The sequence below is a fragment of the Mobula birostris genome, chromosome 13, assembly GCF_030028105.1.
Source record: "Mobula birostris isolate sMobBir1 chromosome 13, sMobBir1.hap1, whole genome shotgun sequence".
NCBI classification, from domain to species: Eukaryota; Metazoa; Chordata; class Chondrichthyes; order Myliobatiformes; family Myliobatidae; genus Mobula; species Mobula birostris.
Genome location: NC_092382.1, coordinates 18,272,211 through 18,560,568, shown reverse-complemented (window position 1 = coordinate 18,560,568; position 288,358 = coordinate 18,272,211). Strand labels below are relative to the sequence as shown.

Below are 288,358 nucleotides of genomic sequence, written 5' to 3'. Positions count from 1 at the left end.
AGACTGGACGGAGGCCTGGTCTAGATAAACACCAGATCATCACATTTTCACAATTAACTGTGCTGTGAAGGTGAGTATTTCCCGGGTAGTTCACTGTCCCCCAAATGTCCCATACTGGACAACCTCCCACTACTGTCACAGCTGTCATTTATTCCTGTGGAAGAAACTTTTACTCCCCAGTGTTGATGTGGCGTATGGAGATGGAGAAAAAGGTAGTGGGCATTCTGTCAAAGGAACAGGTCGGGCAATCACAGGTCCCTCTCCCCTCTCACCATTACTTATTCAAAATACAAAGTGGTAGCTATGCTGATCAGCACCTGCACTGTGGGTGGGTGGTTGGGGTGTGTGGGATCATAAAGTGTGTTCGAATCCTGTCGTGGGTGTTTGGACCCTGTCTGGACCCTGCCAGGAGTGTGTGGGATCCGACAGAGTCTCAGGACCCTGTCAGGGGTGTGTGGGGTCTCACAGTGTGTCAGGACCCTGTCAGGGTCGTGTGGGGTTTCACTGTCTGTCAGGACCTTGTCACGGGTGTGTGGGGTCTCACAGTGTTTTAGAACCTTGTCAGAGGTGTGTGGGGTCTCACAGTGTGTCAGAACCCTGCCTGGACTGTGTGGGGTGTCACAGTGTGTCAGGGCCCTGCCAGGGACGTGTGGGTCACAGTGTTTTAGGACCCTTATAGGGGTGTGCGGGGTATCACAGTATGTCAGGACGCTGTCAAGAGTGTGTGGTGTCTCACAGTGTGTATGGACCCTGTCAGGGACTTGTGGGGTCTCACAGTGTGTCAGGGCTCTGTCATGGATATGTGGGGTCTCACAGTGTGTCAGGACTCTGTTAGATGTGTGCAGGGTCTCAGAGTGTGTCAGGAACATATCAGGGACATGTGGGGTCTCACAGTGCGTCAGGACCCTGTCAGGACTGTGTGTGGTCTCATGGTGTGTCAGGATCCTGTCAGGGATGTCTGTGGTCTCAGTGTTTCAGGACACTGTCTGGGGATATTTAGGACGCTGACAGTGGCACTTGGTGTCTCACAGTGTGTCCGAACACTGCCAGGAGTGTGTGGGGTCTCACAGTGTGTGAGGACCTTGTCAGTTGTGTGTGGGTCCGGACAGTATGTCAGGAACCGGTCAGGTGTGTATGGGTTCTCACAGTGTGTCAAGACCCTGTCAGACATGTGTGGGGTGTCACAGTGTGTCAGGAACCTGCCAGGGATGTATAGCGTGTCACAGTGTGTCAGGACCCTGTCAGGGGTGCGTGGGGTCTCACAGTGTGTCAGGACCCTGTCAGGGACGTGTGCGGACTCACAGTGTGTAAGGACACTGTCAGGTACTTGTGGGGTTTCGCAGTGTGTCAGGACGCTGTCAGGGGTGTGTGGGGTGTCTCATTGTGTCAGGAACCTGTCAGGGACGTGTGGGGTCTCATGGTGTTTCAGGAACCCGTCAGGGGTGTGTGGGGTCTCACGATGTGTCGGGACCCTGTCAGGGACGTCTGTGGTCTCACAGCGTTTCAGGACACCATCCCAGCTGATTTAGGACACTGAGAGTGGTGTGTTGTGCCTCACAGTGTGTCCGGACCCCGTCAGGGGTGTGTGGTGTCTCACAGTGTGTCAGGACCCTGTCAGGGGTGTGTGGTATCTCACAGTGCGTCAGCACCCTGCCAAGGTTGTGTGGGGTTTCACATTGTGTCAGGACACTGTCAGGGACGTGTGTGGTCTCACACTGTGTCAGGTCCCTGTCAGGGGTGTGTAAGGTCTCACAGTGTGTCCGAACCCTGTCAGAGGTGTGTGGTGTCACGCAGTGTGTCAGGACGCTGTCAGGGGTGTGTGGGATCTGATGGTGTTTCTGGACCCTGTCAGGGGTGTGTGGGGTCTCATGCTGTGTCAGGACCCTGTCAGGAGTGTGTGGGGTCTCATGGTCTGTCAGGACACTGTCAGGGATGTCTGTGGTCTCACAGTGTTTCAGGACACTGTCTGGGGTGATTTAGGACACTAACAGTGGCGTTTGGTGTCTCACAGTCTGTCAGGACCCTATCAGGGGTGTGTGGGGTCTCACAGTGTGTCAGGACCCTGTCAGGGGTGTGTGGGGTCTCACAGTCCGTCAGGACCCTGTCAGGGGTGTGTGTAGTCTCACAGTGTGTCAGGACCTTGTCATGGGTGTGTGAGGTTTCACAGTGTGACAGGTACATGCTAGGTACTTGTGGGGTTTCACGGTGTGTCAGGACGCTGTCAGGGGTGATTTAGGACACAGAGTGGTGTGTGGGGTCTCACAGTGTGTCAGGGTATGTGTGGTCTCACAGTTTGTCAGCACACTGCCAAGGTTTTCTGGGGTTTCACAGTGTCAGGACCCTGTCAGGGACATGTGGTGTGTCACCGTATGTCAGGAACCTGTCAGGGGTGTGTGGTGTCTCACAGTCTGTCAGGACCCTGTCAGGGGTGTGTGGGGTCTCACAGTCTGTCAGGACCCTGTCAGGGGTGTGTGGGGTCTCACAGTCTGTCAGGAACCTGTGAGGCGTGTGTGGGGTCTCACAGTGTGTCAGGACACTATCATGGACGTCTGGGGTATCACAGTGCTTCAGGACACTGCAAGGTGTGTGTGCTTTCTCACAGTCTGTCAGAAACCTGTCAAGGGCTTGCGAGGTCTCACAGTCTGTCAGCACCCTGTCAGGGACGGTTGGGGTCTCACAGTGTCTCAGGACCCTGTCCGGTTGTGTGCGGTCTCACAGTGTGTCAGGATCCTGTCAGAGGTGTGTGGTATCTCACAATGTGTCAGGACCCTGTCAGGGTTGTGTAAGGTCTCATTGTCATACTGTCATACTTCTGGGGTTTCACATTGTGTCAGGAACCTGTCAGGGGTGTGCGGGTTATCACAGTATGTCAGGACGCCCAAAAGAGTGTGGGGTGTCTCACAGTGCGTAAGGACCTTGTCAGGGACTTGTGAGGTTTCACATTGGGTTCTCACAGTGTGTCAAGACCTTGTCAGACATGTGTGGAGTGTCACAGTGTGTCAGGACCTTGTCAGGGGTGTGTGGGTTCTCACAGTGTATAAGGACACTGTGAGGGGTGTGTGGGTTCTGACAGTGTGTCAGGGCACTGTCAGAGGTGTGTGGTGTCTCACGCTGTGTCAGCACCCTGTCAGGGACGTGTGGTGTCTCACAGTGTGTCAGGACCCACTGTGAGACACCACACACCCCTGACAGGGTTCTGTCAGGAGTGTGTCGGGTCTCACAGAGTTTCAGTCCCCTAACAGGGGTGTGTTGGGTCTCACAGTGTGCCAGGACCGTGTCAGACGTGTGCAGGGTCTCACAGTGTGTCAGGAACCTGTCAATAGCGTGTGGTGTCTCACAGCGTGTCAGTACCGTGTCAGGCGTGTGTGGGGTATCACAGTGTGTCAGGACCCTGCCAGGAGTGTGTGGGGTCTCACAGTGTGTCAGGACCCTGTCAGGTGTGTGTGGTGTCTCACAGTCTGTCAGGAACCTGCCAGGGGTGTGCGAGGTATCACAGTGTGTCAGGACCCTGGCAAGGGTGTGCGGGGTCTCACAGTGTGTTTGGACACTGTCAGGGACGTGTGGGGTCTCACGGTCTGTCAGGACCCTGTCATGGATGTGTGGGGTCTCACAGTGTGTCAGGACCCTGTCAGGGGTGTGTGCAGTCTCACAGTGTCTCAGGACCCTGTCAGGGGTGTTTGGTGTCTCACAGAGTGTCAGGACACTTTCAGGTACATCATGGGTCTCACAGTGTGTCAGGACCCTGTCAGGGGTGTGTGGGGTCTCACCGTGTGTCAGGACCCTATCAAGGATATGTAATATCTCACAGTGTGTCAGGACCCTGTCAGGTGTGTGTGGGTTCTCACATTGTGTCAGGACTCTGTCAGGAGTGTGTGGTGTGTCAGGGCCCAATCAGGTGTGTGTGGGTTCTCACAGTGTATCAGGACACTGTCAGTGGTGTGTGGGTTCTGACAGTGTGTCAGCAACCTGTCAAGTGTGTGGGGGGTCTCACAGTCTGTCAGGAACCTGTCAGGAGTGTGTGGGGTCTCACAATGTGTCAGGACCCTGCCAGGTGTGTGTCGGGTGTCACACTGTGTCAGGACCCTGTCAGGGATGTCTGTGGTCTCACAGTGTTTCAGGACACTGTCAGGGGTGATTTAGGACACTGAGAGTGGTGTGTGGTGTCTCACAGTGTGTCAGGACCCTGTCAGGGGAGTGTGGGGTCTCACAGTGTGTCAGCACCCTGTCAAAGTTGTGCAGGGTCTCACAGTGTGTCAGGACCCTGACAGGGGTGTGTGTGGTCTCACAGTGTGCCAGGCCCCTTTCATGGATGTGTGTCATCTCACAGTGTGTCCGGGACCTGTCAGGGGTGTTTGGGGACTCTCAATCTGTCAGGATGCTGTCAGCAGTGTGTGGGGTTACACCGTCTGTCAGGACCCTGTCAGGGACGTGTTGGGGGTGTCACAGTGTGTTAGGACCCTGTCAGGAGTGGATGGCGTCTCACAGTGTGTCAGGACATTGTTAGGGTCTTGTAGGGTCTCACATTGTGTCATCACCCTGTCAGGGGTGTGCGGGGTCTCACAGTATGTCACGACTCTGACAGGGGTGTGTGGGGCCTCAAAGTGTGTCAGGACCCTGTCAGGGACGTCTGGGGTCTCACAGTGTTTTAGGACCCTGTCAGGAGTGTTTGGGGTCTCCATTCAATGTATTTGGCTGTGATTGGGAGCGTAGGAAAACATTGATTGTGTACATATTTACTTTAGAGAGTGTGAGAATGGGAGAAATGATGTTCTTCAATAATCAGGGAGTGTATCTGTTTGATATTCAGAAATGGTTGTGGGAAATTCACTGTCATGTCTGTTCCCTCGGCAAACAACATGAGGATTAGTGAAGGACAAGCTTGTGGCGATTTACCAAACCCATGGTGCAGGGAAACTGGGGGTTTTCATTGACCGGATGTGGACTGGAACATCATTAACAGAGGTGACAAAGACGTGAGTAGTTTGTAAACTTCCTGATTTGTCTATCTCTGGTCTCAGATTTAAATTATTGTCTTTGGGATTTGTTCTTGTAAATGAAAGAGACTGAACCAAGATTCTGGCTGAGATTCCTTATATTTCTGTTAAGAGGTTCGAATAATCAGTGAAACATGGGCTGATGCAATGTTAATAAGTTTTGTGATATTTGTCTTTCTTACGCTCTCTCCTCTATCCAACTCAGTCTGCGATGATGAAGCCTCACAATCTCTGAGCCCATGCACTGTCCCGGGCTCCATTCTCACTGACATGATGGGTTTATGGATGTAGTGAGCTTCCCATCCAGACCATCACAATTTAACTAATTACAATATTATTTATAGATGTTTTCAGTCCTTTGCACCTTCCTTGTCACGATCCCACAACTCTCGGTTTCCCTGTCCTAATTCCCATCTCTCACCCTTCCACAGTGTCCATCACACAACGCCGGTAGACAGGAATTTCAGCTTCTGTGGACTGAGCTGAGGAATATGTCCCCCAATCTCACCCTCTCTAACACTGTAGCAGTGTTTGTACTGGGGAGTGCAGATGTGAACACAGCGGTGTTCATATGCTGCTCTGTGGTTGAACAGACCGGTTGGGATGTTACCTGCTTTTCTAACTAAAGTGATGCTATTATTACTATTCTGTGACTGGAACTTCAGTGGACGCCCAACTCTAAGAAAAGATAATCTGCAGGAACTGGGGGAGTTTAGAAAATGGTTAAGGATGAGGCTGTTCAGGAGGGGGCAGTGACTGGCAAGAGAAGGTTTTGACTTTTTCGTGTGTTTTTTTTTTCATTCTCCGGATCACCCCCTTCTCCACCCAGACTCCGGTGGGGATCTGTAGTTGCAGGTGCCAGAGCGGTGTGACAACTCTAGTCAAACTCGCCAGCTCTCTGCCTCTTTCCTCAAAATGTTCTTTGAAATCTCTCCCTCTAGGAAACATGTTTCCCTGTGTCTCACTGTGTTCTCTGTCACAGTCCCAACATTTACCTGGTCAGATTTTTGTGGCTCAACAATTTAACCGCCCGACGTAAAGTACCACCGTTGGTGGAAACAGAGGTCAGGTTTCAACATTATGAACTCTGCTTCAGCCACATCTGGGCCATTGCGTACCGTTCCAATTTCCCCACTACCGGAGGGATGTTGAGGCTTTAGAGAGGGAGCACAAGAGATTCACCAGGATGCTGTCTGGTTCAGAGGGCATGTGCTATCACGAGAGGCTGGAGAAAATTAGATTGTTTTCTCTGGACCATCGGAGGCCGAGGGAGCTCTGACACAGGTTGACAACATTATGAGAGGCTTAGATAGAGTGGACAGAGAGAATAGGTTTCCTGGGGTTCAAATGTCTATTACTAGAGGGCCTGCAGTGAAGGTGAGAGGGGGTTGGATTATGGGAGATGTGAGAGATAGTTTTTTTTTTTAAAATCAGAGAGTCGTGGATGCCTGGAATGCACTGCCTGGTACGGTGGTAGAGGCAAATTGTTAGAGACTTCTGAGAGACGTTTGGATAGACACATGGATGTAAGGAAGATGGACGCATATGGACATGGTGTAGGAAGCAGAGATTAGAGCTTGGGTGTGTCTGATTTACTTCTTAGCTGTTTCGGCACAATATGATAGGCCTAATGGCTTATCTCAGTGTTATACTCTGCAATGTTCAATGCACGGTCACTTACCTTTCAGCTCACTGAGAAACTTTAGTAAAAGTTGAGCAGGAATTGGTCGATGGGAGGGATCACAACCTGATGAATTTAAACAAATTGAGGAAATCATTTTTGTAAATTTGTAAAGTGTGCTGTGTTGTGATCCAAATTTAAATTAATTGCTGATATTATCTCACCATATATCTGTATTTCCTTCAGTATTTTGTCCAAATTTGGGACACAGTTCTGCATTTTCACAAAGGTTTCCCACATCACCCTCCGGGCGCGGGAGCCTTTCTCCATCACCAGGCTCAGGAGGAGTTTAGAACTGTCCGCCCGCTCTCCCTTATCAGCGAGATCAGAGATTTTCTGTGAAGAGTAACGGTGAACATATTGGGGACTGACAGATTCACACAGAGAATGAGAAGTAAATAATGTGCTCTGTAACGGGATCACACTGAGCAGTCAAAATCCATAAATAATTCCTCACTGGATTAGATGGTGTAAACAGAAATCAGAAAATAATGATCACTGATGAAGAAGTTAGGAAGATTTTTATAACAGAGTGAACAGTCTCAGAGAAGTTGCAGAGAAGATGTTGTGATTCATTTCCTCAGTCGGCCAGTGTCCAACATGACAGCGGATTACCGGCTGACACCTGACGCCTTTCCTTTGCCTTTTCTGGTGGAGGTTTATTCAGTGATTACACATTACAACATGGCAGTATTCCCCGATCCACACTGTTTGCAGTTACAGATTGTAACACAATCATCTCCACCCAGAACAGAACACACTCCAGCTCCTGTGGCATCCATGACTGATGCCCCAATTCTCACTGACATCGTACCGTCACGCTGTACAGTCTTCCCAGAATGAAAGTTCCTACCATATTTCCACTTAAACTCCTTTACTGCTACCTCATACAATTGTTACCGGCTCCCCTCGCTCTGAACATTGAGCCGCCACTGGAGTGTTTACACCTTTTTTTAATCATTCCTTCAAATTCACAGTTTTAAGAATTATATATATTCATTTCTGATTTATTTTTATGCTTTATTATCCGCTGAGTCAGAGTTCCGACACCCATCAGTCCTGTGACGTGTGAACATTCAAACCCATTCTCCCTCCCACTCACCCGATGTTCCTCTCCGCTGAACTGATTCTTGGCCGTTAACGCCAGGCTCACTCCGTGCACCCCTCCTTCCATCGCCTGCTCCAGCCTGTCCCGGTAGAAATCCGTCAACTGCAGCAGCTGGAAATCGTCCCAGCTTGCCAGGAGCTCGGTGATCACTGAGCTCGGACCTGTGAAGGAAAATGGCGAAAATTAAAGAATTTACCGACCCCATATTGGGCAGCAACTTTCTCTCTGGAACCTAAAGATCACCAAATAATAAAGGCAGCCGTTAGTCTTGCGAGACCATGGATCTGCGCCCGGAAAGTCTTCACACTCCAGGGCGCAGATCTGGGCAAATTTGTATGGAAGACAGCAGTTGCCCATGCTGCAAGTCTCCCCTCTCCACGACACTGATGTTGTCCAAGGGAAGGGCATTAGGACCCATACAGCTTGGCAGCAGTGTCATCGCAGAGCAATGTGTGATTAGGTGTCTTGCTCAAGGACACAACACATTCCCTCGGCTGGGGCTCGAACTCACGACATTCAGATCGCTAGTCGAATGCCTTAACCACTTGGCCATGTGCCCACAAGATCACCAAATACAGTCCGAATATATATACATTGGTTGGGTGGGGGGGGGGAGAGGAAAGGGCTTGGGCCGGGGGGGGGTGCGTGTTGGGGGGCACCGGGGGTGTAGAAGGGGGTATAGTTCCATCTGTGGAAGGCTGCTGTTTCGTGTCCCCGAGAATATACCTCCGTGTTTGGAAAGGACTCTGCCTATTGCTGGGAATATACAGTAGTAACCCATCACCATCACTCTCCTGGTACTGCCCATCACCACTGCTTTGCCCTGGGTTACTTTCTGCAATTCCGGTCAACCCCTTCCTCAGAAAATCTCTGGGATATCTCACAAATTTCTGGAGGTACTCAGCATGCCAGGCAGCATCTACGGTGGAGAATAAACAATGAACGTTTCGGGCCAAGGCCCTTCATCAGACTGGAAATGAAGGGGCAGAAATTCTGGATATTGTCAGATTACTTTCTATTCCTTGTGGTCCTGGTTTGAAACGTTAACTGTTTATTCCTCTCGATGGATGCTGCCTGACCTGCTGAGTTCAGCCAAAATTTTGTGTGTCTTTGTGCTGCTCGAAACTTCCAGCATCTGCAAAATTCCTGTGCTCTGGAACACCTCACTGTTTTAATGTGTATCTCAATCTTCTGGAGGAGCAGGAGCAGACGGTAATTGTACCCCTTCCACGTGTGACTGTGTTTCCCCCAGAGATGGTAACTCTCTCTCTCATCTCTCTGCTCAGTTTTCACAAATATTTTGTGACTTGCCGATATTGAATTAAATCCAGACACGTAGTCAAGGCAATATTTATAAATTAAAATAATTCGCCAACATACCCGTGTCCTTTCCCGATGTTGACGTCATTGGAGCTCCTCCACTGCTCGCTCCGTTATCCATTTTGAGGACAGTTCTGGTCAGATTTTTCTGCTTTGTAACAAACAAGATTAACAGAATATTCAGCTATTATTTGAGGTGTAAATGAAAGCACTTTAACTGAGTCGTTCTCTTCCAAACATCTTGACATGGCCTGACCTACCCGCGGCCAGCTACCCACAGCCACACAATGCCCATTTCCACTCTCTCCATGGATTGTACACTGGGCCAGGATTCTCCAGGGTATCTGCTCGCTATATTGTAGGCAATTCTGTTTTAGGAACCAATCCTGTGTCTTGGACCGGGAGTGATGTGTCCATGGAATGGTTAGACAGGCTGAGCAGACTGCTTTGGTCCTCCTACCACTGGTGGTGCTATGGTGAGTAATGGACAAATGGGACATCTATTCCTCTCGTCACTGAATTATACAGATTTCTCAGTCACACCTGATTCTCACCGTCTCATTTCAGTTTAACATCGCCTGACGTTGACGCTTCTGGCAATATGCGGTTTGAGTCTATATAGAAACCCTCTGACATCCTGAACAACGCAGAATCACCCATAACTTCGCGACATTTTGTCCTGAAGCACTATAGTTTCTCCAGCAGGACCTTAAGAACATAATTAACGCCTGAACTCCGGTCAAGATTTCTTTGAGCATTCAGATGGCCATTATCAGAGTTACATGACACTTGTTAAACACAATGTAGATCCGCCATGCATCCAAAAGAGCGAGCTGACAAAAACGCTTTTAAAATAAATAAACAAAATACTAGAATTATTCAACAAAACAGACAGCCTGTTAATATTCCAGGTGGAAAACCCTGTATCAGAGCTGAGCCTGTGTGTGGGAGCCACGTATCTGTTCTCTATCTGCATTGTATTCTGCGTTGTGTATTTATGATGCTTTTTATGGTAACTTGTCGCATCAGTGGCGACGTGGTAAACGCGAAGGGATCAGTTACATATTTATGCTTTGTTCGGCGCAGTATTCAGCCGGGGGGCGTATCTTCTGCAATCATCGGCTCGTTTACGCTGAGGTTACACTTGTGTACTTGTACGCGTCTTTGCTTCAAGGTTGTACGTTTGCTGATCGCTAATAAAGGATCGAGTACATACCTTTGACTTTTGAAACAACCTTTATTGGAGCCGAGGGCGCATCATACAAGTATATCAAGTCCGTGGGGATCGCAGGCAATGACAACTTGGTTTGGTTAGAATTGGCCGCTACAGATGTTCCTCAGTTTGCTAATCATTTTAAATACTATCTGTTTATATGACACATTTCTTTTATATAGTTCTTTATTTTAACAGCGAAAAAGTTATCAAATTGGATGCCCTTCTCCTTGGATTTGCACGCCCAAAATCGCGGCAGTTCTGCGGACGAAAACGCCTTGTTAATGAGAGAGATCAAGGAGATTGGCCAGACTGATATAATCTGACAGGAAGGCGACAGTAACTCAAATAACCATGCGCCCAACAGCGGGGTGCAGAAGGGCGTCACTGAACGCCGAACATTGATTTTGGACGGCGTAGAGCAGCAGGAGACCCCGAACACTCTCAGTGCCCACACCATTAGGTGCAAGTTGTACAAAGTAAAATGCCCACTGAGAGCAGACTTCCATATTTACTTAAACTGCCGGCGAATTTTATTGCTGGGATTTTTATTTTATCACTGACAGATATACACCGTCTTTGCCAATGAAAAAAAATACACAGAATAAAAAAAAGAGACACGAATCCGTTAATCCACAATATTGAACTGGTAGAAACACGAGAAATACTATCGTAATAAAACACCATAACATTTCCCCGTATAGTCTCTGTACTTACCTGTTGCTAGGCTCCTGATTCAGTTTCCTGCAAATCTGAGCATCTGAGTTTTATATCCCTACCAGTAAGTGAACACACACTGAGCAAAGTTCAGTTGATAACTCGCTCATAAACCTGAACTTCAGCCTATTCAGCTTGTAACGCCGCACCCTGTTCCACAACGCTTGTGTTAAACCACAGACAGACTCATTATGCTTGAACGCGTCTTTCTAACAAGTGGTCCGAGCCGGATTTAATACTTAAGTGCAAGCGGTGCAAAGATTACGTTTCTCTCGAATATTTGAACTGTTTCGGAGAGGAAGAAAACCCGCATCCTGGTCCGCTCCACTGGTGCCGTCGCTTTGATTTATTGTTCACCTTAGCACCAGTTTATTGTCAGATGATAAACCTCAGCGACAGCTCAGGGCAAAGATCGCCCTGGTTTTATTGCACAGAGACAGGGAAAGGAAGGGCGCTCTGAACTCTGATGGAATATTATGTATTTGGAATAATGTTCTCTTCTGAACAGGACGCATTCCCTTTCTCCAGATTTTACTGTGCCCCCTCTGCCTGGAGCTGACTTCAAGGTCACCCTGTTTATAAAGAGCCATTTTTAACAGTTGTCTGCAGTTGGACCATTACAGTAACTGAGCAACTGTGCCGAAATAAGCATCTCCCAGAGATAACAAATGGCCAAAGTCGACAGCGATATAAGGACACCCTTCCCCTTCAGTTTATTGCTCACTGACTGGAAACAGGTTACCATGTCACAGCAGCAATCGTATGAAATTATGATCATTTCCCGCCGGCGAATTTACCTGGCAAACCATTTACTTCACAGATACATCAACCAGCATCGCATTTATTTACAAATACTTCTACCGTTCCTCCTCAGAGAACGATGGGGAAAAAAAACATTAAATTCACTGCGTTTCTTATCTCTCAGTGTGCTCTGCTGGTATGTTGAATTAGTAACCGGACATTCACCCCCTCAGTCCTGTTCCGCCATTCACAACAGGACTGGGATCTCAGTGGCACATCCCTGCGACCGCCTGGAATAATTCACTGCCTTGTCATTCTCGAATCTGTGCGCTGCGGAATTAAACATATTGGGAAAAAAAAACTCTGCGTGTCGTTTCCCTTGAAAACTGTTCCACCTCATCTATCTTCACCTGCTTCAGCTTCCCCGGGAACAGCAACTGATAGTATGTATACGGTAGAAAAGTTAGAAATACTTCCGTGACGAATAGGGTTATTAGAGCACCATAACACAGCCCAGTACAGTTCCTGTTCTTACCTGGTGCTGGACTCCCGAGTCTGTTCTCAGTGAATCCGAGCATCTGAATGTTATGTCCCTAACAGTAAGTGATCACACCCTGAGCAATGATCAGTTGATAACTCGCTCATAAACCTGAACTTCAGCTTATTCAGCGTGTCACGCCGCACCCTGTTCCACAACGCTTGTAGTGAAAAACGCAAAGACTCATTTTCTTTGAATGAGCCTTTCTAACATGTGGTTCGAGCCAAAAGTACGACTTCAGTGCGCCATGCAATGATTGCCTTTGTCTGGAAAATTTGATCTGCCCCAGGGAGGGAGCCCAACCCGCATCCTGGATCGGTTCCGCTGGTGTCGTCGCTTTAATTTATTGTTCACCTCGGGACCAGTTTATTGTCAGATTATAAACTCCAGAGACAGCTCAGGGCAAAGATCGCTGTGGGTTTGTTACTCACAGAGAGGAGAAGGAAGGGCGCCGTCAACTCTTGTAAAATACTATGCATTTGGAGTATTTTTTGCTTTTTTTTAACACTGGGCATTCTGTAAGTGCTGCCTGAAGGAGGTAAGTCAATGTCAGCTTGTTTAGAAAGCCAGTTTTAACAGAAGGCCGCAATTGTACCATTACAGTAATGGGCCGATTGGGGGGCAACTGTGCCGAGATAACCACCTCCCAGAGATAACAACCGGTGAAATTCAACAGTAAGATAGAACGCCCTTCCCTTTCAGTTTATTACTCACTTTCTGGAAACAAGCTACCATGTCTCAGTAGAATCATAAGAAATTATGATTATTTCCCGATGGCGAATTTGCCTGGCATCGCACTTATTTTACAAATACATCAACCGTTCCTCGTCTGAGATCGATGGAGAAACACCAGACATTAAATTCACTTTTTCTCTGATCTCTCAGAGTGCGCTGCTGGCATGTTTAAATAGTTATAAGACATTCGCTCCCTCTGTCCTGTTCCGCCATTCTTTATTATCACAGGCGCACTGTGATCTCAGTGACACATCCCTGCGAACGCCTGGAACAAACCATTCCCTTGACTGTCAATAATCTGTGTTCAGTGGAATTAAACACATTGAAAGAAAGCTCTGCTTCTCTTTCCCTTTGCGGAAGAGAATTCCAAAGACACACTAGTTCCACCTCAGTAAAATAACCTCATCTATCTTCACCTGTTTCATCTCCCCCTACAGCAGCAAACATGTTTTCCACATTCCTGTCTAGACTCCGCGTGATGTTCAGTGTCCCCAGCAAGGACTCAATTCATTTATCTAACCACTAGTGGATAAAATCTCCCCTCCTTCATCTCAGTAACAGCGAATACAATAAAATCCCCGTCTTTATCGAATACCAGCCAATACAGCGCAGTGGTCAGCATTGAAGCGGACGGGGAACGCAGCAGAATCCCCTGGACGTGCACTCAGTGGCCACATTATTAGGTACAGGAAGTTCATAGCAAAGTGCCTAATGAGTGCAGAATTTGCTATTTTAATCTACGGCCAGTGAGAATTACCACAATATTTGTTAATATAAATATCACTGCCAGATCTACCTGGTCTTAGCTAAAAAAAAAACACATACAAAATAATCGAGCACACAGATCCGTACAGCCGCGCAATTTCAATGACAATACTGATATAGTAGAAATATTAGTAATACTGTCGTTACAAGTGTGCTTATTAAAATACCATAACACTGCCGAATACAGTCCATGTTCCTACCTGATGCAGAACTCATGGGTCTGGTTTCAGGGGATCCGAGTATCTGAATTTTATGGACTCTAACAGTAAGTGAACACACCCTGAGCAATGTTCAGTTGGTAACACGCTCATAAACCTGAACTTCACGCTATTCGGCATGTAACGCCACACCTTCCTCCACAACGATTTTGTTAAACCACACAAAGATTCACCTTGCTTGAATGAGTCTTTCTAACTTGTGGTCCGACCCAGAATTAATACTTCAGTGCGAGAAATTTTACCACCTCCAGAGAGGAATCACTACTCGCATCCCGGTTCCGTTCGGTTGGTGCCGTCGCTTTCAGTTATTGTTCACCTTGGGCCCAGTTTATTGTCAGATTATAAACTCCAGCGACAGCTCAGGGCAAAGATCGCTGTGGGTTTATTGCACAGAGACAGCAGAAGGAAGGGCGCTCTCAAATCTGATGAAACATTATAAATTTGGAATAATGTTCTCTCTTGAACAGTGGACAATCCCTTTCCCAGATTTAACTGTGCCCCCGTAGCCTGGACCTGCTCTGATTTTAAATTGGCCCATTTAAATACGATCGTTAACAGTTGTCCGCAGTTGTAACATTAGGGTAATGGACAACTCGGGAGCGGCTGTGCCAAGATTACCATCTCCCAGAGATAACTACCAGTCAAAGTCGTTAACAAGATAAGGATACCCTTCTCCTTCAGTTTATTACTCACTGACTGGAAACAAATTGCAGGATCACAGCGCCATCATATGAGATTTGGATCATTTCCCGCTGGTGAATTTGTCTGACAGCGTATTTACTTTGCGTATACATCAACGGTTTCTCCTCATTGACTAATAGAAAACGATGTAAACATTAATTACACAGGGCCTGTTTGTCTGAGATTGATGCTGGCCCTGTTGACTTAGTAGCAGGGCGTTCGGACTCTCAGTTCTGTTCCGCTGTTCTCTGATTCTATGATCACGACTGAACTGTGATCTCAGCGGCCCAAACCGGCCACAGCCTGCAACACTTCACTCACTTGCCAGTCAAGAATATGTGCTCTGCGGAATTAAACACGAAAAAAAACTCTGCTTCTCTTTTCTTTTGAAGAAGAGAATTCAAAGACACATTAGCCCCACTTCGTAAAAATAATCTCACCTAGCTTCACCAGTTTCAGCTCCCCTTACAGCAGCAAACGTATTCTCCACATTCCTGTCAAGATGTCTCATCATGTTGTATAAAACCTGTCACCGCTCTACTCATTTATCTGAACAAGCAGATAAAGTCTCCTCTCATTCATCTAAATAGCAGCGAATACCATCGTCTTCCATCATTTATCTAATACCTGCGAATGCAGTGAAAAATAATCCGACTTTCATCCAGTAACAACGCAAAAAAAAAACCAAAAGAGATTGAACTCTGTTTCTACTGAATCCGCAAAAACATGTTGAGGTTCACAAACATGTCCTCACAAGAAAATTCAAACAAACCAGCTGCCAATGTACTAATTACCCTTTGAACTGCGACAACCGTTTGACATAAAGAAAACTGCACCGTATATGCGTTGACCCACATTAGATCTCAGCAACAGTCTCTATAATGGAATAATCACCTCTTTTCCACCGCTTAATTTTCATTGTCAATGTGGGTAGATTTCCGAATTACCCACCCACCTACGTACTGAAGGGTAGCCGGGATGGACTGATAGTGACGGCCCCAGCATTGAAGGAGTAAATAACGCGACCCCCAATCCCTCCGTCCGGGAACACTGAAGCACAGAATGTGGAAGGGTCCGACTCCGGCTGCAAGAAGCATAGAGCTGAAGTCGATTCGGGGCGATGAGGAGCTTTCCCCCTAGTGTGATACTGCACGGAAAGTACAGCGCTTCCAATAACATATTCATCCGCATTGGGTCCCCGCTGGAAACGCTCAGAAAGTTGATCCAATGTGCTGAAGGGATTCGTTAATTCCCTTGAGAGCGAATTTTGCACAGTTCCACTCGTCAATAATCCTATAATTTCTGTCTTCAGAGTTCAGAAAGGTGCCAAGATCGACGGTGTAAAAGGAGAATGAGGCAACGTGACCAGCATTGGAAGTAAAAGACAAAAATAAAGCAAAAGTAAGAGCTTACCATATAACCAAAATTAGTGAGAAACGAAAATATTGGGCTGATTTGAAAAACAACTGTAACAGTCAACTAAAAAGTAATAAAGAGAGGAGAATAATAAGAAATTTGCAGGTAAGACAGCCGGTAATATAAAAGAGGATACTTTTGTTTTGAGATATATGAAGAGTAATAGAGAGGCAAGAGTGGGTATCAGATCGCTGGAGAGGTAGCATTGGCGGACAAAGAAATGGTGGATGAACTTACAAAGTATTTTGTATCAGTCATCACGGTGGAAATCACTAGGGATATGTCCAAATTCTAACGTATCTGCAATTGCCTTGACTAAGAACGATGTGACTGGAAGCTGTGACGTTCGAAGTTATAAAACTCACCTGAACCAGATGGACTTCACCCGAGGTTTCTGCAAAGGGCGGCTGAAGAGATTGTGGAAGCATTCGCAGTGAATTTTCAAGGAAAATCATCAATAATTACTGTAATCGGGTTTCTGAGCATTCGCTGGTCCACATTCATTCCGTATTGTTAAGTAATTAAAGCTCATCTCTTATTCAAACGAGGCGAAATGAACTTATTCTGTGTTTACTTTACTATTTCCTTGACGCCATAGACCTCCGGGTCAAACTGTTTTGTCTATTCTATTGAGCCTTAGTGTCCCGTCTGCAATAGAAAGTTCGGTACTGTACTGTTGTTATCGTTGTCGTTACGTGCCTTGTTGTATGAGGTTGCGAAGATGGTCTTTCCAGGACCGTGATTGCTCTTGGCAATTTTTTCTAAGAAGTGGTTTGCCGTTGCTATTGTGTTTACTAGACGGGTGCTAATATCAATACTCGTCAGAGAGTGTATGCCTGAGTATAACCAGGACTTGTGATATTTGCCAGCTGCTCATAGAACAATCCAGTATCTTTTCTCATGCCTTCGAGGGACCTGATTGTGGGGAGTGGGGGGTCGAGCTAACCAGGTTCTGCGCCTTGTTCTGGGGTGAACTGCAGTCTAGCGGAGAGGAGGAGATTTTAAGAACTCGTTTGGTCGTAACGTATTCCCTCCCGGTGGTGCTGAAACTTATTGAAATCTATTGGTTAATCGTGATTAATGTGCATGGGTTGTAACGTTGTGCAGGCTTCAACGTCCCCTCTATCTATTTTTTACAGGGGCGCGGACCAACCATTGCTCGCAACAGGAAATGTTTACACGGCCTGAAAGCTGTGCGGCCCTTGCAACGCGTCGTTTATGAATATTTAGAATGAAATGTAAAATAAATCACATATTTTCGATTTTACTTGTCAATTGAAGGTATTATAAAATACAGTACAGCAAAAGGAAGCTTTCACGTTTCGAAATTGTTTTCTAGCTGTTCGCAATTCCATCTGCGCTGCAACAGAGGCCACGTGCGCGGGAGCATTTACGTGACAACACGGCCGCGCACCCGTGGAGCTCAGAGGGAACAATGATTCCCACACCACACCACCATAACAGTGTTTGGTGCATTGACATGTCAGCGGCAACATGTTCTTGGAAAACAGGAGGAATTGTAATAATAATGTGTAACTCTTTTCCTGCAAGTACATTGACTCTCCAAGACCAAGCCTCATGTGGTGCTTCTCGCTGGCGACACAGGAAAACTGAACACCCTTCAGTCTCAGGCAGGACTATAGAAGACGGGGAGGGGTCGGCCCACGGACTCGTATCACGCAGACCCACCAGCGTGTGGACACGCCCTGGTGCTCGTGAACCAAATCCCCAGCTATAGGTAATTACCCAACTGGATTGTGGCAGCCCCGGGAGAGGCGAAGGCGACGGGTGTAAACCAGACGAGAAAATCCGGACTGACGCCTTTAACGTGCTGGACGTCACAGGACATCCGTCCGGCAGCTCCTGAAGCCAAGCCGGTAGAAACACAGTGCTTCGCTTTCCTCTGGACTACACCGGCGAGACCGGTGTGGGGCCGGGGGTGGATTTTGACGACTGGGTATCTTAAGATCTCTGTACCTTCCACCCAAACTCTGCCCTGGAGAGCCCACGCTACTGCCGCTGTTTGTAGGGACAGAAACAACAGAAGAAGGAGCTGTTAAGATCGACGTGGGTCGCCTCCACAGCCTGGCACAACATTCACTGGCAGAAACTGCAGCTCGACCTGTCTCTCCAAAACTGGACTGTACAGATGCAGAAGGAGGCGGCAGCTCTACTACGGACCGACCCATAGCGCAGACTATATTTCCACTGTCTTTCGAGACAGACGGATGCCGTCATGCTCATCATCATCATCATCATCATCATCATCATCATCATCATCATCATCTTCATCATCATCATCATCATCATAACCATCATCAATTTCTTATGGTCTTATTGTCGAAATATTAAAAAAAGCCACAGCACCTTTAGGTTTTCCGTAGAAATTTGCGAAGATTTGGCATGGCATCTAAAGCTTAAAAAAAAAGCTATTTTTAGACGCGCGGTGGAGAATACAAGGGGTGATTTTTAAGATCGTGCCCCAAGGTAGAAGAAGTCAATTTTAGAAAACCTAGCACATTCATTTTTCAACATAGTCCCCTCCCACATTGACACACTTAGTCCAGCGGTCGTGGAGCATACAGATCCCTTCTTTGTGGGCGTCAGCGTCTTGGACCTCCAGAGGTGGTGCACCGAGGGGGTGATTGATATGTTCGTGGCCTAAGGTAGAAGGAAATGAGTTATTAACGTCAAATTTTCTGCATGATCACACAAAGAGTTGAACTATACGTGCATGTAACGAGAGCAGTATAACTCACCACCTTCTGGGATGGAAACACGCGACCGAGTCGGGAGATGTGCGGGACTCACCCCAGCCCATAGAGAGCAAATTGAACACATCGACAAGGAGCCCACCCCAGCAGCTTCAGGAACAGCATTTATCTTTCAACCATCAGGCTCCAGAAACACGGTGGATACCTTTACTCACCTCAACTCAGTACTGACTCCGCCGTCTATGGACCCTCTTTCCAGGTCTGTACAACTCAGGCTTTCAATATTATGAGTTTGTCGGCTTTGTGTGTAGGGTTTTGTTGATCCCATTGTATTTCTCTGTTCTACTGAGAGTGCCAGCAAGAAAGTGAATCAGACATGCTCGCAGAAACATAGCAACACGCACGCGCACGCACACACACGCAAAAAAAACATACTGGAGACACTCAACGTACACACTCAGACAGACGCACGCAGGGACACACTCACATACACAGGCGCGCACACACAATTACAGAAGCAAACACGCGAAGATCTGCATAGACACACACGCAAATTGATAGGTACACACACGTACACACAAACACCCAAACCCACACAGAAGCACGGACTCGCGCACACACCAGACACACAGACACGTACACATATATGAACAGACAGCGACACAAACACACGAATACACACAAACACAGCAACACGCGAAAACTCACACATACAGGGACACACATGTACACGCGGGCTACTACACAGACACACACACACATAGTCAGGAATGCGTGCACAGGCACACAACAACACACTGCCTCACACAGAAACACACGCTTACGCGTTCGCGCGCGCACACGCAAGCACAGATCGAAATACACAACTGACACATACTAACACGCAGATCTTCACACTAAAACCAGCACATAGCTGGGCGTAGGCGTACGGAAATACAGCCACAGAAACACACAGGCACACACATAGACAGACAGAAACAGGCAAACGCACAGACAAACACAGACTCACACACTGACACACACAAACAATCAAAAAGGGACAAACACAGTCAGGGTAAAACACATAACGAAAACAGATACAGAAACAGAAATGTACACGACATACAAACACACAGACACGCACACTCTCAAACTAAGGCAGACACGGAGAGGTGCAAACGCTCTCTCTCTCTCTCTCTCTCACACACACACACACAGGCGGACGCACACACATACGCGACTGCACTTTCTTTTCCACATCTCCATTTCTCCGTCGTGTTTTCTGACAAATACTCACCACTCTGAGTTTGATGACCAAGCATTAGGGTTAGAGGGGAAACACGTTGCAATTGATGACGCTTTTGAAGGCTTAGACAATTTTGTTGAGTCCAACTAATTCGAACAAATGGTCAAAGCCTTCTGAAAGCAGAGAACCCAGGAGCCCAAGATTACTCTTTTCGAAGATTGGACAGGCAGTGAATGCAGGAGACTGATTATGTGCAGATAGGTAGGATCGGCTTAATGTGACGTCATGGTCGGCACAGACACTGTGGGCCGAACGACCTGATCCTGTGCTTTAGCTTTCTCTGTTCTCTGTCGGAGTCAGAGAAACAGCAGGCAGCACGTTCCTGTCTGAGACGGTATATGTCTCTCAATGGTGGTGAACATGTTTCTGACCCAGGGCACTGTCTGGTACACTTCACACAAACAAGCTGAGGATCGCTGCTGGTAATCGGGAGTGGGAGATAAGGGTAAAGTGCGGTGAGCTGTGATTACAATTGGCGGTGAATCAGAGTGGAATGGCTGTTTTACTCTCAGTCAATCTCTTCAACCGATGGACGAAACTGAGGTAGAGAGTTGGGTCTGATGGTCATTGAAACAAAACCCCTTTGCTGGAGGACTGCCTCCAGCAATATACACCCTTCAGAACCATCACAATTTCCATTGCTTGCAGTTTCACAATTAATTCCTAAATTAATCACAAACGGTCTCGGCGGGGATTGCACTTGCCTGACGTAATCGGAATGTAAATTTTTTTTTAAATCTTTAGTTTTAAAGCTGTTGGAATCTGTCCCCGTGGAGTCGCTGAATGGTATTAAAACCCCAGGCATGCGCTGCATGAACATTTCATTCCGGGAGATCGCCTGTGGCACAGGAGGACAAATTACTGCACAGGGAAAATGTCTGCAATGTTGGACAGGTACTTGAGTGTGGATAAAATATTACGAGTGTTCATTGCCGTCATGGGAGGTCCTGGTGAGTGAGCAGAGCAATTCATGTTTGTTTATTCTGTGTGTTAACCGGCGTGAACCTGTTTATGATCACTTTCCAAGTTTCTAACTTAATGTTCAGTGCACCGTCAATGATCCGTCAATGGTATCGAACCTGTAAAAAGAACATTCTGAATGTTCATATTTAATGACAAAAGAAAGTACACCTCCGCCTCTCCCCTAACTCACGGGATCGACTCGAACGTTGCTCTTGCCTTTAATGGGACGTTGACCAGAGTGGTGCCAGTGCTCGGGACGGACATCTCTCCGCGCATGCGTGACTGGGAAAGTTTTACATTGGGGTGTTGACTGCTTATGAGTTATTCATCAGAGCGAGCTCTTGGGCCTTTGGTGACACCTTGTTCTGAATTGCCCCAGTGCTGGAGACAAGCAGCTCTCCAGGGAGATCTGAATGGGATGGTTTGAGTGGCACCTTGTCTAGAGTTCTATCAGGCTTTTGAAAGACAACTCTATTGGTAAGTATGATTTAGAACAGCGGTCCCCAACCACCGGGCCGCGGACCGATACCAGGCCGCAGAGCATGCGCTACCAGGCCGCGAGGAAACGATATGATTTGGCGATAGGAGTCAGCTGCACCTTTCCTCATTCCCTGTCACGCACTGTTGAGCCATCACGCGCGCGTCGTCCATGTCAGCGCGGGAAGGAGATCAACTCCTCGAGCTTGCAAATGACGGCGGGCTGAAAAGTCTGTTTGACATAACATCTCTGCCGGCATTCTGGATCAAAGTCAAGGCTCCATATCCTGAGATAGCCGCGGAAGCACCGGAAACATTGCTTCCATTTCCAACATAACTCTGCGATGAATGTAACAAAAACTAAATTGCGGATTAGACTGAACATAAGGAACCCCATTCGAGTATCGCTGTCCCCCATCACCCCTCGATGGGACCGTCTTGTTGCAGGAAAACAAGCCCAGGGCTCCCACTGATTCCGCGGGTGCATTGCAATGATTTTATAAGTTCATACGGGGAAAATATGCGCTGTGTTTAATATCCAAACGTTACTTCAAATGTTATGATGCTATTGACTTATATAACCATATAACAATTACAGCACGGAAACAGGCCATCTCGGCCCTTCTAGTCCGTGCCGAATGCTACTCTCACCTCGCCCCACCGAACTGCACTCAGCCCATAACCTTCCATTTCTTTCCTGTCCATATACCTATTCAATTTATCTTCAAATGATAATATCGAACCTGCTTCTGACAATTGTACTGGAAGTTCGTCCAATACTTACTTCAAACTCCCCTGTCCTCCCCTGATCATTGACTTATCGCTATATTCATGCGAGGAAAATGCGCTGTGTGTTTAATATTAAATTCGTTAGATAAAGCCTTTTAGAAACGAAATTGAGTGTATTAGCCACTTATCACCCATATTCCGGTCGTGATTAACATCCACCTCCGAATAGAATCGCCAAAAACGATTTGCGGAAAAAATAATCAACAGGTGCACACATGCGCAAATTACACATGCGCACTGATGCCCGCGCAAGGCTTCATGGCCATTGTAGTCTTCACTGGGTAAACGCAACGTATTTGACCGGTACTCTTGTCCGTTGGCAACCATCCCGCCCCTCCGGTCGGCTGGTCCGTCGGTCCGCAAGAATATTGTCAACATGAAACCGGTCCGCACTGCAAAAAAGGTTGGGGACCCCTGCAGTACAAGGCGATAAATAGATTGCACTATTCAAAAGCAAGACTGAATCGCATCTTCCCATCCGTGTCTCCTGAATGCGACAAGTGCCGCTCTGCCGAGGGCTCACTAGCACATCTTTTCTGGTTTTGCCCTACATTATACAACTTTTGGACTGCAATCTTTGAGTGGGTCTCAAAAGTCTATTCCAGAGACATTCAGCCCAATCACGACCTCGCCATCTTTGGATGCTCTGCAGAGACTCTTGAGTTGCCGGGACATGCAGATTGCTCTGCATCTGGGAATGGTGGTGGCGAAGAAACTTATTCTTCTGAGCTGGAAGTCTGCTACTCCACCCACCTTCGCACACTGGCTCAAGCAGATGTTGTCTGTTATACAAATGGAAAGACTGCGTCCGCACAAACCCAATACACAGAATACATTTGAGAGAATATGGGGACCCTTATTGGCTCAGTGTCACATTACCTCACATACACAGTGACCTTGACCTGCATAGTCTCATGAGCGGGTGTGGTGCCTAACCGGATTCCTTCATTCACTTTACTGCACATTGCTTATGTAATCTTGTAAATTGTCTGGCAACCTTTTTGTTTTTTTTTTTGGTTTTTGATTTGTTTTGTCTGTTCTCCGCCTGGCGCGGTATTTCCTTTGTATTGTTTTGTCTTCAATATATTTTGTCTTTGTAAAACTGAAAATTGTAGATAAAGTAATTTAAAAAAAACTTACCCCTGACATCTCCTCTGCACCTACTTCCAGCCACATGAGTGTTGGGTTTTCCAGAGGCCCGGTCAGTCAAGGTTAAATCAGTGAAACTGGCCCCATCGGAACTGGATCGCTGTTGTTCCCGACGATTACCCACATCTCGTCATATCTCCACAGTGGGGAAGGCAGGTCTGAGACAGTGTGACCCGTGCTTGGTGTTAGTTGAGCAGCTGTTCACCGCCTCTGGCGCTCATGGCCATTGGCGGAAACCCGAACCCGTGTCCATTCCCGGAGTATGTGTTCAATAATTCCCAGTGTCTGTTCTCTGTCTCTCTCCCTGCAGTGAACTTAGTGGCGATTGTGATCCTGTCCCGGGGAAAGTGTGGCCTCTCTACCTGTACCACCCGCTACCTGGTGGCCACGGCAGCGGCGGATCTACTGACCGTTGTCACCGAGGTCTTTGTGCGTCAAGTCATAAATTATTACTTTCCGTGGAATTTTTTGAACACTACCCCGATGTGCAGAGTTGTCGAGGTACTGAGGTTCACAGCCACATACTGTTCTGTCTGGTTCACCGTCATGTTCACTGTTGATCGCTTTGTCGCTATTTGCTGTCAGAAACTAAAAACAAAATATTGCACCGGGAAAACTGCGGCTGTGGTTCTAACAACAACCGCCGTGCTGTCCTTTCTGAAAAAATGTTCCCCGTTACTTCCTCTGGGAACCCAGAGAGATCATCGAGAATGTAACATGGTTCTGCAAGCTTATGGAATATACTTTCACTGACCCCGGATGGGTAGTATACGATTAGCTTGATATAGTTTTGAATCCGTTCATTCGTTGTGATCCTGTTACTCAACGCTCTGACATTCAGGCACATTTTAGTGGCCAGTCGGGTCCGTAGGGGACTGAGAGGTCAGGGCAAAGGCGAGAATCGCAGTGACCCGGAGATGGAGAGCAGGAGGAGGTCTGTGATCTTACTCCTCGCCATCTCCGGAAGCTTCATCACCCTGTGGCTGACACTAGTTGTAAATTTCATGTATTATGAGATCAAAGGAATTGGATTCGATTTCAATGATTCTGAGGTGATCTTTCACAACGCCAGGATTTTGCTGAAGAATTTCAGCTGCTGCACGAGCACATTTATTTACGCTGTGACTCAGTCGAAATTCAGGGAGCAGGTGATCAGCGCGGCGAAATATTCGTTCAACTGGGTGCGACAGGTCATTAATAAAGCCGCGTCCTGAGCACAACCCAGATTCACCGCCCGATCCCAGGTGTTATTCCCGGGCGAACTGTCCCATCGACCGGCAGCTCCGGGAAATTAGTAACAACAGTGATGTGGACCGTAAAAATAGGAAATGAGGGGAAATAGAGGTAGGGAGACAGGGACGCGAGTGTGAGGGAGAGACGTGAGAGAGTGGCTGAATGAGGTGATGAAACGAGAGCGGTGCACGCGTGGGGTTGGGAGAACAGGAGAGATATTGTGTTTGTGTGTGTGTGTATGTATGTATGTGCGCGCCTGTCTGTCTGTGTGTGCGTGTGTGTGTGTGTGTGTGTGTGTGAAAAAGAGCGGACTGTGGTTAGACCGGGAGGAATGTAGAAAAGATATTTAAGGATGTTGCTTGGACATTGGGGCTCTTTTATGGGGAGAGTTTGCCAGGATGGGTATTTATCTCTTGGATCTTCGAAGAGTGAGAGGCAACCAAATGGAAACGATTAAAGTTGCCATCGGTTCTGGGAAGCTGGACAATGAGAGTTCAGGTTCCCGCTGATATAGCTCCACTAGAGTGTCCCATCCTGTTGGTAAGTTCTACCCACAGTCACTGTGTGGCTGGAGGTGAGGGAGGGGAGGCAATTCACATGCATTTCCTTAGTTATGCTGTCAGTACTGTGGGCTGCAGGCGCGGGTTCAAATTCTGGAATCAGAGCTCATTTACTGCCAGCTCGTAAGATTTGCGAACAAAACATGCCCCGTTCGTGTGCCTTTACTTCCATTATGAGGAAACCTAAAAATAATCCCCTCAGACTCTGGTCATTACGTCACGCACCACCTCTCATTGCGAGCACAACAACTCAATGACGGTGTTTGTGAATTACGTCACGCCGCTTCCATTATGGACCAGTTGTGCCATTTGCCACCATTAACGTCACCTACAATTGAATCTGAGGGTAGGGTCGGGGAGGATAATCGGTGCTGCATCGCCCTCGGTGTTGGGATCATTGCACAGTCACTGTACCGTCTCCTTTTGATTCGAGTCCTCCGGTCCCAGCAAACAAATTCGTGAGTCATTTCTGCGCCTTTCTAGATTAAACACGTCCTCCCTGAGGCGGGCGACCAGAAATGCGCACAGTTACTCCGCTGTGGTCTCGCCTGCATGGAAAAGTACAGCAGGGGAACAGGCCCTCCTGCTCACTGCGTTGTTCTGAACTAATCGAACGGACAATTTCATGACTAACTACAGCCATTCCTTCTGCCTACACAAGGTGCACATCCTTCCATGTTTACGCATTCATGTGGTATCTGATAACCTCCATGGAATCGGCCTCCACCATCACATTCGGCAATCCTTCCAGACACCCGCCACGATGAGAATGAAAAAAAAAACGTAAAGAACATCTCCTTTAAACATTCTGAATCATGTTTAACATCACTGGCTTACATAAGTTGTTTTATTACAACAGGAGTGGTTGGAAATGATACAAAATTACACTAAATTTAAATAAGTAAACACAAACAAATGAACAAACAAATAAATAAATGCTGCGAAAAAGGACTGTAAAGTTCCCGAACAGAAATGTCGACTGGACTTTTATTTTTCATCGATGCTGCCGAGCCTGCTGAGTCCCTGCAGCAATTTGTGTGCGTTGCTTGGATTTCCAGCATCGGAAGATTTTCTGTTGTTTGTAATGAGATGCTGTTTCCCCCATTCACCTTAAATACATTCCCTCTGGTATCAGACATTTCTTCCTCAAGGAAAAAAGGAAGCGGCTATCCACTCTGTCTGCGACTCTCATATACCCATACTCCTTGGTGTGGCCTTCCTCAGCCTCTACTGTTCCCGAGCAAATATCCCTCGATTGCTCAATCTCTCCTTATCCAGGCAGCGTCATGTTTACCCTCTTCTACTCACTGTCCAAAGCATCGACATTTTCCCGGTAATATAATGCAATATGCCAGATGCGGTTCATCTAGAGATTTAGTAAACTGCAACCCAGCTACCTGACATTGGGGCTCACTGCCACGCTTATTAAAAGTAAACAGACCGTACGCCTTCTTTACCATCTCATTGTCCCATGCAGCCACTTTCCGGGAGCGATGAACTGGATCCTGGGATCCTTCTGCACATTAACACTGGACTTCAACACAATCCAATCTCACCCCATGACACGTATCCCAGAGTCCCGATAAACCTCCTCTGCATTTTCCCAGCACAAGACATCTTCTCGACTGAATGTTGACCAGAACGGGATGCAAAAAATTCAAGAAACTTAGCAGGTCAGGCAGCATCTATTGAAAGATACAGAATCAATGTCTCGGAAGAGATCCATCCCTTTCAACATTGGCACGGGTCCTTCAACACAGCCCTTCCATGCCGACCAGGTGAGCACCTAAACTAGTTCTGTCTGTCTGCGTCTGACCCATTCCCCCTGAAACTGGAATTAAATCGAATGCAGATCTCGGTCGCTTTGGCACATGGGCTGAAGGGTATTTTCCCTGCTGTAAATACCGCACCAGTAAGGAGGTCTTGTCCACTGACTTAAAGAGAATTAAGTTCGAGAACCTTCCAGAGCCTGGGGGGCTACACTGCACATTATTGTGAGATGGAGTAGATGACATTACTGGGGACTTCAGCAATACATTTGTCCTCTCTCTAGCCACAAGCAAGATCCCAGAAAGCCAGGGATAAATGTTATTATATTATTTAGGAAGCCGGATGAATAATATTGGAATACAATGACCCACCTCACGTCAGGATATGTAAATTACTGGAGAGCATTCTTTGGGATGGGATGTACTTATTGAACAAAACACACATAAACATACACCTTGTTTCTTCCAAACTGTTCTGACCTGTTCCCTGCTCTAGTCCCATCGGCCTGCACCCGGAAAAGAGTCTTTCATACTATCCACCCCTCCCGCCCCCCAATCCATGTAGCTGTCCAAGTGGCTACAGAATGTTGCAATTGAACCTACGTTCTCCACTTCCCCAGACAACTCATTCCACACTCACACCGACATCTGAGTGAACTTCCCTCTCCTCTGACCCTTAAGTATTTCATCTTTTACCCTTAACCTATGATCTCCTCTAGAGTCATCCAACCTGAAGTGGTAAAGCCTCTTTTGGGCAAGACCCAACCTATTGAATATTACCCTATAACGCAGATCCCAAAGTCCTGGGAACATCATTAAAATTTTCTCTGCAATCTTTCAAATTATTCACATATTTCCTGTAGTTTGTTGATCAGAACGACAAACAATAGAAGTTTGTCCTCACTGACGTCACATTCAACTCCAATATAACGTCACAATTCTTGTACTCAGTAGTTTGATTTATGAAGGCCAAGGTGTCGAAAGCTTTTTTGTGACCCTGTCTCGGGATTATGGGACTGTATTCCCAGATCTCTCTGTTCCCCCGCACGCCACAATTCACTACCGTTTACTGTGTAATTCCTACCGGGCTTGGAGCTCCCAAAGCGCAACACCTTACACTTTCCTGCATTGAATCACATCTGCAAAGTTTTCAGCCCATTTTCCAGTGGCTCCACTCATGCTGGTCGGCACAACTTTGTGGGCCGAGTGGCCGGTTCCTGTGCTGCACAGTGCTATGGTCAATGTTGGACGTTTAGGACTGAGCACAATACTCTAAATGTATTCTAACCATAGTTTTGTAGACCTGCAACATTATGTCACGGAATTTGGTTTGGCTCTAGAGGTAGTACCGAGGAATAGATTATAGTGATGACGGGGTTAAGCCTATGTGTCTCCTGGGAGTAAACTGACTGTACTTCAGAAGAAGGAGAGGGTATCGGACTGAAATGAACCAAGTAATGAAAGAGAGATGGGTAAATCAGAGGCAGGGAAATCATTACCACTGGCGGGTGAGACTACACTTGGGGATCACAGACTCAAGATTCGGGAATTAGATTTAGGACGGAGATGAGGGGGAAGTACATTTCCCATAAGGTGGTGAACCTGTTGACTCCTCTGCAGTTGAAGCTACTTCAGTAAACACCCACTCAGTGGCCGGGTTGTCAGGTACAGGACTGGAAGCCGGTGCCGCCTTTTGCCGCTGCAGCCCATCCACTACAAGGCTCGACGTGTTGTGTGTTCACGGATGCTCTTCCGCACGCCGCTGTGGCAACGTGTGGTTATTTGATTCACTGATGTGCGTGAAAATCCCAGAAGATTAGTCGCTTGGGAAATTCTCAAACCATTCCGTCTGTCAGCAATAATTATCCCATGTTCAACGTCAGTTCTATCACATTTCTTCCTTTGTCTGACGTTTGGACTCAACAGGGACTGAACCTCGTCATCATATCTGCACAATGTTTATGTGTTGAGACGCTGCCGCATGATTGGCTGATTCGCTATTTGCATCAACGCACAGGTATACAGGTGTACCAAATGCTGCGTGTAGTTCAGACACGGGCAGGTTTCCGCACAGCAGGGAATTTATGAGTGCAGGGTGAAAGGCAGATAGTGTCACTGTGGTCACCGGCAAGGCTTGCGACAGGTCTGGAGAAATGGCGGACTCTGTCACGGTGAGCGGTGACGACTCAACACAGGAGCGGGGGAAAGAGATAGATTCCTCCACAGAGACATAAACAACAGGTTGGACAAAGGAATACAAAACACTAAGCGGCAACGCGAGGAAAATAATTCTCCCAAACACAAGGACCCCGCTGCAGCGCAGAACGAGAGTCTTTTTTTTAAATAATCGAGGAACGTGGGAAACCCGTTCAGATGTTCAAAAATGATTCAATGTTCGTTGAGAGGTGGAAGAAGAGCGAAGCAGAAATGTTGGTAAGAGAGTGTAGAGTCCTGACTCTCTCCAGACGGGGGGAACCAGAAAATGGTGCCCCATGTAGTTTCCCTTCACTGCGAGTCTCCACAAAGCGGAACAAACAATTCAAGTTGGAAGATATCGACCTCTTGAGCGGGGGGGGGGGGGGGTGAGATGCTGGAATTCCTTCGCTACCACTCCTACACTTACACTACTTCCCATATCCACCACCCGGCTCCACAACACCACCCCACCCCCCCCTCATATCCGGCACCCCTACCACCCCTACGCCGCAAACCGTCTCTGTGAACTCCTCTCTCCCGTTTACAGTTCGGAGCCTCCGTCACCCCTCCACCCGCGACACACTTTATCGTGTCTGTCGCATCCTCTCATCCCTACAAGCCCACCGCCGTCTCCGTCATCCCCATCCTCCCCTCCGCCCACACTGTTTCCGACCACCCCTCACTCCCCTATACAGTTCCCGCTCTCCGTCATCCCCTCCCCTCCCGACACACGTCAGCGCGTCCGTCACTCCCTCGGTCCCCTGAACCCTTCTCCGGTTTACTCGTCTCTGCGCTGAACCGAGACAACAGTGACGACTGTCTCGTGGCCGTGCACGCTCGTGCACTGTAGTTGTTTGCTCGATATTTTTCTCACTGCACATTTGGTGTTTGACGGTCTTTTTTTTTCTTTGCTTTGCGGAGAGTTTGATATTGTGCAGGAATGTCTGAACGGTGGCCAGTTAGAAGATGTGGCGTTGTTCCTCCGAATTGTTTTGAGCTGTTTTATCAGAGGTCACAATGAAGACTAAAATTATCTGAGTTGAAATGTTGTCCTTCGTCCACTGACGTGCTTTGTAAACTTTTAACAGGGTAGAAAAGTCAAAGGATTTCTGTATGCGAATCTCAAACACAACAGCACGTTAGTCCCGCTGTATCTGTCAGTTCACCAGCGCTTGAATACCGCCGATCCTTGAATGTGGAGATGGAGATGCTGGAGAAGACGGCGCCCCACTCGCTACAAGGAGAGCCCGGTCACGTGTCCATGTCCGTGATCTGATTGGATACATTGCCATGACGTTGATAGCAGTGTGATGTCATTCACTAGCTCTCATTTTGGAAGGGATTCAGTGGGACATCCCAGATACACCAACAGCTTCGCACTGGGAAGCGGCCGCTCACCTGCTCCGTGTGTGCGAAGAGACTCATTCAGTTAACCCACCTTGTGATGCTCCGGTGAGTTCACAATAAATAGAGGCCACATTTCTGTACGGAGTGAGCAAAGAGTTTTACTCAATCATCCCAGCAGCTGCAACACCAGCAACTTCACATCAGGGAGGAAGGTCAAATTAGCTCAGTGTTAAATGTTTAACCATCATGGTGACTGAAGGCAGCTGCAGGTTCATGAGGGATTGTTACTGTCAGAATCTGCAGTTCTTGCGGCTGCTCATCGCACCCAGGACTGAACCCTGGTCACAGAGCATTGGAGGAGTCTGTTCTGCTGATGTTAGCCTTAAACTAGACTGATGTTCAATATTGTGCATCTGTGAAAGATAAATCAGTTCTATATCAAATCCCGTGTCTCACGTCCTTACTGTCTCTACCACACTCACAATGTACACTAGAGAGGCCACTCGGCCCATCTGGTCCCTGCCCATGTTTCTGTTCCATGTCAGCATATCAAAATCTATCCCTGCCATTATCCTCTCACTCTCTCTGTGATAACAGGTTGTAACTGGTCCCCACTCCGTGGGATAGCAGATTTCCCTTGAGTTTCATAGAATCATAGAAATCTACAGCATATTACAGGCCCTCAGGCCCACAGTGTTGTCCCGACCATGAAACTTACTTCAGAACCTGCCTAGAATTTCACTACAGCATAACCCTCAATTTTCCTAAGCTCCATGTACTATCAAAGAGCCTTTTAAAAGACCCTATTGTATCCGCCTCTACCACTGTCGCTGGCTGTGCATTCCACACACTCACCACTATTTATTTAAAAAATTTTTAAAAATTACCTACTTCCAAGTGCCTTAAACCTATGCCCCCTCATGTTAGCCGTTTCAGCCCTGGGAAAAGCTTCTGACTACCCACACGACGAATGCCTATCATTATCTTATACACCTGCATGATTTTCCCCAGGCTGAATAAGACGATGAGCTCACTGTTGTTTTGACGTTCCCCGGGGCTCTGGATAAAGTTGGTTAAACTCCTTCTTCCCTGTTCTTTTCAACGTTTGGGGTCATTTTCACTAATTTCAAAGGACTGTGCTTCAGACAGCTGGGTTGTTGCAATGCACCTCTAAAGTCTGACAGCAAACTAGCGAGTGAATCTTCGATGGAGCAGAGTCAGAAACCAAAGAGTTGTCAGTCTGAGTCAGGGCGTTGGGGCTCCAGAGAACTACGGGGTCTAGAGTTTACGAGGAAGAAGAGGAATGAGACCAACACGATGTGGCAACAAATGAAAGATCAGAAACATTTGGAAACTGGTTGATCGAAAAAAAGGTGGTTAATTTCTGCAAATTACTGGTGGAAATCAACAGATCAGGTAACAAATGTAGAAAGAAAGAAATAGACAATATTTAGGACGAGCTCCTTCAGCGTGCCTAGACTGTGTACTCCTCTGCTTAGTTGCTGCCTGAACTGCAGAGTTCCTCCAGCATTGCGTGTGTGTGTCTCTGTATTTCCAGCAACTGCAGAATCTCTTGTGTTTTATATCTACATTTGTAAGAGTATTGTACTGCGGCATTAGATACACGTTGATATTGAGTACTTTTTTTAATGGGAGCCGCTTTCTGCTTTAAACCAGCTGCTGAATTTTCCATACACACAAAAAAGACTTGAGTTATGGACATGGAACCGGCGCTTGCTGAAACTGCTAATGGCACTGTGATTACCCATAAAACCCTGAGTTACAAATTTCGCCGGCGCTGAAGCCCCGACCGAATGCGCAGGCGTCAAGGTTGTGACCTTCCCGAATGTGACGCATGCGCGCTGTATACAAAAGGCCTCGGATTTCGACTGCAGGTAAGGACTGGTCTCCAGCCGATTCTCTCCGGGCGGGCGGGAATTTCGGGAAAATTGCTGTGACTCCGGACTCCGTGACCCGCAATCCCGGGACAGTCCTGTTCTCTTCCCTCTCTCTCAGCCCCACCATCCGTACACGGGCCCCGGGGAGCTTCCGGCTGATGAGGGAATGGGAACCGATGGGTCTCTCAGACAGAGCTGAGCTCCAGCTGTCTAAATGCAAGGATCGGGAACTCGGAGAAAGGGAACAAAATCTTTTACATCAGCTGTTGAGAAAATCACCTTTGTTCTGCCTCCAGTCACAATCTGCAGAGAGGGCACAGTTTTAAGGTGCTTGGAAGCAGGTACGAAGGAGATCTCAGGATGTTGTGTTCTTTTATACGTACCGTGGGTTACTAATCACAAACCATATTCTGCAGAATTGAACTTTTATTCAACAGCAAAAAAAAAACATGTTTTACACTGCCATGCTTCTCGATCATTCTTCATTTCTGTGCATGCTAGGAACTCTGTCCAGTCACGTCCTGACACGTGATATCACCACAAGAGGTAAGTTTTTTACACAGAGTGGTGAGTGCGTGGAATGGGCTGCCGGCCACTGTGATGATGCTGGATACAATAGGGTCTTAAGAGGCTCCTGGATAGGTACATGGTGCATAGAAAAATAGAGGGCTATGGGGAACTCTAGGGAATTTCTAAAGTAAGTAATGTTCGGCACAGCATTATGGGCTGAAGGGCCTGTATTGTATTGTATAAATGGGGAAGTCACTTACCCATGACCTCTGGTTGTCATCCCACCCAACATCAGTTGAAAAAAACTGCTTGCATTTACCCTACCTATACCTTCCTACTTCTGTATACTTCCAACAAATCCTCAAAGCAATGTATAATTTCCTTGTTTATGCTTGGAGCCTTTTTTAGATGTATAAGATGATGAGGGGCATTAATCGTGTGGATAGCCAGAGGTTTTTTCCAGGGCTGAAATGGCTAACACGAGGGGCATAGTTTTAAGGTGCTTGGAAATATGTACCGAGGGGATGTCAGTGGTAAGTTTTTTTTACACAGAGAGTGGTGGTTGTGTGGAATGCACTGCCAGCAGTGGTGGTTGAGGCAGATACAAGAGGGTCTTTTAACAGCCTCTTAGATAGGTACATGGAACTTAGAAAAATAGAGGTCTATGTGCTAGGGAAATTCTAGGCAGTTTCCAGTGTAAGTTTCATGGTTGGCACAACATTGTGGGCTGAATGGCCTGGAATATGCTGTAGATTTCTATGTTCTATATTGAACAGCGAAATAACTTTGGCTATCTCACAATCATCTGATAACTCCTCTGTCACTAAGGATGATTTAGTTATCTATGCTAGGGCCCTGACAATTTCTGCACTTGACTCCAGTAGGGTCTGAGGGAGCACCTTGTCATGCCCTGGAGATTTATCCACCCTAATCTGCCTCAGGATAGCAAACACCTCCTCTTCTTTAATCTATACAGGGTCCATGATTTTAATGCTGCTTTTCCACACTCTCATTGACCCTGTGTCCATCTCCAGAGTAAATGAATTGGAAAAAAAATATTTGAGATCTCCCCCATCTGCTTTGGTTCCAGACATGGATTGCCATTCCGGTCTTCCAGAGGACCAATTTTGTGCCTTGCAATCCTTTTGTTTTTCATCTATCTCCAGAATCCCCGAGGATTATCCTTTATCTTTTTGCGAGGGGAATCTCATGCTTTCTTTTAGCCATCCTGATTTATTTCTTCTGTGTTATCTTGCATTTCTTATACTCCATAAGAACCTACCTGCCTATCCCTGTTCTGCAACTCCATTTTGTGCTTCACCAGGGTCTCAATATCTCTTGCAAACCAAGGTTCCATACAGTTTCTATCTTTACCTTTTATTCTGACAAGCACATACCCGTTTTGTATTTTGAGAACTTTGCTTTGAAGACCTCAAATTACCAAGCACGCCTTTGCAATAAAGAGCCTGCCCCAGTCCACAGTTGCCAGATCCTTGTGTCATAATTCCAGATGTTGATCCAAGCCCTGATCACATCTGCCTTTCCTACGATGCTCCTTGTATTGAAATATACAGGGCTCAGCATATTCACTGCACCATGCTCAACTTTTTCATTCCTGAATTTGTCTGAGATCTGAACAACATCTGTCTCCACAACCCCTCCCCTCTCTGTTCTGTTATTCAGGCTCCCATTGCCCCTGCAGCTTTAGTTTAACCCTCTCCTACCCCCACCTCGCACCATGCAGCTCTATCACCCCTTTGGCTTTCACCTCCCAGACCAATAAAAAGGAGGTACATACCAGGTACAGGCAGATTGGAACAAATGGGTAATTATGAGATACAGGAAATTCAAGTGAACACTTATGAAAGACAGAAGGCATGAGGTTGCCCCAGCAGACAAGGTGAAGGAGAATCCTCATGGATTCTGCAGATATGTTAAGAGTGAAAAGATTGCAAGGGAAAAAATTAATCCTCTGCAAGATCAGAACAGTAATCCATATGAGGAGACAAAATAGATGGGGGAGATCTTTTCTGCATTCGTATTTACTCTGGAGATGGACACAGAGTCTATAGCAGTGAGGCAAAGCAGTATCAACTTCATGGACCCTGTACAGATTACAGAGGTGGAGGTGTTTGCTATCTTAAGGCAAATTAGCGTGGATAAATCCCCAGGGCCTGACAAGTTGTTCCCTGGGACCCTGCGGAAGACAAGTGCAGAAATTGTTGGGGCCCAAGCACAGATATTTAAGTCATCCTTAGTGACAGGTGAGGTACTGGAGGATTGGAGGACAGCCGATGTTGTTCTGCTGTTCAAGAAGGGCTCTAAAAATAAACTAAGAAATTGTACATTGGTGAGCCTGACATCAGCAGTGGGAAAGTTACTGGAACGTGTGTGCAGGAACCAGATATTTTCTGTAGGTACTTGGATAGATGTGGATTGATTAAGGATAGGCAGCATGGCTTTGTGCACGGTAGGTAATGTCCAACCAATCTTACAGAATCTCTCGAGGAAGTTATCAGAAAAGTGGATGAAGGCAAGGCAGTGGATGTTGTCCACATGGACTTTAGCAAGGCACTTGACAAAGTCTCATATGGGAGGTTGGTCAAGAAGGTTCAGTCGCTCAGCATTCAAGATGAGATAGTAAATTGGATGAGACACTGTCTTTGGGAGAAACCAGAGTGTGGTAGCAGATGGTTGCCTCTCTGACTGGAGGCCTGTGACTAGTGGTGTGCCACAGGGATCAGTGCTGGATCTGTTGTTGTTTGTCATCTATATCAGTAATCTGGATGATAGTGTGGTTAACTGGATCAGCAAATTTGTGGCTGACACCAAGATTGGTGGTGTAGTGAACAGCGAGGAAGAATATCATGACGTGCAGTGCGATCTGGACCAACTGGGAAAATGGTTTGAGAAATGGAAAATGGAACATAATGCAGACAAGTGTGAGGTGTTGCACTTTGGTAGGACCTACCAAGGTAGGTCTTTCACAGTGACTGGTCGGGCACTGAGGAGTGTTGTAGAAGAAAGGGATCTGGGAATACAAGTCCTTAATTCACTGATGTTGGGGAAGTACAGAATCAGAGGCCACAATTTGAGAATAAAGGGTAGGCCACTTAGAACAGAGTTGAGGAAAAACTTTTTCACCCAGAGGGTTGTGGGTCAGTGAAATGCTCTGCCTCGAGGCCAATTCTCTGGATGCTTTCAAGAAAGAGATAGAGCTCTTAATGATAGCGGAGTCAAGGGATATTGGGAGAAGGCAGGAACGGGGTATTGATTGTGGATGATCCCTCACCTATTGTCGATTGTCTATTGAAGGTGGTGTCATAGATGGGATGGAAAGAAAGATTTTGGCCCATTGGCCTTCATGAACCAAAGTACTGACAACAATAGATGGACGTTATGTTGACTTGTAGAAGACATTTGTGAGGCCTACTTTGGAGTATTGTGTACAGTTTTGGTCACCTACCTACAAGAAAGTTGTAAAAGAGGTTGAAGGAGTTCAGAGAAAATTCACAAGGATGTCGCCAGGTCTGGAGGACTTGGGTTGTTAGGAAAGATTGAACAGGTCAGGAATTTTCCTTGGAATGTGGAAGACTGAGGGGAGATTTGATTGTGATAGAGAGGCATAGATAGGGTAAAAGCAAGCTGACTTTCTCCACTGAGATGGGGTGGGACTACAACCAGAGACCATGGGTTAAGGGTGAAAGGTAAAACGTTAAGGGGAACATGAGGGGAAACTTCTTCACACAGACGGTCATCCAGGTGTGGAATGAGCAGCCAGCACAAGTGGTGCAAGCAAGCTCAATTTCAACATTTAAGAGGTTTGCTTAGGTACCTGGATGGTAGGGGTACGGGAGTGGGCAGTTTAGATAGTTCAGCACAAACAAAAGGGCCTGTTTCTGTGTTGTCCTTTTCTGTGACTGTGACAAGAACCTGAAATAATACAAAAATTCACTAAGTCCTTTTCACAGCTGTGTGGACCAACCATTCATCTCAGCAGGAATTTTTTATATGGCATTAAAACTTAAAACTGTGGCACTTTAAGTTAATAATACATAAAAGAAAATCCTCGCTGCACGTCAAGAAAGACAATTTGCGTGAGACTGTTTCAGTTACTGTGGGGCCAGGCACCCATGCTGCTCAGCAGGAACAGGGAATAATAACAATGGAGAGAGTCAAACTGAGCCAAGTCACAAATTGGAGACGGCAGAAATGCCCCATTCTTATAGAGACAGGAAGAGCATCAGGGAATTGATGGTCATTCCAGATATCAGCACTGTGCCCAGTCAGAAGATGATTTATCTCTCCAACTTGGGTTGAACCTCACTGTAACAGTGTGATACCAGATCACACCTCGACAACTCAAGTAATCTCATCTGAAATGTTGTCCTACATCCATTGATGGATTTTGTAAATCTTTTTACAGGTTAAAAATAAGAAGGAATTTGTCTCCAGGAATCTCAAACACGGCACACCAGTTTTGCTGTCTCTGTCTAGATATTTAAGAAGTGGAGCAAGGGATTCAATTGACCATCCTTCCTGGTCAGACTGTGGGGAGGGATTCACTCGGTCATCTCAATTGAAGGTACATCAGCAAGTTCACACTGGGCAAGGTCATTCAACTATTCAGTGTGTGAGAAAGGATTCTGTCGGTCTTCCCACCTGTGGACACACCAGTCAGTTCACTCTGGGCAGAGGCTGGTCATCTGCTGAATTTGTGGGGAAGGATTTACTCGGTTATCTGACCTAATGGCTCACCAGCAAGTTCACACCAGGGAGCGGCCGTTCACCTGTTCAGTCTGTGGGAAAGGATTCACATTGTCATCTCACCTACTGACACACCAGCGAATTCACACTGGGAAGAAGCCATTCACCTGCTCAGACTGTGGGAAGAGATTCACTTGGTCATCCGACCTACAGAGGCACCATCGAGTTCACACTGGGGAGAAGCCGTTCGCTTGCTCAGTCTGTGGGAAGAGATTCACTGAGTCATCCAACCTACTGGTACATCAGCGAGTTCACACTGGAGAGAAGCCATTCACCTGCTCAGTCTGCGGGAAGGGATTCACTCAGTCATCCAACCTACAGAGTCATCAGCGAGTTCACACTGGGGAGAAGCCGTTCACCTGCTCAGTCTGTGGGAAGGGATTCACACTGTCATCCACCCTGCAGAGTCATCAGCGAGTTCACACTGGGGAGAAGCCGTTCACCTGCTCAGACTGCGGGAAGGGATTCACTCGGTCATCCCACCTACACAGTCATCAGCAAGTTCACACTGGGGAAAAGCCGTTCACCTGCTCAGATTGTGGGAAAGGATTCACTCAGTCATCCCAACTACTGGCACACCGGTCAGTTCACACTGGGGAGTGGCCATTCACCTGCTCAGTCTGTGAGAAGAGATTCACTCACTCTTCCACCCTACAGAGACACCAGCGAGTCCACACTGGAGAGAAGCCGTTCACCTGCTCAGAATGTGGGAAGAGATTCACTGAGTCATCTCACCTACAGAGTCATCAGCGAGTTCACACTGGGGAGAAGCCATTCACCTGCTCAGTCTGTGGGAAGAGATTCACTTGGTCATCCGACCTACAGATTCATCAGCGAGTTCACACTGGGGAGAAGCCATTCACCTGCTCAGAATGTGGGAACAGATTCGCTCGATCATCTACCCTACAGAGACACCAGCGAATTCACACTGGGGAGAAGCCGTTCACCTGCTCAGTCTGTGGGAAGGGATTCACTCAGTCATCTAACCTACAGAGTCATCAGCGAGTTCACACTGGGGAGAAGCCGTTCACCTGCTCAGAATGTGGGCAAGGATTCACTCAGTCATCCAAGCTACTGGCACACCAGCGATTTCACACTGGGGAGTGGCCATTGTTCTGAATCCCTAGATTTCGTTTGCTGTGGACTGTCATTTTGAGAGAGAGAGAGAGAGAGAGAGATTAAGAAGACGAATCAGTCTGACTTGCATCTTGTTTACATCGCTCACAGCTTGTTTAGTTTTAACCGAGGACACAGACACTCAGAGTCAGACAGAGATGAAGGAGGAAAAATGGAAGGATCGGAACAAGGGAACCAGTGGCCAAGGGTCACTGTTTCGAACTTTCCTATGCCCACAAGGGTGGGTTAATTATCGATTCAGCATACGTTGAATATGTGGTTGTCACCTCGTTTGATCCATAGGAGTGGATCAGATTTGGGGTATCCTGTGAAGACCACTTATGTGTTAACCCTTGCCTGGGTGTGGTGTGGAAATTCACTTGAAGGCGATACCCCTTGTGAAAAGTCACTTTTGGTGATAATTTGTATGTGGATTTGGAACGACGACAGATAAAATCTACAGCGACTGTTCTCTCGTTTTACCACCATGGATGCTGTGGAATTCAACGTTATTGCCTTCTCTCGACATTTACCCTGGATTACAAATATCTCTCTCTCCTCAACTATTCTGTGGTTGAACTGAACTTTCATAGTTTACCATCTCAAGACTCCAAGCCTTGTTTCCCCTGAGCTCAATAGTTTGGGAGTTATATTTACCCACATATATACACATAACACTGTTAACTTTTGTTTAGGACTCATTTCTAAAGCGTTACAGGGACAAAATTGGGGCCTGCATCCGATATAGGAAAAGATTTGGAGGCCTATTGATTAATTACCGATTTCATTGGAGAAATCCCTTTTGATTTATTTGTGTGTGGAAAATCAGCAGCAATGGATGTTGATAGATTTCTGGAAGCGCCAACCTCTGAGGCATTAAAGGACACCAGAAGGATTGAGTTGTTGAGTATTGCTAAAAGATTAAAACTTGCTAAGGTGAAATCGACAATGAGGAGGTCCCAGATGCAGAGGATAATAGCTGAGTATTATGTATCTGAGGGTGTGTTTAAAGTGGAGGAGTTGGAGGTGTTTCCTGAAAGTAAACCTAGTGAGCTTGGGCTCCCGTACAAGTTAGCAAAATTAAAGATGGAGGCTGTGGAAAGGCAGAGGCAGGTTGAGGCTGGAGAGGCAGGAAAACAGAGAGAAGAGGCAGAAAAACTGGAAGGAAGCAGAAAGACAGAGGCTGTTTGAACTGGAAAAGATAGAGAGATTGCAGCAAAGGGGTCTAGCGTTAGACTCTGGTGATAAGTTTGAGGCCAGTCGGGAAGTTAAATTGGTGCCTCCATTTGACGAGGCAGAGGTTGATAAATACTTTCAGCATTTTGAGAAGGTTGCTCAGGGTTTAAAATGGCCAAAAGAGGGTTGACCTATTCTCTTACAAAGAGTAATTAAGGGGAATGCTCAGCAAGTCTATTCTGCTTTGACAGTTGATGAAGCAGCTGATTATGACATGGTGAAACAGGCTGTGCTCAAAGCTTATGAGTTTGTCCCAGAAGCATACAGGCAAAAGTTTAGAAATTTGAGGAAATCTGTGAACCGGACTTGTATGGAATTTGCTTATGAGAAGTTTGTGTGTTTTGACCGCTGGTGCACTTATAAAAATGTAAATGATGATTTTAACAGCTTGAAAGAGTTGGTTTTAATTGAAGAATTCAAAATGTGCATCCCTGATGACATAAAGATGTAATTAAATGAAAAGGATGCTGCCACTTTGCAGGAGTCTGCTAGATTAGCAGATAAGTTTGCTTTAACTCAAAAGGTTAAGTTCACCCAGAATAAGAGCTTCCAAAAGAGTAGCAGGGATAACCAGGGTAAACCAGAAATTAAAGCTGGGACTAGTGACGAGACTAAGGATGAAGGGAAGCAGTTGAAGGAGAAATATTCTGGTCTTCCTTGTTACTATTGTAAGAAAGCTGGTCATATGATGGCTAATTGTTCTGTCCTGAAGAAGAAAAAGGAAAAGGAGGCAGTCCCACATGCCTGTGATCAGTATGTTGAAGCACCTATAAACCCACAGGGTTCTGAACTTTCTGCTGAGGCTCAGTTAAGGACTGAGAGGTCTGACTGAATCAAGAAGGTATTCCATCATTTTATGTCAGATGGGTTTGTATTAGTAATGGAAGGGTCAACACCAGTACCAGTGAAAATTCTTCGAGATACTGGGACTTCTCAGTCACTTATATTAGTTCGGTGATGAGACTGACACTGGTGAGGTAAATCTTATTAAAGGCATTGGGGGCAGCATTGTTTCTGTGCCATTGCACAAGGTAACTTTACAGTCAGGGTTTGTTTCAGGACCTGTTAAGATTGGATTATGCTCCAGTTTACCAGTGGAAGATGTTACTTTGCTGTCAGGGAATGACCTGGCAGATGGTAAAGTTGTTCCTGCAGTGTAGTTGACAACTAAGCCAACCACTGATGACCCACAGATGGATTTTAACATTTATCGCAGTAACTCGAAGTATGGCTAAAAAGTCTGCCAATGCAGACAGTTCTGTGCAGCATGATTCTAATACCCATGATAGCCAAAATCAGGTTGACCAGGATTCAGGTTATGATGACTTGTCAGGGACCTTTCAGCCTTCATTGTTTCAACAGGATTCAGGTAGTAAGTCTGGTGAGAAAGATTTATCCCTGTCTAGGAAGGAATTTATAGCAGAACAGAACCGAGACCCTGAGATTGAAGCTTTATAAGAAACATCTCTCTCAGATGATGAGATTAAGAAAATATCAGTAGGGTATTATCTCAAGGATGGAGTGTTAATGAGGAAGTGGAGGCCACCTGCTATACCTGCGAGTGAGGAATGGGCAATTGTTCACCAAATTGTAGTTCCTAAAGTTCATAGGACTGAAATTTTAACTTTGGCCCACAGTCTGCCCTTAGGTGGCCATTATGGAGTGAATAAAACTGTAAACAGGATTATAAAGGAATTTTACTGGCCTAATTTGAGGAAAGATGTTGTGACCTTTTGCAGAACCTGTCACACTTGTCAAGTTGTGGGTAAACCTAATCAGGTTACCCCAGTGGCCCCACTCCGGCCTATACCTGCATTCGGAGAACCCTGTTCCAAAGTTATAGTGGATTATGTTGGCCCATTGCCAAAGACTAAAGCTGTCCATCAGTATTTGCTAACTATTATGTGTACTGCATCCAGATTCTCAGAGGCAATACCTCTCAGAAATATTAAAGCTAAAACTGGCGAAGGCTCTAACAAGTTTTTTACTTTATTTGGTTTGCCTTAAGAAATCCAGTCTGATCAAGGAAGTAATTTTACATCTGGATTATTCCAGCAGCTAGTTTATGAACTGGGAGCGACACAAATTACATCGTCTGTGTACCATCTGGAATCACAAGGGGCTTTAGAAAGATTTAATTCTACTGTCAAAACAATGATTAAGACATACTGTGTTGAAAATGGAAAAGACTGGGATGAAGGAATACATTTGCTTTTGTTCACGGTAAAGGCTGATTTATACTTGTGCGTTCGGGATACGCCATATCCTACACCGTAGGCCCGATTTAATTTTTGCGTAGCCCTACGCCGCAGCAAGCATGCGTAGTTGTGTCTGCATCGCTATGCACTTCACCACCAAAATGCAAGTTGGCGGTGGGGTTTCTCTGACACTGTTGAGCTTCTTCGTGAGAGACATGGACGAGGAAATGCATTTCAAATATTTTCGGATGTCGGCAGGTAGATTTGACGATTTGGTTCATTGTCTCCAACCATTTATTTCGCATCAGTGTACAGACATGGCAGAGAAAAGCAACCAGAAATGCGATGCTACCAAGCGGACCAATCACAGTTGTTGCGGTCTGCATCGCCGCAATGCGTGAGTTACCTTTTAGAGGAGGTGCACGTCACCCAACAGCGTAGGGTACAGCGAGGGTACGGCGTAGGGTACATGGTGCCTATGGCGTACACTTGATGCACAAGTATAAATCAGGCTTAAGAGAGTTGGTACAGGAGTCACTGGGCTTTAGTCCATTTGAACTTGTATTTGGTCATAGAGTGAGGGGACCTTTGACCTTGTTAAAGGAACAGTGGATTGATGGGGATGTATATGTTAACTTGTTAGACTATGTTTTGAAGTTCAAAAATAAACTACACCAGGCCTGTAGTCTAGTGAGACAAAACTTAAAGATTTCTCAAAACAAAGTGAGGTGGGGTTGGTTTGTTAAGCGGACCAAAACAAAAGAAAATACTAGGTGGGGGATAATGTGCTTGCCTTATCTCCAATGTTGATGATTCTACTTCAAGTGAAATTCAATGGACTGTATGAAATAGTCTCTCAAATTAATGATGTGAATTATGTTATTAAAACACACGACTGACGTAAACTAACACAGGTGGTACACATCAATATGACAAAGCCTTATTCTGCCAAGCAGGCACCATCGGTGAGTGTTGTCAAACATATCAATCTGGCAACCCTGAGAATGAAACAATTGACTCGTCTGAGACTTTTCACAAGCCAAACATGGTCCCAGTTAGGCTAACGAACTCGGTTGTTCTCGAAAACATTGACAACAAGTTGGCTCATCTGCAGCCAAAGCAACAACAACAGCTGAAGGAATTAATTCTGAATTTTAAAGATTTATTTCCTGATGCTCCCAAGCAAACCACGGTCGCAGTACATGACGTAGATATTGGTCAAGCCAAACCAATTAAACAACACCAATATCACATGAACGTAGAAAAGTGTAAATTGGCTGAGCGAGAAATTGAATATATGCTGGAAAATAGTATTATTAGGCCTTCAACATCAGATTGGAGCTCACCCTGCGTTATTGTGCCCAAACCTGATGGTAGTGTTAGATTTTGCACTGATTATAGGAAGGTAAATGCAGTAACAAAAACAGATGCCTATCCTATCCCTAGGGTGGATGATTGCATTGATAAGGTTGGAAAAGGTAATTTCTTACAAAGATTGATCTGTTGAAAGGGTATTGGTGTGTTCCATTGACGGACTGAGGTAGAGAAATTTCTGCATTTGTGACACCTTCTGGGTTGTATGAATACAATGTTTTGCCATTTGGAATGAAATATGCTCCAGGAACATTCCGGAGAATGATTGATCCTGTAATTCAAGGGTTAGGACACACAGATGCCTATATTGATGACTTAGTCACAGGGAGTGACACTTGGGAAGAGCATATCTCTGTAGTAGAAAAGCTGTTTGACAGGCTTTCCAGGGCCAACCTTACGGCTGACTTAGCTAAGAGTGAATTTGGCCATGCCACCGTGATCTGTCTTGGCTGTGTTGTAGGTCAAGGCAAGTTGGCTCCTGTGCAGGCAAAATCCAGGCAATTTCTGAAGTTCCTATTCCGACTGTGTGACGAAGGCCCGTCACTGATTACAGACATCTCATGGCACACTCAGTAAGACACTCAAAGGGTAATCCACACACGTTATTTCACTCTGTTATTGTGGTGAGTGCAGGCATCACAATAAATCAACAGTCACAATTTTACACTCATCCCCAGCAGTAATAGGTATGAAAAAAAGAAACACACTATGTCACAGTTTTATTATCTCAGGTCAATTTATTCATATTCATCTTTCCAATAAGTGTTTTGCCGAAGTGTCATGATAATCTGACGTCTCTCTCCTCCACAGTCACTGGGTCTGAAACAGAGCTGCTGCATAGAGCTGTCTTATATAGAGGCAGCAGCAACCTGCACAGGTGTGCCGATGGTGGAGGATACCATCTTTACCTGGGACAAGGGTTATGTTACCTAATTACTCATCTTGTGGTAAAGTTTTGGGGTTTATACAAGTTACTGAACTAGGAAATGGTGAATCCTGTGATGAAGTATATGTGTTTATTGTGAGAACTGGTGGTAGAGTTTCAGATTGTGTGAAATGGAAGATAATTGAGTTAATTAGCTTTTGGTTAGTCTAGGGGGATTGGCTTAGCAGTTGTAAGGCTCGGGTTACCAAGCCTTTGGGTTTTTTTTTGGTTTAGTCTGAGGGCGGCTGTTAACCAGACAGGTGACAATAGCAAGCTGAATATATATTAAAAAAAATCTTCTTGTTTTGATGTGGACATCCAAGTTTTTGTTCTTCCACTATTTTTGTAAATTAAAGCACCTCAATCTATTTTTGCCACTCAAGCCATCTTGTTATTTTTCTTAGACAGTTGACCTACAGTTTTTGTGACAGACTGGTAAGAAGGCTCTTGGAAGGTTTCTGGGAATGGTTGGATATTATCGTAAATTCAGTAAAAACTTTGCTGATATCGCTCTTCCTCTGACTAATCCCCTGAAGAAGGGTGAAAAGTTTGTTTGGACTGAGCCTTGTCAGGAAGCATTTGATCAATTGGAAGTTATTATTTGGGATTTGGCCAATCAATGTAGTGTCGTCAGCAAATTTAATTAACAGATTGGAGCTGTGGGTGGCGACACAAGTTATGGGTGCACAGAGAGTAAAGGAGGGGGCCAAGGAGACAACCCAGCAGGGCATGTGTGCTGAGGGTCAGAGAGACAGAGGTGAGGGAGCCCACTCTTACCACCTGCCGGAGATCTGACAGGAAGTGCAGGATCCAGCTGCACAAGGCAGGGTGAAGGCCGAGGTCTCTGAGCTTCTTGTCGATACTTCACGCCTTCGTATGGCTAAAGCTCTGCCCATGACTGCAAGGAACTGCAGAGAACTTTGGTCTCATCTGGAAACATCATAGAAACAAGCCTCCCCTCTATGGACTCTTCCTACACTTCCCCTGCCTCGGGAAAGCAGGCCGTGTACTCAAAGATGCCCACAACTTTGGACATTATTGCTGCAAACCCAATCCCCCATCGGGGAAGAGATACGAAAGCCTTAAAGTGCGTACCACCAGGCTCATGGACAGCTTCCTGTCTGCGGTTGTCAGCCAAATTAATGGTCTCCAGTCCAATAAAATGGACTCGACCTCACAATGTAACTCGACGTGACCCTGCCCCATATGTCTATCTGCACTGCACTTTCTCTGCAGCCATAATGCTTTGTTACAGTTATTGTTTTGTCGTATATCAGCTCAATGTACTGTTGTAATGTATTGATCTGTGTGGATGGTACGTCAGGCAAGATTTTCACTGTAGCTCAGTCCGTGATAAGAATAAGCAAATTCCCCATTTTAATTGTGTGGAAATATTAGACAGACTGAGCTTCTGCTTTGGAACCACAGAAGGAAACTTAACTGAACTGAGGAACACGAAGAAATAGAAAAGGCTTCAATCTCACATTACGATCTGCGGTAACTGGGATCAGGTGACCGGTGGTGGGTCTCCCAGACCAATTATCAGAATCAGGTTTAATAGCACTGGCAGATATCATGTAATTTGTTGTCTCTGCGGCAGCAATAGAACCTAATTCATAACAATAGATTTTAACCATTGTGATTTAAAATAAGAATATACATATTAAATAGTTAAATTATATAAGTAATACAAAATTAAAAAATGTAATAAACTATTTTAATTGTGTGGAACTATTTGACTGAATGGGTTGTTGCTTTGGAAATTCTGGAGTGAAGCTTAACGAAACTGTACTAAACTCTAACTTAACTTATGAAAAGCTCAGATAAATAGAAAAGGCTAAATTCTCACATAAATGGGTCAGACATTCGGAAACATTGCCTGCCCTTCAGCAGGTAAAAACAGTGGAATGAGGCCTAGTCCCAGGCCTCGGCCCAGTAGTTATGGTCTGAGGTCTGGGACTTGGTGAGAGTAAGCATTCGGCACGGACTAGAAGGGCCGAGATGGCCTGTTTCCATGCTGTAATTGTTATGTGGTAATATGGAAACATGCTGAAAATATTGCAGAATAAAACATTGTCCACCCACAACGAGAGGACGTGACAGATCCGGATCTCACTGACTTGTCTGAACGGGCGAAAGATGAAGCTACACGTACATGTAGAGCAGTGACCGGCAGATGCTGCAGATTTGTGGAAAAACGTGAACAGGAAATGGGATCACATGACTGGTGGAGGGTCTCCCATCTGATCCGGTGACTCTGCTCCTCGCCCCTCACACGCTGCCCGACCCATCCGCTACATTTCCCACATTATTCCATATTCACACCAGATACATTTTTACTTTTTTCCTCCAGATCTTCCCTGTCCCTTACCCTCCAGCCCCAGGTCACAGAGTCACAGGCTCGATTCCCATCCTGGTCCAACACACAATTCAGACCCAAACCTGAAATCTGCAGGTTTCATTTAAATCCCTCCATGTTTATAAACACTCATTTCTATTCACATTCCTCCAGCCTCACTGGACAGGAACACTGAAACATCAAGTGAGAAACAGCAGGAGGTGGCCATTCAGCTCCTCTAAGATGATGGCTGCTCTCCCATCTCAGCCACATGTTTCTGCCCGATCCTCATTTCCTCGATACTTTCGGTCTCCACACATCTGCCGGCCTCTGTTTTATGTGAGGACAATCACTGAGTCTTCACCGGCCTCTGTGGTGGGGATTTACAGGCATTCACCACCCTCGGAATGGAGACATTTCCCCTCATCTCAGTCCCGGACAGACCAGCCCCTTTTTCAGAGACTGGGATCCCTGGTTCAGCCGGTAATGATGTTGTGCATTTCAATGTGTTCACCTCTCAGTCCTCGATTCTCTAAATGAAAGGGTTATTGCATTTGATCTTTCTTCATATGATGACCCCACCACTCCAGGGATCAGTCTGGTGAATCTTCATTGCACTCTCTATAACAAATACTCTCTAACCTCTTTGTTAATCCTCTATGGAATTAATTTCCATCTTCTGCAGCCCCGTGTTGCCCCAACCACTCACCTCCCACCCCCGTCACTATTTCCACCTTCCCACCTCCCCCTCACCTGGATCCACCTCTCACTCCCCAGCTCTTGCCCCATCCCCACCCCTCACCTCTTTTCTCGGACTATTTCCCGTCCACTCTCAGTCCAGAGGGAGGGTCTCGGCCCGAAATGTTGACGGTCCATTTCCCTCCACAGATGCTGCCCGACCCACTGAGTTCCTCCGGCAGTTTGTTCTTTGGTCTGTGTGACCCGTGCTAGTGTGGGGAGCGGGATTTTACACCATATTCCCGGTACAGTCTCAACAAAACACAAATAATTGTCACTTTGCCCGGACCATTGGCCCCGCTTGCAGGGCAACAGTCTGCCGGTGTTTGCCCCCCAATGTGGTGAATCGCCACCACCGTGGGCTCAGACATTTCCACAGATGAGCCCCTCCTGTCCCCACCGGGACAAACATCCTGTCCGCCCCCTCTCTCACCGTCTTCATCCTCTCCCTCCCCGGGGAACCGGCATCAAACCGACGGGCCGAGCGGTCTCCTCCTACCTCTCAGCGACACATCAGACTCCGGCCGCAGGAGACGCTTCACAAACGCCCCAACTTCCCTCGGAGGGAAATGGAAATAAATCAGAAAGCGGACATTTACTTTGACGGTTGTCCCGCCGTGACGGAAAGTTCGGGAGACGGTGTCAGCGGGGGTAACGCCCTCTCGGCTGGTCCGCCTTCGCTATTGGCTGGAAGCAGAGATTGACATCGCTTCCCACCAATGGGAATAGCGCAGCGCGTGACTCCTCTGTTGACAGCGGTGGGGGAGGGGCTGGTCACGTGATTAGTAGCCCAGCCGTTAAACCGACCAAGCTCGAGCTCACCAGCGCGCGGGGCACAAAAGGCCCCGGATGATCGGTTGAGGTGAGAAGGGGTCTCCGGGTTGGGGGTCTCACCGGGCGGCGTTTTCAACACCGACTTCGGGTAGTTGCTGTGACTCCGGACTCCGTGACCCGCAATCCCGGGACAGTCCTGCTCTCTTCCCTCTCTCTCAGCCCCACCATCCGTACACGGGCCCCGGGGAGCTTCCGGCTGATGAGGGAATGGGAACCGATGGGTCTCTCAGACAGAGCTGAGCTCCAGCTGTCTAAATGCAAGGATCGGGAACTCGGAGAAAGGGAACAAAATCTTTTACATCAGCTGTTGTGAAAATCACCTTTGTTCTGCCTCCAGTCACAAACCAGAGAAAATCTGCAGATGCTGGAAATCCGAGCAACACACACAAATTGCTGGAGGAACTCAGCATTAGTACTCTTTTCCATAGATGCTGCCTGGCCTGCTGAGTTCCCCCAGCATTTTGTGTCTGTTGCTTGTTCCACCCCCTCTTGTTCTGGACTTTTCTACCCGTGAGAACATGTTTTGTCCCACTCTCTCTGGGTACATAATGATATCAAACACCTTTGTCCTGGGCAACAAGTAGCTTTCACATCACAAATGTGCCAGACTCCAATGAGACAGACTACTGCCCTTCCCTTCATATTCATTGGCATTGCCATCACTGAGTTCACCACCGTCAGTCACCTGGGGGAGGGTTCAGGGGAAATATTTATATACAATACAGAAACTGGTGTTACCTGTGTGTATTGTGGTGATGCAAAAGTTGCTGGAGAATTTGAAAGTGGGAGGAAGTGGAGTGATAGTTTGAAATCTGACTTTTTAAAGCGTCATTTAGCAAGCAAATCAGATATGGACAATGTGCAAAAGCTCTGGTGAGAAAATACTTCATTCCCCGTTACAGGCCTGCTACATAGGTTGTGTGAGAGTGCAGATGAAGTCGATCGAGCCCAGAGGAGATCAAAGTTCTTACTGACAGTGATTTGCTGGCTGTTAAAATGAATACCTCTCTATCTAAAGTCATAGATATGACATGAAGAGAGGTGAGTTACACCCAAGGTGTAGGACACAAGAAACTGGGTGAGAGTCAGGAAGGGGAATGAGGTTAAATCACCATCGCAGAGTAATCTTGTGTCCATCCCACACAACAACAGGTGGATCCACTTTAGAAACTGTTGGGGGGATTACCTGGCAGAGGAAAGTCAAAGGGGTGATAGGGGATTCATTAGTGAGGGGAACAGAACAAGAGGGGATTAATATCCTAGTGGTAAGGCTCGCTAGTGCTAGTGTGGGGAGAGAGGGTGATGTGGTTAAAATAAGTTGTAGGGGGAAATGGGAACCAGAATGACAGAACAGATAGTGGGGAGGGTGAATTGAATTGAATTGACTTTATTACATACATCCTTCCTGTACGTGAGGAGTAGAAATCTTTACATCTCCGTCTGAATGTACAATGTGTAATTTATAGTTGTTTATAATAAATAGTTTGTACATACGGCAGTCAATATAACATAGAAATGCAATTGTATCAGCATGAATTAATCAGTCTGATGGCCTGGTGGAAGATGATGTCCCGGAGCCTGTTGGTCCTTTTGCTGTTGTACCGTTTCCTGGATGGTAGCAGCAGGAACAGTTTGTGGTTGTGGTGAATTGGGTCCCCAATATCCTTTGGGCCCTTTTTACCCCCCTGTCTCTGTAAATGTCCTGAATAGTGGGAAGTTCACATCTACAGATGTGCTGGGCTGTCCGCACCACTCTCTGCAGGTTCCTGCGATTAAGGGAAGTACAGTTCCCATACCAGGCAGTGATGCAGCCAGTCAGGATGCTCTCAATTGTGTTCCTGTACAAAGTTCTTAGGATTTGGGACCCCATCCCAAGCTTCTTCAGCTGTCTGAGGTGAGCAAGGTGCTGTGTGCTCTTTTCACAACACAGCCGGTATGTACAGACCATGTGAGATCCTCGGTGATGTTTATGCCAAGGATCTTGAAGCTGTTCACCGTCTCAACCCCAGATCCACTGATGCCAATAGGGGTGAGCCTGTCTCCATTCCTCCTGTCGTCCACAATCAGCTCCTTTGTTTTTTTAGATTAGATTAGATTCAACTTTATTGTCAGTGTGCCAAGTACAGATACAAAGCCAATGAAATGCAGTTAGCATCTGACCAGAAATGCAAAGAATAGTGTTATTTACAAAATAACTGAGAATAAAAAGTAAGTACTACAGCACACAAATATAAAAGTACGGAGACAGTACAATACGGATGCAATACTGCTTAGTGCTGTGATGTGAGGTTCAGCAGCATCACAGCCTCAGGGAAGAAGCTCTTCCTGTGCCTGCTGGTGCGGGAGCGGAGGCTCCTGTAGTGCCTAGCAGATGGGAGGAGAGTAAAAAGTCCATGGTTAGGGTGAGATGCATCCTTGATAATGCGTTTCGCCCTTCCCAGGCAGTGTTTATGGTAGATGTTCTCAATGGTGGACAATTAGGTGCTGATAATCCGCTGGGCAGTTTTCACCACACAGTGGAGTGCTTTGTAGTCCGAAATGGGACAATTGCCATACATCTCAGGATTGCTACCTGTGCTAGGTGCCAGTGAGGGTAGGAATAGGATGCTCTGGAGGAGGAACAAGTGGCTGAGGAACTGGTGTAGGGGGCAGGGTTTCAGATTTCAGGATCATTGGGACCTCTTCTGGGGCAGGTGGGACCTGTACAAGAGAGACGGGTTACACTTGAACCACAGGGGGACCAATATCCTTTCAGGGAGGTTTGTTAGTGCTATTGGGGAGGCTTTAAACTAGATTTGCAGGGGAGTGGGAACCAGAGTGCCAGAGCTGACAGTGTGGCTGGGGTGAAAATAAATGATGTTGAAAGTTTAAGCAAATCTGCTGATATAAAGGTTGTGAGTGGTGGTAAAAATCTTCTGAGGTGTATATATTTCAATGCTAGGAGTATTGTGGGGAAGGCGGATAAGTTGAGGGCGTGGATTGACACGTGGAATTATGACGTTGTAGCAATTAGTGAAACTTGGCTGCAGGAGGGGCAGGACTGGCAGCTTAATATTCCAGGGTTCCGATATTTCAAATCTGATCGAGGCAGAGGAATGAAAGGTGGGGGAGTAGCATTGCTTGTTAGGGAAAATATTACAGCAGTGCCCAGGCAGGACAAATTAGAGGGCTTGTCTACTGAGTCCTTATGGGTGGAGCTGAGAAACAGGAAAGGTATAGCCACATTAGTGGGATTGTATTACTGACCACCCAATAGTCAACGAGACTTGGAAGAGCAAATCTGCAGAGAGATAGCAGGCAACTGCAGGAAACATAAAGTTGTGGTGGTAGGGGATTTTAATTTTCCATACATTGATTGGGACTCCCATACTGTTAGGGGTCTAGATGGTTTAGAGTTTGTAAAATGTGTTCAGGAAAGTTTTCTAAATCAATATATAGAGGGACCAACTAGAGGGGATGCAATATTGGATCTCCTGTTAGGAAACGAATTACGGCAAGTGACAGAAGTCTGTGTAGGGGAGCACTTTGGTTCCAGTGATCATAACACCATTAGTTTCAATTTGATCATGGACAAGAATAGATCTGGTCCTAGGGTTGAGGTTCTGAACTGAATGAAGGCCAAATTTGAAGAAATGAGAAAGGATCTAAAAAGTGTGGATTGGGACAGGTTGTTCTCTGGCAAAGATGTGATTGGTAGGTGGGACGCCTTCAAAGGGGAAATTTTGAGAGTGCAGAGTTTGTCTGTTCCTGTCAGGATTAAAGGCAAATTGAATAGGAATAAGGAACCTTGGTTCTCAAGGGATATTGCAACTCTGATAAAGAAGAAGAAGGAGTTGTATGAAATGTATAGGAAACAGGGGGTAAATCAGGTGCTTGAGGAGTATAAGAAGTGCAAGAAAATACTTAAGAAAGAAATCAGGAGGGCTAAAAGGAGACATGAGATTGCCTTGGCAGTCAAAGTGAAGGATAATCCAAAGAGCTTTTACAAGTATATTAAGAGCAAAAGGATTGTAAGGGATAAAATTGGTCCTCTTGAAGATCAGAGTGGTTGGCTTTGTGCGGAACCAAAGGAAATGGGGGAGATCTTAAATAGGTTTTTTGCGTCTGTATTTACTAAGGAAACTGGCATGAAATCTATGGAATTGAGGGAATCAAGTAGTGAGACCATGGAAACTGTACAGATTGAAAAGGAGGAGGTGCTTGCTGTCTTGAGGAAAATTAAAGTGGATAAATCCCCAGGACCTGACAGGGTGTTCCCTCGGACCTTGAAGGAGACTAGTGTTGAAATTGCGGGGGCCCTGGCAGAAATATTTAAAATGTCGCTGTCTGCAGGTGAGGTGCTGGAGGATTGGAGAGTGGCTCATGTTGTTCCGTTGTTTAAAAAAGGATCGAAAAGTTATCCGGGAAATTATAGGCCGGTGAGTTTAACGTCAGTAGTAGGTAAGTTATTGGAGGGAGTACTAAGAGACAGAATCTACAAGCATTTGGATAGACAGGGGCTTATTAGGGAGAGTCAACATGGCTTTGTGCATGGTAAGTCATGTTTGACCAATCTGTTGGAGTTTTTCGAGGAGGTTACCAGGAAAGTGGATGAAGGGAAGGCAGTGGATATTGTCTACATGAACTTCAGTAAGGCCTTTGACAAGGTCCCGCATGGGAGGTTAGTTAGGAAAATTCAGTCACTAGGTATACATGGAGAGGTGGTAAATTGGATTAGACATTGGCTCGATGGAAGAAGCCAGAGAGTGGTGGTAGAGAGTTGCTTCTCTGAGTGGAGGCCTGTGACTACTGGTGTGCCACAGGGATCAGTGCTGGGTCCATTGTTATTTGTCATCTATATCAATGATCTGGATGATAATGTGGTAAATTGGATCAGCAAGTTTGCTGATGATACAAAGACTGGAGGTGTAATAGACAGAGAGGAAGGTTTTCAGAGCCTGCAGAGGGACTTGGACCAGCTGGAAAAATGGACTGAAAAATGGCAGATGGAGTTTAATACTGACAAGTGTGAGGTATTGCATGTTGGAAGGACAAACCAACGTAGAACATACAGGGTTAATGGTAAGGCACTGAGGAGTGCAGTGGAACAGAGGGATCTGGGAATACACATACAAAATTCCCTAAAAGTGTCGTCACAGGTAGATAGGGTCGTAAAGAGAGCTTTTGGTACATTGGCCTATTAATCAAAGTATTGAGTATAAGAACTGGAATGTTATGATGAGGTTGTATAAGGCATTGGTGAGGCTGAATCTGGAGTATTGTGTTCAGTTTTGGTCACCAAATTACAGGAAGGATATAAATAAGGTTGAAAGAGTGCAGAGAAGGTTTACAAGGATGTAGTCGGGACTTGAGAAACTCAGTTACAGAGAAAGGTTGAATAGGTTAGGACTTTATTCCCTGGAGCGTAGAAGAATGAGGGGAGATTTGATAGAGGTATATAAAATTATGATGGGTATAAGATAGAGTGAATGCAAGCAGGCTTTTTCCACTGAGGCAAGGGAAGAAAAAAACCAGAGGACATGGGTTAAGGGTGAGGGGTGAAAGTTTAAAGGGAACATTAGGGGGGGCTTCTTCACACAGAGATTGGTGGGTGTATGGAATGAGCTGTCGGACGAGGTGGTAAATGTGGGTTCTTTTTTTAACATTTATGAATAAATTGGACAGATACATGGATGGGAGGTGTATGGAGGGATATGGTCCGTGCGCAGGTCAGTGGGACTAGGCAGAAAATGGTTTGGCACAGCCAAGAGGGGCCAAAGGGCCTGTTTCTGTGCTGTACTTTCTGTGGTTTCTATGGTTTAACACTGAGATGCAGTTGGTGAGTATGCTCTCAATGGTACAGTGGTAAAAGTCTGTCATATCCTGGGACAGAGGTGAGCTTTATTGATGCTCCGCAGGAAGTAAAGACGCTGTTGCGCCTTTTTGATCAAGATGGAGGAGTTCAGGGACCAGGTGAGATCCTCGAAAATGTGGACACCAAGGAATTTGAAGCTTGATACACGCTCCACTACAGTTCCATTGATGTAGATTGGGAGTGTGGCTCCTAGCATGCCTGAAGTCCACAATGATCTTGGTCTTCTGGGTGTTAAAGGCCAGATCATTGTTGGCACACCACGCAGCCAGGTGCTGGACCTCGTCCCTGTAGGCTGTCTCGTCATCCCCTCTGATCAGGCCAACCACCATGGTGGCCTCTGCGAACTTGATTATGGAGTTAGAACCATGTACAGGAACGCAGTCACAGGTGAAAAGGGAGTACAGAAGAGGGCTCAGCACACAGCCTTGAGGCACGCCGGTGTTCAGGGTGAGAGTGGAGGAGGAGAGGTTGTCTAACTGATTGGGGTCTGTTAGTCAGACAGTCCAAGGTCCAATTGCAGAGGGATGAGCTGATAGCAAGCTGGCCAAGTTTGGTGATCAGCTTGGAGGGGATCACAGTATTGAATGCCGAACTAAAGTCAATGAACAGCATTCTGACGTAAGAGTTGGGGCTGTCCAGGTGGGTCAGGGCAGAGTGAAGTGCCGTGGAGATGGTGTCCTCTGTTGACCTGTTGGTGTGAAAGGCAAATTGATGGGGGTCCAGGGTAGTGGGCAGACAGGATTTCAGATGTGACAGAACCAGTCTCTCAAAGCACTTTGCAATGATGGGGGTGAGTGCAACTGGGCGGAAATCATTCAGGCTCGTGGCAGTGGAATGCTTCGGCACTGGCACGATGGTGGTGATCTTGAAGCTTATGGGGACAAATCCCTGGGCCAGTGACAGATTAAAAATGTCCGTGAAGACCCCGGCCAACTGCCCTGCACAGACTCTGAGCACATGGTCAGGTATTCCATCCGGACCAGCTGCCTTCCGTACATTCACCCTGCTCAGGGTGGCACAAACATCGGAGGTGGAAAGTGAGAGAGACAGTTCACCAGGTGGGAGATCCGCTTTGAGGGTGACCTCCTTGTTCCCTCGATCAAAGCGAGCGTAGAAGTAATTGAGCTCATCAGGGAGGGTAGCAGAGCTGGAAGGGGGCACAGTACCAGGAGGTTTGAAGTCTGTATAACCTGTATGCCATGTACATGGGCCGGGGGTCTGAGGAGTTGAAATGCTCCTCGATTCTCTGTTTGTAAATGTGTTTAGCCTGAGAGATTCCCCTCCTCAGGTTGGCCCTGGCTGAGCTGTGAACCTCCCAGTCTCCAGACCTGAAGGCTGAATCTCTGGCTTTGAGCAGGAGGTGAACCTCTCTGTTCATCCATGGTTTCCAATTGGGGAAAACTTTTATTGTTTTTGTGATGTCTCTCTATCTACACACTTGTTGATGTGCTCAAGGACAGAGTTGGTGTATAAATCAATGTTAGTCTGAGAGTCTGTGGTGGTATGGGCAGCAAACGTGCTCCACTCTGTGTGCTGGAATTGGTGCTGAAGAGCAGAGTCAGCCCCCTCCAGCCAGATCTTAATAGTCTTCATTGTGGGTTTCACATGGTTAATGACCGGGCTATACTTGGGAAGCAGAAACAATGAAAGATGGTCGGACTGTCCCAGATGGGGGAGGGTAGTTAGTTTGAGTGTCAGCCACATTTGTGTACACATGATCTGAGGTTTTATTACACCTGGTGGTGCGTAATACATTTTGGTAAAATCTTGGAAGCACGGTATGTAGGTTACAATGATTAAAGTCCCCAGCGACAGTCAAAGCTCCGTCTGGATGCAATGTCTGCAGCTTGCTAATAGCAGCACTGAGGTCTTTCATGGCTACTTTAGCATTAGCATCCAGTGGAACATAAACTGCGACAGCAATGATGCATGTTTTGTGACAATGAGGGAGAGGTTGTTTTCTTTACACCAGTCGGATGTTGTTCAGACCTCAGGTACAGTCAGCAATCAAATGGTTGAGCATGGAGCGATGAATGTGCTGAGCTGTGTATATCACAATGCAAGAATTGTAGGAAAACCAGATGAGCTCAGGACAGGGAATTCTGATATTGTAGCCATTATTGGGGACTTGGTTGCACCCAACAATCCGAGGGATTTAGAGGAACAAATTTGTAGAGAGATCGCAGACCATGCCAAGAAACAAAAGTTCATTCGGTAAGTGATTTTAACTTTCCATGTATTGACTGGGACTCCCATACTGTAAGAGGACTAGATGGGGTAGAGTTTGTCAAATGTGCCCTTAATCAGTACATAGAATTCCTGATGTAAAAGTGTGCAATAGGCTGATGATCCAGGGCTGGTGACCGAAATTAGTGACCATAATGCCATGAGATTCAAAGTAAATATGGAAAAAGAGAGGTCTGGACCATGGGTTGAGATTCTAAATTGGAGAAAGGTCAATTTTGATGGTATCAGAAAGGATCTGACAAGTGTGGTTTGGGACAGGCTGTTTTCTGGCAAAGGAGTACTTGGTAAGTGGGGGGCCTTCAGAAGTGAAATTTTGAAGGTGTAGAGTTTGTATGTGCCTGCATAATAAAAGTTGAAAGTTAACTGGTGCAGGGAACCTTGGTTTTCAAGAGATATTGAGGCCCCGGATATTTTGTTCCTCTAAATGCCTCAGACTGTTGGGCGCTACAAAGACTCACTAATGACTACAATATCATAATTCCACGCCCTGAGCTCTGACTTTTTTTTTAGTCGTCTTCTGTTGGTTTCTAAAAGCTTCCCAATCGTTTTCACTCTTTTGTTTACCCTCTCTTTGGCTTTTATGTTGGCTTTGGCTTCTCATTTCAACCACGGTTGTGTCCTCCTGCCTTTCCAATGTTTCCACATCTTTCGGATGTATCGATCACTGAGCTCCCAAATTGCTCCCAGAAACTCCAGCCATCGCTGCTCCGTTGTCACTCCCAACTTTTCCCTTCCAAACAAGTTTGGCCAGCTTCTGTGTCATAGAAACATGGAGAAGTTCAGTATAGAAACAGGCTATTTAGCCCATCTGGTCAATGCTGAAAAAACATTTAAGCTGTCTAATGCAAGGGTCCCCAACCTTTTTTGCACTGCGGACCGATTTAATATTGACAATATTCTTGTGGAGCGGCCGATCCGGTGGGGGGGGGGGCGTGGGTAGGGTTGCCAACGGACAAGAGTAGCAGTCAAATGCGTTGCGTTTACCCAGAGAAAGACTACAATGACCATGAAGCCTTGCGCGGGCACCAGTGCGCATGCGCGTTGTGGCCTGCCGATTTTTCCTGCAAATCCTTTTTGGTGATTCTGTTCAGAGTGGCAGTAGTGGGGGGGGGCAGTGTTAATCACGACTGGAATATAGGTGATAAATGGCTAATACACCCAATTTTGTTTCTAAAAGGGTTTATCTAACGAATTTAATATTAAACACACAGCACATATTTTCCTCGCATGAATATAGTGATAAGTCAATTATCAGAGAAGCTTGAAGTAAGTGATGAATGAACTTCCAGTAGAAGTGGCAGAAGCAGGTTCGATATTATCATTTAAAGAAAAATTGGATAGCTATATGGACAGGAAAGGAATGGAGGGTTATGGGCTGAGTGCAGGTCAGCGGGACTAGGTGAGAGTAGCGTTCAGCACGGACTAGTAGGGCAGAGATGGCCTGTTTCCATGCTGTAATTGTTATATGGTTATATAAGTAAGTCAATAGCATCATGACATTTTAAGTAACATTTGGATTTTAAACACACAGCACATATTTTCCCTGTATGAATATATAAGATCATTGGAACACACCAATATCGCTGAATCAGTGGGAGCCCTGGGCTTGTTTCCCTCCAACACCACGGTCCTATCGAGGGATGATGGGAGACAGCGATACTCGAAGTGAGTTCCTGTCCAGTCTATTCCGCAATTTAGTTTTCATTGCATTCATTGCAGAAAACTCCGCTTCGCAGAGATATGTTGGAAATGGAAGCAACGTTTTCAGTGCTTTCGTGGCTATCTCAGGATATTTAGCCTTGACTTTGATCCAGAATGCCGACAGAGATGTTATTTCAAACATACTTTTCAGCCCGCCGTCATTTGCAAGCTCGAGGAGTTGATCTCCTTCCCGCGCTGACACAGATGACGCGCGGGTCATGACCTCACATGCGTAATGGCTGATCAGTGGCCGTGACAGGGAATGAGAAAAGGTGCAGCTGACTCATATCACCAAATCATATTGTTTCCTCGCGGCCCGGGAGCACATGCTTTGCGACCCGGTGGTTGGGGACCGCTGGTCTAATGCAACTACCTGCACCGAGACCATCGCCCTCCATACCCCTATCTTCCAGGCTCCCATCCAAACTTCTTTGAAATGGTGAAACCGAGTTCATATTCACCACTTGTGCTGACATCTCAATCCACACTCTCACGACCACTGCAGGAAAGAGCTTTTCCAAATATTCCCATTAAATTTTCACCTTCTCCACTTAACCATGACCTCTGGCCATCCCACGCAACCTCAGTGGAAAAAGCTGCTCGCATTTACCCTATCTATACCCTCATAATTTTGTATATTTCTAACAAATCCTCAAAGCAATGTATAATTTCCTTGTTTATGTTTGGAGCCTTTTTTAGATGTATAAGATGATGAGGGGCATTAATCGTGTGGAGAGCCAGAGGTTTTTTTCCCAGGGCTGAAATGGCTAACAACAGGGGACATAGTTTTAAGGAGCTTGGAAATAGATACTGAGGGGATGTCAGGGGTAAGTTTTTCACACAGAGTGGTGGATGCATGGAATGCACTGCCGGCTATTTGTGTGTGAGTGTTTCAGTTACTGTGGGGCCAGGAACCTATGCAGCTCAGTGGGAACAGGGAATAATACCAATGGAGAGAGTCAAACTGAGCCAGGTCACAGATTGGAGATGGCAGAAATGCCCCATTCTTATAAAAAAAGGAAGAGCATCAGAGAATTTGATGGTCATTCCAGATACCAGCACTGTGCCCAGCTAGAAGGTGATTTCTGTCTCCAACTTGGGTTGAACCTCACTGTAACAGTGTGATGCCAGATCACACCTTGGCAACTCAAGTGATCTCATCTGAAATGTTGTCCTTCACTCATTGATCGATTTTGTAAATCTTTTTACAGATTAAAAATGACAAGGAATTTGTCTACGGGAATCTCGAACACAACACGCCAGTTTTGCTGTCTTTGTCCAGATATTTAAGAAGTGGAGCAATGATTCACTCGATCATCCTTCCTGCTCGGACTGTGGGGAGAGATTCATTTGATCATCTGACTGACTGACGCGCCCGTCATCTTACACAGGGGAGCGGCCGTTCACCTGCTCAGACAGTGGGAAGGGATTCACTCAGTCATCTAACCTGAAGGTACATCAGAGAGTTCACACTGGGGAGAGGCCATTCACCTGCTCGGACTGTGGGAAGGGATTCGCTCGATCATCCCAACTGAAGGTACATCAGCGAATTCACACTGGGGAGAGGCCATTCACCTGCTCAGACTGTGGGAAGGGATTCACACAGTTAGCTAACCTACAAGCACATCAGCGAGTTCACACTGGGGAGAGGCCGTTCACCTGCTCAGACTGTGGGAAGGGATTTGCTCGATCATCTGATCTACAGATACATCAGCGAGTTCACACTGGGGAGAGGCCGTTCACCTGCTCAGACTGTGGGAACGGATTCACTTCGTCATCTCAACTGACGGTGCATCAGCGAGTTCACACTGGGGAGAGGCCGTTCACCTGCTCAGACTGTGGGAAGGGATTCACTCGATCACCTGATCTGCAGATACATCAGCGAGTTCACACTGGGGAGAGGCCGTTCACCTGCTCAGTCTGTAGGAAGGGATTTACTCAGTCATCTCATCTGCAGATACATCAGCGAGTTCACACAGGGCAGAGGCCGTTCACCTGCTCAGACTGGGAAGGGATTCACACAGTCAGCTCACCTACAAGAACACCAGTCAGTTCACACTGGAAAGAGGCCATTCACCTGCTCAGTCTGTGGGAAGGGATTCAATTTATCATCTCATCTGAAGGTACATCAGCGAGTTCACACTGGAGAGAGGCCGTTCACCTGCACAGACTGTGGGAAGGGATTCACTCAGTCATCTGACCTACTGAAACACCAGCGATTTCACACTGGGGAGAGGCCATTCACCTGCTCAGTCTGTGGGAAGGGATTCACTCGATCATCTGATCTACAGAGACACCAGCAAGTTCACACTGGGGAGAGGCCGTTCACCTGCTCAGACTGTGGGAAGGGATTCACTCAGTCATCCCAATTGAAGGTGCATCGGAGAGTTCACACTGGGGAGAGGCCGTTCACCTGCTCAGACTGTGGGAAGGGATTCACTCAGGCATCTCACCTACTGAGACACCAGTCAGTTCACACTGCATAGCGGCCATTCGCCTGCTCAGTCTGTGGGAAGGGATTCACACAGTTAGCTAGCCTACAAGCACACCAGTCAGTTCACACTGGGGAGAGGCCATTCACCTGCTCGGTCTGAGAAGGAAGTCACTCAGTTGTCCAACCTACAGAGACACCCGCAAGTTCATATAACCATATAACAATTACAGCACGGAAATAGGCCAACTTGGCCCTTCTAGTCCGTGCTGAACGCTTACTCTCACTTAGTCACAGCTACCTGTCTCTACCCTCCATTCCTTTCCTGTCCATATACCGATCGAATTTTTTTTAAATGACAAAATCGAACCCGCCTCTACCACTTCTACTGGAAGCTTGTTCCACACAGCTACCACTCTCCGAGTAAAGAAGTTCCTCCTCGTGTTACCCCTGAACTTTTGCCCCTTAACTCTCAACTAATGTCCAGTTGCTTGAATCTCCCCTACTCTCAAAGGAAAAAGCCTATCCACGTCAAGTCTATCTATCCCCTTCATAATTTTAAATACCTCTATCAAGTCCCCCCTCAACCTTCTACGCTCCAAAGAATAAAGATCTAACTTGTTCAACCTTTCTCTGTAACTCAGGTGCTGAAACCCAGGTAACATTCTAGTAAATCTCCTCTGTACTCTCTCTATTTTGTTGACATCTTTCCTGTAACTCAGTGACCAGAACTGTACACAATACTCCAAATTTGGCCTTACCAATGCCTTGTACAATTTTAACATTACATCCCAACTCCTATACTCAATGCTCTGATTTATAAAGGTCAGCAAACCAAAAGCTTTCTTCACCACCCTATCCACATGAGATTCCACCTTCAGAGAACTAAGCACCATCATTCCTAAACATGAGGAATTCTGCAGATGCTGGAAATTCAAGCAACACACATCAAAGTTGCTGGTGAACGCAGCAGGCCAGGCAGCATCTCTAGGAAGAAGTACAGTCGACGTTTCATGGGTATGGTGGATTTCTACCACTGTTTCCTCCCCTCAGCAGCCCGAATCATGCGCCCCCTGTTCACCCTGATGTCGGGTAAGGGCAAGGACATTACCTGGGATAAAGAGGCTGCAGCCGCTTTTGTTAAAACCAAAGAACCCTTAGCAAACGCCGCGATGCTAGTGCACCCCAGAACGGGCGTTCCTACTGCCCTCACGGTGGACGCATCCAACACAGCAGTTGGTGGAGTGCTGGAACAACTCATCGAGAGTCGCTGGCAACCCCTGGCATTCTTCAGCAAACACCTACGACCACCCGAACTCAAATACAGTGCTTTCAACCGGGAGCTATTGACACTATACCTGGCAATCCGGCATTTCAGATATTTCTTAGAAGGTAGGCCCTTCACTGCGTTCACAGGCCACAAACCGCTTACCTTTGCGTTCACTAAGGTGTCCGACCCCTGGTCTTCCCACCAGCAGCAACATCTGTCCTACAACTCCGAATATACGACGGACATCCGGCATGTCCGGGAAAGGACAACGTCATGGTGGACACACTATCCAGACCTACCATACAGGCCCTGTCCCAGGGGGTGGACTATGCAGCGCTGGCAGAGGCACAGCAGGCAGACGCTGAGATCCCCAGTTACAGGACTGCAGTCTCCGGTTTGCAGCTCCAAGACCTCCCCGTAGGCCCAGGTGAGAGGACCCTACTGTGTTACGTAGCTACCGGCCAACCCCGCCCCATCGTCCCAGCAGCCTGGCGCCGGCCGGTTTTCGAATCCATTCACAACTTAGCGCACCCCTCCATCAGGACAACTGTCCGGCTGGTCGCCAACAGGTTCGTGTGGCATGGACTGCGTAAACAGGTCTGTGAATGGGCCAAAATGTGCATGCAGTGCCAAACGGCCAAGGTGCAGTGGCACACCAAGGCTCCGCCGTAGCGGTTCGAACCCACCCACCGGAGGTTCGACCACATCCATGTGGATATCGTGGGGCCCCTGCCAGTATCACGAGGAGACCGAGTTCATATTCACCACTTGTGCTGACATCTCAATCCACACTCTCACGACCACTGCAGGAAAGAGCTTTTCCAAATATTCCCATTAAATTTTCACCTTCTCCACTTAACCATGACCTCTGGCCATCCCACGCAACCTCAGTGGAAAAAGCTGCTCGCATTTACCCTATCTATACCCTCATAATTTTGTATATTTCTAACAAATCCTCAAAGCAATGTATAATTTCCTTGTTTATGTTTGGAGCCTTTTTTAGATGTATAAGATGATGAGGGGCATTAATCGTGTGGAGAGCCAGAGGTTTTTTTCCCAGGGCTGAAATGGCTAACAACAGGGGACATAGTTTTAAGGAGCTTGGAAATAGATACTGAGGGGATGTCAGGGGTAAGTTTTTCACACAGAGTGGTGGATGCATGGAATGCACTGCCGGCTATTTGTGTGTGAGTGTTTCAGTTACTGTGGGGCCAGGAACCTATGCAGCTCAGTGGGAACAGGGAATAATACCAATGGAGAGAGTCAAACTGAGCCAGGTCACAGATTGGAGATGGCAGAAATGCCCCATTCTTATAAAAAAAGGAAGAGCATCAGAGAATTTGATGGTCATTCCAGATACCAGCACTGTGCCCAGCTAGAAGGTGATTTCTGTCTCCAACTTGGGTTGAACCTCACTGTAACAGTGTGATGCCAGATCACACCTTGGCAACTCAAGTGATCTCATCTGAAATGTTGTCCTTCACTCATTGATCGATTTTGTAAATCTTTTTACAGATTAAAAATGACAAGGAATTTGTCTACGGGAATCTCGAACACAACACGCCAGTTTTGCTGTCTTTGTCCAGATATTTAAGAAGTGGAGCAATGATTCACTCGATCATCCTTCCTGCTCGGACTGTGGGGAGAGATTCATTTGATCATCTGACTGACTGACGCGCCCGTCATCTTACACAGGGGAGCGGCCGTTCACCTGCTCAGACAGTGGGAAGGGATTCACTCAGTCATCTAACCTGAAGGTACATCAGAGAGTTCACACTGGGGAGAGGCCATTCACCTGCTCGGACTGTGGGAAGGGATTCGCTCGATCATCCCAACTGAAGGTACATCAGCGAATTCACACTGGGGAGAGGCCATTCACCTGCTCAGACTGTGGGAAGGGATTCACACAGTTAGCTAACCTACAAGCACATCAGCGAGTTCACACTGGGGAGAGGCCGTTCACCTGCTCAGACTGTGGGAAGGGATTTGCTCGATCATCTGATCTACAGATACATCAGCGAGTTCACACTGGGGAGAGGCCGTTCACCTGCTCAGACTGTGGGAACGGATTCACTTCGTCATCTCAACTGACGGTGCATCAGCGAGTTCACACTGGGGAGAGGCCGTTCACCTGCTCAGACTGTGGGAAGGGATTCACTCGATCACCTGATCTGCAGATACATCAGCGAGTTCACACTGGGGAGAGGCCGTTCACCTGCTCAGTCTGTAGGAAGGGATTTACTCAGTCATCTCATCTGCAGATACATCAGCGAGTTCACACAGGGCAGAGGCCGTTCACCTGCTCAGACTGGGAAGGGATTCACACAGTCAGCTCACCTACAAGAACACCAGTCAGTTCACACTGGAAAGAGGCCATTCACCTGCTCAGTCTGTGGGAAGGGATTCAATTTATCATCTCATCTGAAGGTACATCAGCGAGTTCACACTGGAGAGAGGCCGTTCACCTGCACAGACTGTGGGAAGGGATTCACTCAGTCATCTGACCTACTGAAACACCAGCGATTTCACACTGGGGAGAGGCCATTCACCTGCTCAGTCTGTGGGAAGGGATTCACTCGATCATCTGATCTACAGAGACACCAGCAAGTTCACACTGGGGAGAGGCCGTTCACCTGCTCAGACTGTGGGAAGGGATTCACTCAGTCATCCCAATTGAAGGTGCATCGGAGAGTTCACACTGGGGAGAGGCCGTTCACCTGCTCAGACTGTGGGAAGGGATTCACTCAGGCATCTCACCTACTGAGACACCAGTCAGTTCACACTGCATAGCGGCCATTCGCCTGCTCAGTCTGTGGGAAGGGATTCACACAGTTAGCTAGCCTACAAGCACACCAGTCAGTTCACACTGGGGAGAGGCCATTCACCTGCTCGGTCTGAGAAGGAAGTCACTCAGTTGTCCAACCTACAGAGACACCCGCAAGTTCATATAACCATATAACAATTACAGCACGGAAATAGGCCAACTTGGCCCTTCTAGTCCGTGCTGAACGCTTACTCTCACTTAGTCACAGCTACCTGTCTCTACCCTCCATTCCTTTCCTGTCCATATACCGATCGAATTTTTTTTAAATGACAAAATCGAACCCGCCTCTACCACTTCTACTGGAAGCTTGTTCCACACAGCTACCACTCTCCGAGTAAAGAAGTTCCTCCTCGTGTTACCCCTGAACTTTTGCCCCTTAACTCTCAACTAATGTCCAGTTGCTTGAATCTCCCCTACTCTCAAAGGAAAAAGCCTATCCACGTCAAGTCTATCTATCCCCTTCATAATTTTAAATACCTCTATCAAGTCCCCCCTCAACCTTCTACGCTCCAAAGAATAAAGATCTAACTTGTTCAACCTTTCTCTGTAACTCAGGTGCTGAAACCCAGGTAACATTCTAGTAAATCTCCTCTGTACTCTCTCTATTTTGTTGACATCTTTCCTGTAACTCAGTGACCAGAACTGTACACAATACTCCAAATTTGGCCTTACCAATGCCTTGTACAATTTTAACATTACATCCCAACTCCTATACTCAATGCTCTGATTTATAAAGGTCAGCAAACCAAAAGCTTTCTTCACCACCCTATCCACATGAGATTCCACCTTCAGAGAACTAAGCACCATCATTCCTAAACATGAGGAATTCTGCAGATGCTGGAAATTCAAGCAACACACATCAAAGTTGCTGGTGAACGCAGCAGGCCAGGCAGCATCTCTAGGAAGAAGTACAGTCGACGTTTCATGGGTATGGTGGATTTCTACCACTGTTTCCTCCCCTCAGCAGCCCGAATCATGCGCCCCCTGTTCACCCTGATGTCGGGTAAGGGCAAGGACATTACCTGGGATAAAGAGGCTGCAGCCGCTTTTGTTAAAACCAAAGAACCCTTAGCAAACGCCGCGATGCTAGTGCACCCCAGAACGGGCGTTCCTACTGCCCTCACGGTGGACGCATCCAACACAGCAGTTGGTGGAGTGCTGGAACAACTCATCGAGAGTCGCTGGCAACCCCTGGCATTCTTCAGCAAACACCTACGACCACCCGAACTCAAATACAGTGCTTTCAACCGGGAGCTATTGACACTATACCTGGCAATCCGGCATTTCAGATATTTCTTAGAAGGTAGGCCCTTCACTGCGTTCACAGGCCACAAACCGCTTACCTTTGCGTTCACTAAGGTGTCCGACCCCTGGTCTTCCCACCAGCAGCAACATCTGTCCTACAACTCCGAATATACGACGGACATCCGGCATGTCCGGGAAAGGACAACGTCATGGTGGACACACTATCCAGACCTACCATACAGGCCCTGTCCCAGGGGGTGGACAATGCAGCGCTGGCAGAGGCACAGCAGGCAGACGCTGAGATCCCCAGTTACAGGACTGCAGTCTCCGGTTTGCAGCTCCAAGACCTCCCCGTAGGCCCAGGTGAGAGGACCCTACTGTGTTACGTAGCTACCGGCCAACCCTGCCCCATCGTCCCAGCAGCCTGGCGCCGGCAGGTTTCCGAATCCATTCACAACTTAGCGCACCCCTCCATCAGGACAACCGTCCGGCTGGTCGCCAACAGGTTCGTGTGGCATGGACTGCGTAAACAGGTCTGTGAATGGGCCAAAATGTGCATGCAGTGCCAAACGGCCAAGGTGCAGTGGCACACCAAGGCTCCGCCGTAGCGGTTCGAACCCACCCACCGGAGGTTCGACCACATCCATGTGGATATCGTGGGGCCCCTGCCAGTATCACGAGGAGCGCGGTACCTCCTAATTATGATAGACTGGTTCACGAGATGGCCAGAGGCAGTCCCGCTCACCGACACCACCTCCGAATCCTGTGCCCGAGCACTGATCGCAACCTGGGTAGCCCGCTTCGGGGTACCGGCCCACATTACCTCCGACAGGGGAGCCCAGTTCACCTCCAGCCTGTGGTCGGCTATGGCCAGCCTTTTAGGATCGCAGCTACACCACACAAATACCTTCCACCGTCACCTGAAGTCGGCTCTCATGGCCGGCCTGGAGGGGCCTAACTGGGTGGATGAACTTCCCTGGGTCCTGCTCGGAATTCGCTCGGCGCCCAAGGAGGATCTGCACACCTCGTCGGCCAAGTTGGTGTACGGCGCACCCCTGGTTGTCCCAGGAGAGTTCATACCAGCCCCAAGGGGACAAGAGGAAGAACCCACAGCAGTCCTGGTCTGACTACGGGAGCGTCTCAGTAACCAGGCCCCCATCCCCACTTCACAGCACGGACAGAGCCCGACCTGCATACCCAAAGACCTGCAGAACTGTAAGTTTCTTTTTGTACGATGGGGCGGACTCCGGGCACCGCTACAGCGGCCCTACGAGGGGCCGTTTAAGGTGATCAGGAACAACGGGTCCACGTTCATGCTGGACATTGGGGGGAGAGAGGAGGTTTTCACGGTGGACCGACTCAAACCGGCCCATGTGGACTTGGCGCAGCTGGTCCAGGCTCAGGCACCGCGGCGCAGGGGCAGACCTCCCAAACAGAGGCCGATCCAGACTGTGGACATTGGGGGAGGTATCGCCGGTTCTGGAGTGGGGGGTGGTTACGTGGTGACCCACTTTCTAGCACACACGAACCGGCACGCGCTGGCAGAGAGGCCGGCCCCAAAAAGGGCGCCAGGCCATCTTCAGCAGCAGGGGGGAAATCCCGTGCGCGTTAAGGGTCTGTGATTATGCATTCCCCACAGCAGTCCCACCCAGGGAGGGCGGGAACAGGAAGGCTTTAAAGCAGGCCGCGAAGTTTGAATAAATCTCTTTTATCACAACTCTAACTCACCGACTACGTGTGGTTATTTTTAGCGCTGTGTGTAGCACACAGCTACAATATAATATTTTCAAGTCTGCGAGCCAATACTTTGGATAAAATTTTAGTATCGAAATTGAGTAAAGAGATTGGTCTATACAAAGAACATACAGTAAGCTTCTTATGCTTTTTGAGAATGAGCGAAATGGAAGCTTCGTAAGAAGACTGCGGTAGTCTCCCTGCCTTAAAGGAATCTGTAAGGGTAGAACATAAGTGTGGTATAAGCAAGGAGGAAAAAGCCTTATAAAACTCTCCAGAGAATCCAGCGGATCCTGGGGATTTCCCAGAATGCAATTCTCAAATAGCCTGAGCACTTTCCTCCTGGGAAATAGGTTGATCCAATTGCCTACAATCATCTAATGAAAGATTTGGGATATTTAATTGATCTAAAAATTATTCATTGCAATATTATCATTAACAGAGTCAGAACTATACAATTTAGAATAAAATTCCCTAAAAGTGTCATTAATTTCAAGGTGGTCAGTTGTCATGTCCCCATTAATTTTATGTATTTCTTTAATTTGCTGCTTGGCTGAAAATGGCTTCAATTGATTAGCCAGTAGCTTACCAGTTTTATCTCAGTGAATATAAAGTTGACTGAGAGAAGACGGTGGCGCGACGAAGTGCACAGCGGCCACTCCAGTGATGAATATTGTTATTTGTCAAGTAGGATGCTGTGCACAATACTGATTTGACGGAGACAGATGTGAGAAGCACGGAGGAACATCTGGTGTAACTTCTGAAATGCCTGTTTCGCTGCCGCTGCTACTGTGCGATCCAGAATCTCCGCAGGGGAAGGCCCTGAATCCTTGGCTTTGCCTGTTGCTTGGCGGCCGGGACCAGGGTCAAAGCACTCAGCAGAGATGGTGCTGGATGTCGGAGGGCTGGTCGGAGGCTCGACATTTTCGGATGGACTCAGAGTCGGCTGTGGTCGGGTGCTTCCAGGGTGCTACATCTGCAAGTTTGCGGCGCTGGAAGTTCATGGCAGGGAGAGTTTCTTCCTTCTCCCATCTGTGTGAAATGATGGGGCTATCGGGACTTTGAGACTTTTTTTTTACCGTGCCTATGGTCTGCTCTTTATCAAATACAGTATTGTTTTGCAGGGTTGTAACTATGTTATAATTATGTGGTTTTTGTCAGTTTTAGTCTTGGTCTGTCTTGTGTTTCTGTAATATACTGGAGGAACATTGTATCATTTCTTAATGCATGCATTACTAAATGACAAACGAGGACTGAGTGTCCTCATAATCTAATCTTATCTTTTAAAAGTTGGCTTTCAATTGGATACATTAAAAGATCATATTTAGTTTTAGTTTCAGTACGTCTCTTATATGTTTCAGGATCAGGAACTGAAGCATATTTATGGTCCAGTTGCTTTAACTGATTGGCTAATTCATTTCTTTCTTTGTTAGCTTTTTTAATGATGTTTGTGATATAAGAAATAATTTGACCCCAGATGTATGCTTTAAAAGTATTCCATATGATAAGGCTAGACGTCTTTTCCAACATATTTTCTTCAACAATAAAGAGTAATTTGATTCTCCATAAATGTTTAAAAAATCTTCATCGGATAACAGAGTTAAATTAAATTGCCAAAATCTACTCATGGGGATAGGACCAGGAAGCTTTAAAAAATAGAATTACAGGAGAGTGGTCAGAGATAGCAATCTCTTTATATTCAACCGATTGAACTAACAGAATCATTTGACTACCAATAAAAAAAGTCAATCCCAGTATAAGTATGATGGACATGAGAGAAAAAAAAGAATACTCCCTGTCTGTCGGATGAAGAAATCGCCAAGCATCAACTCTACCACATATAGTTAGAAACGATTGGATAAACAAAGCTGATTTATTAAGTGTGGCTGGTTTAATAGATGAGCGATCTAATACTGGATCTAACCAGCAGTTAAAATTTCCTCCCATCACAAGGGAGTACGTACACAAATCTGGCAAAAATGAAAATAGACTTTCAAAAAATCATAGATCATCTACATTGGGGGCATAAACATTAGCAAAAACAATCAATTTACTGTCTGAACTCCGATACAATAACAAATCGACCATTAGGGTCCGAAACAACTTTATGCTGAATAAAGGAAATTGTATTGCCTACAAAAATCGAAACTCCACATGATTTTGCATTAAACGAAAAGTGGAATTGCATATCCTTCCACCGAGTAAAAAAAAACGTAAGCTATCACAGCTGCGTATGTGTGTTTCTTGTTAAAAAAAAAGGTGCTTTTAATTTTTGAATATAAGCAAACACTTTGTTCCTTTTGGTGGGGTGATTCAGCCCTTTCACATTCAAATTAAATAGGTTACTATTTCAAACCATTTTAAATACTAATCAACATGTAACTAAAAATATCTGGCCATGACTTATTAAAACTAGAAAGCAAACCATAAAGTAAGATATTCAAACAAACAATCATATATATTTTTTTTCTCTTTTTCAATCTTTATTAGTATCATAATAATAAACATACCACAGTATTGATACAAAATTATTGGGAATACAGCATTGTAATTTTCATAGTTAAATATAAGCCCAATTGACACATGACTATTAAATCTCCCTATCATACATGATACAGATGAACAATATAAAACAAAAAAATCTATATAAAAAAATCATGAAAAAGAAAAAAAAAACAAAAATATATCCCGGAAAAAAAAACTAACATAAACAATGTTAATCAACTAAACTAAAAAAAGGCATGGGCTGTTTAGTAACGTTGTAAAAAAAAAGGGAACCATTAGTGTCGTTGACTCCGTTCCTCTCACCATGTATTACAAAGAAATAAAATAAGTTTGGAAAAGGTCAAGTTACATCATATGAAAATGTTTAATAAATGGCCTCCAAGTCTTCTTCGAATTTAATAGAGGGATCATAAACAACACTTCTAATTTTTTTTTTCAAATTTAAACACAACATAGTTTGAGAAAATCAATGAAATGTGGTGGGAGGATTAATCTCTTTCCAATTCAGCAAAATGGATCTTCTAGCCATTAATGTAAGAAATGCAATCATCCGACGAGCTGAAGGGGTTAAATGACTTGATTCTATCATTGGTAACCCAAAAATGGCAGTAATAGAGTGAGGTTGTAGGTCAATATTCAAAACAGTTGAGATAATATCAAAAATATATTTCCAATATTTTTTTCAACGAAGGACATGACCAAAACATTTGAGTTAGAGAAGCTATCTCAGAGTGACATCTATCACAGATAGAATTTATATGAGAATAATAATGAGATAATTTATCCCTAGACATATGAGCCCTATCTACTACTTTAAACTGTATCAACGCATGTTTCGCACATATAGATGAATTAACTAATTGAAGATGTTTTTCCCATTTTTCAATTGGTACAATAATCTTAAGTTCCCTTTCCCAATCACTCTGATTTTTATTAGGCATATTTTCATAATTATATCATAAATAATTGCTATTACACCATTCTGAAGAGGCTTTAAATCTAATTTTGTTTTTCCAAAATATCCATTGAATATACAAACGTTTGTAAATTCGGGAAGGTAGGAAAAACAGTATTTTAAAAAAATTTCTAACTTGTAAATATCTAAAAAAGTGAGATCTAGGCAAATTATATTTATTAGTTGTTCAAAAGACATGAAACAATTATCTGAAAATAAATCACAAAATCGTACTCTACTTTTAATTTTCCAAGCCAAATATTCTTAATCTATAGTAGTGGGTTGAAAAAAGAAATTAGATACAATAGGACTTGCTAAAGTAAATTGATTCAACCCAAAAAGAATTCCAAATTGAAACCATATATGTCAAGTATATTTAACTATTGGGTTATCCATTTGTTTATACAATTTAGAAAGAGTAAAGGGAAGTGAAGACCCTAAAATAGAACCCAATGAAAACCCTTGTAAAGAATTACATTCAAGACTCACCCAACGTGGACTTGAAGTTGCGTCCAACTCTCATAACCAAAAATTTAAATATCAAATGTTAATTGCCCAATAGTAAAATCTAAAATTCAGCAAAGCTAAACCTCACCTCCTTTTTAGATTTCTGTAAACGTCCTTTGCCTAACCTAGGATTTTTGTTCTGCCATATATATGAGGAGATTTTGGAATCAACATTATCAAAAAATAATTTTGGAATGAAAATTGGCACCACTTGAAATACGTATAAAAACTTAGGCAAAATAATCATCTTGATAACATTGATCTGACCGATCAATGATAAAGACATTGGTGACCATTTAGTAAACAAAAGTTTAATCTGATCAATTAAAGGTAGAAAAATTAGCTTTAAATAAATCTTTATGCTTTTTCGTAATTTTAACCCCTAAATATATAAAAGAGTCAGTAACCAATTTAAATGGTAAACATCCATCAATAGAAACCTGCATATTTAGGGGAAATAGTTCATTCTTATTAAGCTTAAATTTGTAACCAGAGAAATTACTAAACTGAGCCAACAAGAATAAAGTAACAGGAATAGATTTTCCAGGATTAGAGATGCATAATAACAAATCATCCGCATATAATGATAACTTATGTATTTCATTTCCACGGGTAATACCAAAAATGTTAGGTGAGTCTCGGATACCAATTGCTAAAGGTTCAAGGGCAATATCAAATAATAATGAACATCCCTGCCTAGTACCCCGAGATAGACGAAAAAAGGAAGATCTTTGATTGTTACTACAAACAGAAACTACAGGGGAATGATATATCAATTTAATCCAAGATATAAATATCAGACTGAAATTACATTTCTCAAACATGGTAACTAAATATGGCCATTCAACTCTGTCGAAAGCTTTCTCAGCATCTAATGAAATAATACATTCCAGGACGTTAAATGAAGGAGTATAAACAATATTCATTAACCTCCTAATATTAAAAAAAAATGAATAATGATTTTAAATAAATCCTGCTTGGTCCACAGAGATAATTTGAGGTAGTACCTTTTCTAACCTAGTTACTAATATTTTAGAAAAAAAATTGGCGTCTACATTCAAAAGCGATATCGGTCTGTATGATGCACAATCAGTAGGATCTTTATTCTTTTTAAGAATTAAAGAAATAGAAGCTTCATAAAATGATTGTGGTAATTTACCTAATCTGATTGCTTCTTTAAATATTCTAGACGACCAAGGAGAGAGAATAGAGGAAAAACTTTAAAAATTCCACTGTAAAACCATCAGGACCAGGTATTTTGCCAGAGTTCATTGTTATTTCTTCATCTGTAATAGGAGTTTCTAATGTTGAACATTCTTGGGGTGATAATTTCGGAAAGTTCAATTTCCTTAAAATATCATGCACAGTGTTAGAGTCATGAGGAAAATCAGAATTGTATAAAGAAATATAAAATTCTTGAAAAGTTTTATCTCGTCATGATCAACTGTCAAAGTGTCATCATGTTTACGAATTTTGATAATTTGACGTTTAACCGAAGTAGTTTTCAATTGATTAGCTAATAATTTACCCAATTTATCACTATGAATATAGAACTCACTTCTAGTTTTCATTAATTGATTTTCAATTGAGGATGTTAATAATAAGTTATGTTCCATTTGAAGTTCGACTCTCTGTTTGTAGAGCTCCTTACTAGGAGCAATAGAATATTTCTTATCAATTTCTTTAATTTTATCAACCAACAAAAATGTTTCATTCTTAATACGTTTGTTTAAACCAACAGAAAAAGAAATAATCTGTCCGCAGATATAAGCTTTAAAAGCATCCCAAACTGTGCCTTTGGAAATTTCTTCCGTAATGTTAGTTGGAAAAAAAGAAATCAATCTGTTCCTTCATAAATTTAACAAAGTACAGGTCTTGAAGCAAATTGGAATTAAATCGCCATTGCCTATTAGTACAAGTGGTATCCATTAACTTGATAGAAAGTTTCACTGGAGCATGATCTGAAATGAGGATAATGTCATATTTGCAGTCGATTACAGATGGAATTAGACGAGTCAATAAAAAAGTAATCAATTCGAGAATAAGAATGATAAACATGTGAGAAGAATGAAAACTCTTTGTCCTTAGGGTGCAGGAATCTCAAACAATTATATATTCAACCCAACACAGCTCCCAGAGAGAAATAGGCCCTACGCCCTCCCCCATCCAAAGCGAGAAAGCTGACCAATAGACAGTCAGTGAGCTAAGAACTAAGTACCGGCCCCAAAAAAATCCTGTTGACAGAAAAAACTCCAGTCTTGCAAGGTCATTATGTCCCTATCAATACACAACATAAAAAGCAAAAGAACTCAGTATTCGAAAATATGAAAAGGTCACTTTAAACAAATCCAAAGAAAGCTGTATTAAAATAAAGCCTCAAAAAGGGATAAAATAAAGTAGTATCAAAAAAAAACAAAAGACAATATATGAACAGCCAAATGTAAGCTTAATGAAACCTTATTTTAAATTCATATTAACAGAAGAAAAAACTTGATCAAATAAGAAGTATAACAGTTTTAGACTTCATCCTTCAGAAAATCTTTTGCATCTTCAACTGACTTTATTCTTTTTCACAATCCGTTCTTCAAAACAATACTCAGATGAGCGGGGAACCGAAGGGATGGTTTATATCCTTCATTATAAAATTCCAACATAACTTCTTTATATTTCATGCAATCAGTCAAAATTTCAGGTGAATAGTCTTCCACAAATCTAACCATGTAACTTTGGAAATCAATCATTCCTTGTCGCCGGGTATGGCAAATTAAAAGGCCCTTAATATGAAACTCCTGAAAGGTTAGTCCGACCGATCTGGGTTTCGCCGCTGAGGACAACGGCTTCAAAGTCAGAGAGCCAAAGGCTCGATTGAGCTTCGGCTCAGAAGTGAATAAAGCTGGGAAAATCTGCTTCAGAAAGTTTGCAAAGACTTCGAACGGTCAGCGCCTTCAACTGATTCTTCAAGACCCAGGATTTGCAAGTTATTTCTCCTGTTCCTGTTTTCGAGACTGATGATCCTTTTCAGCATTTTATCACTGGATAAAGATAACTCTTTGCAGAGTTTAATTGTATCTTCAATGTCCTCTTCAAGTGTCATTAGCTTCGCAGTATTCTCCTGAATTTGGTTCTCATGCTCAAATAAAGTTTGTTGAATTGTATCCAATTTGCTGTTAAGCCATTGAAACTCCTCAGAGAATTCCTATTTCTGCGATTTAAGGAAGTCACTGATTGAATCCAAAGTGACTGGGGATTCATCTTCTGTTTCTCTTTCTTTTGCAAATGCTCTGGTTCTTTTCCCAGCCATAGTAAAGCAGTATTGAAGTATTATAATAAGGTTTCAAAAAAAAAGACTGGTAGGAGACAATTAAGTAAACAGGGTAGGAGCAATCGAAAAGCGACCAACAGGGCTCTGACTGCTTCTTATATCTAACATCTGCTTCCTTCTTCCGCTTGACGAGTTGCCTCACATGTTTCGTCAGCCTTTTCCTACCATTTTTTCCTTGCCTCAGTGGGACAAACCTATCCTGAACCCAGCACAAGTGGTTCCTAAACTTCCTCCACATTACTCCTGTGCTTGCACCTTTGAACACCTGTTTCCAATTTACTCTCGCTAGTTCCTGCCTCATCCATTCATAGTTAGCCCTTCCCCAGTTAAGCACTTTCCCATTTTGTCTGTTTTTATCCTTTTCCATAGCTATGCTGAAGCTAAGGGAGTTGTGGTCACTCTCACCAAAATGCTCCCCCACCAAGATGTCTGCCACCTGACCAGGTTCATTACCGAGAACTAGATCCAGAATGGCCTGTCCTCTCATCGGCCAGTCCACATACTGTGTCAGGAATCCTTCTTGAACACACCTGACAAATTCAGCCCCATCTATCCCCCTTGCAGTCAGGAGGTGCCAGTCAATATGAGGGAAGTTGAAATCACCCATAACTACAACCCTGTATTTCCTGCACCATTCAAAAATCTGCCTGCTTTTCTGTTCCTCGGTGTCCCGAGGGCTATTTGGGGGCCTATAGACCACTCCCGGCACAGTGATTGATCCCTTCCTATTTCTGACTTCCACCCACACCGACTCAGTGGACACTCCCTCTGCAGCGTCCTCCCTTTCTACAGGTGTGATACTATCCCCGACCAGTAATGCTACTCCCCCCTTTTCTACCTCCCATCCTAATCCTTGTAAAACACCTAAACCCCAGTACCTGCATCAGCCAATCCTGCCCTTCCTCCAGCCAAGTTTCAGTAATGGCCACAACGTCATAGTTCCACGTACTGATCCATTCTCTAAGTTCATCCCCTTTATTCCTAATACTCCTAGCGTTGGAATAGACACATTTCAACCCCTTGAACTGGCTACATGTATGTTTTGTCCCTGCCTGTCCTTCCTCAGCAACTCAGAACACACAGCATCATGCCCTTGTCCTTCTACCCTCATCTCTGCACTCACATTCTGATTCCCACCCCCCCTGACAATCTAGTTTAAACCCTCCCCAACAGCTCTAACAAACCTGCCCACCAAGGTATTGGTCCCTTTCCAGTTCAGGTGCAGCCCGTCCTTGTTGTACAGGTCAGACCTTCCCCAGAGAAGATCCCAATGCTCCAGAAATCTGAACCCCTGCCCCCAGCACCAACTCTTCAGCCACACATTCAACTGCCACGACTTCCTGTTCCCACCCTCTCTGTCTCGCGGCACAGGAAGCAATCCCGAGATTACCACCCTTGAGGTCCTGCTTTTTCACTTTTTTTCCCTAACTCCCCATATTCCTTCTTCAGGACCTCATCCCTACTCCCATCTATGTCATTGGTCCCCACGTGGACCAGGACATCTGGCTGCTCACCCTCTCTCCTGAGAATACCGAGAACTCCATCCGAGATATCGCGGACCCTGGCACCAGGGAGGCAACAGACTGGGATTCTATATCTTTCCCACAAAACCTCTTAACTGTCCCCTTAACTATCGAATCCCCTATCACTACTGCTCTCCTCTTTTCACTCCTTCCTTTCTGAGCTGAGGGTCCAGTCTCGGTGCCAGAGACGTGACCACTACAATTTGTCCCTGGTAGGTGTAGGTCGTCCCCACCAACAGTATCCAAAACAGTATACTTATTGTTGATGGGAACGGCCACAGGGGTGCTCTGCTCTTTCTGTCTATTCCCCTTCCCTCTCCTGACAGTCACCCAGCTACCTGTCTCCTGACTTTTAGGGGTGACTGTCTCCCTGAAACTCTGATCTATTACTGCCTCTGCCCCCCGAATGATCCGATTTGACAGGAGCTGCAGCTGGATGCACCTCTTGCAGGTGTAGATATCGGAGACAATTGTCCTGTCCCTGACTTCCCACATCCTACAATCGGAGCACTGGACTGCCCTATCTACTGCCTCCATTACTAACTCCTAAGTTAATTAATTAAATAAACTTTCCCGGCCTTACCTTACTGGGAGCAAGCTCATCCTCTGCCTCTGCTCGCTGAAATCTCTCGAGCCAAAGCCTCAAAGCTCCACTCCTTCACTGGCCGCTCTCCACTCCAGTCCACGTTAAACTCCAGTCCCAATAAAGGTGAATATGCAGCAGAAGAACCTCCTCCCATGCTCAGTGACCAGGGTGCAGAACTGGGTGTGGTGAGCATCAGCAATAATTGTAGAGTTCAGCACCGACAGTCACTCTCAAAATTGCATTCAGCAACGGTGATGGACAAATATCCAGCATGCAGCTTATTGAAACTTTCTCCCCAGTGCAGAAATCGTGCTTGACTAATCTTCTGGAATTTTTTGAGGATGTAAGTATGAAAATGGACGAGGGAGAGCCAGTGGATATAGTGTACCTGGAGCTTCAGAAAGCCTTTGATGAAGTCCCACATAGGAGATTAGTGGGCAAAATTAGGGCACATGGTATTGGGGGCAGAGTACTGACATGGATTGAAAATTGGCTGGCTGATAGAAAACAAAGAGTAGCGATTAACGGGTCCCTTTCGGAATGGCAGGCGGTGACCAGTGGGGTTCCACAACGTTCAGAGCTGGGACCGCAGCTGTTTACAATGTATATTAATGATTTAGATGAACGGATTAAAAGTAACATTAGCAAATTTGCCGATGACACAAAGCTGGGTGGCAGTGTGAAATGTGAGGAGGATGTTATGAGAATGCAGGGTGACTTTGACAGGCTGGGTGAGTGGGCGGATGCATGGCAGATGCAGTTTAATATGGACAAATGTGAGGTTATCCACTTTTGTGGTGAGAACAGGAAGGCAGATTATTATCTAAATGGAATCAATTTAAGAAAAAGGGAAGTACAACGAAATCCAGGTGTTCTTGTACATCAGTCACTGAAAGCAAGCATGCAAGTACAGCAGGCTGTGAAGAAAGCTAATGGCATGCTGGCCTTCATAACAAGGGGAATTGAGTATAGGAGCAAAGAAGTCCTTCTGCAGCTGTACAGGGTACTGGTGAGACCACACCTGGAGTACTGTGTGCAATTTTTGTCTCCAAATTTGAGGAAGGACATTCTTGCTATTGAAGGAGTGCAGCGCAAGTTCGCAAGGTTAATTCCCGGGATGGCGGGACTGTCATATGTCGAAAGATTGGAGCGACTGGGCTTGTATACACTGGAATTTAGAAGGCTGAGAGGGGATCTTATTGAAACATATAAGATTATTAAGGGATTGGACACACTGGAGGCAGGAAGCATGTTCCCGCTGATGGGTGAGTCCAGAACCAGAGGCCACAGTTTAAGAATAAGGGGTAAGCCATTTAGAACGGGAACGGAGTTGAGGAAACATTTTTTCACCCAGAGAGTGGTGGATATATGGAATGCACTGCACCAGAAGGCTGTGGAGGCCAAGTCTCTGGATGCTTTCAAGAAAGAGATGGATAGAGCTCTTAAAGATAGCGGAGTCAAAGATTATGGGGATAAGGCAGGAACGGGGTACTGATTGTGGATGATCAGCCATGATCACAGTGAATGGCAGTGCTGGCTCGAAGAGCCAAATGGCCTATTCCTGCACCTATTGTCTATTGTGAACCCAGTAATGTGTCACAACTGTAACATGCTGTGAGGTTTCAGTGTTAATGTAATGGCCTCTCTGTAATGTATCACTGCTGAGGTTACTGTTTCTCTGTAGCAGCAATGTTTACGTTACGACTAGAGACAACAGGGTTTTGAAGTGCAGGGCTATCCAATGGGAGAAATGTTGTTCTTTCTTGTGAGTCTGGAAGAGAGATTTTTGCGGTCTTTTGCTGGGGAGAGGTGAGAAGACATGAATGGAGAGAGTGGGCCATTTTCCTTTATTTTTTCTTTACTAACTCTATAGTCAAAGTAATAACTACAAAGCCCAATTGTTTAATCGTATATTATGTACCGTTTGTTATTTCAGGGTACTGATTTGTAATGGGGGTCACATCGTGCAGCATCCACCCAAACGAGATTTCTTAAGTTTGGCCGGGCTGGGGGCTATCACCCCCTATATTAAGCTGCTAGCTGAAGTGAGAGTTAAATATGGTTAGATGACTGAGCGAATTGCTTCACACATTCACAGCAGGTGAACGGCCTCTCCCCATTGTGAACTCAATGATGGACATTTGGTGGCGATGGCTGAGAGAATCTCTTCCCAAAGTCTGAGCAGCAGATCAGCCTCTACCCAGTGTGAACTCGCTGGTGTCTCTGCAGGTTGGATGACCGAATGAAACTCTTCCCACACACTGAGCAGGTGAACTACCTCTCCCCTGTGTGAACATGCTGGTGTCTCTGAAGATGAGACAACCAAGTGAATCCCTTCCCACACACTGAGCAGGTGAATGGCCTCTCTCCAGTGTGAACTTGCTGGTGACTCAGTAGTTGAGAGGACAAAGTGAATCCCTTCCCACACACTGAGCAGGTGAACAGCCTCTCTCCAGTGTGAACTCGCTGGTGTACCTTCAGTTGAGATGAACGAGTGAATCCCTTCCCACAGTCTGAGCAGGTGAACGGCCTCTCTCCAGTGTGAACTCGCTGATGTATGTTCAGTTGAGATGAGCAAGTGAATCCCTTCCCACAGTCTGAGCAGGTGAACGGCCTCTCTCCAGTGTGAACTCGCTGATGTACCTTCAGTTGAGATGAGCAAGTGAATCCCTTCCCACAGTCTGAGCAGGTGAACGGCCTCTCTCCAGTATGAACTCGCTGATGTACCTTCAGATTAAATGACTGAGTGAATCCCTTCCCACAGACTGAGCAGATGAACGGCCTCTCTCCAGTGTGAACTCGCTGATGTACCTTCAGTTGAGATGAACGAGTGAATCCCTTCCCACAGTCTGAGCAGGTGAACGGCCTCTCTCCAGTGTGAACTCGCTGATGTATGTTCAGTTGAGATGAGCAAGTGAATCCCTTCCCACAGTCCGAGCAGGTGAACGGCCTCTCTCCAGTGTGAACTTGCTGATGTACGTTCAGTTGAGATGAGCAAGTGAATCCCTTCCCACAGTCTGAGCAGGTGAACGGCTTCTCTCCAGTGTGAACTCGCCGATGTACCTTCAGTTGAGATGAACGAGTGAAACCCCTCCCACAGTCTGAGCAGGTGAACGGCCTCTCTCCAGTGTGAACTCGCTGATGTATGTTCAGTTGAGATGAGTAAGTGAAACCCTTCCCACAGTCTGAGCAGGTGAACGGCTTCTCTCCAGTGTGAACTCGCTGATGTACCTTCAGTTCAGATGAACGAGTGAATCCCTTCCCACAGTCTGAGCAGGTGAACGGCCTCTCCCCAGTGTGAACTCGCCGATGTACCTTCAGTTGAGATGAACGAGTGAATCCCCTCCCACAGTCTGAGCAGGTGAACGGCCACTCCCCAGTGTGAACTCGCTGATGTATGTTCAGTTGAGATGAGTAAGTGAAACCCTTCCCACAGTCTGAGCAAGTGAACGGCCTCTCTCCAGTGTGAACTCGCTGATGTACCTTCAGATTAAATGACGAAGTGAATCCCTTCCCACAGTCTGAGCAGGTGAACGGCCTCTCTCCAGTGTGAACTCGCTGGTGTACCTTCAGTTGAGATGAGCAAGTGAAACCCTTCCCACAGTCTGAGCAGGTGAACAGCTTCTCTCCAGTGTGAACTCGCTGATGTACCTTCAGTAGGGATGAGCAAGTGAATCCCTTCCCACACACTGAGCAAGTGAACGGCCTCTCTCCAGTGTGAACTCGCTGATGTACCTTCAGTTGGAATGATCGAGTGAATCCCTTCCCACAGTCTGAGCAGGTGAATCGCCTCTCTCCAGTGTGAACTCGCTGATGTACCTTCAGTGCAGATGACAGAGTGAATCCCTTCCCACAGTCTGAGCAGGTGAACGGCCACTCCCAGGTGTGAACTGACTGGTGTCTCAGTAACCGAGATGACAGAGTAAATCCCTTCCCACAGACTGAGCAGGTGAATGGCCTCTCCCCAGTGTGAACTCGCTGATGCACCTTCAGTTGGGATGAGCGAGTGAATCCCTTCCTGCAGTCTGAGCACGTGAACGCCCTCCCGCCAGTGTGAACTGACCAGTGTATCCGTAGGTTAAATGATTCAGTGAATCCCTTCCCACAGTCTGAGCACGTGAACGGCTGCTCTCCAGTGTGAACTGACTGGTGTCTCAGTAGCTTATATGATTCAGTGAATCCCTTCCCACAGTCCAAGCAGGTGAACAGCCGCTCCCCAGTGTGAACTTGCTGATGTACCTTCAGTTTAGAGAAACAAGGGAATCCCTTCCCACAGTCTGAGCACGTGAACGGCTGCTCCCCAGTGTGAACTGACCAGTGTCTCAGTAGCTTATATGATTCAGTGAATCCCTTCCCACAGTCCAAGCAGGTGAACAGCCGGTCTCCAGTGTGAACTCGCTGGTGAGCCATTAGGTCAGATGAACAAGTGAATCCTTCCCTACAAATTCAGCAGATGACTAGCAATTTGCCCAACTAACTGGTGTGTCCACAGGTGGGAAGACCGACTGAATCCCTTCTCACACACAGAACAGTTGAATGACCTTGTCCCAGTGTAAACTTGCTGATGTACCTTCAGTTGAGATGACCAAGTGAATCCCTCCCCACAGTTGGAGCAGGAAGGATGATCGAGTGAATCCCTTGCTCCACTTCTTAAATATCTGTACAGAGACAGCAAAACTGTCGTGTTGTGTTCGAGATTCCCGTAGACAAATTCCTTGTCATTTTTAACCTGTAAAAATATTTACAAAATCCATCAATGGGTGTAGGACAACATTTCAGATGAGATCCCTTGAGTTGTCAAGCTGTGAACTGACTTCACACTGTTACAGTGAAGTTCAACCCAAGGTGGAGAGAGAAATCATCTTCTAACTGGGCACAGTGCTGGTATCTGGAATGACCACCAAATTCTCTGATGCTCTTCCTGTCTCTCTAAGAATGTGGCATTTCTGCCATCTCCAATCTGTGACCTGGCTCAGTTTGACTCTCTCCATTGGCATTATTCCGTTCCCACTGAGCTGCATGGGTGCCTGGCCCCACAGTAACTGAAACCCTCTCACACAAATAGCTGGCAGTGCATTCCACGCACCCACCACTCTCTGTGTAAAGAACTTACCCCTGACATACCCTCGGTATCTATTTCAAAGCACCTTAAAACTATGCCCAATTGTGTTAGCCATTTCAGCCCTGGGAAAGAATCCTCTGGCTATCCACATGATCAATGCCCCTCATTAGCTTATACACCTAAAAAAGGCTCTAAACATAAAGAAGGAAATTATACATTGCTTTGAGGATTTGTTGGAAGTATACAAAATTATGAGGGTATAGATAGGGTAAATGCAGCAGCTTTTTCCACTGAGGTTGGGTGGGATGACAACCAGAGGTCATGGGTAAGTGGAGAAGGTGAAAATTTAACAGGAACATTTGGAAAAGCTCTTTACTGAAATGGTCGTGAGAGTGTGGAATGAGATGTCAACTCAAGTGGTGAATATGAGCTCGGTTTCACCATTTAAAAGAAGTTTGGATGGGAGCCTGGATGGCAGGCATCTGAAGGCGAAAGTCCCAGTGCAGGTATTTGCAGTAGAGACCTTAAATGTTTTTTTCGGCATTGACTAGATGGGCCAAATACCCTGTTTCCGTACTGAACCTCTCCATGTTTCTATGACAGAGAAGCTGGACAAACTCGTTTGGAAGGGAAAAGGTAGGAGTGACAATGGAGCAGCAATGGCTGGAGCTTCTGGGAGCAATTCGGGAGCTGAGTGATAGATACATCCCAAAGAAGTGGAAGCATTGGAAATGCAGGAAGACACAACTGTGGATGAAATGAGAAGCCAAAGCCAACATAAAAGCCAAAGAGAGGGCAAACAAAAGAGCAAAAATGACTGGGAAGCTTTTAGAAACCAACAGATGATGACTAAAAAAAAAAGTCAGATGGGCTCAGGCGGTGGAATTATGATAATGTAGTCATTAGTGAGTCTTGGTATCACCCAACAGTCTGAGGCATTTAGGGGAACAAAATATCCGGGGCCTCAATATCTCTTGAAAACCAAGGTACCCTGCACCAGTTACCTTTCAACTTTTATTTTGGTAGGCACATACAATCCCTACACCCTCAAAATTTCACTTCTGAAGGCCTCCCACTTACCAAGTACTCCTTTGCCAGGAAACAGCCTGTCCCAAACCACACTTGTTAGATCCTTTCTGATATCATTAAAATTGACCTTTCTCCAATTTAGAATCTCAACCCATGGTCCAGACCTCTCTTTTCCCATATTTATCCTGAATTTCATGGCATTATGGTCACTAATTTCTGTCACCAGCCCCGTATCATTTCCTAACAGATCATTGCACACTTCTGCATCGGGAATTCTACGTACTGATTAAGGGCACATTTGACAACCTACACCCCATCTTGTCCTTTTACAGTATGGGATTCACAGTCAATACATGGAAAGTTAAAATCATTTACTGAATCAACTTTTGTTCCTTGGCATGGTCTGCGATCTCTCTACAAATTTGTCCCTCTAAATCCCTCAGATGTTGGGTGCAACCAAGTCCCAATTATGGCTACAATATCATAATTCCCTGTCCTGAGCTCATCTGGCTTTCCTGCAATGCTTCTTGCATTGTGATATACACAGCACATTCATCGCACCATTCACAACACGCTGGAGGTACTCAGCAGGTCGGACAGTATCCGTGGAAATGATCAGTTAACGTTTCTGGCCATAACCCTTCGTCAGGACTGAAGAGGGTAGGGGCAGAGGCCCCATAAAGAAGGTGGCGGGAGGGTGGGGAGGAGAAGGCTCCAGGCTCAATCATTTGATTGCTGACTGTATCTGGTGTCTGAACAACATCTGACTGGTGTCAAGAAAACAACCTCCCCTCATTGTCACAAAACATGCATCATTGCTGTCGCAGTTTATGTTCCACTGGATGCTAATGCTAAAGTAGCCATGAAAGACCTCAGTGCTGCTATTAGCAAGCTGCAGACATTGCATCCAGACGGAGCTTTGACTGTCGCTGGGGACTTTAATCATTGTAACCTACGTACCGTGCTTCCAAGATTTTACCAAAATGTATTATGCACCACCACGTGGAATAAAACCTCAGATCATGTGTACACAAATGTGGCTGATGCTTACAAACTCACTACCCTCCCCCATCTGGGACAGTCCGACCGTCTTTCATTGTTTCTGCTTCCCAAGTATAGCCCGGTCACTAAACGTGTGAAACCCACAATGAAGACTATTAAGATCTGGCTGGAGGGGGCTGACTCTGCTCTTCAGCACCAATTCCAGCACACAGACTGGAGCATGTTTGCTGCCCATGCCACCACAGACTCTCAGATTAACATTGATTTATAAACCAACTCTGTCCTTGAGCACATCAACAAGTGTGTAGATAGAGAGACATCACTAAAACAAATAAAAGTTTTCCCCAGTCAGAAACCATGGATGAACAGAGAGGTTCACCTCCTGCTCAAAGCCAGAGATTCAGCCTTCAGGTCTGGAGACCAGGAGGCTTACAGCTCAGCCAGGGCCAACCTGAGGAGGGGAATCTCTCAGGCTAAACACATTTACAAACAGAGAATCGAGGAGCATTTCAACTCCTCTGACCCCCAGCCCATGTGGCATAGCATACAGGTCATTACAGACTTCAAACCTCCTAGTACTGTGCCCCCTTCCAGCTCTGCTACCCTCCCTGATGAGCTCAATTACTTCTACGCTCGCTTTGATCGAGGGAACAAGGAGGTCACCCTCAAAGCGGATCTCCCACCTGGTGAACTGTCTCTCTCACTTTCCACCTCCGATGTTTGTGGACCCTGAGCAGGGTGAATGTACGGAAGGCAGCTGGTCCGGATGCAATACCTGGCCGTGTGGTCAGAGTCTGTGCAGGACAGTTGGCCGGGGTCTTCACAGACATTTTTAATCTGTCCCTGGCCCAGGGTGTTGTCCCCCACAAGCTTCAAGATCACCACCATCGTGCCAGTGCCGAAGCATTCCACTGCCACGAGCCTGAATGATTTCCGCCCAGTTGCACTCACCCCCATCATTGCAAAGTGCTTTGAGAGACTGGTTCTATCACATCTGAAATCCTGTCTGCCCACTACCCTGCACCCCCATCAATCTGCCTATCGCACCAACAGGTCAACAGAGGACACCATCTCCACGGCACTTCACTCTGCCCTGACCCACCTGGACAGCCCCAACTCTTACGTCAGAATGCTGTTCATTGACTTTAGTTCAGCATTCAATTCTGTAAGCCCCTTCAAGCTGATCACCAAACTTGGCCAGCTTGATATCAGCTCATCCATCTACAATTGGACCTTGGACTGTCTGACGAACAGACCCCAATCAGTTAAGTTAGACAACCTCTCCTCCTCCACTCTCACCCTGAACACCGGCGTGCCTCAAGGCTGTGTGCTGAGCCCTCTTCTGTACTCCCTTTTCACCTGTGACTGTGTTCCTGTACATGGTTCTAACTCCATAATCAAGTTCGCAGAGGCCACCATGGTGGTTGGCCAGATCAGAGGGGATGACGAGACAGCCTACAGGGATGAGGTCCAGCACCTGGCTGTGTGGTGTGCCAACAATGATCTGGCCTTTAACACCCAGAAGACCAAGATCATTGTGGACTTCAGGCATGCTAGGAGCCACACTCCCAATCTACATCAATGGAACTGTAGTGGAGCGTGTATCAAGCTTCAAATTCCTTGGTGTCCACATTTTCGAGGATCTCACCTGGTCCCTGAACTCCTCCATCTTGATCAAAAAGGCGCAACAGCGTCTTTACTTCCTGCGGAGCATCAATAAAGCTCACCTCTGTCCCAGGATATGACAGACTTTTACCACTGTACCATTGAGAGCATACTCACCAACTGCATCTCAGTGTTAAACCATAGAAACCATAGAAAGTACAGCACAGAAACAGGCCCTTTGGCCCCTCTTGGCTGTGCCAAACCATTTTCTGCCTAGTCCCACTGACCTGCGCACGGACCATATCCCTCCATACACCTCCCATCCATGTATCTGTCCAATTTATTCATAAATGTTAAAAAAAGAACCCACATTTACCACCTCGTCCGGCAGCTCATTCCATACACCCACCAATCTCTGTGTGAAGAAGCCCCCCCTAATGTTCCCTTTAAACTTTCACCCCTCACCCTTAACCCATGTCCTCTGGTTTTTTTCTTCCCTTGCCTCAGTGGAAAAAGCCTGCTTGCATTCACTCTATCTTATACCCATCATAATTTTATATACCTCTATCAAATCTCCCCTCATTCTTCTACGCTCCAGGGAATAAAGTCCTAACCTATTCAACCTTTCTCTGTAACTGAGTTTCTCAAGTCCCGACTACATCCTTGTAAACCTTCTCTGCACTCTTTCAACCTTATTTATATCCTTCCTGTAATTTGGTGACCAAAACTGAACACAATACTCCAGATTCAGCCTCACCAATGCCTTATACAACCTCATCATAACATTCCAGCTCTTATACTCAATACTTTGATTAATAGGCCAATGTACCAAAAGCTCTCTTTACGACCCTATCTACCTGTGACGACACTTTTAGGGAATTTTGTATCTGTATTCCCAGATCCCTCTGTTCCACTGCACTCCTCAGTGCCTTACCATTAACCCTGTATGTTCTACGTTGGTTTGTCCTTCCAACATGCAATACCTCACACTTGTCAGTATTAAACTCCATCTGCCATTTTTCAGTCCATTTTTCCAGCTGGTCCAAGTCCTTCTGCAGGCTCTGAAAACCTTCCTCACTGTCTATTACACCTCCAGTCTTTGTATCATCAGCAAACTTGCTGATCCAATTTACCACATTATCATCCAGATCATTGATATAGATGACAAATAACAATGGACCCAGCACTGATCCCTGTGGCACACCAGTAGTCACAGGCCTCCACTCAGAGAAGCAACTCTCTACCACCACTCTCTGGCTTCTTCCATCGAGCCAATGTCTAATCCAATTTACCACCTCTCCATGTATACCTAGTGACTGAATTTTCCTAACTAACCTCCCATGCGGGACCTTGTCAAAGGCCTTACTGAAGTTCATGTAGACAATATCCACTGCCTTCCCTTCATCCACTTTCCTGGTAACCTCCTCGAAAAACTCCAACAGATTGGTCAAACATGACTTACCATGCACAAAGCCATGTTGACTCTCCCTAATAAGCCCCTGTCTATCCAAATGCTTGTAGATTCTGTCTCTTAGTACTCCCTCCAATAACTTACCTACTACTGACGTTAAACTCACCGGCCTATAATTTCCCGGATAACTTTTCGATCCTTTTTTAAACAACGGAACAACATGAGCCACTCTCCAATCCTCCAGCACCTCACCTGCAGACAGCGACATTTTAAATATTTCTGCCAGGGCCCCCGCAATTTCAACACTAGTCTCCTTCAAGGTCCGAGGGAACACCCTGTCAGGTCCTGGGGATTTATCCACTTTAATTTTCCTCAAGACAGCAAGCACCTCCTCCTTTTCAATCTGTACAGTTTCCATGGTCTCACTACTTGATTCCCTCAATTCCATAGATTTCATGCCAGTTTCCTTAGTAAATACAGACGCAAAAAACCTATTTAAGATCTCCCCCATTTCCTTTGGTTCCGCACAAAGCCAACCACTCTGATCTTCAAGAGGACCAATTTTATCCCTTACAATCCTTTTGCTCTTAATATACTTGTAAAAGCTCTTTGGATTATCCTTCACTTTGACTGCCAAGGCAATCTCATGTCTCCTTTTAGCCCTCCTGATTTCTTTCTTAAGTATTTTCTTGCACTTCTTATACTCCTCAAGCACCTGATTTACCCCCTGTTTCCTATACATTTCATACAACTCCTTCTTCTTCTTTATCAGAGTTGCAATATCCCTTGAGAACCAAGGTTCCTTATTCCTATTCAATTTGCCTTTAATCCTGACAGGAACAGACAAACTCTGCACTCTCAAAATTTCCCCTTTGAAGGCGTCCCACCTACCAATCACATCTTTGCCAGAGAACAACCTGTCCCAATCCACACTTTTTAGATCCTTTCTCATTTCTTCAAATTTGGCCTTCATTCAGTTCAGAACCTCAACCCTAGGACCAGATCTATTCTTGTCCATGATCAAATTGAAACTAATGGTGTTATGATCACTGGAACCAAAGTGCTCCCCTACACAGACTTCTGTCACTTGCCGTAATTCGTTTCCTAACAGGAGATCCAATATTGCATCCCCTCTAGTTGGTCCCTCTATATATTGATTTAGAAAACTTTCCTGAACACATTTTACAAACTCTAAACCATCTAGACCCCTAACAGTATGGGAGTCCCAATCAATGTATGGAAAATTAAAATCCCCTACCACCACAACTTTATGTTTCCTGCAGTTGCCTGCTATCTCTCTGCAGATTTGCTCTTCCAAGTCTCGTTGACTATTGGGTGGTCAGTAATACAATCCCACTAATGTGGCTATACCTTTCCTGTTTCTCAGCTCCACCCATAAGGACTCAGTAGACAAGCCCTCTAATTTGTCCTGCCTGGGCACTGCTGTAATATTTTCCCTAACAAGCAATGCTACTCCCCCACCTTTCATTCCTCTGCCTCGATCAGATTTGAAATATCGGAACCCTGGAATATTAAGCTGCCAGTCCTGCCCCTCCTGCAGCCAAGTTTCACTAATTGCTACAACGACATAATTCCACGTGTCAATCCACGCCCTCAACTTATCCGCCTTCCCCACAATACTCCTAGCATTGAAATATATACACCTCAGAAGATTTTTACCACCACTCACAACCTTTATATCAGCAGATTTGCTTAAACTTTCAACATCATTTATTTTCACCCCAGCCACACTGTCAGCTCTGGCACTCTGGTTCCCACCCCCCTGCAAATCTAGTTTAAAGCCTCCCCAATAGCACTAACAAACCTCCCTGAAAGGATATTGGTCCCCCTGTGGTTCAAGTGTAACCCGTCTCTCTTGTACAGGTCCCACCTGCCCCAGAAGAGGTCCCAATGATCCTGAAATCTGAAACCCTGCCCCCTACACCAGTTCCTCAGCCACTTGTTCCTCCTCCAGAGCATCCTATTCCTACCCTCACTGGCACCTAGCACAGGTAGCAATCCTGAGATGTATGGCAATTGTCCCATTTCGGACTACAAAGCACTCCACTGTGTGGTGAAAACTGCCCAGCGGATTATCAGCACCTAATTGTCCACCATTGAGAACATCTACCATAAACACTGCCTGGGAAGGGCGAAACGCATTATCAAGGATGCATCTCACCCTAACCATGGACTTTTTACTCTCCTCCCATCTGCTAGGCACTACAGGAGCCTCCGCTCCCGCACCAGCAGGCACAGGAAGAGCTTCTTCCCTGAGGCTGTGATGCTGCTGAACCTCACATCACAGCACTAAGCAGTATTGCATCCGTATTGTACTGTCTCCGTACTTTTATATTTGTGTGCTGTAGTACTTACTTTTTATTCTCAGTTATTTTGTAAATAACACTATTCTTTGCATTTCTGGTCAGATGCTAACTGCATTTCATTGGCTTTGTATCTGTACTTGGCACACTGACAATAAAGTTGAATCTAATCTAATCTAAAAAAACAAAGGAGCTGATTGTGGACGACAGGAGGAATGGAGACAGGCTCACCCCTATTGGCATCAGTGGATCTGGGGTTGAGACGGTGAACAGCTTCAAGATCCTTGGCATAAACATCACCGAGGATCTCACATGGTCTGTACATACCGGCTGTGTTGTGAAAAGAGCACACAGCACCTTGCTCACCTCAGACGGCTGAAGAAGCTTGGGATGGGGTCCCAAATCCTAAGAACTTTGTACAGGAACACAATTGAGAGCATCCTGACTGGCTGCATCACTGCCTGGTATGGGAACTGTACTTCCCTTAATCGCAGGAACCTGCAGAGCGTGGTGCGGACAGCCCAGCACATCTGTAGATGTGAACTTCCCACTATTCAGGACATTTACAGAGACAGGGGGGTAAAAAGGGCCCAAAGGATATTGGGGACCCAATTCACCACAACCACAAACTGTTCCTGCTGCTACCATCCAGGAAACGGTACAACAGCAAAAGAACCAACAGGCTCCGGGACATCATCTTCCACCAGGCCATCAGACTGATTAATTCATGCTGATACAATTGCATTTCTATGTTATATTGACTGCCGTATGTACAAACTATTTATTATAAACAACTATAAATTACACATTGCACATTCAGACGGAGATGTAAAGATTTCTACTCCTCACGTACAGGAAGGATGTATGTAATAAAGTCAATTCAATTCAATTCACCCTCCCCACTATCTGTTCTGTCATTCTGGTTCCCATTTCCCCCTACAACTTATTTTAACCACATCACCCTCTCTCCCCACACTAGCACTAGCGAGCCTCACCACTGGGATATTAGTCCCCTCTTGTTCTGTTCCCCTCACTAACAAATCCCCTATCACCCCTTTGACTTTCCTCTGCCAGGTAATCCCCCCAACAGTTTCTAAAGTGGATCCACCTGTTGTTGTGTGGGATGGACACAAGATTACTCTGCGATGGCGATTTAACCTCATTCCCCTTCCTGACTCTCACCCAGTTTCTTGTGTCCTACACCTTGGGTGTAACTCACCTCTCTTCATGTCATATCTATGACTTTAGATAGAGAGGTATTCATTTTAACAGCCAGCAAATCACTGTCAGTAAGAACTTTGATCTCCTCTGGGCTCGATCGACTTCATCTGCACTCTCACACAACCTATGTAGCAGGCCTGTAACGGGGAATGAAGTATTTTCTCACCAGAGCTTTTGCACATTGTCCATATCTGATTTGCTTGCTAAATGACGCTTTAAAAAGTCAGATTTCAAACTATCACTCCACTTCCTCCCACTTTCAAATTCTCCAGCAACTTTTGCATCACCACAATACACACAGGTAACACCAGTTTCTGTATTGTACATAAATATTTCCCCTGAACCCTCCCCCAGGTGACTGACGGTGGTGAACTCAGTGATGGCAATGCCAATGAATATGAAGGGAAGGGCAGTAGTCTGTCTCATTGGAGTCTGGCACATTTGTGATGTGAAAGCTACTTGTTGCCCAGGGCAAAGGTGTTTGATATCATTATGTACCCAGAGAGAGTGGGACAAAACATGTTCTCACGGGTAGAAAGTCCAGAACAAGAGGGGGTGGAACAAGCAACAGACACAAAATGCTGGGGGAACTCAGCAGGCCAGGCAGCATCTATGGAAAAGAGTACTAATGCTGAGTTCCTCCAGCAATTTGTGTGTGTTGCTCGGATTTCCAGCATCTGCAGATTTTCTCTTGTTTGTGACTGGAGGCAGAACAAAGGTGATTTTCACAACAGCTGATGTAAAAGATTTTGTTCCCTTTCTCCGAGTTCCCGATCCTTGCATTTAGACAGCTGGAGCTCAGCTCTGTCTGAGACCCATCGGTTCCCATTCCCTCATCAGCCGGAAGCTCCCCGGGGCCCGTGTACGGATGGTGGGGCTGAGAGAGAGGGAAGAGAGCAGGACTGTCCCGGGATTGCGGGTCACGGAGTCCGGAGTCACAGCAACTACCCGAAGTCGGTGTTGAAAACGCCGCCCGGTGAGACCCCCAACCCGGAGATCCCTTCTCACCTCAACCGATCATCCGGGGCCTTTTGTGCCCCGCGCGCTGGTGAGCTCGAGCTTGGTCGGTTTAACGGCTGGGCTACTAATCACGTGACCAGACCCTCCCCCACCGCTGTCAACAGAGGAGTCACGCGATGCGCTGTTCCCATTGGTCCGAAGTGATGTCAATCACTACTTCCAGCCAATAGCGGAGGCGGACCAGCCGAGAGGGCGTTACCCCCGCTGACTCCGTCTCCCGAACTTTCCGTCACGGCGGGACAACCGTCAAAGTAAATGTCCGCTTTCTGATTTATTTCCATTTCCCTCCGAGGGAAGTTGGGGCGTTTGTGAAGCGTCTCCTGCGGCCGGAGTCTGATGTGTCGCTGAGAGGTAGGAGGAGACCGCTCGGCCCGTCGGTTTGATGCCGGTTCCCCGGGGAGGGAGAGGATGAAGACGGTGAGAGAGGGGGCGGACAGGATGTTTGTCCCGGTGGGGACAGGAGGGGCTCATCTGTGGAAATGTCTGAGCCCACGGTGGTGGCGATTCACCACATTGGGGGGCAAACACCGGCAGACTGTTGCCCTGCAAGCGGGGCCGATGGTCCGGGCAAAGTGACAATTATTTGTGTTTTGTTGAGACTGTACCGGGAATATGGTGTAAAATCCCGCTCCCCACACTAACACGGGTCACACAGACCAAAGAACAAACTGCCGGAGGAACTCAGTGGGTCGGGCAGCATCTGTGGAGGGAAATGGACCGTCAACATTTCGGGCCGAGACCCTCCCTCTGGACTGAGAGTGGACGGGAAATAGTCCGAGAAAAGAGGTGAGGGGTGGGGATGGGGCAAGAGCTGGGGAGTGAGAGGTGGATCCAGGTGAGGGGGAGGTGGGAAGGTGGAAATAGTGACGGGGGTGGGAGGTGAGTGGTTGGGGCAACACGGGGCTGCAGGAGATGGAAATTAATTCCATAGAGGATTAACAAAGAGGTTAGAGAGTATTTGTTATAGAGAGTGCAATGAAGATTCACCAGACTAATCCCTGGAGTGGTGGGGTCATCATATGAAGAAAGATCAAATGCAATAACCCTTTCATTTATAGAATTGAGGACTGAGAGGTGAACACATTGAAATGCACAACATCATTACTGGCTGAACCAGGGATCCCAGTCTCTGAAAAAGGGGGTGGACTGTCCGGGACTGAGATGAGGGGAAATGTCTCCACTCTGAGGGTGGTGAATGTCTGTAAATCCCCACCACAGAGGGTGGTGAAGACTCAGTGATCGTCCTCACATAAAACAGAGGCTGGTAGATGTGTGGAGACCGGAGGGATCGAGGAAATGAGGATTGGGCAGAAACATGTGGCTGAGATGGGAGAGCAGCCACCATTCTGTTGATGGTTAGAGGGGCTGAATGGCCACTTCCTGCTGTTTCTCACTTGATGTTTCAGTGTTCCTGTCCAGTGAGGCAGGAGGAATGTGAATAGAAATTAGAAACATAGAAAAACTACAGCAGAACATAGGACCTTCAGCCACAATGCTGTGCCGAATATATCCTTACCTCAGAAATTACCTAGGGTTACCCATAGCCCCCTATTTTTCTAACTTCCATGTCCAGGAGACTCTTCAAAGTCCCTATCATATCCGTCTCCACCACCATCGTTGGCAGCCCATTCCACACACTCACCACTCTCTGTGCAAAAAAAAAACTTACCCCTGACATCTCCTCTGCACCTACTCCTCAGAACCTTAAACCTGTGTCCTCTTGTGGCAAATATTTCAGCCCTGGTAAAAAGCCTCTGACTATCCACAAGATCAATGCCTCTCATCATCTTGTACACCTCTATCAGGTCACCGCTCATCCTCTGTCACTCCAAGGAGAAAAGGCCATGTTCACTCAACCTATTCTCATAAGACATGCTCCCCAATCCAGGCAACATCCTTGTAAATCTCCTCTGCACTCTTTCTACGGTTTCCACGTCCTTCCTGTAGTGAGGCGAACAGAACTGAGCACAGTACTCAAAGTGGGGTTGACCAGGGTCCTATTTAGCTGTAACACTACCTCTCGGCTCCTAAACTCAATCCCAGGGTTGATTTAGGCCAATGCACCGTACCGCCTTCTTAACCACAGAGTCAACCTGCGTAGCAGCTTTGAGTGACTTATGGACTCGGACCACAAGATGCCTCTGATCCTCCACACTGCCAAGAGTCTTACCATTAATACTATATTCTGCCATCATATTTGACCTACCAAAGTGAGCCACTGATCTGGGTTGAATTCCATCTTCTACTTGTCAGCCCAGTTTTGCATCCTATCAATGTCCGCTGTAGCCTCTGACAGCCCTCCACACTATCCGCAACACCTCCAACCTTTTTGTCATCAGCAAATTTACTAACCCATCTGTCCACTTCCTCATCCAGGTCATTTATAAAAATCACAAAGAGTAGGGGTCCCAGAACAGATCCCTGAGGCACACAACTGGTCACCGACCTCCATGCAGAATATGACCTGTCTACAACCACTCTTTGCCTTCTGTGGGCAAGCCAGCTCTTGATCCACAAAGCAATCTCCCCTTGGATCCCAGGCCTCCTTACTTTCTCAATAAGCCTTGCATGGTGTACCTTATCAAATCCAACGTTCTTCTGATGTTAGCCTTAAACTAGACTGATGTTTAATATTGTGGATCTGTAAAAGATAAATCAGTTCTGTTTCAAATCTCATGTCACAGATACTTACTGTCTCTGCCACACTCACTCTGTACACTAGAGAGGCCACTCAGTCCGTCTGGTCCCTGCCCATGTTTCTGTTCCATATCAGTATTGTAAAATCTAGCCCTGTCGTTCACTTCACCTCTCACTCTCCCCATGATGACAGGTTGCAACTCGTCACTACTCTGCAGGAGAAGAGATTTCCCTTGAACTTCATAGAATCAGAAATCGAGAGCAGATTACAGGCCCCTCGGCTCACAATGTTGTGCCGATCATGTAACCTACTCCAGAAACTGCCTGGAATTTCCCGACCGCATTGCCCTCTATTTTCCTAAGCTCCATGTACCTGTCTATTGGTAATCATTTTCCAATGTTCTATAGATTCAGGATCAGTTCCTGTGGATTGGAGGGTAGCTAATGTTATCCCACTTTTGAAGAAAGGAGGGAGAGAGAAAACAGGCAATTATAGACCAGTTAGTCTGACATCAGTGGTGGGGAAGATGCTGGAATCAATTGTGAAAGATGTAATAGTGGCACATTTGGATAGCAGTGGCAGGATAGGTCCGAGTCAGCATGGATTTACGATGGGGAAATGATGCTTGACTAATCTTCTGGAATTTTTTGAGAACGTAACTATGAAAATGGACATGGGAAAGCCAGTGGATGTAGTGTACCTGGACTTTCAGAAAGCCTTTGATAAGGTCCCACATAGGAGGTTAGTGTGCAAAATTAGAGCAAATGGTATTGGGGGTAGGGTACTGACATGGATAGAAAATTGGTTAGTAGACAGGAAACAAACAGTAGCGATTAATGGCAGAATGGCAGGCGATGACCAGTGGGGTACCGCAGGGTTCAGTGCTGGGACCACAGCTGTTTACAATATATATTAATGATTTGGATGAAGGGATTAAAACATCACCAAGTTTTCTGATGACACAAAGCTGGGTGACAGTGTGAAATGTGAGCAGGACATATGAGAATGCAGGGTGACTTGGACAGGCTGGGTGAGTGGGCGGATGCATAGCAGATGCAGTTTAATGTGGATAAATGTGAGGTTATCCACTTTGCTGGCAAGAACAGGAAGGCAGATTACGATCTAAATGGTGTCAAGTTAGGAAAAGGGGAAGTACAACAAGATCTAGGTGTTCTTGTACATCAGTCACTGAAAGCAAGCATGCAGGTACAGCAGACAGTGAAGCAAGCTAATGGCATGCTGGCCTTCATAACAAGAGGAATTGAGTATTAGAGCAAAGAAGTCCTTCTGCAGTTGTACAGGGCCCTGGTGAAACCACACCTGGAGTACTGTGTGCAGTTTTGGTCTCCAGATTTGAGGAAGGACATTCATGCTATTGAGGGAGTGCAGCGTAGGTTCACAAGATTAATTCCCAGGATGGCGGGACTGTCATATGTTGAAAGATTTGAGCGATTGGGCTTGTATACTCTGGAATTTAGAGGGATGAGAGGGGATCTTATCGAAACATAAGATTATTAAGGGATTGGACACGCTGGAGGCAGGAAGCATGTTCCCGCTGATGGGTGAGTCCAGAACCAGAGGCCACAGTTTAAGAATAAGGGGTAAGCCATTTAGAACGGAGTTGAGGAAAAACTTCTTCACCCAGAGAATGGTGGATATATGGAATGTTCTGCCCCAGAAGGCTGTGGAGGCCAAGTCTCTGGATGCTCTCAAGAAAGAGATGGATAGAGTTCTTAAAGATAGTGGAATCAAAGGTTATGGGGAGAAGGCAGGAACTGGATACTGATTGTGGGCGATCAGCCATGATCACAGTGAAAGGTGGTTCTGACTCTAAGGGCTGAATGGCCTACTCCTGCACCTATTGTCGATTGTCCAAGTGTCTTAAAAGACCCTATTGTATCCACGTCTACCAATGTCTCTGGCTGTGCATTCCACACACCCACCACTCTTTGACATCTCCTGTGCGCCTGGGTCCAAGCACCTTAAAACTATGCCCCTCGTGTTAGGCATTTCAGCCCTGGGAAAAAGCCTCTGGCTATTCACACGACCAATATCTCTCATCATCTTATACACCTGCATGATTTTCTCCAGGCTGAATAAGACGATGAGCTCCCTGTGTATTTGAAGTTCTTCAGTGCTGTGAAATAATTTAGCTAAACTCCTTCTTCGCTGCTCTTTTCAACGTTTTTGGTCATTTTCACTCATTTCAAAGGACTGTGCCTCAGACAGCTGGGTTGTTGCAATGCGCCTCTAAAGTCTGACAGCAGACTAGCGAATGAATCTTCGACGGAGCAGATTCAGAAACCAATGAGATGCCAGCCTGAGTCAGGGCTTTGAGGCTCCAGAGAGCGATGGGGTCTAGAGTTTATGGGGAGGAGGAGGAATCTGACCAGCAGGATGTGCCTATAAATCAAAGATGAGAAACATTTAGAAACATTGATTGAAAAAAAAAGTGGGTTCTGCAAAATACCGGAATAAATCAGCAGATCAGGCAACGAATGTGGAGAGGAATAAATAGACAACATTTCTGCCGAGCCCCTTCAGCATGCCTACACTGAGTACTCCTCTGCTTAGTCGCTGCCTGAACTGCAAAGTTCCTCTAGCATTTTGTGTGTGTGTGCGTCTCTGTATTTCCAGCAACTGCAGAATCTCTTGTGTTTTATATCTACATCTGTAAGGGGATTGTACTTTGGCATTAGATACACGTTGATATTGAGTATATTGTTTATGGGAGCCGCTTTCTGCGTTAAAACAGCTGCTGAATTTTCTACACACACAAAAAAAAGCTATGGACGTGGAACTGGTGCTTGCAGAAACTTTTAATGGCACCGTGATTACCAATAAAGCCCTGCAATATAAAGTTCGCCGTCGCCGAAGCACCGATCAAATGCGCAAGCGTCAGGGCTGTTCCGTTGCCGAATATCACGCATGCGCGCAGTACACGGTAAGCTTAAGGAGATCGGCTGTAGGGAGACTGTTGCGGGGTGGGGAGAAGGGAGATTGGTGGGGTTTCAACACCGACTTCGGGACAGTTGCTGTGAGCTCCGGACTCCGTGACCCGAAATCCTGGGACAGTCCTGCTCTCTTCCCTCTCTCTCAGCCCCACCATCCGTACACGGGCTCCGGGGAGCTTCCGGCTGAGAGGGAATGGGAACCGATGGATCTCTCAGACAGAGCTGAGCTCCAGCTGTCTAAATGCAAGGATTGGGAACTCGGAGAAAGGGAACAAAATCTTTTACATCAGCTGTTGTGAAAATCACCTTCGTTCTGCCTCCAATCACAACCAAGAGAAAATCTGCAGAGAGGGCACAGTTTTAAGGTGCTTGGAAGTAGGTACGAAGGAGATGTCAGGGGTGTTGTGTTCTTTATACGTACCGTGGGTTACTAATAACAAACCATATTCTGCAGAATTGAACTTCTACTTAACAGCAGCAAAACCACGTCTTACACTGCCATGCTTCTCTATCATTCTTGATTTCTGCTCATGTTAGTAACTCTGTCCAGTCACGTCCTGACACGTGATATCACCACAAGGGGTAAGTTTTTTTACACAGAGTGGTGAGTGCGTGGAATGGGCTGCGGCAGCTGTGATGAAGCCGGATAAAATAGGGTCTTTTAAGAGGATCCTGGATAGGTACATGGCACGTAGAAAAATACAGGGCTATGGGGAACTCTAGGGAATTTCTGAAGTAAGTAATGTCTGGCACAGCATTGTGGGCCAAAGGGCCTGTATTGTGTTGTATAAATGGGGAAGTCACTTACCCATGACCTCTGGTTGTCGTCCCACCCAACATCAGTGCAAAAAGCTGCTTGCATTTACCCTATCTATACCCTCATAATTTTGCCTACTTCCAACAAAGCTTTTTTTTAGGTGAATAAGATGATGAGGGGCATTGATCATGTGGATAGCCAGAGGCTTTTCCCAGGGCTGAAATGGCTAACACGAGGGGCATAGTTTTAAGCTGCTTGGAAATATGTACCGAGGGGATGTCAGTGGTAAGTTTTTTTACACAGAGAGTGGTGGGTGTGTGGAATGCACTGCCAGCAGTGGTGGCCGAGGCAGATAAAATAGGGTCTTTTAACAGCCTCTTAGATAGGTACATGGAGCTTAGAAACATAGAGGTCTATGTGCTAGGGAAATTCCAGGCAGTTTCCAGAGTAAGTTTCATGGTTGGAACAACATTGTGGGCTGAATGGCCTGGAATATGCTGTAGATCTCTATGTTCTATGTTGAACAGTGAAATAACTTTGGCTATCCTACAATCCTCTGATAACTCTCCCGTTACTAAGGATGAATTAATTATCTCTGCTGGGGCCCGACAATTTCTGCACTTGCCTCCCATGGGGACCGAGGGAGCACCTTGTCATGCCCTGGAGATTTATCCACCCTCTTCTTTAATCTGTACAGGGTCCACGATTTTAATGCCGCTTTTCCACACTCTCATTGACACTGTGTCCATCTGAGTAAATAGAAATGAAAAAAATATTTAAGATCTTCCCCCATCTGCTTTGGTTCCAGCCATGGATTGCCATTCCGGTCTTCCAGAGGACCAACTTTGTGCCTTGCAATCCTTTTGCTTTTAATCTATCTCCAGAATCCCTGAGGATTATCCTTCATCTTTTCTGCAAGGGGAATCTCATGCCTTCTTTTCGCCATCCTGATTTATTTCTTATACTCCATTTCAACCTGCCTGCCTATCCCTGTTATGCAACTCCATTTTGTGCTTCATCAGGGTCTCAATATCTCTTGAAATCTAAGGTTCCCTACAGTTTCTATCTTTACCTTTTATTCTGACAAGCACATACCCGCTTTGTACTTTCAAAATTTTGCTTTGAAGGCCTCAATTTACCAAGCACACCTTTGCCATAAAGCAGCCTGTCCCAGGCCACAGTTGCCAGATCCTAGTGTCATAATTCCAGGTGTTGATCCATGCCCTGAACACATCTGCCTTTCCTACGCTGCTCCTTGTATTGAAATATACAGGGCTCAGCATATTCACTGCACCATGCTCAACTTTTTCATTCCTGACTTTGTCTGAGGACTGAACAACAACTGTCTCCGCAAACCCTGCACTATCTATTCTGTTATTCAGGCTCCCATTCCCCCTGCAACTTCAGTTTGACCCTCCCCCACCACCACCTCCCATAGCAGCTCTATCACCCCTTTGGCTTTCATCTCCCAGATCAATAAAAAGGAGGTGCATACCTGGTACAGGCAGATTGGAACAAATGGGGTACTTGTGAGATACAGGAAATTCAAGTGAACACTTATGAAAGACAAAGAAGGCATGAGGTTACCCCAGCAGGCAAGATGAAGGAGAATCCTCATGGATTCTGCAGATATGTTAAGAGTGAAAAGATTGCAAGGGAAAAAATTAATCCTCTGCAAGATCAGAATGGTAATCCATATGAGGAGACAAAATAGATGTGGGAGATTTTTTTTTACTCACGAGATGAACACAGAGTCTATAGAAGTGAGGCAAAGCAGCATCAAATTCCTAGACCCTGTACAGATTACAGAGGTGGAATATGGGAGGTGGATCAAGAAGGTTTGGTCACTCAGCACTCAAGATGAGATAGTAAATTGGATGAGACACTGTCTTTGGGAGAAGCCAGTGTGTGGTAGCAGATGGCTGCCTCTTGACCGCATCCTGTGACTAGCGGTGTGCCACAGGGATCAGTGCTGTATCTGTTATTGTTTGTCATCTATATCAGTAATCTGGATGATAGGGTGGTTAACTGGATCAGAAAATTTGTAGCTGACACCAAGATTGGTGGTGTAGTCGTCAGCGAGGAAGAGTATCATGGTTTGCAGTATGATCTGGACCAGCTGGGAAAATGGTTTGGGAAATGGAAAATGTAATTTAATGCAGACAAGTGTGAGGTATTGCACTTTGGTATGACCTACCAAGGGAGGTCTTTCACAGTGACTGGTCAGGCATGGAGGAGTATTGTAGTAAGAAAGGGTCCTGGGAATACAAGTCTTTAATTCACTGAAAGTGGTATCACAGTTAGATAGAGACAGAAAGAAAGATTTCAGCCCATTGGCCTTCATGAACTAGAGTACTGACAACAATAGACGGATGTTATGTTGACTTGTAGAAGGCACTGGTGAAGCCTAATTTGGAGTATTGTGTGCGGTTTTGGTTACCAACCTACAGGAAAGATGTAAAAGAGGTTCAGAGAAAATTCACAAGGATGTTGCCAGGTCTGTAGGACTTGAGTTATAAGGAAAGATCGAACAGGTCAGGACTTTATTCCTTGGAACATAAAAGATTGAGGGGAGATTTGATTGGGGTATACCACTATTATGAGGGACATAGATAGGGATTTTACCACTGAGATGGTGTGGGACTACAACCAGAGGCCATGGGTTAAGGGGGAAAGGTGAAACATTAAGGGGAACATGAGGGGAAACTTCTTCACACCGACGATCATCCAGGTGTGGAATGAGCAAAGAGCACAAGTGGTGCATGCAAGCACGATTTCAACATTTAAGAGGTTTGAGTAGGTGCCTGGATGGTAGGGGTATGGGAGTGGGCAGTTTAAATAGTTCAGCACAAACCAGATGGCCCAAGAACCTGAAATAATACAAAAATTCACTTTAAGTCCTTTTCACAGCTGTGCAGACCAACCATTCATCTCAGCAGGAATTTTTTTATATGGCGTTAACACTGTGGCACTTTAAGTTAATCATATGTAAAAGAAAATCCCAAATGCATGTCAAGAAAGACTATTTGCGTGATACTGTTTCAGTTACTGTGGGGCCAGGCACCCATGCTGCTCAGCAGGAACAGGGAATAATACCAATGGAGAGAGTCAAACTGAGCCAGGTCACAGATTGGAGATGGCAGAAATGCCCCATTTTTATAGAGACAGGAAGAGCATCAGAGAATTGATGGTCATTCCAGATACCAGCACTGTGCCCAGTTAGAAGATGATTTCTCTGTCCATCTCGGGTTGAATCTCACTGTAACAGTGTGATACCAGATCAAACCTTGGCAACTCAAGTAATCTCATCTGAAATGTTGTCCTACACACACTAATGGATTTTGTTATTCTTTTTACAGATTAAAAATGAGAAGGAATTTGTCCCCAGGAATCTCAAACACGACACGCCAGTTTTGCTGTCTCTGTCTAGACATTTAAGAAAAGGAGCAAGGGATTCAATCAGCCATCCTTCCTGCTCAGAAGGTGGGGAGGGATTCACTCGTTCATTTGACCAATTGGTACACCCATTATTTTACACAGGGGAGAGGCTGATCACGTGCTCGGACAGTGGGAATGGATTTACTCGGTCATCACAACTGAAGGTACATCAGCAAGTTCACACTGGACAAGGCCATTCATCTATTCTGTGTGTGAGGAAGGATTCAGTCGGTCTTCCCACCTGTCGACACACCAGTCAGTTCACATCGAGCAGAGGCTGGTCATCTGCTGAATTTGTGGGAAAGGATTCACTCAGTCATCTGACACAATGGCTCACCAGCGTGTTTACACCGGCGAGCGGCCGTTCACCTGCTCAGACTGTGGGAAGGAATTCACTGAGTCATCCAACCTAATGGCACATCAGCGAGTTCACACTGGGGAGAAGCCGTTCACGTGCTCAGTCTGTGGGAAGAGATTCACTTGGTTATCCACACTACAGAGTCATCAGCGAGTTCACACTGGGGAGAAGCCATTCACCTGCTCAGTCTGTGGGAAGAGATTCACTGATTCATCCAACCTACAGAGACATCAGCGAGTTCACACTGGGGAGAAGCCGTTCACCTGCTCAGTCTGTGGGAAGAGATTCACTGATTCATCCACCGTACAGAGTCATCAGCGAGTTCACACTGGGGAGAAGCCGTTCACCTGTTCAGAATGTGGGAAGGGATTCACTCAGTTATCCAAACTACAGATTCATCAGCGAGTTCACACTGGGGAGAAGCCATTCACCTGCTCAGAATGTGGGAAGGGATTCACTCAGTTATCCGCCCTGCAGAGACATCAGCGAGTTCACACTGGGGAGAAGCGGTTCACCTGCTCAGTCTGTGGGAAGAGATTCACTGATTCATCCAACCTACAGAGACACCAATTAGTTCACACAGGGGAGAAGCCGTTCACCTGCTCAGTCTGTGGGAAGAGATTCACTGATTCATCCACCCTACAGAGTCATCAGCGAGTTCACACTGGGGAGAAGCCATTCACCTGCTCAGAATGTGGGAATGTATTCACTCGGTCATCCCAACTACTGGCACACCAGTCAGTTCACACTGGGGAGTGGCCGTTTACCTGCTCAGAATGTGGGAAAGGATTCCCTCAATCGTCCACCCTACTGACACATCTGCGAGTTCACACTGGGGAAAAACCGTTCACCTGCTCAGTCTGTGGGAAGAGATTCACTCAGTCATCCAACCTACAGAGACATCAGCGAGTTCACACTGGGGAGAAGCCATTCACCAGCTCAGAATGTGGGAAAGGATTCATTCGGTCATCCAACCTACTGGCACACCAGTCAGTTCACAATGGGGAGTGGCCGTTGTTATGAATCCCTAGATTTCGTTTCCTGTGGACTGTCATTTTGAGAGAGAGAGAGAGATTAAGAATGGAAATCAGTCTGACTTGCAGCTTGTTTACATCACTCACAGCTTGTTTAGTTTTAACCGAGGACACAGACACTCAGAGTCAGACTGAGATGAAGGAGGATAAATGGAAGGATCAAAACAAGGGAACTAGTGGCCAAGGGTCACTGTTTAGAACTTTCCTATGCCCACAAGGGTGGGTTAATTATCGATTCAGCGAACATCAAATGTGAGGTTGTCACCTCGTTTGATCCATACGAGTGGATCTGATTTGGGGTATCCTGTGAAGACCACTTATGTGTTAACCCTTGCCTGGGTGTGGTGTGGGAATTCACTTGAAGACGATACCCCTTGTGACAAGTCACCTTCAGTGATAATTTGTATGTGGATTTGGAACGACGACAGATAAAATCTACAGCGACTGTTCTTTCGTTTTACCACTGTGGAATTCGACAGAATTGCCTTCTCTTGACATTTACCCTGCACTACAAATATCTCTCTCTCATCACCTATTCTGTGGTTGAACTGAACTTTCATAGTTCACCATCTCAAGACTCCAAGCCTGGTTTCCCCTGAGCTCAATAGTTTGGGAGTTATATTTACACACAAGTACACATAACACTGTTAACTTTTGTTTATCTTGCTAATTACTATATTGTTAGTAGATACGAATAAAGATAGTGGATTTAACATCAAAAACAGACTCTAAGTGTAGTCTATTGCGTCCGGCTCATTTCTAAAGCGTTACGGTTCATAACAAAATTTGGGCCTGCATCCTGGATAGGAACAGATTTGGAGGCGTATTGATTAATTATCGATTTCATTGGAGAAATCCCTTTTGATTTATTTGTGTGTGGAAAATCAGCAGCAATGGATGTTGATAGATTTCTGGAAGCACCAACCTCTGAGGCACTAAAGGACACCAGAAGGATTGATATGTTGAGTATTGCAAAAAGGTTAAAACTTGCTAAGGTGAAATCGACAATGAGGAGGTCACAGATGCAGAGGATAATAGCTGAACATTATGTATCTGAGGGTGTGTTTAAAGTGGAGGAGTTGGAGGTGTTTCCTGGAAGTAAGCCTAGTGAGCTTAGGCTCCCGTACAAGTTAGAAAAATTAAAGATGGAGGCTGTGGAAAGGCAGAGGCAGGTTGAGGCTAGAGAGGCAGGAAAACAGCCATTACTATTCTGCCATCATCCATGCTAGTGTCCCCTTCCAATCAACTTTGGTGAGCTCTTCTCCCATACCTCCGTAGTTCCCCTCACTCCACTAATAATGATGCATCGTGTTGTACCTTTCCCCTCTCAAAGTGCAGGGTGAATTGTAACATGTTATGATCACCAAGTCCACGTTTCCTTTACCATAAGCTTCGTAATCAAACCTGGTTCATTACACAACACCCAATCCAAAATTAACTTTTCCCTAATGGGCACAATTACAAGCTGTTCAAAAAGGCATCTCATTGGTATGTTCCAAATTCCCTCTCTTGAGATCAAACACCAGCCTGATTTTCATGATCAACCTCCACCCATCCCACTCATGGACTGTTTGTCCCACTCCCATCTGGGTAGACTACGCAGCATCCTCACCAGGACGGCCAGCCTCTGGGACAGCTACTTTCCCCAAGCAGTTAGGCTGATAAATGTCTCTACCCAACTAACCCACCCTTCCACACACCAAACACCTCGACTTTATCATTTCCTGTCTGTCATCTTATATGCAGGCATACTTTTATTTATTATTTTATCATTTATTATTATATTGTAATTTGTCCTCTACTGTGCCTATTTTCTTGTTTATTATTTATTGTACTGCCCTGCACTGTTTTGTGCACCTCATGCAGTCCTGTGTAGGTCTGTAGTCAAGTGTAGTTTTTGGGTTATTTTACGTAGTCTAGTGTAGCTTTGCGTTGTGTCACTTAGCCTAGTGTAGTTTTGTGTTGTTTCATGTAGCACCATGGTCCTGGAGGTATGTTGTTTTTACTGTGCACTGTAACAGCAGTTTATGATCGAAATCACAATAAAAAGTGACTTGACTTGACTATACCGAGCGTCACTTTATGGACATACAATCAATCCGTGCACAGTTTACAAGCTGTGGATATATGTTTTTACTATTGTGTTTTTGTGCTGCATTGGAGCCGGAGTAATAATTATTTTGATCCCATTCAGATTTGTCTGCTGGAAATGGAATTAAACTACCTTGAATCTTGAATAAACATTTCAGCAGTCTGCAGCGTCACATTTCTGTCTCTCAGTGTTCCTGCGGCAGAGCGTCACCCGGTGACAATGGAGTCCACAAATCAGGGGCTCCTGTTATTGTGGCAAATCACCACCGGGTGGCAGTGTTGTCCACAAGAGGGAGCAGTTTACAGCGATAAGGAAGGGGTGTAGGGGGCTGGAAGCCAACTCTGCAAGTGGATGAAGTGCCAGACCTGCCCCAAACCACTCTCCCCACCACCAGTCAGGGCCCCAAACAGTCCTTCCACATGAGGCAACTTTTCAACATCGTGCCTGTTGGGGTCATCGGCTGTTTCCAGTTTTCCAGGTGTGGCCTCCTCGACATTAGTGAGACCCGATGTAGTCTCTGCATTCTGCACTCTGTCCCGATGAGATTCTGCAGATATTGGAGATGCAGAGTAACAAACACAAAATGTTGGAGGAAGTCAGGAGGTCAGGTAGCTTCTATAGTGGTGGATAAATCAAAACAGATTTCCTGCAGAGACCCTTCATCACGACTGGAAGTGGGGAGAAGCTGGAACAAGATGGTGCGGGAGTGGAAAGAGTCCAAGCTGGTAGATGACAGGTGAAGTCAGGTGAGAGTGAAGGTGAGTGGGTGGGGGAAGTGGGAGATGAAGTGGGTGGGGGAGGTGGGAGATGAAGTGAGACACTGTGAGGTGGGAGGTGGAAAATGCAAAGGGCTGAAAAGAAGGAATCTGATAGGATAGGAGAGCGGACCATGGGGAAAAAAGGAAGTAAAAGAGGAACCAGAGGGAGACGATCCACAGTGGAGAAGAGAAGTGGGGAGACAGAATGGAGGAGACGGGCGTGTGGGTTGATGAAAAGAAAAGGTGGCGGTAGAAGTTAAAGATATCGATGTTCATGCCGTCGGGTTGTAAACTACCCGGATGTAATATGAGGTGTTGCTCATTTAACCTGCAAGTGGACTCATCGAGTTAGTTAAACAATGAACCAGAAGGGAGAGTGGATTAATAGTCTTCCCCTGGCATCCCTATTAAATCATTCCTCTCTCACCTTGAACCGGTGCCGTCTGGTTGTTGATTCCACAAAAGTGGGGCAAAGGACTGCGCACGTTCCCCATTTCTGTACACTCAGGGTCTGGGACACCTGCATCATGTCAGCCTCAATCTCCTGCAGTTCAAGGTGTGAAGTCCCAACCTGCCCAGCCTCTCTCCAGAACTCAGTCCCTCGAGTACTGGCACCATTCTCGTAAATCTCCTCCGCACTCATTCCAGATTGACGTCCTCTCTCCTACAGCAGAACGACCAAAACTGAATACAATAGTCCAGGCGCGGATACCCTAACCCTAATGCAACCTCACTAGACTCTTCTTCAGACTATGAGCTATGAGATATGAGACAGAGGCTGCTCAGCCAATCAAGTCTGCTCCACCATTCCTTCATGTCCAATTCATTATCCCTCTCAACTCCATTCTCCTGCCTTCTCCCCTTAATCTGTGAACATCCATTTAAAATACACTCACTGACTTGGCCTCTACTCCATCCGTGGCAATGAATTCCAAAGATTTACCACTCCCTGACTCAAGAAATTCCTTCTCAGCTCTGCTCTCAGTGGATGCTCTGTACATTGAGGCCGCGGCCTCTGGTCCCAGACTCACACAGCGTAGGGTGCATCTTCTTCATAGCCACTCTGTCCAGGCCTTTCAATATTTAATAGATTTCAATGAGATCCCCTCTCTTTGGTCTAGACCAGTGAGTACAGGGTCAACGCTCCTCATACGTTAACCCTTTCATTCCTAGAATCATTCTCATGAACCTTCTCCGGACGCGCTCCAATACGAGCACATCTTTTTCTCAGACAGGAGGTCGGAAACTGGTCACAATATGCCAAGAGCGATCTGACCAATGTGTTATAAAGCTACAGTGTCACATCCTTGCTCTTATATGCGAACATTACAGTTGTCATCCTTAATCAACTCAATCTGCAAGCAAACCTTCAGGGGCTCCTGCTCACCGACTCCCAAGTACCTATTTCTGATTTTTGTATTTTCTCCCATTTATTTTTTTTCTCTCCGTCTTTATTCTTTCTACCAATTGTACATGACCGGACATTTGCATACACTGTATTTCATCTGCTACTTCGTTGTCTGTTCTCCAACCCTATCAAAGTCCTTCTGCAGACTCCGGCTTTCCTCCAAACTACCTGTCCCGTACCTATCTTTGTATCAACTGCAAAGTTCATCACCCAGGTATCAATTCTGTCATCCATATCATTCAGATTTAATATGAAAACATGGGGTCTCAATACTGACCCCTATGGAACACCATTAGTTACTGACAGCAAAACAGAATTCTCCACATTATTCTGACTCTTTCTCCCTTGTCAGTCAGCCGATCCAATCTTCGACCCATACAAGTATCTTTCCTGTAATTCCATGAGCAGTGATCTTGTTAAGCAGCCTCACATTTATTCCACATCTGACTTTAGTTTCTCCTTCTCTAATGTCAGGGTGAATTTGATCATATTTAGATCACTTGCCCCTAAGGGTTCTTTGAACGTAAGTGACCTAATTAATTCTGGCTCATTACGACACCCAATCCAGAATAGCTGATCCCCAAGTGGGCTCAACCACGAGCTGCTCTAAAAAAGCATTCTGTAGGCATTCTAGGAATGCCTCCAGTTGAGAACAATACACTAATTTTCCTTTTCACCTGCATGACAATCCTGCATGACTATTGTAAGATGCCCTTTTGGCAAGCATTTTTAATCTCCCATTGTACTTTGTGGACCACATACTTACGACTGTTTGGGGGTTTCTATACAATTCCCAACAGGGATTTCTTTTACATTTGCTGTCCCTTAATTCTACCCACAGATTCTACACCTTCCAACCCTGTGCAACCTCTTTCTAATGATTTTATTTAAAATTTTACCAACAGAGCCACACAACCCCACTAACAGCTTGTTCTTGGCTTGTTCTTTCAAGAAACATATAAGTATCTGGGAAACAAGAGGACCTGCAGATGCTAGAGATCTAGAGAAATACACACAAAGTGCTGGAGGAGCTCAGCATGTCAGGCAGCATCTATGGATGGGATTCAACATTTCCGGCCAAAACCCTACATCGGGACTCTTGATACCCATGTATCTGGAATATCAACAAGCAAAGACAGTAAAAAGTAGTGCGAAACAGGGAAAACATTTGACAAAATATAGTTCAAGGCTTAAAAACCTGCCAATCAGAGCTCAATAGTTAACAAATACAACAACAGCAATAAACAATTTCATCAATACCGACATTGACTTTATTTTAATGAAAATATCTCGATTCAATTTCAATCAGCAAAATTTCCAAAGGTAAATAAAAACTGAAGTGATAACTTTAGAAAAGACTATTTACACTCAAACCCACTTAGATTAACACTACCTTGGACAGAAGGAGGAAGAGAAATAACATACATGAAAAACAAAAATCACACAACAGTCAGATAAAACTTGAAAGTATATTTTTTCATCAAAACTGAACAGGATTCAGCACTCCCTGTGTGTGTATGCAATCATGATAAGGAATACAGCCCAGAAACTCAAATGAGAGGCTAATTCAGAAAAAATGAATCATAACTGTGGAAGAAAACATTAACCAGTGGAATGAGTATGACCCTCCATGGGAGACATCCCAACAATCTGAGCAGACGAGATGTTGACAAGGAAGCATCGAGCACCTGACTGAGTTTTGGAGACCTCTTCCCAGAAACAGAGGGGTTCCTTGCAGAAATGCAGGACAAGGTGGTTAACAAAAGGAAAAACAAAATTGAAAATACATGAAATACAAACAACGCAGTAAGTGCAGAAAATGCAAGAGAAACCAGACACGATCCAACACATTCCAGGATCCTGCAGCAGTTTAACTCAATCTGATTACTTACAAAGGTACAATCAAGTGGCAAATATCATTCACCAAAATCTTGCTTTAAAATACAAACTCATGAATGACCACAACTTCATTGAAGCACCATAAATTCAAGCCTGATTCAGTTTCAGAGTCAAAATCTTACAAATTATATGATAATCAATACATTACTACTAATACTACAAATGATAACCATCCAGATATAATATTACAGGATAAACAAGCAGCAACAACCCCTTCAATAGATAAAACCATTCCCCGCACACACATGTTCCTCGACCAGTGGAGCACCTCACCACAGGCATTGTTTGTGTCATCAGTCAGACAACCGAATTATTTTCTCTGTCAATCGGCTTCGAAATATTGCTACTCTGTCATTCGTTGCCACACCCCACTGCTGATTCCCTTCTCCTCACCATGCGTTCTTACCCCAACCATCATCCAGAGCCCCAAGCTCTGCCCTGCGTGGACCCGCCTCTGGTTTCTGACCCTGCTCCGTTGAACAACTAACTGATGGCTTCCCTTTCTGCTTTCAGTCTTTAGAGGACAGTGGACAACTCTTTAGAAGCAGGGAAAATGACCCATAATGTGGAAATGAGTCGTGAATAAGGATGTTAACTCCCAATGTCATTCTTCTTCAGCCCAGAGATTAGAGGGGCGAAGAACATCTCAAACAGAACTGCAGTCAGCTCAACTTCTTCAGTCTGCAGGAAATTCAAGGGAAACCTCTTCACCCACAGAGTGGTGACTTTTGGAACCCATCACCACAGGGAGAGTGAGAGATGAACAATAGGGGAGGATTTAAAAGGACTGTCATGGAACAGAATCACTGGCAGGGTCCAGCCAGCCTGAGTTGACGCTCTACTGTACACTAGGTATGTTATAAATTCACTAAGTACCGGAGACAGAGTTTAAAATAGAACTGATTTATTTGTCTCAGATCCAGAATATTAAACTCCAGTCCCATTAAAGGTGAACGTGCAGCAGAAGAAACTCCTCCCATGCCCAGTGACCAGGGTGCAGAACTGGGTGTGGTGAGCAGCAGCAATAATTGCAGAGTTCAGCACCGACAGTCACTCTCGAAATTGCATTCAGCAACAGTGATGGACAAATATCCAGCATGCAGCTCATTGAAACTTTCTCCTCAGGTGAACCCGGTAATGTGTCACAAGGTTAGAATATTGAGAGAATCCTTCCCCACATTTACAGCAGGTGAACAGCCTCTCCCCAGGGTGAACTCAATGATGCACATTTGGTGGAAATGGCTGAGAGAAACTTTTCCCAAAGTCTGAGCAGGTGAACAGCCTCTACCCAGTGTGAACTTGCTGGTGTCTCAGTAGATGAGATGACTGAGCAAATCCCTTCCCACACACTGAGCAGGTGAACGGCCTCTCCCCAGTGTGAACTTGCTGATGCCTCAGCAGATGAGATGACTGATTGAATCCCTTCCCACACACTGAGCAGGTGAACGACCTCTCCCCGGTGTGAACTGACTGGTGTCTCCGTAGGTGAAATAATAAAGTGAATCCTTTCCCACAGTCTGGGCAGGTGAACGGCTTCTCCCCAGTGTGAAATTGGTGGTGTCTATGAAGGTCGGCTGATCGAGCGAATCCCTTCCCACAGACTGAGCAAGTGAATGGTCTCTCTCCAGTGTGAACTCGCTGGTGTGCTATTAGGGTGGATGATCGAGTGAATCCCTTCCCACAGTCTGAGCAGGTGAACGGCCACTCCCCAGTGTGAACTCGCTGATGTGCCCGTAGCTGGGATGACTGAATGAATCCCTTCCCACATTCTGAGCAGGTGAATGGCCTCTCCCCAGTGTGAACTGACTGGTGCCTCCGTAGGTGAGATAATAAAGTGAATCCTTTCCCACAGTCTGGGCAGGTGAACGGCTTCTCCCCAGTGTGAAATTGGTGGTGTCTATGAAGGTCAGCTGATCGAGTGAATCCATTCCCACAGACTGAGCAGGTAAACGGTCTCTCCTCAGTGTGAAATTGCTGGTGTATCAGTAGGCTGGATGATTGAGTGAATCCCTTCCCACAGTCTGAGCAGGTGAATGGCCTCTCTCCAGTGTGAACTCGCTGATGTATCTTCAGTTTAGATGATTTAATGAATCCCTTCCCACAGTCCGAGCAGGTGAACGGCCGCTCCCCGTTGTGAACTCGCTGATGTGCCAGTAGTTGGGATGACCGAGTGAATCCCTTCCCACAGTCTGAGCAAGTGAGCGGCCTCTCCCCAGTATGAACTGACTGGTGTCTCCGTAGTTGAGATAATAAAGTGAATCCTTTCCCACAGTCTGGGCAGGTGAACGGCTTCTCCCCAGTGTGAACTTGGTGGTGTCTATCAAGGTCAGCTGATCGAGTGAATCCCTTCCCACAGACTGAGCAGATGAACGGTCTCTCCCCAGTGTGAAATTGCTGGTGTATCAGTAGACTGGATGATTGAGTGAATCCCTTCCCACAGTCTGAGCAGGTGAATGGCCTCTCTCCAGTGTGAACTCGCTGATGTATCTTCAGTTTAGATGATTTAATGAATCCCTTACCACAGACTGAGCAGGTGAACGGCCGCTCCCCGGTGTGAACTCGCTGGTGAGCCATTACATCAGATGACTTAGTGAATCCCTCCGCACAAATTCAGCAGACAACCAGCCTCTGCCCAGGGTGAACTGACTGGCGTGTCCACAGGTCGGAAGACCGATTGAATCCCTTCTTACACACAGAACAGGTGAATGGCCTTGTCCAGTGTGAAATTGCTGATGTACCTTCAGCTGAGATGACTCAGTGAATCTATCCCTGTAGTCTGAGCAGCTGAATGGCCTCTCCCCTGTGTAAAATGATGGGCATGGCAGTCGGTCAACCCCTCCCCACAGTCTGAGCCGGAAGGATGATCGAGTGAATCCCTTGCTCCACTTCATAAATATCTGGACAGAGTCAACAAAGCTGGTGCATTGTGGTCGAGATTCCTGTAGATAAATTCCTTGTCATTTCTAACCTGTAAAAAGATTTACAAAATCCATAAATGGGTGTAGGACAACATTTAAGATGAAATCACTTGAGTTGTCAAGGTGTGATCTGGCACAGTGAGGTTCAGCCCAAGTTGGAGACAGAAATCATCTTCTAACTGGGCATAGTGCTGGTATCTGGAGTGACCATCAAATTCTTAGATGCTCTTCCTGTCTCTATGAGAAAGGGGCATTTCTGCCATCTCCAATCTGTGACCTGGCTCAGTGTGACTTTCTCCATTGGTATTATTCCCGGTTCCCACTGAGCTGCATGGTTTCCTGGCCCCAGAGTAACTGAAACACTCTCACACAAATAGCCAGCAGTGCATTCCACACACCCACCACTCTGTGTAAAAAACCTACCCCTGACATCCCCTCGGTATCTATTTGCAAGCACCTTTAAATTATGCCCCCTCATGTTAGCTATTTCAGCCCCGGGAAAGAAACCTCTGGCTCTCCACACGATCAATGCCCCTCATCATCTTATACATCTAAAAAAGGCTCTAAACATAAACAAGAAATTATACATTGCTTTGAGGATTTGTAAGAAGTATACAAAAATATGAGGGTATAGATCGGGTAAATACAAGCAGCTTTTTCCACTGTGGTTGGTTGGGATGACAACCAGAGGTCATGGGTAAGTGGGGAAGGTGAAAATTTATCTGAAACATTTGGAAAAGCTCTTTACTGAAATGGTCGTGACAGTGTGGAATGAGATGTCAGCACAATTGGTGAATATGAGCTCAGTTTCACCATTTAAAAGAAGTCTGGATGGGAGCCTGGATGGTGGGGGTATGTAGGGCGATGGTCCCAGTGCAGGTAGTTACATTAGACAGCATAAATGTTTTTTCGGCATTGACCAGATGGGCCAAATAGCCTGTTTCTGTACTGAACCTCTCCTTGTTTGTATGACAGAGAAGCTGGACAAACTTGTTTGGCAGGGAAAACTGGTAGGTGTGACACCGGAACAGCAATGCTTGGAGTTTCCGGGAGCAATTCAGGAGGTGAGTGATCGATACATTCCAAAGAAGTGGAAGCATTGGAGACGCAGGAGGACACAACTGACACTTAAATGAAAAGCCAAAGCCAACATAAAAGTCAAAGAAAGGGCAAACAAAAGAGCAAAAACTTTTGGGAAGCTTTCAGAAACCAACAGAAGACGACTAAAAAAAAATCAAATGAGCTCAGGGCGTGGAATGATGATTAATGAGTCAGTCATTAATGAGTCTTGGTAGCACCCAACAGTCTGAGGCATTTAGAGGAACAAAATATCTGGGGCCTCAATATCTCCTGAAAGCCAAGATACCCTGTACCAGTTATCTTTCAACTTTTATTTTGACAGGCACATACTAACTAGACACCCTCAAAACTTCACTTCTGAAGGCCTCCCACTTACAAAGTGCACCTTTACCAGAAAACAGCCTGTCCCAAACCACACTGGTCAGATCCTTTCTGACACCTTCAGAATTGACCTTCCTCCAATTTAGAATCTCAACCCATGATCCAGATCTCTCTTTTTCCATCTATATTTTGAATTTCATGGCATCATGATCACTAATTTCTGTCACCAACCCTAATCATTTCCTAACAGCTTATTTCACACTTCTACGTCGGGAATTCTATGAACTGATTAAGGGTACATTTGACAAACTCTACCCAATCTGGTCCTTTTACAGTATGGGAGTCCCAGTCAATATGTGGAAAGTTAAAATCACTTACTGAATCAACCTTTGTTTCTTGGCATGGTCTGCAATCTCTCTACAAATTTGTTCCTCTAAATCCCTCAGACTGTTGGGTGCAACCAAGTCCTAAAAATGGCTACAATATCATAATTCCCTGTCCTGAGCTCATCTGGCTTTCCTACGATGCTTCTTGCATTGTGATATACACAGCTCAGCACATTCATCGCACCATGCTCAACCATTTGATTGCTGACTCTATCTGAGGTCTAAACAAGATCTGACTGGTGTCAAGAAAACAAACTCTCCCTCATTGTCACAAAAACAAAGGAGCTGATAGTGGACGACAGGAGGAATGGAGACAGGCTAACCCCTATTGACATCAATGGATCTGGGGTTGAGAGGGTGAACTGCTTTAAGTTCCTCGGCATAAACATCACCGAGGATCTCACATGGTCTGTGCGCACCGGCTGTGTTGCGAAAAGAGCACAACAGCACCTCTTTCAACTCAGATGGTTGAAGATCTGGGATGGGGCCACAAATCCTAAGAACTTTTCACAGGAACACAATTGAGAGCATCCTGACTGGCTGCATCACTGCCTGGTATGGGAACTGTACTTCCATTAATCGCAGGAACCTGCAGAGAGTGGTGTGGACAGCCCAGCACATCTGTAGATGTGAACTTCCCACTATTCAGGATATTTACAGAGACAGGTGTGTAAAAAGGGCCCAAAGGATATTGAGGACCCAATTCACCACAACCACAAACTGTTCCTGCTGCTACCATCCAGGAAACGGTACCACAGCAAAAGGACCAACAGGCTCCGGGACATCATCTTCCACCAGGCCATCAGACTGATTAATTCATGCTGATACAATTGCATTTCTATGTTATATTGACTGTCCTCTGTACAAACTATTTATTCTAAATTACTGTAAATTCCACATTGCACATTTAGATGGGGACATAATGTAAATATTTCTACTCCTCATGTATATGAAGGATGTATGTAATAAAGTCAATTCACCCTCTCCACTATCTGTTCTGTCATTCTGGCTCCCATTCCCCCAACAACTTATTTTAACCACATCACCCTCTCCCCACACTAGCACTAGCAAGCCTCACCACTGGGATATTAGTCCCCTCTTGTTCTGTTCCCCTCACTAACGAATCCCCTCTCACCCCTTTGACTTTCCTCTGCCAGGTAATCCCCCCAACAGTTTCTAAAGTGGATCCACCTGTTGTTGTGTGGGATGGCCACAAGAGTACTCTGCGATGGTGATTTAACCTCATTCCCCTTCCCGACTCTCACCCAGTTTCCCGTGTCCCGCACCTTGGGTGTAACTCACCTTTCTTCATGTCATATCTATCACCCCCTACAACTCCCAGCTGATCCAGAATTCATCCATTTCAAGTTCCCACTCTGTAAAGTGCAGGGTTACAAGCTGCAGCTGGATGCACATCTTGTAGGTGAGGGCATCAGGGACACTGGAGGTCTCCCCACCTTCCCACCAATGTCCCCTCTAATTTGTAATGACCAGTGTGCACATAAATCCTGTATTGTGCATTCTTTTATCCAGTGACAACATGTGCACAGTGAATTTTATATAGAGAGGTATTTATTTTAACAGCTAGCAAAGCACTGTCGATAAGAACTTTGATCTCCTCTGGGTTCGATGGAGTTCATCTGCACTCTCACACAACCGATATAGCAGGCCTGTAATGGGTAACGAAGGATTTTCCCACCACAGCTTTTGCATATTGTCCATATGTGGTGTGCTTGCTGAATTATGCTTTAAAAAGTCAGATTTCCAAATACCACTCCACTTCGTCACACCTGTAAATTCTCCAGTAACTCTTGCATCACCACAATAGACACAGGTAACACCAGTTTCCACATTCAACATAAATATTTTCCTGAACCCTCCTGAGGAATTGAGCATATATGAAAAAAAATATTTTGAACCTATGTAACCTCTATCTAAAAGAATAATTGGGACCGAACAGGAATTTTTGAACTGAAGTAAACTCTGCCTTCAGTGGTTAGCTAAGACAAGCTTAATAACAGTTCTCTGCGGCTTGCAGAGAGACACACAGACAGCTGATAACATTATACATTGTACCGTCACTTCAGAAAAGGAAGAATCGATAAATTGTACATCGTACTCTCGTTTGTCTGGGGGAAAGGAGGACTCAATGATACAGACAGGACTGAACATCTGACTGTAATTAAGTCACAGCCTTGCAAAGAGAATAATTGATAAGGACTGGACAGTACATCCATCTGTAAATAAAACTTTGATTTCGCGAACTCTCTTATCTAACTAATTAAATTTTGCACCAACAGACTTGTTGGGTGTACCAATTCAAATAACATCTTGCAAGAGTAATGTATGGGGCTTACTATGTGTAAATATACAGCTGTAACCTGACTAAGTCAGTCCACTTGTCAGATGGTGGCAGTGCTTACGTGCCTTCCCTTTGACAACTGGGTCTCAATCTCCCGCAGGAAAATGCACAATAAACTGTGGTGACGATAAGAAGCCGGTCTCCCGTGTTTTATTCAGATTCAAAGTTAACATTTGGCGTCACAAAAAGGATCCCAATATAGGGAGTACCAAGCAGACGGGCTGAGTAAGCGGCTGGACCACTCTGGGGACTGTGGAGACCGACCAGGCGCCCAATAGGTATTTTACCTTTTGTCTCTCTCTGTTCGTTCCTTTGGAGGAACAGTCCCTCGCCCGAGGCTGATCGCATACGTTGACGGGATCGGGAAAGAATCTGTCAGGAGGCTCGTATAAGGAAGGCAAAGTTTTACTTAGTGGGCAGGAGGTATTACCTGGTAAACTTTACTCAGTGGACAGGAGGTAGACTTGCCCGGTAAATTTATCAATTGAGCAGGAGATGCCAGCCGGGTAAAGTAATGAATTGGGCAGGATGTGCCGGCCGGGTAAGTTTATCTGATTGTTACTTGAGCAGGAGGCGTTGTGCCGGGTAAATTACTCAGAGAACACGGGTCAACTGCAGTCGATTGATACGCTTGGAACAGGAGCAGACCCACACAATGTGTGTGAGAGGTTTCCAGACAAGGAAAAAGATTTGCGAATGTTGACTGCAGTGCTCAGTAAGCAGTTGGGGGACAAAATGTGGCCACTGGGATCGTCTGCAGTACACATTTACCTCATGAGAACAAGCAGTAAATTAGATATGGCACAACAACTGTGGAAAGAAGTGGAAATTGTTGAAAAGGGAATGGAAGGAAAAGGCAGATGTAAAGTGGAACAGTATATTATTAGCAAGTTGGAGGAATAATGCATGTGACAAAGGAATAGAGTTATGTACTGCAGAAGAAACACCAAAGGTTGGGAGACACTAAAAGTGGAGCGTGAGTGGGAGGATGGGAGCTGAAAACAAGAGCAGGAAAACAGCGTAAGCAAACCAAGGCCTAGATAGGAGATAAGGGCAGGAACGTCAGTCTGAAGTTCAGGGGATGCCTCTGAGGAGGAGCGCAAACTGTGGTCCCGGACGACATGCCAGAAAGACCCCGACCTAGGTTTTTGGATCACCCCAGCGGGACAGATTTGTGTTCCTACACAGTTCTTATCAATATTGGTCAATTATATACATAATTGTAGACACCTGGAAAAGGAGGGAATAGTTGGTAACCTGTACCCTGCACACCAGGTACGACTCCCGTACCAGGTGGACCTTTTTCGTGTCTACAAGTTGATTTTATTGAATTGCCTAGAGCACATTGCAATAGATACTGCTTAGTTATTATAGATGCATTTAGTAGCTGGACTGAAGCTATTCCAACTACCAATAATACTGCTTTGACTGCTGTGAAGGTATTATTATGGGAAATAATTCCTAGGTACGGCCTGCCAGAGATGCTGAGCTCTGACAATGACCCACACTTTGTGGTGAAACTTAACGAAAGGGTATGTAACGAACTAGCTATGAAGCGACAATTCCACTGTGTACACCACCCACAGGCCGCTGCCATAGTAGAAAGAGCCAATGGCACTCTGAAGAGTAAATTGGCCAAACTAACAGCAGAGACTGGACTCACTTGGTTGAAGGTTCTACCGTTAGCCCTGTTCCACATGAAGGTTACCCCACAGGGGAAAACAGGGTCATCACCAGCTGAAATCACTTATGGACGGCCCATGAGGACACCCTGGGGACCAAGACCTTGTGTACCATTGCTCCCAGAAAGTCTACCGGCAAAATTAGATGTGCATACTCTAGGGGAAGAGATGGGGAAATATATATGCCAACTAACCAAAATTTTCCAAGCATTACATTCACAGCTACGACAGGCTTAGAAGGAAGAGAACTACCCCGCAGAGAGGAGTGACTATCCCACCACAGAATCTGGGAATTTTGTCCTGATCAAGAACTGGGATTGAGAGAAACTTGGACGTCGGTACAGAGGACCATATCAGGTGTTACTGACCACTCCCACGGCTGTGAAACTGAAGGGGCAATCTCGGTGGATAAATCGAACAGACTACAAACACGATACTGAAGGTACTGAGTAGAAGGACTCTCTCGGACTAAAGGAAAATGTATTGGTTGATAGTGGTATTTGTGTTTATGTCTTTCAGGGGGCTCACCCCAGCATCCGGGGGCCCCCATGTTAACACCTTTCTGTCTCTCTGTCACACGTATGCCGAACAGGTAGAACTAGGTGTCTGCTGGGTTTGTGCTGAAACTCCACAGCATGGTAAAACTATGATTCCAATGTCAGTAATCCCGCTCAACCAGAGTGAGGAACTCTCAGCCTGGCTTTTCTCAAGTAACACCCGGGGAAGTGAGATGAGGAACTGTGCCAGTCAAAGATGACCATGGCTGTCAGTGTTTTGAGGGATGGTATCTCAGGCCTCCACCAAACAGAAATTCCTATACTGGGAAACATGCATCCTGGCCATACTTGCAGGTGCCCAGCATTGCAGAGGAATAACTGAGACTGAACAACTTTGGATGATCACTTTTCTCTCCTATGGAGTAGCCAGGAATTCACGAGAGATGATCAGTTTGGCTACAGCACTTGAGGAGCTGGCCACAATACTGCAGGGGCCCTGACAGAAACACAGGCCCAAGTAACAGAAATATCTACTGAAATGATTGCAATCCGGCAAACCGTCCTACAGAATCTTATGGCTTCAGATTTTATCCCAGCTGAGAAAGGGTGAACCTGTGCTATTACTGACACAGAATGCTACACCTATATCCCTGATGAGTCTACTAACATTACACCCCTCTCCGAGCACACTGCCGAGGAGACTGCAGCATTAAGAAAGTTGGACAGGATTTACATGGGGTCACCAAAGGGTCAAAATGATGGTCTTCGAAGGCCTGTTCACTCATATGTGGAGCATGATATTGCATTATGGCCTAATAGTTCTACATGTCATTGTTATAATTACTGTTGTACGCTGTTATTACCCACTGATATGTCAATGCTGTACTCGGTTGCTTTCTCTGTGAAAAATTACTGCTTTGTTGATCATGTAATGATCAAAAGGAGGGAATGATAAATTATGTAAAAGGGTTAACACGTGGTTAAACGATAGCAGCCTGTTTTTCTGAAAGAAACTGCTGATGGTCAACAGATGTGCTGAGCCACGCTGAGCCATATTTCTTCTTGAGGGTAGCTAGCTAGGGTTTCAGGATGCTTATCTCCTTGTGCACTCATGCACAGAGATAGGACAGCTTCAGTCTGTTCTGTGTGTGTAAGCCATTATGACTATTTTGTAATTTGTCTTTAGCAAATAACTTTGACTCCAGCCTGTCTTGTGTGGGGGGTATCTGGACGGATATATCTGTGGTGTAAGGGGAATTGTTAGTCAGTTAGTGGATTGGGCAGGAACAGTCATGGACTGTTCCTGTTTGAGCGAATAACTGAATAGCCCCGGGTGCTTGGAATAAAGAGTTTGTACTTATACGATCTCTGAGTGACTTTATCCGGATTCGACTTCCACAGAATGGGAGCGGTTTTAAAGGGCTGGGCTGCTGGAAGCACATTACCAGACCTGGAGTGATTGCAGCTGGGTCTGACAGAGGCATAACTGGTTCTTCTGGGAACATTCAGTCTCACCCCAACTATTTCCTACCATCCTTTGTACAAGTATGCAACGTCTAAAAGACCAGTGTTTGAGTAAATGAGACTCACCAAACTTTCCCCTGACTGAATCACTGGATTCTCCGAGTCAGATGGGTCCTCTCCAGCTGATGCTCTCAACCCTCGGGCTGATTCACTTGTTGCTGTTCCCTCATCTTCAGTCGTGGTTTGCTTCCAGTTGGGGTTTTTCTTCCAATAAATCTCTCAGCGCAGGTCTAACGTGAACGATAATGAAGCACAATAACAATAAAAAGGAGAAAAAAAACATTTCTGTTTAATGTTACTAAGAACAAAACTCACTAAAATTTAAACATTGAAGGCAGATATAATGATCTCAGTGAACAATCTATTATTGTCCTTCACACGTCACAAAACAATGTGGGATAAGGAGCCATCATTCAGTCATGGTAAGACATAAATCACAGGAACAGAATTAAGTGATTCGATCCATCTGGTCTGCCTCACCACTCAACCATGGCAGATTTTTATTCCAACACCATATTCCTGCCTTCCTCCTGTAACACCGAAGTTACTTAGCAATCATGAATATATTAATCTCTGTCAAAAATATACCCGAATGGCAGCCTCAACCAAAATCTGTGGCAACAAATCCTACAGATCGGACATCCTTCGGCCAAAACATTTTTCTCATGTCAGTCTTAAAGGGAAGCATCTTTATTCTGAGACTGTGCTGTCACATCACAGACTCTCCGTCTAATGGAAACATCCTCTCCATGTCCACTGTATCCAGGCTTTTCAGCTTTCAAGAGGTTTACTTGACCATACATCCCTCCACCACCCCAACTGTCCCTCTGAACTACATCCAGCACAGGCCCAGAACCATGAAATTCTCCTCATACATAATGCCGATCATTCCTCAGATTATTCTTGTAAATCTTGTTTGCAACAACTGTACAAACACATTTCCAGGAATAATAGACAAATTGGTACCAGGATAATTTAGGGGGAAATGTTGTGCTTTCTTCACTGTTTACTGTTACATACCTTGTGGGCATCTTGTGACTGTCTTATGACCATGAAGTAATGGAGTATCTTGTGAGCATGATGTAATTGCGTTGTGATGGTGGGGTCAAGTAATTTTCCTGCCAGTGTGAGGTCATGTGATGACCTGTTCCAACAGGTATACATGGGGAAACCCCTGTTGTTACGGAGTTAGTTCGTCAGTTTTGGTTCGTCAGTTAGTTTTGCTGCGTGATCATCTCATGACGTAGTTTCGTTTCAAAGCAAAGTTTTACTCTCTATTTTAAGGTAAAACCGTTGTTCTGGCAGTTTCGCCAATCGCTGCCAGGTTTTGTTTGTTTACCTTTGCAGTCTAGTGTCGGAGAGTGAAGACCTTTACCAAACTACAGGAACCTGAAGGATTGAGTAAAGGTTGTGTCATTTGGCGGTTTCATAAAAGATCAACCTCATTGAATCTTCGTTCAGAATTAGTGATCTGCATCTGAGATAACCCCTGCAAGCTTGGGAAAGGTTTGTGCAGTGTTCAGCATCCAGAAAAAGGTCAGTTCCTTTAATCCGTTTTATTTCCTTTGGACAGAATCAGCAGTAACGTCACATCTTTGAAGAAATCCGTTTCCAGAGAAGTCTCTCCTTATTGACTGCGTAAATCACTTGGACTTTCAAATTTACCACTTTAAGACTGTGTTTGAATTTACCTCTTTAAGAACTGTTCCAGAGTTTGGCTGTTTGTTAAATTGCCATATAGCAGTTAACTTCCGGTTAAGTTAGTCATTAGTTTACTTTTCACTATTGTTGAGCAGAGATTAATAAATATTTCAGTTTGTTTATTAAAACCTGACTCAATTCTATATTCATAGTTGCTGACCACATAACACTACGATCACAAAACAAGCCATTTCCATTTCCAAGTGAAACCAGGTTCATTTCAGGAAATATAAACCAGTCCAGGTGAATTACCAGAAACACTCAGCAGGTAAGGAATAGCTGTGGGGACAGGAACACACTTTACAATTCAGGTTAATAACGTTTCATCAGAATGACTTCAAACATTTTCAGTTTTTAGTGCCAATCTCCAGCACCTTGAGATTCTGTCTGATTTCCACTGAGTGACAGGCAGGGGGGATTTCCAAACACAGTTTGAACACCAAACTCATGGGTCTATTTCTACTGCTGTAAACACGGAATAGCCCATTTACTCATAGCCTCTCCTCAGATTAGCAGTCATTGCTTCCAAAGGAACTCCAGAAATAAACATCTGATCCCAGACCAGAAATACTCGCTCAACACCTCATAAACCCAAGCAGCTCGATCCCTGGGTCCATTTTACCTGGAGCAAAAACTGTGATACCCCAGGATCCAACCTCACACAGTTGAACCTGCCACTCACTGACCCTGAAAATCTCACACATCACCCCCGCAACTCAGACTGGGTAGTGCAATCTGGGATTTCCACACAACCAATGTCCAGCTGCTCGAAATTTCTGCTTCATTGCAGGACGACCATCCTGCCCCATCTGTAGAAGCACTAACCAAAGTCAAAACCAAAACAGCAACAGTTCCATATGCCTGGAATGTAGATCACAGGACTCTCCCAGTACTCTTTGCTGACAGGAAAATGCTGCAGTGTGTCAGCCAGTCACAGTTCAAAAACCAGCTCCTCCAGACCAATGCACAACACAACTGGTACCTGATGACCCTCTGGCATTCCAGCTAACAAAAACTGATTCTGGAAATAACTCAGCAAGGCCAAAGGTGCAAAAGAACACTTCACAATAACAACAAGGGTTAGAAGAAAAATTGCTGATATACAACATTGAGGAGGTGGGACACAGGGTGACCGAGGTTGACCCAGATGGTTGATGTATATCGCTGAAGCGGGACAGTGGGGTGGGGTTAGGAGACTGGACAGAGGTTGAACAAGATGGGCAGGGATGAGCACATGGAACCAGGTGGGAGAAGGGATCAAAGACAATCATTGATGGTCCTCCAGCAATACACAGATACTGAATTAATATTACATACTACTGTATAAAAGATCCTAAAATGACAAAGTTAGAACAAACAACAAGAAATTTGCCATATATACTTTGACCCTCACCAAATTTTTATCAACACACCACAGAAAGTTTCTCATCCGGACACTTCACATGTTTCCATGGCAACTGCTCAGCCCGTGACTGTGATGAACTCCAGAGACCTTTGGATACAGATCAGCACATCACAGAAACCCTTCTGCCCCCTAGACTTCCCAGTCCATCGGTAAAGCAGGCAGTGAAATCAAAGATCCCCACAACCTGGGACGTTCTCCTTTCTCACCCACCCCAATCGGGGAGAAGTCAACAGCCTAAAGCTCAGGGACAAATCCGAGGAGCCTCAGGAAGCAAGGCGAGTTGGGGGAAGTTAACGCGACTCAGTGGCCAACATTAGATTTCCCCAACACAACGTAGAGGAAACGTAGAACATAGAATAGTACAGCACATTACAGGCCCTTCGGCCCACAATGTTGTGCCGACCCTCAAACCCTGCCTCCCATATAACCCCCCACCTTAAATTCCTCCATATACCTGTCTAGTATCCTCTTAAACTTCACTGGTGTATCTGCCTCCACCACTGACTCAGGCAGTGCATTCCACACACCAACCACTCTCTGAGTAAAAAACCTTCATCTAATATCCCCCTTGAACTTCCCACCCGTTACCTTAAAGCCATGTCCTCTTGTATTGAGCAATGTTGCCCTGGGGAAGAGGCGCTGTCTATCCACTCTATCTATTCCTATTATCCTCTACACCTCTATCATGTCTCCTCTCATCCTCCTTCCTTCCAAAGAGTAAAGCCCTAGCTCCCTTAATCTCTGATCATAATCCATACTCTCTAAACCAGGCAGCATCATGGTCAATCTCCTCTGTACCCTTTCCAATGCTTCCACATCCTTCCTATAGTGAGGTGACCAGAACCGGACACAATACTCCAAGTGTGGCCTAACCAGAGTTTTACAGAGCTGCATCATTACATTGCGATTCTTAAACTCTATCCCTTGACTTATGAAAGCTAACATCCCATAAGCTTTCTTAACTACCCTATCTACCTGTGAGGCAACTTTCAGGGATCTGTGGACATGTACCCCAGATCTCTCTGCTCCTCCACACTACCAAGTATCCTGCCATTTACTTTGTACTCTGCCTTGCAGTTTGTCCTTCCAAAGTGTACCACCTCACACTTCTCCGGGTTGAACTCCATCTGCCACTTCTCAGCCCACTTCTGCATCCTATCAATGTCTCTCTGCAATCTTTGACAATCCTCTACACTATCTACAACACCACCAACCTTTGTGTTGCCGGCAAACTTGCCAACCCACCCTTCTACTCCCACATCCATGTCATTAATAAAAATCATGAAAAGTAGAGATCCCTGAACAGATCCTTGTGGGACACCACTAGACACAATCCTCCAATCTGAATGTACTCCCTCCACCACAACCCTCTGCCTTCTGCAGGCAAGCCAATTCTGCATCCACCTGGCCAAACTTCCCTGGATCCCATGCCTTCTAACCTTCTGAATAAGCCTACCGTGTGGAACCTTGTCAAATGCCTTACTAAAATCCATGTAGATCACATCCACTGCACTACCCTCATCTATATGCCTTGACACCTCCTCAAAGAACTCTATCAGGCTTGTTAGACACGATCTGCACTTCACAAAGCCATGCTGACTGTCCCTGATCAGACCATGATTCTTGAAATTCCCAGAGATCCTATCTCTAAGAATCTTTTCCAACAGCTTTCCCACCACAGATATAAGGCTCACTGGTCTATAATTACCCGGACTATCCCTACTACCTTTTTTGAACAATGGGACAACATCCGCCTCCCTTCAATCCACCGGTACCATTCCTGTGGACAACGAGGACATAAAGATCCTAGCCAGAGGCTCAGCAATCTCTTCCCCCACCTCGTGCAGCAGCCTGGGAAATATTCTGTCAGGCCCCAGGGACTTACCCATCCTAATGTATTCTAACAACTCCAACACTTCCTCTCCCTTAATATCAACATGCTCCAGAACATCAACCTCACTCATATTGTCCTCACCATCATCAAGTTCCCTCTCATTGGTGAATACCGAAGAGAAGTATTCATTGAGGACCTCACTCACTTCCACAGCCTCCAGGCACATCTTCCCACCTTTATGTCTAATCGGTCCTACCTTCACTCCTGATATCCTTTTGTTCTTCACATAATTGAAGAATGCCTTGGGGTTTTCCTTTACCCTACTCGCCAAGGCGTTCTCGGGCCCCCTTCTTGCTCTTCTCAGCCCCTTCTTAAGCTCCTTTCTTGCTTCCCAATATTCCTCAATAGACCCATCTGATCCTTGCTTCCCAAACCTCATGTATGCTGCCTTCTTCCACCTGACTAGATTTTCCACCTCACTTGTCACCCATGGTTCCTTCACCCTACCATTCTTTATCTTCCTCACCGGGACAGATTTATTCCTAACATCCTGCAAGAGATCTCTAAACATCGACCACATGTCCATAGTACATTTCCCTGCAAAAACATCATCCCAATTCACACCCACAGGTGTGAGCTTTATAGCCTCATAACTTGCCGTTCCCCAATTAAAAATTTTCCTGTCCTCTCTGATTGTATTCTTTTCCATGAAAATGCTAAAGGCCAGGGAGCGGTGGTCACTGTCCCCTAGATGCTCACCCACTGGGAGATCTGTGACCTGACCCGGTTCATTACCTAGTACTAGATCTAGTATGGCATTCCCCTAGTCGGCCTGTCCACATACTGTGACAGGAATCCGTCCTGGGCACACTTAACAAACTCTGCCCCATCTAAACCCTTGGAACTAATCAGGTGCCAATCAATATTGGGGAAGTTAAAGTCACCCATGATAACAACCCTGTTATTTTTGCACCTTTCCAGAATCTGCCTCCCAATCTGCTCCTCTGCATCTCTGCTGCTACCAGGGGGTCCCGGAGAATCGCCACCCATCGGGGAGTGTGAGCACACACCACGTGATCTTGCGTCACAAAGCGGAGGGCGGGGCTAAATAGCCTCACGTGACCAGTTGGCGGGACTTCCATTTCAATTCTGCGGAAATAGACAGCCTGCGCTCCTGGTTTGGGTCGTTCAATGCAGATTAAGTGAAGTCGACACGTTTCTGACGAGCCCAGATAACTGGGTACTAAATGAGTAATTGGCCCACCGTTCGGGGCTGACGGCCAACATCAGATCTCCCCGCTCGGGATCGGTCTCAATACTCACCGATGGGAAAGTGATATCTTCGGCCCGCACACAGTGATCCCGACCCCCGGCTCCCCGACCTGGGAGGCGATCGTCCTTTCCCGATCCCGCAGACAACCCGCTTCAGCACTGAGCGGAAAGGCAAACACCGTCCGTCTGGCGACAGTGAGCATGCGCGGAGAGATTATTGCGTCATCCGGAGGGCGGGGCCTCGGGAACAGACGCGCTGCTGCTGCCCGTCTGCGGTTAAATGGGATCACGTGACCGGTGGGTCCCCACAACCCAGGGAGAGACTCCAGCGACCCGCCCGCCACTCTGTGTTATGTACCAGCAGCGAGAGACCACAAACTCAGTCTGTATTAGTATAAACTACTATCTGTATTAGTATAGAGACAATTAAACAAACTACTCTTCTAAACAGAAGTTAACAGTGTTATGCGTTTTGTGGCTGCAAAAATGTCAAGTTTAGGAACAGTTCTGAAAGTTTCACAATGGCAAGTTTCAGTTTTCCACGGAATGGGGAAACTTGTAAATCCACATTAAAATGCAACGAGGAAGTAATCACAAAGAATTTCGCAGGTTCTACACTGGGAAAACGAAATACAAATCACAGAAGATTTTCAGTTGTCGAACCGTATTCCAAAGTGTGTGTGTGTGTGTGTGTGTCTCTCTCTCTCTCTCTCCCCCTCCCTCGTCCTCTCTTTCTCTGTCTCCTCTCTCCCTCTCTATGAGACTGACAGCTCCAGCAGTGTACTGACGTCATACTCCCGCCTCCTGCAGCCTCTCTTAAAGTAACACCCACAGCAAAATGAAACCTCTGATCTCGTAACACTTGCCCCTCACATCTCCTCTCACTCTAAATGTATTAGACATTTCAACCCCCAGGAAAAATATGTCATCTGTCCGCTCTATCTATTCCTCTCGTAATCTTATAAATGTCCATCCAGTCTCACCCCAGCCTGCGCCGCTCTGGAGAAAACAACACAAGTTTGTCCAGCCTCTCGTTACAGCTCTCTCAACCACCCGATCAATCTGTGCAGTCTCTTTCAGGGAGCTGTGAACTTGGATCCAAATCCCTCTGCTCATCGACACTGTTCAGGGACTTTCATTCAACAGTGTACTGTCCCTCTACATTCGACCTACCGAGCTGCCAAGATGATCATCACTAATCAAATCTCACTGAGTTTTCTCAGGTCCTATTAAATGTATTCCCAAGTGCACAAGTATGAGAAGGTACAGGGACAGAGAAACACCCAATCCCCCACCGGGGAAGAGATACAAAATCCTTAAAGTGCGTACCACCAGGCTCATGGACAGCTTCCTGTCTGCGGTTGTAAGCCAAATGAATGGTCTCCAGTCCAATAAAATGGACTCGAACTCATAATGTAACTGGACGTGACCCTGCCCCATATGTCCATCTGCACTGCACTTTCTCTGCAGCCATAATGCTTTGTTACAGTTATTGTTTTGTCGTATATCAGCTCAATGTACTGTTGCAATGTATTGATCTGTGTGGATGGTAGGTCGGGCAAGATTTTCACTGTAGCTCAGTACGTGATAAGAATAAACAAATTCTCCATTTTAATTGTGTGGAAATATTAGACAGACTGAGCTTCTGCTTTGGAACCACAGAGGGAAACTTGACTCAACTGAGGAACACAAATAAATAGAAAAGGCTTCGATCTCGTATTACGATCTGCGGTAACTGGGATCAGGTGACCGGTGATGGGTCTCCCAGACCAATTATCAGAATCAGGTTTAATAGCACCGGCAGGTGTCATGTAATTTGTTGTCTCTGCGGCAGCAATAGAACCTAATTCATAGCAATAGATTTTAACCCCCTCTGTGATGGGGATTTACAGACATTCACCACCCTCAGAATGGAGACATTTCCCGGACAGTCCACCCCCTTTTTTCAGAGACTGGGATCCCTGGTTCAACCGGTAATAATGTGCATTTCAATGTGTTCACCTCTCAGTCCTCGATTCTCTAAATGAAAGGGTTATCGCATTTGATCTTTCTTCATATGATGACCCCACCACTCCAGGGATCAGTCTGGTGAATCTTCATTGCACTCTCTATAATAAATACTCTCTAACCTCTTTGTTAATCCTCTATGGAATTAATTTCCATCTTCTGCAGCCCCGTGTTGCCCCAACCACTCACCTCCCACCCCCGTCACTATTTCCACCTTCCCACCTCCCCCCTCACCTGGATCCACCTCTCACTCCCCAGTTCTTGCCCCATCCCCACCCCTCACCTCTTTTCTCTGACTATTTCCCGTCCACTCTCAGTCCAGAGGGAGGGCCTCGGTCCGAAATGTTGACGGTCCATTTCCCTCCACAGATGCTGCCCGACCCACTGAGTTCCTCCGGCAGTTTGTTCTTTCGTCTGTATGACCCGTGTTAGCGAGGGGAGTGGGATTTTACACCATATTCCAGGTATAGTCTCAACAAAACACAAATAATTGTCACTTTGCCCGGACCATTGGCCCCGCTTGCAGGGCAACAGTCTGCCGGTGTTTGCCCCCCAATGTGGTGAATCCCTCTGCTGGCCACCAACATGGGCTCAGACATTTCCACAGATGAGCCCCTCCTGTCCCCACCGGGACAAACATCCTGTCCGCCCCCTCTCTGACCATCTTCATTCTTTCAATAAAATCCCCCTCTCCCTCCCCGGGGAACCGGCATCAAACCGACGGGCCGAGCGGTCTCCTCCTACCTCTCAGCGACACATCAGACTCCGGCCGCAGGAGACGCTTCACAAACGCCCCAACTTCCCTCGGAGGGAAATGGAAATAAATCAGAAAGCGGACATTTACTTCGGGATTTGTTTGGCTCTGAGGAAAGATCGGCGCCGAAGCGGGAGACGGCCTCTCGGCTGGTCCGCCTCTGTTATTGGTTATATACAAACCATAGGCTTGCTCTGCGGCTTGATATTCTAAATTGGAGATCTCTGGGGTACTCCAAACGCTACCTCCTCCCAGTCTGAAAACGACTCCCTCATCCAGCCACACAGTAGCGGCAGTTCATCGATCTCCAAAGAGAAAGCCTAATAACCTACTCCTGAGGTCAATACAATTGCTGTCTCTGAGTTTACCTCCGTCAAATGCCAGGAGGGACATAGTAATCAATATGTCTCCAGTCGCAGCCGTGTAAATAAAATGTGATATTAGTAGGTGTGTGGCGGATGCCGAGAATGCGAAGGAGACAGACAAACTGAGCCAAGTCGCAGACTGATGAAGGGGAGGAATGATCCATTTTGATACAGAGAGGGAAGCAGAGAGTTTGATATTGTGCCTGATGCCAGAACTGTGTCCAGTTAGAAGATGAAGTCTTGTTCCTCCAAATTGTTTTGAGCTGTGACAGTGTTTTTAATCAGAAGACACCATGGAGACTAAAATTATCTGAGTTGAAATGCTGTCCACCCACTGACGTGCTTTGTAAACTTTTAACAGTGTAGAAAAGTCAAAGGATTTGTGTATGGGAAACTCAAACACAACAGCACGTTAGTCCCGCTGTTTCTGTCAGTTCACCAGCGCTTGAATGTGGAGACGGAGATGCTGGAGAAGACGGCGCCCCACTCGCTGCAAGGAGAGCCCGGTCACGTCTCCGTGTCCGTGATCTGATTGGATACATTGCCATGACGTTATGCAGTGTGATGTCATTCACTGGCTCTCATTTTGGAAGGGATTCAGTCGGACATCCCAGATACACCAACAGCTTCGCCCTGGGAAGCGGCCGCTCACCTGCTCCGTGTGTGCGAAGAGACTCATTCAGTTAACCCACCTTGTAATGCTCCGGTGAGTTCACAATAAATAAAGGCCACATTTCTGTACGGAGTGAGCAAAGAGTTTTACTCAATCATCCCAGCAGCTGCAACACCAGCAACTTCACATCAGGGAGGAAGGTCAAATTAGCTCCGTGTTAAATGTTTAACAATCACGGTGACTGAACGCAGCTGTAGGTTCATGAGGGATTGTTACTGCCAGTTATTCTGCAGTTCTTGCGGCTGCTCATCGCACCCAGGACTGAACCCTGGTCACAGAGCATTGGAGGAGTCTGTTCTGCTGATGCTAACCTTAAACTAGATTGGTATTAACATCATGGATCTGTGAAAGATAAATCAGTTCTGTATCAAATCCCCTGTCAGAAGTACTTACTCTCTCTACCAAACTCACAGTTTATACTAGAGAGGCCGCTCGGCCCATCTGGACCCTGCCCATGTTTCTGTTCCACATCAGTATTTTAAAATCTATCCCTGCCGTTCCTCTCTCACCCTCCCTGTGCTGACAAGTTGCAACTAATCACCACTCCCTGGGAAAAGAGATTTCCCTTGAATTTCATAGCACATAGAAATCTGCAGCACATTACAGGCTGTTCGGCCCACAGTGTTGTGCCGACCATGTAACCTACTCTGGAAACCGCCTCGAATTACCCTCACAGATAGCCCTCTATTTTTCTAAGCTCATAAAAGACTCAATTGCATCCGCCTCCACCATCGTCACCGGCAGTGCATTTCGTACACCCACCGCACTTTATGGAAAAGCATTCCCTCTGACTTCTGTCTTGCAACTACTTCCAAACACCTTAACACTATGCCCCAAGTGTTAGCCATTTCAGTCCTGGGAACAAGCCTCTGGCTATTCCACGACCAATGCCTCTCAACATTTTATACACCTGTATGAATTCTCTGCATTGTTTTCTCCAGACTGAATAAGACGATGAGTTCCCTGTGGTTTTGACATTCCCCAGGGCTCTGGACTAAGGAGGTTAAACTCCTTCTTCCCTGCTCTTTTGAACGTTTTGGGACATTTTCACTCATTTCAAAGGACTGTCCTTCAGACAGCTGGGTTGTTGCAATGCACCTCCACAGTCTGACAGCAGACTAGCGAGTGAGTCTTCGATAGAGCAGGGTCAGAAGCCAGAGTCGCCAGCACGAATCAAGGCTTTGGGGCTCCAGAAAGAGATGGGGTCTGGAGTTTACAAGGAAGAGGAGGAATCAGACCATCATGATGTGGCTACAAATGAAAGATCAGAAACATTTGCGGACTGGTTGATTGAAAAAAAATCTAGTTATTTTCTGAAAAATACTGGAAGAATTCAGCAGATCAGGCAGCAAATGTGAAAGGGAATAAATAGACAACGTTCCGGCCGAGTCCCTTCAGCACGCCTAGAATATGTACTCCTCTCCTTAGTTGCTGCCTGAACTGCAGAGTTCCTCCAGCATTTTGTGTGTGTGCGTCTCTGTATTACCAGCAACAGCAGAATCTCTTCTATTTTATATCTGCATTTGTAAAGGATTGTACTTTGGCATTAGATACACGTTGATATTGAGTATATTGTTTATGGGAGCCGCTTTCTGCGTTAAAACAGTTGCTGAGTATTCTATATACACAAAAAAAAAGTGAGGTATGGACATGGAACCGGTGCTTGCAGAAACTGTTAATGGCACCGTGATTACCCATAAAGCCCTGCGATAAAACTTTCGCCGGCGCTGAAGCATTGATCAAATGCGCAGGCGTCAAGGTTGATAACGTCGGTGAATATCACGCATGCGCGCAGTATATATTAGGCCTCGGGATCACGGCTGAGGGCGCGGCTGCAGGTAAGCGGGTATCTCGGGGCGATGTTGTGACTCCGGACTCCGTGACCTGTAATCCCGGGACAGTCCTGCTCTCTTCCCTCTCTCTCAGCCCCACCATCCGTACACGGGCCCCGGGGAGCTTCCGGCTGATGAGGGAATGGGAACCGATGGGTCTCTCAGACAGAGCTGAGCTCCAGCTGTCTAAATGCAAGGATCGGGAACTCGGAGAAAGGGAACAAAATCTTTTACATCAGCTGTTGTGAAAATCACCTTTGTTCTGCCTCCAGTCACAAACCAGAGAAAATCTGCAGATGCTGGAAATCCGAGCAACACACACAAATTGCTGGAGGAACTCAGCATTAGTACTCTTTTCCATAGATGCTGCCTGGCCTGCTGAGTTCCCCCAGCATTTTGTGTCTGTTGCTTGTTCCACCCCTCTTGTTCTGAACTTTCTACCCGTGAGGTCATTTTTTTTTTTTTTTTTATTTTATTATTTTCTACAAGCTACAGCGTAGAAGAAAAAAAATCAATAGTGTAAATAGAAGGATCATTGCAATACAGACAAAAATAGCAATAATACATATCTTAACAAATGAGCAGGTCACCCATATTAAAAATGAAAAGTTAGAAAGGAAAGCTCCCAACCCACCCACGATCCAACTCCAAGCCAACCATTATAAGTATAAATATTTAAAAGGACATTTGAGATAAACTTCTATCACCCCAGAACTATATATTGTAGTAAAGAGAGAAATGAATGATAAAAAAAAAAGCAGCCTGCTAACTAAACAAAGAACGCTGGAAATGCAGGCTCTGACTATCAAGGGAAGAAAAAAAAATACACCTGTCAATCTAGGTGAGAGTTATGAAAATATTTTAAAAAATGGTCCCCACACCTCATGGAACTTTATATCCTAATTTAAAAGTGAATAGTAAATCTTTTCAAGATCTAAACAAGACATTCTATCCCTGAGCCATCGAACATGCGTAGGGGGAACTACATCTCTCCACTTAAGGAGTACTGCACGTCCAGCTAAAAGAGAGACAAAAGACAATGTTTGTCATTTAGCCGGGATCAAATGCTTGTCAGAGTCTTGAGAAATACCAAAAAAAGCGATCAAAAGATCAGGTTCCAAATAACAGGGACATGTTTTGACCCATTCTCTCTGAGTACATAATGAAATCCAACACCTTTGTCCTGGGCAACAAGTAGCTTTCACATCACAAATGTGCCAGACTCCAATGAGACAGACTACTGCCCTTCCCTCCATATTCATTGGCATTGCCATCACTGAGTTCACCACCGTCAGTCACCTGGGGGAGGGTTCAGGGGAAATATTTATGTACAATACAGAAACTGGTGTTACCTGTGTGTATTGTGGTGATGCAAAAGTTGCTGGAGAATTTACAAGTGGGAAGAAGTGGAGTGATATTTGGAAATCTGAGTTTTTAAAGCGTAATTTAGCAAGCAAACCACATATGGACAATGTGCAAAACCTGTGGTGAGAAATCCTTCATTACCCGTTACAGGCCTGCTACATTGGTTGTGTGAGAGTGCAGAACTCAATCAAAGCCAGAGGAGATCAAAGTTCTTACTGACAGTGATTTGCCAGTTGTTGAAATAAATACCTCTCTATAGAAAATTCACGGTGCAGATGTTGTCACTGGGTAAAAAAATGTACAGTACAAGCTTTATGTGCACACTGGTCATTACAAATTAGAGGGGACATTGGTGGGAAGGTGGGGAGACCTCCAGTGTCCCTGATGCCCTCACCTACAAGATGTGCATCCAGCTGCAGCTTGTAACCCTGCACTTTACGGAGTTGGAACTTGAAATGGATGAATTCCGGATCATCCAGGAGATAGATATGACATGAAGAGAGGTGAGTTACACCCAAGGTGCAGGACACAGGAGACTGGGTGAGAGTCAGGAAGGGGAATGAGGTTAAATAGCCATCGCAGAGTACGCTTGTGTCCATCCCACACAACAATGGGTGGACCACTTTAGAAACTTGAGGGGGATTACCTGGCAGAGGAAAATCAAAGGGGTGATAGGGGATTCGTTAGTTAGGGGAACACAACAAGAGGGGACTAATATCCCAGTGGTAAGGCTCACTAGTGCTAGTGTGGGGAGAGGGTGATGTGGTTAAAATAAGTTGTAGGGGGAATGGGAGCCAGAATGACAGAACAGATAGTGGGGAGGGTGAATTGACTTTATTACATACATCCTTCATATACATGAGGAGTAGAAATCTTTACGTTACGTCTCCATCTAAATGTGCAATGTGTAATTTATAGTCATTTATAATAAATAGTTTGTACATAGGACAGTCAATATAACATAGAAATGCAATTGTATCAGCATGAATTAATCAGTCTGATGGCCTGGTGGAAGATGATGTCCCGGAGCCTGTTGGTTCTTTTGCTGTGGTACCGTTTCCTGGATGGTAGCAGCAGGAACAGTTTGTGGTTGTGATGAATTGGCTCCCCAATATCCTTTGGGCCCTTTTTACATACCTGTCTCTGTAAGTGTCCTGAATAGTGGGAAGTTCACATCTACAGATGTGCTGGGCTGTCCACACAACTCTCTGCAGGTTCCTGTGATTAAGGGAAGTACAGTTCCCATACCAGGCAGTGATGCAGCCAGTCAGGATGCTCCCTGTAGAAAGTTCTTAGGATTTGCGGTCCCATCCCAAACTTCTTCAACCGTCTGAGGTGAAAGAGGTGCTGGTGTGCTGTTTTCACAACACAGCCGGTATGTACAGACCATGTGAGATCCTCGGTGATGTTTATGCTGAGGAACTTAAAGCTGTTCACCCTCTCAACCCCAGATCCATTGATGTCAATAGGGGTTAGCCTGTCTCCATTCCTCCTGCCGTCCACAATCTGCTCCTTTGTTTTTGTGACAACGAGGGAGAGTTTGTTTTCTTGACACCAGTCAGATGTTGTTCAGACCTCAGATAGGGTCAGCAATCAAATGGTTGTGAATGGTGAGATGAATGTGCTGAGCTGTGTATATCACAATGCAAGAAGCATCGTAGGAAAGCCAGATGAGCTCAGGACAGGGAATTATGATATTGTAGCCATTATTGGGACTTGTTTGCACCTGACAGTCTGAGGGATTTAGAGGAACAAATTTGTAGAGAGATCACAGACCATGCCAAGAAACAAAGGTTGATTCAGTGAGTGATTTTAATTTTCCATATATTGATTGGGACTCCCATACTGTAAAAGGACTAGATGGGGTAGAGTTTGTCAAATATGTCCTTAATCAGTATGTAGAATTCCTGATGTAGAAGTGTGCAATAAACTGTTAGGAAATGATCCAGGGCTGGTGACAGAAATTAGTGATCATAATGCCATGAGATTCAAAGTAAATATGGCAAAAGGGAGGTCTGGACCACAGGTTGAGATTCCAAATTGGAGAAAGGTCAATTTTGATGGTATCAGAGAGGATCTGACAAGTGTGGTTTGGGACAGGCTGTTCTCTGGCAAAGGAGTACTTGGCAAGTGGGAGGCCTTCATAAGTGAAATTTTGAGGGTGTCTACTTTGTATATGCCTGACAAAATAAAAGTTGAAAGGTAACTGGTGCAGGGAACCTTGGTTTTCAAGAGACATTGAGGCCCCGGATATTTTGTTCCCCAAAATGCCTCAGAATGTTGGGTGCTACCAAGACTCATTAATGACTACAATATTATAATTCCACCCCTGAGCTCATCTGACTTTTAGTCGTCTTCTGTTCATTTCTAAAAGCTTCCCAATAGTTTTTGCTCTTTTGTTTGCCCTCTCTTTGGCTTTTATGTTGGCCTTGGCTTCTCATTTCAGCCATGGTTGTATCCTCCTGCCTTTCCAATGCTTCCACTTCTTCAGGATGTGTTGATCACTCGGCTCCTGAATTGCTCCCAGAAACTCCAGCCATTGCTGCTCCGTTGTCACTCCCACCTTTTCCCTTCCAGACAAGTTTGTCCAGCTTCTCTGTCATAGAAACATGAGGAAGTTCAGTGCAGAAACAGGCTATTTGGCCCATCTAGTCAATGCTGAAAAAACATTTAAGCTGTCTACCTGCACTGGGACCATCGCCCTCCAGACCCCTACCATCCAGGCTCCCATCCAAACTTCTTTTAAATGGTGAAACTGAGCTCATATTCACCACTTGTGCTGGCATCTCATTCCACACTCTCACGACCATTTCAGTAAAGAGATTTTCCAAATGTTCCTGTTAAATTTTCACCTTCTCCACTTACCCATGACCTCTGGCCATCCCACGCAACCTCAGTGGAAAAAGCTGCTCGCATTTACCCTATCTATACCCTCATAATTTTGTATATTTCTAACAAATCCTCAAAGCAATGTATAATTTCCTTGTTTATGTTTAGAGCCTTTTTTTGGTGTATAAGATGATGAGGGCATTGATCGTGTGGATAGCCAGAGGTTTATTCCCAGGGCTGAAATGGCTAAAACGAGGGGCATAGTTTTAAGGTGCTTTGAAATAGATACTGAGGGGATGACAGGGGTAAGTTTTTTATACAGAGAGTGGCGGGTGCATGGAATGCACTGCCGGCTATTTGTGTGAGAGTGTTTCAGTTACTGTGGGGACAGGAACCCATGCAGCTCAGTGGGAACAGGGAATAATACCAATGGAGAGAGTCAAACTGAGCCAGGTCACAGATTGGAGATGGCAGAAATGCTCCATTCTTATAGAGACAGGAAGAGCATCGGAGAATTTGATGGTCACTCCAGATACCAGCACTGTGCCCAGTTAGATGATTTCTCTCTCCAACTTGGGTTGAACCTCACTGTAATAGTGTGATGCCAGATCACACGTTGACAACTCAAGGGATCTCATCTGAAATATTGTCCTACACCCATTGATAGATTTCGTAAATATTTTTACAGGTTAAGAATGACAAGGAGTTTGCCTATGGGAATCTCAAACACAACACGCCAGTTTTGCTGTCTCTGTCCAGATATTTAAGAAGAGGAGCAAGGGATTCACTCGATCATCCTTCCTGCTCAGACTGTGAGGAGGGATTCACTCGATCATCTGACGGACTGGCACGCACATCATTTTACACAGGGGGATCCCATTCATCTGCTCAGACAGTGGGAATGGAATCACTCTGTCATCTCAACTGAAGGTACATCAGCAAGTTCACATCGGGCAAGGCCTTTCACCTGTGGACACACCAGTCAGTTCACACTGCGCAGAGGCTGGCCTTCTGCTGAATTTGTGGGGAAGGAATCACTCGGTCATCTGACCTAATGGCTCACCAGCCAGTTCACACCGGGGAATGGCCGTTCACCTGCTTGGACTGTGGGAAGGGATTCACTCAGCCATCTCATCTGATGGTACATCAGCGAGTTCACACTGGGGAGAGGCCGTTTACCTGCTCAGACTGTGGGAAGGGATTCACTCAGTCATCTCATCTGATCGTACATCAGCGAGTTCACACTGCGGAATGGCCGTTCACCTGCTCAGACTGTGGGAAGGGATTCACTCGGTCATCTGAACTGAACATACATCAGAGAGTTCATACTGGAGAGAGGCCGTTCACCTGCTCAGACTGTGGGAAGGGATTCACTCAGTCATCACATCTGAAAGTACATCAGCGAGTTCACACTGGGGACAGGCCGTTCACCTGCTCAGTGTGTGGGAAGGGATTCACTTCATCATCTACAGTGAAGGTACATCAGCGAGTTCACACTGGAGAGAGGCCGTTCACCTGTTCAGAATGTGGGAAAGGATTCACTCAGTTAGGCCACCTACAAGCACACTGGTCAGTTCACACTGGAGAGAGGCCGTTCACCTGCTCAGACTGCGGGAAGGGATTCACTCAGTTATCCACCCTGATGACCCACCGGGAAGTTCACACCAGGAAGAGGCCATTTACCTGCTCAGTCTGTGGGAAGGGATTCACTTTGTCAAATCAGTTACTGAGACACCAGTTCGTTCACACTGGACAGTGGCCATTCACCTGCTCAGACTGTGGGAAGGGATTCACTCAGTCATCTGAACTGAAGGTACATCAGCGAGTTCACACTGGGGAGAGGCCGTTCACCTGCTCAGAGTGTGGGAAAGGATTCACTCGCTCATCCCACCTACAAACACATCAGTCATTTCACACAGGGGAGCGGCCGTTCACCTGCTCAGACTGTGGGAAAGGATTCACTCAGTCATCAGAGCTACAGAGACATCAGCGAGTTCACACTGGGGAAAGACCGTTCACCTGCTCAGTGTGTGGGAAAGGATTCACTCAGTCATCCCACCTACAGAGACACCAGCAAGTTCACACTAGGTAGAGGCCGTTCACTTGCTTAGGGTGTGGGAAGGGATTCACTTGGTCATCTCAACTGCAGAGACACCAGCAAGTTCACACTGGGTAGAGGCCGATCTCCTGCTTGGACTTTGGGAAGAGAATCTCTCAGCCACATCAACCAGGTTTGCATCATTGAGTTCACACTGGGGAAACCCGTTCACCCTCTGTGAATGTGGGAAGCGATTCACTCAGTCATCTAACCTTATGGAACTCTCACTTCGGCTGGCAGTTTAATGTAGGGGATGATAGCTCCTGGCCCGGCCAAACTTAAGAAATCTCATTTGGGTGGATGCTGCACGATGTGTCCCCTGTTACAAATCCGTACCCCGAAATAACAAGCAGTACAGAATATGTGATTAAATGATTGAGCTTTATAATTTTTACTTTGACTATAGGGTTAGTAAAGAAAACAAAAAAAAAGAAAAAGGGCCCACTCCATTTGCATCTTCTCATCTCTCCCCGGCAAAAGAACATGAAAATATCTCTTCCAGACTCACAAGGAAGAACATTTCTGACACCAGATCGTCCCGCACTCCAAAACCCTGTTATCTCTAGTTGTAACCTAAACACTGCTGCTACAGAGAAACCATTACCTCAGCAGTGAAACATTACAGAGAGGCCATTACATTAACAGTGAAACCTTACAGCATGTTATACTTGTGACACACTGCCGGATTCACACTGGGGAGAATGTTTCAATAAGCTGCATGCTGGATATTTGTCCATCACCGTTGCTGAATGCTATTTTGAGAGTGACTGTCGGTGCTGAACTCTGCAATTATCACCACACCCAGTTCTGCACCCTGGTCACTGGGCATGGGAGGAGTTTCTTCTGCTGCATATTCACCTTTAATGGGACTGGAGTTTAACATTCTGCATCTGTGGCAAATTAATTAGTTCTATTTTAAACTCTGTTTCTGGTACTTAGAGTATTTATAACACAACTAGTGTACTCAGGCCTGCTGGACCCAGCCAGTGATACAGTTCCACAACAGTCCTTTTAAATCCTCCTCTGTTGTTCACATCTGTGGGATGGGTTCCAAACAGTCACCACTCTGTGGGTGAAGAGGTTTCCCTTGAATTTTCTGCAGACTGAATAAGTCGAGCTGACTGCAGTTCTGTCTGAGATGTTCTTTGCCCCTCAAATCTCTGGGCTGAGAAAGAATGACATTGGGAGTTAATCTCCTTATTCGGAGCTCATTTCTACATTATGGGTCATTTTCCCTGCTTCTGAAGGGTTGTTGAAAACACTCTCCTCTAAAGACTGAAAGCAGAATGGGAAACCATTAGTTGGATGTTCAGTGGAGCAGGGTCAGAAACCAGAGGCGGGTCTGCATAGGGTAGAGTTTGGGGCACTGGACGGTGGTCAGGGAAACAACGTATGATGATTAGAAGGGAATCAGCTGCGGGGCGTGGCAACAATGACAGAGTAGCAACGTTTGGAAGCTGATTGACAGGGAAAATAATTCAGTTGTCTGACTGACACAAACAATGCCTGTGGTGAGGTGCTCCACTGGTCGAGGTACGTGTGTGTTGAGAATGGTTATATACATTGAGGGAGTTGTTCCTGCTTATTTATCCTGTAATATTATATCTGGATGGTTATTTTAGATTATCCTATCTGTAATAATGTATTGATTATCATATAAATTGTGAGATTCTGTCCTTAGCTGGATCAGGCTTGAATTAAAGGTGCCTTAATGAAGTTATGGTGATTATTAATGAGTTTGTATTTTAAAGCAAGATTTTGGTGAATGATATTTGCCACTTGATCGTACCTCTGTCAGTAATCAGATTGAGTTAAACTGCAGCAGGATCCTGGAATGTGTTGGATTGTGTCTGGTTTCTCTTGGCATTTTCTGCATTTATTGCCTTGTTACTTTGTATGGTTTGTATTTTTGATTTTTTTTTTCTTTTTGTTGACCACCTTGTCCTGTACTTCTGCAAGGAACCCCCCTGTTTCGGGGTAGAGGTCTCCAACTCTCAGTCAGGTGCTCGATGCTTCCTTGTCAACATCTAGTCTGCTCAGATCGTTGGGATGTCTCCCATGGAGGGTCATACTCGTTCCACTGGTTAATGTTTTCTTCCATAGTGATGATTCATTTTTCTGAGGTAGCCTCTCATTTAGGTTTCCTGGTCTGTGTTTCTTATCAGAATTTCATATACACACATGAAGCACTGAATCCAGTTCATTTTTGATGAAAATATATACTTAGAAGTCTTATCTGAGTGTTGTGTGATTTTATTTTTTTCATGTGTGTTATTCCTCTTTCTCCTTCTGTCCAAGGTAGTATTAATCTGAGGCTATGTCCACACTGGACCGGATAATTTTGAAAACGACGGTTTTGAGTAAAAACGACAGGCATCCACACCAGGCGTTTTTCAAGATATCCCTGTCCACACTAAAATGGATATTTGGGAGAATTTCCTCCTACTGGGCATGCGCAGACACATCTACAGAAAACAAGCGAAGAGGAAACGGTATAATATTTACGTTTCCGCGGTGGCGTTGTGCTATTTCCATTGGTCAAAAACAAGAGTACCTACAACAACAGCGAAAGAAAGTTTTCAAAAATGTCTTCGAGGAATACAAAGAAAACCTCCACTGGAAAAAGCAGACGGACTTCTTCATTTAGACAGACAATGAAGTCGAGCTGTTTCCGCGAGTTACAAACAACTACAAGGTCAGCAAAGCAGTGGAGAACGTTGGAGGGAGATGTTTAACTCCGAAAAAGCTATTAACATAGAGAATAAAGTAAACTACACATGCATGAAGCCGTCCTCTACCCAAGATCAACAAGAGTGGAATCTTCTGCCGCCAGACCTGCACAGTATTTCTGAGATTAATATTTTTAAAGATAGACTCAATCAAATCAATTTATGGGATCTGGTCAATAAAGCTCACTTCACAATTTACCTCTCACGCTGTTCACACCGACTGCCCGTTATAACAACCGTCCGGCAGTGCTTGCACAGTACCAAGCAGCAGCAAAAAAAACTTTGTTGTTGTGGTGTTGTCATGACAGCGTTTTTAAACATCTCCGTTTACCCCGTCCACACTTCAACGCAAAGCAATCGTTTTCAAATTTACACACTCTGGAGAGTGTTTTCGAAAATCTCCATTTTCAGGGGAGGGAAATGCCATTTCAGTGTGGATGGAGGGTCAAAACGAAGAGAAAAAGCTTTGTTCTCAAAATTATCCGGTGTAGTTTGGACGTAGCCTAAGTGGGTCTGAGTGTAAATAGACTTTTCTAAAGTTGTCATTTCAGCTCTTATTTATCTTTGTAAGTTTTACTGATTGAAATGGGACCAAGATATTTTCTTAAAAAAATGTCAATGTCTGTATTGATGAAAGTGTTTATTGCCTTTGTTGTGTTTGTTAACTATTAAGCTCTGTTTGGCAGGTTTTTTTAAGCCTTGAACTAAATTTGGTCAAAGGTTTTCCCCATTTTGCACTACTGTAGCGGTGTGCGACACATAGCGCTAAAATAACCACACGGAGTCGGTGAGTTGGGGTTGCGGTTAAAGATTTATTTAACTTCGCGGCCTGCTTTAAAGCCTTCCCGTTCCCGCCCTCTCTGGGCGGGATTGCTGTGGGGAATGCATATTCCCAGCCCCTTTCCGCACGCGGGATTTTCCCCCTGCTGGTGAAGATGGCCTGGCGGCCTTTTTGGGGCCGGCCCTCTGTCTGCGCGCGCTGTTTCGTGAGCCGGTTTGTGTGTGCTAGAAAGTGGGTCGCCACATAACCACGCCCCCCAGAACCGGCGATACCTCCCCCAATGTCCACAGTCTGGATCGGCCTCTGTTTGGGAGGTCTGCCCCTGCGCCGCGGTGCCTGAGCCTGGACCGGCTGCGCCAAGTCCACATGGGCCGGTTTGAGTCGGTCCACCGTGAAAACCTCCTCTCTCCCCCCAATGTCCAGCACGAACGTGGAGCCATTGTTCCTGATCACCTTAAACGGCCCCTCGTAGGGCCGCTGTAGCGGTGCCCGGTGTCCGCCCCGTCGTACAAAAAGAAAAATACAGTTCTGCAGGTCTTTGGGTGCGCGGGTCGGGCTCTGTCCGTGCTGTGAAGTGGGGATGGGGGCCAGCTTACCAAGCCTCTCACGTAGTCTGTCCAGGACTGCTGTGGGTTCTTCCTCTTGCCCCCTTGGGGCTGGTATGAACTCTCCTGGGACGACCAGGGGTGCGCCGTACACCAACTCGGCCGACGAGGTGTGCAGATCCTCCTTGGGCGCCGTGCGGATTTCCAGTAGGACCCAGGGAAGTTCGTCCACCCAGTTAGGCCCTTCCAGGCGGGCCATGAGAGCCGACTTCAGGTGACGGTGGAAATGCTCCACTAGTCCATTTGACTGTGGTGGTAGGCAGTTGTGTGGTGTAGCTGTGATCCTAAAAGGTTGGCCATAGCCGACCACAGGCTGGAGGTGAACTGGGTGCCCCTGTCGGAGGTAATGTGGGCCGGTACCCCGAAGCGTGCTACCCAGGTTGCGATCGGTGCTCGGGCGCAGGATTCGGAGGTGGTGTCGGTGAGCGGGACTGCCTGTGGCCATCTCGTGAACCGGTCTATCATAGTTAGGAGGTACTGCGCTCCTCGTGACACTGGCAGGGGCCCCACGATATCCACATGAATGTGGTCGAACCTCCGGCGGGTGGGTTCGAAACGCTGCGGCGGAGCCTTGGTGTGCCACTGCACCTTGGCCGTTTGGCACTGCATGCACGTTTTGGCCCATTCACTGGCCTGTTTACGCAGTCGATGCTACACGAACCTGTTGGCGACCAGCCGGACAGTTGTCCTGATGGAGGGGTGCGCTAAGTTGTGAATGGATTCGAAAACCTGCCGGCGCCAGGCTGCTGGGACGATGGGGCGGGGTTGGCCGGTAGCTACGTCACATAGTAGGGTCCTCTCACCTGGGCCTACGGGGAGGTCTTGGAGCTGCAAACCGGAGACTGCAGTCCTGTAACTGGGGATCTCAGCGTCTGCCTGCTGTGCCTCTGCCAGCGCTGCATAGTCCACCCCCTGGGACAGGGCCTGTATGGTAGGTCTGGATAGTGTGTCCGCCATGACATTGTCCTTTCCCGGACATGCCGGATGTCCATCGTGTATTCGGAGATGTAGGACAGATGTTGCTGCTGGTGGGAAGACCAGGGGTCGGACACCTTAGTGAACGCAAAGGTAAGCGGTTTGTGGTCTGTGAACGCAGTGAAGGGCCTACCTTCTAAGAAATATCTGAAATGCCGGATTGCCAGGTATAGTGTCAATAGCTCCCGGTTGAAAGCACTGTATTTGAGTTTGGGTGGTCGTAGGTGTTTGCTGAAGAATGCCAGGGGTTGCCAGCGACCCTCGATGAGTTGTTCCAGCACTCCACCAACTGCTGTGTTGGATGTGTCCACCGTGAGGGCAGTAGGAACGTCCGTTCTGGGGTGCACTAGCATCGCGGCGTTTACTAAGGCTTCGCTGGTTTTAACAAAAGCGGCCGCGGCCTCTTTATCCCAGGTAATGTCCTTGCCCTTACCCGACATCAGGGTGAACAGGGGGCGCATGATTCGGGCTGCTGAGGGGAGGAAACAGTGGTAGAAATTCACCATACCCATGAAACGTCGACTGTACTTCTTCCTAGAGATGCTGCCTGGCCTGCTGCGTTCACCAGCAACTTTGATGTGTGTTGCTTGAATTTCCAGCATCTGCAGAATTCCTCATGTTTAGGAAAATGGTGCATAGTTTTCTGAAGGTGGAATCTCATGTGGATAGGGTGGTGAAGAAAGCTTTTGGTATGCTGGCCTTTGTAAATCAGAGCATTGAGTATAGGAGTTGGGATGTAATGTTAAAATTGTACAAGGCATTGTTAAGGCCAAATTTGGAGTATTGTGTACAGTTCTGGTCACCGAGTTACAGGAAAGATGTCAACAAAATAGAGTACAGAGGAGATTTACTAGAATGTTCCCTGGGTTTCAGCACCTGAGTGACAGAGAAAGGTTGAACAAGTTAGATCTTTATTCTTTGGAGCGTAGAAGGTTGAGGGGGGACTTGATAGAGGTATTTAAAATTATGAGGGGGAAAGATAGACTTGACGTGGATAGGCTTTTTCCATTGAGAGTAGGGGAGATTCAAACAACTGGACATTAGTTGAGAGTTAAGGGGCAAAAGTTGAGGGGTAACACGAGGGGGAACTTCTTTACTCAGAGAATGGTAGCTGTGTGGAACGAGCTTCCAGTTGAAGTGGTAGAGGCAGGTTCGATTTTGTCATTTAAAAAAAATTCGATCAGTATTTGGACAGGAAAGGAATGGAGGGTAGAGGCAGGTAGATGTGACTAAATGAGAGTAAGCGTTCAGCATGGACTGGAAGGGCCAAGTTGGCTTATTTCCGTGCTGTAATTGTTATATGGTTATATGAACTTGCGGGTGTCTCTGCAGGTTGGACAACTGAGTGACTTCCTTCTCAGACCGAGCAGGTGAATGGCCTCTCCCCAGTGTGAACTGACTGGTGTGCTTGTAGGTTAGCTAACTGTGTGAATCCCTTCCCACAGACTGAGCAGGCGAATGGCCTCTCCCCAGTGTGAACTCACTGATGTATCTGTAGATCAGGTGATCGAGTGAATCCCTTCCCACAGACTGAGCAGGCGAATGGCCGCTACGCAGTGTGAACTGACTGGTGTCTCAGTAGGTGAGATGCCTGAGTGAATCCCTTCCCACAGTCTGAGCAGGTGAACGGCCTCTCCCCAGTGTGAACTCTCCGATGCACCTTCAGTTGGGATGACTGAGTGAATCCCTTCCCACAGTCTGAGCAGGTGAACGGCCTCTCCCCAGTGTGAACTTGCTGGTGTCTCTGTAGATCAGGTGATCGAGTGAATCCCTTCCCACAGACTGAGCAGGTGAACGGCCTCTCCCCAGTGTGAAATCGCTGGTGTTTCAGTAGGTCGGATGACTGAGTGAATCCCTTCCCACAGTCTGTGCAGGTGAACGGCCTCTCTCCAGTGTGAACTCGCTGATGTACCTTCAGATGAGATGATAAATTAAATCCCTTCCCACAGACTGAGCAAGTGAATGGCCTCTCCCCAGTGTGAACTCGCTGATGTACCTTCAGTTTAGATGAGCAAGTGAATCCCTTCCCACAGACTGAGCAGGTAAATGGCCACTCCCCAGTGTGAACTGACTGGTGTTCTTGTAGGTGAGCTGACTGTGTGAATCCCTTCCCACAGTCTGAGCAGGTGAACGGCCTCTGCCCTGTGTGAACTCGCTGATGTATCTGCAGATGAGATGACTGAGTGAATCCCTTCCTACAGACTGAGCAGGTGAATGGCCTCTCCCCAGTGTGAACTCGCTGATGTATCTGCAGATCAGGTGATCGAGTGAATCCCTTCCCACAGTCTGAGCAGGTGAACGGCCTCTCCCCAGTGTGAACTCGCTGATGCACCGTCAGTTGAGATGACGAAGTGAATCCGTTCCCACAGTCTGAGCAGGTGAACGGCCTCTCCCCCGTGTGAACTCTCTGATGTTCCTTCAGTTGAGATGACGAAGTGAATCCCTTCCCACAGTCTGAGCAGGTGAACGGCCTCTCCCCAGTGTGAACTCGCTGATGTATCTGTAGATCAGATGATCGAGCAAATCCCTTCCCACAGTCTGTGCAGGTGAACGGCCTCTCCCCAGTGTGAACTCGCTGATGTGCTTGTAGGTTAGCTAACTGTGTGAATCCCTTCCCACAGTCCGAGCAGGTGAACGGCCTCTCCCCAGTATGAACTCTCTGATGTACCTTCAGGTTAGATGACTGAGTGAATCCCTTCCCACAGTCTGAGCAGGTGAACGGCCTCTCCCTGGTGTGAACTCGCTGGTGAGACATTCGGTCGAATAACCAAGTGAATCCTTCCCCACAAATTCAGCAGATGACCAGCCTCTGTTCGAAGTGAACTGACTTGTGTGTCCAGGTGGGAAGACCGACTGAATCCTGTCTCACACATAGAACAGGTGAATGGCCTTGTCTCAGTGTGAACTTGCTGATGTACCTTCAGTTGAGATGACGGAGTGAATCCACTCCCACTGTCTGAGCAGGTGAATGGGTTCCCTTGTGTAATATGATGGGCATGCCAGTTGGTCAGATGATCAAATGAATCTCTCCACACAGTCTGAGCAGGAAGGAGAATCGAGTGAATCCCTTGCTCCACTTCTTAAATATCTGGACAAAGACAGCAAAACTGGCGTGTTGTGTTCGAGATTCCCGTAGACAAATTCCTTGTCATTTTTAATCTGTAAAAAGATTTACAAAATCGATCAATGAGTGACGGACAACATTTCAGATGAGATCACTTGAGTTGCCAAGGTGTGATCTGGCATCACACTGTTACAGTGAGGTTCAACCCAAGTTGGAGAGAGAAATCATCTTCTAACTGGGCACAGTGCTGGTATCTGGAATGACCATTAAATTCTCTGATGCTCTTCCTGTTTCTCTAAGAATGGGGCATTTCTGCCATCTCCAATCTGTGACCTGGCTCAGTTTGACTCTGTCCATTGATATTATTCCATGTTCCCACAGAGCTGCATGGGTTCCTGGCCCCACAGTAACTGAAACACTCTCACACAAATAGCCGGCAGTGCATTCCACGCACCCACCACTCTCTGTGTAAAAAACTTACCCCTGACATCCCCTCAGTATCTATTTCAAAGCACCTTAAAACTATGTCCCTCGTGTTAGCCATTTCAGCCCTGGGAATAAACCTCTGGCTCTCCACATGATCAATGCCCTCATCATCTTATACACCAAAAAAAGGCTCTAAACATAAACAAGGAAATTACACATTGCTTTGAGGATTTGTTAGAAGTATATAAAATTATGAGGGTATAGATAGGGTAAATGCAAGCAGCTTTTTTCACTGAGGTTGGGTGGGATGACAACCAGAGGTCATAGGTAAGTGGGGAAGGTGAAAATTTAATGGGAATATTTGGAAAAGCTCTTTCCTGCAGTGGTTGTGAGAGTGTGGATTGAGATGTCAGCACAGGTGGTGAATATGAACTCGGTTTCACCATTTCAAAGAAGTTTGGATGGGAGCCTGGATGATAGGGGTATGGAGGGCGATGGTCTCGGTGCAGGTAGTTGCATTAGACCAGGGGTCTCCAACCACCGGGTCGCAAAGCATGTGCTCCCGGGCTGCGAGGAAATGAGATGATTTGGCGATATGAGTCAGCTGCACCTTTTCTCATTCCCCGTCACGGCCACTGATCAGCCATTACACATGTGAGGTCATGACCCGCACGTCATCTGTGTCAGCGCGGGAAGGAGATCAACTCCTCGAGCTTGCAAATGACGGCGGGCTGAGAAGTATGTTTGACATAACATCCCTGTCGGCATTCTGGATCAAAGTCAAGGCTAAATATCCTGAGATAGCCACGAAAGCACTGAAAACGTTGCTTCCATTTCCAACATTTTTCTGCGAAGCGGAGTTTTCTCCAATGAATGCAACGAAAACTAAATTGCGGAATAGACTGGACAGGAACTCACTTCGAGTATCGCTGTCTCCCATCATCCCTCGATAGGACCGTGTTGTTGGAGGGAAACAAGCCCAGGGCTCCCACTGATTCAGCGATATTGGTGTGTTCCAATGATCTTATATATTCATACGGGGAAAATATGTGCTGTGTGTTTAAAATCCAAACGTTACTTAAAATGTCATGATGCTATTGACTTACCTATATAACCATATAACAATTACAGCACGGAAACAGGCCATCTCTGCCCTACTAGTCCGTGCCGAACGCTACTCTCACCTAGTCCCGCTGACCTGCACTCAGCCCATAACCCTCCATTCCTTTCCTGTCCATATAGCTATCCAATTTTTCTTTAAATGATAATATCGAACCTGCTTCTGCCACTTCTACTGGAAGTTCATTCATCACTTACTTCAAGCTCCTCTAATAATTGACTTATCACTATATTCATGCGAGGAAAATATGTGCTGTGTGTTTAATATTAAAGTCGTTAGATAAACACTTTTAGAAACGAAATTGGGTGTATTAGCCATTTATCACCTATATTCCAGTCATGATTAACACCGCCCCCCCCCCCACTCCGAATAGAATCACGAAAAAGGATTTGCAGGAAAAATCGGTAGGCCACAACGCGCATGCGCACTGGTGCCCGCGCAAGGGTTCATGGTCATTGTAGTCTTTCTCTGGGTAAACGCAACGTATTTGACTGCTACTCTTGTCCGTTGGCAACCCTACCCACCAACACCCCCCCCACCCCACCGGGTTGGCCGGTCCACAAGAATATTGTCAATATTAAACCGGTCCGCAGTGCAAAAAAGGTTGGGGACCCTTGCATTAGACAGCTTAAAAGTTTTTTCAGCATTGACCAGATGGGCTAAATAGCCTGTTTCCATACGGAACTTCTCCATGTTTCTATGACACAGAAGCTGGCCAAACTTGTTTGGAAGGGAAAAGTTGGGAGTGACAACGGAGCAGCGATGGCTGGAGTTTCTGGGAGCAATTTGGGAGCTCAGTGATCGATACATCCGAAAGATGTGGAAACATTGGAAAGGCAGGAGGACACAACTGTGGATGAAATGAGAAGCCAAAGCCAACATAAAAGCCAAAGAGAGGGTAAACGAAAGAGTGAAAACGATTGGGAAGCTTTTAGAAACCAACAGCAGACGACTAAAAAAAAAGTCAGAGCTCAGGGCGTGGAATTATGATACTGTAGTCATTAGTGAGTCTTGGTAGCGCTCAACAGTCTGAGGCATTTAGAGGAACAAAATATCCGGGGCCTCAATATCTCTTGCAAACCAAGGTTCCCTGCACCAGTTAACTTTCAACTTTTATTATGCAGGCACATACAAACTCTACACCTTCAAAATTTCACTTCTGAAGGCCCCCCACTTACCAAGTACTCCTTTGCCAGGAAACAGCCTGTCCCAAACCACACTTGTCAGATCCTTTCTGACCTTTCTCCAATTTAGAATCTCAACCCACGGTCCAGACCTCTCTTTTTTCCATATTTACTTTGAATCTCATGGCATTATGGTCACTAATTTCGGTCACCAGCCCTGGATCATCAACCTATTGCACACTTTTACATCAGGAATTCTACGTACTGATTAAGGGCACACTTGACAAACTCTACCCCATCTAGTCCTCTTACAGTATGGGAGTCCCAGTCAATACATGGAAAGTTAAAATCACTCACTGAATCAACTTTTGTTTCTTGGCATGGTCTGCGATCTCTCTACAAATTTGTTCCTCTAAATCCCTCGGATTGTTGGGTGCAACCAAGTCCCCAATAATGGCTACAATATCAGAATTCCCTGTCCTGAGCTCATCTGGTTTTCCTACAATTCTTGCATTGTGATATACACAGCTCAGCACATTCATCGCTCCATGCTCAACCATTTGATTGCTGACTGTATCTGGTGTCTGAACAACATCTGACTGGTGTCAAGAAAACAACCTCTCCTCATTGTCACAAAACATGCATCATTGCTGTCGCAGTTTATGTTCCACTGGATGCTAATGCTAAAGTAGCCATGAAAGACCTCAGTGCTGCTATTAGCAAGCTGCAGACATTGCATCCAGACGGAGCTTTGACTGTCGCTGGAGACTTTAATCATTGTAACCTGTGTACCGTGCTTCCAAGATTTTACCAAAATGTATTACGCACCACCAGGTGTAATAAAACCTCAGATCATGTGTACACAAATGTGGCTGACACTCAAACTAACTACCCTCCCCCATCTGGGACAGTCCGACCATCTTTCATTGTTTCTGCTTCCCAAGTATAGCCCGGTCATTAAACGTGTGAAACCCACAATGAAGACTATTAAGATCTGGCTGGAGGGGGCTGACTCTGCTCTTCAGCACCAATTCCAGCACACAGACTGGAGCACGTTTGCTGCCCATGCCACCACAGACTCTCAGACTAACATTGATTTATAAACCAACTCTGTCCTTGAGCACATCAACAAGTGTGTAGATAGAGAGACATTACTAAAACAAATAAGAGTTTTCCCCAATCAGAAACCATGGATGAACAGAGAGGTTCACCTCCTGCTCAAAGCCAGAGATTCAGCCGTCAGGTCTGGAGACGGGGAGGTTCACAGCTCAGCCAGGGCCAACCTGAGGAGGGGAATCTCTCAGGCTAAACACATATACAAACAGAGAATCGAGGAGCATTTCAACTCCTCAGACCCCCGGTCCATGTACATGGCATACAGGTTATACAGACTTCAAACCTCCTAGTACTGTGCCCCCTTCCAGCTCTGCTACCCTCCCTGATGAGCTCAATTACTTCTACGCTCGCTTTCATCGAGGGAACAAGGAGGTCACCCTCAAAGCGGATCTCCCACCTGGTGAACTGTCTCTCTCACTTTCCACCTCCGATGTTTGTGCCACCCTGAGCAGGGTGAATGTACGGAAGGCAGCTGGTCCGGATGGAATACCTGGCCGTGTGGTGAGAGTCTGTGCAGGGCAGTTGACCGGGGTCTTCACGGACATTTTTAATCTGTCCCTGGCCCGGGGTGTTGTCCCCCACAAGCTTCAAGATCACCACCATCGTGCCAGTACTGAAGCATTCCACTGCCACGAGCCTGAATGATTTCCGCCCAGTTGCACTCACCCCCATCATTGCAAAGTGCTTTGAAAGACTGGTTCTATCACATCTGAAATCCTGTCTGCCCACTACCCTGGACCCCCATCGCACCAACAGGTCAACAGAGGACGCCATCTCCACGGCACTTCACTCTGCCCTGACCCACCTGGACAGCCCCAACTCTTATGTCAGAATGATGTTCATTGACTTTAGTTCGGCATTTAATACTGTGATCCCCTCAAAGCTGATCACCAAACTTCGCCAGCTTGCTATCAGCTCATCCCTCTGCAATTGGACCTTGGACTTTCTGATGAACAGACCCCAATCAGTTAAGTTAGACAACCTCTCCTCCTCCACTCTCACCCTGAACACCGGCGTGCCTCAAGGCTGTGTGCTGAGCCCTCTTCTGTACTCCCTTTTCACCTGTGACTGTGTTCCTGTACATGGTTCTAACTCCATAATCAAGTTCGCAGATGACACCATGGTGGTTGGCCAGATCAGAGGGGATGACGAGACAGCCTACAGGGACAAGGTCCAGCACCTGGATGCGTGGTGTGCCGACAACAATCTGACCCTTAACACCCAGAAGACCAAGGAGATCATTGTGGACTTCAGGCATGCCAGGAGCCACACTCACGTCCCCATCTACATCAACGGAACTGTAGTGGAGCGTGTATCAAGCTTCAAATTCCTTGGTGTCCACTTTTCCGAGGATCTCATCTGGTCCCTGAACTCCTCCATCCTGATCAAGAAGGCACAACAGCACCTTTACTTCCTGCGGAACAACAAGAAAGCTCACCTCTGTCCCAGGATATGACAGACTTTTACTGCTGTACCATTGAGAGCATACTCACCAACTACATCTCAGTGTGGTATGGCAATTGTCCTGTATCAGAGCGCAAAGCACTCCAGTGTGTGGTGAAGACTACCCAGCGGATTATCGACAGCCCATTGTCCACCATTGAGAACATCTACCATAAACGCTGCCTGGGTAGAGCGAAAAGAATTATCAAGGATACATCTCACCCTAACCATGGACTTTTTAACTCCCCTCCCATCAAGGAGGTGCTAAAGGAGCCTCCGCTCCCACACCAACAGGCACAGGAAGAGCTTCTTCCCTGAGGCTGTGACCCTGCTGAACCTCTAGTCACAGCGCTAAGCAGTATTGCATCCGTATTGTACTGTCTCAGTACTTTTATATTTGGGTGTTGTAGCACTTTTTTATTCAGTTATTTTGTAAATAACACGATTCTTTGCATTTCTGGTCAGATGCTAACCACATTTCATTGGCTTTGTATCTGTACTTGGCACAATGACAATAAAGTTGAATCCAATCTAATCTAAAAAAAACAAAGGAGCTGATTGTGAACGACAGGAGGAATGGAGACAGGCTAATCCCGATTGACATCAATGGATCTGGGGTTGAGACAGTGAACTGCTTTAAGATCCTTGGCATAAACATCAGCGAGGACCTCACATGGTCTGTACATACCGGCTGTGTTGTGAAAAAAGCACAACAGTACCTTGCTCACCTCAGACGGCTGAAGAAGCTTGGGATTGAGTCCCAAATCCTAAGAACTTTCTACTGGAACACAACTGAGAGCATCCTGACTGGCTGCATCACTGCCTGGATGATCTGGAATTGATCCATTTCAAGTTCCAACTCCATAAAGTGCAGGGTTACAAGCTGCAGCTGGACGCACATCTTGTAGGTGAGGGCATAAGGGACAGTGGAGGTTCCGCCACCAATGTCCCCTCTAATTTGTAATGACCGGTCTGCACATAGAGCTTTAAGTTCCTCGGGGTAAATATCACAAATGACCTGACCTGGTCCAACCAGGCAGAGTTCACTGCCAAGAAGGCCCACCAGCACCTTTACTTCCTGAGAAAACTAAAGAAATTTGGCCTGTCCTCTAAAACCCTCACTAATTTTTATAGATGCACTGTAGAAAGCATTCTTCTAGGGTGCATCACAACCTGGTATGGAAGTTGTCCTGTCCTAGACCGAAAGAAGCTGCAGAAGATCGTGAACACGGCGCAGCGCATCACACAAACCAATCTTCTGTCCGTGGACTCAGTTTACACCGTACGCTGTCAGAGCAGTGCTGCCAGGATAATCAAGGACGCAACCCACCCAGCCAACAGACTTTTCATCCCTCTTCCCTCCAGGAGAAGGTTCAGGAGCTTGAAGACTCGTACGGCCAGATTTGGGAACAGCTTCTTTCCAACTGTGATAAGACTGCTGAATGGATCCTGACCCGGATCTGGGCTGTACTCTCCAAATATCTGGAGCAAGGACCTGCCTCTCGGTTTTTTTGCACTACCTTACTTCCCATTCTTCTATCTTCTATTTATGATTTATAATTTAAATTTTTAATATTTACTAATTTTAACTAATTTTAATATTTATAATATTTAATATTTGTAATCCAGGGAGTATGAAGCGGAGAATCAAATTTCGCTGTGATGATTATACATTCTACTACCAATTGTTTGGCGACAATAAAGTACAAAGTAAAGTAAATCTTGTACTGTTCATTCTTTTAACCAGTGACAACATGTGCACAGTGAATTTTATATAGAGAGGTATTCATTTTAACTGCTAGCAAATCACTGTCAGTAAGAACTTTGATCTCCTCTGGGTTTGATGGAGTTCATCTGCACTCTCACACAACCTATGTAGCAGGCCTGTAACGGGTAATGAAGGATTTTCTCCCCAGAGCTTTTGCACATTGTCCATATCTGATTTGCTTGCTAAATGACGCTTTAAAAAGTCAGATTTCAAACTATCACTCCACTTCTTCCCACTTTCAAATTCTCCAGCAACTTTTGCATCACCACAATACACACAGGTAACACCAGTTTCTGTATTGTACATAAATATTTCCCCTGAACCCTCCCCCAGGTGACTGACGGTGGTGAACTCAGTGATGGCAATGCCAATGAATATGAAGGGAAGGGCAGTAGTCTGTCTCATTGGAGTCTGGCACATTTGTGATGTGAAAGCTACTTGTTGCCCAGGGCAAAGGTGTTTGATATCATTATGTACCCAGAGAGAGTGGGACAAAACATGTTCTCACGGGTAGAAAGTCCAGAACAAGAGGAGGTAGAACAAGCAACAGACACAAAATGCTGGAGGAACTCAGCAGGCCAGGCAGCATCTATGGAAAAGAGTACTAATGCTGAGTTCCTCCAGCAATTTGTGTGTGTTGCTCGGATTTCCAGCATCTGCAGATTTTCTCTTGTTTGTGACTGGAGGCAGAACAAAGGTGATTTTCACAACAGCTGATGTAAAAGATTTTGTTCCCTTTCTCCGAGTTCCCGATCCTTGCATTTAGACAGCTGGAGCTCAGCTCTGTCTGAGAGACCCATCGGTTCCCATTCCCTCATCAGCCGGAAGCTCCCCGGGGCCCGTGTACGGATGGTGGGGCTGAGAGAGAGGGAAGAGAGCAGGACTGTCCCGGGATTGCGGGTCACGGAGTCCGGAGTCACAGCAACTACCCGAAGTCGGTGTTGGAAACGCCGCCCGGTGAGACCCCCAACCCGGAGACCCCTTCTCACCTCAACCGATCATCCGGGGCCTTTTGTGCCCCGAGCGCTGGTGAGCTCGAGCTTGGTCGGTTTAACGGCCGGGCTAGTAACCACGTGACCAGCCCCTCCCCCAGTGGTGTCAACAGAGCATTCATGCGCTGCTCTATTCTCATTGGTGCGAAGCGATGTCAATCAATACTTCCAACCAATAGAGGAGGCGGACCAGCCGAGAGGGCGTTACCCCCGCTGACTCCGTCTCCCGAACTTTCCGTCACGGCGGGACAACCGTCAAAGTAAATGTCCGCTTTCTGATTTATTTCCATTTCCCTCCGAGGGAAGTTGGGGCGTTTGTGAAGCGTCTCCTGCGGCCGGAGTCTGATGTGTCACTGAGAGGTAGGAGGAGACCGCTCGGCCCGTCGGTTTGATGCCGGTTCCCCGGGGAGGGAGAGGATGAAGACGGTGAGAGAGGGGGCGGACAGGATGTTTGTCCCGGTGGGGACAGGAGGGGCTCATCTGTGGAAATGTCTGAGCCCACGGTGGTGGCGATTCACCACATTGGGGGGCAAACACCGGCAGACTGTTGCCCTGCAAGCGGGGCCGATGGTCCGAGCAAAGTGACAATTATTTGTGTTTTGTTGAGACTGTACCGGGAATATGGTGTAAAATCCCGCTCCCCACACTAACACGGGTCACACAGACCAAAGAACAAACTGCCGGAGGAACTCAGTGGGTCGGGCAGCATCTGTGGAGGGAAATGGACCGTCAACATTTCGGGCCGAGACCCTCCCTCTGGACTGAGAGTGGACGGGAAATAGTCCGAGAAAAGAGGTGAGGGGTGGGGATGGGGCAAGAGCTGGGGAGTGAGAGGTGGATCCAGGTGAGGGGGAGGTGGGAAGGTGGAAATAGTGACGGGGGTGGGAGGTGAGTGGTTGGGGCAACACGGGGCTGCAGAAGATGGAAATTAATTCCACGATCGAGGAGTGAGGGGGCGGAGTCACCGGGTCACGTGGGAGACCCTCCACCCGTCACGTGATCCCGGGTCTCGCTCCCGTTAAACGCAGATCTGCAGCATCCGCGGGGTTTTGCTTCCGAGGCCCCGCCTCCGCCCCGCCCTCACAGTCCCCGGATGGGCGCTGATTTTCTTTCCGTTCTCTGTTGAAGCGGATCGCTGTCTGCGGGGCAAATAGAGCAGGTTCCCGTCGGTGAGTATTGAGGCCGGTCACCAGGGTGAAGGAGACCGACAATTTCCCATCGGAGAGTACTGAAGCCGATCCCGGGGGGAGCGGGGACCTGATGTTTGGCGGTGAGTTCCGCTAACTTCCTCGAACTGGCGGCCTTGGGGTCGGTCCCAGTTGTGAGACCTTCACACGGAAGAGTCTGAGATGAGCCGCCGCTCAGCCCCTGGTGATCTGGTCCCCGGAGCGGGATGAGGTGGTGATGCCGAGACCGAACCCATCCGGTGAGTTGTACCTGGGGACCTTTATCTCCATCACCCGGCCCGGTCTCGGATCCAAACTTCACCTGGATCGATAGTTGTTTTACATATTTCCAGCAGACTGGAAGCGGCCATTCGTCCCGTTGTGTTCTTGCAGACTCGAGGGTTAAACATAGTAATAGCACCCTTGGGTCACTGCTTCACGTGTATGAGTAGTTTCATCTTTCCCCGTTCAGACAGGACAGTGAGATCCAGATCTCTCATGTCCTCTCGGGGGTCTGGGAAGTTTATTTACATTTTCTTTCCATGACTACGACTTGCCGAAATGCTGACAGTGTTTCCCGATATCTGGCTCGGTTAATGAGAGAATTAAGTCTTGTTCATTTATCTGGGTTTCTCATAATTATGTACACTCCCTCCAGAAGTTCCAAAGGAGCAACCCAGTCTGTCTAATATTTCCACACGATTAAAATGGGGAATCTTTATTTTGTTTTACATGTACAGAGGTTGAGTGAAAACCGTGAGTTCGGTATTATCCGCACAGATCAATACATTGCAGCAGTTCATTGAGGTAAAGCAATACCAGAGTGGAACAAATCCTTATGGTTACAGAGAAAGTGCAGTGTAGGTAGATATGTGGTGCAAGGTCACATCGATTTAGACTGTGAGGTCAGGAGTCCACTCATCACCCTGGGGAACATTCAGTTCGCTTATAACAGCAGAATGGACATCTTCATGGAGCCTGGGTGGTATGTTTCTGTTTTATTTTATCTTCACCCCTGTGGGAGGGTGAGAAGTGAGAATGTTCAGGTTGTGGGGATCTTTCATTACGTTGGCTGCTTTACTGAGGCGGTGGGAAGTGTAGACTGAGTCCATGGAGGGGAGGTTGGTTTCTATGATGTGCTCAGCTGTGTCCACAGTTCTCCACTACTTCATTCAGTTAAAGGAAGAGCAGTAGCTGTGTGAAGATGTGAAGTACCCAGATGGGATACTTTCTGCGGAGCATTGATGAAGTGTGTGAAGTGGAAAAGGGCATATACCAAAGTTATTGTTTGTTCTGGCTTTGGTATACTACTGATATCTGTTATCTACTAGTGAGTACTATCATTTCAGGATCTGTGTTTTGCTGGAGGACCATCAGAGATCGCCCTTGATCCCCTGCTCCCATCTGGCTCCATCTGCTCATCCCCTGCCCATCTTGTTCAATCTCTGTCCAGCCTGTATCTCACCACCTCAATGATATATATCACCCATCTTGTTCAATCTCTGTCCAGCCTGTATCTCACCACCTCAATGATATATATCACCCATCTTGTTCAATCTCTGTCCAGCCTGTATCTCACCACCTCAATGATATATATCACCCATCTTGTTCAATCTCTGTCCAGCCTGTATCTCACCACCTCAATGATATATATCACCCATCTTGTTCACTCCCTGTCCAGCCTGTATCTCACCACCTCAATGATATATATCAACCATCTTGTTCAATCTCTGTCCAGCCTGTATCTCACCACCTCAATGATATATGTCACCCATCTTGTTCAACCTCTGTCCAGCCTGTATACAGTACCATTGCTGCAATGATATATTTCAGCAATCTCTCTTTCAAACTTTGTCTTCATTGTGAAGTTTTGTTTTGCATCTTTTCCAGGATTGGGTTTTTGATAGCTGGAGCTACCAGAGGTTTAATTGAACACAGCAGGTGGCAGGGTAAAAGCAGCCATTTCAATTTTAGTTTCCCCGTTACAAAATGGCTGCAGTGTTAATCTTTGTAATACTGACACTCACAGCATCTGATGTTGAGTTTGTTGTTTCCTTTTTCGGTTATTTTCGGTGAGCCACTTCCTCCGTTTCCAGGGTAACAGCCCGTCAGAGCTGCAGCAAGTGTTGTACTTTTTATCGCTCTGTGGTCACCGGCTCTCAGCGTAGAGACAGTGGCCGCAGAAGCAAATGTAACAGAGTGACAGTGGGAGGAAAGGATGCTGTGAGCATTGACTGTATGGAATGTATTACACCAGGGTCAGAATGAACTGAGAACTAACAAATGGGTTGGGGTGGGGTGGCATTTACAATTTAGGGTGTTGCTGATATTTTACAATCAGTTACTATCAGTGAATTAAAATGAAGAGGGAGAGAATACTACAGTTGCAGGAAATTTAAAGGAAGGAGGAGAAAATACTGGAAATGCTCAGCAGGTCAGCAGCACCTTGGACAGTCTCAGTTCTGAAACTGGGTCTTCCACCATTTGTCCTTTCAGAGATGTAGTCTGACGTACTGAGTTCCCAGCATTTTCTACTTTATAATTTTACATTTTGTTCCTGCTACACTGCAGGAAACATGGCAGCCAGCTGTACTGGGCGAGATCCCACGCAGCAAGAAGATTGAACTGGCATTAGCTGAGACACTGCCGCATATTACCAGCGGCAAAGAGCCCTGGGAGAGTTGGTGCTTGAGATATAATCTTGGGATGGGGTCTCCAGGAATATGGAACTGGCAGTGTTTGGGCTTCGGTCCACGTTGGCGCGTTTACAGATGCGGCTGGATTTTCCTCCTTCCGCAGTGAAGCAGACGTCTCCGGGGGCTGGATATTGGTAGCGTGAATCTCTCAGTGTGAGATGTGGGAAAGATGTGCGAGGCTCTCGGTGTGGGCTGTGACCCTCAGAGGTTGGATTCCGGGACATCACACATGTTTTGACCCAGATAAAATGAATCAGGGGATCAGGTTGTTCGGGTTTATGAGATGTTGAGCGAGTATTTCTGTTCTGTGCTCAGATGTTTGGTTCTGAAGTTCCTTTGGAAGCAAAGCAGGAAATGAGTTTCCATTCCATCCCTCACAGGGAGTGGCTGTGATTAAATATGCTTTTGTCTGTTTGCACCAGTAGATATAGACAGGGGTTTCAGAATTCAATTGACATTTTGAAATTCCCCCCTCACTGTCACCTGTCTATCTGCCAGTGGGAGTCAAAGAGAAACTCAAGATGCTGAAGATAGAACAGAACACAGAACAGTACATCACAGGAACAGGCGCATCGGCCACAATGGTGCGCCAAACCAGCTGAAAAGTTAATCAACCTCCCCAATAACTCCCACCTATACAATTTCCATATGCTCTCAATCTTCCTCACACCCATGTGCCTATCTGAACGTCTCTTAAAAGCCCCCGTGTATTTGCTTCCACTACCATAACAGACAGCAGATTCCAAGCATCTACACCTCTCTGAGTAGAACAACTTACCCTCACATTTCCTTTGCATCCACTCCCTCACACCTTCATTACATGTCCTCTGGTATTAGACATTTCTAAACAGCGAAAAGATACTCCTTGTCTACTCTATCTATGTCTTTCATAATCTTAGAAACCTCTATCTGGTTTATGTCTATGCTTCATTATCTCTCCGGTTAAAGTTAGATCTGGGCTGAGAGATTTATTGGAAGAAAAGCCCATGACTGGAACAAAACCACAACTGAAGATGAGGGAACAGCAACAATGAAACAGCCCGAGGACTGAGAGCACCATCCTGAATCAGAGTTTCCACTGATTCACTCAGGAGAAAGTTTGGTGAGTCTCAGTTACTCAAACGCTAGTCCTTTAGACATTACGTTTCTGTACCATGGAAAGTAGGAAATAGCTGAAGTGAGACTTAATAAGCCTAGAAATACCATTTATGCCTCTATCAGGCCCAGTTGCAATCATTCTAGATCTACTAATGTACTGTCAGCAGCAGCTCTGTGAAGCCATGCACATTCCCTCATATTGTTTGCTCATTTCAAACATCACTTCTGATGTTTCCTTGCTTGTCTGTGTTAGGTCACAATTATCTCAAAATGCGTTGAGAATTTCCTCCCTTTAGAAGACGCCGCAGTTGTCTCCTGCTGTAGTGACCGCAGAAATGTGGAGTGACCATGAACTACAGCAACATGTCATTGATTCCTCTGTCTATTGCAAGCTGTAATGATATAGTTGCCTAGAATATGTTTGAGCAAGCCTCTGCAAAGAGCAAACCCTCTTGAAACCAAATGTTCCAGCACCACATTTCATTCAGTCCTAACTAGCAACAGCCAACCAATAATTTATATTTACGTACCCTGTCGTCATCAAGTACTTTTCTACTAATAAATTGTCAGAACCTACGAATCTGTGATGAAGCAGAATTAGGTTTTACAATGTTCCCATTTGACCCTGTACCAAAGGCATGGGTTATATCTGTACTTGAGATGATCAAATGTTCTTGTAGCCAGGACTGCTGGAGCTGCCGGGGTTGGTTTAAACTCAGTCGTTGTGGGATGGGAACCAGAGTGTTTGGTCAGGTGATAGAACAGTTGATATAAAGGTAGATGCAATGTTCAAAGAGACTGTGGAAGGATCGGTTGTGGACAGGGCATCAGGTAGTGAGTTAGAAATGTGTTTAATTCAATACAACAAGTATTAAGAATAAAAGTAACTTAGAACATGGATGGTACATGTTATCACCATTACACAGACGTGACTGTTACAAGGGCAGGATTGGTGTTTGATGCTCCAGGTTTTAGTTGTTTCATAATACATATGGGGGTGGGGGGTGAAAGGGGGAGAATTGTCTGTACTAATTAGGGATGGTATCACAGCTACATAAACAGAGGACATCGATGTGGGTGAAATTCAGAAATAGGAAGGGGGCTATCATTCTGTGAGTATTCTATAGGCCTCCCCCAAAGCCACGGGGATAATGAGAGCAGATAACTTGGCAGCGTTGGGAAAGGTGCAGAAGCAAGAAGGTTGTTATCATTGTTGATCTCAACTTCCCTGATGTTGATTCCACCTCCTTGCTCCAAAATGTGTCAATGAGGCAGAATGTGTTGTGTGTCCAGGAAGGATTCTTGACACAGTATGTGTATGGGCTAACTCGAGGAGTTGCCGTACTGTATCTAGTATGAGGCAATGATGCTGGTCAGGTGACAGATGTCACAATGGGTGGCCCTTTTGAGACAGTGACCACAACACCCCAACTTTTATCATGGTCATGGACAAGGATAATAGCAGACCCTACGAGACAGTATTTAATTAGTGGATGGATAGTTGCAATGGTATTCGGAGCAACTTGAGAGTGTAAATTGGGAAAACATTTTTAAAGGGAAATGCACAATGGAACTGTGAAGGCTGTTTCAGGAACACCTCAATGCAGTTCGAGGTAGATTTGTTCCACAAAAAGTGAAAGAATGTTTATATAAACAAACCGTGGTTCACAAGAGATGGGAACATTTAAGCAACAGGGAAAAGGACTCATTATTTAGGTTTAGGAAGCAACATTCAAGCAAGGCTCCAGAGAATTATAAGGTAGCCTGGATGGAGCTTAAGAAGTGACTTAGAGGTCAAAGGGAACTTGAAGTCCTTGGGAAGTAGGATAAAGGAAAGCTCAAGGCATTCTACATGTGGGTGAAGAAGAGGATGGTGAATAGATTGAGGGTAGGACTCGGACTACTCAGGAGCAAAGGTGGAAATGTGCCTGGAGGATGCGGTGATTGGCAAGATGTTTAATGAATGCTTTGCTTCAGAGTTACCAATGAGATGGACAGTGATTGTGACGATAACATAGCAGCATGGAAACGTTCAGAAAGAGATGTTGTTGAATCTACCAATACACACCACGTTACTACAGGAAGTGAGGGGGGAGGTTACGGGGCATTGACAATGATCATTGTATCCTCTCTGGCCACAGGGGTAGTAACACATGATTGGAGGCTGTCAAATGTTGTTCTGTAATTCAATAAACCCAGTAGGTTTAATCCTGGGGATTATAGACCAGTGAGTGTTACATCAGGGGGTGGGCCAACCCTTGGAACGGATACTTGGGGACAGAAACTTTGAGCATTTGGAGAAACATAAGCTTACTACGGGGTGCCACTTTGGTTTTTTGGTGGTAAGTGGAGAAAATGGAAGGGGAGGTGCCGGAGATAATTTTCCACAATATGGACCGATCACACACAGAATATCTACCAACACTTGGATCGACAGAGACTGATCAGGAGTCACCATGGCATTGTGCATGGAAAGTTGTGTTGAACAATACATTTTAAGGTTTTGAAGATGATTGTCAGTGAGGGTGGGGGAGTGGATGTTGTACATTGAACTACAGTAAAGCCTTTGGCAAGATGCCTCATGACAGCTTGGTCTGGGAGATAAGGTCCCATGCGGTACAGAGAGAGAAAGTTAGATGGATTTAAAAATTGCCTTGAAGGTAGCAAGCAAAGAGTGGTGGTTGAAGGCTTCTCCTCAGAATGGGGGCGGGTAACTAGTGGTGTACCACAAAGCTACAAGTTGGGACATTTGATATTCGTTATTTGATAGCAATGATTTGAATGCAAGTGCACAAGCTTGACCAGTAAGTTCACAGATGACACAAAATTAGTAGATGGTACTCACGGTGAAGATTATCGTAGTTTATAGGGGATCTAAATGGGCAGAGGAGTGGTAAATAGATAGTAAAACCAACACGAGCAGCAACGGTTTCATGCAGAGGCTGGTGATGATGTGGAGGGTACGGACAGAGGAAGTGGACGAGGCAGCACAATTGTATAATTCTAGAAGCATTTGGGATGTGTAGATAGAGTGAAGAGGCCAGGAGGGAAATGGATCAAACACAGGAAATTGGGGCCATCTCCGTGGGCAATGTGGTCAGCATTGTCTCGTTGGGCTGAAGGGTCTGTGTCTGTGATCTGTTGCTCTGTGACTCTATCAGTAGGATTTGCCAGATATCACTGGACAGACATGCAGACGTGGTAACAGTTAACAGGGAATGTTTGGTCCCTAAGTGAACTGCTGCTCTGATACAGGGGATGGCAATACTGTCACATTTGCAAAGTATTCCTACTCCGTCTGACTCACTGTCTGCTTGTTTTGTGTAATTCAGGGCATCACTAGCAGGCGGGGCTGTCCTACACCGTGACCAAATGTAAACAAGAGGACAACAATCAACAATCGTTAGTCAGAATCAGAATGGCTACAGGTACGTTCACTGGGATCTTTATAATTAAACCTCTGCCCTGTGGTGCACAATAGTTCAGATGAAGAAACTTACACAGGCGCTAACAGGGCAGAGAAAATTTTCATCAAGCAGTGTCATTGATGCCACTGGTAAAGCGGCTTTGTGTAATCGATCAGTCCAACAGTCCCAGCGCAGGGACCTGACACCAGTAATGGTCGAATGACTCCGTTCACCAGGCAAAGCTCCACCTGAGTGAAAGGAGCCGGAGACCCTGAATCAGCAGGTTGAGAGTGAAACACAAACAGGAATGTGACAACGGTGTTGTTTTAAGTAAAAGTCCAGGCTCAGGGTTTCGTTGCACTTCAGAGCCTGTTTAGAGGTGAAAGACATCTCCAACTTCCATTTATAAAATTCAGAAACAGGTGATAAGAGCATTTCCGGGATTTCAGAAATTGTGTGATGATATAACATTTCAGGTTTTGGCAGGGCAGCTATCAATTGCCCCCTCGATGCGGAAAGTAGATGAGGGGAATTTTCCAAACTCTGTTTTCTGTAACCGAGCCGAGAACATTGCCAGCCTTGGAAATGGCTGAGGATCAGGAGACACTTCATTTTAGATAAACTTGTGGTCTGGTTTGGTGTATCACTGTCTGGTATGGAGGGGCTACTGCACAGGACCGAAAGAAGCTGCAGGAAGTTGTAAATCTAGTCAGCTCTATCTTGGGCACTAGCCTACAAAGTATCCAGGACATCTTTAGGAAACGGGGTCTCGGAAAGGCAGCGTCCGTTATGAAGGACCTCCAGCACCCAGGGCATGCCCTTTTCTCACTGTTACCATCAGAAAGCAGGTACAGAAGCCTGAAGGCACACAGTCAGTGATTCAGGAACAGCTTCTTCCCCTCTGCCAGCCGATTCCTAAATGGACATTGAATCTTTGGACACTATCTTACTTTTTTTTTTAAATATACAGTCTTTCTGTTTTTGCACTTTAAAAAAAAATCTATTCAATATTTGTAATTGGTTTACTTGTTTATTTATTATTATTGTTATTATTTTTAATTTTATTCATTATTGTCTCTCTCTGCTAGATTATGTATTGCATTGAACTGCTGCTGCTAAGTTAACAAATTTCACATCACATGCCGGTGATATTAAACCTGATTCTGATTCTGTTTTAATACCCCGATCCATGTCTGGTCTGTGGCCAAATGGTGAAAGTGAGTTCTCAATATTTCTCTCTTGAGATGCTCTGCTAGCTGAATTTAATTTCCCAGTGCCTCTGATGGGAGACCCGGTATAACAAGTGACCAACTACCTGTCTCCTGTTGTCACAATAGGGGCGTTGGGATCAGACCAAAATGCGAGACACAGACACTGAAGTACAAGGATCTGGACTTGACTAGAGTAGGGATGTGACAGGATTCAGACCAGGAGCAGGGACAGGAATGCAGACTTGGGCTAGGGAAAGCGGCACCAAGACTAGGAACCATGGACTAGGAGATAAGGCTTGTACTCCGAGCCTGAGGCTGGATAAGGACACAGAACCTGGGTCTTGCCTCGGGCTCGGACCCCAGAACCAGGCAAGGACATGACATGGCTTCAGGACAGGACATGGCTGGGGTCTAGAGGACTGAGCTTGGAGACAGGCTGGGGTCTTTGCTCTTGAGGCTTGAGGCTGGGGTCTTGGGTCTTGAGCTTGGCTTGCAGGCTGGGGTCTTGGGTCTTGAGCTTGGCTTGCAGGCTGGGAGTTTGGCTGCGGGATCGTTGAGGCTTGGGTTCTCGGAGCTGGGCTGTGGGATCGTCGAGGCTTGGGTTCTCGGAGCTGGGCTGCGGGATCGTCGAGGCTTGGGTTCTCGGAGCTGGGCTGCAGGATCGTCGAGGCTTGGGTTCTCGGAGCTGGGCTGTGGGATCGTCGAGGCTTGGGTTCTCGGAGCTCAGAGACAGACCGGGAACCGAACATCAACACAGAGCCGGGACTTATCCTTCGACAAGCCGGGACTCATCATTAACACGACACTAACATGAGACAGGACAGAACGTAGACATCGAGTCGGGACTTGTCCTAAGACAAGCCGGGACTGAACTTCATCTCCACACGAAGGTGGTACAGGTCCCTCCGTCAGGTAACGGCAGAACGGCCGGACTTACCCCACCGAGGCGAGGACAAGACAAGACCCTCCGTCAGGTAACGGCAGAACGGCCGGACTTACCCCACCGAGGCGAGGACAAGACAAGACCCTCCGTCAGGTAACGGCAGAACGGCCGGACTTACCCCACCGAGGCGAGGACAAGACAAGACCCTCCGTCAGGTAACGGCAGAACGGCCGGACTTACCCCACCGAGGCGAGGACAAGACAAGACCCTCCGTCAGGTAACGGCAGAACGGCCGGACGTACCCCACCAAGGCGAGGACAGGACAAGATAAGACCCTCCGCAGGGCAATGGCAAAACGGCCTGTCTTACCCCACTGAGGTGAGGACAAGACAAGACAGATCCCCCCACAGGGCAATGGCAAAACGGCCTGACTTACCCCACGGAGGCGAGGACAAGGAGAGACAAGACCCTCCACGGGGCAACGTTAGAACGGCCCAACTTACCCCATCGAGGCCAAGACAAGACCCTCCGCAGGTAACGGCAGAACGGGTGGACTTACCCCACGGAGGCGAGGACAGGACAAGACAAGACAGGACCCTCCGCAGGGCAACGGAAAAATGGCCTGTCTTACCCCACGGAGGCGAGGACAAGGAGAGACAAACACCAAAGAATGACAGACAGTTCCATCTCTGCTCCGGGGAAGCTCCGAGTCTCATTTCGGCCAGCAACCTCAGCTGGCCACGGAAACACCCGGATCCCGATCTAGCTCAGAGTGGCTGACGGCCACTCAGCTGGCTCAGGAAACAGCCAAGTCCATACCACAAAGGGTACTGTAAAATGAGTGGTAACAAGGCTCCATGAAGCAGTGGTCCTCCAACCAGGCCTAGAGATCACAAATGGTTTCACTGGCCTTCCATCAGCAGGTTGCTCCAAGGGGGCCTGACAAGACAAACCAGCCGCCCACACTCGACCCCAGCGCTACTTACGTTGCAAGCCCCAGATTCGAATCAGGTGCCTGTGATTAATTCAACCAAACGAGGGACAGCTGGAAGACCCGGAGTCCTGAGTCCACGGACCAGACCATGAACCGGAATGTGGACTTCACAGACCGGACCATGACATAACCATTATTGGGCCTTGGTTGCACCCAACAATCTGAGGGATTTAGAGGAACAAATTTGTAGAGAGATTGCAGACCATGCCAAGAAACAAAGGTTGATTCAGTAACTCATTTTAACTTTCTATATATTGACTGGGACTCCCATACTGTAAAAGTAGATGGGGTAGAGTTTGTCAAATGTGCCCTTAATCATTGCGTAGAATTCCTGATCCAGAAGTGTGCAATAAGCTGTGAGGAAATAATCCATGGCTGGTGACAGAAATTAGTGATCATAATTCCATGAGATTCAAAGTAAATATGGAAAAAGAGAGGTCTGGATCATAGGTTGAGATTCTAAATTAGAGAAAGGACAATTTTGATGGTGTCAGAAAGGATCTGACAAGTGTGGTTTGGGACAGGCTGTTCTCTGGCAAAGGATTAATTGCCAGAGTTGATTGGCTATATTTAAGAGGGAGTTAGATATGGCCCTTGTGGCTACGGGGGTCAGGGGGTATGGAGGGAAGGCTGGGGCGGGGTTCTGAGTTGGATGATCAGCCATGATCATACTGAATGGCGGTGCAGGCTCGAAGGGCCGAATGGCCTACTCCTGCACCTATTTTCTATGTAAGAGGAAGGTCTTCAGAAGTGAAATTTTGACAGTGTGGAGTTTGTATGTGCCTACCAAAATAATAGTTGAAAGGTAACTGGTGCAGGGAACCTTGGTTTTCAAGAGATATTGAGTCTCCGGATATTTTGTTCCTCTAAATGCCTCAGACTGTTGGGTGCTACCAAGACTCATTAATGACTACAATATCATAATTCCACCCCCTGAGCTCATCTGACTTTTCTTTTATTCGTCATTTGTAGATATCTAAAAGCTTCCCAATAGTTTTTGTTATTTTTTTTTGCCCTCTCTTTGGCTTTTATGTTGGCCTTGGCTTCTCATTTCAGCCATGGTTGTGTCCTCCTGCCTTTCCAATGCTTCCAATTCTTTGGGATGTATTGATCACTGAGCTCCTGAATTGCTCCCAGAAACTCCAGCCATTGCTGCTCCTTGTCACTCCTACCTTTTCCCTTCCAAAAATTTTGGCCAGCTTGTCTGTCATAAAAAAAAAATGGAGAGGTTCAGTATGGAAACAGGCTATTTGGCCCATGTAGTCAATGCTGAAAAAAACACATAAGCTGTCTGATGCAACTACCTGCACCGAGACCATCGCCCTCCATACCCCTACCATCCAGGCTCCCAAACAAACTACTTTTAAATGGTGAAACTGAGCTCATATTCACCACTTGTGCTGACATCTCATTCCACACGTCATGACCATTTCAGTAAAGAGCTTTTCCAAATGTTTCTGTTTAATTTTCACCTTCCCCCCCCTTACCCATGACCTCTGGTTGTCATCCCAACCAACCTCAGTGGAAAAAGCTGCTTGCATTTACCCTATCTATGCCCTCATAACTTTGTATACTTCGAACAAATCCTCAAAGTAATGTATGATTTCCTTGTTGATGTTTAGAGCATTTTTTAGCTGTACAAGATGATGAGGGGCATTGATCATGTGGATAGCCAGATTTTTTGTTCCCAGGGCTGAAATGGCTAACACGAGGGGCATAGTTTTAAGGTGCTTGGAAATAGATACCGAGGGGATGTCAGGGGTAAGTTTTTTACACAGAGAGTGGTGGGTGCGTGGAATGCACTGCCAGCTATTTGTGTGAGAGTGTTTCAATTACTGTGGGGCCAGGAACCCATGCAGCTCAGTGAGAACAGGGAATAATACCAATGGAGAGAGTCAAACTGAGCCAGGTCACAGACTGGAGATGGCAGAAATACCCCATTCTTATAGAGACAGGAAGAGCATCAGAGAATTTGTTGGTCATTCCAGATACAAGCACTGTGCCCAGTTAGAAGATGATTTCTCTCTCCAACTTGGGTTGAACTGCACTGGAACAGTGTGATGTCACATCACACCTTGACAACTCAAGTGATCTCATTTGAAATGTTGTCCTACACCTATTGATGGATTTTGTAAATCTTTTTACAGGTTACAAATGACAAGGAATTTGTCTGTGGGAATCTCGAACACAACACGCCAATTTTGCTGTCTCTGACCAGATATTTAAGAAGTGGAGCAAGGATTCACTCGATCATCCTTCCTGCTCAGACTCATTCGAAGAGATTCATTCGATCATCTGACCGACTGGTATTCCCGTCATTTTACACAGCGGGGAACCCATTCATCTGCTTCAGACAGTGGGAATGGATTCACTCCGTCATCTCGTATGAAGGTACATCAGCAAGTTCGCACTGGGACAAGGCCATTCACCTGTTCTGTGTGTGAGAAGGGATTCAGGCTGTCTTCCCACCTGTGGACACACCAGTCAGTTCAAACTGGGCAGAGGCTGGTCATCTGCTGAATTTGTGGGGAAGGATTCACTTGGTCATCTGAACTAATGGCTCACCAGCGACTTCACACCGGGGAGCGGCCATTCATTTGCTCAGACTGTGGGAAGGAATTCACTTGCTCATCTAAGCTAAAGGTACATCAGCGAGTTCACACTGGGGAGTGGCCGTTCACCTGCTCAGACTGTGGGAAAGGATTCACTGAGTCATTTCCCCTCAGAAGGCACCAGTCAGTTCACACCGGGGAGCGGCCATTTACCTGCTCAGACTGTGGGAAGGGATTCACTGAGTCATTTCACCTCAGAAGGCACCAGTCAGTTCACACTGGGGAGAGGCCATTCACCAGCTCGGACTGTGGGAAGGGATTCACTCGGTCATTTCACCTCAGAAGACACCAATCAGTTCAAACTGGGAAGAGGCCATTCACCTGCTCAGACTGTGGGAAGGGATTCACCGTATCAGCTCACCTACTGATTCACCAGTCAGTTCACACTGCAGTGAGGGATTTCACCTGCTCAGTCTGTGATAAGACATTCACTCAGTCATCCAACCTGCAGAGACACCAGCAAGTTCACACTGGGGAGAAGCCGTTCACCTGCTCAGACTGTGGAAAGGGATTCACTCGGTCATCCCACCTACAGAGTCACCAGCGAGTTCACACTGGGGAGTGGCCGTTCACCTGCTCAGACTGTGGGAAGGGATTCACTCAGGCATCTCACCTACGGAGACACCAGTCGGTTCACACTGGGGAGAGGCCGTTCACCTGCTCAGTCTGTGGGAAGACATTCACTCAGTCATCCAACCTACAGACACACCAGCGAATTCACACTGGGGAGAAGCCTTTCACCTGCTCAGACTGTGGGAAGGGATTCACACAGTTAGCTAGCCTACAAGGACACCAGTCAGTTCACACTGGGAAGAGGCCGTTCACCTGCTCAGACTGTGGGAAGGGATTCACCACATCGTCTCACCTTCTGAGTCACCAGTCAGTTCACACTGGGGAGAAGCCATTCACCTGCCCAGACTGTGGGAAGAGATTCTCTCAGTCATCTCACCTACATACACACCAGCGAGTTCACACTGGGGAGAAGCTGTTCACCTGCTCACACTGTGGAAAGGGATTCACTCGATCATCCACCCTACAGAGTCACCAGCGAGTTCACACTGTGGAGTGACTGTTCAGCTGCTCAGACTGTGGGAAGGGATCCACTCAGGCATCTCACCTACCGAGACACCAGTCAGTTCACTCTGGGGAATGGCCATTCACCTGGTCAGACTGTGGGAAGGGATTCAGTCAGTCATCTGATCTGTTGGCACACCAGTGAGTTCACACTGGTTAGAGGCTGATCACCTGCTCAGACTTTGGGAAGAGATTCTGTCAGCCATCTCCGCCAAATATGCATCATTGTGTTCACACTGGGGAGAGGGCCGTTCACCTGTTGTGAATGGGGAAGGGATTCACTCAGTAATCTAACCTTGTGACACACTACCAGGTTCACACTGGGGAGAAAGTTTCAATAAGCTGCATGCTGGATATTTGTCCATCACCGTTGCTGAATGCAATTTTGAGAGTGACTGTCGGTGCTGAACTCTGCAATTATTGTTGCTGCTCACCACACCCAGTTCTGCACCCTGGTCACTGGGCATGGGAGGAGTTTCTTCTGCATATTCACCTTTAATGGGACTGGAGTTTAATATTCTGGATCTGAGACAAATAAATCAGTTCTATTTTAAACTCTGTCTTCAGTACTTAGTGAATTTATAACACACCTAGTGTACAGTAGAGAGTCAACTGAGGTTGGCTGGACACTGCCAGTGATTGTGATCCACAACAGTCCTTTAAAATCCTCCACTGTTGTTCTCCTTTCGCTCTCCCTGTGGGATAGGTTCCAGTCACCACTCTTGGGTGAAGACGTTTCCTTTGAATTTTCTGCAGACTGAAGAAGTTGAGCTGACTGCAGTTCTGTCTGAGATGTTCTTTGCCTCTCAATTCTCTGGGCTGAGGAAGAATGCCATTGGGAATTAACCACCTTATTCAGGTCTTATTTCCACATTATGGTTCATTTTTTCCTGCTTCTAAAGGGTTGTTAGAGAACACCACTGTCCTCCAAAGACTGAAAGCAGAACGGGAAACCATCAGTTGAATGTTCAACGGAGCAGGATCAGAAACCAGAGGCGGGTCTGCACAGGGCAGAGTTTGGGGCTCTGGACGATGGTCGGGGTGAGAACGTATGATGAGGAGAAGGGAATCAGCAGTGGGGCGTGGTAACGAATGACAGAGTAGCAACATTTGGAAACTGATTGACAGAGAAAATAATTTGTTTGTCTGACTGACGACACAAACAATACCTGTGGTGAGATGCTCCACTGGTTGAGGACGTGTGTGTTGGGAACGGTTACATCTATTGAGGGAGTTGTTCCTGCTTGTTTATCCCATAATATTAAATCCAGATGGTTATTTTAGATTACCCTCTGTGTAATAATGTATTGGTTATCATATAAATTGTGAGATTCTGTCCCGATCTGGATCAGGCTTTATGGTGCTCTGATGAAGTTATGGTAGTCATTCCTAAGTTTGTATTTTAAAGCAAGATTTTGGTGAATGATATTTGCCACTTGATTGTAGCTGCATAGGTAATCAGATTGAGTTAAACTGCTGCAGGATCCTGGAATGAGTTTGATTGTGTCTGGTTTCTCTTGGCATTTTCTGCATTGATTGCTCGTTTGTTTGTATTGTACGTATTTTTTTTATTTTTTTTTGTTAACCACCTTGTCCTGTACTTCTGCAAGGAATCCCTCTGTATCTGGGAAGAGGTCTCCAACTCTCAGTTTAGATACAGGTTTCCCCCGCCATCCGAAGGTAGAGTGTTCCTATGAAACAGTTCGTAAGCCGAAATGTTGTAAATCGAAGAAGGAATTAACATTTATTTATATGGGAAAATTTTGTGAGCATTCGCAGACCCAAAAATAACCTACCAAATTATGCCAAACAACATTTAAAACCTAAAATAACAGTAACACATAGTAAAAGCAAGAATGATATGATAAATACACAGCCTATATAAAGTAGAAATACTTTTCCACAATCATTACTGAACTGTTCTCCGTAGCGAAAATCTCACGTAAGCGCCGTCGGCAGAAAATCTCACGCAAGGGCTGTTGGCAAAAACACGGTGCAAGCGCTCTCCAGTAACCTTTAAGCTATGAAGCTGCAAAATCATACCAAATAACACGTAAAAATACACAGCCGATATAAAGTAGAAATAATGTATGTACAGTGTAGTATCACTTACTGGAATTGGGAAGACAGCGCAGAGCACACGGATGATGGTGTGTTAGACTGAATTGATGCTGGTTGTCTGGTGTAGTGGCCCCCACCCTCCAGGCCGTCAACCCGATACATTGCCGCGAAGAACGCAGGGGTACAGCGGTAATCGGGAGGCATCCAGCACATCTTAAAAAAAAAAAAAGCCAAAACAAACATGCTAATTAATTAGGTGCCACCCGTTATTGTCGGCCCAGAAGAGTGCTGATTTCCGATTGCGTCGTCTCTGATCTGGGCTGACAATTATGTGTCGGCACCTAATTAATTAGCATTTTTATTTCGGCTTTTTTCTTGTGTTGTGTGCCTCCTGGCTGGCTTTGCATTCTCTGCGAATCGGTATCTGTCCATGGCCTAGGGGTTGGGGTGGTGGGACACTGGGGTGTCATCTCGTCACCTGTTTCCATTAGAGCAGGCAGCTCTTTACCTTCTATCTCTGCTCGCCTCGATGTCGAAGGTCGAGGTTCGTCGTCTGCTGTGGCTGATATGGGAGGCTTGCTTGACTGCTGAGCCTCGCGCAGTTTCCTATCACACAGTTCTTTGTAAGGACTCAAACCATCCTGCAAATATCCCCTAACCCAACGTACCCTTTCAAAATTAAAGTCGTAATTTATCATTACTCATTCGGTTGCGATTGTTATCCTTTTTTCTCCCAATTGCATCAGCTCTTCATCTGTCAGTACTTGGTGATAGGATTCCAAAACCTCTACAACATCATGCTCGTCAGCTTCCACAAACCAAACTCACATTGTCCTTACTTCGTTCAGCACGATCAAAACGCTTAGTTATGTCTATTTTTACCGTAAGTGTAACACCCTAACGAGCTCTTTCAGGCTTTTCCGATACCATAGAACTCATCTTGCAAACGGCTGCTCACAGGCACATGTTAAAGCAAAGCAGTTCCCAATCCGGGGAGAGCGGCTGCTCGGGGCGTGCTGATTTTTTATCGTGCGCTGATCTTTTATCGCGCGCTGAATCTTTTTTTCGTAACAGTGAAAACACCTTTTGAAAGCGAAAACAGGGTACTAATGTAGGTCTTCCGTAACAGTGAGGTTTCGTAAAGCGAACGTTCGAAAAGTGGGGACACCTGTACTCGGTACTTCCTTGCCAACATCTAGTCTGCTCAGATCGTTGGGATGTCTCCCATGGAGGGTCAAACTCATTCCACTGGTTAATGTTTTCTTCCATGTTCATGATTTATTTTTCTGAGTTAGCCTCTCATTTAAGTTTTCTAGTCTGTATTTCTTATCACAATTGCATATACAGACATGGAGCGTTGAATCCTGTTCATTTCTGATGAAAATACATACTTAGTAGTGTAAGGGGTTTCTTCTTCATGTTAACTGCTACGGCTAATAAAATGGCTTCTCTGTAATATTAACTGTTGACGTAAGGGGTTCTCTGTAGCAGCATATTTGGGTTATAATCATAGATGACTTTGGAGTGCCATTGCTAAGCAACAGAATAGATGTTATTCTTTCTTGTGTGTGAAAGCTATTGATTTTGGTGGGCTTTGTTCAGAAGGCACGACGGGGACAGAGAGAGGAGACGCGACCCGCGAGATGCTGTAAGCTGGGCGACTGAACAGACCCCGAGCGGGAGTCTGAGGCCCAGGGTCTTCGGCAAGGAGAGGAGACGAGGACAGACTCGTGAGGAGTGTTTTGGTCGACCACCGAGGGTGGTCCCATTCGAGGGTCGGCAGAGTTCGGAGGAAAGAATACCTGATTCGTGACCTCCAACGATTTATTTGTGCACACAACTGATGGAGTTACTGACTTGGCGCCTTGATTGTATTTGTTTCTACTAACCCATCACCAAGAAGTACTCATGAAGTGTAATCATTTAATGGCATATGGTGTACTGTCTGTTATTTGGCGGTGTGGGGTACATCACACAGCATCCACACAAACTCGATTACCCAGTTTGGCAGAGCCGGAGACTGCTCCCCCGAGATGAAACCAAGCTGAGCGAGCCTGAGGCTTACCAGAAGGCTACAGAAGTTTTATCTGACTGTTGTGTTTTTTTTTCCATGTGTGTTATTTCTCTTCCTCCTCCTGTCCATGGTAGTGCTAATCTTAAGTGGGTCTGAGTGTAAATAGGCTTTTTCTAAAGTTGTCATTTCAGTTCTTATTTATCTTTCTAAATTTTACTGATTGAAATGGGACTAAGATATTTTCATTAAAAAAGTCAATGTCGGAAATGATGAAAATATTTTTTGCCTTTGTTGTATTTGTTAACTATTGAGCTCTGTGTGGCAGGTTTTTAAAGCCTTGAACTAAATTTTGTCAAAGTTTTCCCTATTTTGCACTACTTTCTATTGTCTTTGCTTGTTGATATTCCAGATACGTGGGTATCAAGAGTCCCGATGATGGGTCTTGGCCCGAAATGTTGAATCCCATCCATAGATGCTGCCTGACATGCTGACCTCCTGCAGCAATTTTTATGTAGTTTTCTAGATTTCTAGCATCTGTAGGTCCTCTTGTTTCCCAGATACTTATATGTTCCTTGAAAGAACAAGCCAAGAACAAGCTGGTAGTGGGATAGTGTGGCTCTGTTGCTAAAATATTAAATAAAATCATTAGAAAGAGGTGGCATAGGGTTGGAATGTGTAGAATCTGTGGGTAGAATTAAGGAAGAGCAAATGTAAAAAAAAATCCCTGATGGGAAATGTGTAGACACCTCTAAACAATAGTAAGTCTGTGGTCCACAAATGACAATGGGAGAGAGAAAGTGCGTGCCAAGAGGGCAATCTTACAATAGTCATGGGGGATTGTCATGCAGGTGATTAAGAACATTAGGATGATGTTGGTTTCAAGAGGAGGAATTCCTAGAATGCCTACAAGATACTTTTCTAAAGCAGCTCATGGTTGAGCCCACTTGGTGATCAGCTATTCTGGATTGGGTGTTGTAATGAACTGGAATTAATTAGGTCACTGAAGTTCAAAGAACCCTTAGGGGCAAGTGATCTTAATATGCTCAAATTCACTTTGACATTTGAGAAGGAGAAGCTAAAATCAGATGTGGAATAAAAAGAATTAGAAAGGCATGAGAGAAAAATTGGTCAAAATTGATTTGCAAAGAACATGGGCAAGGATGAAGACAGAGCAGCAATGTCTGGAGTTTCTGGAAGCAATTCAGAAGGTACAAGATATACACAGTGGCAGGCAAAAGTCTGGGCATCCCTGGTCAAAATTTCTGTTACTGTGAATAGCTAAGCGAGTAAAAGATGACCTGATTTCCAAAAGGCATAAAGTTAAAGGTGACACATTTCTTTAATAATTTAAGCAAGATTACAGTTTTATTTCCATCTTTTACAGTTTAAAAATAACAAAAAAAGGAAAAGGGCCCGAAGCAAAAGTTTGGGCACCCTGCATGGTCAGTACTTAGTAATACCCCCTTTGGCAAGTATCACAGCTTGTAAATGCTTTTTGTAGCCAGCTAAGAGTCTTTCAATTCTTGTTTGGGTAAATTTCTGGGTTCAGTCATTAGCAGCAAAGTACTGACTGTGGAAATTACAAATCAGAATATTATTGGAGTCACAGAGCCCAGCAGCACTGAAACAGGCCCTTCGGCCCTTCTAGTGAATGCCGACCTGTTTCTGTTTTTACTGCCCAGTTCCAATTACCTGCACCATAGCCTCCATACACCTCCCATCCATTGTCCTCACCCAAATTTCTCTTTAGTGTCTAAATCGAACCCACATCCACCACTTCCACTGGCAGCTCATTCCACACTCCCATGAACCACTGAGTGAAGAATTCCCCTTCAGACTCCCCTGAAAGAATTCACTTTAACCCTGAACATATGCCTAATGTGGGGGTGCGAGGGAAGATGGGGTAGAGAGGGAAGATAGTAAGGGGAGGGGGTGGTCGAATGCAGAGAGGGAAACAAGATGGAGTGTTTATACTTAATATCTTTCAGAAAAAGTAATTGTTTGAACTTACTTGCTGCAAACCTACTATCCACACCCTGCACATTCTCAACCAAATTATTGATCTAGATGACAAGTAGAAATGTTCAAAGTAAATTTTATTATCAGAGTACATATATGTCACTACATAGAACCTTGAGATTATTTTTCCTACAGGAACACTTAGCAAATCTATAGAATAGTAACAGGATCAATGAAAGATCAAGTAGAGCATAGAATTCAACAAACTGTGCAAATGCAAATATAATTAAATATCAATGAATAATGAGCCCAATGGAATGTAACCCTGGGGAACCTCACTAGGCTGGGCCTTGAGTCCAATAAACAGCCTCCCACCATCACTGTCTGCTTCCTACCATCAAGACAACTGTGCATCCAGTCAGCCAGCTCTCCCTGGATCCCATGTGATCTGACTTTCCACAGCAACTTACCATGCTGAACCGCATCAAAGGCTTCACCGATGCCCATATCAGCCGCGATTCTGGGACAGATGTGTCACGGATCAGAGGGCATAGATTTAAACAGAGGACGAAGAGGTGAAGAAGAGATTGTTCACTCAGGTGGTAATTGAAATCTGGAACACACTGCCCGAGGTGATAGAAGCAGGTCCCTTCACAATATTTATGATGTAGATGAGCATTGAAACTGCTGAGATACAGTCGGCAATGAACCAAGTGCTGATATTTGGGACCAGTGTAGACAGTGAGTGGATGGTCAGAACAGGTATGGCCGGCCAAAGGTCTGTTTCTGTGCTGTGTGATCCATCACTCCGGACATGACAAATTAACGACGGTGGCACCACAAGGCATTGATTTCAAAACTACACACCCCTCTCTAGCCTGAAATAAACCAGGCTGCACCCTTTTGTCACCACTTGTGAATATCCATACTGTCAAGGTAACGTACAGATTGGTCACTTCTCCGAAACAACTGGCAATTGATAAAGTTCCTGTGTCTTCTTACATTAACGTTGCTTCCTGACAGCAAAACTTACCCTCTCACTGTGTCAGAATCAGTGATTAAATCCGGCCCCAAACACTGTGCTTTCATCCCTGCACATTGTAACTTGAACCATCTCACTGAGGGTCTGATGGAGACACAACCCCTGCCCTCTGCACATGTGATCACATCTCCCCTGCTTCTGACATTTCAAATACCCTCAGAATGGTTTTCTGATTCAGTCTGAAGGTTATAGTACATTCAGCTCGTCGTCAGACCTGACAAACCATGTCTTCCCACAGCTGGTTCCACCTGTTGGTGTGTCCTCTTTCCTCCACCTCCAGGGAAGCTGCATCTCCACACCAACTCCTCACTAGAGACGACAGCCTATGTCCATGACACAGGAAATCACATCTCTGTCACTCTTCTGATACTGTGTCTGACCTGCTCACCTCCGGGTGTCCTCCTCAACAAGCTTCTTCCTCAGTCACCATCTGTGAAATTAGAAAAACATACAAATAAAACGAACTATCAGACGGTTTCTGTATCCCTCCAACCCGGACCATGGTCCCTGGTTAAACCTGTCTCCCCTCAGCCCCTTCCTTTTTCCCTTTCCCTTTGCAGATTCCGGATATGCCACCAGATCAGAATCCACTGTGATATCTCACAAGATCGCTGACACCACCCCGCTTCCAATTTGCCCTCGCAGCCCATGACGGGAACAGCTGCCCCAGACTCTGGAACTCTGTAACAAACACAATGTTAGCAGCAAGATTAGACAGTAATTAATATGAAGGGAGAATCGTTGCTTCCTGAAAGGACACGCGAGCTGAGCTGTCTGATCCAATGGACCAGAGCCTCTCTTGTTTACAGCTTAATTTGCTCCGTGTCCATCCTCCCGGGTAAAGGAACGTCCAATCATCTCACTTTCTCCCACCTCCCCTCCACCCGCCTACCACTCACCCGACACCCTCAATCCATCCTTAACCTCAACCAACACAAACAGATCCCCTTCACCCCAAACCCCCTCCCAGCTTGGGGATCCACAACTAACAGAGCTCACAGCCCGGTCTCGGCCGCAAAGCTGAAACCAGGGCTGTGGGACCGGAGATCCCGGGGCCTCCAGCCGTCCGGCAGAACTCGGTTCCGGGGCGCTTCCCCCCGCAACCGGCCTCCGATTTCCACAAACTCGGAATCAGACGCCCGGACAGCCGGCAACAGTCGGTGCCGGCAGCGCGCCTGCGCGTCTCCCAGGGCCCAGCAGCGCCACCATCGGCCGGAGGCCGGAGGGACAACGCAGGGAGCTCGGCCGTCCGGCTCTTTCACTGGGACAGCCCGAACTCCACATCAGCTCCATCCAGCCGACTCCGAGCGAAAGTTAATGGCCAACAAATATAATTCGCCTTAGCGATCAGCTGTCCGAATGATTCCCTGACATTTAGAGGAAGGGATATGTATGGCCCACATTGTCAGAGTGTTTAGTTTCGTGCCTTGCCGTTCGGCGTGGGCGATCATGTCTCTCCATCCATCACGGTCCCTGACCCTCCAAATTGTAGTTGCTGCCTCCCCTGTTTCTAACCATGATGTTAATCCACCTATAATTTTCATTCTCTGTCTGCCTCTGCTTCTTCTTCCTTCCAGCTTTCCAGTTGTACCTAAATGTTCTAATGTCTCTCTTCGCGTGATGTGTCCAAAGAACTTTGATGGCTGTTTTCTGATTGTTTCAAGTAATGTACGTTTTGTTTTCGTTCTGTGTCGAACTTCTCGTTGGTTATCCTGTCCTTATATGATAGGCATCGCATTCTTCTGAGAAACCACATCTCTGCTGCATTGATTCTTTTTTCCATTGCATTTGTGATGGTCCATGACTCGCAGCCATACAGCAATATAGGGAGAATGTAGCAGCTGACAGTTCAAAGGCGGATGTCAATTCCTATTTTCTTGTTCGTTAGGATGTTTCTCATTTCTGTCAATGCTGTTCTTGCCATTGCTATTCTTGCTTTTATGTCTGTTTCGCATTTGCCATCAGATGTTACCCATGATGCAAGGTATTCAAAGTTGTGAACTTGTTTCAGGATTTCATTTCCCAAGACCATCCTACAGTTTGGATATCAGGTTTCATTGAATAGTTTAGTTTACCAGGAGACAAAGACTGCAGGGAATAGATATCTTCTGTTGACTAAGACACTGTGTAGACCCCATTGGCAATTCTAGTTCGCATTCATTAAAAAAAAACCGGTGTATATGAAAATACTAAAAAACAAGATACTACTCTATCTGAAGCAATTCCAAACCAGATCAGTCTGGAAAGTCCTCCCCTGAAACATTTCACAAACAAGAGAAAATCTGCAGATGCTGGAAATCCGAGCAACACACACACAATGCTGGAGGAACTCAGCAGGCCGGCAGCATCTTTGGACAATTGTACAGTGGGCGTTTCGGGCGGAGACCCTTCGGCGGGATGCTGCCGGACTGCTGAGTTCCTCCAGCATTTTGTGTGTGTTGCCCAGAAACATTTGTGATTCTGCGACCCAACTCGAGACAAACACCACGCCGCCCGCTCCATTAACAACACGGCACAGCGGAACACAGAGCAGGGACTTTACATCACAACACTGGACTCAGTGATGAAACCCTAATTTAGTTTGATTGTTCCAAATCATTAAGGTGTTTTTAAATAGAAGCACCCACCCTCATGTGACGTCACCCACGGGCTCTCCGCGTTTGCATCTGCTGTCACGTGCACTGCGCCTGAGGTCACACACGCGCTGCTGCGCTCGAGCTTGGTCGGTTTAACGGCTGAACTACTGAGCACGAGCCCCCACCCCACCCCCACAGACAACGGAGGAGTTAGCGGCTGCGCTACTCCCATTGGTGGGGAGTGATGTCAATCACTGGTTACATCCAATAGAGGAGGCGGTCGAGCCGAGAGGGCGTTACCCCCGCTGAAAACCGCCTTCAAACATTCCTCATCAGAGCGGAACAAATCCCAAAGTAAATGTCCGCTTTCTGATTTATTTCCATTTCCCTCCGAGGGAAGTTGGGGCGTTTGTGAAGCGTCTCCTGCGGCCGGAGTCTGATGTGTCGCTGAGAGGTAGGAGGAGACCGCTCGGCCCGTCGGTTTGATGCCGGTTCCCCGGGGAGGGAGAGGATGAAGACGGGGAGAGAGGGGGCGGACAGGATGTTTGTCCCGGTGGGGACAGGAGGGGCTCATCTGTGGAAATGTCTGAGCCCACGGTGGTGGCGATTCACCACATTGGGGGGCAAACACCGGCAGACTGTTGCCCTGCAAGCGGGGCCAATGGTCCGGGCAAAGTGACAATTATTTGTGTTTTGTTGAGACTGTACCGGGAATATGGTGTAAAATCCCGCTCCCCACACTAACACGGGTCACACAGACCAAAGAACAAACTGCCGGAGGAACTCAGTGGGTCGGGCAGCATCTGTGGAGGGAAATGGACCGTCAACATTTCGGGCCGAGACCCTCCCTCTGGACTGAGAGTGGACGGGAAATAGTCCGAGAAAAGAGGTGAGGGGTGGGGATGGGGCAAGAGCTGGGGAGTGAGAGGTGGGTCCAGGTGAGGGGGAGGTGGGAAGGTGGAAATAGTGACGGGGGTGGGAGGTGAGTGGTTGGGGCAACACGGGGCTGCAGAAGATGGAAATTAATTCCATGGAGGATTAACAAAGAGGTTAGAGAGTATTTGTTATGGAGAGGGCAATGAAGATTCACCAGACTGATCCCCGTAGTGGTGGGGTCATCATATGAAGAAAGATCAAATGTGATAACCCTTTCATTTAGAGAATCGAGGACTGAGAGGTGAACACATTGAAATGCACAACATCATTACTGGCTGAACCAGGGATCCCAGTCTCTGAAAAAGGGGGTGGACTGTCCGGGACTGAGATGAGGGGAAATGTCTCCACTCCGAGGGTGGTGAATGTCTTGTAAATCCCCACCACAGAGGGTGGTGAAGACTCAGTGATCGTCTTCACATAAAATAGAGGCCGGCAGATGTCTGGAGACCAAAGGGATCGAGGAAATGAGGATCGGGCAGAAACATGTGGCTGAGATGGAAGAGCAGCCACCATCTTGTTGATGGTTAGAGGGGCTGAATGGCCACCTCCTGCTGTTTCTCACCTGATGTTTCAGTGTTCCTGTCCAGTGAGGCTGGAGAAATGTGAATAGAAATTAGTGTTTATACACATGGATGGATTTAAATGAAACCTGCACATTACCGTTTTGGGTCTGAATTGTGTGTTGGACCGGGATGGGAATCGAGCCTGTGACTCTCTGACCTGGGGGTGGAGGGAAAGGGACAGGGAAGATCTGGAGGAAGAAGTAAAAATGTATCTTGTGTGAATATGGAATAATGTGGGAAATGCAGCGGATGGGTCGGGCAGCGTGTGAGGGGCAAGGAGCAGAGTCACCGGTTCAGATGGGAGACCCTCCACCCGTCACGTGATCCCATTTCCTGTTCACGTTTTTCCACAAATCTGCAGCATCTGCCGGTCACTGCTCTAAGTGTCCGTGTACCTTCATCTTTCACCGGTTCAGACAAGGCAGTGAGATCCGGATCTATCACGTCTTCTCGTTGTGGGTGGACAATGATTTATTCTGCAATATTTTCAGCATGTTTCCATATAACCACATAACAATTACAGCACAGAAACAGGCCATCTTGGCCCTTCTAGTCCGTGCCAAATGCTTTCTCTCACCTCGTCCTAGGCCTCAAACCATAACCACTGGGCTGAGGCCTGGGATTAGGCCTCATTCCACTGTTTTTACCTGCTGAAGAGCAGCCAATATTTCTGGCTATATGACCCATTTATGTGAGAACTTAGCCTTTTGTATTTATCTGAGCCTTTCATAAGTTTAGTTATACTTTAGTACAGTTTAGTTCAGCTTCACTCCAGAATTTCCAAAGCAACAACCCATTGAGTCAAATAGTTCCACACAATTAAAATAGTTTACAGTATTACATTTTTAAAATGTTTATGTTGTACTACTTATATAATTTAACTATTTAATATGTATGTTCTTATTTTAAATCACAATGGTTATAACCTATTGTTATGAATTAGGTTCCATTGCTGCCGCAGAGACAACAAATTACATGACATCTGCCGGTGCTATTAAACCTGATTCTGATAATTGGTCTGGGAGACACATCACCGGTCACCTGATCCCAGTTACCGCAGATCGTAATACGAGATCGAAGCCTTTTCTATTTATTCGTGTTCCTCAGTTCAGTTAAGTTTCCTTCTGTGGTTCCAAAGCAGAAGCTCAATCTGTCTAATATTTCCACACAATTAAAATGGGGAATTTGCTTATTCTTATCACGTACTGAGCTACAGTGAAAATCTTGCCTGACGTACCATCCACACAGATCGATACATTACAACAGTACATTGAGCTGATATACGACAAAACAATAACTGAACAAAGCATTATGGCTGCAGAGAAAGTGCAGTGCAGATAGACATACGGGGCAGGGTCACGTCGAGTTACATTGTGAGTTTGAGTCCATTTTATTGGACTGGAGACCATTAATTTGGCTGACAACCGCGGACAGGAAGCTGTCCATGAGCCTGGTGGTACGCACTTTAAGGATTTTGTATCTCTTCCCCGATGGGAGATTGGGTTTGCAGCAATAATGTCCAAAGTTGTGGGCATCTTTGAGTACACGGCCTGCTTTCCCGAGGCAGGGTAAGTGTAGGAAGAGTCCATAGAGGGGAGGCTTGTTTCTATGATGTTTCCAGATGAGACCAAAGTTCTCTGCAGTTTCTTGCAGTCATGGGAAGAGCTTTAGCCATACGAAGGCGTGAAGTATCGACAAGAAGCTCAGAGACCTCGGCCTTCACCCTGCCTTGTGTAGCTGGATCCTGGACTTCCTGTCAGATGGCTGGCAGGTGGTAAGAGAGGGCTCCCTCACCTCTGTCTCTTTGACCCTCAGCACACATGCCCCACAGGGTTGAATCCTTGGCCCCCTCCTTTACTCTCTGTGCACCCATAACTTGTGTCGTCACCCACAGCTCCAATCTGTTAATTAAATTTGCTGACAACACTACATCGATTGGCCTAATCCCAAATAATAACTTTCAATTGATCAAATGCTTCCTGACAAGTCTCGGTCCAAACAAACTTTTCACCCTTCTTCAGGAGATTAGTCAGAGGAAGAGCGATATCAGCAAAGTTCTTACAGAACTTACGATAATATCCAACCATTCCCAGAAACCTTTCAAGAGCCTTCTTGCCAGTCTGTCACAAAAACTGTGGGTCAACTGTCTAAGAAAAATAACAAGATGGCTTGAGTGGCAAAAATAGATTGTGGTGCTTTTATTTACAAAGATAGTGGAGAAACAAAAACTTGGATGTCCACATCAAAACAAGAAATTAAAAAAAAACTATATATATATATACAGCTTGCAATTGTCACCTGTCCGGTTAACAGCCACCCTCAGACTAAACAAAAAAAGAACCCAAAGCCTTGGTAACCCAAGGCTTACAACAGCTAAGCCAATCCCCCTAGACCAACCTGAAGCTAATTGACTCAATTATCTTCCATTTCACACAACCTGAAACTCTACCACCAGTTCTCACAATAAACATATAGACTTCATCATAGGATTCACCATTTCCCGGTTAAGTAACTTGTATAAACCCCAAAACTTTACCACAAGATGAGTAATTAGGTAACATAACCCTTGTCCCAGGTAAAGATGGTATCCTCCACCATCGGCACACCTGTGCAGGTTGCTGCTGCCTCTATATAAGACAGCTCTATGCAGCAGCTCTGTTTCAGACCCAGTGACTGTGGAGGAGAGAGACGTCAGATTACCATGACATTTCGGCAAAACACTTACTGGAAAGATGAATATGAATAAATTGACCTGAGATAATAAAACTGTGACATAGTGTGTTTCTTTTTTTCATACCTGTTACTGCTGGGGATGAGTGTAAAATTGTGACTGTTGATTTATTGTGACGCGTGCACTCACCACAATAACAGAGGGAATAATGTGTGTGGATGACCCTTTGGGTGTTTTACCGAGTGTGCCATGAGACGTCTGTAATCAGTGACGGGCCTTCATCACACAGTCGGAATAGGAACTTCAGAAATGGCCTGGATTTTGCCTGCACAGAAGCCAACTTGCCTTGACCTACAACACAGCCAAGACAGATCACAGTGGCATGGCCAAATTCACTCTCAGCTAAGTCAGCTGTAAGGTTGGCCCTGGAAAGCCTGTCAAACAGCTCTTCTACTACAGAGTTATGCTCTTCCCAAGTGTCACTCCCTGTGACTAAGTCATCAATATAGGCATCTGTGTGTCCTAACCCTTGAATTACAGAATCAATCATTCTCTGGAATGTTCCTGGAGCATATTTCATTCCAAATAGCGAAACATTGTATTCATACAACCCAGAAGGTGTCACAAATGCAGAAATTTCTCTACCTCAGTCCGTCAATGGAACACACCAATACACTTTCACAGATCAATCTTTGTAAGAAATTGCCTTTTCCAACCTTATCAATGCAATCATCCACCCTAGGGATAGGATAGGCATCTGTTTTTGTTACTGCATTTACCTTCCTATAATCAGTGCAAAATCTAACACTACCATCAGGTTTGGGCACAATAACACAGGATGAGCTCCAATCTGATGTTGAACGCCTAATAATACCACTTTCAGCATATATTCAATTTCTTGCTCAGCCAATTTACACTTTTCTACGTTCATGTGATATGGGTGTTGTTTAATCGGTTTGGCTTGACTAATATCTACGTCATGTTCTGCGACCGTGGTTTGCTTGGGAACATTGGGAAATAAAACTTTAAACCTCAGAATTAATTCCTTCAGCTGTTGTTGTTGCTTTGGCTGCAGATGAGCCAACTTGTTGTCAATGTTTTTGAGAACAACCGAGTTCATTAGCCTAACCGGGACCATGTTTGGCTTGTGAAAAGTCTCAGACGAATCAATTGTTTCATTCTCAGGGTTGTCAGATTTATATGTTTGACAACATTCACCGATGGTGCCTGCTTGTCAGAATAAGGCTTTATCATACTGATGTGTACCACCTGTGTTAGTTTACGTCAGTCGTGTGTTTTAATACCATAATTCACATCATTAATTTGAGAGACTATTTCATACAGTCCGTTGAATTTCGCCTGAAGTGGATTCGTCAACATTGGAGATAAGGCAAGCACATTATCCCCCACCATATATTTTCTTTTGTTTTGGTCTGCTTATCAAACCAACACTTCATTTTGTTTTGAGAAATCTTTACGTTTTGTCTCGCTAGACGACAGGCTTGGTGTAGTTTATTTCTGAACTTCAAAACATAGTCTAACAAGTTAACATGTACATCCCCATCAATCCACTGTTCCTTTAACAAGGTCAAAAGTCCCCTCACTCTATGACCAAATACAAGTTCAAATGGACTAAAGCCCAGTGACTCCTGTACCAACTCTTTTAAGCCTGATTTATACTTGTGTGTCAAGTGTACGCCATCGGCACTATGTACCCTACGCCGTGCCCACGCTGTACTCTATGCCGTAGGGTGACGTGCAGCTCCTCTAAAAAGTAACTCACGCGTCGCAGCGACACAGAGCGCAACAACTGTGATTGGTCCGCTTGGTAGCATCGCATTTCTGGTTGCTTTTCTCTGCCATGTCTGTACACTGATGCAAAATAAATGGTTGGAGACAATGAACCGAATCGTCAAGTCTACCTGCCAACATCCGAAAATCTTTGAAATGCATTTCCTTGTCCATGTCTCTCATGAAAAAGTTCAACAGTGTCAGAGAAACCCCACCACCAACTTGCATTTTGGTGGCGAAGTGCAAAGCGATGCAGACACAGCTACGCATGCTCGCTACGGCGTAGGGCTACGCAAAAATTAAATTGGGCCTACGGTGTAGGATACGGCGTATCCCGAACGCACAAGTATAAATCAACCTTTACTGCGAACAAAAGCAAATGTATTCCTTCACCCCAGTCTTTTCCATTTTCAACACAGTATGTCTTAATCATTGTTTTGACAGTAGAATTAAATCTTTCTAAAGCCCCTTGTGATTCTGGATGGTACGCAGACGACGTAATTTGTTTAGCTCCCAGTTCATAAACTACCTGCTGGAATAATCCAGATGTAAAATTACTTCCTTGATCAGACTGGATTTCTTTAGGCAAACCAAATAAAGTAAAAAAAAACTTAAGAGCCTTCGTCACAGTTTTAGCTTTAATATTTCTGAGAGGTATTGCCTCTGGGAATGTGGATGCGGTATACATAATAGTTAGCAAATACTGATGGACAGCTTTAGTCTTTGGCAATGGGACAACACAATCCACTATAACTTTGGAACAGGGTTCTCCGAATGCAGGTATAGGCCGGAGTGGGGCCACTGGGGTGACCTGATTAGGTTTACCCACAACTTGACAAGTGTGACAGGTTCTGCAAAAGGTCACAACACCTTTCCTCAAATTCGGCCAGTAAAATTCCTTTATAATCCTGTTTACAGTTTTATTCACTCCATAATGGCCATCTAAGGGCATAGTGTGGGCCAAAGTTAAAATTTCAGTCCTATAAACTTTAGGAACTACAACTTGGTGAATAATTGTCCATTCCTCACTCACAGGTATAGCAGGTGGCCTCCACTTCCTCATTAACACTCCATCCTTGAGATAATACCCTACTGACATGTTCTTAATCTCATCATCTGAGAGAGATGTTTCTTATAAAGCTTCAATCTCAGGGTCTCGGTCCTGTTCTGCTATAAACTCCTTCCTAGACAGGGATAAATCTTTCTCATCAGACTTACTACCTGAATCCTGTTGAAACAATGAAGGCAGAAAAGTCCCTGACAAGTCATCATAACCTGAATCCCGATTTTGGCTATCTTGGGTGTCAGAATCATGCCGCACAGAACCGTCTGCATTAGCAGACTTTTTCACCGTACTTCGAGTTACTGTGCAGGAAGGATAAATGTTAAAATCCATCTGTGGGTCGTCAGTGGTTGGCTTAGCTGGCAACTGCACTGCAGGAACAACATTACCATCTGCCAGGTCATTCTCTGACAGCAAAGTAACATCTTCCACTGGTAAACTGGAGCATAATCCAATTTTAACAGGTCCCAAAACCAACCCTGACTGTAAAATTACACTGTGCAATGGCACAGAAACCATGCCACCCCCAATGCCTTTAATAAGATTTACCTCACCAATGTTAGTCTCACCACCAAACTTTAGAAGGCTGTCTAACATAAGTGACTGAGAAGCCCCAGTTTCTCGAAGAATTTTCACTGGTACCGGTGTTGACCCTTCCATTACTAATACAAACCCATCTGACATAAAATGATCGAATCTCTTCTTAACTCGGTCAGACCCCTCAGTCCTTAAATGAGCCGCAACAAAATGTTCAGAACCCTGTGGGTTTATAGGTGCTTCAACATACTGATCACAGGCATGTGGGACTGCCTCCTTTTCCTTTTTCTTCTTCAGGACAGAACAATTAGCCATCATATGACCAGCTTTCTGACAATAGTAACAAGAGAGACCAGAATATTTCTCCTTCAACTGCTTCCCTTCATTCTTACCTTATTACTAATCCCATCTTTAATTTCTGGTTTACCCTGGTTATCCCTGCTACTCTTTTGGAAGCTCTTATTTGGGGTAAGCTTAATCTTATGAGTTAAAGCAAACTCATCTGCTAATCTAGCAGACTCCTGCAAAGTGGCAGCATCCTTTTCATCTAAATCTAAATCAAGGATGCATCTTTTGAATTCTTCAATTAAAACCAACTCTTTCAAGCTGTTGAAATCATCATTTACATTTTTATACGTGCACCAGTGGTCAAAACACACAAACTTCTCATAAGAAAATTCCATATAAATCTAGTTCATGATTTCCTCAAATTTCTAGACTTTTGCCCGTATGCTTCTGGGACCAACTAATAAGCTTTGGGCACAGCCTCTTTCACTGTGTCATAATCAGCTGCTTCATCAACTGTCAAAGCAGAATAGGCTCACTGAGCCTTCCCCTTAATTACACTTTGTAAGAGAATGGGCCAACCCTCTTTTCACTACTTTAAACCCTGAGCAACCTTTTCAAAATGCTGAAAGTATTTATCAACCTCTGCCTCGTCAAATGGGGGTACCAATTTAACTTCCCGACTGGCCTGAAACTTATCACCAGAGTCTCACGCTAGACCTCTTTGCTGCAATCTCTCTATCTTTTTCAGTTTGAACATCCTCTACCTTTCTGCTTCCTCCCTGTTTTTCTGCCTCTTCTCTCTGTTTTCCTGCCTCAAACTGCCTCTGTCTTTCCACAACCTCCATCTTTATTTTTTCTAACTTGTACGGGAGCTCAAGCTCACTAGGTTTACTTTCAGGAAACACCTCCAACTCTTCCACTTTAAACACACCCTCAGATACATAATACTCAGCTATTATCCTCTGCATCTGTGACCTCCTCATTGTCAATTTCATCTTAGCAAGTTTTAACCTTTTAGCAATACTCAATAACTCAATCCTTCTGGCGTCCTCTAATGCCTCAGAGGTTGGCGCTTCCAGACATGTATCAACATCCATTGCTTCTCATTTTCTACACACAAATAAATCAAAAGGGATTTCACCAATGAAATCGATAAGTAATCTATACGGCCCCAAATCTGTTCATATCCAGGATGCAGGCCCCAATTTTTTTACGAACCCTAACACTTTAAAAATGAACCAGCAGCAACAGACTACACCTGGAGTCTGGTTTTGATGTTAAAACCACTATCTTTATTAGTATCTACTTCTAATATAGTAACTTAAGCAAGATAGGTAGTGGTGGAGGGAGTACATTCAGTTTGAAGGATTGTGACTAGTGGTGTCCCACAAGGATCTGTTCTGGGACCTCTACTTTTCGTCATTTTTATTAACGACCTGGAGGTCGGGGTAGAAGGGTGGGTTGGCAAGTTTGAAGACGACACAAAGGTTGGTGGTGTTGTAGATAGTGTAGAGGATTGTCAAAGATTGCAGAGAGACATTGATAGGATGCAGAAGCGGGCTGAGAAGTGGCAGATGGAGTTCAACCCGGAGAAGTGTGAGGTGGTACACTTTGGAAGGACAAACTCCAAGGCGGAGTACAAAGTAAATGGCAGAATACTTGGTAGTATGGAGGAGCAGAGGGATCTGGGGGTACATGTCCACAGATCCCTGAAAGTTGCCTCACAGGTGGATAGGGTAGTTAAGAAAGCTTATGGGGTGTTAGCTTTCATAAGTCGAGGGATAGAGTTTAAGAGTTGCGATGTAATGATGCAGCTCTATAAAACTCTGGTTCGGCCACACTTGGAGTACTGTGTCCAGTTCTGGTCGCCTCACTATAGGAAGGATGTGGAAGCATTGGAAAGTGTACGGAAGAGATTTACCAGGATGCTGCCTGGTTTAGAAAGTATGCATTATGATCAGAGATGAAGGGAACGAGGGCTTTACTCTTTGGAGAGAAGGAGAATGAGAGGAGACATGATAGAGGTGTACAAGATAATAAGAGGAATAGATAGAGTGGATAGCCAGCACCTCTTCCCCAGGGCACCACTGCTCAATACAAGAGGACATGGCTTTAAGGTAAGGGCTGGGAAGTTCAAGGGGGATATTAGAGGTAAGTTTTTTTACTCAGAGAGTGGTTGGTGCGTGGAATGCACTGCCTGAGTCAGTGGTGGAGGCAGATACACTAGTGAAGTTTAAGAGACTACTAGACAGGTATATGGAGGAATTTAAGGTGGGGGCTTATATGGGAGGCAGGGTTTGAGGGTCGGCACAACATTGTGGGCCGAAGGGCCTGTACTGTGCTGTACTATTCTATGTTCTATAAACAATAGTTAACAGTGGTATGTGTATATATGTGTGTAAATATAACTCCCACCCTACTGAGCTCGGGGGAAACAAGGCTTGGAGTCTTGAGACGGTAAAGTATGGAAGTTCAGCTCAATCATAGAATAGGTGATGAGAGAGAGATATTTGTAATCCAGGGTAAATGTTGAGAGAAGGCAATTATGTCAAATTCCACAGTTTCCACGGTGGTAAGAGAACAGTTGCTGTAGAACTTATCCATCGTTGTTCCAAATCCACATACGAATTATCACCGAAAGTGACTTGTCACAAGGGGTATCATCTTCAAGTGAATTACCACACCACACCCAGGCAAGGGTTAACACATAAGTGGTCTTCACAGGATACCCCAAATCCGATCCACTCCTATAGATCAAACGAGGTGACAACCACACATTCAATGTATGCTGAATCGATAATTAACCCAACCTTGTGGGCATAGGAAAGTTCTAAACAGTGACCCTTGGCCAGTAGTTCCCTTGTTTTGAACCTTCCATTTTTCCTCCTTCATCTCTGTCTGACTCTGAGTGTCTGTGTCCTCGGTTAAAACTAAACAAGCTGTGAGTGATGTAAACGAGATGCGAGTCAGACTGATTCACCTTAATCTCTCTCCCTCTTAAAATGACAGCCCACAGCAAATGAAACCTAGGGATTCATAACAACGGTCACTGCCCATTGTGAACTGACTGATGTGCCAGTAGTTGGGATGACTGAGTGAATCCCTTCCCACATTCTTTGCAGGTGAATGGCTTCTCCCCAGTGTGAACTCGCTGATGTCTCTGTAGGGTGGATGATCGAGTGAATCTCTTCCCACATTCCGAGCAGGTGAACGGCTTCTCCCCAGTGTGAACTCGCTGATGTATCATTAGGGCAGAAGAGTGAGTGAATCCCTTATCACAGACCGAGCAGGTGAACGGCTTCTCTCCAGTGTGAACTCGCTGATGACTCTGTAGGTTGGATGACTGAGTGAATCCCTTCCCACAGACTGAGCAGGTGAACGGCTTCTCCCCAGTGTGAACTCGCTGATGAATCTGTAGGTCGGATGACCGAGTGAATCTATTCCCACATACAGAGCAGGGAAACGGCTTCTCCCCAGTGTGAACTCGTTGATGACTCTGTAGGTCGCATGACCGAGTGAATCCCTTCCTACAGACTGAGCAGGTGAATGGCTTCTCCCCAGTGTGAACTCGCTGATGACTCTGTAGGTTGGATAACTGAGTGAATCTCTTCCCACATTCTGTGCAGGTGAACGGCTTCTCCCCAGTGTGAACTCGCTGATGACTCCGTAGGTGGGATGACTCAGAGAATCTCTTCCCACATTCTGAGCAGGTGAACGGCTTCTCTCCAGTGTGAACTCGCTGATGACACTGTAGGTGGGACGACCGACTGAATCTCTTCTGACAGACTAAGCAGGTGAACGGCTTCTCCCCAGTGTGAACTCGCTGATGTAACAGTAGGGTGGATGACTGAGTGAATCTCTTCCCACAGACTGAGCAGGTGAACGGCTTCTCCCCAGTGTGAACTCGCTGATGACTCTGTAGGTGGGATGACCGAGTGAATCTCTTCCCACAGACTGAGCAGGTGAACGGCTTCTCCCCAGTGTGAACTCGCTGATGTACCAGTAGGGTGGAAGACTGAGTGAATCTCTTCCCACAGACTGAGCAGGTGAACGGCTTCTCCCCAGTGTGAACTCGCTGATGACTCTGTAGGTGGGATGACCGAGTGAATCTCTTCCCACAGTCTGAGCAGGTGAACGTCCACTCCCCGGTGTAAACTCGCTGGTGAGCCATTAGGTCAAATGACTGAGTCAATCCTTTCCCAGAAATTCAGCAGATGACCAGCATCTACCCGGTGTGAACTGACTGGTGTGTCCACAGGTGAGACGACTGACTGAATCCTTTCTCACACACAGAACAGGTGAAAGGCCTTGCCCAGTGTGAACTTGCTGATGTACTTTCAATTGAGATGACCGAGTGAATCGATTCCCACTGTTTGAGCAGGTGAACGGCCTTTCTCCTGTGTAGAATGACGACTGTGCCAGTCTGTCAGATGATCAAGTGAATCCCTCCCCACTGTCTGAGCAGGAAGGATGGTTGATTGAATCCCTTGCTCCACTTCTTAAATGTCTAGACAGAGACAGCAAAACTGGTGTTTGAGATTCCTGGAGACAAATTACTTCTCGTTTTAACCTGTAAAAAGATTTACAAAATCCATCAATGGGTGAAGGACAACATTTCAGATGAGATTACTTGAGTTGCCAAGGTTTGTTCTGGTATCACACTGTTACAGTGAGGTTCAACCCAAGTTGGACAGAGAAATCATCTTCTGACTGGGCACAGTGCTGGTATCTGGAATGACCATCAATTCCCTGATGCTCTTCCTGTCTCTATCAGAATGGGGCATTTCTGCCGTCTCCAGTCTGTTCCTTGGCTCAGTTTGACTCTCTCCATTGGTATTACTCCCTGTTCCTGCTGAGCCGCATGGGTACCTGGCCCCACAGTAACTGAAACACTCTCACACAAATAGTCTTTCTTGACGTGCAACTGGGATTTTCTTGTATTATTAACTTAAGGTGCCACAGTTTTAACACCATATAAAAAATTCCTGCTGAGATGAATGGTTGGTCCACACAGCTGTTAAAAGGACTTAGAGTGAATTTTTGTATTATTTCAGGTTCTTTTCACAGTCATAGAAAATTACAACACAGAAACAAGCCCTTTGGGCCATCTAGTTTGTGCTGAACTATTTAAACTGCCCAATCCCATACTACTACCATCCAGGTACGTATATAAACCTCTTAAATGTTGAAATTGAGCTCGCATTCACCACTTGTGCTGGCTGCTCATTCCACACCCGGATGACGGTCTGTGTGCAGAAGTTTCCCCTCATGTTCCCCTTAACGTTTTACCTTTCACCCTTAACCCATGGCCTCTAGTTGTAGACCCACCATCTCAGTGGTAAAAGCCAGCTTGCATTTACCGTATCTATAACCCTCATAATTGTCGTATACCTCCATCAAATCTCCACTCAATCTTCTACGTTCCAAGAAATAAAGTCCTGACCTGTTCAATCTTTCCTTATAACCCAAGTCCTCCAGACCTAGCAACATCCTTGTGAATTTTCTCTGAACTCTTTCAACCCCTTTTACATCTTTCCTGTAGGTTGGTGACCAAAACTGCACACAATACTCCAAATTAGGCCTCACCAATGTCTCGTGCAGCGTGAACATAACATACATCTCCTGTACTCAGTACTTTGGTTCATGAAGGCCAATATGCCAAAATCTTGCTTTCCATCCCTATTTAACTGTGACACCACTTTCAGTGAATTATGGACATGTATTCCCAGATCCCTTTCTTCTGCAGCACTCCTCAGTAACCGACCATTCACTGTGTAAGACCCAGGTCCGACCAAAATGCAACACCTCGCACTTGTCTCCATTAAATTCCATTTTGCATTTCTTCACCCATTTTTCCATCTGCTCCAGGTCGCACTGCAAGCCATGATAGTCTTCCTCACTGTCCACTACACCCCCAGTCTTGGTGTCATCCACAAATTTGCTGATCCAGTTAACCACACTATCATCCAGATTACTGATATAGATGACAAACAGTAACAGATCCAGCACTGATCCCTGTGGCACACCGCTAGTCACAGGATGTGGTCAGAGAGGCAACCATCTGCTACCACACTCTGGCTTCTCCCAAAGACAGTGTCTCATCCAATTTACTATCTCATCTTGAATGTTGAGTGACTGAATCTTCTTGACCAAACTCCCATATGAGAATTTGTCAAGTGCTTTTGCTAAAGTCCATGTAGACAACATCCACTGCCTTGCCTTCATCCACTTTCCTGATAACTTCCTCGAGAGACTCTATAAGATTGGATAGACATGATCTGCTGCCTATCCTTAATCAGTCCACATCAATCCAAATACTTGTATATCTGTCTCCTGCACACACATTCCAATAACTTTCCCACTACTAATGTCAGGCTCACCAATATATATAAATTCCTAGTTTATTTTTAGAGCCTTTCTTGAACAGCGGAGCAACATTGGCTGTCCTGCAATCAGTCACCTGTCCATCACCTGTCACGAAGGATGATTTAAATATCTGTGCATGGGCCCCGACAATTTCTGCACTTGTCTGCCGCAGAGTCCCACGGAACAACTTGTCAGGCCCGGGGGGGTTTTCCACGCTAATTTGCCTTAAGACAGCAAACACCTCCACCTCTGTAATCTGTACAGGGTCCATGAAGTTGATGCTGCTTTGCCACACTTCTATAGACTCTGTGACCATCTCCTGAGTAAATACGGATGCAGAAAATATCTCCCCCATCTATTTTGTCTCCTCATATCGATTACCATTCTGACCTTCCACAGAATTAGTTTTTCCCCTTGCCATCTTTTCGCACTTAACATATCTGCAGAATCCATGAGGATTCTCCTTCACCTTGTCTGCTGGGGCAACCTCATGCCTTCTTTTATTTCTTTCATAAGTGTTCACCTGAATTTCCTGTACTTCATAAGTACCCCATTTGTTCCTATCTGCCTGTACCTGGTATGCACCTCCTTTTTATTGATCTGCGAGATGAAAGCCAAAGGGGTGATGGAGCTGCATGGTGGGAGGAGGGGGTAGGGGAGGGTTAAACTAAAGTTGCAGGGAGAATGGGAGCCTGAATAACAGAACAGATAGTAGAGGTGTTGTGGAGACAGATGTTGTTCAGTCCTTAGGCAAAGTCAGGAATTAAAAACATTGAGCATGGTGCAGTGAATATGCTGAGCCCTGTACATTTCAATACAGGGAGCAGCGTAGGAAAGGCGGATGTGTTCAGGACATGGATCAACACCTGGAATTATGACACTAGGATCTGGCAACTGTGGATTGGGACAGGCTGCTTTATGGCAAAGGTGCGCTTGGTAAATGGGAGGCCTTCAAACCGAAATTTTGAAGTACAAGGCGGGTGTGTGCCTGTCAGAATAAAAGGTAAAGATAGAAACTGTAGGGAACCTTGGTTTTCAAGAGATATTGAGACCCTGGTGAAGCACAAAATGGAGTTGCAGAACAGGGATAGGCAGGTAGGTTTTTATGGAGTATAAGAAATGCAAGAGAACACATAAGAAATAAATCAGGATGGCTAAAAGGCATGAGATTCCCCTTGCAGAAAAGATGAAGGATAATCCTCAGGGATTCTGGAGATAGATTAAGAGCAAAAGGACTGCAATGCACAAAATTGGTCCTCTGGAAGACCGGAATGGCAAACCATGTGTGGAACCAAAGCAGATGGGGGAGATCTGAGTATGGAATGAGCTGCCAGACGAGGTGGTAAATGCGGGTTCTTTTTTAACATTTAAGAATAAATTGGATAGATACATGGATGGGAGGTGTATGGAGGGATATGGTCCGTGTGCAGGTCAGTGGGACTAGGCAGAAAATGGTTCGGCGCAGCCAAGAAGGGCCAAAGGGCCTGTTTCTGTGCTGTAGTTTCTATGGTTCTATGGTTCTATCTCAAATATATTTTTCATCTCATTTATGGGATTGTGGAAAAGCGGCATTAAAATCGTGGACCCTGTACGGATTAAAGAAGAGGAGATGATTGCCATCCTGAGGCAGATTAGGGTGGATAAATCTCCAGGGCATGACAAGGTGCTCCCTTGGACCCCACGGGAGGCAGTGCAGAAATCGTTGGGGCCCTAGCAGATATAACTAAATCATCCTTAGTGACAGGGGAGTTATCAGAGGATTGTAGGATAGCCAAAGTCATTTCGCTCTTCAACATAGAGCATAGAAATCTACAGCATATTCCAGGCCATTCAGCCCACAATGTTGTGCCAACCATGAAACTTACACTGGAAACTGCCTGGAATTTCCCTAGCACATAGACCTCTATTTTACTGAGCTCTGTGTACCAATCTAAGAGACTGTTAAAAGACCCTATTGTATCTGCCTCGACCACCACTGCTGGCAGTGCATTCCACACACCCACCACTCTCTGTGTAAAAAAACTTAACCCTGACATCCCCTCAGTATCTATTTCCAATCACTTTAAAACTATGCCCCTCGTGTTAGCCATTTCAACCCGAGGGGAAAACCTCTGGCGATCCACACGATCAATGCCCCTCATCATCTTATACACCTAAAAAAGGCTCCAAACATAAACAAAGAAATTATATATTGCTTTGAAGATTTGTTAGAAGTATACAAAATTATAAGGGTATAGATCGGGTAAATGCAAGCAGCTTTTTCCACTGAGGTTGGGAGGGATGACAACCAGAGGTCATGGGTAAGTGGGGAAGGAGAAAATGTAATGGGAACACGTGGAAAAGCTCTTCACTGAAATGGTCGTGAGAGTGTGGAATGAGATGTCAGCACAAGTGGTGAATATGAGCTCGATTTCACAATTAAGAGAAGTTTGATAGGTACCTGGATGGTGGGGTATGGAGGCGATGGTCCCAGTGCAGGTAGTTGCATTAGACAGATTAAATTTTTTTTACCATTGACTAGATGGGTCAAATACCCTGTTTCCGTACCGAACTACTCCATATTTTTATGACAGACAAGCTGGACAAACCTGTTTGGAAGGGAAAAGGTAGGAGTGACAATGGAGCAGTAATGGCTGGGGTTTCTGTGAGCAATTCGGGAGCTGAGTGATCGATACATCCCAAAGAAGTGGAAGCATTGGAAAGGCAGGAGGACAAAACCGTGGCTGAAATGAGAAGCCAAAGCCAACATAAAAGCAAAAGAAAGGGCAAACAAAAGAGCAAAAACTATTGGGAAGCTTTTAGAAACCAACAGAAGACGATTAAAAAAAAAGTCAGATGAGCTCAGGGGGTGGAATTATGATATTGTAGTCACTAATGAGTCTTGGTAGCACCCAACAGTCTGAGGCATTTAGAGTAACAAACTACCCGGGGCCTAAATATCTCTTGAAAACCAAGGTACAATATGATAATTCCCCATCCTGAGCTCATCTGGCTTTCCTACGATGCTTCTTGCATTGTGATATACACAGCTCAGCACATTCATCGCACCATGCTCAACCATTTGATTGCTGACTCTGTCTGAGGTCTAAACAACATCTGACTGGTGTCAAGAAAACAAACTCTCCCTCTTTGTCACAAAAACAAAGGAGTTGATTGTGGACGACAGGAGGAATGGAGACAGGCTAACCCCTATTGACATCAATGGATCTGGGGTTGAGAGGGTGAACAGCTTTAAGTTCCTCAGCATAAACATCACCGAGGATCTCACATGGTCTGTACATACCGGCTGTGTTGTGAAAAAAGCACACCAGCACCTCTTTCACCTCAGACGGTTGAAGAAGTTCGGGATGGGGCCCCAGATCCTAAGAACATTCTACAGGGACACAATTGAGAGCATCCCGACTGGCTGCATCACTGCCTGGTATGGGAACTGTACTTCCCTTAATCACAGGAACCTGCAGAGAGTGGTGCGGACAGCCCAGCACATTTGTAGATGGGAACTTCCCACTGTTCAGGACCTTTACAGAGACAGGTGTGTAAAAAGGGCCTGAAGGATATTGGGGACCCGAGTCACCACAACCACAAACTGTTCCTGCTGCTACCATCCAGGAAACAGTACCACAGCAAAAGGACCAACAGGCTCCGGGACATCATCTCCCACCAGCCCATCAGACTGATTAATTCATGCTGATACAATTGCATTTCTATGTTATATTGACTGTCCTATGTACAAACTATTTATTATAAATTACACATTGCACATTAGACGGAGACGTAATGTAAAGATTTCCACTCCTCATGTATATGAAGGATGTATGTAATAAAGTCAATTCAATTCATTTCACCCTCTCCACTATCTGTTCTGTCATTCTGGCTCCCATTCCCCCTACAACTTATTTTAACCACATCACCCTCTCCCCACACTAGCACTAGCAAGCCTTACCACTGGGATATTAGTCCCCTCTTGTTGTGTTCCCCTCACTAACGAATCCCCTCTCACCCCTTTGACTTTCCTCTGCCAGGTAATCCCCCCCCCAACAGTTTCTAAAGTGGTCCACCTGTTGTTGTGCGGGATGGACACAATAGTACTCTGCAATGGCTATTTAACCTCATTCCCCTTCCTGACTCTCACCCAGTTTACTGTATCCTGCACTTGGGTGTAACTCCCCTCTCTTCATGTCATATCTATCACCCCTTCCGACTCCCACCTGATCCAAAATTCATCCATTTCAAGTTCCAACTCTGTAAAGTGCAGAGTTACAAGCTGCAGCTGGATGTACATTTTGTAAGTGAGGGCATCAGGGACGCTGGAGGTCTCCCCACCTTCCCACCAATGTCCCCTCTAATTTGTCATGATCAGTGTGCACATAAATCTTGTACTGTACATTCTTTTACCCAGTGACAACATGTGCACTGTGAATTTTAAATAGAGAGCCATTCATTTTAACAGCTAGCAAATCACTGTCAATAAAGAACTGTGATGTCCTCTGGGTTTGATCGAGTTCATCTGCGCTCTCACACAACCTGTATAGTAGGCCTGTAGCGGGTAATGAAGGATTTTCTCTCCACAGCTGTTCCACACTGTCCATATGTGATTTGCTTGCTAAATGACGCTTAAAAAGGTCAGATTTCCAACTATCACTCCACTTCTTCCCACTTGCAAATTCTCCAGCAACTTTTGCATCACCACAATACAGACAGATAACACCAGTTTCTGTATTGTACATAAATATTTCCCCTGAACCCTCCCCCAGGTGACTGACGGTGGTGAACTCAGTGATGGCAATGCCAATGAATATGAAGGGAAGGGCAGTAGTCTGTCTCATTGGAGTCTGGCACATTTGTGATGTGAAAGATACTTGTTGCCCTGGACAAAGGTGTTTGATATCATTATGTACCCAGAGAGGGTGGGGCAAAACATATTCTCACGGGTAGAAAAGTCCAGAACAAGAGGAGGTAGAAGAAGCAACAGACACAAAATGCTGGAGGAACTCAGCAGGCCAGGCAGCATCTATGGAAAAGAGTACTAATGCTGAGTTCCTCCAGCAATTTGTGTGTGTTGCTCGGATTTCCAGCATCTGCAGATTTTCTCTTGTTTGTGACTGGAGGCAGAACAAAGGTGATTTTCACAACAGCTGATGTAAAAGATTTTGTTCCCTTTCTCCGAGTTCCCGATCCTTGCATTTAGACAGCTGGAGCTCAGCTCTGTCTGAGAGACCCATCGGTTCCCATTCCCTCATCAGCCGGAAGCTCCCCGGGGCCCGTGTACGGATGGTGGGGCTGAGAGAGAGGGAAGAGAGCAGGACTGTCCCGGGATTGCGGGTCACGGAGTCCGGAGTCACAGCAACTACCCGAAGTCGGTGTTGACAAATAACCGCCCGCAAATTTCCTCTTACCTGTACCGCTCCGCCTGGGCCCTCTGTATACTGTGCGCATGCGTGCAATCGAACGCCATCGATCCAGACGCCTGAGCATTTGATCGGCGCTTCAGCGGCAGCGAAACTTTAGACGCAGGGTTTTATGGGCAATCACGGTGCCATTAACAGTTTCTGCAAGCACCGGTTTCATGTCCATATCTCAGTTTTTTTTGTGTGTATAGAAAATTCAGCAGCTGTTTTAACGCAGAAATTGGCTCCCATAAACAATTTACTCAATATCAACGTGTATCTAATGCCAAAGTACAATCCTCTTACAAATACAGATATGAAACACAAGAGATTCTGCAGTTGCTGGAAATACAGAGACGCACACACACAAAATGCTGGAGGAACTCTGCAGTTCAGGCAGCAGCTCAGCAGAGGAGTATACAGGCTAGGCATGCTGAAGGAGCTCGGCCTAAATGTTGTCTATTTATTCTCTCCACATTTGCTGCCTGATCTGTTGATTTCCACCAGTAATTTGCAAAAAATAACCATCTTTTTTTCGATCAAGCAGTTTCCAAATGTTTCTGATCTTTCATTTGTTGCCATATCATGCTGGTCTCATTCCTCTTCCTCCTTGTAAACTCCAGACCCCATCTCTCTCTTGAGCCCCAGAGCCCTGACTCAGGCTGGCAACCCTTTGGTTTCTGACTCTGCACATTCAAAGATTCACTCGCTGGTCTGCTGCCAAACTTTAGAGGTGCATTGCAACAACCCAGCTGTCTGAAGCACAGTCCTTTGAAATGAGTGAAAATGACCCAAACATTGAAAACAGCAGGGAAGAAGGAGTTTAACCAACTTCGTCCTGAGCCCTGGGGAAAGTCAAAACCACAGTGAGCTCGTCGTCTTATGCAGACTGGAGAAAATCATGCAGGACATTCATGCAGGCGTATAGGATGATTAGAGGCATTGGTCGTGTGGATAGTCAGAGGCTTTTTCCCAGGGCTGAAACGGCCAACATGAGGAGGCATAGGGTTAAGGTGATTGGAAGGAGGTACAGAGGAGATGTCAGAGCTAAGTATTTTTTTAAACAAAGAGTGGTGTGTGTGTGGAATGCACTGCCAGCGACGGTGGTGGAGGCGGATAAAATTGGGTCTTTTAAGAGACTCCTAGATAGCTACATGGAGATTAGGAAAATGCAGGACTATGCGGTAGGGTAATTCGCGGCAGTTTCTAGAGTAAGTTACCCACAACCTCGGGCCAAATTGTCTGTAATGTGCTGTAGATTTCTATGATTTCTATGAATTTTATGAAATTCAAGGGAAGTCTCCTATCCCACGCAGTGATGACTGGCTGCAACCTGTCATCACAGGGAGGGTGAGAGGGGAGCAGCAAGGATAGATGTTCATATACTGATATGGAACAGAAACATGGGCAGGGATCAGACGGGCTGAGTGGCCTCTCTAGTGTACGTTGTGAGTGTGGTAGAGACAGTAAGTACCTGAGACACGGGATACGATAGAGAACTGATTTATCTTTCAAAGATCCACAATATTAAACACCAGTCTAGTTTAAGGCTAACATCAGCAGAACGGACTCCTCCAGTGCTTAGTGACCAGGGTTCAGTCCTGGGTGCGATGAGCAGCGCAAGAACTGCAGAATCTGCCAGTAACAATCCCTCATGAACCTGCAGCTGCCGTCAGTCACCGTGATTTAACACGGAGCTGATTTGACCTTCCTCCCTGATGTGAAATTACTGGTGTTGCAGCAGCTGGGATGATTGAGTAAATCTCTTTACTCACTCCGGACAGAAATGTGGTCTCTATTTATTGTGAACTCACCGGAGCATCACAAGGTGGGTTAACTGAATGAGTCTCTTCGCACACACGGAGCAGGTGAACGGCCGCTTCCCAGGGCGAAGCTGCTGGTGTATCTGGGATGTCCCACTGAATCCCTTCCAAAATGAGAGCCAGTGAATGACATCACACTGCTATCAACGTCATGGCAATGTATCCAATCAGATCACGGACATGGACACGTGACCGGGCTCTCCTTGTAGCGAGTGGGGCGCCGTCTTCTCCAGCATCTCCGTCTCCACATTCAAGGATCGGCGGTATTCAAGCGCTGGTGAACTGACAGATACAGCGAGACTAACGTGTTTGAGTTTCGCATACACAAATCCTTTGACTTTTCTACCTGTTAAAAGTTTACAAAGCACGTCAGTGGGTGAAGGACAACATTTCAACTCAGATAATTTTAGTGTCCGTGGTGCCTTCTGATAAAGCACTGTCACAGCTCAAAATAATTTGGAGGAACAAGATTTTATCTTCTAACTGTCCAGAGTTCCGGCATCAGGCACAATAACAAACTCTCTGCTTCCCTCTCGGTATCAAAATGGATCATTCCTCCCCTTCCTCAGTCTGTGACTTGGCTCAGTTTGTCTGTTTCCTTCGCATTCTGAGCATGCGCCACACACCCACTAAGATCACATTTTATTTACACGGCTGCGACTAGAAACTTTCTGATTATTATGTCCCTCCTGGCATCTGACGGTGGTAAACTCAGAGTCAGCAATGGTATTGACCTTCAGGAGTAGGTGATTAGGCTTTTTCGTTGGCGATCGATAAACTGCCGGTTGTGTGTGGTCGGATGAGTGGGTCGTTTTCAGACCGGAAGGAGGTAGCGTTTAGAGTGCCCCAGAAATCAGTCCCTGACCACAGTTCTTCACAGTTTAATGGCCTGGCGGAGGCAGCGAGATGTGAGATGTCCCAGTCTGCTGGTGACGCAGAAAGAGCGGAGTTGGGGGAGGGGAGGCTATTCCCATACTCTTTCGTAGCTTTGCAATCTGTACACAGTGCACTGTGGGGCTGCAGTGGCGGGTTCCATTGCTGGGATCAGTGCACGGTCACTGTGGGCTATGAGGATTTTGTGAATAAAGTGCCATTCTCCAATTCAGAATCTCAAGCCGGGGAGCAAGCCTATCATTTGTATATTAAAGTTGTATTTAGGGCATTGTGATAACCAGATACTATAGCCCTCCACGACCTCTCTATCCAGTCCTTTCAATATTCGACTTCATTCGTACATTTGGCCAGCGGGCCATCAATACTGTCATCCGATGCATTGACATAGAACTCGCTAATACAATAGTAAATTTTTCTCAGCTACAACCCTACGGCTTTAAGCAAACAATGTTACTTTACTTGCTTGCTAATTATATTTTCTGATAATGTGTGAGTGCAAACTTGCAATACTTTGTCATATTATTAAATTAAGTATTATATGTTTTATTGTACCAGTTATACACTGAAATGCACTGATAGGCTATGGTCTTGTTAATGTCAAAACTACCACTGTATTTCTCTTTAGCTCTGCAATTCATGTATTTCTTTCATCTTGGTTTAGTGCTTGATATTATAAGAAGCCCTAGTCATTCATATATATATATAGATATAAAATACACACACACACATATATGTATATTAGATTAGATTTGATTAGATTATGAGAACACGCAGTCCTCTTTTATTGTCATTTAGTAATGCATGCATGAAAAAATGGTACAATGTTTTTTTCCGGAATGATATCACGGAAACACATGACAAACCGATTTAGAAACTAACAAAAACCACATAATTATAACATATAGTTACAACAGTGCAAAGCAATATCGTAATTTGATGAAGAACAGACCATGACACGGTAAAATTCTCAAAGTCTCTCGAAAGTCCCATCATCTCACTCAGACGCTGAACCTCCAGCGCTGCCAACTTGCCGATGCAGCATCCTGGAAGCATCCGACCACAGTCCGACTACAAGTCCATCCGAAAACTCCAAGCCTCCGACCAGCTCTCCGACTCCGAGCACCGAGCACCATCTCTGCCGAGTGTTCCGACCTTGGCTCCGGCAACAGGCAATAGGCAAAGCCAAGGATTTGGGGCCTTCCCCTCCGGAGATTCTCCATTGCACAGTAGCAGCGGCAGCGAAGCGGACATTTCAGAAGTTACTCCAGGTGCTCCTCTGTGCTTCTCACGGCTGTCTCCATCAAATCCGGATTGTGCACGGCAGCCTAGTTACACACACGATATTCATTCCGAACGGCCGCGCGCACTGCGTCGAGTCGCCATCCTCTCCTCCTTCCTGTATATGCATATCTGTATATATGTGTGTGTGTATACATACGTACACACACACATATATAAATAATGTCACACATATATAATATATATATATAATGTCACACCCAATTTTTATACCTTCTCATTACATGAATGGGGCAAAGAAGTTGCCCAGTACACGAAATGAGCAGGTACACAAATTGGGTGTGACATACGAGAGGTGATTGGTCAGTTCGTGTCCTTAGGTGGAAGGAGTCAATTTTAGAAAAGCTAGCAAATTTTCAATATCTGAAACAGAAATACCAAAAAAAATTATTAACGTCGAACTTTCTGCATAATCACTCAAAGAGTGGAACTGCACGAACATATAACGAGAGCTGTATAACTCGCCATCTAACTTAGGCCACAAACTTATCAATCACCCTTCGTACAGCTCCGGCACTTAAATAATTGGCACTGCACCCCTGCTACAGCTGTCCGGCAGAGCTCGGGCCTGGCCCTTTCCCACTGTATAGGCCTCCGATTTGCTTAAACCCAGGATCAGGCCCAACTCACTGCTGCCCGTATTGGAGGAACACCGGCAAAGCGCCTGCGTTTAGCAGGAGGTTCGCCGCTGCACCACCGGTGGCTGGAGTCGGGAGGGACAAAGGAGAGGCAAATCACAAACACGACAAAGTCTGCAGACACTGGAAATCCAAAGCAACAGAAACAAAATGCTGGCAGAACTCAGCAGGCCGGGCAGCAACTATCGAAAAGAGTCGACAGTCGACATTTCCAGTTGAACCCTCCTTCAGGACTGAGATGAAATGGAGGAAATATCTGAATAAAATCGGGGCAGGCGAGGAAATGTCTCGCTGGAAGGTGATAGGTGAAGCCAGGTAGGTGGGAAAGCTCATTTGCAGAAGAAAATAGAATCTAATAGGAGAGGAGAGTGGAGAATAGGAGAAAGGGATGGAGCAGTGGACCCAGAGAGAAGTGATCAGCAGGTGAGAGGGGGTGAAAAGTCAGAGAGGAAGAGAGGGAGTGGGAGGGAGGGGTGAGGGAGAGATTTGTTCACCGGAAGGAGAAATCGATATTCATACCATCAGGTTGAGGAGGGGGGTACCCAGACGGAATATAAGGTGCTGATCCTGGACCCTGAGGGTGGCTTCATCTTAGCACAGGAGGAGGCGATGGGTTGACACGTCGGAACGGGAATGGGAATGGGAATGGGAATGAAAATGTTTGAACATCGGAAGTCCCGCTCTGAGCGGATAGTTCAAAGCTTTACTTATTATCAAAGCAGGTATCCATAAATAACGCTGAGTTTTTTCTATTCTCCAGAGACCCACGAAACAAAGTAAGAACATGAAAGTCGTTCAGAGAGAAAAATCAAACTCCCACCCCACCCCCCGCATCAAAAAGAAATGCATCCCGATCATCAACCCCCAAAACCCACCCCTCCCGCACAAAAGGGAACAATAACATCGACCCCCCCTAATAAAAACAACCCCACCCCGCACAACTGCGGAGGATCTGGTGTCACCAGTGTCGAGGCGGCCGCATCGGGAGCAGCGGACACAACGGGCGACCCCGGAAGATTCACAGGTGAAGTGTCGCCTCACCTGGAAGGATGTTTGGACAACGGAGAGAGTTCGGCCGTCCGGCCCTTTCACTGTGACACCCCGAACTCCACATCAAATCCGTCCACACGAATCTGGGTGAACTTTAATGACCAATAAATATAATTCCTCTCAGTGATCAGCTGTCTGAGTGATCCCCTGACTCTGAGAGGAAGGGGTGTCTATGGTCCACATTGTCAGGGTGTTGAGTTTACCAGGAGACAGAGACTGCAGGGACGAGAGGTTTTCTGTTGACTAATACACTGTGTGTGGACCCCGCTGGCAATTCTGGTGTTGTGACCCGAATCGAGACAAACACCAGGCTGCCCACTCCACCAACAACACGGCACAGCCGGACACATAACAGGGGACTTTACATCTCACAACACTGGATTCAGTGATGAAACCCGTGATTAATGTTGTTGTCCCACCGAAATCATCAGAAACGTCCATTCAGGTGTTTCTAAATACGAGCGCTCCCCCACAGGTGACGTCACACAGGTGCACGCACGCGCCTGACGTCACACATGAGCTCCCCACACCGGGATCTGCCCTCACGTGCGCCGTGTCTTACGTCACCCGCGCGCTGGAGAGCTCGAGCTTTGTCGGTTTAACGGCTGGGCTACTAATCACGTGACTAGACCCTCCCCACCGCTGTCAACAGAGGATTCAGGAGCTACGCTATTCCCATAGGTGCGAAGCGATGTCAATCACTGGTTACAACCAATAGTAGAGGCGGACCAGCTGAGAGGGCGTTACCCCGCTGAATCAACCTGGCGTCCCTCTCTCCGTCAAAGCGGAACAAATCCCAAAGTAAATGTCCGCTTTCTGATTTATTTCCATTTCCCTCCGAGGGAACAAAATCTTTGACATCAGCTGTTGAGAAAATCACCTTTGTTCTGCCCCCATGTGAGATGAGGAGAGGTGAGGTACACCCCAGGTGCGGGACACGGGAAACTGGGTGAGAGTCGGGAAGGGGAATGAGGTGAAATGGCCATCGCAGAGTAATCTTGTGTCCGTCCCGCACAACAACAGGTGGACCCACTTTAGACACTGTCGGGGGGATCACTGACAGAGGAAAGTCAAAGGGGTGAGAGGGGACTAATATCCCAGTGGTGAGGCTCGCTAGTGCTAGTGTGGGGAGAGGGTGATGTGGTTCAAATAAGTTGTAGGGGGAATGGGAGCCAGAATGACAGAACAGATAGTGGGGAGGGTGAATTGACTTTATTACATACATCCTTCATACACATGAGGAGTAGAAATATTTACATTATGTCTCTGTCTAAATGTGCAATGTGTAATTTATAGTCATTTATAATAAATAGTTTGTACACAGGTCAGTCAATATAACATAGAAATGCAATTGTATCAGCATGAATTAATCAGTCTGACGGCCTGGTGGAAGATGATGTCCCGGAGCCTGTTGGTCCTTTTGCTGTGGTACCGTTTCCTGGATGGGAGCAGCAGGAACAGTTTGTGGTTTTGGTGAATTGGGTCTCCAATATCCTTTGGGCCCTTTTTACACACCTGTCTCTGTAAATGTCCTGAATAGTGGGAAGTTCACATCTACAGATGTGCTGGGCTGTCCGCACCACTCTCTGCAGGTTTCTGCGATTAAGGGAAGTACAGTTCCCATACCAGGCAGTGATGCAGCCGGTCAGGATGCTCTCAATTGTGTCCCTGTAGAAAGTTTTTAGGACTTTGGGCCCCATCCCCAATTTCTTCAACCGTCTGAGGTGAAAGAGCTGCTGTGCTTTTTTTTTTAAATTTCTTATGTGTTCTCCTGCATTTCTTATACTCCATAAGAACCTGCCTGCCTATCCCTGTTCTGCAGCTCCATTTTGTGCTTCCCCAGGGTCTCAATATCTCTTGAAAACCAAGGTTCCCTACAGTCTCTATCTTTACCTTTTATTCTGACAAACACACACCCGCTTTGTACTTTGAAAACTTCACTTTGAAGGCCTCCCATTTACCAAGCACACCTTTTCCATAAAGCAGCCTGTCCCAGTCCACAGTTGCCAGATCCTATTATCTTAATTCCAGGTGTTGATCCGTGCCCTGAACACATCTGCCTTTCCTACACTGCTCCTTGTATTGAAATATACAAGATTGAGCATATTTACTGCACCATGCTCAACGTTTCTCATTCCTGAATTTGTCTGAGGACTGAACAACATGTCTCCATAACCCCTCCACTATCTGTTCTGTTATTCAGGCTCCCATTCCCCCTGCAACTTTAGTTTAACCCCCCCCTCTACCCCCACCTCCCACCATGCAGCTCCATCACCCCTTTGGCTTTCCTCCCCCAGATCAATAAAAAGGAGGTGCATACCAGGTACAGGCAGACAGGAACAAATGGGGTACTTATGAGATACAGGAAATTCAAGTGAACACTTATGAAAGAAATAAAAGAAGACATCAGGTTGCCTCAGCAGACAAGGTGAAGAAGAATGCTCATGGATTCTGCAGGTATGTTGAGTGTGAAAAGATTGCAAGGGAAAAATTAATACTCTGCAAGATCAGAATGGTAATCCATATGACGAGACAAAATAGATGTGGGAGATTTCTTGCTCAGGAGATGGACACAGAGTCTATAGAAGTGAGGCAAAGCAGCATCAACTTCATGGACCCTGTACAGATTACAGAGGTGGAGGTGTTTACTGTCTGAAGGCAAATTAGCGTGGATCAATCCCCAGGGCCTAACAAGTTGTTCCCTAGGACCCTGCGGCTGACAACTGCAGAAATTGTCGGGGCACAAGCACAGATATTTAAATCATCCTGAGTGACAGGTGAGATATTGGAGGATTGGAGAACAGCCAATGTTGTTCCAGTGTTCAAGGAAGGCTCTAAAAATAAAATAGGAAATTATACGTGGGTGAGCCTGACATCAGTAGTGGGAAAGTTATTGGAATGTGTGTGCCAGTAGAAAGTTCTTTGGATTTGGGGCCCCATTCCAAGCTTCTGGTGAAAGAGGTGCTGTTGTGCGTTTTTCACAACACAGCCGGTATGTACAGACCATGTGAGATCCTCGGTGATGTTTATGCTGAAGAACTTATAGCTGCTCACCCCCTCAAGCCCAGATCCACTGATGTCAATAGGGGTTAGCCTGTCTCCATTTCTCCTGTCGTCCACAATCAGCTCCTTTGTTTTTGTGACAATGAGGGAGAGTTTGTTTTCTTGACACCAGTCAGATGTTGTTCAGACCTCAGATAGAGTCAGCAATCAAATGGTTGAGTATGGTGCGATGAATGTTCTGAGCTGTGTATATCACAATGCAAGAAGCATCGTAGGAAAGCCAGATGAGCTCAGAAGAGGGAATTATGATATTGTAGCCATTATTGGGACTTGTTTGCCCCCTACAGTCCGAGGGATTTTGAGGAACAAGTTTGTGGAGAGATCGCAGACTATGTCAAGAAACAAAGGTTTATTCAGTAAGTGATTTTAACTTTCCATATATTGACTGGGACTCCCATACTGTAAAAGGACTAGATGGGGTTGAGTTTGTCAAATGTGCCCTTAATCAGTGTGTAGAATTCCTGACGTAGAAGTGTGCAATAAGCTGATGATCCAGGGCTGGTGACAGAATTTAGTGATCATAATGCTATGAGATTCAACGTAAATATGGAAAAAGAGTGGTCTGGACCATGGGTTGAGATTCTAACTTCAAGAGAAGTCAATTTTAATGGTTTCAGAAAAGATCTGACAGGTGTGGTTTAGGACAGGCGTTTTCTGGCAAAGGAGTACTTGGTAAGTGGGAGGCCTTCAGAAGTGAAATTTTGATGGTGCAGAGATTGTACGTGCCTGCCAAATAAAAGTTGAAAGGTAACTGGTGCAGGGAACCTTGGTTTTCAAGAGATACTGAGGCCCCAGGTATTTTGTTCCTCTAAATGTCTCAGACTGTTGGGTGCAACCAAGACTGTTAAATGACCACAATATCATAATTCCACCCCCGAGGTCATCCAACTTGTTTTAGTCGTTTTCTGTTGGTTTCTAAAAGCTTCCCAACAGTTTTTGCTCTTTTGTTTGCCCTCTCTTTGGATTTTATATTGGCTTTGGCTTCTCATTTCAGCCATGGTTGTTTCCTCCTGCCTTTCCAATGCTTCCTCTTCTTTGGGATGTGTTGATCACTCAGCTCCCGAATTGCTCCCAGAAGCTCCAGCCATTACTGCTTCATTGTCACTCCTACCTATTCCCTTCCAAACAAGTTTGACCAGCTTCTCTGTCATAGAAACATGGAGAAGTTCAGTACAGAAACAGGCTATTTGACCCATCTAGTCAACACTGAAAAAACATTTAATCTGTCTAATGAAACTACCTGCACCGGGACCATCGCCCTCCATACCCCCACCATCCAGGCTCCCATCCAAACTTCTTTTAAATGGTGAAACTGAGCTGATATTCACCACTTGTGCATTCCATACTCTCATGACCATTTCAGTAAAGAGCTTTTCCAAATGTTTCCGATAAATTTTATCCTTCCCCACTGACCCATGACCTCTGGTTGTTAACCCACCCAACCTCAGTGGAAAAAGCTGCTCTCATTTTCTCTATTTATACCCTCAAAATTTTGTATGCTTCTGCCAAATCCTCAAAGCAATGTATAATTTCTTGTTTATGTTTGGAGCCTTTTTTGGTGTATAAGATGATGAGAGCATTGATCATGTGGATAGCCAGAGGTTTATTCCCAGGGCTGAAATGGCTAACACGAGGGGGCATAGTTTTAAGGTGTTTGTTAATAGATACCGAGGGAATGTCAGGGGTAAGTTTTTTACACACAGAGTGGTGGGTGCGTGGAATGCACTGCCGGCTATTTGTGTGAGAGTGTTTCAGTTACTGTGGGGCCAAGAATCCATGCAGCTCAGTGGGAACAGGGAATAATACCAATGGAGAGAGTCAAACTGAGCCAGGTCACAGACTGGAGATGGCAGAAATACCCCATTCTTAGAGAGACAGGAAGAGCATCAGAGAATTTGATGGTCATTCCAGATACCAGCACTGTGCCCTGTTAGAAGATGATTTCTCTCTCCAACTTGTGTTGAACTTCACTGTAACAGTGTGATGCCAGATCACACGTTGACAATTCAAGTGACCTCATCTGAAAGGCTGTCCAACACAGTTTGATAGATTTTGTAAATCTTTTTTTTTACAGGTTAAAAATGACAAGGAATTTGTCTACTGGAATCTCGAACACAATACGCCAGTTTTGCTGTCTCTGTCCAGATATTTAAGAAGTGGAGCAAGGGATTCACTCGATCATCCTTCCTGCTCAGACTGTGGGGAGGGATTCTCTCGATCATCAGACTGACTGGCATTCCCGTCATTTTACACAGGGAGGAACCCATTCATCTGCTCATACAGTGGGAATGGATTCAGTCGGTCTTCTGAACTGAAGGTACATCAGCAAGTTCACACTGGACAAGGCCATTCACCTGTTGTGTGTGTGAGAAGGGATTCAGTCGGTCTTTCCACCTGTGGACACTCCATTCAGCTCACACTGGGCGGAGGCTGGTCATCTGCTGAATTTGTGGGGAAGAATTCACTCGATCATCTGACCTAATGGCTCACCAGTCAGTTCACACTGGGAAGTGGCCATTCATCTGCTCAGACTGTGGGAAGGGATTCACTTCGTCATCCCAACTGAAGGTACATCAGCGAATTCACACTGGAGAGAGGCCGTTCATCTGCTCAGACTGTGGGAAGGGATTCACTTGCTCATCCCCACTGAAGGTACATCAGCGAGTTCACACCGGGGAGAAGCCATTTGCCTGCTCGGACTGCGGGAAGGGGTTCATTTGCTCATCTAAACTGAAGTTACATCAACGAGTTCACACTGGAGAGAGGCCGTTCACCTGCTCAGGCTGTGGGAAGGGATTCACTTGCTCATCCGAACTGAAGGTACATCAGCGAGTTCACACCGGGGAGAGGCCATTCACCTGCTCAGACTGTGGGAAGGGATTCATTCGGTCATCTCACCTGCAATCACACCGGTCAGTTCACACTGGGGTGTGGCTATTCACCTGCTCAGTGTGTGGTAAGGGATTCACTCAGTCATCTCTGCTGCAGAGACACCAGCGAGTTCACCCTGGTTAGAGGCTGATCAGCTGCTCAGACTTTGGGAAGAGATTCTCTCAGCCAAATCAACCAAATTTGCATCATTGAGTTCACACTGGGGAGAGGCTGTTCACCTGCTGTGAATGTGGTAAAGGATTCATTCAGTTATCTATCCTTATGACACACTACCAGGTTCACACTGGGGAGAGGCTGTTCACCTGCTGTGAATGTGGTAAAGGATTCACTCAGTTATCTATCCTTATGACACACTACCAGGTTCACACTGGGGAGAGGCTGTTCACCTGCTGTGAATGCGGAAGCGATTCACTCAGTCATCTTGCCGAATGTAACTATCGCTTCAGCTAGCAGCTTAATATAGGGGGTGATAGCCCCCAGCCCAGTCAAGCTTAAGAAATCTCATTTGGGTGGATGCTGTGCGATGTCTCCCCTGTTACAAATCAGTACCCTGAAATAACAAACAGTACACAATATGTGATTAAACGATTGAGCTTTATAATTCTGACTTTGACTATAGGGTTCGTAAAGAAAACAAAAAAAAGAGCCCACTCTCTCTATTCACGTCTTCTCATCTCTCCCCAGCAAAAGACCACGAAAATCTCCCTTCCAGACTCACAAGAGAGAACATTTCTGTCATTGAATAGCCCCGCACTCCAAAACCCTGTTATCTCCAGTCATAACCTAAACATTTCTGCTACAGAGAAACCGTGATGTTACTATTGTGTCCACTCTTTTTCTGAAAGTTTATTTAAGTAATCTTGTAAATTGTCTGGCAGCCTGTTTCTTTTCTGTTTTCGATTTGTTTTGTCTGTGCTCCACCTGGTACTGTATTTCCTTGGTATTGTTTTATCTTCAATATATTTTGTCTTTGTAAAATTGAAAATTGTAAATAAAGTAATTTAAAAAAAAAGATTCCGGTGTGAGGTGCTCCACTGGTCAAGGCACATGTGCGTGGTGGGAATGGTTATATCTATTGAGGGAGTTGTTCCTGCTTGTTTATCCTGTAATATTATATCCGGATGGTTATTATGGATTGTCCTATCTGAAATAATGTATTGATTATCATATACTTTGTGAGATTCTGACTCTAAAACTGGATCAGGCTCGAATATATTTTGCCTTAATGAAGTGATGAAGGTCATTCATCAGTTTGTATTTTAAAGCAAGATTCTGGTGAATGATATTTGCCACTTGATTGTAATCAAATTGAGTTCAACTTCTGCAGGATCCTGGAATGTGTTGGATTGTGTCTGGTTTCTCTCGATATTCCCCGCATTTATTGCCTTGTTTGTTTGTATTGTACAACGTTTGCATGTAGTTTTGATTTTTTTCTTATTTTTCTTAACCACCTTGTCCTGTATTTCTGCAAGGAACCCCTCTGTTTCTGGGAAGAGGTCTCCAACTCCCAGTCAGATGCTCGATGCTTCCTTGTCAACATCTGGTCTGCTCAGATCGTTGGGATGTCTCCCATGGAGGGTCGTACTCATTCCACTGGTTAATATTTTCTTCCACAGTGATGATTTATTTTTCTGAGTTAGCCTCTCATTTAAGTTTCTGGTCTGCATTTCTTATCACAATTGCATATATACACACAGACTGTTGAGTCCGGTTCAGTTTTTGTGAAAATATATACTCCGAAGTTTTATCTGACTGTTGTGTGATTTTTTTTTCCAAGTGTGTTATTTCTCTTCCTCCATCTGTCCAAGGTAGTGTTAATCTAAGTGGGTTTGAGTGTAAATAGTCTTTTCTAAAGTTGTCATTTCAGTTCTTATTTATCTTTGTAAATTTTACTGATTGAAGTGGGACCAAGATATTTTCATTAAAAAAGTCAATGTCGGTATTGATGAAAGTGTTTATTGCCTTTGTTGTATTTGTGAACTATTGATCTCTGTTTGGCAGGTTTTTTTTTAAACCTTGAACTAAATTTTGTCAAAGGTTTTCCCCATTTTGCACTACTTTCTATTGTCTTTGCTTGTTGATATTCCAAATACGTGGGTATCAAGAGTTCCGATGAAGCATCTTGGCCCGAAATGTTGATTCCCATCCATAGATGCTGCCTGACATGCTGAGCTCCTCCAGCACTTTGTGTGTATTTCTCTAGATTTCTAGCATCTGCAGGTCCTCTTGTTTCCCAGATACTTATATGTTTCTTGAAAGAACAAGCCGGTAGTGGAGTTGTGTGGCTCTGTTGGTAAAATACTAAATAAGATCATTCGAAACAGGTGGCATAGGGTTGGAAGGTGTAGAATCTCTGTGGGCAGATTAAGGAACAGCAAATGTAAAAAAAAATCCCTGATGGGAATTGTATAGAGACCTCCAAACAGTAGTATGTTTTCCACAAATTACAATGGGAGATAGAAAATGCATGCCAAAAGGGCAATGTTACATGGGGGATTATCATGCAGGTGATTAGGAAAATGAGGATGGTATTGGTCTCAAGAGGAGGAATTCCTAGAATACCAACAAGATGCTTTTTTAGAGCAGCTCATCGTTGAGCCCTCTTGGGGATCAGCTATTCTGGATTGGGTGTTGTAATGAATTAATTAGGTCACTTAAGTTCAAAGAACCCTTCAGGGCAAGTAATCTCAATATGATAAAATTCATCCTGACATTAGAGAAGGAGAGGCTTGTTACGTACCCCGTGACGGGTTAAATGAACCAGCAGCAATAGAGCAGACCTGGAGTCTGTTTTTAATGTTAAAAACCACTATTTATTAGTAACTACTTAATATAGTAACTTAAACCAGGTAAATCAAAAGTTAGCAATGTTAAGTGTATATATGTAAATATAATTCCCAAACTCATTAAAGCTCGGGTGGCAAGAGTTAAAGTCTTACGATGGTAATGTAAGGAAGTTCAGTTCAATCCTCAGGTTAATTGATGAGAGATGTTTGTGTAACGTCTGTGCCCCAATTTACCCCCGTTCGTCTAGGGTGAACTGCTGTCACCCTGCCACTAGTGCAATACTTCGGTGTAAACACAGTGAAATGCCCCCTCCGCCCCCAGTGCACGCTCCCAACACAGTATCAGACAATACACCAGAGGCGAGTAAATAATTACAATATTTTGTTATTTCTTAGTGATGGGTTAGTAGAAACAGATAACCTAAAGGCACCAAAGCAGTAAGTTTATCAGTTTGTGCACATAATGTTTTAATACGTTAGAGCTCACACCTCCGGTTCCATCTACAACGACCCTCCGAGCCTTTGGCCACCGTCCGAACCGCCAACTTCCAGTATCCGCCACCCTGGAACCGCTGTCCGCTCCTCACACGTCCGTCCTCCTCGCTCGCATCCCGAAAAAGACAACAAACTCCCGCTGAGCTCACACATACAAGATAGCATAACAATTCTCCATTGATTAGTTCCACCCATATCGGCAGGAGGAGGAGAAGATGGCGGCGTGACGCAGCGCGCAGCGGCCACTCCAGTGGATGATATCTGTTACTTGTCAAGTAGGGTGCCGTGCACAATCCTGATTTGATGGAGACAGACGTGAGAGCACAGAGAAACTTCTGAAATGCCTTCTTCGCTGCCGCTGCTACTGTGTGATCCAGAATCTCCGGAGGAGAAGGCCCCAAGTCCTCGGCTTTGCCTGCTGCTTGGCAGCCGGGGCGGGTCGAAGTGCTCGGCAGAGGATGGTCGGAAGCTCGAAGTTTTCGGACGGACTCAGAGTCTGCTGTGGTCAGGTACGTCCATGCATCGGCAGTTGTCGGCGCCTGGAGGTTTACGGCAGGGAGAATTTCTCCTTTTTGCCGCCTGCTATCGGGACTATCGGGAGTTGATGGGAACTCTGAAATTTTTTTTTACCGTGCCCATGGTCTGCTCTTTATCAAATTATGGTATTGCTTTGCACTGCTGTAACTATATGTTATAACTATGTGGTCTTGTCAGTGTTAGTGTTTGGTTTGTCCTTTTTTCTGTGATATCACTCTGGAGGAACATTGTATCATTTCTTAATGCATGTATTTCTAAATGACAATAAATGAGGACTGAGTGTCCTCATAATCTAAATAATCTAACCCAAACATTTCAGCTACAGAAACCCATGACAGTATTAACATTACAGAGAAGCCATTTTGTTAGTCTCAACAGCTAACACCACAGTTAATGGTACTGAGAGCCCTACATTCTCCCCCCACCGAATTTAGTCATGTCCTCATGACGCTCAGATAATTTGCCAACCCTTCCTGCAAAACACAGAGCCCAACCCAAGTGCAGAGAGCAGTGACAAAACTCCCCGAAACAGTGGAGATCACACCCTGTTCCCTGGGCGCTATCAAGGCCAACCTATGTGGGGGGGTCCTTACTTCTCTGTGACCTCCTCTAACTCCTCCACCTCGGACATTACAGGAGACTCATGGAAACGATGAGGTGAACCCTCCTGCGAGTGGTCACCCAAACCCCTCTGCACCTCGGAACCCTCTATCTCTCACTCGGGCCCCACATCATCCTCTCCAACGCCCTGTGGTACCCCTGACGGCCCATCAGTAGCCCCTCTTACCCCGTCTAACCCAGTGGGGGAAGGGCCAGGAGCCTCCCCCTCAATCACGGGGGCCTCAGCGAACAGCCACATGCACCAGTTGTCCGAGTCATCATCCTCCTCTGAGCGGGCCTGTTTCTCCCGGTGTGGGCTCTTCCTCCATCCCACGTGGACGCAGAGTCCCAGTACTGGGTGTATCCGGCACCTGGGGCTCCCGTTCCACCTGTACATCTCACCCCAGGGGCGACAGATGATTCCGATGGAGAATCTTGACGGGCCCTTCCCATCCTCGGGCTGCACTTGGAAAACAGTAAATTGGGCAACTGACTCTCCACCAGATAGGGTGTGCCCGACCAGCGATCAGCCAACCTGTGCTTCCCAGGAAATCCCAAATTCCTTACGAGGACTCGGTCTGCCGGCAGGAGTTGGGAGAACTTCACTTTCTGGTCACACCTCTTCTTATTTCTCCGATTCTGCTTGGCAGCTGCCTCCCCAGCCAACTCATAAGCCTTTGCAGCTCCTTCTTCATATCAGACACATACTTCAAGTAAGGCTTCGGCGAAACTTCACCCGTGGCAGTCCTGAAACAGAGGTCAATGGTACTGAGAGCCCTACCTTTGTATCCCAAAGGTGAATGTCAAGAGAAGGCAATTACATTGTTTTCCTCGATGATAAACTGGATAAAAATAGCTGCATGTTTTATCTCCGTCATTCCCAGATCCACACACGAAGTATCTCCTACAGTGATCTTCACGGAATATCCTTTCGACACGTGGTTACCACAACACCACGCCCGAATTCAGCTACAGGTAATCCCAAAGTGGTGACCACAGGACACTCAACCAGAATCCACGTATGGATTATCACCAAAAGATAGCTGATCACAGGGGTAGCGTGTTCAGGGGGAACTAGCACCCAGGCAAGGGTAACACACACAGGTAGATTCCACAGGGTTGCCCCAGTCACACAACGTGAAAGCCACTTGTCCAGTTCCACGACATACGAAGTAACTCCAGCAGTGATTTGCCACAGGGGTACCGTCTTCCAGTGGGCTACCACGCCCAGGTAAGGGTAAAACAGAAGTGGTATTCACAAATGTGTTCCCTAACCAGAAAGACCCACTCCAGTGGATCAAACTATGTGACAATCACACATTCCTATTTGCTGGAATCAATAACCAAACCCACCCTTGTGGGCTGTTGGGAGAGTCCAAACAGTGACCCCTTGTCACTCGGTTCTTTGTTTCAAACCTTCCTCTCCCCTTCTCTGCAACGGCTTCCACCCACTGCCACTGTGTGTCTGCTTGTGAGAGTCACTTATCAATACCCTGGATCGATACTCAACCCAAATTTCAAACAAATCATTTGTTCCATATCCTAAGACCTTTGGTTCCGTATGTTCCTATGACAACATCCACAGATGGTCTCTCCTGGTCAAAATAACACTCCACTTTGTTTTGAGAAGTCTCCAAGCCCTGTCTCTCCAAACCACAAACTTGAAAAAAACCCTGTTGTTTATTTTCAAATTCCAAAACTCAATTTAACAGAATAACACCCACTTTCTCATCAAACCACTGTTCCCTCAGCAAGACCAAGGGTCCTGAAACCAATCCAGACTTCACAAAAGGACTGAATTCCCTTCCAACCAAATCAGACATTTCAGGTTTTAACTGAGCTTCAACACAACGCTCAGCATCCTGCGGATTTACAGCTGCTTCAACAACCTGAACCCAGGCAACTGGAACTGCCTCCTCTTCCAGGCTTTCATCACTAGTCCCAGCTTCCACTTCTAGTTTACCCTGGTCATCCCAGCTACCCTCTTGGAAGCTCTCACCCGAGGTAAACTTCACCTTGTGGGTCAAAACAAGCTCATCTGCTAATCCAGCAGACTCCTGCAAAGTGACAGCTTCCTTTTCATCTAGATACGTCTACTTTTCATCGGGGACGCACCTTTTAAATTCCTCAATCAAAACCAACTCTTTCAAGTTGTGAACATCCCCATTTACCCCATCGGAGGTACACCAACGACTGAAGTACACAGACTTCTCATTGGCAAATTCCACATACGTTTGGTTCCCAGATTTCCTCAAATCTCTAAACTTTAGTCTGTAAGCCTCCAGAACCAACTCATAAGGCTTGAGCACAGCCTCTTTCACTGAGTCATAATCAGCTGCCTCTTCAAGTGTTAGGGCAGAATACGCTTGCTGGGCTTTCCCCTGAATTACACTTTGTAACACAACAGCCCAGCTGTCTTTCAGCCACCTTCGATTCTGAGCCACTTTTTCAAACTGCAAGAAGGACTTATCAACTTCTGCTTCATCAAATGGAGGTACCAACTTAACTTCTCGACTGGCACTAAACCTCTCACCAAGATCTGGCACTGAACCTCCTTGCAGCCATCCCTGCACCTCGAACCACCTCTGTCTTTCTGCCTCTTCCCTCTGTTTGTCCGCTTCCTCAGCCTCAAACTTTTTAGTCGTAACTCATGCTGTCTTTGCTTATCCTCAGCCTCCCTCTTTGATTTTTCTATCTGGAGCTGAAGCTCAGTCTCAGAAGGTTTACTTTCAGCAAACATTTCCAACACATCTCCGTCAAACACTTCCTCAGATACATAATACTCCACTGTCACATCTCCGTCAAACACTTCCTTCGATACATAATACTCCGCTATTAATGTCTGTATCTGAGCCTTCCTCATTTTAGTGCTCACCTGAAGTTATAACTTCTGAGCAATTTCCAACAGCACAACCCTCTTTGCACCATCCAATGCTTCAGGGGTTTGCTTTGTCAGAAACCCATCAACCTCCATTGCTGCTGATCTTCCACTCAAACAAATCAAAGGGGATTTCCCCAATCAGATCGATCATTAATCAATCAATTATACCCCCAAACAATTTGTTCATATCCCGGATGCAGGCCCCAATTATGTTACATAAATGCAACGGTTCAAATGAACCAGCAGCAATAGAGAACATCTGGAGTCCGGTTTTGATATTAAAAACCACTGTTTATTAGTAACTACTTAATATGGTAACTTAAACCAGGTAAATCAAAAGTTAGCAGTTTTATGCATATACTTGTGTGTAAATACAATTCCCAAACTCGTTAAAGCTCAGGTGGCAAGAGTTAAAGTCTTACGATGGTAATCTGAGGAAGTTCAGTTTAATCCACGGAATTGGTGTGTGTGAGAGAGAGAGAGGTATTTGTGATCCAAGGTGAAAACCACACTAGGAGAAGAACGAGTAAACAGGTCCCATTGATCTTCCGTTATCAGGCTCCGAATCCACTCTCGAGTTATATGTCAATAAATACAGGTTCGTGTCAGTTAACAGAAAACCTCTCGTCCCTGCAGTCCTCGTCTCCCGGCAATCTAAACACCCCAACAGTGTAGGTACCCCTTCCTCTAAAGTGAGTGAATCATTCCGATAGCTGATCGCTGAGAGGAATTATATTTGTTGGTCGTTAAAGTTGGTCCAGATTTGGCTGGATGGAGTTAATGCAGAGTTCGGGGGTGCCACAGTGAAAGAACCGGACAGCCAAATCCTCTACGTTGTCCCTCTGACCTCCGGCCACTGGTGGCGCCGCGGGGACCTCCTGCGAATCACAGCACAGAGCCGACCCCAGCTGTTGCCGGCGGTTCTCCTGGCTGGGCGGCGATGAGGAAGGGTCTGATCTCGGGTTGGTGTAAATCGAGGGGCGGTTGCAGTGGGAAAGGGCCAAGACCGAGCCGGACAGCTGGACAGTCTGGGCCGGGAACGTAGGATCAGTTAGTTGTGGTTCCCCAGGCTGTGAGAGTGGATGTGGGTGACGTGGATCTGTTTACGTGTACGGGTGTGGGGTAAATGGTGGGAAAGTTGTGGGGCTACTGGCGGGGTGGAGGGAGGTTGGGGATGTGTAGGTTATCAGACACAGTGTGACCCGGGAGGAGTGGTCCAAGGGCAGATTAAGTTGGAAGCAAGGGAGGATCTGGTCTGTTGCATCAGAGAGCTTTCAGGAAGCAACAAATCTCTCTTTATGTTAATCACTGTCTAATCTTGCTGCTAACATTGTGTTTGTCACAGAGCCCAGAGTCTGGGAACAGCTAGATGGTAGGAAGCAGATGGTGATGATGGGAGGCTGTTTATTGGAGTCCAGGGCTGTGCCTCGTGGAGTTCCCCAGGGTTACACCCATTGCTACTTGTCATCTATGTCAATAATCTGGTTGAGAATGTACAGGGTATGGGGAGTGAGTTTGCAGCAAGTAATTTCAAACAATTACTTCTTTTTGCAAGATAGTAATATAAGCACCCCTCTTTCCCTCTCCACACTCAGAACTGACCAAAAGCTACTTCAGAAGATGCAAGTTCTTCAAATGAGCAAACACTGGGGGAATGTGAGTGAGTTTAAAGAGCTGGGATACTGACAGTACATTACCAGACCTGGAGTGATTGCAACTGGGTCTGACAGAGGCATAACTGCTATTTCTGGGCACATTCAGTCTCACCATAACTATTCCCTACCTTACTTTGTACAGATATGTAATGTCTAAAGGAACAGTGTTTGAGTAAATCAGACTCACCAAACTTGCTCCGGACTGAATCAATGGAAACCCTGAGTCTGAAGGGTTCTCTCCAGTTGGTGCTCTCAGTCCTCGGGCTGGTTCACTTGCTGCTGTTCCCTCATCTACAGTCGTGGTTTTCTTCCAGTTGTGAGCTTTTCTTCCAATAAATCTCTCACTGCAGGTCTAACTTCAAAATGAAAGATAATGAAGCACGTTAACAACACAAAGGAGAACAAAATATTTCTGCTCACAGAAATCTAAACATTGAAGACAAATTTAATGATCTCAGTGAACAAATCTGTAACTGCCCCTGACACGTCACAGAACCTGATAAGGGATAGGAAGGAGTCATCGTTCAGTCACGGTAAGATAAAAGGTGTAGGAACAGAATTAGGTGATTCGATCCATCGAGTCTGCTCCATCACTCAACCACGGCTGAGATTTATTCCAACACCATATTCCCGCCTTCCTCCTGTAACCCTGAAGCTACTTACCAATCATGAATATGATTCTTCTCACCTCAGTCCAATGCCATTTTTGAAATTGTGACTCTTGGTTCTTGAGACTCCAACAGAGAAACATCCTCTTCCTAAATATACCCAAATGACAGCCTCAGCCACCCTCTGTGGCAACAAATTCCACAGATCAGCCATCTTTTGGCTGAAGAAATTTTTTCTCATCTCAGTTTTAAAGGGAAGCGTGTTTATTCTGAGACTGTGCTGTCAGATCACTGACTCTCCGTCTAATGGAAACATCCTGTTTGAGTACTGTTGGGGGGGACAGCTTACCCGGGGGAAGTGACAGTGGCCGTGCCTCCGGCACAGAGTCTGGCCCTGTAGCTCAGAAGGGTACGGCAAGGAAGAGGAGGGCAGTTGTGATAGGGGACTCAATAGTAAGGGGGTCAGATAGGCGATTCTGTGGACGCAGTCCAGACACCCGGATGGTAGTTTGCCTCCCTGCTGCCAGGGTCCGGGATATTTCTGATCGTGTCCAAGATATCCTGAAGTGGGAGGGTGAGGAGCCAGAGGTCGTGGTACATATAGGTACCAATGACATAGGTAGGAAAAGGGATGAGGTCCTGAAAGGAGAATATAGGGAGCTAGGAAGGGAGTTGAGAAAAAGGACCGCAAAGGTAGTAATCTCGGGATTACTGCCTGTGCCACGCGACAGTGAGAGTAGGAATGCGATGAGGTGGAGGATAAATGCGTGGCTGAGGAATTGGAGCAGGGGGCAGGGATTCAAGTTTTTGGATCATTGGGACCTCTTTTGGCGCAGGCGTGACCTGTACAAAAAGGACGGGTTGCACTTGAATCCTAGGGGGACCAATATCCTGGCAGGGAGATTAGCGGGGGCTACTGAGGTGACTTTAAACTAGAATGGTTGGGGGGTGGGAATCAAATTAAAGAGGCTAGGCGTGAGTAGGTTAGTTCACAACGGGGGGATGGGAACCAGTGCAGAGAGACAGAGGGGTGTAAAGTGAGGGTAGAAGCAACAAGTACTAAGGAGAAAAGTAAAAGTGGCAGGCCGACAAATCCAGGGCAAGCATTAAAAAGGGCCTCTTTTCAGCATAATTGTATAAGGGCTAAGAGAGTTGTAAAAGAGCGCCTGAAGGCTTTGTGTGTCAATGCAAGGAGCATTCGTAATAAGGTGGATGAATTGAAAGTGCAGATTGTTATTAATGATTATGATATAGTTGGGATCACAGAGACATGGCTCCAGGGTGACCAGGGATGGGAGCTCAACGTTCAGGGATATTCGATATTCAGGAGGGATAGACATGAAGGAAGGGGAGGTGGGGTGGCGTTGCTGGTTAAAGAAGATATTTACGCAATAGAAAGGAAGGACATAAGCCGGGAAGATGTGGAATCGATATGGGTAGAGCTGCGTAACACTAAGGGGCAGAAGACGCTGGTGGGAGTTGTGTACAGGCCACCGAACAGTAGTAGTGAGGTCGGAGATGGTATTAAACAGGAAATTAGAAATGTGTGCAATAAAGGAACAGCAGTTATAATGGGTGACTTCAATCTACATGTAGATTGGGTGAACCAAATTGGTAAAGGTGCTGAGGAAGAGGATTTCTTGGAATGTATGCGGGATGGTTTTGTGAACCAACATGTCGAGGAACCAACTAGAGAGCAGGCTATTCTGGACTGGGTTTTGAGCAATGAGGAAGGGTTAATTAGCAATCTTGTCGTGAGAGGCCCCTTGGGTAAGAGTGACCATAATATGGTGGAATTCTTCATTAAGATGGAGAGTGAAATAGTTAATTCAGAAACAAAGGTTCTGAACTTAAAGAGGGGTAAATTTGAAGGTATGAGACGTGAATTAGCTAAGATAGACTGGCAAATGACACTTAAAGGATTGACAGTGGATATGCAATGGCAAGCATTTAAAGGTTGCATGGATGAACTACAACAATTGTTCATCCCAGTTTGGCAAAAGAATAAATCAAGGAAGGTAGTGCACCCGTGGCTGACAAGAGAAATTAGGGATAGTATCAATTCCAAGGAAGAAGCATACAAATTAGCCACAGAAAGTGGCTCACCTGAGGACTGGGAGAAATTCAGAGTTCAGCAGAGGAGGACAAGGGCTTAATTAGGAAGGGGAAAAAAGATTATGTGAGAAAACTGGCAGGGAACATAAAAGCGGACTGTAAAAGCTTTTATAGATATGTAAAAAGGAAAAGACTGGTAAAGACAAATGTAGGTCCCCTGCAGACAGAAACGGGTGAATTGATTATGGGGAGCAAGGACATGGCAGACCAATTGAATAATTACTTTGGTTCTGTCTTCACTAAGGAGGACATAAATAATCTTCCAGAAATAGTAGGGGACAGCGGGTCCAGTGAGATGGAGGAACTGAGCGAAATACATGTTAGTAGGGAAGTGGTATTGGTGTGGGTGGAGAATTGGTTAGCAGACAGGAAGCAAAGAGTGGGAATAAACGGGACCTTTTCAGGATGGCAGGCGGTGACTAGTGGGGTACCGCAAGGCTCAGTGCTGGGACCCTAGTTGTTTACAATATATATTAATGACTTGGATGAGGGAATTAAATGCAGCATCTCCAGGTTTGCGGATGACACGAAGCTGGGTGGCAGAGTTAGCTGTGAGGAGGATACAGGGTGACTTGGATAGGTTGGGTGAGTGGGCAAGTTCATGGCAGATGCAATTTAATGTGGATAAATGTGAAGTTATCCACTTTGGTGGCAAAAATAGGAAAACAGATTATTATCTGAATGGTGGCCGATTAGGAAAAGGGGAGGTGCAACGAGACCTGGGTGTCATTATAGTCATTGAAAGTGGGCATGCAGGTACAGCAGGCGGTGAAAAAGGCGAATGGTATGCTGGCATTTATAGTGAGAGAATTCGAGTACAGGAGCAGGGAGGTACTACTGCAGTTGTACAAGGCCTTGGTGAGACCATACCTGGAGTATTGTGTGCAGTTTTGGTCCCCTGATCTGAGGAAAGACATCCTTGCCATAGAGGGAGTACAAAGAAGGTTCACCAGATTGATTCCTGGGATGGCAGGACTTTCATATGAAGAGAGACTGGATGAACTGGGCTTGTACTCGTTGGAATTTAGAAGATTGAGGGGGGATCTGATTGAAACGTATAAGATCCTAAAGGGATTGGACAGGCTAGATGCAGGAAGATTATTCCCGATGTTGGGGAAGTCCAGAACGAGGGGCCACAGTTTGAGGATAAAGGGGAAGCCTTTTAGGACCGAGATTAGGAAAAACTTCTTCACACAGAGAGTGGTGAATCTGTGGAATTCTCTGCCACAGGAAACAGTTGAGGCCAGTTCATTGGCTATATTTAAGAGGGAGTTAGATATGGCCCTTGTGGCTACGGGGGTCAGGGGGTATGGAGGGAAGGCTGGGGCGGGGTTCTGAGTTGGATGATCAGCCATGATCATAATAAATGGCGGTGCAGGCTCGAAGGACTGAATGGACTACTCCTGCACCTATTTTCTATGTTTCTATGCTCTCCATGTCCACTGTATCCAGGCTTCTCAGCATTCAGTAGGTTTACTTAACCACCTCCCTTTTCACCACCCCATCTGAACTCCATTGAACACAGCCCCAGAACCATCAAATGCTCATCTTACATAAAGCTGATCATTCCTGAGATTATTCATGTGAACCTTGTTAGCAACAACTGCACTGAACACATTCCCAAGTACAACAGACAATCAGGAAATATAAACCATCCCAGAGTGAATGTAATAGAAAGAAACTGGAATCACCAGAGTCGCTCAACAGGAAAGGAACTGCTGTGGGGAGAGAAACAAATTTAACCATTCAGGTTCACAATCTTTTGTCAGAATGGGTTCAGAATTTAGTGCAGATCTCCAGCAACTTGAATTTCTTTTTGATTTCCACTGTCTGACAGACAGGTGACAGCGAGGAGGAATTTCCAAACACAGTTCGAACACTGAACCCCCCCAGGTCTATTTCTACTGGTGCAAACACAGAACAGCCCATTTAATCACAGCCTCTCCTTGTGAGGGATGGAATACAAACTCATTCTCTCCTCAGATTAACAGCATTGCTTCCAGAGGAACTCCAGAAACAAACATTTGATCCCAGACCAGAAATACTGGCTCAACACCTCACAAACCCGGGCAGCTTGATCCCCGGGTCCATTTTACTTGGATCTAAACAGGGGTGCAGTGCTGCCAGAGCTCACCGGGGCACCACTCCGGCACCTCGGTAAAAAAACGTCAAAATGAACAAGCGGGGAATTTAACAGCGGCCGCATATTAAATAGGGGGAATTTTACAGAGGCAGGGGTTGGGGATAGGTGGTGGTGATTGGTGGGGAAAATACCACTAACAACATTAGGATAGGATATTTGATCGTTTTTGGTGAAATCCTGGATCTGTGACTGTTTTTTATTTGGGTATTTGTGAAATTCGTCCTCGCTCGACCCATTGTTTTCCCAGCATGCCCTGCTGTAGCCTCCCTCCATTTCACAGATCCTCCGTCTCTCTCCAGCCGAGGGATGACTGGACACAAGTGTGAGCGTTTTTCCGCTCTTTCCAACGGATACCATTGGATTCCAGGAAGGAGCTGTATTAAGCAAGGAGTGAACATTGCAACTTAAAGTTAAAAGTCAAAAATAATGAAAGAAAAATTCAGTGCTCGCTTATCTTCACCCTGATTTTGATGAAATATTCAAGGTAATCATCCCAAATCCTCTTCTACACCTGGATAAAGTGAATTTATTTTTTTTAAGCCAAACGGGGAAAAAAAAACATTTCTAGGCTATAAGCTAGTTTTACATCATTTCAACTGTCATTAATAGCGGATCAACCCCCTGGCCGAGCTCCACCAACTACAGTTGATTGGAAAGAGGCTGTTTGTCTCTTTGTGTTGATAGGAAAAAGAGTAATTTACTGAGGCGAACGAGACAAAACGCATTTCCAAACCTCCCAAATGGCTGCTCTCCTCCCGTTAACATTTATCACTTCCAAAATATGATGTTTTCTATTTGTATAGTTGCGATAAAAATTTATGTAAAGATTCAAGCTTTAACTTTCTATATATTAAAAGACTAAACAGAATCTGTATAGGTCTAACAAGGTAATACCCGACGTGTGAGGATATTGTGAGTATCGACACTCACAGGTACACTTCCTGTCCAACCATTTCTGCGAGAGAAATAGTACGAGGCAGAGTTACCAACCTTCCACTTTTGATACTAATATTCAGCAATATTCGTGGCTTCAGCGACAGTTCATTAGACGTTCTTTTTTCATACTTGATTACTTGGTTCCAACTTAGGTATCTAAAATTGTAAAAAGCTTATCTGCTTTATTTTTATACCTGCTTAGGAACACTGCTAAGCGCTGTGGGCCCTGCTGTCTGCTCTGACTCAGTCGTATCAGTAAGGCTACATCTGTGGTGGTCCGTGGATTACTCACTAATACAAAAGTAAATTTTTCTCACCAACAACCCTGTGGCTTCTAAGCAAACAATGTTAACTTCTTTCTTCCGTAAACAAACTGAGGAGTGTAACAAGAATAACATACAAGTCATTGATAACAGTAAAACTAACAAAAGCTGTGTTTCGCCTGCATCTAATTCAAATTTTCTAACCGGCTCCAAAAGCAGTTCTGAAAGTAATGGTCCTTTGAAGTCAGGCTTGTATCCCTGTTCAGATGTTTGATAGGCTATAATCTTGTTAATGTCTTAACTGTCACTATATTTCTGTGTACATCAGTCACTGAAAGCAAGCATGCAAGTACAGCAGGCAGTGAAGAAAGCTAATGGCATGCTGGCCTTCATAACAAGGAGAATTGAGTATAAGAGCAAAGAGGTCCTTCTGCAGCTGTACAGGGCCCTGGTGAGACCACACCTGCAGTACTGTGTGCAGTTTTGGTCTCTAAATTTGAGGAAGGACATTCTTGCTATTGAGGGAGTGCAGCGTAGGTTCACAAGGTTAATTTCTGGGATGGTGGGACTGTCATATGTTGAAAGATTGGAGTGACTGGGCTTGTATACTCTGGAATTTAGAAGGCTGAGAGGGGATCTTATTGAAACATATAAGATTATTAAGGGATTGGACACACTGGAGGCAGGAAACATGTTCCCGCTGATGGGTGAGTCCAGAACCAGAGGCCACAGTTTAAGAATAAGGGGTAGGCCATTTAGAACGGAGTTGAGGAAAAACTTTTTCACCCAGAGAGTGGTGGATGTATGGAATGCTCTGCCCCAAAGGCTGTGGAGGCCAAGTCTCTGGATGCTTTCAAGAAAGAGATGGATAGAGCTCTTAAAGATAGCGGAATCAAAGGTTATGGGGTTAAGGCAGGAACTGGATACTGATTGTGGATGATCAGCCATGATCACAGTGAATGGCGGTGCTGGATCGAATGGCCTACTCCTGCATCTATTGTCTATTGAGCTGTGGAATTCATATATTTCTTTCATCTTGGTTTAGTGCTTGACATTATATGAAGCCCTATTCATTTATATATGCCACAGCCAATTTGTGTACCTGCTCATTACATGAATGGGGGAAGGAAGTTACCCAGTACATGAAATGAGCTGCTACACTAACTAGGTGTGAGATCGAGGTTCTTAGCCTAAGGTGGAAGGAGTCAATTTTGAAAACCAGTCAATTTTCAATTATCTGAAACAGAAATACCACAAAAGTTATTAACTTCAAACTTTCTGCATGATCACTCACAGAGCGGAACTACACGTACATGTAACGACAGCTGTAAACTTCAGGCCTTCTAACTTAGGCCACGAACTTATCAACCACCCCTCGTACAGCTCCGGCACCCAAAAAACTGGCACTGCACCCCTGCTCCAGCCGTCAGGCAGAGCTCGGGCCCGGGACTTTCCGAATTTAAGCGGCCCAGATTCACACAAACTCGGGGATGTTTCCACTCACCGCCGCCCCGAATCGGAGACCCACCAACGGCAGCTGCATTCGGCACCGCGCATGCGTTAGCAGGATGTTCGCGGCAGCGCCACCAGTGGCCGGAGGTCCATGCAGCGCCACCAGTGTCCGGAGGTCCGTGCAGCGCCACCAGTGGCCGGAGGTCCATGCAGCGCCGCCAGTGGCCGGAAGGCCGGAGCGATAACAGGGAGGTAAATCACGAACACGACAAAGTCTGCAGATCAAAGTTGCTGGTGAACGCAGCAGGCCAGGCGCATCTCTAGGAAGAGGTACAGTCAACGTTCCAGGCCGAGACCCTTCGTCAGGACGTCGACTTCCTAGAGATGCTGCCCGGCCTGCTGCGTTCACCAGCAACTTTGGTGTGTGTTGCTTGAATTTCCAGCATCTGCAGAATTCCTTGTGTTTAAAGTCTGCAGATGCTGGAAATCCAAAGCAACACAAACAAAATGCTGGCGGAACTGAGCAGGCCGGGCAGCATTTATCGAAAAGAGTCAACAGTCGACGTTTCCAGTTGAACCCTCCTTCAGGACTGAGATGAAATGACGGAAATACCTGAATAAAATCGGTCCGGATGAGGAAATGTCTCGCTGGAAGGTGATAGGTGAAGCCAGGTAGGTGGGAAAGCTGAAAAGCTGAAGAAAATAGAATCTAATAGGAGAGGAGAGTGGAGAATAGGAGAAAAGGATGGAGCAGTGGACCCAGAGAGAAGTGACCAACAGGTGAGTGGACGTGGAAAGTCAGAGAGGAAGAGAGGGAGTGGGAGGGAGGGGTGAGGGAGAGATTTGTTCACCGGAAGGAGAAATCGATATTCATGCCATTGGGTTGGGGGGCGGGGGGTACCCAGAAGGAATATAAGGTCCTGATCCTCGACCCTGAGGTGGCTTCATCTTAGCACAAGAGGAGGCGATGGGTTGACACGTCGGAACGGGAATGGGAATCGGAATGGGAATGAAAATGTTTGGACACCGGGAAGTCCTGCTAGGAGCGGATAGTTCAAAGGTTAATTTATTATCAAGCAGGTATCCGTAAAAAACTCTGGAGTTTCTTTTCTTCTCCAGAGAGCCACGAAACAAAGAAAGAACATGAAAGTCGTTCAGAGAGAAAAATCAAACTCCCACCCCACCCCCCGCATCAAAAAGAACGGCATTGCGATCATCAACCCCCAAAACCCACCCCTCCCGCACAAAAGGGAACAATAACATCGACCCCCCCCAATAAAAACAACCCCACCCCGCACAACTGCGGAGGGTCTGGTGTCACCAGTGTCGAGGCGGCCGCATCGGGAGCAGCGGACACAACGGGCGACCCCGGAAGATTCACAGGTGAAGTGTCGCCTCACCTGGAAGGATGTTTGGACAACGGAGAGAGTTCGGCCGTCCGGCCCTTTCACTGTGACACCCCGAACTCCACATCAAATCCGTCCACACCAATCTGGGTGAACTTTAATGACCAATAAATATAATTCCTCTCAGTGATCAGCTGTCTGAGTGATCCCCTGACTCTGAGAGGAAGGGGTGTCTCTGGTCCACATTGTCAGGGTGTTGAGTTTACCAGGAGACAGAGACTGCAGGGACGGGAGGTTTTCTGTTGACTAATACACTGTGTGTGGACCCCGCTGGCAATTCTGGTGTTGTGACCCGAATCGAGACAAACACCAGGCTGCCCATTCTACCAACAACACGGCACAGCCGGACACATAACAGGGGACTTTACATCTCACAACACTGGATTCAGTGATGAAACCCGTGATTAATGTTGTTGTCCCACTGAAATCATCAGAAACGTCCATTCAGGTGTTTCTAAATACGAGCGCTCCCCCACAGGTGACGTCACACAGGCGCATCCACGCGCCTGACGTCACACGTGGGTCCTCCACACCGGGATCTGCCCTCACGTGCGCGGTGACTTACGTCACCCGCGCGCTGGTGAGCTCGAGCTTTATCGGTTTAACGGCTGGGCTACTAATCACGTGACTAGACCCTCCCCCACCGCTGTCAACAGAGGATTCAGGAGCTGCTCTATTCCCATTGGTGCGAAACGGTGTCAATCACTGGTTACAACCAATAGCGGAGGCGGACCAGCCGAGAGGGCGTTACCCCGCCCCTGCCGTCGATCTCTCCGTCAAAGCGGAACAAATCCCAAAGTAAATGTCCGCTTTCTGATTTATTTCCATTTCCCTCCGAGGGAACAAAATCTTTTGCATCAGCTGTTGAGAAAATCACCTTTGTTCTGCCCCCATGTGAGATGAGGAGAGGTGAGGTACACCCCAGGTGCGGGACACGGGAAACTGGGTGAGAGTCGGGAAGGGGAATGAGGTGAAATGGCCATCGCAGAGTAATCTTGTGTCCGTCCCGCACAACAACAGGTGGACCCACTTTAGACACTGTCGGGGGGATCACTGACAGAGGAAAGTCAAAGGGGTGAGAGGGGACTAATATCCCAGTGGTCAGGCTCGCTAGTGCTAGTGTGGGGAGAGGGTGATGTGGTTCAAATAAGTTGTAGGGGGAATGGGAGCCAGAATGACAGAACAGATAGTGGGGAGGGTGAACTGACTTTATTACATACATCCTTCATATACATGAGGAGTAGAAATATTTACATTATGTCTCCGTCTGAATGTGCAATGTGTAATTTATAGTCATTTATAATAAATAGTTTGTACACAGGACAGTCAATATAACATAGAAATGCAATTGTATCAGCATGAATTAATCGGTCTGATGGCCTGGTGGAAGATGATGTCCCGGAGCCTGTTGGTCCTTTTGCTGTTGTACCGTTTCCTGGATGGGAGCAGCAGGAACAGTTTGTGTTTGTGGTGACTCGGGTCCCCAATATCCTTTGGGGCCTTTTTACACACCTGTCTCTGTAAATGTCCTGAATAGTGGGAAGTTCACATCTACAGATGTGCTGGGCTGTCCGCACCACTCTCTGCAGGTTCCTGTGATTAAGGGAAGTACAGTTCCCATACCAGGCAGTGATGCAGCCAGTCAGGATGCTCTCAATTGTGTCCCTGTGGAAAGTCCTTAGGATTTGGGGCTCCATCCCCAATTTCTTCAACCGTCTGAGGTGAAAGAGGTGCTGGTGTGCTTTTTTCACAACACAGCCGGTATGTACAGACCATGTGAGATCCTTGGTGATGTTTATGCTGAGGAACTTAAAGCTATTCACCCTCTCAACCCCAGATCCATTGATGTCAATAGGGGTTAGCCTGTCTCCATTCCTCCCGTCGTCCACAATCAGCTCCTTTGTTTTTGTGACCATGAGGGAGAGTTTGGTTTCTTGACACCAGTCGGATGTTGTTCAGACCTCAGATAGAGTCAGCAATCAAATGGTTGAGCATGGTGCGATGAATGTGCATCGTAGGAAAGCCAGATGAGCTCAGGACAGGGAATTATAACCATATAACCATGTAGCAATTACAGCATGGAAACAGGCCGTCTCGGCTCTTCTAGTCCGTGCCGAACTCTTACTCTTACCTAGTCCCACCGACCTACACTCAGCCCATAACCCGCCATTCCTTTCCTGTCCATATATCTATCCAATTTAACTTTAAACGACAACATCGAACCTGCCTCAACCACTTCTGCTGGAAGCTCGTTCCACACAGCTACCACCCTCTGAGTAAAGAAGTTCCCCCTCGTGTTACCCCTGAACTTTTGCTCTTTAACTCTCAACTCATGTCCTCTTGTTTGAATCTCCCCCACTCTCAATGGAAAAAGCCTATCCACGTCAACTCTATCTATCCCCCTCATAATTTTAAACACCTCTATCAAGTCCCCCCTCAACCTTCTACACTCCAAAGAGTAAAGACACAACTTTTTCAACCTTTCCCTGTAACTTAGGAGATGAAACCCAGGCAACATTTTAGTAAACCTTTTAGAATGCACGATTTCTCTCCCTCTTTCACCAAATTTCAATCCCTCATTATGATATTGTAGCCATTATTGGGACTTGGTTGCGCCCAACAGTCTGAGGGATTTAGAGGATAAATTTGTTGAGAGATTGCAGACCATGCCAAGAAACAAAGGTTGATTCAGTAAATGATTTTAACTTTCCATATATTGACAGGGACTCCCATACTGTAAAAGGACTAGATGGGGTAGAGTTTGTCAATGTGCCCCTGATCAGTAGGTCGAATTCCTGACGTAGAAGTGTGCAATGAGCTGATGATCCAGGGCTGGTGACAGAAATTAGTGATCATAATGCTATGAGATTCAAAGTAAATATGGGAAAAGATAGGTCCGGACCACGGGTTGCGATTCTAAATTGGAGAAAAGTCAATTTTGAACGTATCAGAAATGAGCTGACAAGTGTGGTTTGGGACAGACGTTTTCTGGCAAAGGAGTTCTTGGTAAGTGGGAGGCCTTCAGAAGTTAAATTTTGAGGGTGTCTAGTTTGTATGTGCCTGTCAAAATAAAAGTTGAAAGGTAACTGGTGCAGGGAACATTGCTTTTCCAGAGATATTGAGGCCGCGGATATTTTGTTCCTCCAAATGCCTCAGACTGTTTGGTGCTACCAAGACCCGTTAATGACTACAATATTATAATTCCACGCACTGAGCTCATCAGACTGTTTTTTAGTTGTCTTCTGTTGGTTTCTAATAGCTTCCCAATAGTGTTTACTCTTTTGTTTGCCCTCTCTTTGGCTTTTATGTTGGCCTTGGCTTCTCATTTCAGCCACAGTTGTGTCCTCCTGCCTTTCCAATGTTTCCACTTCTTTGGGATGTATCGATCACTCAGCTCCCGAATTGCTCCCAGAAACTCCAGCCATTGCTGCTCCGTTGTCACTCCTACCTTTTCCCTTCCAAACAAGTTTGGCCATCTTCTCTGTCATAGAAACATGGAGAAGTTCAATACAGAAACAGGGTATTTGGCCCTTCTAGTCAATGCCAAAAACATTTAACCTGTCTAATGCAACTATCTGCACTGGGACCATCGCCCTCCATACCCCTACCATCCAGGTACCTGTCGAACTTCTTTTAAATGGTGAAACTGAGCTCATATTCACCACTTGTGCTGGCATCTCATTCCACATTCTCATGACCATTTCAGTAAAGAACTTTTCCAAATGTTCCCGTTAAATTTTCACCTTCCCCACTTACCCATGACTTCTGGTTGTCATCCCATCCAACCTCGGTGGAAAAAGCTGCTAGCATTTACCCTATCTATACCCTCATAATTTTGTATACTAACAAATCCTCAAAGCAATGTATACTTTCTTTGTTTATATTAGGAACCTTTTTTAGGTGTATAAGATGATGAGGGGCATTGAGCCAGAGGTTTTTCCCAGGGCTGAAATGGCTAACATGAGGCGCGTAGTTTTAAGGTGCTTGGAAATAGATACCAAGCGGATGTCAGTGGTAAGTTTTTTTTTTACACAGAGAGTGGTGGGTGTGTGGAATGCACTGCCAGCGGCGGTTGTCGAGGCAGGTACAATAGGGTCTTTTAACAGCCTCTTAGATAGGTACATGGAGCTTAGAAAACTAGTGGTCTATGCTCTAGGGAAGTTCTAGGCAGTTTCTAGAGTAAGTTACATGCTTGACACAACATTGTGGGCTGAATGGCCTGGAATATGCTGTAGATTTCTGTGTTCTGTGTTCTATGTTGAACAGCAAAATAACTTCTCTTATTAAATCTGTACAGGGTCCATGATTTTAATGCCACTTTTCCATACTCCCATACAATCTTTGTCCATCTCCTGAGTAAATAGAGATGATAAAAATACTTAAGATCTCCCCCATCCACATATGGATTGCCATTCCGGTCTTCCAGAGGAACAACATTGTGCCTTGCAATCCTTTTGCTCTTAATCTATCTCTAGAAACCCTGAGGATTATCCTTCATCTTTTCTGCGAGTGCAGCCTCGTGCCTTCTTTTAGCCATCCTGATTTATTTCTTATGTGTTCTCCTGCATTTCTTATACTCCATAAGAACCTGCCTGCCTATCCCTGTTATGCAACTCCATTTTGTGCTTCACCAAGGTCTCGATATCTCTTGAAAACCAAGGTTCCCTACAGTTTCTATCTTTACCTTTTATTCTGACAAGCAGATACCCACTTTGTATTTTGAAAACTTTGCTTTGAAGGCCTCCCATTTACCAAGCACACTTTTTCCATAAAGCAGCCTGTCCCAGTCCACAGTTGCTAGATCCTAGTATCTTAATTCCAGGTGTTGATCCATGCCCTGAACACATCTGCCTTTCCTACGCTGCTCCTTGTATTGAAATATACAGGATTGAGCACATTTACTGCACCATGCTCAACTTTTTCATTCCTGAATTTGTCTGAGGACTGAACAACATCTGTCTCCACAACCCCTCCACTATCTGTTCTGTTATTCAGGCTCCCATTCCCCCTGCAACTTTAGTTTAACACCCCCCCACCCCCACCTCCCACCATGCAGCTCTATCACCCCTTTGGCTTTCCTCCCCCAGATCAATAAAAAAGAGGTGCATACCAGGTACAGGCAGATAGGAACAAATGGGGTACTTATGAGATACAGGAAATTCAAGTGAACACTTATGAAAGAAATAAAAGAAGACATCAGGTTGCCTCAGCAGACAAGGTGAAGGAGGATGCTCATGGATTCTGCAGGTATGTTGAGTGTGAAAAGATTGCAAGGGAAAAATTAATACTCTGCAAGATCAGAATGGTAATCCATATGAGGAGACAAAATAGATGTGGGAGATTTTTTGCTCAGGAGATGGACACAGAGTCTATAGAAGTGAGGCAAAGCAGCATCAACTTCATGGACCCTGTACAGATTACAGAGGTGGAGGTGTTTACTGTCTGAAGGCAAATTAGCGTGGATCAATCCCCAGGGCCTGACAAGTTGTTCCCTAGGACCCTGCGGCCGACAACTGCAGAAATTGTCGGGGCACAAGGACAGATATTTAAATCATCCTGAGTGACAGGTGAGGTACTGGAGGATTGGAGAACAGCCAATGTTGTTCCAGTGTTCAAGAGAGGCTCTAAAAATAAACTAGGAAATTATACATTGTGAGCCTGACATCAGTAGTGGGAAAGTTATTGGAATGTGTGTGCCAGTAGAAAGTTCTCTGGATTTGGGGCCCCATTCCAAGCTTCTGGTGAAAGAGGTACTGTTGTGCATTTTTCACAACACAGCCAGTATGTACAGAGCATGTGAGATCCTCGGTGATGTTTATGCCGAGGAACTTAAAGCTGTTCACCCTCTCAACCCCAGACCAATTGATGTCAATAGGGCTTAGCCTGTCTCCATTCCTCCTGCCGTCCACAATCAGCTCCTTTGTTTTTGTGACAATGAGGGAGAGTTTGTTTCCTTGACACCAGTCAGATGTTGTTCAGACCTCAGATACAGCCAGCAATCAAATGGTTGAGCATGGGGCGATGAATGTGCTGAGCTGTGTATATCACAATGCACGAAGCATAGTAGGAAAGCCAGATGAGCTCAGGACAGGGAATTATGATATTGTAGCCATTATTGGGACTTGGTTGCACCCAACAGTCTGAGGGATATTGAGGAACAAATTTGTAGAGAGATTGCAGACCATGCCAAGAAACAAAGGTTGATTCAGTAAGTGATTTTAACTTTCCATATATTGACTGGGACTCCCATACTGTAAAAGGACTAGATGGGGTATAGTTTGTCAAATGTGCCCTTAATCAGTACGTAGAATTCCTGACGTAGAAGTGTGCAATGAGCTGATGATCCAGGGCTGGTGACAGAAATTAGTGATCATAATGCTATGAAATTCAAAGTAAATATGGAAAAATAGTGGTCTGGACCATGGGTTGAGATTCTAACTTGGAGAGAGGTCAATTTTAATGGTTTCAGAAGGGATCTGACAAGTGTGGTTTGGGACAGGCTGTTTTCTGGTAAAGGAGTACTTGGTAAGTGGGAGGCCTTCAGAAGTGAAATTTTGATGGTGCAGAGATTGTACGTGCCTGCAAAATAAAAGTTGAAAGGTTACTGGTGCAGGGAACCTTGGTTTTCAAGAGATACTGAGGCCCTGGATATTTTGTTCCTCTAAATGCCTCAGACCGTTGGGTGCAACCAAGACTGTTAAATGACTACAATATCATAATTCCACCCCCGAGGTCATTCAACTTTTTTTTAGTCGTTTTCTGTTGGTTTCTAAAAGCTTCCCAATATTTTTTGCTCTTTTGTTTGCCCTCTCCTTGGCTTTTATCTTGGCTTTGGCTTCTCATTTCATCCACAGTTGTGCCCTCCTGCCTTTCCAATGTTTCCACTTCTTTGGGATGTATCTATCACTCAGCTCCCGAATTGCTCCCAGAAACTCCAGCCATTGCTGCTCCGTTGTCACTCCCAACTTTTCCCTTCCAAACAAGTTTGGCCATCTTATCTGTGATAGAAACATTGAGAAGTTCAGTATGAAAACAGGATATTTGGCCCATCTAATCAACACTGAAAGAAACATTTAATCTGTCTAATGAAACTACCAGTAACGGGACCATCGCCCTCCATACCCCCACCATCCAGGCTCCCATCCAAACTTCTTTTAAATGGTGAAACTGAGCTGATATTCACCACTTGTGCATTCCATACTCTCATGACCATTTCAGTAAAGAACTTTTCCAAATGTTTCCAATAAATTTTTTCCTTCCCCACTTACCCATGTCCTCTGGTTGTTATCCCACCCAACCTCAGTGGAAAAAGCTGCTCGCATTTACTTTATCTATACCCTCAAAATTTAGTATACTTCTACCAAATCCTCAAAGCAATGTATAATTTCTTGTTTATGTTTGGAGACTTTTTTGATGTATAAGATGATGAGGGCATTGATCGTGTGGATCGCCAGAGGTTTATTCCCAGGGCTGAAATGGCTAACACGAGGGGGCATAGTTTTAAGGTGCTTGGAAATAGATACCGAGGGGAAGTCAGGGGTAAGTTTTTTACCCAGACAGTGGTGGGTGCGTGGAATGCACTGCTGGCTATTTGTGTGAGAGTGTTACTGTGGGGCCAGGAACCCATGCAGCTCAGTGGGAACAGGGAATAATACCAATGGAGAGAGTCAAACTGAGCCAGGTCACAGATTGGAGATGGCAGAAATGCTCCATTCTTATAGAGACAGGAATAGCATCAGAGAATTTGATGGTCATTCCAGATACCAGTACTGTGTCTTGCTAGAAGATGATTTTGTTCTCCTATTTGGGTTGAACTTCACTGTAACAGTGTGATGCCAGATCACACTTTGACAACTCAAGTGATCTAATCTGAAAGGTTGTCCAACACCGTTTGATGGATTTTGTAAATCTTTTTTTTACAGGTTAAAAATGACAAGGAATTTGTCTACTGGAATCTCGAACACAACACGCCAGTTTTGCTGTCTCTGTCCAGATATTTAAGAAGTAGAGCAAGGGATTCACTCAATCATTCTTCCTGCTCAGACTGTAGGGAGGAATTCTCTCAATCATCAGACGGACTGGCATTCCCCTCAATTTACACAGGGAGGAACCCATTCATCTGATCAGATAGAGGGAATGGATTCAGTCAGTCTTCTGAACTGAAGGTACATTAGCAAATTCACACTGGACAAGGCCATTCACCTGTTCTGTGTGTGAGAAGGGATTCAGTTGGTCTTTCCACCTGTGGACACACCAGTCAGTTCACACTGGGCGGAGGCTGGTCATCTGCTGAATTTGTGGGTAAGAATTCACTCGATCATCTGACCTAATGGCTCACCAGTCAGTTCATACTGGGGAGTGGCGATTCATCTGCTCAGACTGTGGGAAGGGATTCACTTGGTCATCCCAACTGAAGGTACATCAGCGAGTTCACACCAGGGAGTGGCCATTACCCTGCTCGAACTGTGGGAAGGGATTCACTTGCTCATCTAAACTCAAGGTACATCAGCGAGTTCACAATGGGGAGAGGCCATTCACCTGCTCAGACTGTGGGAAGAGATTCACTCAGTCAGCCCACCTACTGTTACACAAGACAGTTCACACTAGAGAGAGGCCGTTCCTCTGCTCAGACTGTGGGAAGGGATTCTCTCGGTCATCCACCCTAATGGCACACCAGCGAATTCACACCGGGGACCGGCCCTTCATCTGCTCGGATTGTGGGAAGGGATTCACTTTGTCATCTCTGTTACTGAGACACCAGTCAGTTCACACCGGGGAGTGGCCATTCACCTGCTCAGTCTGTGGGAAGGGATTCACTTGCTCATCCCAACTAAAGGTACATCAGCGAGTTCACACTGGGGAGAGGCCGTTCACTTGCTCAGTGTGTGGTAAGGGATTCACTCAGTCATCTCAGCTGCAGAGACACCAGCGAGTTCACACTGGGTAGAGGCTGATCAGCTGCTCAGACTTTGGGAAGAGATTCTCTCAGCCAAATCAACCAAATTTGCATCATTGAGTTCACACTGGGAAGAGGCCGCTCACCTGCTGTGAATGTGTTAAAGGATTCACTCAGTTATCTATCCTTATGACACACTACCAGGTTCACACTGGGGAGTTGCTGTTCACCTGCTGTGAATGTGGAAGCGATTTACTCAGTCGTCTTGCCTAACAAAACTCTCACTTCAGCTAGCAGCTTAATATAGGGTGTGGTAGCCCCCCAGCCCAGCCAAACTTAAGAAATCTCGTTTGGGTGGATGCTGTGCGATGTCTCCCCTGTTACAAATCAGTACCCTGAAATAACAAACAATACACAATATGTGATTAAACGATTGAGCTTTATAATTCTGACTTTGACTATAGGGTTCATAAAGAAAACCAAAAAAAAGAGCCCACTCTCTCCATTGGCGTCTTCTCATCTCTCCCCAGCAAAACACCACGAAAATCTCCCTTCCAGACTCACAAGAGAGAACATTTCTGTCATTGGATAGCCCAGCATTCAAAACCCTGTTATCTCTAGTTGTAACCTAAACATTTCTGCTACAGAGAAACCGTGATGTTACTATTGTGTCCACTCCTTTTCTGAAAGTTTATTTAAGTAATCTTGTAAATTGTCTGGCAGACTTTTTGTTTTTCTGTTTTCGATTTGTTTTGTCCGTGCTCCCCCTGGTGCTGTATTTCCTTGGTATTGTTTTATCTTCAATATATTTTGTCTTTGTAAAATTGAAAATTGTAAATAAAGTAATTTTAAAAAAGAACGCATTACCTCAGCAGTGAAACATTGCAGAGAGGCCATTACATTAGCAGTGAAACCTTACAGCATTTTACACTTATGACACACTACCGGGTTCACACTGGGGAGAAAGTTTCAATAAGCTGCATGCTCGATATTTGTCCACCACCGTTGCTGAATGCAATTTTGACAGTGACTGTTGGTGCTGAACTCTGCAATTATTGTTGCTGCTCACTACACCTAGTTCTGCACCCTGGTCACTGGGCATGGGAGGAGTTTCTTCTGCTGCACATTCACTTCTAATGGGACTGGAGTTTAATATTCTCCATCTGAGACAAATAAATCAGTTCTATTTTAAACTCTGTCTCTGGTACTTAGTGAATTTATTACACAACTAATATACAGGAGAGAGTTAACTCAGGCTGGCTGCACCCTGCCAGTGATTCAGTTCCACGACAGTCCTTTTAAATCCTCCCCTGTTCCCCTTTCGCTCTCCCTGTGATGATGGGTTCCAAACAGTCACCACTCTGTGGGTGAAGAGGTTTCCCTTGAATTTCCTGCAGACTGAAGAAGTCGAGCTGACCGCAGTTCTGTCTGAGATGTTCTTCACTCCTCCAATCTCTGGGCTGAGGAAGAATGACATTGGTAGTTAACCTCCTTGTTCACGGCTCATTTCCACATGTGGGTCATTTTCCCTGCATCTAAAGGGTTGTTAGAAAACACCACTCTCCTCTAAAAACTGAAAACAGAATGGGAAACCATTAGTTGGATGTTCAACGGAGCAGGGTCAGAAACCAATGTTTTAATACTTTGGAGCTCACACCTCCAGTTCCATCCACAATGACCCTCCGAGCCCTCGGCCACCGTCCGAACCGCCGACTTCCAGTATCCGTCACCCTGGAACCGCTATCCGCTCCTCACACGTCCGTCCTCCTCGCTCGCCTCCTGAAAAAGATGGCGAACTCCCGCTCAGCTCACACATACAAGATAGCATAACAATTCTCCATTGATTTGTTCCACCCGTATCCGCAGGAGGAGGAGAAGATGGCGGCACGATGCAGTGCGCAGCGGCCACTCTGGTGGATGATATCTGTAATCTGTCAAGTAGGGTGCCGTGCACAATCTTGATTTGATGGAGACAGATGTGAGAGCTCGGAGGAACATCTGGAGAAACTTCTGAAATGCCTTCTTCGCCGCCGCTGCTACCACGTGGTCCAGAATCTCCGGAGGAGAAGGCCCCGAGTTCTCGGCTTTGCTTGTTGCTCGGTGGCCGGGGTGGGGTCAAAGCGCTCGGCAGAGGATGGTGCTCGGGAGGCTGTATCAGAGGGGCTGGTCGGAGACTCGAAGATTTCAGATGGGCTCAGAGTCTGCTGTGGTCAGGTGCTTCCAATGCATTGGCAGTTGGCGCCTGGAGGTTTACGGCAGGGTGGATTTCGGCCAGGAGCCTCCCCCTCCATCACGGGGGCCTCAGCGAACGGCCACATGCACCAATCGTCCGAGTCATCATCCTCCTCTGAGTCAGTGTCCCTCACAGGGGCTGGGACGGGGCCCGTCTCTCCCGGTGTGCGTTCTTCCTCCACCCTGCATGGACGCAGAGTCCGGTACTGGGTGTAGCTGGCACCTGGGGCTCCCGTTCCACCTGTACATCTCACCCCAGGGGCGACAGATGATTCCGATGGAGAATCTTGACCGGCCCCTTCCCATCCTCGGGCCGCACTCGCAAAACCAGTAAGTTGGGCAACTGACTCTCCACCACATCATCGTGGCTATCCCTCGAGGTCGAGGATGATGGACTTCATTCTGTTGATCTACTTATGGGCTCTCAAGTGGTTTATGAGTCCAATCTTGGCTTTGAAAGTTCTTCTGCATTCAGAACAGGTAGTTCCAGATGGCAGATCGGGCTTTGGTTGTTGCTGCCTCTCTTTCCATTTTCTTCTCTTTTCTTCTAATTCTGCACATCTGTTGGCTTCGAAAGTTGCTGTTCCTTCTCGGATGATGGCTTGCCAGAGTTTCCTGTCCTTGGCATTGGCTTCCCAATTGTTGATGTCGATGTTACATTTCTTCATGGTGGCTTTTAAGATGTCTTTGAATCTCTTCTGTTGTCCGCCTCTTTTACGTTTACGATTTGTTTTGGCAGCCGTTTGTCTTTCATCCGAACAACATGACCGCTCCATCTTAGTTGGTTCCTGAGGACGTCGGCTTCAATGCTTGTTGTCTTTGCTTCATTGGTTCTTCTATCTTCCCAGCTGATATTTAAGATGTTTCGAAGACAGCATTGATGGAACTTTACAAGTGCCTTCAGATGTCATCGGTATGTTGTCCAGGTTTCGGATGCATACAGCAGCATTGGGATTACCACTGCTTTGTACACTAACATCTTGGTGTCTGTTCGGATGTCACCTATTGGTAAATTGGGCAACTGACTCTCCACCAGACAGGGTGTGCCCGACCGGCGATCAGCCAGCTTGTGCTTCCCAGGAAATCCCAAATTCCTTACCAGGACTCGGTCTGCCGGCAGGAGTTGGGAGAACTTCACTTTCTGGTCACACCTCTTCTTATTTCTCCGATTCTGCTTGGCGGCCGCCTCCCCAGCCAACTCATAAGCCTTTGCAGCTCCTTCTTCATATCAGACACATACTTCAAGTGAGACTTCAGTGAAACTTCACCCGTGGCAGTCCTGAAACAGAGGTCAATGGTACTGAGAGCCCTACCTTTGTAACCCAAAGGTGAATGTCGAGAGAAGGCAATTACATTGTTTTCCTCGATGATAAACAGGATAAAAATAGCTGCAGGTTTTATCTCTGTCGTTCCCAGATCCACACACGAAGTATCTCCTACAGTGATCTTCACGGAATATCCTTTCGACACGTGGTTACCACAACACCACACCCGAATTCAGCTACAGGTAATCCCAAAGTGGTGACCACAGGACACTCAACCAGAATCCACGTATGGATTATCACCAAAAGATAGCTTATCACAGGGGTAGCGTGTTCAGGGGGAACTACCACCCAGGCAAGGGTAACACACACAGGTAGATTCCACAGGGTTGCCCCAGTCACACAACGTGAAAGCCACTTGTCCAGTTCCACGACATACGAAGTAACTCCAACAGTGATTTACCACAGGGATACCGTCTTCCACTGAACTACCACGCCCAGGTAAGGGTAAAACAGAAGTGGTATTCACAAATGTTATTCCCCAACCAGAAAGACCCACTTCAGTGGATCAAACTATGTGACAATCACACATTCCTATTCGCTGGAATCAATAACCAAACCCACCCTTGTGGGCTGTTGGGAGAGTCCAAACAGTGACCCCTTGTCACTCGGTTCTTTGTTTCAAACCTTCCTCCCCACTTCTCTGCAACGGCTTCCACCCACTGCCACTGTGTGTCTGCTTGTGAGAGTCACTTATCAATACCCTGGATCGAAACTCAACCCAAATTTCAAACAAATCATTTGTTCCATATCCCAAGACCTTTCGTTCCGTATGTTCCCATGACAACATCCGCAGATGGTCTCTCCTGGTCAAAATAACACTCCACTTTGTTTTGAGAGATCTCCAAGCCCTGCCTCTCAAAACCACAAACTTGAAAAAACAACCCCGTTGTTTATTTTCAAATTCCAAAACTCAATTTAACAGAATAACATCCACTTTCTCATCAAACCACTGTTCCCTCAGCAAGACCAAGGGTCCTGAAACCAATCCAGACTTCACAAAAGGACTGAATTCCCTTCCAACCAAATCAGACATTTCAAGTTTTAACTGAGCTTCAACACAATGCTCAGCATCCTGCGGGTTTACAGATGCTTCAACAACCTGAACCCAGGCAACTGGGACTGCCTCCTGTTCCAGGCTTTCATCACTAGTCCCAGCTTCCACTTCTAGTTTACCCTGGTCATCCCAGCTACTCTCTTGGAAGCTCTCATCCGAGGTAAACTTCACCTTGTGGGTCAAAACAAGCTCATCTGCTAATCTAGCAGACTCCTGCAAAGTGGCAGCATCCTTTTCATCTAAATACAGCTTTATGTCATCAGGGACGCACCTTTTGAATTCTTCGATCAAAACCAACTCTTTCAAGTTGTTAATATCCTCATTTATCCCAACAGAGGTGCACCAACGATTGAAGTACACAGACTTCTCATTGGCAAATTCCACATATGTTTGGTTGCCAGATTTCCTCAAATCTCTAAACTTTTGTCTGTAAGCGTCCGGAACCAACTCATAAGGCTTGAGCACAGCCTCTTTCACTGAGTCATAATTAGCTGCCTCTTCAAGTGTTAGGGCAGAATACGCTTGCTGGGCTTTCCCCTGAATTACACTTTGTAACACAACAGCCCAGCTGTCTTTCGGCCACCTTCGATTCTGAGCCACTTTTTCAAAATGCAAGAAGGACTCATCAACTTCTGCTTCATCAAATGGAGGTACCAACTTAACTTCTCAACGGGCACTAAACCTCTCACCAAGGTCTGGCACTGGACCTCCTTGCGGCCATCTCTCCACCTCGAACCACCTCTGTCTTTCTGCCTCTTTCCTCTGTTTGTCCGCTTCCTCAGCCTCAAACTGTTTTAGTCGTAACTCATGCTGTCTTTGCTTATCCTCAGCCTCTCTCTTTAATTTTTCTAACTGGAGCTGAAGCTCAGTCTCAGTAGGTTTACTTTCAGCAAACATTTCCAACACATCTCCGTCAAACCTTCCTTAGATAGATAATACTCCGCTGTCACATCTCTGTCAAACACTTCCTCAGATACATAATACTCCGCTGTCACATCTCCGTCAAACCTTCCTTAGATAGATAATACTCCGCTGTCACATTTCCGTCAAACACTTCCTCAGATACATAATACTCCCGTCACATCTCCGTCAAACACTTCCTTAGATACATAATACACCAGTGTCACATCTCCGTCAAACACTTCCTTAGATACACAATACTCCCCTGTCACATATCCATCAAACACTTCCTTAGATACATAATACTCCACTATTAATGTCTGTATCTGAGCCTTCCTCATTTTAGTGCTCACCTGAAGTTTTAATTTCTGATCAATTTCCAACAGCACAACCCTCTTTGCGCCATCCAATGCTTCAGGAGTTGTCTTTGTCAGAAACCCATCAACCTCCATTGCTGCTGATCTTCCACTCAGACAAATCAAAGGGGATTTCCCCAATCAGATCGATCATTAATCAATCAATTTAGCCCCCAAACAATTTGTTCATATCCCGGACGCAGGCCCCAATTATGTTACGTAAATGCAGCAGTTTAAATGAACCAGCAGCAATAGAGCACACCTGGAGTCTGGTTTTGATATTAAAAACTACTATATATTAGTAACTACTTAATATAGTAACTTAAACCAGGTAAATCAAAAGTTAGCAGTGTTATGCATATACTTATGTGTAAATATAATTCCCAAACTCGTTAAAGCTCGGGTGACAAGAGTTAAAGTCTTACAATGGTAATGTAAGGAAGTTCAGTTCAATTGGTGTGAGAGAGGGAGAGAATGGGGTATTTGTAATCCAAGGTGAAAACCACACTAGGAGAAGAACGAGTAAACAGGTCCCATTGATCTTCCGTCGTCAGGCTCCAAATCCACTCTTGAGTTAGCCAAACGCAGCTTATCGCTAAGGGGACCGTCTTCGAGGGTAAACTACCTCCCAGGCAAGGGTAGACACACCGGTAGCCTCCACAGGGTCAGCCCTTCCACACACCGTGACAGCCACTGATCAATTACCCTGATCGATCCTCAACCCTCGCTTGTGGGCACTCGAAAGTTCCACCCAGTGACTCCTCTGTCACTGGCCTCCTTTCACTGACCGGTCGCCGTAACCGGTGTCCCACTGTGTGTCTCTGGGAGAGTCATCTGACCTTGCTTAAATAAACACGCTACGAAGCAACTGTGAACATCGAACTGTCCATCACATAACTCCGCCTCTCTCTCACCATGGCAACCAAGAAGCAACTGTGAACATCGAACTGTCCATCACATAACTCCGCCTCTCTCTCACCATGGCAACCAAGAAGCAACTGTGAACATTGAACTGTCCATCACATAACTCCGCCTCTCTCTCACCATGGCAACCAAGCAGCTGTGAACATCGAACTGTCCATCACATCACCCCGCCTCTCTCTCACCATGGCAACCAAGAAGCAACTGTGAACATCAAACTGTCCATCACATAGCTCCGCCTCTCTCTCACCATGGTAACCAAGAAGCAACTGTGAACATCGAACTGTCCATCACATAGCTCCGCCTCTCTCTCACCATGGCAACCAAGAAGCAACTGTAAACAGCGAACTGTCCATCACATAACTCCGCCTCTCTCTCACCATGGTAACCAAGAAGCAGGCAGCAGTACTGTAGACAGTTTCTCTCTCTCTCTCATTTAAAGGCACAGTCCATGTCCACCACGAGTACTTCCCCACATTCACAGTAGGTGATCGGCCTCTCCCGAGTGTGAACACGCTGATGTTCCTTCAGTTGAGATGATTGAATGAATCCCTTCCCACGGACAGAGCAGGTGAACGAACATTTCCTTGTGTGTCAGTAGGTGAAATGACCAATTGAAACCCTTCCCACAGACTGAACAAGTGAATGGTCACTCCCTGGTGTGAAGTGACTGGTGTTTCAGTAGATGAGATGACCGAGTGAATCCCTTCCCACAGACTGAGCAGGTGAACGGCCTCTCCCCGGTGTGGACTCGCTGATGTTCCTTCAGTTGAGATGATTGAATGAATCCCTTCCCACGGACAGAGCAGGTGAACGAACATTTCCTTGTGTGTCAGTAGGTGAAATGACCAATTGAATCCCTTCCCACAGACTGAGCAAGTTAATGGTCACTCCCTGGTGTGAACTGACTGGTGTCTCAGTAGATGAGGTGAGCAAGTGAATCCCTTCCCACAGTCTGAGCAGGTGAACGGCCTCTCCCCGGTGTGAACTCGCTGATGTGCCTTCAGATGAGATGACTGAATGAAGCCCTTCCCACAGTCTGAGCAGGTGAATGGCCTCTCCCCAGTGTGAACTCGCTGATGTACCTTCAGTTCAAATGACTCTACGAATCCCTTCCCACACACTGAGCAGGTGAATGGCCTCTCCCCAGTGTGAACTGACTGGTGTCTCAGTACAGCAGATGACTTTGTGAAACCCTCTCCACAGACTGAGCAGGTGTACGGCCTCACCCCAGTGTGAATTCGCTGATGTACCTTCAGTTGATATGACTGAGTGAATCCCTTCCCACAGTCTGAGCAGGTGAATGGCCTCTCCCCAGAGTGAACTCGCTGATGTACCTTCAGTTGAGATGACTGAGTGAATCCCATCCCACAGTCTGAGCAGGTGAACGGCCTCTCCCCAGTGTGAACTCGCTGATGTACCTTCAGATTAAATGAGCAAGTGAAACCCTTCCCACAGACTGAGCAGGTGAATGGCCTCTTTCCAGTGTGAACTCTCTGATGTACCTTCAGGTTACACAACTGAGTGAATCCCTTCCCACAGTCTGAGCAGGTGAATGGCCACTCCCCGGTGTGAACTGACTGGTGTCTCAGTAACTGAGATGACACAGTGAATCCCTTCCCACAGTCTGAGCAGGTGAACGGCCGCTCCCCGGTGTGAACTCGCTGGTGAGCCATTAGGTCAGATAACCGAGTGAATCCTTCCCCACAAATTCAGCAGATGACCAGCCTCTGTTCGAAGTGAACTGACCGGTGTGTCCACAGGTGGGAAGACCGACTGAATCCCTTCTCACACACAGAACAGGTGAATGGCCTTGTCCCAGTGTGAACTTGCTGATGTACCTTCAGTTGAGATGACCGACTGAATCCATTCCCACTGTCTGAGCAGATGAATGGGTTCTCCCCTTTGTTGACGTACAGCTGGGATTTTCTTTTATCTACTGTCAGTTTAAAGTGCCACAGTTTTAAAGCCATGAAAACATTTTCTGCCCAGATGAATGGTTGGTCTGCACAGCTGTTAAAAGGAATTAAATGAACATTAGTATTATTTAATGTTCTTGTCACAGAGTCATAGAAAAGTACAACACACAAACAGGCCCTTTGGCCCATCTAGTTTGTGTTGAACTATTTAAACTATCTACCCCTGTACCCCTACCATCCAGGTACCTATACAAACTTCTTACACGTTGAAATTGAGCTCGCATGCACCAGTTGGACTGTCTGCTCATTCCACACCTGGATGACCGTCTGTGTGAAAAATTTTCCTCTCATGTTCCCCTTAATGTTTCACATTTCACCCTTAATCCATGGCCTCTGGTTGTAGTCCCACACCATCTCAGTGGAAAAAGCCAGCTTGCATTTACCCCATCTATAACCCTCATAATTTTGGCACACCTCCATCAAATCTCCCCTTGAGCTTCTACATTCCAAGGAATAAAGCCCTGACCTGTTCAATCTTTCCTTATAACCCAAGTCCTCCAGACCTGGCAACATCCTTGTGAATTTTCTCTGAACTCTTTCAACCTCTTTTACATCTTTCCTGTAGGTAGGTGATAAAACTGCACACAACACTCAAAATTAGGCCTCACCAATGTCTCGTGCATTCATCTCCTGCACTCAGTACTTTGGTTCATGAAGGCCAATATGCCAAAATCTTTCTTTCCATCCCTATTTAACTGTGATACCACCTTCAGTGAATTATGGACATGTATTCCCAGATCCCTTCCTTCTACAGCACCCCTCAGTGCCCGACCGTTCACTGTGTAAGACCCAGGTCCTATCAAAATGCAACACCTCGCACTTGTCTCCATTAAATTCCATTTTGCATTTCTCCAGCTGGTCCAGATCACACTGCAAGCCATTATACCCTTCCTCACTGTCCACTACACCCCCAATCTTAGTGTCATCCAGAAATCTGCTGATCCAGTTAACCACACTATCATCCAGATTACTGATCTAGATGACAAACAACAACAGATCCAGCACCGATCCCTGTGGCAAACCACTAGTCACAGGCCTCCGGTCAGAGAGGCAACCATCGGCTTCTCCCAAAACCAGTGTCTCATGCAATTTACTATCTTATCTTGAATGCTGAGTGACCGAACCTTCTTGACCCACTTCCCATATGAGACTTTGTCAAGTGCCTTGCTAAAGTCCATGTAGACAACATTCACTGCCTTGCCTTCATCCACTTTCCTGATAACTTCCTCCAGAGACTCTATTAGATTGGTTAGACATGACCTACCGTGCACAAAGCCATGCTGCCTATCCTTAATCTATCTATCCAAATACTTATATATCTGGTTCCTGCACGTAAGTTCCAATGACTTTCCCACTACTGATGTCAACCTCACTGATGTACAACTTCCTAGTTTATTTTTAGAGCCTTTCTTGAACAGCGGAACAACATTGGCTGTCCTCCAATCGTCCAGTACCACACCAGTCACTAAGGATTATTTAAATATATGTGCTTGGGCCCCAAGAATTTCTGCACTTGTCTTCCGCAGGGTCCTTGGGAACAATTTGTCAGGCCCTGGGGATTTATCCACACTAATTTGCCTTCAGACAGCAAACACCTCCACCTCTGCAATCTGTACAGGGTCCATGAAGTTGATGCCATTTTGCCTCACTTCTATAGACTCTGTGTCCATCTCCTGAGTAAACATGGATGCAAAAATAATATTTAAAATCTCCCCCATATATTTTGTCTCCTCATACAGATTACCATTCTGATGGTCCAGAGTGGGCATGTTTCTGTACTGAACTGGCCAAACGTGATTGGGAGGGGAAGCTGGTAAGAATGATGATGGAGCAGCAATGGCTGGAGTTTCTGGGAGCAATTCGGGAGCTGAGTGATCGATACATCCCAAAGAAGTGGAAGCATTAGAAAGGCAGGAGGACACAACCGTGGATGAAATGAGAAGCCAAAGCCAACATAAAAAGCAAAGAGAGGGCAAACAAAAGAGCAAAAGCTATTGGGAAGCTTTTAGAAAGCAACAGAAGATGACTAAAAAAGATGTCAGATGAGTTCAGGGTGTGGAATTATGATATTGTAGTCACTAATGAGTCTTTGTAGCACCCAACAGTCTGAGGCATTTGAAGGAACAAAATATCCGGGGCCTCAATATCTCTTGAAAACCAAGGTTCCCTGCACCAGTTACCTTTCAACTTTTATTTTGGCAGGCACATACAAACTAGACACCCTCAAAATTTCACTTCTGAAGGCCTCCCACTTACCAAGTACTCCTTTGTCAGAAAACGCCTGCCCAAACCACACTTGCCAGATCCTGTCTGATACCATCAAAATTGACCTTTCTCCAATTTAGAATCTCAACCCGTGGTTCAGACCATTCTTTTTCCATATTTACTTTGAATCTCATGGCATTATGATCACTAATTTCTGTCACCAGCCCTGGATCATTTCCTAACAGCTTATTGCACACTTCTATGTTGGGAATTCTACGAACTGATTAAGGACACATTTGACAAATTCTACCCCATCTAGTCCTTTTACAGTATGGGAGTCCTAATCAATATATGGAAAGTTAAAATCATTCACCGAATCAACCTTTGTTTCTTGGCATGGTCTGCAATCTCTCTACAAATTTGTTCCTCTAAATCCCTCAGACTGTTGGGTGCAACCAAGTCCCAATAATGGCTACTATATCATAATTCCCTGTCCTGAGCTCATCTGACTATCCTACGATGCTTCTTGCATTGTGATATACACAGCTCAGCACATTCATCGCACCATGCTCAACCATTTGATTGCTGACTCTATCTGAGGTCTGAACAACATCTGACTGGTGTCAAGAAAACAACCTCTTGCTCATTGTCACAAAGACAAAGGAGCTGATTGTGGATGACAGGAGGAATGGAGACAGGCTAACCCCTATTGACAACGGATCTGGGGTTGAGAGGGTGAACAGCTTTAAGTTTCTTGGCATAAACATCACCAAGGATCTCACATGGTCTGTACATACCGGCTGTGTTGTGAAAAAAGCACATCAGCACCCCTTTCACCTCAGATGGTTGAAGAAGTTTGGGATGGGGCGCCAAATCCTAAGAACTTTCTACAGGGACACAATTGAGAGCATCCTGACTGGCTGCATCACTGCCTGGTATGGGAACTGTACTTCCCTTAATCGCAGGAACCTGCAGAGAGTGGTGCCGACAGCCCAGCACATCTGTAGATGTGAACTTCCCACTATTCAGGACATTTACAGAGACAGGTGTGTAAAAAGGGCCCAAAGGATATTGGGGACCCAAATCACCACAACCACAAACTGTTCCTGCTGCTCCCATCCAGGAAACGGTACCACAGCAAAAAGACCAACAGGCTCCGGGACATCATCTTCTATCTGGCCATCAGACTGATTAATTCATGCTGATACAATTGCATAACTATGTTATATTGACTGTCCTATGTACAAACTATTTATTATAATTTACTATAAATTACACATTGCACATTTAGATGGAGATGTAATGTAAAGATTTCTACTCCTCATGTATATGAAGGATGTATGTCATTAAGTCAATTCAATTCAATTCAGCCTCTCCACTGTCTGTTCTGTCATTCTGGCTCCCATTTCCCCTACAACTTATTTTAACCACATCACCCCACTCCCCCAACTCTAGCACTAGCGAGCCTTATCACTAGGATATTGGTTCCCTCTTGTTCTGTTCCTCTAACTAACGAATCCCCTATCACCCGTTTGACTTTCCTCTGCCAGGTAATTCCCCCAAAATGTTTCTAAAGTGGTTCCACCTGTTGTTGGCGGGTTGGACACAAGAGTACTCTGCAATGGCTATTTAACCTCATTCCCCTTCCTGACTCTCACCCAGTTTCCTGTGTCCTGCACCTTGGGTGTAACTCACCTCTCTTCATGTCATATCTATCACCCCCTCCAACTCCCAGCTGATCCAAAATTCATCCATTTCAAGTTCCCACTCTGTAAAGTGCAGGGTTACAAGCTGCAGCTGGATGCACATCTTGTAGGTGAGGGCATCAGGGACACTGGAGGTCTCCCCACCTTCTCACCAATGTCCCCTCGAATTTGTAATGATGGGTGTGCACATAAATCTTGTACTGTACATTTTTTTACCCAGTGACAACATGTGCACTGTGAATTTTATATAGAGAGGTATTCCTTTCAACAGCTAGCAAATCACTGTCAGTAAGAACTTTGATCTCCTCTGGGTTTGATTGAGTTCATCTGCACTCTCTCACAACCTATGTAGCAGGCCTGAAACGGTTAATGAAGGATTTTTTCACCAGAACTTTTGCACATTGTCCATACCTGATTTGCTTGCTAAATGACACTTTAAAAAGTCAGAATTCCAAATATCACTCCACTTCCTCCCACTTGCAAATTCTCCAGCAACTTTTGCATCACCACAATACACACAGGTAACACCAGTTTCTGTATTGTACATAAATATTTTCCCTGAACCCTCCCCCAGGTGACTGACGGTGGTGAACTCAGTGATGGCAATGCCAATGAATATGAAGGGAAGGGCAGTAGTCTGTCTCATTGGAGTCTGGCACATTTGTGATGTGAAAGCTACTTGTTGCCCAGGGCAAAGGTGTTTGATATCATTGTGTACCCAGAGAGAGTGGGACAAAACATGTTCTCACAGGTAGAAAAGTCCAGAACAAGAGGGGGTAGAACAAGCAACAGACACAAAATGCTGGAGGAACTCAGCAGGCCAGGCAGCATCTATGGAAAAGAGTACTAATGCTGAGTTCCTCCAGCAATTTGTGTGTGTTGCTCGGATTTCCAGCATCTGCAGATTTTCTCTTGTTTGTGACTGGAGGCAGAACAAAGGTGATTTTCACAACAGCTGATGTAAAAGATTTTGTTCCCTTTCTCCGAGTTCCCGATCCTTGCATTTAGACAGCTGGAGCTCAGCTCTGTCTGAGAGACCCATCGGTTCCCATTCCCTCATCAGCCGGAAGCTCCCCGGGGCCCGTGTACGGATGGTGGGGCTGAGAGAGAGGGAAGAGAGCAGGACTGTCCCGGGATTGCGGGTCACGGAGTCCGGAGTCACAGCAACTACCCGAAGTCGGTGTTGAAAACGCCGCCCGGTGAGACCCCCAACCCGGAGACCCCTTCTCACCTCAACCGATCATCCGGGGCCTTTTGTGCCCCACGCGCTGGTGAGCTCGAGCTTGGTCGGTTTAACGGCTGGGCTACTAATCACGTGACCAGCTCCCCCCACCACTGTCAACTGTGGGTTCACGCGCTGCGCTATTCCCATTGCTGGGAAGCGATGTCAATCACTGCTTCCAACCAATAGCGGAGGCGGACCAGCCGAGAGGGCGTTACCCCCGCTGACACCGTCTCCCGAACTTTCCGTCACGGCGGGACAACCGTCAAAGTAAATGTCCGCTTTCTGATTTATTTCCATTTCCCTCCGAGGGAAGTTGGGGCGTTTGTGAAGCGTCTCCTGCGGCCGGAGTCTGATGTGTCGCTGAGAGGTAGGAGGAGACCGCTCAGCCCGTCGGTTTGATGCCGGTTCCCCGGGGAGGGAGAGGATGAAGACGGTGAGAGAGGGGGCGGACAGGATGTTTGTCCCGGTGGGGACAGGAGGGGCTCATCTGTGGAAATGTCTGAGCCCACGGTGGTGGCGATTCACCACATTGGGGGGCAAACACCGGCAGACTGTTGCCCTGCAAGCGGGGCCGATGGTCCGGGCAAAGTGACAATTATTTGTGTTTTGTTGAGACTGTACCGGGAATATGGTGTAAAATCCCGCTCCCCACACTAACACCCAGACCCTGGACTGACACCAACCTACTGTCTTGTTTATTATTTATTGTAATGCCTGCACTGTTTTGCACACTTTATGCAGTCCTCAGTAGGTCTGGAGTCTCGTGTAATTTTGTGTGTTTTTTTTACGTAGTTCAGTGTAATTTTTGTATTGTTCATGTAGCACCATGGTCCTGAAAAACATTGTCTCGTTTTTACTGTGTACGGTACCAGCAGTTATGGTGGAAATGACAATATACAGTGACTTGACTTGACTCTGATCCTCCGCACTGCCAAGTCTTACCATTAATGCTATATTCTGCCATCATCTTTGACCTAATACAATGAACCAGCTCACACTTATCTGGGTTGAACTCCATTTGCCTCTTCTCAGCCCAGTTTTGCATCCTATCAATATAGATATAGATAGATAGATATACTTTATTAATCCCGAGGGAAATTTGGTTTCGTTACAGCCGCACCAACCAAGAATAGAGTGTAGACATAGCAATACAAAAACCACAAACAATCAAACACCAAAATGCAAACTATGCCAGATGGAAAATAAGTCCAGGACCAGTCTATTGGCTCAGGGTGTCTGACCCTCCACGGGAGGAGCTGCATGTTCGATGGCCACAGGCAGGTACGACCTCCCGTGCTGCCAAGTGTTGTATCACGGTGGAATGTGGCCGAAGTCCAACAGTAAAAAGTTCGATATCCAGTCTGCAAACACGTTCCTCAATCATAATATACCCCGGATTGCACTATCCGTTGTTAGCCAGATCAGTAAGCACCGAACTCCTTTACGCTTACTGCTCTCAGTGCACTTCCGGTCAGCCGGAATGGTATTACCCACCGAACTCCTCTTCTCCAAAAGTCTCTGTTGTCTCGACCCGGTCCTCTTTCCTCGGCTTTGTGATCCCCCTCTGTGTGTTTTCCTCCGGATTTCAGCAGGGGTGGCCGCCGCTCTGTTCGCTAAGCCAGACGGTGTTTGCTGGTCCGTGAAATATACAATGCGACCTTGCTTCTGTCTCGCATGTTGGGATGTAACCATTTCCAGTGCTAAAGAAAACACAAAGAAAACTCTCTCTACCAGCATGTTAGACAGCGTGCAGCTTCGACGTGTTACCGTGAGAAAAAAAATACAAAAAATAACGGAAATTAAAAAGTAAGAAGAATAGATCGGATTGGCTGTACCAGGCTGCATGCACGACTGGTGCATGTGCAAGATATATCTTCAAGCCAACACTTTAGATAAAATTTTAGTATCAAAATTGAGTAAAGAGATAGGTCTATACGAAGAGCATTTAGTAGGATTCATATTCTTTTTGAGAATGAGCAAAATGGAAGCTCCGTAAAAAGACTCTGGTTGTCCTCCTTCCTGTAAGGGTAGAACATAAATGTGGTATAAGCAAGGAGGAAAAAGCCTAATAAAATTCTCCAGAGAATCCACCGGGTCCTGGGGATTTCCCAGAATGCAATTCTCAAATAGCCTGAGCAATTTCATCCTGGGAAATAGGTTGATCCAATTGCCTACGATCATCTAACGAAAGATTAGGAATATTTAATTGATCTAAAAAATTATTCATTGCAATATTATCATTAACAGAGTCAGATCTATACAATTTAGAATAAAATTCTCTAAAAGTTCATTAATTTCAAGGTGGTCAGTTGTCATGTCCCCATTAATTTTATGTATTTCTTTAATTTGCCGCTTGGCTGAAAATGGCTTCAATTGATTAGCCAGTAGCTTACCAGTTTTATCTCCGTGAATATGAAGTTGACTTCTATCTTTTAAAAGTTGGCTTTCAATTGGATATGTTAAAAGAAGATCATATTTAGTTTTAGTTTCAATACGTCTCTTATATGTTTCAGGATCAGGTACAGAAGCATATTTATGGTCCAGTTGCTTTAACTGATTGGCTAATTCATTTCTTTCTTTGTTAGCTTTTCTAATGATGTTTGCAGTATAAGAAATAATTTGACACCGGATGTATGCTTTAAAAGTATCCCATATAATCAGGCTAGACGCCTCTTCCAACGTATTTTCTTCAAAAATAAAGAGTAATTTGATTCTCCATAATTTTTTTTAAAAATCCTCATCGGATAACAGAGTTGAATTAAATCGCCAAAATCTACTCATGGGGATAGGACCAGGAAGATTTAAAGATAGAATTACAGGAGAGTGGTCAGAGATAGCAATCTCTTTATATTCAATTGATCGAACTAATGGAATCATTTGACTATCAATAAAAATAAAGTCAATCCCGGTATAAGAATGATAGACATGAGAGAAAAAAGAATACTCCCTGTCCGTCAGATGCAGAAACTGCCAAGCATCAACTATACCACATTTAGTTAGAAAAGATTGGATAAACAAAGCTGATTTATTAAGTGTGGCTGGTTTAACAAATGAGCGATCAAATACTGGATCTAACCAGCAGTTAAAATCTCCTCCCATCACAAGGGAGTAGGTACACAAATCTGGCAAATATGAAAATAGACGTTCAAAAAATCCTGGATCATCTACGCTGGGGGCATAAACATGAGCAAAAACAATCAACTTACTGTCTGAACTCCCTGATACAATAACAAATCGACCATTAGGGTCCGAAACAACTTTATGCTGAATAAAGGAAACTGTAGTATCTACAAAAATCGAAACTCCACGTGATTTTGCGTTAAACGAAGAGTAGAATTGCATACCCTTCCACCCAGTAAAAAAAAACGTAAGGTATCACAGCTGTGTATGTGTGTTTCTTGTAAAAAAAAAATAATGGGTGCTTTCATTTTTTTAATATAAGCAAACACTTTGTTCCTTTTGGTGGGGTGATTCAGCCCTTTCACATTCAAACTAAACAGGTTAATATTTTGAACCATTTTAAATACCAATCAACAAGTAATTAAAAGATCTGGCCATAAGTTATTAAAACTAGAAAGCAAACGGTAAAGTAAGGTATTCAAACAAACAATCATATATTCAACCCAACACAGCTCCCAGAGAGAAATAGGCCCTACCCCCTCCCCTACCCAAAGCGAGAAAGCTGGCCAATAGACAGTCAGCGAGCTGAGAACTAAGTACCGGCCCCCAAAAATCCCGTTGACAGAAAAAACTCCAGTCCTGCAAGGTCATTATGCCCCTACCAAGACACAACATAAAAAGCAAAATAACTCAGTATTCGAAAATATGAAAGGATCACTTTAAACAAATTCAAAGAAAGCTGTATTAAAATAAAGCCTCAAAAAGGGATAAAATAAAGTAGTATCAAAAAATATATAACAAAAGACAATATATGAACAGCCAAAACGTAACCTTATTTCAAATTCATATTAACAGAAGAAAAAAACTTGATCAAATAAGTATAACAGTTTTAGAATTCATCCTTCAGAAACTCCTTTGCATCTTCAACTGAATTTATTCTTTTTCGCAATCCGTTCTTCAAAACAATACTCAGACGTGCAGGGAACTGAAGAGATGGTTTATACCCTTTATCATAAAATTCCGACATAACTTCTTTATATTTCATGCGATCAGCCAAAACTTCAGGTGAATAGTCTTCCACAAATCTAACCTTGTAATTTTGGAAATCGATCATTCCTTGTCTCCGGGTATGGTGAATTAAAAGGTTCTTAATACGAAATTCATGAAAGGCTAGTCTGACCGATCTGGGTTTCACTGCCAAGGACAATGGCTTCAAAGTCAGAGAGCAAAAAGCTCCATCGAGCTTCGGCTCGGAAGTGAATAAAGCAGGAAAAAGCTGCTTCAGAAAGTTTGCAAAAAAACTTCGTAGGGTCAGCGCCTTCAATTGATTTTTCAAGACCCAGGATTCGCAAGTTACTTCTCCTATTTCTATTTTCGATCTGATGATCCTTCTCAGCATTTTATCATTGGATAAAGATAACTCTTTGCAGAGTTTAATTGTATCTTCAACGTCCTCAGCCTCACAGTATTCTCCTGAATTTGGTTCTCATGCTCAAATAAAGTTCACTGAATTGTATCCAATTTGCTGTTAAGCTGTTGAAACTCTTCACAGAATTCCTACTTTTGCCGTTTAAGGAAGTCACTGATTGAATCCAAAGTGACTGCGGATTCATCTTCTGTTTCTCTTTCTTTTGCAAACGCTTTGGTTCTTTTCCCAGCCACAGTAAAGCAGTATTGAAGTTTTATAATAAGGTTTCAAAAAAAAAGACTGGTAGGAGACAATTAAGTAAACAGGGTAGGAGCAATCGAAAAGCGACCAACAGGGCTCTGACTGCTTCTTATATCTAACATCTGCTTCCTTCTTCCACTTGACGAGTTGCCTCGCGTGTTTCGTCAGCCACGGTTCCCTTTTCCGACCATTTTTTCCTTGCCTCAGTGGGACAAACCTATCCTGAACCCAGCACAAGTTGTCCCTAAACTTCCTCCACATTACTTCTGTGCTTTCACCTTTCAACACCTGTTTCCAATTTACTCTCACTAGTTCCTGCCTCATCCATTCATAGTTAGCCCTTCTCCAGTTAAGCACTTTCCCATTTTGTCTGTTTTTATCCTTTTCCATAGCTATGCTGAGGCTAAGTGAGTTGTGGTCACTCTCACCAAAATGCTCCCCCACCAAGATGTCTGCCACCTGACCAGGTTCATTACCCAGAACTAGATCCAGTATGGCCTCTCCTCTCGTCGAACGGTCCACATACTGTGTCAGGAATCCTTCTTGAACACCCCTGACAAATTCAGCCCCATCTATCCCCCTTGCAGTCAGGAGGTGCCAGTCAATATGAGGGAAGTTGAAATCACCCATAACTACAACCCTGTATTTCCTGCACCATTCTAAAATCTGCCTGCTTATCTGCTTCTTGATGTCCCGAGGGCTATTTGGGGGCCTATAGACCACTCCCGGCACAGTGATTGATCCCTTCCTATTTTTGACTTCCACCCACACTGACTCAGTGGACACTCCCTCTGCAGCATCCTCCCTTTCTACAGCCGTGATACTATCCCTGACCAGTAATGTTACTCCCTCCCCCTTTTCTACCTCCCATCCTATTCCTTTAAAACACCTAAACCCCGGTACCTGCATCAGCCAATCCTGCCCTTCCTCCAGCCAAGTTTCAGCAATGGCCACAACATCGTAGTTCCATGTACTGATCCATGCTCTAAGTTCATCCCCTTTATTCCTAATACTCCCAGCGTTGAAATAGACACACTTCAACCCCTCAAACTGGCTACATGTATGTTTTGTCCCCTGCCTGTCCTTCCTCACCAACTCAGAACACACAGCATCATACCCTTCTCCTTCTACCCTCATCTCTGCACTCACATTCTGATTCCCACCCCCCTGACAAACTAGTTTAAACCCTCCCCAACAGCTCCAGCAAACCTGCCCACCAGGATATTGGTCCCTTTCCAGTTCAGGTGCAGCCCGTCCTTGTTGTACAGGTCAGACCTTCCCCAGAAGAGATCCCAATGATCCAGAAATCTGAACCCCTGCCCCCTGCACCAACTCTTCAGCCACACATTCAACTGCCATGACTTCCAATTCCTACCCTCTCTGTCTCGTGGCACAGGCAGCAATCCTGAGATTACCACCCTTGAGGTCCTGCTTTTTAACTTTTTCCCCTAACTCCCTATATTCCTTCTTCAGGACCTGATCCCTACTCCTATCTATGTCATTGGTCTCCACATGGACCACCACATCTGGCTGCTCACCCTCTCTCCTGAGAATACCGAGAACTCCATCCGAGATATCGTGGACCCTGGCACCAGGGAGGCAACAGACCATCCAGGATTCTCGATCTTTCCCACAGAACCACTACTGCTCTTCTCTTTTCCCTCCTTCCTTTCTGAGCTGAGAGTTCAGTCTCGGTGCCAGACACACAACCACTACAACTTGTCCATGGCAGGTTGTCCCCACCAACAGTATCCAAAATGGTACGCTTATTGTTGATGGGAACGGCCACTAGGGGTGCTCTGCTCTTTCTGTCTATTCCCCTTCCCTCTCCTGACAGTCACCCAGTTACCTGTCTCCTGACTGTCTCCCTGCAACTCCAGTCTATTACTGCCTCCGCCCCCCGAATGGTCCGAAGTTCATCCAGCTCCAGCTCCAGTTCCCTAACTCGGATTGACAAGACCTGTAGCTGGATGCACCTCTTGCAGGTTTAACCATATAACCATATAACAATTACAGCACGGAAACAGGCACCATCTCGGCCCTTCTAGTCCATGCCGAACTCTTACTCTCACTTAGTCCCACCAACCTGCACTCAGCCCACAACCCTCCATTCCTTTCCTGTCCATATATCTATCCAATTTAACTTTAAACGACAACATCGAACTTGCCTCAACCACTTCTGCTGGAAGCTCGTTCCACACAGCTACCACTCTCTGAGTAAAGAAGTTCCCCTCATGTTACCCCTAAACTTTTACCCTTTAACTCTCATCTCATGTCCTCTTGTTTGAACCTCCCCCACTCTCAAGAAGCCTATCCATGACAACTCTATCTATCCCCCTCATAATTTTAAATACCTCTATCAAGTCCCCCATCAACCTTCTACGCTCCAAAGAATAAAGACCTAACTTATGCAACCTTTCTCTGTAACTTAGGAGATGAAACCCAGGCAACATTTTAGTAAATCTCCTCTGTACTCTCTCAATGTTATTGACATCTTTCCTATAATTTGGTGACCAGAACTGTACACAATACTCCAAATTTGGCCTTACCAATGCCTCATACAGTTTCAACATAACATCCCAACTCCTGTACTAAATGCTCTGATTTATAAAGGTCAGCATACCAAAAGCTTTCTTCACCACCCTATCCACATGAGACTCCACCTTCAGGGAACTATGCACCATTATTCCCAGATCCTTCTGTTCTACAGCATTCTTCAATGCCCAACCATTTACCATGTATGTCCTATTTTGATTAGCCCCACCAAAATGTAGCACCTCACATTTATCAGCATTAAACTCCATCAGCCATCTTTCAGCCCACTCTTCTAAGTGGTCTAAATCTCTCTGCAAGCTTTGAAAACCTTCTTCATGATCCACAACTCCACCTATCTTAGTATCGTCTGCATACTTACTAATCCAATTTACCACCCCATCATCCAGATCATTAATATATATGACAAACAACATTGGACCCAGTACAGATCCCTGAGGTTTAGTCATCAGAGACAATTGTGCTGTCCCTCACTTCCCACATCCTACAATCGGAGCACTGGACTGCCCTATCTACTGCCTGCATTACCAACTCCTAAGTTAATCAAAATAATTAAAGGAACATACCCAGCCTTACCTTACTGGGAGCAAGCTCATCCTCTGCCGCTGCTCACCGAAACATCTCGAGCCAAAGCCTCAAAGCTCCACTCCTTCACTGGCCGCTCTCCACTCCAGTCCCATTAAAGGTGAATATGCAGCAGAGGAAACTGCTCCCATGCCCAGTGACCAGGGTGCAGACTGGGTGTGGTGAGCAGCAGCAATAATTGCAGAGTTCAGCACCGACAGTCACTCTCGAAATTGCATTCAGCAACGGTGATGGACAAATATCCAGCATGCAGCTTATTAAAACTTTCTCCTCAGTGTGAACCCGGTAGGGTGTCACAAGTGTAACATGCTGTAAGGTTTCACTGCTAATGGAATGGCCTCTCTGCAATGTATCACTGCTGAGGTAATGGTTTCTCTGTAGCAGTAATGTTTAGGTTATGACTAGAGATAACAGGGTTTTGGAGTGCAGGGCTATCCAATGAGAGAAATGTTGTTCTTTCTTGTGAGTCTGGAAGAGAGATTTTCACTGTATTTTGCTGGGGAGAGATGAGAAGACATGAATGGACAGAGTGGGCTCTTTTTCTTCTTCATTATTTTTTTTTACTCGCCCTATAGTCAAAGAAAGAACTACAAAGCCCAATCGTTTAATCGCATATTATGTATCGTTTGTTATTTTGGGGTACTGATTTGTAACAGGGGACACATCGTGCAGCATCCACCTAAATGATCTTTCTTAAATTTGGCCAGGCTGGGGGGCTATCACCCCCTATATTAAGCTGCTAGCTGAAACGAGAGTTACATAAGGTTAGATGACTGAGCGAATTGCTTCACACATTCCCAGCAGGTGAACGGCCTCTCCCCAGTGTGAACTCAATGATGGACATTTGGTGGCGATGGCTGAGAGAATCTCTTCCCAAAGTCCGAGCAGGTGATCAGCCTCTACCCAGTGTGAACTTGCTGGTGTCTCTGTAGGCTGGATGACCGACTGAATCTCTTCCCACACACTGAGCAGGTGAACGACCTCTCCCCTGTGTGAACACGCTGGTGTCTCTGAAGATGAGACAACCGAGTGAATCCCTTCCCACACACTGAGCAGGTGAATGGCCTCTCTCCAGTGTGAACTCGCTGGTGGCCCAGTAGTTGAGAGGACGAAGTGAATCCCTTTCCACACTCTGAGCAGGTGAATGGCCTCTCTCCAGTGTGAACTCGCTGATGTATCTTCAGTTGAGATAACTGAATGAATCCCTTCCCACAGTCTGAGCAGGTGAATGGCCGCTCCCCACTGTGAACTCGCTGGTGCGTCATTAGGGGGGATGACCGAGTGAATCCCTTCCCACAGTCTGAGCAGGTGAATGGCTTCTCCCCAGTGTGAACTCGCTGATGTATCTTCAGTTGCGATGAGCAAGTGAATCCCTCCCCACAGTCCGAGCAGGTGAATGGCCTCTCCCCAGTGTGAACTCGCTGATGTACCTTCAGGTGGGATGAGCAAGTGAATCCCTTCCCACAGTCCAAGCAGGTGAATGGCCTCTCCCCAGTGTGAACTGACTGATGTGTCAGTAGGAAGGATGACCGAGTGAATCGCCTCCCACAGTCTGAGCAGGTGAATGGCCTCCCTCCAGTGTGAACTCGCTGATGTATCTTCAGTTGGGATGATCGAGTAAATCCCTTCCCACAGTCAGAGCAGGTGAACGGCCTCTCCCCAGTGTGAACTCGCTGATGTACCTTCAGTTTGGATGATTGAGAGAATCCCTTCCCACAGTCCGAGCAGATGAACGGCCTCTCCCCAGTGTGAACTCGCCGATGTACCTTCAGTTGAGATGACTGAGTGAATCCCTTCCCACAGTCCGAGCAGATGAACGGCTTCTCCCCAGTGTGAACTCGCCGATGTACCTTCAGTTGGGATGAGGAAGTGAATCCCTTCCCACAGTTTGAGCAGGTGAACGGTCTCTCCCCAGTGTGAACTAACTGATGTGACAGTAGGTTGGCTGACTGAGTGAATCCCTTCCCACACACTGAGCAAGTGAACGGCCTCTCTCCAGTGTGAACTTGCCGATGTACCTTCAGTTCAGATGACTGACTGAATCCCTTCCCGCAGTTTGAGCAGGTGAACAGCCTCTCCCCAGTGTGAACTCGCTGATGTACCTTCAGACTGGATGATCGAGTGAATCCCTTCCCACAGTTCGTGCAGATGAACGGCCGCTCCCCAGTGTGAACTCGCTGATGTTCCTTCAGTTGGGATGAGGAAGTGAATCCCTTCCCACAGTTTGAGCAGCTGAATGGCCTCTCCCCAGTGTGAACTCGCCGATGTACCTTCAGGTGGGATGAGGAAATGAATCCCTTCCCACAGTTTGAGCAGGTGAATGGCCTCTCCCCAGTGTGAACTGACTGATGTGTCAGTAGGGTGGATGACCGAGTGAATCCCTTCCCACACACTGAGCAAGTGAACAGCCTCTCTCCAGTGTGAACTCGCTGATGTACCTTCAGTTGGGATAATCGAGTGAATCCCTTCCCGCAGTCTGAGCAGGTGAACGGCCGGTCTCCAGTATGAACTCGCTGGTGAGCCATTAGGTCAGATGACCGAGTGAATCCTTCCCCACAAATTCAGCAGATGACCAGCCTCTGCCCAGTGTGAACTGACCGGTGTGTCCACAGGTGGGATGACCAACTGAATCCCTTCTCACACACAGAACAGGTGAATGGCCTTGTCCGGTGTGAACTTGCTGATGTACCTTCAGTTAAAATGACCGACTGAATCCATTCCCACTGTTTCCTCAGTGAATCGGTTCCCTCCAACCCCCACTGTGTAAAATGATGGGTGTGCCAGTCGGTCAGATGACCGAGTGAATCCCTCCTCACAGTCTGAGTAGGAAGGATGATCGAGTGAATCCCTTGCTCCTCTTCTTAAATTATCTGGACAGAGACAGCAAAACTGGCATGTTGTGTTCGAGATTCCAGTAGACAAATTCCTTGTCATGTTTAACCTGTAAAAATATTTACAAAATCCATCAATGGGTGTCGGACAATATCTCAGATGAGGTCACTTGAGTTGTCAACGTGTGATCTGGGATCACTCTGTTCAACTTCACTGTTACCCAAGTCAGAGAGAGAAATCATCTTCTAACTGGGCACAGTGCTGTTACCTGGAATGACCATCAAATTCTCTGATGCTCTTCCTGTCTCTATAAGAATTGGACCTCTCTGCCATCTCCGATCTGTGACCCAGCTCAGTTTGACTCTCTGCGCTGGTATTATTCCCTGTTCCCACTGAGCTGCATGGGTTCCTGTCCCCACAGTAACTGAAACACTCTCACACGAATAGCCGGCAGTGCATTCCACGCACCCACCACTCTCTGTGTAAAAAACTTACCCCTGACATCCCCTCGGTATCTATTTCCAAGCACCTTAAAACTATCTCCCCTCGTGTTAGCCATTTCAGCCCTGGGAAAAAACCTCTGGCTACCCACATGATCAATGCCCCTCATCATTTCATACACCTAAAAAAGGCTCTAAACATAAACAAGGAAATTATACATTGCTTTGAGAATTTGTTGGAAGTATACAAAATTATGAGGGTATAGATAGGGTAAATGCAAGCAGCTTTTTCCACTGAGGTTGGGTGGGATGACAACCAGATGTCATGGGTAAGTGGGGAAGGTGAAAATTTAACGGGAACATTTGGAAAAGCTCTTTACTGAAATGGTCGTGAGAGTGTGGAATGAGATGTCAGCGCAAGTAGTGAATATGAGCTCGGTTTCGCCATTTAGAAGAAGTTTGGATGGGTCCTGGATGGTGGGGGTATGGAGGGCGATGGTCCCAGTGCAGGTAGTTGCATTGGACAGCTTAAAGCTTTTTTCGGCATTGACTAGATGGGCCAAATAGTCTGTTTCCGTTTGAACTTCTCCATGTTTCTATGACAGAGAAGCTGGCCAAACTTGTTTGGAAGGGAAAAGGTAGGAGTGACAATGGAGCAGCAATGGCTGGAGTTTCTGGGAGCAATTCGGGAGCTGAGTGATAGATACATCGCAAAGAAGTGGAAGCATTGGAAACGCAGGAGGACACAACTGTGGATGAAATGAGAAGACAAAGCCAACATAAAAGCCAAAGAGAGGGCAAACAAAAAAGCAAAAACTATTGGGAAGCTTTTAGAAACCACAGAAGACAACTTAAAAAAAGTTGGATCAGCTCGGGGGTGGAATTTTGATATTGTAGTCATTAATGAACCTTGGTAGCACCCAACATTCTGACGCATTTGGAGGAACAAAATATCCAAGGTTCCCTGTGCCAGTTACCTTTCAACTTTTATCTTGACAGGCATATACAAACTAGACACCCTCAAATTTTCACTTCTGAAGGCCTCCCACTTACCAAGTACTCCTTTGCCAGAAAACAGACTGTCCCAAACCACACTTGTCGGATCCTTTCTGATACCATCAAAATAGACCTTTCTCCAATTTAGAATCTCAACCCGTGGTGCACACCTCTCGTTTTCCGTAGTTACTTTGAATCTCATTGCATTATGATCACTAATTTCTGTCACCAGCCCTGGAACATTTCCTAACAGCTCATCGCACACTTCTACGTCAGGAATTCTACAAACTGATTAAGGGCACATTTGACAAACTCTACCCCCTTGAGTCCTTTTACAGTATGGGAGTCCCAGTCAATATATGGAAAGTTAAAATCACACTTTTGTTCCTTGTCATGGTCTGCAATCTCTCTACAAATTTGTTCCTCTAAATCCCTCAGACTGTTTGGTGCAACCAAGTCCCAATAATGGCTACAATATCATAATTCCCTGTCCAAGAGCTCATCTGGCTTTCCTACGATGCTTCTTGCATTGTGATATACACAGCTCAGCACATTCATCGCACCATGCTCAACCATTTGATTGCTGACTCTGTCTGAGGTCTGAACAACATCTGACTGGTGTCAAGAAAACAAACTCTCTCTCATTGTCACAAAAACAAAGGAGCTGATTGTGGACGACAGGAGGAATGGAGACAGGCTAACCCCTATTGACATCAATGGATCTGGGGTTAAGAAGGAGAACAGCTTTAAGTTCCTCAGCATAAACATCACCAAGGATCTCACATATAACCATATAACAATTACAGCATGGAAACAGGCAATCTCAGCCCTTCTAGTCCGTGCTGAATGCTTACTCTCACCTAGTCCCACCAACCTGCACTCAGCCCATAACCCTCCATTCCTTTCCTGTCCATACAGCTATCCAATTTTACTTTAAATGACAATATCGAGCCTGCCTCTACCACTTCTGCTGGAAGCTCATTCCACACAACTACCACTCTCTGAGTAAAGAAGTTCTCCTCATGTTACCCCTAAACTTCTGCCCCCTAACACTCAACTCATGTCCTCTTGTTTGAATCTCACCTAATCTCAATGAAAAAAGCCTATACACGTCAACTCTATCTATCCCCCTCATAATTTTAAATTCCACTGTCAAGACCCCCTCAACCTTCTACGCTCCAAAAAAATAAAGACCCAACTTGTTCAACCTTTCTCTGTAACTGAGGTGCTGAAACCCAGGTAACATTCTAGTAAATCTCTGTCCTCTCTCTATTTTGTTGACATCTTTCCTATTATTCGGTGACCAGAACTGTACACAATACTCCAAATTTGGCCTTACCAATGCCTTGTACAATTTTAACATTACATCCCAGCTCCTATACTCAATGCTCTGATTTATGAAGGCCAGCATACCAAAAGCTTTCTTCACCACCCTATCCACATGAGATTCCACCTTCAGGGAATGATGCACCATTATTCCCAGATCCCTCTGTTCTACAGCATTCTTCAATGCCCTACCATTTACCATGTATGTCCTATTTTGATTAGTCCTACCAAAATGTAGCACCTCACACTTACCAGCATTAAACTCCATTTGCCATCTTTCATGTACATGGTCTGTACACACCGGCTGTGTTGTAAAAAGAGCACAGCAGCACCTCTTTCAACTCAGATAGTTGAAGAAGCTGGGGATGGGGCCCAAAATCCGAAGGTCTTTCTACAGGGACACAGAGAGTGGTGAATCTGTGGAATTCTCTGCCACAGGAAACAGTTGAGGCCAGTTCATTGGCTATATTTAAGAGGGAGTTAGATATGGCCCTTGTGGCTACGGGGGTCAGGGGGTATGGAGGGAAGGCTGGGGCGGTGTTCTGAGTTGGATGATCAGCCATGATCATAATAAATGGCGGTGCAGGCTCGAAGGGCCGAATGGCCTACTCCTGCACCTATTTTCTATGTTTCTATGTTTCTATGACACAATTGAGAGCATCCTGACTGGCTGCATCACTGCCTGGTATGGGAACTGTACTTCCCTTAATCGCAGGAACCTGCAGAGAGTGGTGCGGACAGCCAGCGCATCTGTAGATGTGAACTTCCCACTATTCAGGACATTTACAGAGACAGGTGTGTAAAAGGGGCCCAAAGGATATTGGAGACCCAATTCACCACAACCACAAACTGTTCCTGCTGCTACCATCCAGGAAACGGTACCACAGCAAAGGGACCAACAGGCTCCGGGACATCATCTTCTACCAGGCCATCAGACTGATTAATTCATGCTGACACAATTCAATTTCTATGTTATATTGACTGTCCTGTGTACAAACTATTTATTATAAATGACTATAAATTACACATTGCACATTTAGATGGAGATGTAAAGATTTCTACTCCTCATGTATATGAAGGACGTACGCAATAAAGTCAATTTCATTCAATTCACCCTCTCCACTATCTGTTCTGTCATTCTGGCTCCCATTTCCCCTACAACTTATTTTAACCACATCACCCTCTCCCCACACTAGCACTAGCGAGCCTTACCACTGGGATATTAGTCCCCTCTTGTTCTGTTCCTCTAACTAACGAATCCCCTATCACCCCTTTGATTTTTCTCTGCCAGGTAATCTCAACAGTTTCTAAAGTGGTCCACCTGTTGTTGTGCGGGATGGACACAAGAGTACTCTGTGATGGCTATTTAACCTCATTCCCCTTCCTGACTCTCACCCAGTTTCCTGTGTCCTGCACCTTGGGTGTAACTCACCTCTCTTCATGTCATGTCTATCACCCCCTCCAACTCCTGGATGATCCAGAATTCATCCATTTCAAGTTCCAACTCCTTAAAGTGCAGGGTTACAAGCTGCAGCTGGATGCACATCTTGTACGTCATGGCATCAGGGACACTGGAGGTCTTCCCACCTTCCCACCAATCTCCCCTCAAATTTGTAATGACCAGTGTGCACATAAAGCTTGTATTATGCAATTTTCCCACATGTGCACAGTGAATTTTATATAGAGAGGTATTCATTTTAACAGCTGTCAAATCACTGTCTGTAAGAACTTTGATCTCCTCTGGGTTTGTTTAAGTTCATCTACACTCTCACACAACCTATGTAGCAGGCCTGTAACAGGTAATGATGGATTTTCTTGTCAGAGCTTTTGCACTGTCCATATGTCATTTGCTTGCTAAATGACACTTAAAAAAGTCAGATTTTCAAATATCACTCCACTTCTTCCCACTTGCTAATTCTCCAGCAAAATTTGCATCGCCAGAATACGCACAGGTAACACCAGTTTCTGTATTGTAGACAAATATTTCCCCTGAACCCTCCCCCAGGTGACTGACGGTGGTGAACTCAGTGATGGCAATGCCAATGAATATGAAGGGAAGGGCAGTAGTCTGTCTCATTGGAGTCTGGCACATTTGTGATGTGAAAGCTACTTGTTGCCCAGGGCAAAGGTGTTTGATATCATTATGTACCCAGAGAGAGTGGGACAAAACATGTTCTCACGGGTAGAAAAGTCCAGAACAAGAGGGGGTAGAACCAGCAACAGACACAAAATGCTGGGGGAACTCAGCAGGCCAGGCAGCATCTATGGAAAAGAGTACTAATGCTGAGTTCCTCCAGCAATTTGTGTGTGTTGCTCGGATTTCCAGCATCTGCAGATTTTCTCTGGTTTGTGACTGGAGGCAGAACAAAGGTGATTTTCACAACAGCTGATGTAAAAGATTTTGTTCCCTTTCTCCGAGTTCCCGATCCTTGCATTTAGACAGCTGGAGCTCAGCTCTGTCTGAGAGACCCATCGGTTCCCATTCCCTCATCAGCCGGAAGCTCCCCGGGGCCCGTGTACGGATGGTGGGGCTGAGAGAGAGGGAAGAGAGCAGGACTGTCCCGGGATTGCGGGTCACGGAGTCCGGAGTCACAGCAACTACCCGAAGTCGGTGTTGGAAACGCCGCCCGGTGAGACCCCCAACCCGGAGACCCCTTCTCACCTCAACCGATCATCCGGGGCCTTTTGTGCCCCGCGCGCTGGTGAGCTCGAGCTTGGTCGGTTTAACGGCCGGGCTACTGATCACGTGACCAGCCCCTCCCCCACCGCTGTCAACAGAGGAGTCACGCGCTGCGCCATTCCCATTGGTAGGAAGCGATGTCAATCACTGCTTCCACCCAATAGAGGAGGCGGACCAGCCGAGAGGGCGTTACCCCCGATGACACCGTCTCCCGAACTTTCCGTCACGGCGGGACAACCGTCGAAGTAAATGTCCGCTTTCTGATTTATTTCCATTTCCCTCCGAGGGAAGTTGGGGCGTTTGTGAAGCGTTTCCTGCGGCCGGAGTCTGATGCGTCGCTGAGAGGTAGGAGGAGACCGCTCGGCCCGTCGGTTTGATGCCGGTTCCCCGGGGAGGGAGAGGATGAAGACGGTGAGAGAGGGGGCGGACAGGATGTTTGTCCCGGTGGGGACAGGAGGGGCTCATCTGTGGAAATGTCTGAGCCCACGGTGGTGGCGATTCACCACATTGGGGGGCAAACACCGGCAGACTGTTGCCCTGCAAGCGGGGCCAATGGTCCGGGCAAAGTGACAATTATTTGTGTTTTGTTGAGACTGTACCGGGAATATGGTGTAAAATCCCGCTCCCCACACTAACACGGGTCACACAGACCAAAGAACAAACTGCCGGAGGAACTCAGTGGGTCGGGCAGCATCTGTGGAGGGAAATGGACCGTCAACATTTCGGGCCGAGACCCTCCCTCTGGACTGAGAGTGGACGGGAAATAGTCCGAGAAAAGAGGTGAGGGGTGGGGATGGGGCAAGAGCTGGGGAGTGAGAGGTGGATCCAGGTGAGGGGGAGGTGGGAAGGTGGAAATAGTGACGGGGGTGGGAGGTGAGTGGTTGGGGCAACACGGGGCTGCAGAAGATGGAAATTAATTCCATAGAGGATTAACAAAGAGGTTAGAGAGTATTTGTTATAGAGAGTGCAATGAAGATTCACCAGACTGATGCCTGGAATGGTGGGGTCATCATATGAAGAAAGATCAAATGTGATAACCCTTTCAATTAGAGAATCGAGGACTGAGAGGTGAACACATTGAAATGCACAACATCATTACCGGTTGAACCAGGGATCCCAGTCTCTGAAAAAGGGGGTGGACTGTCCGGGACTGAGACAAGGGGAAATGTCTCCAATCCGAGGGTGGTGAATGTCTGTAAATCCCCACCACAGAGGCCGGTGAAGACTCAGTGATCATCCTCACATAAAACAGAGGCCAGCAGATGTGTGGAGACCAGAGGGATCGAGGAAATGAGGATCGGGCAGAAACATGTGGCTGAGATGGGAGAGCAGCCTTCATCTTGTTGATGGTTAGAGGGGCTGATTGGCCACCTCCTGCTGTTTCTCACTTGATGTTTCAGTGTTCCTGTCCAGTGAGGCTGGAGGAATGTGAATAGAAATGAGTGTTTATAAACATGGAGGGATTTAAATGAAACCTGCACATTTCCGGTTTGGGTCTGAATTGTGTGTTGGACCGGGATGGGAATCGAGCCTGTGACTCTGTGACCTGGGGGTGGAGGGAAAGGGACAGGGACGATTTGGAGGGAAGAAGTAAAAATGTATCTGGTGTAAATATGGAATGATGTGGGAAATGTGGTGGATAGTTCGGGCAGCGTGTGAGGGGCGAGGAGCGGAGTCACCGGTTCAGGTGGGAGACCCTCCACCCATCACGTGATCCCGTTTCCTGTTCACGTTTTCCTGCAGATCTGCAGCATCTGCCGGTCACTGCTGGAGTGTACGTGTAACTTCATCTTTCGCCCATTCAGACAAGGCAGTGAGATCCGGATCTGTCACGTCCTCTCGTTGTGGGTGGACAATGTTTTATTCTGCAATATTTTCAGCATGTTTCCATATTACCACATAACAATTACAGCACGGAAACAGGCCATCTCGGCCCTTCTAGTCCATGCCGAATGCTTTCTCTCACCAAGTCCCAGACCTCAGACCATAACTACTGGGCCGAGGCCTGGGACTAGGCCTCATTCCACTGTTTTTACTTGCTGAAGGGCAGCCAATGTTTCTGGGTGTCTGACCCATTCATATGAGAACTTAGCCTTTTGTATTTATCTGAGCTTTTCATAAATGTGTACAGTTTAGTTCAGCTTCACTCCAGAATTTCCAAAGCAACAACCCAGTCAGTCAAATAGTTCCACACAATTAAAGTAGTTTACAGTATTACATTTTAATTTTATTTTGTATTACTTATATAATTTAACTATTTAATATGTATATTCTTATTTTAAATCAAAGGTAAAAATCTATTGTTATGAATTAAATTCTGTTGCTGCTGTAGAGACAACAAATTACATAAGATCAGCCAGTGCTATTAAACCTGATTCTGATAATTGGTCTGGGAGACCCACCACCGGTCACCTGATCCCAGTTACCGCAGATCGTAATGCGAGATTGAAGCCTTTTCTATTTATTGGTGTTCATCAGTTCAGTTAACTTTTCCTCTGTGGTTCCAAAGCAGAAGCTCAGTCTGTCTAATATTTCCACACAATTAAAATGGGGACTTATCATGTACTGAGCTACAGCTGCAGAGAAAGTGCAGTGCAGATAGACATATGGGGCAGGGTCACGTCGAGTTACATTGTGAGGTCGAGTCCATTTTATTGGACTGGAGACCATTAATTTGGCCTAGAACTGCAGACAGGAAGCTGTCCATGAGCCTGGTGGTATGCGCTTTAAGGCTTTTGCATCTCTTCCCCGATGGAGGTTTGGGTTTGCAGCAATAATGTCCAAAGTTGTGGGCATCTTTGAGTACAAGGCCTGCTTTCCCAAGGCAGGGGAAGTGTAGGAAGAGTCCATAGAGGGGAGGCTTGTTTCTATGATGTTTCCAGATGAGACCAAAGTTCTCTGCAGTTCCTTGCAGTCATGGGCATAGCTTTAGCCATACGAAGTTGTGAAGTATCGAGAAGAAGCTCAGAGACCTCGGCCTTCACCCTGCCTTGTGTAGCTGGATCCTGGACTTCCTGTCAGATGGCTGGCAGGTGGTAAGAGAGGGATCCCTCACCTCTGTCTCTTTGACCCTCAGCACACATGCCCCACAGGGTTGAATCCTTGGCCCCCTCCTTTACTCTCTGTGCACCCATGACTTGTGTCACCACCCACAGCTCCAATCTGTTAATTAAATTTGCTGATGACACTATATTGATTGACCTAATCCCAAATAATAACTTTCAATTGATCAAATGCTTCCTGACAAGTCTCGGTCCAAACAGACTTTTCACCCTTCTTCAGGAGATTAGTCAGAGGAAGAGCGATATCAGCAAAGTTCTTACACAACTTACGATAATATCCAACCATTCCCAGAAACCTTCCAAGAGCCTTCTTACCAGTCTGTCACAAAAACTGTGGGTCAACTGTCTACGAAAAATAACAAGATGGCTTGAGTGGCAAAAATAGATTGAGGTGCTTTTATTTACAAAAATAGTGGAACAACAAAAACTTGGATGTCCACATGAAAACAAGAAGATTTTTTAAAAAAATACTATAATATATATATATATATATATATATACACACACAGCTTGCAATTGTCACCTGTCTGGTTAACAACCACCCTCAGACTAAACAACAAAAAAAACACCCAAAGCCTTGGTAACCCAAGGTTTATAACTGCTAAGCCAATCCCCCTAACCAAAAGCTAATTAACTCAATTATCTTCCACTTCACACAATCTGAAACTCTACCACCAGTTCTCACAATAAACACATAGACTTCATCACAGGATTCACCATTTCCAGGTTAAATAACTTAAATAAACCCCAAAACTTTACCACAAGATGAGTAATTAGGTAACATAACCCTTGTCCCAGGTAAAGATGGTATCCTCCACCATCGGCACACCTGTGCAGGTTGCTGCTGCCTCTATATAAGACAGCTCTATGCAGCAGCTCTGTTTCAGACCCAGTGACTGTGGAGGAGAGAAACGTCAGATTATCATGACACTTCGGCAAAACACTTATTGGAAAGACGAATATGATTAAATTGACCTGAGATAATAAAACTGTGACATAGTGTGTTTCTTTTTTTCATACCTATTACTGCTGGGGATGAGTGTAAAATTGTGACTGTTGATTTATTGTGATGCCTGCACTCACCACAATAACAAAGGGGAATAATGTGTGTGGATGACCCTTTGAGTGTTTTACCGAGTGTGCCCTGAGACGTCTGTAATCAGTGACGGGCCTTCGTCACACAGTCGGAACAGGAACTTCAGAAATGGCCTGAATTTTGCCTGCACAGGAGCCAACTTGCCTTGACCTACAACACAGCCAAGACAGATCACAGTGGCATGGCCAAATTCACTCTTAGCTAAGTCAACTGTAAGATTGGCCCTGGAAAGCCTGTCAAACAGCTCTTCTACTACAGAGATATGCTCTTCCCAAGTGTCACTCCCTGTGACTAAGTCATCAATATAGGCATCTGTGTGTCCTAACCCTTGAATTACAGAATCAATCATTCTCTGGAATGTTCCTGGAGCATATTTCATTCCAAATGGCGAAACATTGTATTCATACAACCCAGAAGGTGTCACAAATGCAGAAATTTCTCTACCTCAGTCCGTCAATGGAACACACCAATACCCTTTCAACAGATCAATCTTTGTAAGAAATTAGCTTTTCCAACCTTATCAATGCAATCATCCACCCTAGGGATAGGATAGGCATCTGTTTTTGTTACTGCATTTACCTTCCTATAATCAGTGCAAAATCTAACTCTACCATCAGGTTTGAGCACAATAATGCAGGGTGAGCTCCAATCTGATGTTGAAGGCCTAATAATACTATTTCCCAGCATATATTCAATTTCTTGCTCAGCCAATTTACACTTTTCTACGTTCATGCGATATGGGTGTTGTTTAATCGGTTTGGCTTGACCAATATCTACGTCATGTACTGCGACCGTGGTTTACTTGGGAGCATCAGGAAATAAATCTTTAAAATTCAGAATTAATTCCTTCAGCTGTTGTTGTTGCTTTGGCTGCAGATGAGCCAACTTGTTGTCAATGTCTTCGAGAACAACCGAGTTCATTAGTCTAACCGGGACCATGTTTGGCTTGTGAAAAGTCTCAGATGAGTCAATTGTTTCATTCTCAGGATTGCCAGATTGATATGTTTGACAACACTCACCGATGGTGCCTGCTTGTCAGAATAAGGCTTTATCATATTGATGTGTACTACCTGTGTTAGTTTACATCGGTCGTGTGTTTTAATAACATAATTCACATCATTAATTTGAGAGACTATTTCATACAGTCCATTGAATTTCGCCTGAAGTGGATTTGTCAACATTGGAGATAAGGCAAGCACATTATCCCTCACCTTGTATTTTCTTTTGTTTTGATCCGCTTATCAAACCAACACTTCATTTTGTTTTGAGAAATCTTCAAGTTTTGTCTCGCTAGACGACAGGCTTGGTGTAGTTTATTTCTGAACTTCAAAACATAGTCTAACAAGTTAACATGTACATCCCCATCAATCCACTGTTCCTTTAACAAGGTCAAAGGTCCCCTCACTCTGTGACCAAATACAAGTTCAAATGGACTAAAGCCCAGTGAGTGATTCCTGTACCGACTCTCTTAAGCCTGATTTATACTTGTGTGTCAAATGTATGCGACAGGCACCACATACACACACTGCACCCTACGCCGTTGGGTGACGTGCACCTCCTCTAAAAAGTAACTCACGCGTCGTGGCGACACAGACAACAACAACTGTGATTGGTTCGTTTGATAGCATCGCATTTCCGGTTGCTTTTCTCCACCATGTCTGTACACTGATGCAAAATAAATGGTTGGAGACAATGAACCAAATCGTCAAATCTACCTGCCGACATCCAAAAATATTTGAAATGCATTTCCTCGTCCATGTCTCTCACGAAGAAGCTCAACAGTGTCAGAGAAACCCCACCGCCAACTTGCGTTTTGGTGGTGAAGTGTATAGCGATGCAGACACAACTACGCATGCTCGCTACGGCGTAGGGCTATGCAAAAATTAAATTGGGCCTACGGTGTAGGATACGGCGTATCCCGAATGCACAAGTATAAATCAGCCTTTATGGTGAACAAAAGCAAATGTATTCCTTCACCCCAGTGTTTTCCATTTTCAACACAGTATGTCTTAATCATTGTTTTGAGGGTAGAATGAAATCTTTCTAAAGCCCCTTGTGATTCCGGATGGTACGCAGACGATGTAATTTGTTTAGGTCCCAGTTCATAAACTACCTGCTGGAATAATCCAGATGTAAAATTACTTCCTTGATCAGACTGGATTTCTTTAGGCAAACCAAATAAAGTAAAAAACTTGTTAAGAGCCTTCGTCACAGTTTTAGCTTTAATATTTCTGAGAGGTATTGCCTCTGGGAATCTGGATGCAGTACACATAATAGTTAGTAAATACTGATGGACAGCTTTAGTCTTTGGCAATGGGCCAACACAATCCACTATAAATTTGGAAAAGGGTTCACCGAATGCAGGTATAGGCCGGAGTGGGGCCACTGGGGTGACCTGATTAGGTTTACCCACAACTTGACAAGTGTGACAGGTTCTGCAAAAGGTCACAATATCTTTCCTCAAATTCGGCCAGTAAACTTCTTTCATAATCCTGTTTACAGTTTTATTCACTCCGAAATGGCCACCGAAGGGCATACTGTGGGCCAAAGTTAAAATTTCAGTCCTATGAACTTTAGGAACTACAACTTGGTGAACAATTGCCCATTCCTCACTCGCAGGTATAGCAGGTGGCCTCCACTTCCTCATTAACACTCCATCCTTGAGATAATACCCCACTGCCATTTTCTTAATCTCATCATCTGAGAGAGATGTTTCTTATAAAGCTTCAATCTCAGGGTCTTGGTTCTGTTCTGCTATAAACTCCTTCCTAGACAGGGATGAATCTTCCTCATCAGACTTACTACCTGAATCCTGTTGAAACAATGAAGGCTGAAAGGTCCCTGACAAGTCATCAAAAGCTGAATCCTGGTCACCCTGATTTTGGCTATCATGGGTATCAGAATCATGCTGCACAGAACCGTCTGCATTGGCAGACTTTTTAGCCGTACTTCGAGTTACTGCGATAAATGTTAAAATCCATCTGTGGGTCGTTAGTGGTTGGCTTAGCTGGCAACTGCACTGCAGGAACAACATTACCATCTACCAGGTCATTCCCTGACAGCAAAGTAACATCTTCCACTGGTAAACTGGAGCATAATCCGATCTTAACAGGTCCCAAAACCAACCCTGACTGTAAAGTTACCTTGTGCAATGGCACAGAAACAATGCTGCCTCCAATGCCTTTAATAAGATTTACCTCATCACTGTTCGTCTCATCACCAAACTTTAGAACGCTGTCTCATGGAAGTGACTGAAAAGCCCCAGTATCTCGAAGAATTTTCACTGGTACCGGTGTTGACCCTTCCATTACTAATACAAACCCATCTGACATAAAATGATCAAATCCTTTCTTAACTCAGTCAGACCTCTCAGTCCTTAACTGAGCCTCAACAGAATGTTCAGAACCCTTTGAGTTTATAGGTGCTTCAACATACTGATCACAGGCATTTGGGACTGTCTCCTTTTCCTTCTTCAGGACAGAACAATTAGCCATCATATGACCAGCTTTTTTTACAATAGTAACAAGTAAGACCAGAATATTTCTCCTTCAACTGCTTCCCTTCATCCTTACTCTTGTCACTCGTCCCAGCTTTAATTTCTGGTTTACCCTGGTTTTCCCTGCTACTCTTTTGGAAGGTCTTATTCTGGGTAAACTTAACCTTATGAGTTAAAGCAAACACATCTGCTAATCTAGCAGACTCCTGCAAAGTGGCAGCATCCTTTTCATCTAAATACATCTTTATGTCATCAGGAACGCACATTTTGAATTCTTCAATTAAAACCAACTCTTTCAAGCTGTTAAAATCATCATTTACATTTTTATATGGGCACCAGCGGTCAAAACACACAAACTTCTCATCAGCAAATTCCATATAAGTTTGGTTCAGAGATTTCCTCAAATTTCTAAACTTTTGCCTGTACGCTTCTGGGACCAACTCGTAAGCTTTGAGCACAGCCTGTTTCACTGTGTCATAATCAGTTGCTTCATCAACTGTCAAAGCAGAATAGGCTTGCTGAGCCTTCCCCTTAATTACACTTTGTAAGAGAATAGGCCAACCCTCTTTTGGCCACTTTAAACTCTGAGCAACCGTCTCAAATTGCTGTAAGTATTTATCAACCTCTGCCTTTTCAAATGGAGGTACCAATTGAACTTCTCAACTGGCCTCAAACTTATCACCAGAGTCTAACGTGAGACAGCTTTGCTACAATCTTTCTATCTTTTCCAACTTGAACAACCACTGTCTTTCTGCTTCCTCTCTGTTCTTCCGCCTCTCCTCTCTGTTTTCCTGCCTCTCCAGCCTCAAACTGCCTCTGCCTTTCCACAGCCTCCATCTTTAATTTTCCTAACTTGTACTGGAGCTCAAGCTGACTCGGTTACTTTCAGGAAACACCTCCAACTCCTGCACTTTAAACACACCCTTAGATACATAATGCTCAGTTATGATCTTCTGCATCTGTGCCCTTCTCATTGTCAATTTCACCTTAGCAAGTTTTAGCCTTTTAGCAATACTCAACAACTCAATCCTTCTGGTGTCCTTTAGTGCCTCAGAGGTTGGCGCTTCCAGACATCTATCAACATCCATTGCTGCTGATTTTCCACACACAAATAAATCAAAAGGGATTTCTCCAATGAAATCGATAATTAATCAATACGCCCCCAAATCTGTTCATATCCCAGGCGCAGGCCCCAATTTTATTATGAACCATAACACTTTAGAAATAAACCAGCAGCAACAAACTACAACTGGAGTCTGGTTTTGATGTTAAATCCACTATCTTTAATAGTATCTACTTATAATATCATAACTTAAGCAAGATAAGCAAAAGTTAACCGTGCTATGTGTATATGTGTGTGTAAATATAACTCCCAAACTATTGAGCTCAGGGGAAACAAGGCTTAGTCTTGAGATGGTGAATTATGAAAGTTCAGTTCATCCACAGAATAGGTGATGAGACAGAGAGATATTTGTAGTCCAGGGTAAATGTTGACAGAAGGCAATTATGTCAAATTCCACAGGTTCCACAGTGGTAAAACAAGAGAACAGTAGCTGTAGAATTTATCCGTTGTCGTTTCACATCCACATACGAATTATCACCGAAAGTGACTTGTCACAAGGGGTATTGTCTTCAAGTGAATTTCCACACCACACCCAGGCAAGGGTTAACACATAAGTGGTCTCCACAGGATACCCCAAATCCGATCCACTCCTATTGATCAAACAAGGTGACAACCACACGTTCGATGTATGCTGAGTTGATAATTAACCCACCCTTGTCGGCATAGGAAAGTTCGAAACAATGACCTTTGGCCACTCGTTCCCTGGTTTCGATCCTTCCATTTTCCCGCCTTTGTCTCCATCTGAATCTGAGTGTCTGTGTCCTCAGTTAAAACTAAACAAGCTGTGAGTGATGTAAACAAGCTGAAAGTCAGACTGATTCACTTTCTTAATCTCTCTCTCTCGCTCCACAGCAAACGAAACCTTGTGATTCATAACAACAGTAACTCCCCATTGTGAATTGACTGGTGTGTCAGTAGTTCGGATGACCGAGTGAATCCCTTCCCACATTCTGAGCAGGTGAACGGCTTCTCCCTAGTGTGAACTTGCTGATGACTCTGTAGGTGGGATAACTGAGTGAATCTCTTCCCACAGACTGAGCAGGTGAATGGCTTCTCCCCAGTGTGAACTTGCTGATGTCTCTGTAGGGTGGATGACTGAGTGAATCTCTTCCCACATTCTGAGCAGGTGAAAGGTTTCTCCCCAGTATGAACTCGCTGATGAATCTGTAGGTAGGATGACTGAGTAAATCTCTTCTCACAGACTGAGCATGTGAATGGCCTCTCCCCGGTGTGAACTGACTGGTGTGCCAGTAGTTGGGATGACCGAGTGAATCCCTTCCCACAGTCTGAGCAGGTGAGTGGTCTCTCTTCAGTGTGAACTGATTGGTGTGCCATTAGTTTGGACGACTGAGTGAATCCTTTCCCACATTCTAAGCAGGTGAATGGCCACTCCCCACTGTGAACTGACTGGTGTGCCAATAGTTTGAATGACTGAGTGAATCCTTTCCCACATTCTAAGCAGGTGAACGGCTTCTCCCCAGTGTAAACTCGCTGATGACTCTGTAGTTGGGACAACTGAGTGAATCTCTTCCCACAGACTGAGCAGGTGAATGGCTTCTCCCCAGTGTGAACTTGCTGATGTCTCTGTAGGGTGGATGAGTGAGTGAATCGCTTCTCACATTCTAAGCATGTGAACGGCTTCTCCCCAGTGTGAACTCGCTGATGACTCTTTAGGTGGGATAACTGAGTGAATCTCTTCCCACAGACTGAGCAGGTGAATGGCTTCTTCCCAGTGTGAACTCGTTGATGTCTCCTTAGTTGGGATGACTCAGTGAATCTTTTCCCACAGACTGAGCAGGTGAACGGCTTCTCCCCAGTGTGAACACGCTGATGTCTCTGTAGGTGGGATAACTGAGTGAATCCCTTCCCACATTCTAAGCAGGTGAACGGCTTCTCCCCAGTGTGAACTTGCTGATGTCTCTGTAGGCTGGATGAGTGAGTGAATCCCTTCCCACAGACTGAGCAGGTGAACGACTTCTCCCCGGTGTGAACTCGCTGATGACTCTGTAGGTGGGATAACTGAGTGAATCTCTTCCCACATTCTGAGCAGGTGAAAGGCTTCTCCCCAGTGTGAACTCGCTGGTGTCTCTGTAGGGTGGATGACTCAGTGAATCTCTTCCCACAGTCTGAGCAGGTGAACGGCTTCTCCCCAGTGTGAACTCGCTGGTGAGCCATTAGGTTAGATGACCAAGTGAATCCCTTCCCAGAGTCTGAGCAGGTGAACGGCTTCTCCCTGGTGTGAACTCACTGGTGAGCCATAAGGTCAGATAACTAAGTGAATCCTTTCCCAGAATTTCAGCAGATGACCAGCCTCTGCCCAGTGTGAACTGACTGGTGTGTCCACAGGTGGGAAGACCGACTGAGTCTCTTCTCACACACAGAACAGATGAATGGCCTTGTCCAGTGTGAACTTGCTGGTGGACCTTCAGTTGAGATAACCGACTGAATCCATTCCCACTGTGTAAAATGACGGGTGTGCCAGTCAGTCAGATGACCGAGTGAATCCCTCCCAACAGTCTGACCAGGAAGGATGGTCGATTGAATCCCTTGCTCCACTTCTTAAATATCTAGACAGAGACAGCAAAACTGGTGTGCCGTGTTTGCGATTCCTGGAGACAAATTCCTTCTTATTTTTAACCTGTAAAAAGATCATCAAAATCCATCAGTGGGTGTAGGACAACATTTCAGATGAGATTACTTGAGTTGCCAAGGTTTGATCTGGTATCACACCGTTACAGTGAGGTCCAAGAAATCATCTTCTGACTGGGCACAGTGCTGGTATCTGGAATGACCATCAATTCCCTGATGCTCTTCCTGTCTCTATAAGAATGGGGCATTTCTGCCATCTCCAATCTGTGACTTGGCTCAGTTTGACTCTCTCCATTGTTATTATTCCCTGTTCCTGCTGAGCAGCATGGGTGCCTGGCCCCACAGTAACTGAAACAGTCTCACGCAAATTGTCTTTCTTGATGTGTAGCGAGGATTTTCTTTTATGTATTATTAACTTAAAGTGCCACAGTTTTAACGCCATATAAAAAATTCCTGCTGAGATGAATGGTTGGTCCACACAGCTGTTAAAAGGACTTAGAGTGAATTTTTGTATTATTTCAGGTTCTTGTCACAGTCACAGAAAATTACAGCACAGAAACAGGCCCTTTGGGCCATCTGGTTTGTGCTGAACTATTTAAACCACCCACTCCCATACCCCTACCATCCAGGTACCTATGCAAACCTCTTAAATGTTGAAATTGAGCTCGCATGCACCACTTGTGCTGGCTGCTCATTCCACACCCGGATGACCATCTGTGTGAAGAAGTTTCCCCTAATGTTCCCCTTAACGTTTCACCTTTCACCCTTAACCCATGGCCTCTTGTTGTAGTCCCACCCAATCCCAGTGGAGAAAGTCAGCTTGCTTTTACCCTATCTATGCCCCTCTATCACAAACAAATCGCCCCTCAGTCTTCCACATTCCAAGGAATAAATTCCTGACCCGTTCAATCTTTCCTTATAACCCAAGTCCTCCAGACCTGGCAACATCCTTGTGAATTTTCTCACAACTCTTTCAACCTCTTTTACAACTTTCATGTAGGTAGGTGACCAAAACTGTACACAATACTCCAAATTAGGCCTCACCAATGTCTTATACAAGTCAACATAACGTCCATCTATTGTTGTCAGTACTTTGGTTCATGAAGGCCAATGGACTGAAATCCTGCTTTCCGTCTCTATCTTACTGTGATACCACTTTCAGTGAACTAAGGACCTGTATTCCCAGGTCCCTTTCTTCTACAACAGTCCACTGTGCCCGACCAGTCACTGTGAAAAACCTGCCTTGGTAGGTCATACCAAAGTGCAACAACTCGCACTTGTCTGCATTAAATTCAATTTTCCGCTTCTCAAACCATTTTCCCAGCTGGTCCAGATCGCACTGCAAGTCATGATAGTCTTCCTCGCTGTCCACTACACCACCAATCTTGGTGTCATTCACAAATTTGCTGATCCAGTTAACCACACTATCATCCAGATTACTGATATAAATGACAAACAACAACAGATCCAGCACTGATCCCTATGACACACCACTAGTCACAGGCCTCCAGTCAGAGAGGCAACCATGTGCTACCACACTCTGGCTTCTCCCAAAGCCAGTGTCTCATCCAATTTACTATCTCATCTTGAAAGCTGAGTGACTGAACCTTCTTGACCAACCTCCCATATGAGACTTTGTCAAGTGCCTTGCTAAAGTCCATGTAGACAACATCCACTGCCTTGCCTTCATCCACTTTCCTGATAACTTCCTCGAGAGACTCTATAAGATTGGTTAGACATGACCTACCGTGCACAAAGCCATGCTGTCTAACCTTTATCAGTCCACACCTAACCAAATACTTACAGTATATATCCGGTTCCTGCACAAATGTTCCAATAACTTACCCGAAAACTATTGGGAAGCTTTCAGAAACGAACAGCAGACAACTAAAAAAAAGTCAAATGAGCTCAGGGTGTGGAATCATGATATTGTAGTCATTAATGGGTCTTGGTAGCACCCAACAGTCTGAGGCATTTAGAGGAACAAAATATCCCGGGCCTCAATATCTCTTGAAAAGCAAGGTTCCCTGCACCTGTAACTTTTCAACTTTTATTTTGGCAGGCACGTACAAACTCTACATCCTCAAAATTTCACTTCTGAAGGCCTCCCACTTACCAAGTACTCTTTTGCCAGAAAGCAGCCTGTCCCAAACCACACTTGTCAGATCCTTTCTCATACCATCAAAATTGACCTTTCTCCAATTTTGAATCAACCCGTGGTCCAGACCTCTCTTTTTCCATATTTACTTTGAGTCTCATGGCATTATGATCACTAATTTCTGTCACCAGCCCTGGATCATTTCCTAACAGCTTATTGCACACTTCTACGTCAAGAATTCTAATTACTGATTAAGGGGACATTTGACAAACTCTACCCCATCTAGTCCTTTTACAGTATGGGAGTCCCAGTCAATATATAGAAAGTTAAAATCAGTTACTGAATCAACCTTTGTTTCTTGGCATGATCTGTGATCTCTCTACAAATTTGTTCCTCTAAATCCCTCAGACTGTTGGGTGCAACCAAGTCCTAATAATGGCTACAATATCATAATTCCCTGTCCTGAGGTCATCTGGCTTTCCTGTGATGCTTCTTGCATTGTGATATACACAGCACAGCACATTCATCACACCATGCTCAACCATTTGATTGCTGACTCTATCTGAGGTCTGAACAACATCTGACTGGTGTCAAGAAAACAAACTCTCGCTCATTGTCACAAAAACAAAGGAGCCGATTGTGGACTACAGCAGGAATGGAGACAGGCTAACCCTTATTGACATCAATGGATCTGGGGTTAAGAAGGTGAACAGCTTTAAGTTCCTCAGCATAAACATCACCAAGGATCTCACATATAACCATATAACAATTACAGCATGGAAACAGGCAATCTCAGCCCTTCTAGTCCATGCTGAATGCTTACTCTCACCTAGTCCCACCAACCTGCACTCAGCCCATAACCCTCCATTCCTTTCCTGTCCATATAGCTATCCAATTTTACTTTAAATGACAATATCGAGCCTGCCTCTACCACTTCTACTGGAAGCTCATTCCACACAGCTACCACTCTCTGAGTAAAGAACTTCCCCTCATGTTACCCCTAAACTTCTGCCCCCAACTCTCAACTCATGTCCTCTTGTTTGAATCTGCCCCACTCTCAATGGAAAAAGCCTATACACGTCAACTCTATCTATCCCCCTCATAATTTTAAATACCTCTGTCAAGTCCCCCCTCAACCTTCTACGCCCCAAAAAATAAAGACCCAACTTGTTCAACCTTTCTCTGTAACTGAGGTGCTGAAACCCAGGTAGCATTCTAGTAAATCTCCTCTGTACTCTCTCTATTTTGTTTACATCTTTCCGATTATTCGGTGACCAGAACTGTACACAATACTCCAACTTTGGCCTTACCAATGCCTTGTACAATTTTAACATTACATCCCAACTCCTATACTCAATACTCTGATTTATAAAGGCCAGCACACCAAAAGCTTTCTTCACCACCCTATCGACATGAGATTCCACCTTCAGGGAATGATGCACCATTACTCCCAGATCCCTCTGTTCTACTGCATTCTTCAATGCCCTACCATTTACCATGTATGTCCTATTTTGATTAGTCCTACCAAAATGTAGCACCTCACACTTACCAGCATTAAACGCCATTTGCCATCTTTCATGTACATGGTCTGTACATACCGGCTGTGTTGTGAAAAAAGCACAACAGCACCTCTTTCACCTCAGACGGTTGAAGAAGTTGGGGATGGGGCCCAAAATCCAAAGGTCTTTCTACAATTGAGAGCATCCTGACTGGCTGCATCACTGCCTGGTATGGGAACTGTACTTCCCTCAATCGCAGGAACCTGCAGAGAGTGGTGCGGACAGCCCAGCGTGTCTGTAGATGTGAACTTCCCACTATTCAGGACATTTACAGAGACAGGTGTGTAAAAGGGGCCCAAAGGATATTGGGGAGCCAATTCACCACAACCACAAACTGTTTCTGCTGCTACCATCCAGGAAACGGTACCACAGCAAAAGGACCAACAGGCTCCGGGACATCATCTTCTACCAGGCCATCAGACTGATTAATTCATGCTGATACAATTGCATTTCTATGTTATATTGACTGTCCTATGTATAAACTATCTGTTATGAATTACTGTGAACTGCACTTTTAACATTTAGATGGAGATGTAAAGATTTCTACTCCTCATGTATATGAAGGATGTATGCAATAAAGTCAATTCCATTCAATTCACCCACTCCACTATCTGTTCTGTCATTCTGGCTCCCATTCCCCTCTACAACTTATTTTAACCACATCACCCTCTCCCCACACTAGCACTAGCGAGCCTCACCACTGGGATATTAGTCCCCTCTTGTTCTGTTCCCTTCACTAACAAATCCCCTATCACCCCTTTGATTTTTCTCTGCCAGGTAATCTCAACAGTTTCTAAAGTGGTTCCACCTGTTGTTGTGCGGGATGGACACAAGAGTACTCTGTGATGGCTATTTAACCTCATTCCCCTTCCTGACTCTCACCCAGTTTCCTGTGTCCTGCACCTTGGGTGTAACTCACCTCTCTTCATGTCATATCTATCACCCCCTCCAACTCCTGGATGATCCAGAATTCATCCATTTCAAGTTCCAACTCCTTAAACTGCAGGGTTACAAGCTGCAGCTGGATGCACATCTTGTACGTCATGGCATCAGGGACACTGGAGGTCTTCCCACCTTCCCACCAATCTCCCCTCAAATTTGTAATGACCAGTGTGCACATAAAGCTTGTATTATGCAATTTTCCCACATGTGCACAGTGAATTTTATATAGAGAGGTATTCATTTTAACAGCTGTCAAATCACTGTCTGTAAGAACTTTGATCTCCTCTGGGTTTGTTTAAGTTCATCTACACTCTCACACAACCTATGTTGCAGGCCTGTAACAGGTAATGATGGATTTTCTTGTCAGAGCTTTTGCACACGGTCCATGTGTCATTTGCTTGCTAAATGACGCTTAAAAGTCAGATTTCCAAATATCACTCCACTTCTTCCCACTTGCAAATTCTCCAGCAACTTTTGCGTCACCACAATACACACAGGTAACACCAGTTTCTGTATTGTACATCTGAACCCTCCCCCGGGTGACTGACGGTGGTGAACTCAGTGATGGCAATGCCAATGAATATGAAGGGAAGGGCAGTAGTCTGTCTCATTGGAGTCTGGCACATTTGTGATGTGAAAGCTACTTGTTGCCCAGGACAAAGGTGTTTGATATCATTATGTACCCAGAGAGAGTGGGACAAAACATGTTCTCACGGGTAGAAAAGTCCAGAACAAGAGGGGGTGGAACAAGCAACAGACACAAAATGCTGGGGGAACTCAGCAGGCCAGGCAGCATCTATGGAAAAGAGTACTAATGCTGAGTTCCTCCAGCAATTTGTGTGTGTTGCTCGGATTTCCAGCATCTGCAGATTTTCTCTGGTTTGTGACTGGAGGCAGAACAAAGGTGATTTTCACAACAGCTGATGTAAAAGATTTTGTTCCCTTTCTCCGAGTTCCCGATCCTTGCATTTAGACAGCTGGAGCTCAGCTCTGTCTGAGAGACCCATCGGTTCCCATTCCCTCATCAGCCGGAAGCTCCCCGGGGCCCGTGTACGGATGGTGGGGCTGAGAGAGAGGGAAGAGAGCAGGACTGTCCCGGGATTGCGGGTCACGGAGTCACAGCAACTACCCGAAGTCGGTGTTGAAAACGCCGCCCGGTGAGACCCCCAACCCGGAGATCCCTTCTCACCTCAACCGATCATCCGGGGCCTTTTGTGCCCCGCGCGCTGGTGAGCTCGAGCTTGGTCGGTTTAACGGCCGGGCTACTAATCACGTGACCAGCCCCTCCCCCACCGCGGTCAACAGCGGTTTCACGGGCTGCACTATTCCCATTGGTGCGAGGCGATGTCAATCACTGCTTCCAGCCAATAGCGGAGGCGGACCAGCCGGGAGGGCGTTACCCCCGCTGACTCCGTCTCCCGAACTTCCCGTCACGGCGGGACAACCGTCAAAGTAAATGTCCGCTTTCTGATTTATTTCCATTTCCCTCCGAGGGAAGTTGGGGCGTTTGTGAAGCGTCTCCTGCGGCCGGAGTCTGATGTGTCGCTGAGAGGTAGGAGGAGACCGCTCGGCCCGTCGGTTTGATGCCGGTTCCCCGGGGAGGGAGAGGATGAAGACGGGGAGAGAGGGGGCGGACAGGATGTTTGTCCCGGTGGGGACAGGAGGGGCTCATCTGTGGAAATGTCTGAGCCCACGGTGGTGGCGATTCACCACATTGGGGGGCAAACACCGGCAGACTGTTGCCCTGCAAGCGGGGCCAATGGTCCGGGCAAAGTGACAATTATTTGTGTTTTGTTGAGACTGTACCGGGAATATGGTGTAAAATCCCGCTCCCCACACTAACACGGGTCACACAGACCAAAGAACAAACTGCCGGAGGAACTCAGTGGGTCGGGCAGCATCTGTGGAGGGAAATGGACCGTCAACATTTCGGGCCGAGACCCTCCCTCTGGACTGAGAGTGGACGGGAAATAGTCAGAGAAAAGAGGTGAGGGGTGGGGATGGGGCAAGAGCTGGGGAGTGAGAGGTGGATCCAGGTGAGGGGGAGGTGGGAAGGTGGAAATAGTGACGGGGGTGGGAGGTGAGTGGTTGGGGCAACACGGGGCTGCAGAAGATGGAAATTAATTCCATAGAGGATTAACAAAGAGGTTAGAGAGTATTTGTTATAGAGAGTGCAATGAAGATTCACCAGACTGATCCCCGGAGTGGTGGGGTCATCATATGAAGAAAGATCAAATGTGATAACCCTTTCATTTAGAGAATCGAGGACTGAGAGGTGAACACATTGAAATGCACAACATCATTACCGGCTGAACCAGGGATCCCAGTCTCTGAAAAAGGGGGTGGACTGTCCGGGACTGAGATGAGGGGAAATGTCTCCACTCCGAGGGTGGTGAATGTCTGTAAATCCCCACCACAGAGGGTGGTGAAGACTCAGTGATCGTCCTCACATAAAACAGAGGCTGGTAGATGTGTGGAGACCGGAGGGATCGAGGAAATGAGGATCGGGCAGAAACATGTGGCTGAGATGGGAGAGCAGCCGTCATCTTGTTGATTGTTACAGGGGCTGAATGGCCACTTCCTGCTGTTTCTCACTTGATGTTTCAGTGTTCCTGTCCAGTGAGGCAGGAGGAATGTGAATAGAAATTAGAAACATAGAAAAACTACAGCAGAACATAGGCCCTTCAGCCACAATGCTGTGCCGAATATATCCTTACCTCAGAAATTACCTAGGGTTACCCATAGCCCCCTATTTTTCTAACTTCCATGTCCAGGAGACTCTTCAAAGTCCCTATCATATCCGTCTCCACCACCATCGCTGGCAGCCCATTCCACGCACTCACCACTCTCTGTGCAAAAAAAAAACTTACCCCTGACATCTCCTCTGCACCTACTCCTCAGAACCTTAAACCTGTGTCCTCTTGTGGCAAATATTTCAGCCCTGGGAAAAAGCCTCTGACTATCCACAAGATCAATGCCTCTCATCATCTTATACACCTCTATCAGGTCACCGCTCATCCTCTGTCACTCCAAGGAGAAAAGGCCATGTTCACTCAACCTATTCTCATAAGACATGCTCCCCAATCCAGGCAACATCCTTGTAAATCTCCTCTGCACTCTTTCTACGGTTTCCACGTCCTTCCTGTAGTGAGGCGAACAGAACTGAGCACAGTACTCCAAGTGGGGTTGACCAGGGTCCTATTTAGCTGTAACACTACCTCTCGGCTCCTAAACGCAATCCTAGGGTTGATTTAGGCCAATGCACCGTACCGCCTTCTTAACCACAGAGTCAACCTGCGTAGCAGCTTTGAGTGACTTATGGACTCGGACCACAAGATGCCTCTGATCCTCCACACTGCCAAGAGTCTTACCATTAATACTATATTCTGCCATCATATTTGACCTACCAAAGTGAGCCACTGATCTGGGTTGAATTCCATCTTCTACTTGTCAGCCCAGTTTTGCATCCTATCAATGTCCGCTGTAGCCTCTGACAGCCCTCCACACTATCCGCAACACCTCCAACCTTTGTGTCATCAGCAAATTTACTAACCCATCCCTCTACTTCCTCATCCAGGTCATTTATAAAAATCACCAAGAGTAGGGGTCCCAGAACAGATCCCTGAGGCACACCACTGGTCACTGAGCTCCATGCAGAATATGACCTGTCTACAACCACTCTTTGCCTTCTGTGGGCAAGCCAGATCTGGATCCAGAAAGCAATGTCCTCTTGGATCCCAGGCCTCCTTACTTTCTCAATAAGCCTTGCATGGTGTACCTTATCAAATCAAATGTTCTTCTGATGTTAGCCTTAAACTAGACTGATGTTTAATATTGTGGATCTGTAAAAGATAAATCAGTTCTGTTTCAAATCTCATGTCACAGATACTTACTGTCTCTGCCACACTCACATTGAACACTAGAGAGGCCACTCAGTCCGTCTGGTCCCTGCCCATGTTTCTGTTCCATATCAGTATTGTAAAATCTAGCCCTGTTGTTCACTTCACCTCTCACTCTCCCCATGATGACAGGTTGCAACTCGTCACTACTCTGCAGGAGAAGAGATTTCCCTTGAATTTCATAGAATCAGAAATCTAGAGCAGATTACAGGCCCCTCGGCTCACAATGTTGTGCCAACCATGTAACCTACTCCAGAAACTGCCTGGAATTTCCTGACCGCATTGTCCTCTATTTTCCTAAGCTCCATGTACCTGTCTATTGGTAATCATTTTCCAATGTTCTATAGATTCAGGATCAGTTCCTGTGGATTGGAGGGTAGCTAATGTAATCCCACTTTTGAAGAAAGGAGGGAGAGAGAAAATAGGCAATTTTTGACCAGTTAGTCTGACAACAGTGGTGGGGAAGATGCTGGAATCAATTGTAAAAGATGTAATAGCAGCACATTTGGATAGCAGTGGCAGGATAGGTCCGAGTCAGCATGGATTTACGATGGGGAAATCATGCTTGACTAATCTTCTGGAATTTTTTGAGAACATAACTATGAAAATGGACATGGGAAAGCCAGTGGATGTAGTGTACCTGGACTTTCAGAAAGCCTTTGATAAAGTCCCACATAGGAGGTTAGTGTGCAAAATTAGAGCAAATGGTATTGGGGGTAGGGTACTGACATGGATAGAAAATTGGTTAGTAGACAGGAAACAAACAGTAGCGATTAATGGCAGAATGGCAGGCGATGACCAGTGGGGTACCGCAGGGTTCAGTGCTGGGACCACAGCTGTTTACAATATATATTAATGATTTGGATGAAGGGATTAAAACATCACCAAGTTTTCTGATGACACAAAGCTGGGTGACAGTGTGAAATGTGAGCAGGACGTATGAGAATGCAGGGTGACTTGGACAGGCTGGGTGAGTGGGCGGATGCATAGCAGATGCAGTTTAATGTGGATAAATGTGAGGTTATCCACTTTGCTGGCAAGAACAGGAAGGCAGATTACGATCTAAATGGTGTCAAGTTAGGAAAAGGGGAAGTACAACGAGATCTAGGTGTTCTTGTACATCAGTCACTGAAAGCAAGCATGCAGGTACAGCAGACAGTGAAGCAAGCTAATGGCATGCTGGCCTTCATAACAAGAGGAATTGAGTATTAGAGCAAAGAAGTCCTTCTGCAGTTGTACAGGGCCCTGGTGAGACCAC

General features: G+C 45.9%; 7 protein-coding genes, 1 long non-coding RNA gene and 2 pseudogenes across 19 annotated transcripts in view; 5 read left to right on the top strand and 5 right to left on the bottom strand.

Annotated features, from left to right (window-relative positions):
• Positions 1-9,251, bottom strand: part of LOC140208486 (NACHT, LRR and PYD domains-containing protein 3-like) — a 12,518-nt gene extending 3,267 nt beyond the window's left edge. The window contains exons 1-4 of the mRNA XM_072277173.1: positions 9,164-9,251; positions 7,778-7,944; positions 6,840-7,011; positions 6,676-6,741 (exon numbers count right to left, since the gene is read on the bottom strand). Coding sequence (XP_072133274.1) covers positions 6,676-6,741; positions 6,840-7,011; positions 7,778-7,944; positions 9,164-9,224 — 466 coding nt within the window. The 5' untranslated portion in view covers positions 9,225-9,251. The remainder of the gene's footprint in view (positions 1-6,675; positions 6,742-6,839; positions 7,012-7,777; positions 7,945-9,163) is intronic.
• Positions 304-2,236, top strand: LOC140207387 (uncharacterized; annotated as a pseudogene).
• An 11,749-nt stretch (positions 9,252-21,000) lies between the features above and the next one.
• Positions 21,001-24,718, top strand: LOC140207832 (probable G-protein coupled receptor 139; annotated as a pseudogene).
• A 45,605-nt stretch (positions 24,719-70,323) lies between these two features.
• On the bottom strand, positions 70,324-81,944 carry LOC140208485 (uncharacterized). Its single transcript, XM_072277172.1, is given in 1 exon segment — positions 70,324-81,944. A coding segment is annotated over 1 exon segment (2,214 nt). The 5' UTR covers positions 81,658-81,944; the 3' UTR covers positions 70,324-79,443.
• A 10,712-nt stretch (positions 81,945-92,656) lies between these two features.
• On the top strand, positions 92,657-103,845 carry LOC140207485 (uncharacterized). Of its 2 annotated transcripts, none has more exons than XM_072276007.1 (2): positions 92,657-92,707; positions 101,630-103,845. In XM_072276007.1, the coding sequence occupies exon 2, from the start codon at positions 102,037-102,039 to the stop codon at positions 103,087-103,089; it is 1,053 nt and encodes a 350-aa protein (XP_072132108.1). In that variant the 5' UTR covers positions 92,657-92,707; positions 101,630-102,036; the 3' UTR covers positions 103,090-103,845. The 2 variants fall into 2 exon arrangements, with proteins under 2 accessions (XP_072132108.1, XP_072132106.1); XM_072276005.1 differs by lacking the exon at positions 92,657-92,707 and adding an exon at positions 97,318-97,503.
• Positions 103,846-108,652: 4,807 nt separating this feature from the next.
• LOC140208487 (uncharacterized) lies at positions 108,653-126,434 on the bottom strand. Of its 2 annotated transcripts, none has more exons than XM_072277174.1 (3): positions 126,291-126,434; positions 120,094-120,257; positions 108,653-112,225 (listed from the first exon to the last, which is right to left on the bottom strand). In XM_072277174.1, the coding sequence occupies exon 3, from the start codon at positions 111,829-111,831 to the stop codon at positions 110,542-110,544; it is 1,290 nt and encodes a 429-aa protein (XP_072133275.1). In that variant the 5' UTR covers positions 111,832-112,225; positions 120,094-120,257; positions 126,291-126,434; the 3' UTR covers positions 108,653-110,541. The 2 variants fall into 2 exon arrangements, with proteins under 2 accessions (XP_072133275.1, XP_072133276.1); XM_072277175.1 differs by lacking the exon at positions 126,291-126,434 and adding an exon at positions 125,224-125,243.
• Positions 126,435-131,842: 5,408 nt separating this feature from the next.
• LOC140208478 (uncharacterized) lies at positions 131,843-141,477 on the top strand. Its single transcript, XM_072277165.1, has 2 exons — positions 131,843-131,876; positions 136,753-141,477. The coding sequence occupies exon 2, from the start codon at positions 137,119-137,121 to the stop codon at positions 138,154-138,156; it is 1,038 nt and encodes a 345-aa protein (XP_072133266.1). The 5' UTR covers positions 131,843-131,876; positions 136,753-137,118; the 3' UTR covers positions 138,157-141,477.
• Positions 139,573-278,820, bottom strand: LOC140207831 (uncharacterized). Its single transcript, XM_072276390.1, has 12 exons — positions 277,530-278,820; positions 276,894-277,202; positions 276,666-276,768; positions 259,877-261,508; positions 189,998-191,088; positions 179,150-179,262; positions 177,522-177,783; positions 175,951-176,000; positions 155,515-155,681; positions 145,573-146,043; positions 145,041-145,323; positions 139,573-139,619 (listed from the first exon to the last, which is right to left on the bottom strand). Exons 1-12 carry the CDS (start codon positions 278,186-278,188, stop codon positions 139,573-139,575), a joined length of 5,187 nt encoding a protein of 1,728 aa, XP_072132491.1. The 5' UTR covers positions 278,189-278,820.
• On the top strand, positions 154,549-173,797 carry LOC140208476 (uncharacterized). Of its 9 annotated transcripts, none has more exons than XM_072277157.1 (5): positions 155,384-155,474; positions 159,116-159,269; positions 162,598-162,693; positions 167,908-170,487; positions 173,110-173,797. In XM_072277157.1, exon 4 carries the CDS (start codon positions 168,317-168,319, stop codon positions 169,439-169,441), a length of 1,125 nt encoding a protein of 374 aa, XP_072133258.1. In that variant the 5' UTR covers positions 155,384-155,474; positions 159,116-159,269; positions 162,598-162,693; positions 167,908-168,316; the 3' UTR covers positions 169,442-170,487; positions 173,110-173,797. The 9 variants fall into 9 exon arrangements, with proteins under 9 accessions (XP_072133264.1, XP_072133263.1, XP_072133258.1 ...); XM_072277159.1 differs by having other exon boundaries at positions 155,416-155,474; positions 159,120-159,269; XM_072277161.1 differs by lacking the exon at positions 155,384-155,474 and adding an exon at positions 155,610-155,731 and having other exon boundaries at positions 159,120-159,269.
• LOC140208484 (uncharacterized) lies at positions 202,200-226,944 on the bottom strand. Of its 2 annotated transcripts, none has more exons than XR_011888794.1 (3): positions 226,883-226,944; positions 219,501-219,669; positions 202,200-203,079 (listed from the first exon to the last, which is right to left on the bottom strand). It is a non-coding gene; the product is annotated as an uncharacterized lncRNA (long non-coding RNA). The 2 variants fall into 2 exon arrangements; XR_011888795.1 differs by lacking the exon at positions 202,200-203,079 and adding an exon at positions 212,655-215,524.
• Positions 278,821-288,358: the final 9,538 nt, after the last annotated feature.

Excerpts from the sequence above, each read along its gene's own strand:
- LOC140207831 (XM_072276390.1), bottom strand. The coding sequence starts at position 278,188 with ATGGCTCACCAGCGAGTTCACACTGGGGAGAAGCCGTTCACCTGCTCA. Across the intron at positions 276,769-276,893 it reads ATTCACAATGGGGAGTTACT|ACACTCAGATTCAGATGGAG; the intron begins GTTGTTATGAAT and ends CTGAGGACACAG. Across the intron at positions 139,620-145,040 it reads TGGGGAGAGGCCGTTCACCT|CTTCCAAACGTTGCTACTCT; the intron begins GCTCAGTCTGTG and ends CCTGTCAATCAG.
- LOC140208478 (XM_072277165.1), top strand. The coding sequence starts at position 137,119 with ATGGCTCACCAGCCAGTTCACACCGGGGAATGGCCGTTCACCTGCTTG.
- LOC140208476 (XM_072277163.1), top strand. The coding sequence starts at position 168,317 with ATGGCTCACCAGCGACTTCACACCGGGGAGCGGCCATTCATTTGCTCA.
- LOC140207485 (XM_072276007.1), top strand. The coding sequence starts at position 102,037 with ATGGCTCACCAGCGTGTTTACACCGGCGAGCGGCCGTTCACCTGCTCA.
- LOC140208487 (XM_072277174.1), bottom strand. The coding sequence starts at position 111,831 with ATGGCTCACCAGCGAGTTCACACCGGGGAGCGGCCGTTCACCTGCTCA.